At 48.1% G+C, this 237,691-nt stretch overlaps 4 protein-coding genes and 1 long non-coding RNA gene across 6 annotated transcripts; 3 read left to right on the top strand and 2 right to left on the bottom strand.

Moving 5' to 3' along the window:
• Positions 1–11,038: 11,038 nt before the first annotated feature.
• Positions 11,039–15,738, bottom strand: Ttll15 (tubulin tyrosine ligase-like 15). The gene is made up of 3 exons (XM_077676007.1): positions 14,700–15,738; positions 12,374–12,731; positions 11,039–11,359 (listed from the first exon to the last, which is right to left on the bottom strand). The coding sequence occupies exons 1-3, from the start codon at positions 15,647–15,649 to the stop codon at positions 11,120–11,122; spliced, it is 1,548 nt and encodes a 515-aa protein (XP_077532133.1). The 5' UTR covers positions 15,650–15,738; the 3' UTR covers positions 11,039–11,119.
• Positions 15,739–15,940: 202 nt separating this feature from the next.
• Rrp6 (exosome component Rrp6) lies at positions 15,941–61,531 on the top strand. Its single transcript, XM_077676006.1, has 21 exons — positions 15,941–16,129; positions 17,148–17,284; positions 19,987–20,098; positions 22,002–22,106; positions 25,734–25,915; positions 32,085–32,160; positions 33,902–34,015; positions 34,967–35,110; positions 38,785–38,975; positions 41,413–41,569; positions 43,212–43,360; positions 44,022–44,072; positions 46,202–46,316; positions 48,764–48,887; positions 52,547–52,638; positions 53,331–53,381; positions 54,270–54,353; positions 55,191–55,334; positions 57,317–57,506; positions 61,256–61,317; positions 61,399–61,531. The coding sequence occupies exons 1-21, from the start codon at positions 16,043–16,045 to the stop codon at positions 61,489–61,491; spliced, it is 2,460 nt and encodes an 819-aa protein (XP_077532132.1). The 5' UTR covers positions 15,941–16,042; the 3' UTR covers positions 61,492–61,531.
• A 14-nt stretch (positions 61,532–61,545) lies between these two features.
• On the bottom strand, positions 61,546–66,670 carry LOC144145021 (uncharacterized). Its single transcript, XM_077676524.1, has 3 exons — positions 66,326–66,670; positions 64,992–65,090; positions 61,546–61,599 (listed from the first exon to the last, which is right to left on the bottom strand). The coding sequence occupies exons 1-3, from the start codon at positions 66,668–66,670 to the stop codon at positions 61,546–61,548; spliced, it is 498 nt and encodes a 165-aa protein (XP_077532650.1).
• Positions 66,671–67,833: 1,163 nt separating this feature from the next.
• LOC144144520 (ubiquitin carboxyl-terminal hydrolase 48-like) lies at positions 67,834–166,361 on the top strand. Of its 2 annotated transcripts, XM_077676004.1 has the most exons (28): positions 67,912–68,424; positions 68,929–69,049; positions 69,107–69,166; positions 69,493–69,586; positions 70,724–70,841; positions 72,746–72,803; positions 74,975–75,099; positions 77,195–77,303; positions 80,106–80,319; positions 80,399–80,599; positions 89,784–89,876; positions 95,327–95,439; positions 103,975–104,050; positions 109,506–109,614; positions 109,771–109,819; positions 109,892–109,935; positions 110,990–111,103; positions 111,892–112,001; positions 113,010–113,096; positions 113,918–114,042; positions 121,804–121,973; positions 122,601–122,696; positions 123,686–123,795; positions 156,085–156,293; positions 156,368–156,511; positions 156,737–156,779; positions 157,079–157,111; positions 166,190–166,361. In XM_077676004.1, exons 1-28 carry the CDS (start codon positions 68,291–68,293, stop codon positions 166,210–166,212), a joined length of 2,982 nt encoding a protein of 993 aa, XP_077532130.1. In that variant the 5' UTR covers positions 67,912–68,290; the 3' UTR covers positions 166,213–166,361. The 2 variants fall into 2 exon arrangements, with proteins under 2 accessions (XP_077532131.1, XP_077532130.1); XM_077676005.1 differs by lacking the exons at positions 156,085–156,293; positions 156,368–156,511; positions 156,737–156,779; positions 157,079–157,111; positions 166,190–166,361 and adding an exon at positions 126,401–126,606 and having other exon boundaries at positions 67,834–68,424.
• A 9,331-nt stretch (positions 166,362–175,692) lies between these two features.
• Positions 175,693–190,136, top strand: LOC144145226 (uncharacterized). The gene is made up of 3 exons (XR_013317453.1): positions 175,693–175,866; positions 188,099–188,219; positions 189,963–190,136. It is a non-coding gene; the product is annotated as an uncharacterized LOC144145226 (long non-coding RNA).
• The last annotated feature ends 47,555 nt before the right edge of the window (positions 190,137–237,691 follow it).

Below are 237,691 nucleotides of genomic sequence, written 5' to 3'. Positions count from 1 at the left end.
TTGCAGGACGGCCCGTGGAATTTAGAAAAAAAAATCAAGCTCCTACGATACTACTTGTTGCTGTTTAGCTTCATAGACTAAATTATGTTATGGAGCGTTATAACCTCATTTCTCGGGGATAGTCGGCGGTATCCGCGTCCACACTACACGTGTTTCAGTTGTTTTCACTTTTTTTTTCCTTTTTTCATCATGTTCGACGGCCTTAATCTGACAGGCACGGGCGGGCTGACGCGTTATAAATAACGCTATCTAAACGCACGTTCTTACCGGCGAACACGGTGTTATTGGCTTTTATTTTTTATTTTTTTTTAGTGCCGCAGTTTGACAGAACAGCGATTATTACTCGGCTTGCACGTTCCGGGCGGATTTTTTTGCTGCTATAAATTGGCAGGAAACGGCTTGTTATGATGCAATGAAATGTTACATCAGCCGGGACTTCGTTGCGGCGTTTCCTCTGTTGCCATTGATGGGAGTGCGGTTGAGGACCCGCATACGGCTTTCACCGCCTGTGTCTGCTAGGTTATCAAGCTATACGCCTCTCTAGGATGATTGGAGTTTGAATATTAAACTACTTTCTAACAAGAGCCGGATACTCTTTTTTTTTCGCGAGTACTGGTGTACAGCAACAATTTATAAGAGAAAGCGAACGCGTCATTTTTCCGTACATAAAGTGTTTCGTAAGAGTGGTTTGTTGGGCGAGTTGGTCAATCATGGTGAAAGCAGGGGCAGGGGGAACGAAGGACACGCAAAGGAGAAATGACAAGCCAAGGACTCTTAGAAAATTGACTACCGTCGTGTCCTGTCTACTTCCTGCGTCTTTCGTTGCGCCTGCGCTTACTTTCGCAACAATGTTTCTGTACTCGCAACGAGTGCGCAGATAAAAAGAATCGAAGCCCCTTTCTTAAGATAAATATGATTACAAGTGGGAGCTTTCTCCCGTGCAACCTGAGCCAAAGTCGAAGTCCAAAATCCAATCTGCTTCGAGATTCCCGGAATGGCGCAATCGGCAAGACGTCGGCTTCATAACGCGACGGGCAGGTTCGATTCAGACCACGGGAAGCTTTTTTTTTTTTCTTCAGCCGCTTGATGTGCCTTTTGAAGAGAAGTGTAAAGTTGGCTTTACTGTAGTTAGTTTTGCGCGACGACCGGCGCCATCAGTGAGATACAGAAAGCTTCGCTTGAAAAAGATTTATTTCTTCCCGGAAGCACGCGAAGCAGTGGTGGGTTTGTAGACGAGCCATGTGCACGTTTGTTGGAACAGTACGGGTGAACTTTTTCCAGGGTGTGCTTATAACGGGTGGGCCACCAAAGAACGTGAGGGTTCGAGCTAGTTGGTACTCCATAGTGAAAATTTAAAGCGCAACAAATTTAGACACGGACCAAAGAACGGTTCGTAGCACAGATAGCTGATCTGACTAGACCAGACACCGCGCAAATGTCGCGCAGAACTGCAGCTAGTCAAGTTGCTTCAGGCGGCCTGAGTAGGGAATGTTTGGGTTAACTAAACCTTGTGGTTACCGCAATGCTCACGACGGGAGCGAAAGTCGCGACAGTAATCGGTTTCGGCAGTGCTGGGGGTACTACTTTAGACTACGGCATTAAGCCGGGACTTTGCGGGGAAGTCCCCATGTTTCATAAATGTCGCCTATGATCGGCTCTGCTACTGGCACAGCCGGTAAATGACGTCATTTTTCTTTCATTTTAATTTTGACAAAATTCCGCCAAATACGCGGATGATTCTTGAAGCTGGGAGGTTACCGCAGCTGGTCGAGTTCTTCAGCCGCTTTTATCGCTCGTATCACCGAGTGGGAATGCAGTGACTGAAAAATACAGAGACACCTGCCTAGTGAGGTAGACGAAACGAGGAAGAAGTTAGGAGACGGCATGACGTCATGCAGCCAGCCTTGGCAAGCCCACCTCCGTCGACGCCGCTCCCTCCCTGTTTTCTTTTCCCGAGCCGCCGGAGTTGGGCCAGCACGTGACCCACAGTATTTGTTTTTCTTGTAGCATCATGCGAGCGGTTCTTTGATGGGAGGTAACTTTTAGCCCTGTACCACACCACGTGGGCTTGCCAGAACACACCAGCAGCCCCCATTATTCGCACCCCCCCCCCCCCCCCTCGAGAAGTGGGAGGCCGCGCATGCAGTTCGGATCCTGAGGACCAGCGACAGTTGGTGGACCGGGCACGCAGAACCGCAGCCGCCGCAGGGGCCCTGGACTGAGGGCTCCTTCCGCTTTCAAGCGCGAACCTCTCTCGCTTGAATAAATGTTTCTCCACCACCACCACCACCACCACGCCTCGCTGTATTCGGAGGTCATTAAATCCTACCTGGCGCTGACACATGGCGGGGTCACGTGATATAGTGACGTATGGGCCGACTTTGAGTTTACTCTAATTTATGACTAGGCCTCGCGCTTCTCGATTGGCGCCATCTCCTAACTTTTTTCTTCCTCCATAGTAAGCAAATTCACAGGCTGCGCGCGAAGAGTCACTTTTCATTAAAATGTGGTATCATTCATATATGAAACCAGTTCCAACTATTTATGAGGTCCCTTGATAGCAGATGCGGGGAGAGGAGTTCGGAGGGGCGGGTACTCTTGCGTGAAGTCGAGTCCTCCATAGCTTTTCTTTATTTATTTATTTATTTATTTATTTATTTATTTATTTATTTATTTATTTATTTATTTATTTATTTATTTATTTATTTATTTATTTATTTATTTATTTATTTTGTCAGGCCTCACTCCATGGTAATTAAATGGAAGGAAACGCAAGAGGCAGACACAAATGCAGGCATTGACATTGTCCACAACTTGAGAAAAAGGCGTAATAACATGTTCAGTGTTGCGCAAAGTAAACATCACGGAACTTCCAAAAATTCCCAACATGAGCGCTCTCAATAATGCGCCGCCGCAACTTGTTCCATGCTTCGATTGCATTTGGGAAAAACGAATTGCGAAATATGCCTACATATTCGCCTTGCCAATAGATTCGGCTGTACTCAACCTCCCCCCGAGCACTTTCACGTTTAAAAACCACTCTAAGGTCGCTTAGAGTGCTGAATTTTTCTAAATGAGGATACTTCGTGCGCGGTAACTTCGATTTTAAAACAGGGTACGGCATCGCTGGTCGCGAGGTTGGCTTCACCGCGGAAGTTCTGCGCCATGTGAGGGAACCACGCTCACCGCATAGAAACGAAGCGCGGCATCGCAGCGCGGAATGAGATGAATATACCCCCCGGTGACCAGCTGAGGGCCGAGAAGCAGATGTCTTCGGGGGAAGGGGGGGGATTTGTCATGCCGCTGCCATAACCACAGCCGAATCGGGAATTGTTAGGATACTGGGCACAAATAACTGCCCAGGCATAGCCTAAACAGCCAGGGCATGCAACTTGGGAAAGCACCAATAATAAACACGAAATGTCGACAACAGCAATACGCGATACCTACAAACCCCCTGCTTCCCTCCCGTCCGCACTGTTCATACGCTGTTGCGCAACAATAATAAAGCCTCTAGTTTGAATCGCGCGCACGCCAACGTCCCGGTAGGTTCTTGCCGCATCATGATTGTGTCACCGACCGTTTCAATTCGCTCCAGCGCGTTCCTAATCCTCACTTAAACATTTTCGTTTCTCCTCCTCCTCTCTCTCTCTTCCTTTCGTTTTTAGAGAGCAGCAATGCTCCAGCCACGCGTCGCGCCAGACCGACCCTTAAAAGGCGTACGGCTATCGATCGGCGCTCGGGGTTCACGCGAGCACTGTGCCACAGCGGGCAACAAATAAGCGAGGCTCCCCGCTGCTTCTCTGCGCGCCAAATCCGACGGATAATACTCGCTTCGGACAGCGGGGGCGCCGACTTTCCGAGGTTGCGGGTCTCGGCTGATGCTACTTAATGAAAACCCTTTAAATCCGCCGGCCGGTTTTTACAGACGGGAACTTTAGACATTGCAGCACTGTAAAACATATAAGCTATGCCCAGCCCTCCCTGCAACAGTTGACGATATCGTTTACTTCAAACTTAGAATTCAGAAAAATTAGTTTTTGTGGGGATGTATTTTTGCGTTAAATGGCTGTGCCTCTTGTTGCTGCTGCACGTTTGCTGTGCTGTTATGTTTATCGACAGAGTGCGCGAAAAATGACACGTTCTAAACACATTTCCTAAAAGATTCGGAAACAAAAATAGACATTAGTCTAATATGTGACGAAATAGTAGGCACTAGGTAGGGGCCGTGCATTGCAGTACATGCGCCGGGTTTCTTGCACTTCATTACACCCCCCCCCTCTCTCTCTCTCTGTTCTGGGCGCATGCGCCAGACATCTTCTGTCTTCTGTCTTGATCTTCTGTCTTCTGTCTTCTGTCTGTCTGTCAGCCTTCTGTCTTGATGTTTACCGAACCGCCCAAGCCGATACCGCTGACTGACTAGCCAGAGTCACAGTTAATTGTTTCCACGCCAGTATGAACCCCCAACAAAAGCAAAGAATAGTAATTAATAACTAGCAGTAACTCTGGCTAGCATTACGCGATAGTGGTTTGGACGGTTGGGTAAAAATTAGGACGGATTGCACTTGTTCAAGATGCGCCGCGCATGCGCAGAGAGAAGTGGGGGGGTCTAATCGAAGTGGAAGACAACCTCTCCCACATACGACGAGACGAGCCCCGGGTGCGAGCAGACTGTTGTTATTTTCGAACATAGTGTAGTATTGGGAAATAATCGGAAAATAGTTAAAACACTACAATAAAACTGCTTCGAGATCGTGACAATGGCATCTAGGGATATAAACACAATACAGTTCGACCGCTCTTAGCCGAGTGACGCTCGGACTGCACAGAGGGTTGCGTAAAACCAGTCTATATACAATAATGCGAAACTCCCCAGTTTCCATGGCCCCGCAAACAGAGCGGGTGTTTTCTCTTTTTTATTGCCTCCTCTAGGCTTATCCTTTTCAGCTGACTACACTGCAAGCTGTCCTTCTTAATTATAACCCGAGGCCATAGCTGAAGTTAGTTGATGAGACAGATGACGCAACGTTTGACCACTATGGCTGCATTTGGGTGAAAGATTTGAAGCAGACGCGGCGGTCGCATTCATGTGTCTATACCAGCGCCACTTTTGTAAACAGAGGGGACAGGAAATGTCGCTGTCAACGCCCGAAAGCCGGTTTATTCTTCCCTCTTTCCCACGAACTCCGATGCCTTCAAAGAAGATGTCACCGTTGAAAGATGATGTACAGAATACTTGTACGTCTCGGCCGAACGCGGAATTTGAAGGTCGTCTGCTACACTGAGGCGCTTGTAAATTGGGGTCACTGAGGGGTATCCGGCTGCTATACATGGACAGTCCGGCTACTCTAAATGCGCAACTGTGCCTAGCCAAGCCTAGCTGAAGTTTTCTTCCCAGACCAGGCAAATTTAACGTAAGCACACAACTAAGTCAAGAACGCAAACTAAGCGTTGTGTTTTTCGCCCTCGAAGTACATGGTCCTGTGGTTTCAAGCGAAGCTGTATATCGCGAGACGAAAGGACAATCCGGCAGTCCCGTGCACGCAGAAAAGTCCACCGGTGCAACACCATGCGCATGCGCGAAGAAAAAAAGTTGGAGAGGATCTAGAAGTAAGGGAAGAGAGATCGGCTGGATTTATAGCTGACGCAGCTACACTCTTGCATCTATCGATACGGGTAAGTGGGAACGACGCATCGGAGGGAGTGAAAAAGTCACCCTCGCAGCAGAGCGCACGCGCAGCGAGCTACTGCGTGAAGCACAGTTCAATCTACAACGGTGGGCAGGGGCGGCAGCGGTGCGGACGGAGGCACCGGCCGTGCGTTACAGCTTCGCTGATTAACCATCTGCGCGGAAGTGTTGCGAGTCGTTCGAGAAATCGACTGACATGTTTGCCATTCGAATGCGGTGAATGATTTCCCTATAGTGTACACGCGGAAAATCGGAGCGCGGCTTTTGACGTGTCGTCTCTCCTTGAAGGTTTACTCAAACACATACGACCCGTGCACCCAGAATCTCCTGCTGCTCTTCTTGTCCTCCCCAAGGCTTGGAGGTCTGCTATACGGTTTCGCCCAGTACCAAAGAACATGACCCTAATCTCGACCCGGGGAGAAGGCGAGCACGGAATCAAACCCACGGGAACATCTCTGGGAACCGTCTGGACGTCGCGTATACCGACGCTAGCTCATAGCTAGGCGGGCAGCGCAAAGTTGCAACCGCCACCACCAAATCGTACCTTATAACCTGTCCTTCATTTATTACGACACCCACGCAGATTGCTGAAGAACTGGCGATCGCACTCGCATTTATTCACACCAGGAGCGCGGTCATCTTATTAACCAACTCCCAAGCTGCCTGTCGGAGCTTCTTGGAGGGGGAGGGTGGCCCCACAAACTTTCCTCCTCCTCTCGCAATATCAGCCACAAGGAAACGTCGCCCTCGTCTGGACACCGTACAATGACAGGCAATAATTTTGCCCATAATCAAGCCTGCGCAGTCTTTTCCCAGGTTCCAGAAGAACAAGCGGAGTCCACACCATTGGTCACATTTCAGGCTTGGTCACAGTACTATCTACTCGACAGACAATATTTCCCGCAACCTCACTCCGAGCTTTCCAAATCAGAAGAAACGATCCTTCGTCGCATCCAAACGAATAACTTAGTTTATCCAATTCGCTTACACCACATGTTTCCCACTCAATCCCGACCTCCCGCCCTTTCCTTTCCCATCCCTTTCCATGAGCTGTGGGAAGACCTGATTACCAGCGGCCACCAGGACGTCCAGAAACTTCTGGCATCTAGGGAATCGGTCGCCCAGTCAACACCTGGATTCCCGGACTAGAGAACCACTCCTACTTTATGGCTCATTAAAGTTTCATACTACTATTACTACTACTACTACTACTACTACTACTACTACTACTACTACCACTACACAAACAAACAGAGAAACCAAGTATATAGCCTCTCAATCATTCTTAACTTTGAAATTAAGGTTCTTCACAGCTTCACGCTCAGATCCCAGATGCCTCAGCGCCCCCCCCCCCCCCCCCTTGTCTTTTTTCGGATGTCCATGCATGATGATGTGAAGATAATCACCGTGATAGTGATATACAAAAAACAAAGCCACTGCGCTAAAACAGGGCGTGTTTAGCCAATGGTTTGGCTGCGATAAGGCAAGTTACACGGCCTTTTATAATAGGGTTTGGTCAATCTCGCCCGAGCTCTCGTTTGACCGTCCGCACTCAAATGGGTTAGGAGGAATTGCCTCCTTATAGACAGACAATCTTAGTAGTGCACGTGAAAAGGCCCTTTAATTGAAATAGTTTTGTGAGGTTACTCACAGTGTTTTAAAAAAAAATCAAATATTGCCCAATTAACGAAATAGTTTTGTGGGGTCGCCCGCAAAAATCAACCTTGTTTTCTGGTGATAAGGCGATGTACAAACGACAAGGATGAAATAATGTAAGGGTAATCAATGTAAATCGGCGGCAAAGGCTACGAGCGGCTTTACGAGCTGAAGTGGCGCCGCTACATTTCTTCAATGGCTCTCGGAACACCGTGGCAGCTTCGTCGAAAGAATTGCGACGAAATCGATCCCGCTGTTTTCTCATGAGACACATGAGATTCAGATGAGCTTGAGTAGCTCAATAGTCTCTTTTATGGCCTGAAGCAAGAACAACAATGTCCGTAACTGTCCGTTATGCGGCACACGGTCGTTACAGGCTGCTTGGGTAGCTCAATAGTCTCTTCCATGGCCTGAAGCAAGAACAACAATGTCCGTAACTGTCCGTTATGCGGCACACGGTCGTTACATGCTGGTGAATCCAGCAATTTAACAATAATTCCAACGCCAGGACCCGTCTTGCCGAGCTGTTCTCCACAAATGTATAAGTACGGACAATAATGCACCGTTTTAGCCACACGCTCATCTCTCCCTCGTCTTCTTTATTTCTGTCGTCCGCATATGTCTATACTTATTTTCCCTTTCCTTTTTTGCTTACGCAGTGTGGTTAGTCAAGCTGACCTCTTCCTGTGCCTTTTTTTACCTTCCAATAAAGTCTCTCTCTCTCTCTCTCTCTCTCTCTCTCTCTCTCGATCAGCGGTCCCGAACTTTCTGCTTCTTTAGGGCGACACTGAGTCAGGTGAACTGACTAAACGTTTTTTGACTGCTCCGTCAAAATGCAGGCGTGGACAAATGAGACGTGACCCCAAAATTATAAACCAGAACACACAAATAGCGCTATTTCTTTCCGTGCAAGTCAAATTGACGCGTGGTCTAATTGCAGTAACAAATTTGGGAAATTTGGCTTTCTAAGTATACCAATGGCGCTCCATTATTCGACCTCCGCGAGCATTATTTTTTTATTTTGCGTGGTCTGGTTCATATTTTTGTGTTCGCATTCCATTTGTCCATGACTGCCCGCGAATCAAACCGCGAAATTATGGAGACATTCCACATAGCAGAACGAGGTGATAAGTGTGTAAGCCAAACAAGCGTGTGTCTCCATCCTAAAGAGATTGCCTATCTGCGTGTGCCTTGACTGCAACATGTATATATCTACTTGTGGTATCACCGTGACCTTTGCAAACTTGTTTCGACCATGCGCACTGTCTTTTTATTACTTTATTGTTTGTGTTCTGTATTTATATTCACCCTTTCTGATATTAAAATTTAGTTGTTAGAGCAGCGGCTGTCCTTGTGTTGATCTTCCTTCGTCGTCGCCTGAGTTCGCGCTGGTTTTATCCAAGAATGTCTTTCCAACTAGCCCAGCTTGCAACCCCCCTGCTGTCCATGACTATCTGGGGCTTTTGCAACGCCATAAATAATGGCGCAGTGAGCAAGTAGTTTGGAATATACCCCTTTAAAGACGACTTCCAGATGTGTGGAAGCAACGTTGCTCGTCGAATAAAACAGCAGCGAGGTATGAGCTCCTCACGCAATCTTTTAAATAAACCAATGATGTTGACTTCATGGCACCTTTAATTAAACTGCACATCAAGTTTGGGCCGCAGCCCACTCCTTGGTCTTGATTTTGTTTTCGCTTCGCACTTTCATCTCACTTTCTCTGCTGAACCACATCTGAAGTAGCAAGCGATCGTCAGTGAGGTCTAACTCTTCAGTTTTCACTAAAGCTCTTTTTCTCTTTCTACAGAACGCCGCCCACTTGAGTATGCACCATAGTTTACGTAGCCCAATTTTTATTTCTGAAAGTCACGACCGTCTTTTTTCAGTGCATGTTTTTGGGTTGCCCCAAGTTTTTCACAAAATGCTTGCGTTAGCTAAGAGTTTTCTTGAAAACAAATTATGACGAGGCAGTGAGTGCTGGAGACAAAAACTCTGCTTACTTTTCTTGCGGAAACAAGGCTAAAAGAGATCCCGTAAACCCTCTTAACATATACATTTTATATATGTGTACATCTTCCCCCCCCCCCCCCGCCCCGGTTTGCTATTTTTTTCTTTTTCTCTCTCTCTACTTTCCCCTGTCCTCTCACTGTATTCACCCCCATCTGGTGGAGTAGCAAGCCCTACCGTTAGTGGGACTGACATCTTCAGTTTTCATGAAAGGTTTTCTCTTTCTATCAGATGCAACCAGCAGCCATCCGTGTTCAGTAAATCAGCTCATGAAGCGAGTTTGAATGGCTGGCAAGGAAGGTCGCTGCACTACAATCATGAATACGCTCGCGTAGGCAGCGTACGGGAGGAAGGCAGCAAGCAACGAATGACGCGCACAGGTGGAGGTAAACGCAGCATGTGCCCGCACAGGCGCCCGTGACGCGCCGTTCCAGAAACCTCGACAGGCGGTTTCTCAAGGCTGTCTGCCACACGCACTAAGCAGAAGGAAGCAGGAGGTGACGAATTTACTGGTTGTCGGCGAAGAGAAACGAAAACAGCGAATGCCGCTTTCGTTTGCACAGATGTTTAGAGGACACACACCTTGTGCCGCTTCCGCCTGCCAGCGAACACAACCTTCGCACGGAGGACGATACAGACGCGGCTCTGTAGCCGAGATGCGGTTGCGACTCACGATGCATCGAGGTAATAGCTTGATGCAACATGTTATCATCAACCAGCCCACTACAGGTGGGGCGAAAATTCCCGTTGGGGTCGCACAGAAGGATCGCTGGGGGTTCGAAGCCATTTACCTCGAGTAAGCGTGCGGAAGCCCAGCCATTGCTCGAACGGAGTCGGTGGTCGTATCTTTCGCACAGTGTCACAGGGAGATGACCACACCCCTTGTTGTCCAGAAACGATAAATAAAGCTTCCCCATGACAACATCAGGGAAACTCTTCGTACACTTCTTGTTCCGCACAAATATCTATCCACCAGGCAACTAGGCATTCTATAACGCACACGCCCAAACACCCTCCTTTCTCCGCCGTATCCGGCCCTCCCGCGCATGCCCCAATTGTTCCAGTCTCATGCCATTTTAGAACATTGTATTTTCTCCTGCCCCGTTGCAATTGAGTCCCCACATTTTCCACACCCTCGCCTTCCAAAGTAGCGGGCTTCGCTAGCCTCGGACCAGCTGATGGAGAGAGATAGAGAAAACGTTTATTGAGAGCATTGGTGGTGTTCTTGTAGGAGTGGTTCCCTCTTCACGGGAATCCATGAGCTGCATTAGCATCGATTGCTCTCCCGGTGAGCAGGAGCTGATCCGAGAGGTAGGAGCTACAGTCTAATAGTTCCCCGCCAGGGCTGGACAGCAGTGCCTCTCAGTGCTCTTGAGGTTTGGGGCTGTGGGGAAAGGGGTGGTAGGTGCTTGTTTCTCCTACACTCTATGACGACATGCCTTAGTGTACCTCCATGGCTTCCAGTGTTTGCATTATGCTGGATATTGGGTGGGGGATATGCAGCGTGGCCTAATGGGATGCGGGAAGGTGTTTGCTTGTATATAGAATACCTCAATAAGCCCCAAGATACAACACCCAGCTGATGGACCAGTTGGCTTTGGTGAACCCGGCCCGGGACATCCTCGATGCTTAATGATGCGCCTTAATAGTTTTTCCTCCTCCTCCTCCTCCTCCTCCTCCTCCTCCTCCTCCTCCTCCACGTCCGACTCCTCCATCACAGACAGTTAGTGGCCCTCGGCAAGATGAATGCAAGCCAGTGGAACGCAATCAGTGACACCAATCGGAGTCCTGGGCGCACTTTGCGCGAAACCAGAGCGACATGATACGATCTGCGTCGGTCAAGTTGGCTTCGGGATCAGCTCCGCCGTCGGGACGTGGCACGAGCCTGGCGAACTGCTTCCTGTTGAGGTGCTCCCAGAAGGCTTCCGCGAACGCCTTCCTGTGGGCGGCAGACAGGCAGCCCGGGGAACACAGGGACGTCGGCGGCCTGCAGTCCGGCTCCTGCGACTGTAAACCCGGGGACTCAGACACCCGCTTGGTCGGAAGGCGGGTAACGTTTCCGAGCAGGCACAAAGCATGCAGTGCATAGCAGGAGAACGGAAAAAAAAAAAAAACGCAAACCGACCGTGGTACTGCTAGGATGTGCCATGCGATAAGACTGCCCGTCGGAATAAGCCTCGCGCACATTTTAGTGCGCAATAAAAAGAGATGAAACAGTGGCGACTCACCAATCACTTTCTGGCACTGTTCATGTGACGTCACACGCACTAAATTTCTGTGATTGGCGGCGGCCAATGAAAGCTACCGGCCATAAACACGGCTGTGCAACAAACAGTACTGGCGCCTGGGTTCATTTGATCGCACCGCTAGAATGCCAACGTTAGTCAACACATTGATTACTCTGTTTCTGCTACCTCCCAATGACGTCTGCCAACATTGCGTAGCTTGGAATGGTTTTCTATGCTTGTGATTTTCTTTTCTTTTTCTTTTTGTGAAAGCAACATCCTGTGTGGCCGCAAAGGAATTGAGCGGGTTATCAAAGGCTGGTTCGTTCAAAATAAACAAGGACGCACATGCACCATCACTTGCTTGCTCTGTGCTTCGTGAGGACATAACAAGCTAAAAGGAGGTGAATGCACGCTTTTTTTCTTTCTTTTTTTGCTTTTTTACGGTACCCCTGCCTTACGCTGATATGAAATGAAATTTTTGCTAACCATGCGACATCACACGGGCGAACCCTCCAGGTTTTATGGATGGTTATCCCATCACAGTTATCTACATTTCTACCGTTACTTTGTCACAGCTTTCTTTGCCCCGACGTTACTCTACAGTGCCTTCTGTTTGTGACTTCACTCGTGATGAATGTGGCCATTGAGATCTCTAGTAGGGGACCAGCGCTTGCATAAATTCGACTTTACGAACAGAGGCAGCGGTGAGCACGCGCTATTTTTCCGCAAGAAATGACGCCCCACACTGTCGTGAACTGCTCAGGCGGCAAACGTGAGCGCAACGTGCCCATACCCGCTGGAGGCAGTCTTCTGGCAGCACCGACGTGGCCCTGTCCAGGAACCGCCAGCCGTCGTCCTCCCGCGGCGCCCTGGGCGTCCCCAGGCCCACCAGGCCGAGCATGCTCATGAGCAGTTGCTCATAGAAGGGGCCGTTGGCCGCGAAATGCGCCGAGCTCAGGTTCGGAGACATGTTGGCCTCGAGCAGGTGCACGCCCAGCGCCTCGTCCAGCACGAAGTCGAAGCGGACCAGCTCGAAGAAGCGACCCCGCGACCAACGGGACGCAGCGCTGCGCATGGACGCTGCCTTCCGCTCGTACACGGTCGCCACCGCGCGCTCCAGCTCCGCCCAGAGCGCGCCGCTGTCAGCTCCCCTGCAGCAGTCACCGCCACACATGCAAAAGCTGCGGGAGGCCTTTGCCAAGGACAGTTGGCGTAGTCAAAACTTTTACAGCGAAGCTGTCTACGACTAGGACGCGGGAGTTCATGGCGTCCGTGCGGAAACCGCGTTATGGGAAAGACAGATTTAGCCCTTTCTACATGGCCCTGCGAATTCGCTGCTGCGGCGCCGCTATTGCGGCAAGAAGATCCGCAGGGGAAGTTCGGCCGTTCCAAACATTTCGCAATTTGCCGCAGCAACGAATGAGTGGCGCTACAGCAGCTAATTCGCAGGGAAGTTTGCACCATGTATAATGGGCTTTACAAAGTCCAATCTTACACCGGTAAGGTCATGCGGCTTTCGTGTTTTATATAAGACGTCCTATACTGCCCCCTGAAAAAAATGACTCCCGAAATGTGCGTTTGTGTTTTAAGGCGATCGGTGTAAGCTTAAGGCGATCGGTGTAAGCTTGGACAGCTCGCAAATGCCACGTTTTCACCGATAGTTGCTAGGGCCCTAATATTTTGATATAAGAAGGCTTCTGTTTCTCCTGAAAAAGTGTATTTCCTGCAACGCATTCTTGTTTAGAAGTGAAGCCGACGCTAAGAAAATCGGTGTAAGCTTGGTCTTTGTAACTTAGCTTTCCCACGTTGCATGTCGCACAGTGAAGCCTACTTGCAAAGAAAAATTCGATGCGAACGGGGCCGATAACAGCGACCCGAGTGTAATAATCGATGGCGTGCGCGGCTTCCGACGAGCGTGCCTGCGTGACGGTGCGTAAGCGACGAGCGATAACCGACTATACATATCGCGATTCAGAGGTTGCCGCAAGGCACCTTGGGCGCCAAGGTTCCAATATGGAAGAGTACCAAGGCGCGTACGCCAGGTTCCAAGGAGACTTCCTCGATCATCACTTCGGCTAGAGCTGCAACGTGTGCGACTGACCGCGCTTCGATAACGATAACGACACTGCACACACACACTCGGCCTCATTCATTCCAACGCATACCAGACACCCCTGTCCATTAGCGCAAACCAGTACTAGAACCTCCGTCCCGCCTGGTGGGAAAACATTCAAAACAGCAATTCACAAAACCCCATATCAGCCACACATCTTCGTTACTTGCACGAATTAATCCTGTTCATACACTCCGAGTTCGATCATTTTGTACGACAACTGTAGGTATGCTATTCAACCTAATTTTAGAGTAATAACATTTTATACGCGGACCGGAAACCCCGCTACGAAATTAAAGAAGCGTCCGACACCCCCGCCAATACCGCAAGGGGCAATCCAGATTACTTATTAGGGGCGAAGCCCCTTAGGGGCTCGGGCTGTCGGCGTCTCCTGTCGTCGTCGTCGTTTCATGTAGTCACGGTGCCAAAACACCGGGACACTCGTTTTTCAACGCCTCGCACTAAAACGTAACGCTACTAAAAGAATACACCGGGACAGTCGTTTTCCAACGCCTCGCGCTGTAACGCTTCGTGCTTCAAAGACACGAGACTTTTACAGCAACGCTACCTCTACCCCCGACTTTTCTTCTCCGTGGGCAAAAACGCCAAGGCGCTAAGAATACCCTTATACACTGCATGCTTCGCCCCTCGCCAGGTTTCGCGTTAGTGGAGATGGCCCGTTTTTTTTTTTTTTTTAAATCCTGGTCCCCTTTACATAAATTCGCAGTCTTTGTACTTCAGTTTAATTTCAAAACACAGCTTGACAGAGAAAGTCGTGAGGCATAGCTTACAAATTCGCCACTTACTTGGGTGGCGTAATAAGGGAAGGCGGGCATATTGTATTTCCAACTACTAATATTATGTGTCCCGTTTTGTTATAACGAGGTGTCTCTGAACGTCTGGATTCGATATATCAAACGCCAGTGCAGTCCGTCCGCAGTAATTCGAAAATCATCCCACGTGACCGGGAAAAGATTCCAACAAGATCCGTGAAAAGGTGCCTTACAACTGTGCGCGCAAGTACGCGTCCAGACTGGCCTTCATGCTGAGCCCCGAGGCCACGTAGTAGCGGGCCAGCGATGGCACCTCCCAGACGGGCGTGTAATCATCGCCGATCACGTAGGAGTCCAGGTCCGAGGCGTTGAACTGGTGCGCGTTGTACGGCCGCGCACAGAAGCGGAGGAGCACGTCTCCCCTGTACACGTACACCCGGAGGGGTTCCAGAGACGTCATCACCACGTAGACCCCGATATCGAATTTCTTTCCGTCGATGAGCAGAGGATTGGAGATCAGCTCCTGCACGAACTTGATGTCTCCGTCCTCGGCCACTTCCGACGGTTCGACCACGCGGATGCCGCGGTGGTCTCGGTCCTTCTGCACCCACATGGCGGAAGGGTGCTCCGAGACATACCGCACAAACTCGTGCTTCTGCGCCGGGAGCTTGAAGGTCAGGGGCAGCTGCTGTATGGACCGATCCGTCGAGAGACTGGCCTTGTTGGTGATATAGCCCGAACCCGGAAAGTGGTTTACTGCTTGACTGGCCTTCAACTCGCGCATGTCAGGGGCCAGTTCTGTGAACGGGTATTCGTGAGACCACAGCACGGACCAAGAATCCGTGCGTTCACCGATCCGATATCCGTACTCGCGGAAGACTTCAATGACATGGTGCAGATGGCTCCGGTCGGGGCTTTTGCTATAGACCCATACGACGGGCCGAGGATCGAAGTCAGCCCTCGCGCTACTAAGCGACGTGAGAAGGGCATTATTGCTCGTGCATAACCGGTGTACCTCGTAAAGTCCGGCAATTGCAATTACTAATAACGAGGCAGTAATTGAATGATACGTGCTAAAATGACTTGCTGTGGAGCTCAACGGAGTAGGTGAGCTGGGAACTGTCGCTTCTTGTTTTTTTATATTGCGGGGTGGTTGTTGACTCCTCAGCTCATTCTTGTTCATTTTGCCGCCGCTGGGCGACTCGACTGAAGCCGCCGGAGCTCGAGCGCCGGGTTCGCGACGTTGCCGTGGTTGTTACGTCAACACAAGTTCGTAGGCTTGCATCGGATCTCGGATTGGCTCAACCTCTAGTTGTTGACTTCTAGAACGTAATGTTTTAACGTAAAAAAGCTAGCATTCTAGATAGTTTTAATTATATTTAATTACGTTTTAGGTAATATTAAACAAATTTTACTATTGAAAAAGGCCGCATCATTTTGTTTGCATTATTTTGCGCGGCGGCTTGCACGTTTCTTCATTTCTCAAGATGGCGGCATCCATGGGTTGGTAACTGGACCCCAACGCTTGGCGCGTCGTGCTTGCGTTTAGACGCGAGTTCAGGCGAATTATTTTGAAATGTCGTCTGAAGAGCAGGTCCACGATGCGCAGCCCAGTGCATCGCGTTTTTTGGGCTTGTACGATGACTCTAACAAGTACGCCGAGGTATGTCAAAACGGTTTCCTTACTGCAAAGCGCCCAATGCCAATGGCCAGTCACGTTGCTGAAAAGCTTATAAAGAAGCATATAAATCCATTTTCCTCGCAATGTTAGCTTTTCTGCGGAGTGAATTTTCTTTATGTTATGTCTGCGTGTTTCATAAACTATAGCACTTATTTTTGAAGCACTTTGTCGAAACTAAAGATCGTTTTGCGCCTGACCACACGACTGTGGTATCTCATGGGTTTCATTTCCGTGGAGCACCGCGTTTGAACCTGTTTGCCTTGCATGTCTTAAAAAACACGATTAAATATTGACTACTAAAACAGAGACCGGAATCACGCTGGGGCAATGCGTAATTTTCTGCATGCAAAATTTTTGCTGTATGGCGACATGACATTCATTTGTCTACCGTCTTGCTTATCTTGGCGTTTCATGACCGACTACACTGTCATAAATAAACGGAAATAAGTGTCTCCTAATAGCTTGTGGCTGTACTATGATATATGTTTTTGCGAACTGAGGTCAAACCTCTCCAAAACTCTTGGACGTCAACACGGTGGCAGTGTAGATAAGGAAATGCGATATAGTTGTAATAGACTCAGCGTATTTGCGTAGTGTTTAGAAAATGGGAAATTAATGGTTAAATTAATGTTAAGTCCAATATAAACTGCTTACTCACCTCCGATGCAGTGCACACTTCTGTGTGCATAGTGTGCGACAACCTTGTTTTTCACATTTGTTTTGGACAGAGTGTAATGTAGTCCGATGACATATGACTTGCCACGTGTGCCCGGGGCGCATTTGGTTGTACTTTCCACAAATAACAAGGTTAAAAAAAATTAAAGGTGGCGTCAGTGAACTCAGCCTTCCGCTGGTAAATGGTGACTGGAAATATGAGAATGCTTGCGAGAGGCTTGTAATGCTTAAAATAGTACTTTGCAGCATGTTTAAAGCTAAGCAGATTGCAGTGATTTGTGCCCTCCTGACAAGATCGTGATGTTCTCCTTGTTTTCCATGCCAGCACGTACTGCGTTCTGTTGTGCAAGCCACAAAAGCGGCCAACGACCTGCCCAGTGCTGGAGAAGACTTCGAGTACTTCAGCAGCTTTGCCAGCTTCCGACAGGTCATGCTGGCAGAAGGGAAGAATGTTCTCAAGATGTGAGTGTTTTCTCTTTTTAGCCCACTATGGGGGGTGGATTGATGAAACATCTTTGGCCCTCCCGCCGCGGTGGCTCAGTGGCTAAGGCGTTGTGTTGCTGAGCACGAGGACGCGGATTCAATTCCTGGCCGCGGCGGCCACTTTTCTGATGGAGGCGAAAAGCAAAAACGCCCGTGTGTACAAGATTTCGGCGCACGTTAAAGGAGCCATGAAGACAAAACACTAGTTTGTGTTATTCGAAAGATTTCGTGTTTTATAGTGCCCCCAGTGCTTGTCCAAATGCAAACGATGCTTTATTCACTGAGAAATTAATTAATTTCAGTTAAAATTTTTATTTTCCGCATTTTTAAACAACCGCAAAACCCCGCAGTCCTGCGCAGCTAAACCAAGCATAGTGCGTGCAGTACCAACAGCAGTACGCATTGGTACTTCTATGTTTACACGTGCTTTTGTAACTTCCACTGTTTGTCCCACCATTCTTAGGGCTTTAAAAAGAATGTGCCCTAAATTAAAGCGCAAATAGCTCGTTTGGCAAGCTTATGAGCTCTGCCTAATTTGCGTTTGCTTTTTCCGCCCTTCGCCAATCCCAGAGCTGTCACATGTGACATCATAGGTTCTGTTGTAGGAAATGAGCTAATGGGTCGCATGACCATTCCCTTTTTTCCTAATTGTGTAGCTTATTTGAGCGAAGTTTACGTTAAAAGTGGTGTCAGTATGATTCTAACGAGGCAATCTTTTGAATGAACCAAACTTGTGTTTTCTCTTCATGGCTCCTTTGAAGATCCCCAGGTGGTCAAAATTAATCCAGAGCCCTCCACTATGGCGCGCCTCATCGCCTATGTTGCGTCAGCGCGTCAAACCCTACAATCAAATCAATCACATCTTTGGCCCACCATTTATGGTGCTGGTGCTCACACCAGCACCATTCACCTTGCCCAGCACTGCTGTAACTGATTTGAAGTCAAAACTAGTGCACTAGAGGATACTTTGAGTGCTTGTGGAAATTCAAAAGAACATTACGTTTTCTGCACAGATGCAGATTTCACTGGAATTGGAAAGAACAATACTTCTGTACATGTACTATGCTCTTCAAATCTGAAGATTGCTACTGAGAAATCCTTTTTCATCTTGGTGCAGGAGGGCTACGTAAAATTGTGTCTGTTGTTCTGGCAAATTGTCAAACTTGTTCGTCAAGTTCCCAGAGCAAAAGTTCTGTGCAACCTAGAAAGAGCTTTGCCAGGCAGTGTTATTCTGTTGAAGTGAGGACTGCTATTGCAGGTCACAGAGAGCAAGAAAGAGCGTTAACGCCCAAAGGTGTTGGGCATTCTAAGCACACTGGCTGCTCTATGTAGCAATGTAGAGCATGGTAGCTGCACAAGATGCACAGTGTGACAGTATGCAGAGGAGGTTAGTGTATATGTAGCTGGGTTCCGGCTTATGTGTCCTTACCTCCTTGTCTTTTTGCTGCCTCTATTACCTTTATCTCGTAACAGTTTCAGACAATAGATAGGCCGAGTGTTTTAACCTATATTGATACTCAACATTGCTCTCGTTGAACTGAACAACAGCTTAACGACTCCAAGCTCTTCGTGCATCCATTGACCCTGAAATGGCAGCTGAACAAATTTGAAGGGACAAAGTAGTGAGAACAAGATAACTGAGAATAACTAAGCGGTGCTCCACTTGCAATCACCCAAGTGAAGCGACTTTTAGTTTTCTTCTAGAAGCAGCATTTGTTTGCCTGCCTTAATTTGTTTCACATCAGTGCTGTGGCTGCAGTGTAAAAGAAATAGCTGAGGTGAAGATTGGCCAAAAAGAAAGACCTTTGTTTTGAACGTCCTGCTGGCCATACTTTAGAGGAAGTATCTGGCCATATACGAACAATGAGTGTCTAATAAATCTTTTGCATTAATGGCTGGAGAAGTTGAGACATGTCAAGTAGCGTCTTTGCTTCAGTAGCATGCGGGAATTCAAAATCTTAAAGGCACTAGCAGTACAGTTTGTTTTCCATCATGTGTTGCACTGAACGAATTCAACGCTGTTATGTGAAAATGCACCCGTGTCATGCGCAGTGAACATTTTCTTCGTCATAATCGTAATTTTTGAAAAATGAGTTCTCTGTACATCAAAACTATGTACACTTAACTAAAAATTATTGGCTGACAAATACGATACTCCCTAATGCAAAATTAGCGTGCAGCGCAAACTGCAGTCTTCTCGGTGATGGCTCATAGCTGCTACATCTCAGGAAGTGATTGCGTCATCAGTGAATGCACGATGGCGTGCGCTATGCTCTCGTAGCGCGTTGCCCCCTGGGAGCATGTCTCCCGCATCCTCGGCGTACAGCCCTCCCCCTCACACTTCTGCCATACTTTCCTCCCCTGCTTTCTGCTTGTTACATCTTCAGTGGCCTCTTCGTTCTATCGGTTACAGTGAGGTCGACACCAAGGGCAACGTGAAACAACAGGAGCGGGCGCTGAAGAGCTGTGCTCTAAAATTGTAATGAAAACACTCGAGGGATGCTTTCTCTTTCATATTTTGCATTGTGTTATTTACTTTGCTGTTAGTTTTTCTTTTTGTGTATTTGAATTTACTTCTGAAATTGAATATTGGTGCCATTGACCCGTTGTTTGGGCTGCACGGCATCTACAGCCAGTAGTGTAGGGCCAAGTGTTCATGCCGTGGTCACACTTTCTTCTAGGATGACCTCCCTGGCCAGTCACCAGGTTGGAAAAGGAAGGTTTGAAGGGCTGGACTTGGAAGAGAAGTTTGACCTTCTTGCCGATGTCAATGACAGCGTGCTGGAACGAGTGGTACGTCTGCGTGCTGTTTGTTTTCACTTGGAGTGCTTTTATGAAGTCTGTTATTTTTGCTTGAGGGAAGAAAACAGGACAGGGCTTGAAACATGGAGCTAACTGGTGCAACAGCTTAATCTTGGGAATGGCATAATGACCGTCATGCAATGGCTACTGGTGAATAGCATGCAATCCAGCTTGCACTGATTTTGGCTGTTAATGAGAGCAGTGTGCTTTGTGCTCTTCCTAGTGCATTGTACCATGAAGCCCATGGGTGAGGTGAAAGTTTTGCCAACTTGCTGGGCCCCTGATGTTACACAATTTGCGATAATCTGTCCGTGGTGTGTGAAAGATAGATTCCATGCCTTGAGTCTGCAAACCCCATTAGTTTAGGTAGGCTTCTCCTGGAAAAGGGTGCTGTTTGTTTTTTCTGGAGTGCTTGCTGCAACCTTGACAACTCTCACTTTGATTCGGTCATGTCTGTTCTCTTCTTTCCTTGTTTTTACTCTTTTTTGTGTGTATGGAGATCTCTGGATTTCGGCTTTTGACTGTCACTGCTCCATTCTTTTTTTATTGTGTTTCGCAACACCTGCCACTGCGACGTTAGGTGAATTTCAGCCAGGTCTGACATGACGTTGCGCATTTGTAAGTATACTAAGTAATTCAGGCAAAAGAAGACTTGGTTGAAAAGGAAAAGGCCTTTAATTTGGAAATTAGCAGCCCGAATTTGCAAAGAGGCTCCGAACAACAATGGGGATGATGAAGCTCCGCGTGCCTTGACAATGACGTCCTGATTATGAATAAATGCAGGGTAATGCTGAAGAAAAGTTGGCGCTTACCGTTATTTGTCAGCAGTCGCATTACATTAAAAGTAACTTTTTTGTTGTTCTCCTGGGGCGCTGCCAGTGGCTGTCATGAAGACTTGCTTTTCTCCGTGTGTGTCCATCCCCACACCTAAGACAGTGACGTATAAAGTTGAACCGAGTACAAAAATGTAACCTTATGCCTTTTTGTGTGTAGCTTGAGCGAGTGAGTTTATTTATTCAATGCCCAACTCAGTTTTGTAATGTAATTGTTAAGAAAGATGCAGTAGAAGTTTGAAAGAAAAACAAGAAAATTCTGAAAACTTTAAGGGCGCGTTGCACTCGCAGGGCACAAAAGGGAAAATGCAGTTCCTCTACACACGAAACATGAAAGAATACAAAAAATGTGGAATAAAATGGCAGAGAAACAAGCCTTGAGTGTGGGGAACTGTGTGGATATATCAGACGTCTTTCAAGAGGGAAAGGAGCAATTTAGTTTACGTGAAAGAAGCAAAAAGACTGAAAAAAATCCCCCCACCTCCCCGAAGGGGATCGTGCGGAAATGCGAATGCATTGGGTGCGCCGAATTCTTCTTTGCGGTATCGTTGCCACGAGGGATTCGATTTCACCGACTTCCATCGCTATCAAGGCGCCAGTCGGCAAGCAGTCATGGAGAGAGGCGCGCGCTCCCTGCATTTATATGCGCAGCGAGCGGAGAGGGGAGAGGAGAAAGAGACCCGCGCCAGCCCGCGCGCGAGCTCTCTCTCTGCCCCGAGCTCCGCGATGCGAGCGCCCTCACACGCCGAGCGCGCTCCTCCTCTCCACTCACTCTCCGCTACTCCGCCCAAGCTCCGCGATGCGAGCGCCCTCACACGCCGAGCGTACTCCTCCTCTCCCCTTGCCCTCCGGTTGCTAGGCGCGCGCCACAGCTGTTGCTAGGCGCACGCCGCTCAACGACGCAAGACAACCCGCGGCTAAGAAATGCATTCGCATTTAAAAAATACAGTCCATACAATTGAGGGGTCGCACTCTTACACGAAGCAGTCTGTGGGTGCATGTTTTTGTTAGGAGCTGTTCCTTGTCTTTGTGGATTGTGACCCCAGGCCTGCAAATTTCAGGGCAACAGCCTTGACGAGGCGACTGGAATGAAGAAAAACCCGGACGATGTGGTTGTCATGAATGTGAACTTGAACAGGACAATTCACACCAGCTGGAACAAAAAGGCAAGCGTTCAGCTCGGGTCTTGTCTGTTTTCATCTGTAGGGTGTATTATGCGTAAGTTTTTTTTTTTTTTTGTATGAGCCTGTTGGATAATACGGTGTGTGTGTGTGTATGCTATGGAGCTCTCAGCATCAGTGTGACAAGGAAGTTCCACTTAGGCACAGCCTGTGAGTGCAGCTGAATAGCTGCCATAAGGTTTCTTCCATAGTGATGCCGCAAGATCGGGATGGCATAGATGGGAAAGGGAGGAACGAAGGTCGATTGCTAGCTTCTCTAGTCACTAAATGAAGCTGAACTTTAGAACAGTGACCCTTTTGGCCATTGTGTTGGCATGGCTGTCTCAGCTATGTCAATGAAGTGGTTGTGTGTTATCGAAGCAGTCGATGCATGGGTGACCATCCACTTTACAAAGCATAGCTAAATGTGGGAAGTTTCAAAGAACTTCTTGTACTGCGCGGGTGCATGATTTTTGGTGTGAGCAGTGGCTAACCACATGCTTACCTGTGGCAACGCTCTGATTCTGGGCACCCTTGGATATAAGCACTTTGCACTATGTGTTCCCGACCCGACTTTATTGCCCACTCATTCCTGTTGAAATGGAGGCAAAATAGTGAATATATTGCACAACTTAGGCCAACTGTGTCAGAATGTAAACGGAATGATGACAGATTTGTAGGTGAACATCTTGCGCTCCTGAGAACCCTATTGTTAACTGATGATAAGCAAATTTATTTTTGTGCCGAGAGTACCAGTGCCTTAAAGGGACCCTGCAACACTCTTTGAGCAGTGCAAGTAAACCTGCGCGACGTTTAGATTACACTGCCAGGAATACCTGAGCCAAATATTACACGTGCACGTGAAGCGGTGAGCGCGCAAATCGATGTGAAAGACGCGAAAAAACAAACCGCTCTCTCTTCAGTTGTCCTCATTATGCATGGCCTAAGGGACGTCACATAGGCCATGGCTGCCCGATCGGCTGTCACTGGTCAACTTCGCGGCTAGATTCTCCCATTTCCGTCGTCGTCATCGCTGTGTACGAACCTATTCTATGCCTGAACCTGTAGGCATAGTTTTGCCGTTTATTTTGTGTTTTGAGTGCGCGCGGAGTTTGAGTGATGAGCTCAATACTTCCCTTTCAACAGGACCACTCGACTACAAACGTTTATTGCTTCAAAAACGCCCTACCAGCCCGAGCGCGCACTTGCGAGGAGGCACCTATGCCTGCTTTTTTGTGGCACCAGACCGGAAATAGGCCCCTCCGCGTTGCGGAGAAAAGGAGAAAACTACCCGGCATGTGATATATCGAAGGCCACCGAAGAGAACGCCGCGAGCCGCCCCCCTCTCCGGGAGAGAGCGCGCAGCTTTCGTCGCCTTGTCCGCGTTCGAGTTGAGAGGGAACGATTATGCGCGATTTCTCATCGCGTGTAGTTTCGTTAATTGTGAACGGATTTTCATAATTCTTGCGGGGGAAGATTTCTGGGACAATAGACTTTATCCCAAAATACAGTACTAGTAGTCGATGGCAAGTGTTGCAGGGTCCCTTTAAAGGAGCCATGAAGAGAAATTACAACTTCATTTAATTTGAAAGAACTAGGATTCAGTATCTCACTCAGCTCCATTACAGCCACAAAAGATGTTTTTTTAACGAAAAAAAAGCAGGAAGTATTTAAAAACTTTCAAATTTTGCGCCACAGTGACGTGTTATGAGCAGGAATGACGTCATACGGGCCAACAATAAAACATAATTTTCAGTGCGTTAGGTGCACGTTGGCATTCAAGTGATGTGGTCAAATGGAACTAGAGGCCCCATTACAGATGTCCAGTCATGTGTTGTCGCGACAGGTCAGTTAGGCGGGCGCCAATTGCAAAGGCAAGGTTCCGTGACGTCACAGAAAAGTTGTGGGAAATTGGCTAGGGGGTTGCGACTGCTTCACACGTTTTCTTTAATACCTCCGTTATTTGTTCGAAGATTGTGATGATATTGGTATCATTGTTATCGGGACTAAGCAGTCTTTCTAATAAACCCAACTTGTATTTTGTCTTCATGGCTCCTTTAATGTAGAAATGTGAAAGAGTACATGATACAGCCTGCTAATTTATTCAGTTTGACTTGAGTCACAGCACTTCATCACAGAGGGTCATGAGCTGAGCTGATAATATTAATTTGGTGACAGGAAAAGTTGCTTGCATCCAAGCTCTAAAATACCTGACTACTTAATTTGCTAACACAGAACAGTGGGCGAGCTGGTACGTCTTAAAAAAGCAAAAATAGCGCAACAACAGTGCAACACAAGAAATAGTACAAACAAACATAGGGCCACGTCTATTCACACTCTCTTTCTTGTGTATTTTCCCTGTGTGTATACCTTTATAAGCAGCAAATAGTCCTTGACTATATGTCTACATATACAGTAAGTAGTCCTAGACTGGCAACTTTCCTTCCTATATATATATATATATATAGGAAACAAAAATACCTAAACATAAATACCCCAGAAAGTGGAGGGGAAAATCGCCCTGCCGGTAGCGTAGTGGTTATCGCACCAGACCGGTATTCTGGAGGTCGTGGGTTTGGATCCCACCTGGCGGGCATTTTTTCTCCATTTTCTTTCTTTCTTTATCTGCTTCATTGACTGATCACATCCTCCCCTTCGCTTTCTGATGTTTTCTTGACTGCCAACTCTTATTTCTGTGTTATTTTCAACGAGCCCCTCATTTCCTGTATATATATATATATATGAATCAGAATAGGAAATGAGGGGCTCGTAGAAATAACACAGAAATAAGGGTTGGCAGTCAAAGTTTCTATTTCTATACCCTTATTTCTATGTTTATGTATATAATATATATATATAGATATACACATACATACGTGCGCGTGCGTGTATATACTGTAAAGTCCTGAGCGAATGCCGACCCCTGAAACATTGCCCACCCCCCTTTATGGGTGACATGTTCAATTTACTAAGAGACCCCAAAGATCGCCCATCCTCTAAAATTGATGGCTTTAGGGCCTAAGAGTGAACAAAATAAATGCGAATCATCTATTCATGTGTTAATGCGGTCACTTATTTGTCTTTCCCATACTTGAGCCGAAAGTTCGTCCACCTGGTATTTCTTCTTGATATCTCCGCAGTTTTGGTTGGCAATGTGGCCACTTTTTTTCTCGTTTTTCGCACCTGACCCGAAAGACCGCCCAACTCGTATTTTTCGCTTGATATCTGTACTTCGGGTGAGTGTTCTTTCTTAGTTTTGTGGTATGCATATTGTTAGACAATGATGAATCTCATGCTGCTGAGCCAGAGGACACGGGTTTGATCCCACCTGCGGTGGTTGAGTTTCTGTAGAACACAAGGAGTAAAAATGCCCGTGTGTCAAGAATTCAGCGCACATTAAAGATACCCAAGTGGTCAAAATTAATCTGGAGCCCTCCACTATGACGCGCCTTAGCCAAGGTGTAGTTTCGGCGCAGCAAACCTGCAAAATTTTGAAAGAAGATGGTGGGCAAACAAAACTTTGGGCAAGGTATTGGCCTCAGTCTGGTGCTAGTGTTTCGGCAAGAAGACTTGCCTTTGTCAGCCCTATCTCTTACATGTGTAAACATAAAAGAGTATCTGTGGTGCTTGCAGGACTCATCTCGCGCAGCTAATGTCCATCTGCTGGCAGCGAAGAATGTGGTCCGCCCACAGCTGTCTTTCCGCGACAAGGTGGACAACAGCAACACGCCCTTTGTGCCTGTGCTCAAGGACAAGCCCCACTCCCTCAAGCCCCTCGCACTCCTTCCCGAACGGGCCGCTGATGGGAGCGAAAGGTGGGCACACCACAGCCTTTGCGCCTTGGCTGTAGTTGCAGCTTGGAAACATAGCATTGTGTGTGTCCTTAGGATAAGAGACAGTTGGCCTTGCTTCCAAAGGGAGGCTGCCCAGGGACAGGCATTTGTGCAGGCATCTGAGGTTTACTACTGAAAAAAAAAAAGTGTGAGAAATGCTGTGGAAAATTTGCCTTCACTGAAAAGCTGTTCCTTCTTGCCTGAGATTGGGTAAACTTCTAAAAAAATGTTTTTTTTTTTTTGAGGCTTTGTTTAAAGAAAATGCCACTCTGCAGGATTACTCATTGATCAGGCAATAATTTCTGCTGCAGGCGCATTGCTGTGGCAAAAAGAAGAAAAAGGACCAATGAGAGAGAAGAAAAAAAGAACAAATGGGCCGAGTTATAGCTGAGTTGCAGCTATTATAAAAAGGAACAACGCTTGTTGTTCCTCTTTCCTTTTTATAGCTGCAATAAATTCGTAATACTGATGCCTTTATGAACAAGGATACTTTTGAATATGGTGTAAATACACACCTGCTGGTAAAGGTTTCACATCAAGTGCTGCAACAAACTTATTTAGCCTCCAACCATATTCAGGGGTGGGACAGCTGCACCGGTTGCGCCAATGAGCGCAAAACCTGTTTACCTGCGCCATCCTGCATCGAACCGCCCCTGTTGCGCCGAACTCCTTTATCAGCGCTGTTCTGTGCCGCTGTGCCTGAATTGTGTCGCGAGATACGACCGCCATGATGTCCCATGCCCGAAAATTTCGCTGAAACGTCGTGTTAGGCTATGAGCGGCTATGGAAATTGGCTTTGGCTTATCCGTAGGGCCTCAGGCACAATGTGCGTTCTCCGCCTTCTATTTGGATTTCGTTGTCTCGGATTTGTGTGGTTTTATTTGCCAGTGTCGGCCGCTGTGCCACAATTGATGATGGAACGTGACCAAGTGCAAGTAAAATGTTTTAACAGTGAAGGCTGTTTGAGCTGGGGGTTGGGCCAGCAAACGTATGCAGAAAAAACCTCGCCCAGCTATGACATCGTGCGTGCCAGCACCACTCGACCTTTGAGAAAACACACTGTTCGGTGTTCATGGCGAGGTCTCTTACATTCTCCTGCCAGTTCATGCGCGTTCGCACCTCAAGTGGGAAGCACAGAAATGCTCGGGCTATGAACAGAAGAGTGCCACTCCCGAAGGAGGAGAAGCGCAGTGCAAAAGCCGCCGTGTCTCTACTTGAGAGCAGATGCGACGACTTCAGTCCAATCCCAAATGTTGTGGCGGAAAGTTGCAAACGTCAGCAGGTTGCAAAAGATCCGGAGTTATGAGCTCACGTACATTGTACATACTTTAATGACCGAGTGTTCATCGCTCTTTGAGGTCTAACGATGACACCGCGCAGGAAATTTGACCGAGTCTCGAAGCATAACCACACAGAAAACTTGGCTGAGTCTCCCAGCATAACCACGCATAAACTTAGCCTAACCAAGAATAATCTTGGTAAGAATAACCAAGAATATGCCAGCTTTGCTGTTTGCCCAGCCTTTGCGCCACTAGTGCGAAGCTGCTACAATTTTTTATGTCTCATTGCAAACAGATAGAATAATATTCACATGAAAGGTCCTAGTTGATAGGAGGTGTAGTTGACAATTTTTGATAATCCGAGCTTTGCGGCCTACAACTTTTCATAGATGCGTGTATTGAACAAACAAGGTCTTGGATGCTTTGTCCTTGCTTGTTAATTGGTTAGCTGTTGTTGTGAGGTAATTGCTCATTTTTGCCTGTGAACTTTAGGGTTAGCTTTGCTTATGTGGAGGATGGTCCAGCTTTAATTATGCCTTCTAACATGCTCTAGTTACATAGTCTACGAGTCTACGGTGTACTTCCGGCGACTCTCGCAACCCCGGTACGGGCGAATACAAAGCTGTGTTCAGCTTTGTGGGCACTGAAACCACTGTTCGATAGAAAAAATGCAAGCAAAAGGCTTGTTTTACGGAATGCCACCGTGAGATCGCTTGAACACTGCCGTTTACCGGAATGAAGCGAGGCCTGTTATCTGATTCCCTTCGATTCCTGGCGTGAGGTTTGAGCGGTGATAGAGCGGTGCTCTTGTTGGGACCAAAGGTTGATAACTCTGTATGTTGTAAACCCCAGATATAGTGCAAGAACTGCGTTCCTGGTTCGCAGTAGACTGTAGTGCATGTTAGAACTCCTGATATAGTTGATAGATAAAACTTAATTGGCAGGGGGCTGGCACAGGGGCGAGTAGGGAGGTTAGGGAGGCACCATAATGCTGTGAAACGGTGTTGCATCTGCTCCAAACATGCTCCAAAAATGCCTTCCTGGCTGCTCCAAGCCTGCTACAAAAGGCACTTTTGCCTGCTCCCAAGACTGCTCCCACACCCATGTGCCCTGTTCCACCCCTGATATGTCTTTAACGCGTGATTGTATTTTTATTAAAATCTATGAAAGTAGTGTTTTATTTTAGTACAGGCCATGGAGGAAAAAAAAGTAGGGGTGTGCGAATATTCGAAACTTCGAATATTCGATTCGAATTTTTTGGTATTCGATTCGATTCGAACGACACTTTTATTGTTCGAAATATTCGAACCACCTAAAACTAAAAAAAAAAAAAAAAAAATCAGAGCGTGTTTGTATCGGTGTTTATTTACAGTGGACTCTCGATGATACGATTCTGGGGGTGCGAATTTCGGGATGATACGAATTTCCGAAAGTCCCGGCGAAATTGCATCGTTTGCAATGGGAAAAATTTCGGCTGATACAAACGGACCTGCGCGGCCCGGCGGAAGATACGAATGAGCCAGCGAGGCACCCGACTGCCGAACGAGCAAGTGACGGCTCTCGCTCCCCTACTTGTCACTCTTTCTCCAGAAACGGCCGGGCTGTTGTTTTCTGCTCGCGAAAACGCTCTGCGCTCTGCGCACGCCCAACGCGCTGGCACCGCCGCGAAACCACCCCCACGCTGCGCGCGGCGCGGCCGGCGGCGTCAACATGGCGTCGGCTCCAGCCGCGAAGTGGCGCGGGCGCTCGAGCGACCGCTTCTAACCGCTCTTTAAAATGCGGCTCAAGGGAGACACGAAGTTGCTTGTGCGGTAAAGGAGCTGATAATGCATGCGAAAACGGTACTATAAAACATCATCCGTGCCGCTAGTAAAAGCGCCCATAAAATATTTGCTGGGGTGCTAAGCCTAACCATCTCCGGCGGAGCCAAGCCGGCTGTCTCGATCTCATCGCAAGTAGTCAGGCTCCTCCATTCTGCCGCGCGCGTCGTGCGTCATTTTCTGACCGAGGTAGGCGCTACCGCGGGCGCGAAATCGTCGATGTGGGCGTGAAAATACAACGCTCGCAGAGCCGAGGCGAGCGAATCGCGTGCAAAAACGCACCATGCGGTTCACGCTTGGCACGGGGGTTAAAAAAAGCAGAAAAAATCACGAATTTCTTCACGCGAAAGTCGGAAAAGAAATAAACAAAAACTTTTTTCAGCGCTAAATTTTTTTGTCTGTTGGTTCATACGAATTTCGGATGATACGAATATTTTTCGCAGTCCCGCGAGATTAGCATCATCAAGATTTTACTGTATCAGCGCGCGGCAATGTGCACGGGCTCGGGCATGCCAGCCACTAGTGTCTCAAGTGAGCGGCTGTTTTCGGTATCTGGTAAAGTGGTACGAGCAGGAGGTTGTCACTGCTCCCCGAACATGTCGAGCAGTTAACCTTTCTCCATGTTAACATTTACGTGAGTGCAGACCTTAACCTGTTGAGTGCAATGGTATTGTGTAACTCCTAATTTTACTTTGTGTGATTTGTTGTGCAATAAAGTTGCAGTTTTTGTCTCTAGATGGGGAAAACATTAATTTTGCAAAAAACAATAAGTATTCGTATTCGAAAAATATTCGAAAAATATTCGATTCGATTCGAACTATGTTTTTATTATTCGAATTCGCTTCGAAATTAAAAAATTGATATTCGCACACCCCTAAAAAAAAGCTTAGGAGAGGCCCCCAGCTATCCCCGCGCATTGGCAAAAGTGTGGAGGAAGTCACGTGTTTTCGGCGGCCATTGGAAGTCGCGTTAGCAACGGCGTCCTAGCAACAGCCCGCCCGCCGTCCGCCAGTCATGGAGGAAAGGCAGCGCCTGCCTTGTCGTCCGATTGCGAAGATTGCTGCTTCGCTTTGCTGCGCTGTGGTCTTGCGGAACTCTAAAAGGATGCTGCGAGTTGCGACAGCTGCGCCGATGTGAATATGTCATTTAATTTCTACTTGCAAGTGCACCTTGTACCGCTTCAAGCTTTTGCTCCGGTCGCGATCACGACGCGCCTATTGAAGTGCAGATATCGTGAACGCGCCGTCCCGTCGTACGTGCGGACACCCAACAAGTAGATTTTCGGGAAGTGATACACGGTGGGCAGTGCGTAGGCGACTTGCAACCGAACGATTCGCAACTGAATTTTTTGGTTATCGCCGCTGCATGTAGTTTGCTAGGCCGGCGATGCGCGGCAGTGCCTTTTCAAAATTGTTACAAGGTAGAGGATTCCCGGTTGATATAATTCCATCGTCCTATTACCTTGGTAGGTGTCGGTCTGTTGGCTGGAAGAGTGTTGGATCTGGAATCTGTATCTTTTTTGTGGTCTCGCTCTGGATTTCGCTTTTCAACGCTTCAGACTGCGAGGTTATAACCTCGCAGTCTGAAGCGTTAAAAAGCGTTCATACACTATAGTGTATGAACGTTTTCAGCTCATATCACCTTGAATTTATTGACACTGAGACAAGTTGAAACTTTGCGAAAAAACGTTTATTGACGCCACCCACCCTCTCTCTCTTTTTTTTTTTTTTTTTTGCTCAATAAAACGTTTTGCTTACTCCTCCTCCTGCGCCTCCTCCTTCGCAAAAAATTCTATCGAAGGCACGCGAACAACGTTAAAACACTCCACAATTTTTTGGCTTGAAATCTGCATGAAGTGCTGCTTACCTATATATATAGAACGGCCGTTTAATTGACTAATCTCTGGGATTGCCAAACTGCAACGCAATTTAAACTTGGGCACTTTCCAGTCCGGTAGCCGCACGGCGTTCGCCCACTGTTTCCGGCGTTCTCCATCGCTTGGGAACCTATAAACGGCGGCGATTGCAAACAAAGGATGAATGCGCACCAATGTACAGCAATACTAGTCAGCGGAATGATGCACTCACCGGTGGAAAGTGACGCCCAATTCCTTGGGTACCGATCGCGACTTGCAGCCTGGCACCGAGCATTGCGGCATTGTTAGAGCGAGCCGCTTCGCAAAACTGCTGCGGCCACACTGAAGGCCGTGTAACCGCGCGTTTAGGTTCACGGTCACGCTCTGCAAAATGGCCTTCTACCTGCCTATCAGCTGATTACCGCCGGCTCGGCGCTGGCAGATGCAGACGACAAGAGAGGCGATACAGGAGGGAGGAGGCGGAGAAGGTGCACCGAGAGAGAGGGAAAAAGAGTCCGCCATTCGACTTACAGAAATGGCGTTTCCGGCTGCGCTGGGTGTGACGTCAGGGCCTCTCCTAAGCTTTTTTTTCCTCCATGGTACAGGCCATGTATTCAGAAGCTGCTTTTAAATAACAATTGCTAAGTCAATGTAGATGCATTGGACTAGTATGAAGTTCTTCTGTTGTCACTAGTGTTAGGTGCAACAGAGTGCAGGTTTTTCACATAACGTTTTCTTTCGCAACATTATTTTTGTTTTCTGAAAAACAGCCTCTTTTTAAGCGTGAGAACAGCATCACTTGCTTAATTGAGCAAAACACAGTCATATCTCACACCTACTAACATAGCATACTTAAATATAAAAGTAAAAAGGAGAGCTCCTCACTAAGCTAATCTACAAGGGTTACGTATGTTTTACCAAAATCAGCAATTGTTTGTATTCACCAACCTTTTCATTATGGTATTTTGCTAACTTGTTTCAGGTGTCATAGGTCAGTTCTTCCGACAATTAAAAAAAAGCATCATTTGGAAAAATGTCCTTGTGACATTAATGTTTGCAGCTATATTGCAGTGGTGAATGCACAGATGAGAGGGCCGGTTGTGCTATGGAATGGAGTTGTAGTGTTGTAGCCCAGCATGATGGAAGTGTGCTTCTCTGGCTGGCAGCAGCCCTTGTCAAAAGTCCTGCTCTTGCAGCTACGGCCATCCCTACGAGTGGGAGATCGATCACTTCCAGCCTTCCAAAGAACAGCTGGAGGCACCCACTGAAAAGGTGAGGGCATCGCATGGTCTGTGCTTCCTAGTCTCTGCTAGTTTTCTCAATTTAACCACATCACTTTGAAAAGAAAGGTTCACATATCATCTCTAACCGTTGTTTTAGCAGCTGCAGTAGAACTCCGTTGATACTTTCCCTGTTTCTCCCTCACGTTTTTTTTTAAACGTATCAACGAGGTTCTACTGTATATGCCATGACAGACTTTTTCTTTGAACAAGGCCACTGAGAATCGCTTATCTGATTGAGCAGCTAAAGGCTATGATTTCAGGGGGCAATGTTTTATGCAGTAAAGGCCTCACGATTCTTAGCTGCTCTATATACTTTTTGTTTATAGTGCTTCCATTGGGGTAGGCCTGGCATTAAAGAGGCTGGTGTTTTGGTACCTCGGAGTATCTTTTCACTTTGACACGAGAAGCATGCTCTAAACTGGACCAAGCTTGATGTGGTGCAAGCGCATCCCCAGGAAAGTGCAGCTGAACATGACCATGACCATTGCCATCTCACCATTTCGCGGGTGTCACTATATGCAATTTCTTCTTGTCTACAGTGCCTAGGAATGGGCACCGGTGTGATGAAAATGGGACGTTAACACTGTGTCTCAATCTCAAAGCCACTGCATCATGATAAGCAATTCAGCTTGAAAGAAAAGAAAAAGAAAATACTTGCATTTACATGGTGTAGGGTGTGCATCAGAGTTTCGGTACTATGCCTGTTGAGGTTTTCTTTTGGCAACCTCATACTATGCAAGGCACTAGAAACCACACGACCCATACACTTCTCACAGCTATACAGGCAACAGATTCCACTACACCCTTCGTACTTTTTAGGAGATGGCCCCACTATTACCCACAAGCGTACTTTTAAGTTACTTAGCGATGTCAAGTTTCTGTACCTCATTACTTACCATGCATGTGGACACCCTGGCCCTTTACACCAGTCATCTACATTGTCTTTTCTGTCGTTTCACGTATATTTTTAGTTAAATGTTTCCTTTTGCTATCACTTCGTCCTCATAAAACAACTTTTCCTTGGCGCTCTTTGCCCTTAGTCGGCCTTGCGCCATAAAAATCCAATCATCATCATCATCATCATCATCAGAGATTTTGTTTTTCGGTGTTGTCTAGTTACAAACTCTTATTACCTTTTCTGTATGCTGAGGCAGTGCCAATGCAGCAACATGCAGAGGGGGGGATAAAAATGCCTGCCTCTTTCTCAAGCCACACAGACACTTGAAAACACTCCACCTGATTTCTTACTGAGGGACAGAAATGCGAGGGGGTCAAGAAGAGTTATTGTTGTGCATATGCACAGTCTATCTAGGCTTGATGCTGCCCACTGTAGCTTGAGTGCACTTACGTTTCTTTAACTCTCATTCTATGGCGAGGGTGCTGTGCGACTTTTTCAGAAGACGTACTCTCGGGATAAGGAGAGCTGTTGTCTTGTGAAAGCTGTCGGCAGTTGTCACTGGCTGCAACCTCTGGGATTGTGGCAGTACGCCGAAATACGAACTCACTGTGCAGACAGGAAAAATTTCTGGGCCCTTGCTTGTACAGTAGAATAGGACACTGCCAGTTTTTCTTTGGGTATATCAGTTTTGTATTGTGCCGGGCTTGATACGGGGCACAGAGGCAAGAAAAGAGAGTTGGGGTGGGGGGGGGGAGAGCTGGCAAACCCATGAAAAATCGCCATTGCCATGGTCACTTGCCTGTTGCAATATCTGTGACCCGCTTCTTTGCAGAGGTGGCCCCCACCCCTGGATGAGACACCTTTCACCCTTGTGGAGACGGTGGAGCAGTTGCAGGAGATGTGTGCTGCCCTGTCTCAGGAGGTCGAGATTGCTGTCGATTTGGAGGTATTACACAGCTGTTGTACCCCTGAATGTCGAGGTTTAGTTTGGTTTGCCTGTTGAACTTTCAAGAGCTACTGAGTTCTGTTTTTCTACATTGGTCAGAATGGTTGTTGCAGTATCAGCTCTTCTTCAACCTTAGTTTCCCTTACTTTTGGGGAAGCCTGTACTGTTGAAATTTCATCCTGCAACTCCTTTTTTCTTTTCTTTTCTGCATGTCGTTACTGTCTGACTGACTGAGCTCATGGGTGCCTCCAGAAGCTTTAAAAATAAAAGCAGAAACTCATGAGATTCATAAGATTTGACGGACCAAAATTACTGGTTTTAAGGTGTTTCCTTAAAAAAAAATAACCATCCTTAGCCTCCTCACCAAGTTTAGCAGTGAAACTGAATTAACTCAACCTTGTATTCAAGGTGCTGGGGAAAGGGGAATCTGCACCTCCCCCTGAAGGCACCCCTGCCATGTGAAGACACCCCTGCTACTGTAGGAAAGCCCACACATTCTACAGGAAGGAGGTCCTTGACTCGAAAAACAGCCGAGTGCTGAAGCAGGGGGTGTGCAGAGACAGAATGAAAGAAAGCTCGTCAGAGGCGTCCTGCAACTGAGCCTGGCAAGCTGAAATTGAACTGCAATGCACCCTGTTAAACGCAGAGCAACCAATTCCTTGGTAGTTAGTTTGATGCAAACTGTTTCAATTTTGTGGAGGGTGAGGAAAGAGCCTAATCAGAGCTGCCAGTGCCCTATGGGTTGTCTCCCGCCTCTGCTGTAAAGATGCCTTTAACCCTGTGCTCGGAGCTCCAATTTTATCATTTATCATTTATCAGTGCTAGCGGCACTACGATGGGTTCTATCAGCTGTGTTGCACACGCTCGGTTAGATTACTCTGCCGATTCAACGAATAATCGTAGGGGAAGTGTGCTGTGACTTACCCCCCTCCTGTCTCCATGTGTGTGCAGCACCACTCGTACCGGAGCTTCCAGGGCTTCACGTGCCTGATGCAGATCTCGACGAGGAGCCACGACTACATTGTGGACACCCTCGCCTTGCGCCACGAGCTGCACGTGCTCAACGACGTCTTTGCCAACCCCAAGATCCTGAAGGTCCGCCTTGTTTTCCCCCTTTTTCTCACCCTCTGTGCTGGCTTGCATGACTTTCTTCTAAGCCCACTACTTATGTCTCTATTACAGGCTGTGGGGACAAAATAATCTCTGTGCTAGCCCTCCTAACAGTGGGAATTGAACAAAAAAGCAGGAAACAGCAAAGACGAAGGCTTTGTCCTGTTTGTTTATTGCTTCAGTGCAAAGTACCTTTTAGAAGGCTTATACTGACTGAACTAGACCAACTAAACGAGAAAAAATTCTTTTAGGCAGGGGTGATGTGCTCCCAACTACCGAGCCCAATGCCAGGCTATACCCAGCACCACAGTTGTGTACAGTCGAGCCCACTTATAACAGCCGCAGTTATAACGAATTCTCAATTATGACAAACGAATGCAGCATGACCGCCACGGCATGCATTGAGGCAATGGCATTTTGTTTCAAATATAACAGACTGGTGCGAGAGTGCAACTCGGGAACAGCGAACAATTGACCATCGCCCGACCATGCCTGGTATTCGCAGTTGCCACTTGATCGGCTTTCCGCGAACGCGAAGCATGAAATGAGAAGCGTGAGGATCACCCTTTTTCAACAGAACTGATCGCAGCTGGCAAAAGAAAGCCAGGGGGAAAGAAACTGCAAACAAAAAGAACGTCATCGTGGGTTCCTGCCCTCCCTCCCCCCCACTTCTACCGCAGGCAAACAGAGGAAGCACACGACAAAAGAGGGGTGTAGGGAGATAGGGGAAAAAAATACGGGAGACGACGGTGAACTTGCAGAAAGTTGGCGTTGGCACTGTGCCAACACCTGTGAGGCACACGCGTTTCTCCCATTCAACTTGTCTGTGGGCGGACAAATCGGCGGAACGGGTATTGTAGGGCCACAAAATTAGCTATGCATGGATGAGTTTCGGCAGTTCTGTTCATGCTCACTCGCGCTTTCCTCTCTAGTTCAGCCGAGAAAAAAGGGAGGAAAAAAAAAAGGGATTAAAGGAGCCATGAAGAGAAAACACAAGTTTGGTTCATTCGAAAGATTGCCTCGTTAGAACCATAACGACACCACTTATAACGCAAACTTCGCTCAAATAAGCTACATAATTAGGAAAAAAGGAAATGACCATGCGACCCACCAGCTCATTTTCTGCAACAGAACCTATGATGTCACTTGAGAATGCTCTGCGATTGGCGGAGGCCGGCAAAAGCAAACGCATGTTAGGCAGGGCTTACAGTTTGCATAGCGAGCTAAATGCCCGTGAAACATACTGCACATTCTTTTTATGACAAAGAACGGTGGAGTAAACGGTTGAAGTTCCGAACGAACAGCAAGCGTGTATGCCAATGCGTACGAAACTACCGTTGGCCGAGCTCGACATCTCGCCGTTGCCACCGTCGCGCAGACGAATTTTCGGGTTCAAGGCTCTTCGGGGCCAACGAACCGTCCCAGCACGCACAGCCGCGACCTTGCTTGGTATCGTAATCCCTTCACAGGAGGTTGGCCGTCATATCGCCAACCAGCAAAGGTAAAAATAGAAACAAGGGGAGTAAGGAACACAGAGCAGCAACGAGATAGTGCCACTTGTCGCACAGGTTTCAGTATGGAGGTCGTGTTGGCTTGCTGCTATCGTTACGAGCTCGTTTACAGTTTACGACTACTGAAAACTTCAGTTTGTTCGAGTACTTTACAATGAAATTTCGTTGCTGTGTTTTGAAATGCCCATGTAGTACTGGCCAATCGTCGAGGGAGTGCGACATCCCCGCCGGTGAGATCTCCTTTCATGTGCTGCCCAACGACGAACCTCGGCGAAGCAAGTGGCTACGTTTTGTGAACTTTGCAAATGGAGGAGAAAGAGAGCTAAAGGAAGTACGAGTGTGCTCGCTCCATTTCCGAGGAAGTGATTACGGCAGGGACCCGGACATGCTGGCGCTCGTCGCCGACTTCGCCAAAGCGCTCTGACCTTGGGGAAAAAAAATTGCTGTACACACCGCGCATTGACGCTCGAATCTTTCTGGTCGGAGCAGAGAGCTCGAGCGAACGGCTTTCCATACACGACACCGGCCAGCTGGCATAAGCGATACTGCTACTGAAATTGAACTATCATTAACCGTAATAAAAATACGGCACATTCGAACCAGTCTGTATTCGTCCGTCGCGACGGGGCTGACGAGGCAGCGGTGCCGACGGCAGGGCGTTCGTCTGTTGTGGTTATCGCGGAATGGTCGCTTTCCCGTCCACCGCGTATCCCACAACTCTTGCCGCTCGTGCACTTAGAAGCATTGAGCGTTCAAGTGGTGTGAGGTTGTTAAATGCAAGCCCGAGCTCCACGGCGAGAGTTTTGTTCTCCGGATCAGGCGATTCCATGACTAGGGCTGCGGGTGCACTAGGTTTTACTAGTATTTTTAAAATGGCCGCCGTCTCGGTCGACTCCCGCGTGTGGGTGCTATATGGAGTCGACATACTAAGTATCTGTTTCATGGACCGGCTCATGTGACGCCATTGTTCACGTGACGAAATGTGCAATTTTAGCGGGAGATTTAAAATTTTGGCTTAAATTGCCTTATTTCTCAGTGAATAAAGCATCATTTGCTTCCGGGAAAGCGCTTGGGGTACATGAAACACCTAATCTTTCGAATAAAACAAACTTTTGTTTTCTCTTCATGGCTCCTTTAGCCTCGTCAGGCATTTTTTTTTTCTTTATCTTTGTCGCCCGAGTCCATACTTGTGCAAGAATTGTCTCGAATAAATGCAAACAAAACGCATGTCATGAAGCCGAAACATGTTGAGTGCCACTGAGGTGTCATTGGTTCTCTTAGGACATTGTGAATGATCGTATGCAGGGAGCAAGAAACTGCAACTTGGTTAAGAAGTTCAGTCTGGCCAAGTTGACAATCCCTACAATTTCTAAGGACAGAGAGAAGATCCTGAGCTCCAAGATCAATGCCGACCTGTCAATCAGGAAGTGCACTGGACCCAATGACAATTTATAGGACATTTATGCATATATAATGAGCTATTTTTCCGCTTGTGTAGCTTCTTTTGGGGCCGGGAGTTCCATTTTGGTGGGCAAGCGGTAAACTTCGCTTCATGGCTGCCGCCAGCGCCCTGTTATTTCCGCGCGCCATTCAGGCGATGTCCTTGGCCGCGTCAACACGCCCACTGAATGCATGCTACATTGTCACATGCAGAAAACACTTATTACACTTATAACGAACTTTGGATATGACGAAGAAATTTAGCAGGATTGTTGATTTCTTTATAAGTGGGCCTGACTGTAGTAGTACCAGCTATACTCACGTACAACTTGAGAACGATAACGGAAGTTGCCCCTGCACATCATCACCACAGCCAGCTTTTCCTCCACGCAAAGCAAAGAGTGTGTTACTGCGAGTATTTTGAATGGGACACGAGTCGTTTGTGGGATCATCAGACTTAGTTGGCTTATAAATCACTGCAGTGACCACAAACAAACCGGGTTAGAAAAGGCACACTATGTCTAGCACATACCGCAGTCTCTTCTCAAAATGTGCACCCGCATTGACGTTACGTGTCTGTCACCTTGGCAGAGTGGTACACCGTGTGAGCTGTTGCTGCTCTTAATTTGTACCCGAGTTAGACCACCTGTGCACACTGCTGCGAGGTGTGGGGCCGGTGGTCACCCGTCCCTCTCTGGTGGGCCTCAGGTGCTGCACGGTGCCGAGATGGACGTGCAGTGGCTGCAGCGCGACTTCGGCCTCTACCTGGTGGGCCTCTTCGACACGGGCCAGGCGGCACGCGTGCTGGGGCTGGCCCACTTCTCCCTGGCCTTCCTCCTGCGCCACTACTGCCAAATCGAGGCCGACAAGCAGTTCCAGCTCGCCGACTGGCGCATACGGTGGGTGCTGCACTGCTGAGCAGGAGCAAGTAGCTTGAAGCCAGAGTCACTCAACATACGCCTGTTGCAAAACTCCCCATGGGCCCCATGTATCAAAAGCCGGTCCCGGTTGGCCCCCCCCCCCCCTTCCCTGGGGGAAAACTGGGGCAAGGGGATTAGCCGGCCATCCACTTGCGGCTGCTGCCGTAAGTCATAAAGAAAGAACTGTGGAACCATAAGCGAACATTATCTAATTTAATGGTCCCTAATTTTAAATGCTAGGTGTATCAATAAAGTTGTGTTATTGAGTAAATGTTTAACAAAGTTGAGTTTCTGTTCAGTAGGTGCCTCTTCAATGCACTTGCCCCTCAGCTGCAGTGAAGCACAGATGCTCTCACAGCCCGGATTCTGTCGCGGAGTTTTGTAGCTGGTGTATGTCGAAGACCTGGCTTGGTGCAAGATGCACAATGAATGCTGTTTTCTTTCTCCCAGAACAATTCTTAGGATGTGGGGGGCTAAAAAGTGTTTATTTCTTGGGATATCCAAGGTAAGGCTTTATTACCTGGCAAATAAAGAGCACATACCAAACAACCTGACTCGCTCGCGGGGAGACAGTGGCTCCATTCGCTCGCTCAAGCCACGGGGACTCAGACTTTGATATCTGTCATACCGGTCGCGGGAAAGGGGGGGTTGTGGCTTCTTCTGCGACCGGTCAGGACCAAGTCTCTCAGCAGGGTCACGGCGGAACGCTCTCACAGGCCGCTTGATGGCTCGGGGGAGAGGAGGTGTCCCCCAACAGTTGTGAAAAGGGTGACGTGAGAGAAGGCAACGAGCTGGTTCTCTTTCCCCCGCACCCTCCGCACACGTTTGCGGCGAGCCGGTTCAGTGTGTCACATGGGGTCATGAAGGAGTCACGACTCATGTGACGCTCCAGCTGCCCAAAATAGCGGTTCCCAGCTCGCCAAAACATGTACGGACGAGGCGTAGGGACACCAGGATCCCCACATTCTCTTGCATGAGCGCAGTAAAATCAACGTCAATTTTTTTTTTATCGAATTTTCATAAGTAAACTTACCTGCACAATACAATCGGTGGTGTGTTAGTATCGTGCAAATACGGTAGGTTTTGTCTGCTTGTCCACATTATGTCTTGCTGCATACTTTTCTCTTGCTTATATTCTTGCTCTTTCTATTAGGGAATCCCTGTGTAGCCTATAGCTTGGGAACCTCCTTTAGAATAGTGTGTTATGTAACCTCTACTCGCACCTTTACAATAGACACTATCTTTTTTTGATATTCTGATTCAGCTGCCAATGGCAAGCTAGCTGGTCACCGCACAATAGTCCTGACGTTTTTTTTCAGTGGGAAAATTAAACAGATTGCCGAGCTGTGTCCTCTGATTTTGTCCAACTCCAGTTTCAGTAGTGCAGAGGAATTTTTTTTTGTTGAAGAATTGAAGCTTGCATTGCCCTTATGGAAACTACGCTTTGTGCTGTCAGCTACAAGTCCAAGACAGCCCTGATGCAGTGTAACTGAGATTGAGGTACTGCTTAGAGTTGGGTAGCTTCATAAAGCTGTGTGTTCTGCATTGGCAAAAATGTCTAACGTGAACGGAAGAACAACAATCAGAACTCCGTTCCAACAGTTTTCCTGCACCTATACCTGGCATTTGGAAGGCATCATCCTTTGAATAGTGGACCATCTTGGGCTAGTTTGTGACCGGGCACTGAAGAGTGAACAGTGCACATTTCTTGACAAGGACAAAGCGGAGAAGCGCAGCGCTTCTGTTGTGTGCTTCTCAACTTTGTCCTTGTCAAAAAATGTGCACTGCGCACTCTTCAGTGCCATGCTTCCCCAGTGGTTACACCCCTTGTTCCTTGTTACTATGTGTTACTTGTACTAATAAGTTGGCTCATATGGAGTGTTTGCTTAGGCTTGGACTGACCATAGAGTTTCATACTAATATATACTAGAGGGAAATCTGGCGCTGCATTCGCGTGCCGCCGTGGGTGGCGCCATTGCAGCTAGCGACGTTCCTCGCCTCCTTGGCTTGGTTAGCCACATGGCTTCTTTTTCGTCTTGAAGCCAAATCAACAAAAACTGGTAACATTGTTTTTTTATTCAGCTTGCGTGAACCTTCTAAATAATCCCTGGCACATACATCTTTCTGGAGGTTTAATTTTATATTAATAAAACAAATTCGATTGATCTTCTGCCGCAATATTGTTGCATTTTTGCAGCCAGAGGCGACTTTTCAGCCTGTTCGTGAGCCATGCCAAGGACAAGTGGAACGTGCCTTCCCGGTACATGACGGCACGCTCGCCGAAGTGCGGCTCCCCTAGATGGTGGCGCCAGATTTCCCTCTAGTGTATATTAGTATGAAACTCTATGGGACTGACGTCTTGGGCTAGGCTTAACCAAGCCGGTGTCGTCCCTTCTTCCCCTGTGGTGCACCCCAGGCCCCTGCCACCCGAGATGGTGCGCTATGCTCGGGGGGACACCCACTACCTGCTGCACGTGATGGACTGCATGAAGCGCGAGCTGGTGGACCGCAGCAACGAGACGGCGAACCTGCTGCGCTCGGTCTTCGACCGCAGCAAGCAAGTGTGCCTCCGGGTGAGTCTGCTGCTGCACTTGGGGTGGCCAGTGTACACTGGGAGCACCCTACCCTCTGCATTCTTCACTTTTGAATGGCTTGAGGCATCGTTTTAGGGGCCATGCAGGGGAAGGTGGGTTGTGAAATCTATGCAGGTGCTACCGCTGATGGCATCATTTTATAATACCCCTGGTACACTTGCGTCCGAATGTCATTTGCACCAAATGTCATTTGACTGAAATGCGAAGTTGTGCTGCTCCACTGGGTTTTGAAATGCCATTTGGCTCAAATGACATTTAAGCCAAATGAGCACCCAGAGAGACATTTGGGGCACTCGAATGCCATTTTTAGTACTCTCGTGCACAGCGTTCCAAGTCAGCATAAACAAATACATTACTGGCGTACTTAAAACAAACAAAATATTCCTAATTGTTGGACTTTGTTTACTTCTCGTTCACTTAAATCATGATATCAAAATGTAACGGTTCCATACTCTCAGCACTAGTGCGAGCTAGCGACAAACCAGTGTGACCAGACAGCACAGAACAGCACAAAAAACCGTGTCAAAGCTTACAATAATTATTATTCGATATCATTATAATGCCAAAGACTGCTGCTAAATTTCATTGTTGCATTACTGCATAAAAACAGAACTCGACAGCAGCAGCGCCTCGCAGCACGGCGAGGGATTGTTAAAGCTTTCAAATGCCGTCGAAATCATAGTGGAGCACGGCAGATTCTGAATGGCATTCGAAGCCGCCCGTTTGAGTCAAATGACATTTTGTTGAAATGACATTCGGACCATAGTGTAGCCGGGGTATTAGATTGCTTTGTGAATCTGCTCACGCTGTTTTGGAAGAGAGGGTTGAGCTGTCACGCTGATAGGTACAAAATGCTCCATTTAAATTCTGCGAGCAAAAGTCAAACCGCAGCATGTTTGTAGCATAAAAGTGCACTTCTCGAGTAACCTGCGAAGTGATTTCTCACCTGCCTCCAAACACGACTCCACCAAATCCTACACAGTGGAATACTTCAGTGCATTGTCTGTTGTGGACATGATGATCGATTGAGTGTCAAACTTTAATGACATTTCTGCTCCTTTTGGGGTGTCTGGTTACTCATAGCCAGAGTGAAAGTCTTAGCTTGGAAGCATGTGAGTACTGCTTCCTACCGACTTGTTGAACAACATATGTGCGTACGGAACCAAAGCTAGAGCCATTCAAAAACTTGCCAAATGGTGGTTGAGGACATTTTTAAATGATATAGTTCCTGCCAAGAAACTAGTTTTTCTTCAAAAAATAAGTGTGTGGATTGTCTGCAGACTCCAAAGCGTTCGAATTCATTTAAAATTATCAGTGATGAGCAGAGCCCGCACAATCCTATTCTCCCAATATTCATATGTGCCACATTTTCCACCAAAACAATCATGGGCCGTGGTTGTAGAGTTTCATCGCATTTAAAATCAGAGGGTGGCAGCAGAGCGTGCTGCCGTCCTGTGATGGGAGACACAGCTGCTTATTTCTGGTGCCTGATTCCATCACACGTCACTTCTCTTGCGAATAACCTGGTTATATTTTGGAATAGGGTGCAGGTCAGAACTCTCTTTCTCATTCATTCATTGCTGCTACTCATTCCGTAATGGCGGGCACCACCCTCTTGCAGCGCTACGAGAAGCCGAGCTACCACGAGCAGAGCTACCTGGAGCTGTACCGCAAGAGCCGCAAGTCGTTCAACGGGCGGCAGCTCTATGCGCTGTGCCACTTGTACACCTGGAGAGACAAGATCGCCCGCCTGGAAGACGAGAGCACCGGGTCAGTACACCCTTCCCCCCCCCTCTCTTTTTATCAGGGAGGGGGACTTTTGGGGAGAAGAGGTGGATGGGTGTGTCAGTTGGGGCCTAAAAACGTGGCTAGTGCCCACCTGTGTTCCCTTTCCTGCTTTTGTTTACTTGCTCTAGTAACTGTGCTGTGTTGGCCTTAGTTCAGGGGGATTTATCTTTTGTGTGTGTGTTATTAAGCCACTGACTCGGTTGCTCCAAAATATCAAACAAGTTTATGTGGTTTGTAGCCTATTCTATCAAATACCAATTTTAGTTGAATACAATTTTAATTGTTGTGTCTGCAAAGAAACACAAATGTGGCTAACGCCTTTGGCAGGGCAGCAAGAGCTATGTAAGTACAGGCCAACTTCACGATGATAATTACTGGAGTCTCTTTATCCAAAGTCTTCAGTCTGTTTTTTTTTTTTTTTTTTCCTGATTTTAATGGGTATTGTTTGGCACACAGAGCCTTTCAAGCTATTTTGAAGTAATTGAATGTGGGAATTTTTTCAAATATTGATTGAGCACAAGGACCAATAATTGAGTAACTAGCTACATCTATAAAGGTTTCACAGGTTGCGGTAGTTTCTTAGGCTACCTTTATTTTCTTTAGGATGTCTTATGTTCAATAATGCTGCCTTACTTTTACGCAGATATGTGTTGCCAAACCACATGATTCTGGAGATATCCGAGATTTTGCCGAGGTGAGTGGTTTGGTGTCTTATCCTAACGCAGCAATTTGCTTGCCGTGAAATTTTTTTTTTAATTTTTGTTTTTTGTATAACCTTCATGAACCTTTGCAGGCAATGTGTAATGTTAAATTAGTTTGCCCCTCTTTACAGGTGAGGTTCAGGATGTTGTAATGTTTCACATGGATGGGTCAAACTTGTTTCTCATGACTTTTTACTTGTACTCCGATGCAAGGATATGTTACCTTCTTACACGCCGCTTCATGCCAGTCTCAAAGCAGTGGTGGCTGTCAAGGTAGTTTTGGGATTTGCTTGACAGTGCTGTGAAAAGCATCAAAGTGGAATTTTAAGGTCATAGGTTATGTAACTGTTTGAGCACCTAAAGAATGCTGGGAAATGAATTCCATGGAGTCGAACACAGTAGCAAGTTACCTAAACATTCCACGCGACCAGTTTCCCAAGGATTAGATTTGTATTAGTTGTGATCCTGCATTCAGAATGCAGCGGTAGAGTGGGCTACCTTTGATGTAGTTTTACAGGTATTATAGGCAGATGGAATTTAGTAGGTGCAAATATGTTGTCACCCGAGTGCTTTTAACCCTTTGAGGGTCACGGCCGTACATGTACGGCATCGGCAAACACTTTCAAAATGGTCAATGATGTACATGTACGGCATCGCTTGTATCTTTAAAAAGCGTGCCTTATTTCGCCAACTTATCGTGCTTGGCATGTACTGCCACACTTCGGAGATACGTCAAATTATTTTCTTGCGCCGATGGCTCTTTTTATTTTTTTATGATTTACTTCAGCGGCGTGCCGGCTATCACTTGCGCATGAGCTATCGAGGGGGCGCGCTGGGTATCGCCCACCGGGCGCCCGGGCGCCTCTCGCTTCTTGCGCCTGCCACAGGCCAAGGTTGCCTGTGAAAATGATGAGGCTCTTTTCTCGTTTTTATTGTATTTTATGAGCGGTGCGCCGTCTATCGCTCCCGCATTCGGCGGCGCGCGCCCGCGAAACTGATGTCTATCTGATTTTGATTCACTCAAAAGGTGCCGGCTTGTTACTCTCTCGTTTTTATTTAGAATTTTATTGTGTTACTCATGAATAAACCACATATATGTAACAACACAAACAATTTTTTTGTCAGTTTATGGTCACCCTAAAAAATTTACGATAATTTTTTCTCGAAATAGATTCATCCGAAGAATATAAATCAGCAATAAAAAAAATCGACCCTGGGGGGTCACATTTGGCGAAAACATTCGACCCTCAAAGGGTTAAGCAAGGAAGTCATAATGTTCCTAAACTTTTGTCACCTAGCTGCTGGGGAAAGGGGGGCAGCTATAAGCTCAAAAGGTGCATTGTATTGCTTTAGTTGGTGACAACAGCACTTTGTTGGTGCCACTATCGCAAGGTGGCAGCGATTCAAAGGCAGCCACCATTTGTGGGAATTTAATGAGACTTTTTTATATCTTCATGTGAACCAGGCCTATGCTTACGAACTTGTAGACTGACCTCAGATTTGCGGTGGAGCTTCAGTTGGTTGCCTTGGTGCAATTGCCATATGAAGTTAGTATGCGTGAACATACTCTCATAAACACTTCCTCTTGATTTGATTGATTGTGGGGTTTAACGCATTGACGCAACGCAGGCGATGAGGCGCGCTGTAGTGGAGGGCTCCAGATTAATTTTGACCCCCTGGGGATCTTTAATGTGCGCCGAAATCTCGTGCACACGGGCGTTTTCGCTTTTTGCCTCCATCAGAAAAGCGACTGCCGCGGCCGGGACTCGAACCCACATCCTCGCGCTCAGCAGCGCAACGCCTTAGCCACTGAGCCACCGCAGCAGGTAAACGTATCGTCTGAGTCAACTTAACACAGTTTCTCACAGTGTACAACTTCAACTTCTTTGCCAAAGCTCAAGTGTTACCATTTACAATCACAGTAGGCTTGTGCAAGACTACGCGCAATTGGCTTTGCTCCGTATCTTCTTCATTACGGTATGCAAAGGTGGTAATTTAGAACTGTTTGTGGTTTTCCCCAGAGGCAAAGGGAGCCGCTTTAGGGTTTGTTGGGGCACGTCAGGTGCAAGATGTGGGGAGTGCCCAACTCCTCCTCTTGTGTGGGTTCTGCACTCGCTTGCAGGGAGCAGCAGGGCATCGTCGCCTGCTGCAACCCCTGCCCTCCCCTGGTGCGGCAGAACCTGAACGAACTTCACAGAATCATCCTGAAGGCTCGGGAAATGCCTCTCAACCAGAAGGTTCGCCTGCCCTCGTCACTAACTTCCCCATGAAGCGTTGTGCTACTTGAGGGGCCACCTTTGCACATTCACTTACGCCGTCCCAATCTTACCCTGATAACCTTTTTTTGAGGGTCTAGGGGTTATCTCTGCATTACTGCATTTCAGGAATAGCACATTCAAGCTGTCTGCATTAGCTGAAGGTTCTTGCAGCCTGCAGCGTATTTTGTCGGTAACAATCACTGATGCACCTTCATGTTGTGCCTACATTTAAAGCCCTGTTTGCAAGACTGGGAGGTGTTTTGTGACTATTGTGTTCAACCTAATTTGGAAAAACTGTACAGTGGGCTCTGTCAAGAACATTAACGTTTGCATTGTACGTCGAGATTTGGCAACAGCTTTCAATGTGTGGGAAGTTGTGCATTGATGTAGTAAATTTTAGTTGTAACTGAATGACCATGCCATTTGCAGCTTTTTTCTAATGACAAACAGTGCTTTGTATGTTAAGAAATAATAGAAGCGGACATTCCTCTCCTGTTCTCCTTCCATTTGTAAATGGCTGGATAGCTCGTCACAAAGTGGAAAATGTGAGCTTTTTCTTGCCTGCACCAGCCAAAAGAGAAGGTGCAGAAAATACTGCACTGAAGTCAGGGTGAATGAGGTTTATGGTCGGCTAGTGTAGCCAATTGTGGTGTTAATGTCTGACTTTTACCGCTGGTAGCCATACATATGCAGGCTAGAAGTAAGTAGGGGCACTAGCAGTTGCCCGTGCAAATGTTTTGACTGCACTTTTATGCGAAGGTGAACTATTTAACCAAAACTGAAGCAAACCTTATTAAGTCGAACCCTCCAATAACGAATCCGCCAAGAAAAGCAAAAACTTTTGCTTTTGCGGGAATTTTGTTGCGTGAGAATAAAATATAAACGATATGAAAATCGCCTGCAACCCGACGCGAAAGTCAGTTGTATTACAGCAAGGTCGAGAACTGGGCTAGTCTCTCGTCCCGTTTAATTTGCGCTGGTAAATCATAAATGTCAGTTGTATTACTTTGCGAGCCTTACCTTGCAGTAACCTCACAGCTCAGCTCTCACACTACAAGAAGGGCTTTATTGCTAGCTGTGCGCACCTAAGAATGATCGAATCACATCAAATGCACCCAAAACATTCCACGGGTTCGCCTTCTCTGCACGTTTTCTCCCCGGTCTTTGGCACCGCGTATGTTCAAGCATGCAAGCGAAGTTTCATCTTCTTCTGTTGATGAACTTTACCGGACAGTGGCACCTCGTTGTTCCAATGCTGTCCACAAAACTAAGTGAGCACCACTTTGTTGACGTCGAGAAAGGCCACAGCCATCACTGTTTTGTTTTGCGCTTGTACGTTATTGAAAAGTGGAGTCCTTACTTTTCAAAATCGCAGAGTGAGCTGCAGGCAGTTCAAAACTCGTTGGCGCGATCCTCCCTTCGTCCATTTGGGCGACTGGCTTGGGCAATGATGGCCGCCTTATCTTGTAACGATAAAAACTTGCGCTTTTGATTGAGAGCAAACGTACCGATTGCCGCACACGTGTTCAGTGGTAGCCGGCCAGTGCAGCCCAAGCCAAAGATGGGCTGTTAGTCACCATGTGTCGCCCCCTGGTGGTATTGCTGTGAGGCTGCCTGCACAGCTGCCTGTTGCAATGTCTTTTATGTAAACAAATTTGGTGATGGCCATGCAAGTGCTCTGGCAGAAGTTTATGCATTTTGAGTGCGAAAAAAATGCATTTGAGCACTTTTTGCACACTGTTAGCCTCAAATGGGTCGATAAAATGCTGACCGGGCTTGCAGCGAATTTTGTTAACGCGGGGTCACTTTCCAAAAACATTTCATTGCCCAGAGATATGAAGTACATGGGGTTCCATAAGCGTTTGCCAGGGATCCGAAAATATTTTGTTTCTGCAGGAATTTCGTACTCGCTGGATTTTGTTATCGCGGTGTTTGACTGTACTGTCAGTGGTATCGAGTTTACTGGCTTTATAACGTTTGATAGCTGAAGTTTTTGTTTTTTAAACATGTGGTTAGCAAAAGTTTTTCATGCATTTAGTTTGCACTTGTAAAGGGTATGGGCAATAATATCTCTGTTCATGCTCTTTCACATTTTCGACATCGATAAACAACTGCCGGTGCGAATGGTGCAATTGTACTCACAGCTAGCAATGTCATCCAACTTGTCTTTTTGCTTTCGTGTCACTTTCATAATCCCAAGGTACAAGTGTTTAGCTGCGAGGCACTAGTACGGAGTACGTCAGCCCCGCTGATATGTAAATAGTAGCGTACCCCCAGCAGTGCGCTACCATTGAAAGTCCAGCGCTGTTGGTGTATGCGCTGACACACCAAGGCACAGAAATAAAAGAATGAGTATAAACAGGCTGATGGCCAGCCAGGGTGCTTGTGGAGTGAAGCCACCCGTGTGCTGCACCCCTGCCTCGCAGAACCCGGTGCTGGAGGAGTCGTCCTGGCCCGTGGCAGCACAGCTGGACCTCGACAGTGTTCTGCACAGCGTCCACGACCGGCCCCGACACGACGACGCCAGCCTGTCCCTGCCCACGCTCCTGGGTGAGTGCACACCACCTCTGGGGCTGGGAAGCCTCGTGAAGCCTCCCTGCTCCCAGTGATCTGCTAACGTGGGCTGTGGTCGGGGAGTCCCTTTTAGTTGAGGGCGCTGCACTGCAGGCAAGCTGAAGGCTGCCACAAATTCTTCTCTTCTGGTCTTGCATTGTCCATGCAAAAAGATGACAGGAAAAATTGACTGGCGATTACGGTACTCCCTAATGTGGTATTTGGGTGCAGCAGCAGTGCACTGAGGCAGCACTCACTCGTGGGTTTTCTCGACGGCAGTGGTGATGAGCCTCTGCGTGAGTCTCAGGAAGGGACCGCAACCAGAGTCTGAGGAAGTGAACGCACATGATCGTCACGCGCACGCCCCCCTCATGTTTTCCTCGAGCGTTGCGCCGTCGAGTGCCTCGTGCGGGCAAAGCATACTGCCCCCTCCTCTCCCCCACCGCTCACTTTTGGAGAGCGCTGGCTCGTGCTGCCATGGCGAATTGCCCTCCGCTCCAAATTTCGTGACACTCTCCTCCTTTGCTTTCTTTCATCATTTGCTTTTTCTTTCACTTGTCGGTCTTGCCACCGTTCGCTCGTTAAAGGAGCCATGAAGAGAAAACACAAGTTTGGTTCATTCGAAAGGTTGCCTCGTTAGAACCATAACGACACCACTTATAACGCAAACTTCGCTCAAATAAGCTACATAATTAGGAAAAAAGGAAATGACCATGCGACCCACCAGCTCATTTTCCGCAACAGAACCTATGATGTCACTCGAGAATGCTCTGCGATTGGCGGAGGCCGGCAAAAGCAAACGCATGTTAGGCAGGGCTTACAGTTTGCATAGCGAGCTATATGCCCGTGAAACATACTGCACATTCTTTTTATGACAAAGAACGGTGGAGTAAACGGTTGAAGTTCCAAACGAACACACAAGCGTGTGCGCCAATGGGTACGAAACTACCGCCGGCCGAACTCGACATCTCGCCATCGCGCAGGCGAATTTTCGGGTTTGAGGCTCTTAGGGGCCAACGAACCATTCCAGCATGTACAGCCGCGACCTTGCTTAGTATCTTAATCCCTTGACAGGAGGTTGGCCGTCATATCGCTAACCAGCAAAGGTAAAAATAGAAACGAGGGGAGTAAGGAACAGCAAGAAGCGACGAGATAGTGCCAGTCGTCGCATAAGTTTCGAATGGTGTTGGCTTGCTGCTGTCGTTACGAGCTCGTTTCTAGTTTACAACCACTGAAAACTTCAGTTTGTTCGAGTACTTTACAATGAAATTTCGTTGCTGCGTTTTGAAATGCCCATGTAGTACGGGCAAATCGTCGAGGGAGTGCGACATCCCCGCCGGTGAAGAGATCTCCTTTCATGTGCTGCCAAACGATGAACCGCGGCGAAGCAAGTGGCTACGTTTTGTGAACTTTGCAAACGGAGGAGAAAGGGAGCTAAAGGAAGTACGAGTGTGCTCGCTTCATTTCCGACGAAGTGATTACGGCAGGGACCCTTACGTTAGCTCACTCCTGGGACATGCTGGCGCTCTTCGCCGACTTCGTCAAATCGCCGTCAAAGCGCTCTGACCTTGGGGGAAAAAATGCCGTACACACCGCGCATTGACGCTCGTATCTTTCTGGTTGGAGCAGAGAGCTCGCGCGAACGGCTTTCCATACACGACACTGGCCAACTGGCATAAGCGATACTGCTACTGAAATTGAACTATTATTAACCGTAATAAAAATACGGCACATACGTACCAGTCTGTATTCGTCCGTCGCGACGGGGCTGACGAGGCAGCGGTGCTGACGGCAGGGCGTTCGTCTGTTGTGGCTATCGCGGAATGGTCGCTTTCCCGTCCACTGCGTATCCCACAACTCCTGCCGCTCGTGCACTTAGAAGCATTGAGCGTTCAAGTGGTGTGAGGTTCTTAAATGCAAGCCCTAGCTCCTCGGCGAGGGTTTTGTTCTCCGGATCAGGCGATTCCATGACTAGGGCTGCGGGTGCACTAGGTTTTACTAGTGTTTTTAAAATGGCCGCCGTCTCGGTTTCGGCACGAGTTTCGGTTCCTGTCTGACTCCCGCGTGTGGGTGCTATATGGAGTCGACGTACTAAGTATCTGTTTCATGGACTGGCTCGTATGACGCCATTGTTCACGTCACTAAATGTGCAATTTTAGTGGGAGATTTAAAATTTTGGCTTAAATTGCCTTATTTCTCAGTGAATAAAGCATCATTTGCTTCCGGGAAAGCGCTTGGGGTACTATGAAACACCTAATCTTTCGAATAAAACAAACTTTTGTTTTCTCTTCATGGCTCCTTTAAGGACAACGGTGATGCGGTTCAGCCCAGAGATGGGCGACAAAGGGTTGCGCCCTAAAAAGAAACGAGTAGGGATGGACGAATATTCGGTATTGTCGAATATTCGATCGAATAGCTCTCTATTCGTTATTCGCTTCGATCCGAATGCAGGTATTCGATATTTTCGAATTATTCGATGCTCCCGAATAGGCAGCTAAAAGCCAAGCTTTTCGGTCAAGCTTTCCGAGAGTTACCCCAGGCTTGGCTCAAGACCCACCGACGCGGACATTTCTATTATCAGTGCCGGCACTGCCGAGTTGCTGCCTTGCCTAGAGGTTCGAGGAAGCTCTCGGCCGCCAGCACACTTAAGTTAAAAAAAAAAAAAGGCGGCACTGAAACGACACCGCTCCGAACATAGCGGCACCAAGCCAGCAGACTTGTACAGGCCGCCATTTTGAATAGGCATGCCGCCATCTTGAATAGGCATGCCGCCATCTTGAATAGGCTCGCACAGCGCGGCAGTACTGCAGTACGCCGCACTGAGCGAGCCTATTCAAAATGGCGGCCAGCCACTTGCGCTTTGCTTGGCTACGGCCGAGGATACTAGTGGCTACAATACTTCTTTTTTTAGCGGAGCTTCTAGGCGGCGCTTAACTCTGCGAGTTTCTAGGCGGCGCTTAAACTTGTGAATGAGCAGCCGGCGGAAACTGCTGCACCTAGAGCATGTGGCGCAACAGGCATTTCTTCATGAAAACTTGTTGATACAGCAAAGGAAAGCTGTGTGTAAGATTTTGCAATAAATGTTCAACTGGTAATAGTTTTACACAATGCTGTGCCTACGTGAGTTCTAATTATTAGAAAAAAATGTGTACATTAGTCAGGTCACAAGTTGCTCATTTGTCTTTGTGATTTGCAATGTGTACTATGCGAACTATTCGATTCGAAATTATTCGACCAAATCACTATTCGCTTCGAATTCGCTTCGAACCTCAAAATCTATATTCGCCCATCCCTAGAAACGAGGACCTGATGTTGTTCTCTTTCGGCTGGCTGGTGATTCGGTCTTTTCTTCAAACTTGTGCCGTGTCCTAGGCAGGGCTAGTTCCTCCTCCCCCCTCCCTCGTTTTTTAAATAGCACTGTGTGAGTGACAAGTTTAAGATTGACCATTGCAACTTATTTGCTTCAATTTAAACTGAGTTTTTTTTAAAACGAAATCATTGCTCACTTCTCATTCACTTTGGATGCAAAAATTCACTGTTCTCACAAGCTTACTTTTTAGCTGTCCTGTTTTCTGAGGTACTCCCTAAATTGTGCTCGTTGCATGAAACGGTGGAGTGTTGTAGTATGAAACTCGTCGGGACGCCTGCTCGTGCAGATGAAGAGGCAGAGCCTGTGCCCACTGAGAAGCGGAAAAAGTTGCGGGCGGTGAGGAAGCCAAAGCCAAGCATGGAACCAATGGCCACCAAGGTAAGCTAGTTGCTGGTCATTCGGAATCGTGTTGCCACCTTTGGATTTCTTGGTCATTCCTAATCCCTCCAGTGTGAAGGTTCAGATTATTGTACCACCCATCGGCGCAGTGGTAGGTGCTGAATTGTAGGGACTTAGTGGTAGTGTTGCTATGAAGAACCAGGTTAATTTAAATGTGGGAGGAGGTGGGGGCAATGGGAAAAGCGGAGGTAGGAGAAGAACGGGATGCTGTCAGTGAGCATAATGTTCGACAGGACTCCCACTTGATTTCTGACGTGGTAGCTCACTCTCACTGCCACTGTTTGGCTGTTTTGTGTATATATTAAATGCCCCTTTATTTAGGTATTCTTAGTCAGCCTTCCTTTTGTCTCATGCGAACATGGGGTGCACTGTTTGTAAGGCACGCATAGGAAGTCTGCTTTGTGCCTGTGCAGCGATGCAAATTCGAAGATGGGAATGCACCTAGCCAACCGTAGTGCCAAATAATGTGAATGAAAAGAGCGTTTATGAATGGGGTTGATATGTGGGTGTAGGTGCTGTCTTGGTAACCCATGTCCTTCCCGCCTGCTGTTTGACGCAGTTCTCTTGAACACAAAAAAAGCAGCTGTGCGAGCGTTGTCGGGTGTTTCTACGGCTTACCCACAGGTCCTTGGCGAAAATAGTGCCTCCCCCGTGTTTTCTCTTTGCCGCAGGTTCTGCACCTGCAGTTGAGGGCTGGCACCCTGGATTTGCCATACAAACGGGTAAGCAGCCGTGCCCTTTCCTGGCCTGGTGGCAGCACCTTGCTACCCTTAAAGTCACCTCATTTAAGCGCTTATGCTGCAGTGCTTCTTTTTTCTCAATCGACAGGTTACTTGCATGTTGAGAGTTATGAGAGCCAAAAACACACCAGAGCATGGCCTACTACATAGAGTGGACGCGCGATGAATGGTCACTGAACAAAAGCTATGGCGTTTGGCTGGCATTAAAAAAAATGCACGCACAGTTTGTCATCAATCTAGCTGGGCAATCGAAACTTGCTCGCTATTGTGCAATGTGGGGAATGGGTGACCACCAGTGACTGTGAGCAAATTGGCCCTGAACCCACAGAGAGCGGTGTTTGAAATGGATGTTCCAAATGGTTCCTTGCCACTGGTGCCACCAAAGTTTAATGAGCTGTAAAATTAGTTCCAAGCGGTGCATCAAGAAACCGCTTCTCTTATTACAGTTCTATGACCAACACTGTCTTGTCTATTTTTCCTCCAAAAATGACTGAGTATCTCTAATTATCTTGGGAACTGACTGACTGACTCAAAAAATAATGGCATATTTGAAATCAGTGGGGAAAAAGCAGCAAGACTGGCAAGTCTTGCAGAGTTTACTTGAAAGTTAAAACAGATTGCTTGAACTGCCATGTCCGCCCAACACATGCAACAATCCATGATTAAGTTCAGAGCAATTATTTGCTCTGAAAGCAGAAATGACTATTTGCGCATGCCCAGGAGTTGTTGTATACTTGGCTGATCAGGATTTACCAAGTGTCGTCGGCCTTGCGTAAACAAGTGCACAACGCCATTTGCAATATTGCTATCTCTCTCTCTCTCTCTCTCTGACTGCTGTGTTTTCTGACGTGTGCTGCTTGTACTTTGCAGTACAAGGCTGCTGTGGAGCGTGATGGCCCGGACGTTGATTCAAGCCAGAGAGACCCTGATGATGTGGCCCCAGGACTGGATGCAGTGAGTGCCTTTATATCAGAGCTCGCTCCACAAACTGCCTCTCACCTGCCGCGGTGGCTCAGTGGATAAGGGGTTGGGCTCCTGAGTATGAGGTGCCCGGCCGTGGCGGCCGCTTTTCTGATGGAGGCGAAAAGCAGAAACGCGCGTGTGTTCAAGATTTCGGCGCTCGTTAAAGATCCCCAGGTGGTCAAAATTAATCCGGAGCCCTCCACTACGGCGTGCCTCATCGCCTGCGTTGCGTCGGCGCGTTAAACCTTACAATCAATCAATCAGTCAAACTGCCTCTTGCACATAGATGTCAGACTTCAAAAAGCAGGCGACGACGCTATAACAGACGACAAAAAGACAATGAGCTTATCAGTTGCGCCCTCAAACATGTTTTTAATCACCCAGTGCGACGACTGTGAGGTGATTTTCGAACTCTCACTTCGCAGGGGCTTTTTTTTTTCAGCAGACGTGGGCTTTTGAAGTCAGGATTGAAGTGTCCTTGTTGAACAGGGATTGAGAATTGCATGAAGAGAGCTTATTTTAAAGCAGGCTGCTCCAGTTTTGCTTCTGTTGCCTCTGCCTTTTTCAGTGGTGGCTGTGACGTATATCCCATTATTTTAGTGGTTGTTCCCACTACTAAAGCTGCAGTTTGGCTAGTTGGGTACACATTTTGAATACTGCAAAAACAGTGCAGCGATGGGGATGTAAGAAGTGACAAACAGGTTTGTCAGTGCTCGTTTGTCACTTGTTACGTACTCGTCTCTGCGCCGTCTTTGAGGTAGTCCTTTCTGTGGCAAGTGCGGGTGGTAAGCAACAGCTGTGGTCGGCACCCGCTGCTTACCTCTGCAGGACGAGGAGGATGAGGTGGAAGTGGTGGAAGAGAAGGCTGCCAACGAGGCCGCCACCCTTGGTGACCAGGAAGAGCCAAAGCCTACAGTGCAGCCTTCATACGAGGATACGGCTTTGGCTGAGCCTCTTCGACCACCCTCTCAGGTACGGCACCTAGTTTTTGATAACTCGCTTGCTTCTGCAAGATGTTACACCCAAACCTCGTTATAACAAAGTTGAAGGGGAGCCGTAATTATTTCGTTGAGTTCATTATCTCGTTATATCAATTGCGAGAGTTTACGGCAATGTATGCTCAGTTAGGTGCAAAACTATAGGCATGCAAAGAAAGAAACCGCCTCGCGGCCCACTGTACCGCTACGCGACCACGCATGTGGCGGAAATTGAATAAACACAAATATTTTGTTTGCTCAATGCGCACACTGCCTATATTATTGTTCGCTCGATATAGCTGCAAAAAAGGCCGTGATGCCCCTCTGTTTCGGACATCGCAAGCGAAATATTTCCTTTTCCGCAGTGGCCACCGCGTTGATGGCGCTTTCGCCGTCGCGAAAACTGCGCAGCCGAGCGAGCCACACGTGGCCTGGCATGGCTTGGCCATGGGGTCGACATAGGAGCTTTAAAACAGCCGCTCCAAATGAGTGTCGAGAGGTGACTTAGAAGCACTGCACAAATAAAGCTCTTTCCCTCCCTGCCTCCCTCCCCCCCTCCTCAACTCTGTGGAATACTTCACGTACCGTGGTGAGGGTTTCTTTTTGGGAGGGGGGACAAATAAAGTTCATTATATCCGTTGACAGTTCAATTTTACTTCGTTACATTGAGGTTTGAAATGCGTGGTTGTCTACGGAGATTTCAAGAGGAATTTTGTTTACTTCATTATATTTTTATTTCATTATATCTCGTTATATTGTAAGGAGGTTTGAGTATATCGTATGGTGCCCAGAACAAACCCGGTGATACAACAGTAATTCACTAGGAAGAAGTCAGTGGGGACGGTTACCGTGCTGAACCAAACATTGCGGCACTGACACACTCGTGGTGTGGAGTTGTGAGAAAGTGTCTGCAGAAAGCTGCTGCTGGCCCGGCAATCTCGTGCTAGGATGCCCTCATTCCTTGTGGTTACGAGAGCCTAGCTCTGTGTCTGTTTGATCGACACGGCACACCTGTTTGCATGCAAAGCTGTGATACACTTTGCTTGAACGTTAGACCTTTGGACCACGGAATGCCTGACAGTATGTGTTGCCTTCAGCTTCTCATTATTTCTCTAGTAGTGGACGCAAAATCCATCAGCACTGAAGTGTGTTCAGTTGCTGAAATGTACGGTTTCTGTGTGGACTTAGTAGCTCGCTCACTTGTACAGGTGCCCCGAAAAGTAAATGGAGCACGGCTTCGTGAAATTAGTATCATTTCTATTTTGTGCGGCTGCCAGCATTAATAGAAGATGTGCGGCCCGATTTTATTCCGGGATGCCTTTCTTGAGAAGTCGCTTAGAGGTTGCTGGATAGGCACATGGCGGAGAAATCCCCTCGAAATCTACAACCCGTGCTCTGTTTACTTTTGGGGGCACCCGTACATATATATGTTTGCGTTTCTTCATTCTTGTTCCAGTTCCTGTTCCTGTTCCAGTTTCTTCATTCCTGTTCTTGTTCCAGTGTTATGAATAGCCAGTTTTTATGTCTGTCATTTTACATCCTTTTATGTGAACAGCAGTGCTAAAATCAGAATAGAATCGCGCCTCATCGCCTGCGCTGCGTCGGCGCGTTAAACCCTACAATCAATCAATCAGCTAAAATCAAAATACATATCTGGCAAATAAAAGAACCCACTGAACTGTGTCTGCATTCACCGATGAAAACCGAAAATATGTGTTCGAAATAAAAACCGGAGAAAAAACAGCAAGCTTTAGAAAAATAAACTTAGTAGCTGGTAATAGCTGTCTGATCCACACCACATTTGTAACCCACAGTTCGTCGCAAGTGATTCAGCTGCTGCGTAGGCTTAGGCAACTATGCATATGCTAAAAAAAAAAAAAACCTCTGAAATGGAGAGCACATTTTTCCCTGCCATGTTTTGCTAGTGGGACCCTTTGTGACTTTAAAGCTGCGTGTGCTGTCCTTTCTGATGTGCAGAAGTCACGACGCAACAAGCGGAAAAAGCCGGAGCCGGACGTTGGGCTGCTCCCTGATGGCAAGATGTACGACTCCCCGGGGACCAAGCCCGAGCCAGTCGAAGTGAAGGCGGACAGCGAAGAGGAAGAAAAAGGGGCCAGCAGCTTCCAGCCGTTCGACTATGAATCGCAGCAGCAGAGCCCTGCTGCAGGTATGAATCCTTGCCCCCCTTGACGTGCAGTTCTCCTTCCTTTCCGGGGAGGCTGACCACTCCACAGAGCATTTGCCACGACAAATTAAAACTCTAACTTGTGGCATAACGTGCTGAAACGCATGTTAGCCTTGTGCCATAGTGAAAGGTTACAGATTTAGTTAGAGAACCTTTTTTCTTTTTTTTTGACATTACTCAGATGAGTTTCCAAATAGCTCACATATCAGACCACTTTGGGTTCCTTAGCAAGCACCAAATTACTTTTCCTTGTTTAAAGTTGTTATTACTATTTTTTTATAATACAGCCAGTGTGTTTGGGAATTGATTATGTGACCTAGTTTATAGCAGGGTTCGCACAGACCCTTGAAATCCTTGAATATCCTTGAATTTGATAACATTAATTCAAGGGCCCTTGAAACTCCTTAAATATGAGTGAGCTCCTTGTAATCCTTGAAAATTTAGTGGACTTTGTTTCAATAAAGCAAATGAACGACATATTTCCGTAAGTCGCACTGATTTCAAAAACTCGTTTACTGAGGAATGACCACGAAAACAAGTAGCCTTGACAGAAAAGCAATAGCAGCAAGTTTCGGTTTCGAAACCGGCAGCGCCTGCGTCGTCTGGCAACAAATGCGAGTCCTCTGAGGTACCCTGTCGTTCGTGGGTTGTCATGTTTCAACCCCACAGAGATGTCCAAGGCAGACACGTGCCTTGGGAAGCTAAAAATTGTGCTTAACTGCCTAATCGACAACAAGCTTCTCTCTGAGCACAAACAAGACATTGTGTGCACACAGTATATTCAGTTTTGCCTAGAAAAACGGCATGAACTACAAAACTATGAAAAAGATCATGAACGTCTTGACAGTTTTTTTGTGCGGCTACTGAAGCACGATGCTTCTTTCTCGCAGTTATGGGCTGTGATGAAACTTCTCCGCCTGAGCTATGGGCAGGCCTCAGTGGAAAGAGGCTTCAGCATCAACAAGCAGGTTGCGGTCGAGAATTTGGCAGAGCTGTCGTATATTTCTCAACGAGTTATCTGCAAGGCTGTGAAAAACCATGGCGGCCTGCTGAACGTTCCAATTTCAAAAGAGTTGAAGGCGTCAGTGCACCAAGCCCGGCATAGGTATGCTGCATACCTAGACGAACAAAAGAAACAAGCACTGTCACGGCAGGCAACTTCTAAGAGAAAAGAGCTCGAGCAAGAGCTCGATAAGATGCTAGGGAGGAGGTCAAAGCTTCCAAAAACTCTCAAGTGCCTGCTGGAATCCGCGGACCGTTTTTCGGAAGAAGCTGAAGCGAAAAACGACCTCACCTACTTAGTCAAGGCAAACAGCTTCCGTATAACTGCTAAAGAAAAGGAGCTGGAGATAGCTTCTGTAGAAAAAGAAATCCATGCGAAAACTACGCTGATTTTATAAGTCTTCTAAGCAAATAAAATTCTGCTAACACTCCTTGAATTTCGCCAATTTTCATCCTTGAAATCCTTAAAAAGTCCTTGAATTTTTAGTCAAATATTCTGTACGAACCCTGTTATAGGGATAGAATGCCTAAGCCGTGATGGAATAAGGCAGCCTTTTCTGCTTTTGCAGGGACTTCTGGAGCCACTTTTTTCTGCACGTTTGCTTACGTGGTTTCAAGCATTACCACCGCCTCCTTTTTTTGTGCAAAATTAACAATCGTGTTAGGTCTCAAATTGGAAAACTGCATGTTTTATAAGTACACATTGTTTTCTGCACCTTGGTATGATGAGACATTTGCGCTTCAGTTGGTTCCTTGGCAACATTTTGCTTCCGTAATTATCGTGGCTAAACTCTAAGCATCCAAGCTGAAGCTTGTTTTTTATATTTTGCAGGTACTATCTTGGTCGGTATTTCTGAGCTGGAAGTCTTACCTCTACCCTGAATTTCAGGGTCAGGTTTGCTAAGAACAAAAGAATTGGGAGGGGGAATAAGTTGTTTCACTAGTAAAATCATCCAAATCAGCATACTTTGCGCGAATCTTAGATTAAGCATCTAGATAAAATAAACTGGCATTTTTACTCAGAAGCATAAGTGGCCTGTCTCTGAAATGGTGTGATGGTGCCTAAGCAACCTTGTATTTTTTCGTTTATAACCCGTGTGCATGAAAGTAGGCGCAAAGTAGAGGAAAAGGGGGATATGGAAATACAGCAGCCCGGTGGTAAGCCTAACTTCACACTGAAGTCTAATGTTGTCAACTGGTACCCGCAGCTTGATGCGCAGTGGGTGTGCCGTTAATTGGCACATCATAAGGCTGCAAGGTTACTTAGAGCACTAAGCCTAAACAGGAGACATTAGGCCTAACGTCATGCTTTGGGGTATAGTGTCGTCAACCGGTGTGCCTTGAAAAAAGTGCGCACTGCGCTCAGTGCACTTCAAGTTGAGGGTACCAGTTGACATCGCAAGACCAGATAGTGTGGCATTAGGTCTAAGCTTCTGCACTGCTGCACGCACCTGACAGTTGCTGCTGTTCGCTCTGAAAGACATGGAAAAACTTACCCCGCTCTCTACAATGTCCCACATTATGCACCACTGGCACTGCCAAAACTGCGTCATTTGTGCGGTGGTTGTCCTATTGGCTGTCGCTGGTAAACTTCACGGCTTATTTCACGCATTTCCTGTGATGATCCGCCGTTGCCACTCTGTGCACCAACCTCTTCTACGCCTGAACCTGTACGATAGTTTTGACGTTTCTTTTGAGTTTTGAGTGCGCGCGGAGTTTGAGTGACAAATCCAATACTTCCCTTTCAACCAGACCACTCGACAACAAACATTTATTGCTTCAAAAACGCCCTACCAGCCTGCGAGCAGACAGTCATGCCTTCTTTTTTGTTGCACCAGACCGGAAATAGACCCCTCCACGTTGCGGAGAAAAGGAGAAGACTCCCTGACCTGTGATATATCGAAGGCCACTGAAGAGAACACCACGAGCCTCCCCCCTCTGCGGGAGAGAACGCACAGCTTTCGTCGCGTTGTCCGCGGTTGAGTTAAGAGGGAATGATTATGCGTGATTTTTCATTGTGCGTAGTTTCGGTGATAGTGAATGGATTTTAATGATTCTTGTGGGAGGAGATTGCTGGGACAATTAACTTTACCCCAAAAAACATACCGAGTAGTTGATGGGAAGTGCTGCAGGGTCCCTATAAGCTGGCAAAGTGGCAGTGATACATACCAACAGTGGCACGTACCCGCTGTGGGGCATTGGGCAGTGCATTATAAGCAGAAGTGTATGTGGTTTTAGTGCACACTGCTACAGACATTGCCAGGAATCGGTGAATCGATCAGCAGAGCCAACCACAGAAATCCGTGCCTTATTCTGAATTCTATATGCATACTCCTAAGCCTGGCGAAATGTTACACAGATGTAAAATAGCACGTACCCACAAAGGGGTAGTGGACGGCACTTTATATGCTGCTTTCATGTGGTGAGGTTGCCACAGCCAAACCGCATTATAATTTATAAAACATTCGATGCGCTTGCACGTAAACTGTGTTCACAAAGATAAACGTCACTTCATTAGTTTGTTTAAACTGCCCGTAAACTTAGTGACTGCGAGTTCTGCAGATGGGAGCATAGCACTTTGAAAGCTCGTTATAAATGCAAGAAAAAAAAAGTCGAGGACAAGCGCTTTGTGTTGTTTTCCGTTCTTCTTTTACCGTCTTCGTTATTTTGCTTTGGGTTGATGCGTGCCGCCTAAAACGTCGGAAACAAAACATTTCTCCACTCCACAGGTAAAAAAGGTCGGAAGAGGCCAGCTGCAAGCTTTGACCCCGAACAGCCTGAATCAATGAAGGTATGTACACTCTAGCTGTCAGTTTTGTGCACAGAGCCAGGTTGATTGTCGCTGACACTGTCTCACTCGTGGTCTGCGCAGGCGGCGAAACGGAAGCGCAGAAGAGCGAACGCCAAGAGCCGCACGTTTGGCAGCCAAGGGGGGGCTCCCGCTGCCAAGTGGCCCAAGCGATGATGATGATCGGTGGATGCAGTAAAGGGCTCTCGACCACGCCTCCCGCTTGCTCGTCTACTGGGTGTCGGGGATCTCGGCCGTGCCCTTGGTGCTCCCTTCGGGCATCATCTGGAGAGTGCGCAGGGGAAAATGGTCTTTGGGAGGACAGTCTTTGTCAAAGTGTTCTAGGCCACACCCAAGGTATCTGGGCCACAAGGGAGTCCAAGCAAAAGCTTAACGTTTAACCGCTGCCAAAATATTCTATGACAGTGTGGAAAAAAAGTGTTTTCTCCAGCTATCTGCCATGAAACATTTCAGCCTCGCCCAAGGGGTAAGCTTGTACTTTGAAATTTTTGTGCTCTTTACACTTTTGGCATTGCCTAGAAAATTTTGACAAAGACTGTACCTGTGCTGCATCTCAATTGGAGCCTTCCCCTTTTCTTTTATCAAAGATGTATACTTAATAAGTTAATAGCAACCAAGAAATGTGTCAGTTCTCACACTCTTAACTGTGTCCACTCTGTTCCTACTCTTACTTTCCGATTTCACTGAGTGGACTTCAGCACTGACCTCGTTGAAGAGTGGCATCATCATCATCATCATCATCATCTCTGTCCTTACCAAGTGAGAAGTGATGTGGCATCATCCAGCGGAATGGGGAATGGGAACAAATTTTTTGTTGTTGTTTCATTTGGACATTTTGCAGTGGTGAAGGAAGATGGAAGTGCTGTCTCGATTCCCATGACGTTGAGCCACATTTGTAATCGGAAAGATGTAGTGCTAAAGAAAGAAAATGTGAAGGGAAAAGTGCACTTCCGCTGTTAAGTTCACAGATATTGTGCAGCTTGTGTTGCTTTAATTGGGAACAAAGCTTCCGCGGAGAAAAAAAAAAAGAATGCTTTAACCCTCGCTATTTTTTTCCATCGTCATTTCATTTTTGTTAAGGGGGGACACTGGTCTTGAGGACCGAAAATTTGCCAAAAAATCAATTTTCTGTGTTAATTTTATTTGCAGTCTACAGGTCCCAAAGAATGTACCTGCAAAATATCATAGCTGTATCATAAGTATTCACAAAGCTGTCGCCCTTTGAAGTCGCCTAAATGACAATTTTTGCCTATGTTTGCAAACTTCGTGCTTGGTTTTCTCAGAACCAATTTTTTTCCCACATGGTCAGCTGTCGGGTAGAATATCTTGGGATGTACTGGTTTGATTTACATCATTTTTGCTGCATTCGATAGCTTATGAACTGAAAAGTGCAATAAAACCACAAAAGTACAGAATTTCTTTTTGCTGGCACAAGATTTTATGCAGTTAGTTTTACAAAAACATAAATTGATGACCTGACATTTACGAATTTTACAGCATTTGCAGAAACCATGCTAAAATTACAGCTGTGGTATAGTTGCACTCCCTGGTCTTTCTAGAGCACAAAGAGATAAAAGCTATTCGAGTATTTCATAGGTACATAATGAAAAAATTGCCCGAAACGGAGTGACATAACATGTTGCACAACTCTAAACTTACACCTCATAGACGAAAAGTGTCTGCATATTTGTGCTCCTGATGTTGAAATACACTCAATGTGTAAATCTCAAGCACATAGGTTAAAAAATAACAAAAATGTCCTCAAGACCAGTGTCCCCCCCTTAAATTTACTGCTGTACTGGAATAGTTGTTCCCCACACCCATGAGCTTCATAAAGGGCCATGCAGACAAAATACAAGTTTCTTTTATTCGAAAGATTTCGTGTGTTATAGTGCTCCCACTGATAGTCCAGGAGGAAACGATGCCATATTCACTGAGAATTTAATTAATTTAGGTTGAAATTTTGATTCTCCCGCCAAATCGTGTGTTTTCGTGACGTCTGCCATGAAGTCACAAAGGCGGGTATTCAAATGAAGTTTCACTGCGTCATTGGGCTCTGCAGCCTTGCTCGCCATCAGTCCTTCCAGACGGTGCTTCAATACTTAGACCTGCCGTTGCATTGTTTTTGACCGTATTTGCACCTGGTTTGTTTTTTTTAAGGTAGAAAGTAATTGTTTCATGATACATGGGGTATGCTTGACAAACAGGGTCATGTGAGACAATTTCGCTTACACTAATCGGCCAGTGTTGTCATAGACAACTCCAAAGCAGTAAACTTCTGTGCAGCTTAAACAAGCATAGTGTGCCCAGTACCAGTGGCAGTGCGCATGGGTAATTCTATGTTTACGTGTATTTTCGTAACTTTGATTGTTTACCCCACCATTCTTACTGGTGTAAAATGAATATGCATTACATTTAAGCGCAAATAGCTCGTTCGGCACGCCATTCAGCCCTGCCTAATTTTACTTTTGCCAGCCTCAGCCAATCGCACAGCTAGGCATATATGACATCACAGGTTCTGCTGCGAGAAGTGAGCTAGTGGGTCGCATGGCCATTCTCTTTTTTCTTAAATAGCTTATTTGAGCGAAGTTTGCGTTAAAAGTGGTGTCAGTATGATTCTAACAAGGTGATCTTTCGAATAAACCAAACTTGTGTTCTCAGAAAATGAATAAAGATGGAAGCACCATGAAAAAATGCTGCGAAACCTGAGAGAGGTAAGTCACTGCACTTATGGACAAATAATTACCTGCTTCTGCAAAAGCACGTGAAAAATAGCAATGGCCAGGGTAGGGTTTGCTTTTTCTTGAGGAGGGAGGGAGGGAGTACTCTGGTTTCTCTTCAAATAAGCTTAGAATGAACATGTTGAAATTATGGGCTGATTTATTGCTTGATTGATTAACAGATTTATAGTTGTGCAGATTCATATGTCAGACTGAGGTAGCCATGACACCTTTTGAGCTCGGGAAGCTCTTGCATGGGGTTGTGCATTTTGAAGCAGTTTAGACTTCGTACACATTTGACTGGGTAAAAAATTAAGGGGTGAAAGATCACCCAATCTGACGAAGCTATGGGCTGGTTTAAAACGTTGCAATATCCTGATTAGCGAAATTGTCGATAAAGTTATTGGTAATGACAGAAAATGTCTGACAGTGATGACAATCAGCTATTCAAAGCATGCTGAAGCTTGTAAGATCTGTCTTGTATTTCTTTCCTTTTTTTGTAGTTAGGGTATGTAGAAAAACTCAAGGCAACCTTCAAGTCATTTTAATGTTGCAGATAACAGGGCAGGTTTTAGTATTCACTGTTCATTAAGAAAAAGTCTGTCTGCAAATTGTGTTTGCTTTACACCAATTGAACCTAGTCTCTTCGTGGTGCAACGACGAAGGATGACTGACATGGGAGTGTAGTGTACATGGCAAGTGTGTGGTATATTTGCCCCTCATTCATACGTCTTATTCTCCTAAGTTGGCATACACTAATTCTTTTGATTGTTGAAACCAACAACAAGCCTTCACTGCACTGCAATAGGCTTTCATCATGCCATTGCTCTAGTGAAGTTGACATTTACAAGCTTGTGCATGAAAATCGTGAAGCAAGACTTGCCAATTCCTCCTAAAGATGGATTAATTGATCCTCAATTTTTGTTATGAGCATACCTTGTTGACAAATTCAGCATAGTTGATGCGGCCATCCTTGTCAGCATCCAACTCTGCAATGATCTTCTCTGCATCTTCAGGTGTCATGTTCTGGCCAATCTGGAACAAGGAAATGCCGTGACAGTCGCATCACGAATTAACCAAAGTTGTGTTTTGTCTGCATGGCCTCATCTGGGACTGCTTGGTGCTTGATGCCCTTTGTCGCATCTGCCTTCGAGCACTCATCTTGATCGGTGCACGCTCAAAGCCACTTTCACGGGTCTCCCACAGCCTATGGTGATTCACCATGACAGCTGCTATCTTCATCGCTTCTAAACCCCTTTATTGGCTGGCCTGCACACCACCTGATCACTAAAGATATTTTTTAACCAAGCGCATAGTTTTATCTCCTTGTTAATTTGCGTAAGGATTCCCCGTCGAACCTGATTGGCCTGGCTTAGCTTTTTCAGATCATTTGTCACTAACCTGTCACCAAGGGTTATTTTCGCAATGTTCTGTCTGAAAACCTTGTTTAAATTAGTGCAAATATTTACCATCGTACCGGCCCCAACACCAAGTTATATCAAACTAACTTGACAATGACTACTATCTGAGAAAATAGTTTTGTACTGAATAATGTACAAGTCATGTGTATAGTTCTCTGCTGATGTTTACTGGCATATTCAATCAATCCTGAGTTCACCTTGCTATTCTAAGAAAAAAGTTATTGTGAATGCAAGGTTTCGATGCTACAGTGATTTAAATCAATGCACTGCTTCCTTTTTTTCACTAGTGTGCTGCATTTTGCTAGTCTCTTGTCCTTGGGCTTGTCCTTGTGTTAGGTCAATGGGAGGTTGTTTGAATCCATTCTGCAGTTATTCACTGTGCAATTAGTTCAGAATGACACCTAGCACCCTACTTAAATTTTTGCTGAGGTTACGCACTGTGCTGTTCGAAACAGCTACAGCATGCAATGCCATGCACACAAATATTGATGTTTAGATAGCGCATAGCAAAAGCGGGATATCGGATATAGGAGTGTTTGTGGCTCAGTGCCTTGATTTACCAATTACGCTGGTCACCTACTTGCTCATTACAAATGAGCGCGTGTAGGTTCATCCAGTGCTGGAAAAGGCACTCGATATTTTTTCGTATCCAGATTTGCCGACTTTGGAATCCCAACAATCTATGAAATGCTATTTGCTAGACCCATGCACTGACCTTTTTGCAACAAATTACTTCTGCAAGGCCCATGGTATGCCTTAAAAAATTGGTGGTGACCTGCTTGCATACAAAATGGCAATTCGATGATCACACACACAACTTTGACGAGAAGTCGAGTTGATTACACTTACAACTGTGAAGATGTGGACAAGCTCAGCCTTGGTGATGTACCCATTGCCGTCGGTGTCGAATTCGAGGAATGCCTTGAGCACGTCCTCGCGAGTAGAAACGGAGACCGAAATCCTACTCACGATGAAGCGCAGGAACTCTTCAAAGTCAATGTTTCCATTTCTGTCGCGGTCCACTATGCCCTCAATGTGATCCATCTGCTCTGCAGTCGCCGGTTCTCCCAGTGCGCGTAACACCATTTCAAGTTCACTGAACGATATCACTCCGTCACCATTGCGGTCAAACATGAGAAATGCGCCCTTGATGTCAGCGATTTCTTCAGGTGAAAGTTGCCCACCGAATGCCATCAGTGGATGTGCCTGCAGTGCTGTTCACTCTTTTGGCCGTAGGTCGGTCAGGCAGGTGCACATTTGCACATGGGCAAATGGTCAAAACAGAATGGAACGAGGTTTGCAATATTCGAATGTGCAAGAATAGTTTCCAATTGGGCCTTTCACTGCCTAATGAGGAGGAATTGGGCACCAGAAACTTGGCAGTCAAATAGCAAGGCTCGCGGCGGCATGCACAGTGTGAACCCAGCAGGAATATGTGTTTCTTCTCATTCACATGTACACAAGCGGGAATTGACCAGGACTCGAGGACGAAGCACTTGGTATGTAAGATTTGATTAATTTGCACCTCAGCTGTCCTCCACATGTACAGCAGGTTAGACGTGTTACAAAATATCCACTTATTACCCATGTATGATACATGTCTGTCTGTGCATTTGAAGTCGCCGCCTTGCTATTGAGAGCTTGACCGCCGATTTTTAATGCGAAATTTTACAAAAAGGCCATTAAAACACCAGACCCCCCCGCCCCCCTCAACGTCACTTTTTATTAGTTGTTAGGTGTGTCGTGTGTGTGTACACAGGAGACTGGGTGCGGAATCTGCCAAGGAGGCATGGAGAAACTTTTCAAAGAAGCTATGAATCTGCGCACCCTCTTAGCTCCTCGTCACTACACTTCACGCCTTCTTTTAGCCACTGAACCACACTGAACTTCGAAAATACCGCAAGAACTCAATAAATCTGAGCGACGCGCATACCAATACTTTATTGAGCAACAGTTTGCAAAAAAGCTTAGCACGCGGTCCTCAACTGCCCCTTGGCAGTCCTCTGACTCCATCATACTTTGTTTCGGTTTCGATTCTACGTCCATTACTGTAGTGTTCCCGTCTGTGGAGGCTTGCTTGTACTTGTCTACACGCAGTAACATCAAAATACTCGTTACTAATCCTACTTTAAAGAAAAGGGGGGCGGGGGAGGGGTTGACGCTGAGAAATTTCTGTGGCAGAAACACGGAGGTAAGGCAGAGGTGGGGCGGGTGGGGTACATCATGCATACATATCTCAAATCGTGGGGTCAAAACATGGCGTCAAATCGAAATTAAATATGCACCATTCCGACAATTATATTGGCTGCGGCATTTAAAGTGACACTATAACGTTAGCGTGCGTCATAGGAGACACTTGTTAGCAAAAGTGGAAAGCTGTGAAAGAAAAGGAGTGGGAGAAGACATAGAGATGGAGTTAAGTGCTTTGAGTGGCGCTCTCCCGATTGCGTAACTTCCTGTTCCGAGATGTCGGAGGTCTGACGGGTTGAGGCTGCTTCACTTCCTGACCCCTGAGATGTGGCTTCCCCGCAGATCAAAGTGTGCTTACGGCCGGTAGCTTGTGTTGGCGGCTGTGAATGTTTACTTTCAAAAATTGTGCCGCGACAGCCCTGGTGCGGAGCTGTGTGCCCTGTGCCCCGCCAAGTGCTCTGTATGCGACATTATGAGCGACTGAGTGCCCGCGCGGCATTGCTTGTCTGCTGTGGTGTGTCGGGGAGTCTGGAACGATGCCTTGTTTGTGTACAAATGGCAGGTTGTTTTCGGCGGCGTGACAATACATGAAGAGCTCGTGTAGTGCTAAAGGCAAAGGGTGCGATGCCTTCGAAGCTGCAGTTAGACAAAATAGCCTGGCAGTGGACTGAAACCGTGGAACCGGCGGACGTTAAGCAAGAGCACGTAGAAGCCGCCTATCGAGTGAAATGTTACTCTTGCAAGGCAAATACGTGCCGGTGAGTGTGCCTCTATTGCTTCTATTCGGACGCGCTCCAAATTTGTCGTTTTCCGAATAACGAATAGAGTGCGTGCAAATGCAAGGAACAGCACGCAACGCTTCTCTATCGATGTACACTTTCTGCGTAGTTTGCATTCGTAACCTTGCGCGCTCATCACATCTAACGAAGCCGCACTTTGCAGCCTATGTGTTCTATATGGCTTCTTTTTGGGGGGGCCGTACAGTGAGGCAGCAGCTTCGCTACATGCTTTTTTTTGGCGCGGTCAGCAATAGTTTGCCGCCGCGTCAACAAGCCACGGGGTGTTACCGGTTTTTTTATGGCGGTAGTGCAGTTTGCGAAGTTGATGACCTGTCAACCAACCGCCGGCGCTAAACGCGGATCGGTCGGTAGATACCACAGCGTTCGGGCCCCGGGTACTGCGTGCAAATCAATCACAGGATAACCTGCGCAGATCGTTTCACGTTGCCTATAATCCGGTGCATGCATTATTCTCTCTTGAAGGCGCAACTGTTCGGGAAACCCGCGCTGCCTGTCGGGCCTCGGAGAACGAATTTGGCTCCACGAGCTAAAAGATGACGCCTGGAGTGACTTGGTTGACCCCAGTGCCGAAAGGAGAGCTGAGGTACCGGGAGTTGTGGGCACACCAAGTTCGTCAGAATAACCTGTCATCTCTTTACAGGGTGGCTTTGTCGGCCTCAAGAACCTTGGTGCAACATGCTACCTGAACAGCTTTCTGCAGGTCTGTAAGCTGTGAACACCTCTTTCCAAATAAGAATCCCGAAATGTAAATCTGGGAACGTTGTTTCAGTGCGTATACGTAGTCATGTGCTGTGAAGTGGCAAATTGAAGTCATTTTCTCACCACATGGCGTGATCAATTGGCTTGCTAACACTCACAATAAGTTGGGAATGCAGCTGTAACTTCAGAAATTAGAATAGAGTGGCAGCATTCTTTCATATGTCCTTTTTTTTTTTTTTTTTGCTCCCTGCAGTGCCAGCTCATATTTGTTGCGACCCATTTTGACTAGTGAGCAGGAAAAAAACAAAAAGAAATCCCCATTTGCAGGTTCTGTACCACAATCCAGCGTTTCGGCATTCGCTCTACATGTGGGATCCAAAAGATGACCCGCAGGAACGTGCATCACCGCCCACTTCGAATGGTAGTGCCTTCCTCTGTCTCATTTTCTCTAAAGCCGTGTCTTCAGTTGTTGACCACAAGTTCATGGAGCTAGCTTTATGTCTTTGTGCAATGCTCCTCATATGCTTTGCTGTCTTGCAATTTGCACGAAATGGTGCTAATAGTTGCAACAAAAATGCTTGAGCGTATTGTTTTCACGTAGGCAATGGGCAAAGAAGATTTTTGATGCGTATACTACTGTGTTTACCCGATTCTAAGCACCCACTATCGTGATGCCCAAAGTGCCCCTCTAGGGGGTGCTTAGATTCTAAAAACCTAAATTGGTGGCCGTATCTCAGCAAGACGGGTGCAAAAAATAATGTTTCATTTGGCGAACATTGAAAAGAAAAATAGGTATAGTGAACCCACCGCTTTTGTATGATAATCCGTCACCCTCACTACCATTCGAGTCCATTGTGCTGCTTGGGCTGCCGCTTTCAGTGCTCCCCAGCAGGTGGTCTTCTGTTTCGTTGAGTGGCTTTTAAATGAAAACTTCATAAATGGCTTGGCCACAACGTCACCGAGGACCCGTTCCCACACGTCTAAAATGCACCTTGTAATGGTCGCTTAGACAAGGGGGTGCGTGATTCGCATGCAAACTTTTACCCAAATCGTTTTCCCAAAAGTAGGGGAGGGTGCTTATAATCGCAAAAATACAGTATGCTTATGTGCGTTTTACTTTTTTTTCAGTGATCAGAGGTCCATTAAAATTCTGCCTTGGCAATGGTATTGCTTGAAACCCGGGAAATTCGCTTCTTGGCTTTTCACAGTTCATTCAGCATGCACTGTGCATAACTTCAAGACAGAAGTGCAGTAACAGTAAATTCGCATCCGCTTTATCGTCTTTTCTCCCCCAGTTGTTTCAATATGAAAGGAGGTGGCTATGTTCTGTCTGACACTGTATTAGGATAATAGAATACCTGCTTAATTACCGTAGCCCCCCTGGAGATTAGGATTTCCCCACCTTTCAAATTTTCAAAGCTGCAAAACAAAAATAAACCTTGACTGTGCTTCTATACATCGAATCTGCTCTATGACTTCTCAACTGCAAAGCTCACAACTGGGTGCTGTCACATGACGAGGATTTCATTTCACCCCTCCTCCGTTCTTTCCTTGGCAGGAGAGAGCAAGCCACAGGACCCTGAGAGTGCGCCACCCTGCGCTGCGACACACAGACCGTCGTCGGTGATTGGCAACCTCCAGCTTCTGTTTGCTCAGCTGCAGTTTAGCAAGAGAAGGTGATTCCATCCCTTACCTTTCTCCATAATTTATTTGTACACCCTTATCACCCGCCTTTCTTTTGTGAAAGAAGCTGGAGGATCCCCCTGGGGGGCCTTTAGTTTTGGGGCATCAGTATTTTTGGTGTGTGGGTGATGAACTTGGGTAGTTGAGTTTGATACGATACAAAGATTGATTACTGGATGTTTCTTTGCTAACCATCCCAAGCTTTAGAATAGGTGCTTACAATCGACTTTTGCTGATGTGCCAGTCTGGGATAATTTTACATAAGGAGGGTCAAATACCGATTTTCCTTAAAGGAGTCGTGAAGAGAGATTGCATTTTTTCTTGCTTAATTTTGTCTGCTTGAACAACCCTTTAAGAACATAAATCCCAAATATTTTCACAATTCATTGAGTCGGGAATGTAGGAGATGCATTTGAAATTCTCGTTTTGAGGCGCATCACAAGCTACCATGTGCGCATCATCGGCCGGCAGTGCAGCTAGCAGTGATGTCACATTAAGAACATTCGAGAGTTAAACGCTCTTTGTGTATATTGTTCTGTACAGCTGCAAACTGGATATTTTATAATAATGCATTCTTTATTCGTTGCCATAAACAGTTTTCTGCCGACATGACCGGTGTCATGACCACTTCAGTGATCTGGCAACCATTGTAGCAGAACTCAGACCTACTGGCTGTGTGTATGCTTTGTAGCCAGTTTCCCTGCTGAAATTCACATTGTTTTGCGGAATTCTCTTCAGAATCTAACCTTTTATGTATCAAATAGCACAAAACCGCTCAAGCAAAAAAAAAAAGAAGAAGAAGAAGAAAAAGTGCTGCATGTGCGATTCGAACTTGCGGCCACCAGGCCAGCCCAGCTTTACGGCCAGCCTGCATTGAAGTCAGACACGTTACCCACTACACTATCAACATCAGAAGCATGTGTGGTTGAAAACTGTGGCATAAAAGCCGCTTCACATTTGTAACCCAGCACTGGTGGGCTTACATAAATTCTAATCAACCCAAAGCTTTAACCGCCAACTTACTGTTGAATGCTTCTGCAGTAAGCCAAAGGGGAGCACATCCAATCAATGAAACAACATAAACAACAATGTTTATTGGAAGAAACAGGAAAGCAATCAAACTGCGTGATGGTCAGGCGACTCGGCACTGTATTACTGCTTCTCGCTAGTTATTTTAGCGCTTGATGAGTAAATGATGGGTTCGTTTTAAGTTCTGACTACTCGAAGTTCCTTCGATAAACGTAGAAAATTCTCATTTTAAACTTTCGAACATTTATTTCGTCAGGTCAGAGGTTTCGCATTCGCGCAACTCACATTACAGCCTATGTGAGACAGACGTCGGAAAGCTTGTGCAAGAATACCGGCTAGCAAAACGACAGTTTAGACTCGTGCAAAACAGCATAAAGAGTTTATAAATACCCGGTTTCCTTTAAACGTAGCTGCTTCTGCCTGCGCTACCGCCCGCATTGACTGAAAGTTCGACCATGTTGATCAGTCGTATCAGAGATCAGACATCTCCCGTTCAGTTGCAGGGCGAGTTTCATCATGGCACCAATGTTGTAGCTTTATCTGGCCTTTTGCGAGCTTGCTTTACGCCGACATGTTGTGCAGACGAAAGGGAACTGTGATTGGCTTCTTACCAAGACGTCACTTCACAAGTTGAGGAGAAAAGCCTTGGTGAAACCGTAACTGCATTTTTGTCCCTATTTGCCGATATCAGGCAACGAAACGGGTGTGCATTCTTTGTTTATCAAGGTTTGACTGGTATAAGTACCCACAAAACACAATTCTTTTGAAAATTTCTTGTTTTGAAATATTTCTTGTTTTAAGCGTTGCTCGAATGACATCATTCCGTCAGAGAGGCTGCTTAAAGGTGTTTGTTGTGTTGTTGATGCAGGTACATCGACCCTGAGCCCTTCATCGCTTGCCTCGGCCTCAGCACAACTCAGCAGCAGGTGTGGGAGCCTAGTCTTTCTGGGGCAGCACTATTTTCCACTGTGCCTCATACTTTTCTGAATACTGCAGATCCATCTATCTCTGCAATTTTTGTGTGGACACCTAGAAGTCTGTTGCTGCTTTTGTGCCTGCTTAGTATGGCAATTCCATGTGAATTGCTTGTAAAGTGGTATGGAAAGTAGAATGGAAAGTGGGAAGTTGACCTATGTGCAGGTTAACCTATGGCCAGGCAAATTTTCTGAACTCCGAACGTTTTGAGTTTGACAGATTGCACATATCTGGGCTAGTTGGTGCATTTTAGTAACTATGGCGGGAAACATGGCAGACCCAAGACCGATACAGAACAACGCAAACACCGTCCCCAAAACAACATGTTCAGTGATAAAAATAGCCTTACCCGCCGCGGTGGCTCAGTGGCTAAGGCGTTGCGCTGCTGAGCACGAGGTCGCGGGTTCGATTCCCGGCCGCGGCGGCCGCTTTTCTGATGGAGGCGAAAAGCAAAAACGCCCGTGTGTACGAGATTTCGGCGCACGTTAAAGATCCCCAGGTGGTCAAAATTAATCCGGAGCCCTCCACTACGGCGCGCCTCATCGCCTGCGTTGCGTCGGCGCGTTAAACCCTTCAATCATCAATCGATAAAAATAGCCTTTATGGGTATCCAGAAACGCAGGACACGAGCAGCCACTGGCAACTACAATGAGGTGTTCGGTGAGGAGGGTGATGGCAGATAAACGCCTTCTCAAGAAACGATTTAATTTCACTGCCTGCATGTTAGCGGAAAGTATACACAAAATCGTAGCATTATATATTTTTTTTTCCAGAGCATGAAGTTAGGGGTCGATATTTATGTGGGGAAATACAGTAATATGTTTTCATGAGGAGTTGAGGAGGCAGAGAAGAGGGCACAAAACTCGTAGAATCATCCAACAGTAATTTGTGGATGCATTTGTCTGTTTCATCCTGTTTTTCCGAACAGTAACAAGTGTTCCACTGACTGTAGAACCACATTAGGTGGGACTTGAAAGGGAAATGGGGGTAGCATTTCAGTTGGCGTACCCGCAAATTTTCCCGCCATTTTTTCGCGAGGCTACCATGGTTGCCAGACCAGGACTGCCCTCTGTTGATTAGCTCGCATCATCCGTAAAGGCCGCGGATCTGTGAGCCCGCTCTGGTTACAAATCCCTGCGCGCTCGCGCCACGGGCTCGGGCTCAAGCCTGGGATTTTTTTTTCACTTCGTCCCCATGGTTGCCAGACCAGGACAGATTTCACTTCGTCCCCATGGTTGCCAGACCCCTTTACAGACTGCCTTTACGGGCCCCATACGTTTGTAGTACCTCCCGTGGGGACGAAGCGTAAAAAAAAACCCGGGCTTGAGCCCGAGCCCGTGGCGCGAGCGCGCAGGTGTTTGTAACCAGAGCGGGCTGACAGATCCGCGGCCTTTACGGATGATGCGAGCTAATAAACAGAGGGCAGTCCTGGTCTGGCAACCATGGTAGTCCCGCGAAAAAATGGCGGGAAAATTTGTGGGTACGCCAGCCGAAATGCTACCGAAATGTGGACATGTGTTTGACTTGTGAAAGGTTCAGCTTTACAGAATTCTCCAAAACATTCTGCAGCGTTGGTTTAGACTGTTGGCTGGGAACAAGTAATTACCCTTATGGAGAGTTGAGCTGTTGGAACAAAATTTTTTTCGTGTTCAGGTGCAAAAATTTAAGCCTCTTGAAACCAACTTTACTGACTTCCTTTCACAGATAGGTCCTTTTACCCACTTCTAAAATATTGCGCATAGTAAGAGAAATTGACTGTTTTTTCTTGAACTTGAATAACTTTGTCAAACTGTGATTATTTCACCTGTCGGAGCCCCCATCGGTAAGGGGCTTTGTACCCTGTAGCTTTTAGCCTAATAAGGTGTAGCTTTGCAAGGTTATTAAATGGCAAAGTTTGGTTGTTCGAATTAAGACCTTTTTCCTTGCAGGTTGTCTTAGGTGGAGCAGCCAAGGGATGCAAAACTGTCCAATTTATTCTCTAATTCGTCTTGAGAGCTAGTCGAGAGGGACAGGTGTCCTGCTCGATTGTTGATGGCTGCCGGGGGACTCTATTACTGGGGTTCACCTCGCTGTTGCCGCACTGAGGTGGCCTCCTGCCCCATTCCTTTGACCCCCCCCCCAGGATGCCCAGGAGTTCAGCAAACTGCTCATGTGCCTGCTTGAGAACCACCTGTCTTCGCAGCAGCAGCCTGGCGTCCGCAACATTGTCCAGGAGCAGTACGTGGGCGAGTACGACTATGTCACCAAGTGAGTGGCATTCCCCCGTGCCTTTGTATGTAGAGGGTGATGCGCCTGCTTCCTCCGCGTGGCATCCACTTTGCTCGTGAGCTTTGCCTAAAGGCACGTGAAAGTTGTTTGTGAACTTCCCAACAGCAAGGATTCCACGGCTCTGGAAGGGAGTTATTCCTTTATCGCCTATTAAAGGTGCAGATGTTAAAATTCCTGGAGACTGGGAGTCACTAAGCAAGATTAAAGCGCATCTACGCGCAAGGAAATAGAATTTAGGATTTCGTCTGATTTGCTTCTATCCAATACAGTTAAACCTCGATATAACGAAGTCGTACCTGGGGGCGCAAATTTCGTTCAATCGAGAATTTCGTAAAATTGCTGTTTCGATTTTACAGTTCATTTAACCAGTTATTGAGGTTTCAAAACCTTGCCCACCACCCAGAAACAACTGCTATGTAGTTACCTCTCCACTTAAAGCGAAATTTGTACCAAAACTGGCTGCGAAAATTGTGTGAATTAAGAGCTTCAACACTTAGGCAATGGAATTTGGATAGCCGATGGTAGTTCATGTGTCGTCGTAAAACCGGTGCTTTTTCCGCAATGCCTCATTAAATACGATAGCAGGCTGGGTTTCCACTTTTTCTTTTTTTCATTTCAGTCACTACTAAACGCCACTGTTAGTCAACTGAACCCACATCCATGCCCCATGAACTTCACCCCGGCGAGGTGCTGGTTCGAAGTTATGCCTTTTTTTCGTCCGTTCAGTGGTAGGCTTAGGCGTGGTGTTGAGGGGTGTGGCGGGCCAACAGCAGAAGGGTGCTATGAAACTTTCGAAAGACTTTTTTCATGTACAAAGGCTTTGCAGTATGGGCGTGTGATGCAACCACGACACTCAAGATAAAGCCATGATTGTCAGTTGAGCGGAGTACACGTGGACCGCTTCACTGTGTGGAGCAGTGCTTACATGCTGCCGCTAAAGCAGAAAGCTTACATTAAACATCTTCCAGCCAAATTCAATTAAGCAATTACTTTTATGCTTACTGGGCCCTAAAGAAACCAGTTTCTTCGCATCGCAGCTGTCTAATGAACACAGGTGAAACGAAGTTGACCACGTTCAAAGAGGCCAATTTATTTCCATTAGCACTTGATGTTCAAGCCATAGTGAAGAAGTCCGTAAACAGTGCTTGGTGTTTCTTGACCAGGGTGGGCTTTACGTGACGCTCATACACTGACAGTGCTAGAAAGGCTTGCTCTTCAACATTCGCGTGCGCCTGCATGCTTGCGCAGAACGTCGATGGCGTGCATCACTTCGGTGGCCGTCAGTTTCACCGACACTTCCTCAGAAAAGGAACACTTTTCTTTCCCTTGGAGTGCTCATGCAGCTTACAAGACTCACCTAATGATGCACGAACAAAATATTAATGTGGTTATCAGCGAGCACAACCTAGAGCAGCAGCACCGTGAGCAAGAATGCGTAGAAAAAAAGCTTGAAGTAGGCTTCGGCAGCCTAAGCATAGAGGGCGCTGGCGTAGGCAATAATGGAGATGTCAAAATGGTGGCCGCACTATTAAACCGTCCATGACCTCTAGCGGTTTGAGCAGCTTCTTTCATCGCTTTTAATTGATGTCAACCGCAGAATTCACCGCTTTTCTTTCATTTTAGCCTTTTAAGAGTTAATGCAAGTACTTAATGTTTTGAATGTAGGCTCTGAAAGGCAAAATAAAATGTGCCTCGACTGAAATTTTATTCTTCCTTTCTTGTTGTGACTTCGTTAAATCGGAAGTGCCGCACGAAATTACTTCGTAAAATCGAGAGAAAAATCGAGATGTATTTAGCAAAATGTTGATAGAAAACTTGCAAAAATTGGTTATATCGCGAATTCTGTTACATCGAGGTTTGTTATATCGAGGTTCAACTTTATTCAGGCTTCTGCTAGGTTGTATTTGCAGGGCACGTAAGCGGTCGCCATTGAGTGGCCAACATGTGGGCAGGCTGGGGGCACAAAATAAATATGTTGTGCTGCTACAAGCATCACTTCCATGTAGTTCCTAGTCTCCCAGGTACCTCTGTTTGCACCCTGGGATTCTACAGGTGGTCTTGTTGCATGTTGCAGGTGCCTCGAGTGCAGTACCGAGTCTCCGTGCCCTTCCAAGTTCTACGAGCTTGACCTCCACATCAAGGGCCTCAAGCACGTGGAGGAGGCACTGGAGCAGTTCCTCAGGGCAAGTCTCGCTCTTCTCCTTCCCCCTGGGTGCCACAGGCTCTGTGCTGACGATGTGAAACACCGTACTGACTGAGTGGAAAAGCTTATGATGTAGCAGTAGACAAACGTAGCGGCGTTAACTTCTTTGTCCTTGTCTTTGCAGGCGGTTTACACTTGGTGGAAACAAATAATTCACTTGGCTGATTTTCTGCCCTTGTTTATCTGACACGGTTATCTGAAAGGCTTGTTCAGAAAAAGATATTTAAAGGGACCCTGCAACACTTACCATCGACTACTAGTAATGTATTTTGGGATAAAGTCTATTGTCCCAGAAATCTCCTCCCGCAAGAATTATGAAAATCCGTTCACAATTAACGAAACTACGCGCGATGAGAAATCGCGCATAATCGTTCCCTCTCAACTCGACCGCGGGCAACGCGACGAAAGCTGCGCGCTCTCTCCCGGAGAGGGGGGCGGCTCGTGGCGTTCTCTTCGGCGGCCTTCGATGTATCACATGCCCAGGTGTGAGACAGCTGCGCATATTGCGCCTTTTTGATACAATACCATTTTCCTGCGCCAAGCTGCTCCAAAAGCATGAAAATTGCGAAAATTGCGCCAAACTGCTCCAAAAGAGCCTGAAAGGCACAGATTTTGATGCTCATGTCAGTTCCGGTGGGGACGAAAGCCTCCCGCATCCCAGTGACCGCTTTTATTGGCGGTCAATTGCAAACACAGAAATGACAAAAATAGAAAGACTGAAGAAATGAAGCAAACGATAGCTTCTAAAACACGATTGGCTTTCTGTCCGGGTTCGCTGAAACGGCCGTCCCGATTAGGCATCGCTGTGGCTACAAACATGGCCGCCGCCTGATCTGCCTGCTACTGCCTACTTCACGCGCTCACTGCGCATCGCCGATATTTTCCCTGGTTTATTTTACGCTATCAGCTGGGTTCCAGTCTATTCATTCTATCAATTGTGGCTCTGAACAGTGACGTTAACGCGGGGATATGGCTCGAGATTGGTGCGAGATTACGAGAAGTTGCGCGGCTCGTAAAAAACGTTTTTAAATGTGGGGCCTACGACTTCGGCGTGGTTTGTCCTTGAGTGCGAAACGCGGTGCGTGCGTCTATAATCGGGTTCGTGAATTGAACTTTTTGGCTCGTTGTGGTGTTATAAAATGCTGAGGTGTTGCTGTGCTTCGAAGCGCGATCGCGAGCCTCGGCCCGGGAGGGAACGGTCGGTACGAAAGTTGCGGGCTACCGCAACCTGTCCAGGCAGAGCCCAATAGCTGCAGGACTGCATGGTTGCCATAGCACTCGACTAATAACACGTGATGTATGCAAAGTGAAATTTAATGCCCAAAACTAGGTGGCTAAACAGTAACGCTACTCAAATGATCACCGGGTGGACGTGCGCCCCACGGACTGCAACGGGTAGGCATGCGACCGTTAGCTCGAAGTTGCGTTCGTACAACGCAGCCTGGGATTACAAAAATAATAATTTTAGCATTGAAACGGTAAAAAAACACGCCACAATTGCAGAGCCCTTAAATTTGATAATGTTAACGGCAGTTTTGTCGTCAGTGTTGCGTACAGCCACAACACAATCTCACCAGTTAAGAAAAGGGTAGTGCAGTTAGAACTTTGTGATACTCTTTAAAAATTCTTTCGCGTAAGGCTGTTTCAGTGTACGTGTATTTAAAACTGATTGGAATGTGTACTTGACCCTTCAAATTGCTGAAATTGTGATTTTTTAAGCTCACAAGACGATGTATTAAATGTCCCTACCTGCTCCAAATCAAGCTTCTTCTGCTCCAAAATCGAAATTTTGCTGCTCCGAAAACTGCTCCCAAATCTCTTTGGGCTGTCTCACCCCTGCATGCCGGGTAGTTTTCTCCTTTTCTCCGCAACGCGGAGGGGCCTATTTCCGGTCTGGTGCCACAAAAAAGCAGGCATGGGTGCCTGCTCGCAAGTGCGCGCTCGGGCTGGTAGGGCGTTTTTGAAGCAATAAACGTTTGTAGTCGAGTGGTCCCGTTGAAAGGGAAGTATTGAGCTCATCACTCAAACTCCGCGCGCACTCAAAACACAAAAGAAACGGCAAAACTGTGCCTACAGGTTCAGGCATAGAAGAGGTTCGTACACAGCGATGACGACGACGGAAATGGGAGAATCTACCCGCGAAATTGACCAGTGACAGCCGATCGGGCAGCCATGGCCTATGTGACGTCCCTCAGGCCATGCATAATGAGGACAACTGAAGAGAGAGCGGTTTGTTTTTCCGCGTCTTTCACATCGATTTGCGCGCTCACCGCTTCACGTGCACGTGTAATATTTGGCTCAGGTATTCCTGGCAGTGTAATCTAAACGTTGCGGAGGTTTACTTGCACTGTTCAAAGAGTGTTGCAGGGTCCCTTTAAAGCATGGAAGGCAAACAGTCAAAGCGCCATGAATGAGAAACAAAAAAAGAAACCCCACAAGGATGGCTCAATGCTTATTTTTGTTTTTATTTTCATCGGCATTCCATTACAAAGGTTGCAAAAGCAAAGTGGCAGTGCACACGAGACGCAGGCACAGTGGTAATTCGTCACCAAATTTGCATAGTGAAGAAGATAAACTCAAAGAAGAGGAGGTATTCTATTCCATTCCTTTCACCTCTCCCAAAGCCTTTCTTTCCCACAAGTGAGAACTTCTATTCCTCTCAATGAGAGCAGACCTCCAAATCACCATGATAGGAAGGGGAGAATATCAGGGGCATTCCGAGCTATGGTTGCCACTTTATGCAAAGCACAGCAGCCGTCTGCCAAAGGCTGTGCCCTTGCAGAAGGAGTGCCTGGAGGGCAGCAACCAGTACAGCTGCGAGGTGTGCGGGGGCAAGCGCAACGCGGTGCGCTGCATCCGCCTGCGCCGCCTGCCGCCCGTGCTGAGCCTGCAGCTGCTGCGCTTCAACTTCGACCGCCAGGCGGGCTGCCGCAAGATCAACACCGCCGTCCAGTTCTCCGAGAGCCTCGACCTCAGCCCGCACCTGCAGCAACCCGGTACGTTGGTTCGCCCTGCGAGGGGGCGCGCCTGTTGCTGTAGCGTTATCACTGGTGTAACCAAGCTTGTGTGTTGCAGCGGGCAGCACGGTGTACAGCCTGGTGGCGGTGCTCATCCACCAGGGCCCCAGCGCCAATTCTGGCCACTATGTGGCCCACATCAAGGACCGCACGTCGGGCTCGTGGTACCGCTTCAACGACGACGGCGTCTGCAAGATGCGCGGCCGCCAGCTGCAGCTCAACACGGATGACGAGAGCCCCACGCACAGCACCGGCTCCGGTGAGGAGAGGGCCTACTTTGTGGACGCCCGATTGTTTGCTGTGCTTTTTGCGAGTGAGCTCCAGCCCTACTTTCCTTTGCTTCGGCCTCTTTGACGAAAAAAAGCAGTGAGCTCTTTTACCAGTCTCGCCCTTCCTACGCCGACTGCTCCCTAACATTTAGAATCATCGAAGCGCTGCGCGTACATTTTCGCGAATCCTGTCTGGATTCTCAGCTCTAGGTTGCAAAATTCCACAGATGGCGGAATAAGTTCTCATATTTTCTTTTTCTTTTTTTCGTACAGTTAAACCTATGTAAAGAGACGAGCTGTAACAAAATAATGGATATAATGAGAAAATGGTAATACTCCTTGAAAGTCCCCATAGAAACCGATGTATGTAAAACCTTGCTTTTATAAGGTAAAATTTGCCTGTTCTGGGACATAATGAACCAATTTCGTAAGGAAATAAAATTTTGGCCAAATTTTATGACAGAGCGCAATGCGGATTTGAGATGGTGTGCAACGGAACAAATGTATTTAACAGTTCAAAACTCCTGCCACGGATCGTCCTGCAACGCGCGCAGTGCCAGACGGCGCACCACGTCTCTTCTCGCCCGCAATGCCCACCTTGCTCTCACTGCCCAAGCCACACATGGCGCGCACGGCCGTGGCCCACGCGAGCTGCATTGCTTGAAATGCGTGCACTTTTTTCGGTGCTTCTACCTTGCCTTTTATCAGTCTCTCAGGCACACCTCTCCTCCTTTCAATACACTTCTATACTCGGTGACAACTTAAAGGGGTCGTGAAGAGATTTTCAAAAAAACTGTGTTGTGTGTGCGCTTATAACCGTGGAACCTTGATAAACAAACAATGCATACCCGTTTCGTCGTCCGATATCGGGAAATAGGTAAATAAATGCAGTTACGGTTTCACCGAGGCTTTCCTCCTCAACTCGTGAAGTGACGTTTCAGTAAGTCAGTAAGCAGCCAATCACAGTTCTCCCTCGTCTGCACAATATGTCGGCATAGGGCGGGCTTGCAAAGGGTCAGATAAAGCTACAACATCGGCGCCATGATGAAACTCGCCCTGCAACTGAACGGGAGACGTCTGATCTCTGATACGACTGATCAACATGGTCGAACTTTCAGTCAACACCGGCGAGTGGCGCAGGCAGAAGTAACCACGTTTAATCTAAACTGGGCATTCGTAAACTGTTTACGCTGCTTTCCACGAGTCTAAACTGTCGTTTTGCTAGCCGATATTCTTGCACAAGTTTGCCGACGTCTGTCTCACGTAGCCTGTAATGTGAGTTGCGCGAACGTGAAACTTCTGATCTGACGAGATACATGACCGAACGCTTAAAATGAGAGTTTATTACCTAAACACGTTTATCGAAGGAACTTAGAGTAGTCGGAACTTAAAACCCACTCATTATTCACTCATCAAGCGCAAAAATAACTAGCGAGAACGATACAGCGCCGAGTCGCCGAGTCCCAACATCACGCAGTTCGACGATTGCTTTCCTGTTTCCTGCAATAAACAATGCTGTTAACGCTGTTTTGTTGAATGTATACGCTCCGCTTTGGCTTACTGCAGAAGCGCTCAACAGTAAGTTGGCGGTTAAAGCTCTGGGTAGATTAGAATTTATGAAAACACGACAGACTTCTGGGTTACAAATGCGAAGAGGCTTTTATGCAGCAGTTTTTCGGCGCGCGCGCTTCCCACGGCGATAGTGTAGTGGATAAAGTGTCCGACTAGGCTGGCCGTAACGTTGGGCTGGCCCGGAGGCCGCAAGTTCGAATCGCACACGGGGCACTTTTTTTTTTTTTTCCTTGAGCGGTCTTGGGCCATTTCATACAAAAAGATAAAATTCCGATGAGAATTCGGCAAAAGAATGTGAAATTCGGCAGGTAAACTGGCTACAAACTGTACAAACACCCAGTAGGTCTGAGTTCTGCTGCAATGGTTGCCAGACAACTGAAGCGGTCACGACACCGCTCACGTGGATAGAAAACTGTTTTTTTGGCAACGAATAAAGGAGGCATTATTTTTAAAATATTGGGTTTGCAGATTTGTAGAATATTATACACAAAGAACATTGAACTGCGTTGAACTCTGGAATGTACTTCACATGACGTCATTCTAGTTGCGCTGCCGACCGCCCGTGCGCGCATAGTCGCTTGCGATGCGCCTCAAAACGAGAATTTCAACGGCGCCTCCTAAATTCCAGAAGCAATGAATTGTGAAAATATTTGGGATTTATGTTCTTAAAAGGTCGTTCAAGCAGACAAAATTAATCAAAGACAAATGCATTTTCTCTTCACGACCCCTTTAAGAACGGCACCGGAAGTTGCCGCTGTGCCTTATCACCGTAGCCGGATGTTTCTCCGCGCGGCGCAAGTAGGGCGTTACTGGGAATATTTTGAACATGGCGTGAGCTGTTCCCGTGATTTTTTGGACTTAATATGCTTATAAATGACTCCAGTGATGACAACCAAACTGCGTGAGACAAGGCAGACGATATCACGCATTCATAGCAAACCCCTTTCAAAACGCGCACGCACTGACGTCACGGGTCCGGCTCTTTGGTGGAGTGATACACTACATGAGGTGGTGCCGTTCTTGAGTTGTAACCGAGTATAGCAGGGTTGAGACAGCTGCGCATATTGCGCAGTATTGATACAAATCCATTTTCCTGCACCAGGCTGCTCCAAAAGCTTGAAAATTTCGAAAATTGCGCCAAACTGCTCCAAAATGGTCTGAGAGCCAAGGATTTTAACACTCCCATCAGTTTCAGTGGGGAAAAATGCTTCCCAATGGCATACTTTTCCAGCATCTCCAAGGTGATGCTGTTTGTAAAGGTTTAATTGATTGATCATTCAACAAAAAACCCGCACAAAATTGTTCCCGAGATACTGTTTTCGAAAGACGCAATGTCGATTGGGTTGCAAATGTTATATGATGCGAGTTTTTAAAGTTTTCCCATCGAAAACCATTGCAAGGTCCTGTAGAAAAAAATACTGATCTGTACTGAGCAGCAAACTACTTGTGCAAGTTGATGAAAAAACGTAAATTTTCGGAGCACCGTATCTTCGGAACGACATTACTGGGCACCGCCATCTTGATGCGGTGAAGATTTCAAAACATGGCTGCCGGGCGAAGCAGTTGCTCATGGTTCAGGCAGAGTGCTCTTTGCCGACTTCTACTGTGGTTTTGCTTATGGGAGTGGCTGGGTTTTCATTTACTTGTTGGTTCTGTTGCGGGGAGTTGTGTGACTCGAAAGACGGGAGTTCATGAAAAACAACATGGTGCCCGCGAATTTGCCATGTTTCGGCCTTGAGTGTGAGGGGTGGTGCACGCTTGAAGAGAAATTTCGGACTCATTGCGGTGTTATAAAACGCCGAGTTATTGCTGCCTTTGACAGCGAGCTTGCGAGCGTCGGGAATGAAACGATCGACACTGCAGAAGCGGTGGCGCAGGCTACATCGCTGCAAAATGTTCGAGCAGTGTCCGATAGCGGGACTGGCTATTATTGCATGCTTGCAATAATGGTTCTTCTATCTGTAATTTAGTGCCAAAAGGGAGGTACGTGGCTAAACTTACCAACGTTACTCAAATTACGATCGTAGTGAACATGCACCTTGGGGATTAAGTGGGAGGGCTGGTGGCGTGAGACGGCTGTCACCTCGTTTTGTGCAACTTTTGCCGTGGCTTACACTTGTGCCTAAAGCCGAGTCTGGGATTACAAAACTAATAATGTCGGTATTCACATGATAATAAAAGTGCCTTACGACTGCTTAGTTTTACAATTCGATATTTTCAACGGAACTCCACGCTGTCTATGCATAGAGGCTAAGAATTGGAAAAATGGTTTGTATAAACGTAGTGCACTTCTTGCAGTGTGATACTCTGGTAGAAAAAACTTTATTGAAAAGCTGTTTCAGTGTTATCATGTACCGTATTTATTCGAATCTAGGCCGGCCCCGATTCTAAGCCGACCCCCGAAAGTCCGAAGGCGCGAAAAAAAAAAAAACTTACCTCGAATGTAGGCCGAACAAAAAGGCGAGGTCAGCGTTCACAAAAAGAAAACACGTTTATTGAACATGAAGATGCGGTGCTGGAACTCAATCAGTTTCTCTTCAAAATCACCGGGCAACTTCTGGACGATTGAGGTTCGACGACGGAGGCTAAAGCCGAAGTGCTTCATGAATTTCTGTAGCCAGCCCCGACTGGCTTTGAAGTGTGCCCGTCATAAGCCTCGTTCCCTTAAAAGCTCCCTTGCTTTTGCCTGGAGCACTTCCATCGCTACTGGAAGGGCAGCTGCTCGCTGCGTTTGAACGAAGTCAGCCAATGCCATCTCCATTTCATGGTGACGGCATTCTCGTGGTCCGGTGATTGCCAACCTCGTTGCGGCGCACGCAAATATCCTCTCCTGTTGCGTCCTCCAACGACGGACATTTTTTTCATCCACGCCGAAGTCCCGCCCGGCTTGAACGTTCGACGACAACTCCGCAGCTAAAACAACCTTTCTTTTAAAAGCGGCACTATAATGGCACCGCTTCTTTTTGCGCTGTCAAAACCAAACGCCACACCGCACGCAAGTAGAGTGAACTAGAATATTTGGGTAGTGGAAAAAGCGGCGGCTGCTCCCCACGGCGCGCTTGAAGCCAAACGTGTTAACCGCCGCGCGTGGCGCTGGTGTGCACCGCCCGAGGAGATCCCGAAGCGGCGCGCGCGTTGATCGGCGTGCCGCTATGCTGCTGTTCGGTGATTCACGCTGTGTTTTGACGTTTTTTAACCGCTGCACATGGTCTTTTTTGTGTGTAATTACAAGAGGAGCCTTGCAGACACTGCACTGATCCTTGAGTGTTCTTGATTTTGTCTTTTATTGGTAATACGGACAGGGACCTGCGACGGTCTCTAATTGCAGAAGGGCCATGGCTCATGCAGTTTGAAAGGATTGTGCGGTATTGTGGGGTGGGACTGCACCCCGAATAAATTTATGTGATTGCTAGAAATATTTTATATTTGCGATTTGTTTTACCCTGCTTTTATTTGTTGAGTTCCTAACTGTTGATAATTATCTTACGTCTGCAAGACGTGGGCAGCACATTTCATGAACTCGTGCATTTCTAAAGCGGTAATTATTTTATGTTAATGGTAACCAGCGTTCCAATGAACTGTGCACTTTTAAAATGATCGCGCGATAAAGTGTGCCATGTGGCGCTTTTCCTAGAACTACGGACGGTTGCGAATGTTGATGCTTTTGGCTGACTTGAGTGAAGTTTTTAAAACGTATCGTGTGTGTTGCGTGAATTAGTGCACTGCAAGGGCCCGGGCCAGGTAGCACGCATTTGCTCGGGCCCGGGCCAGGCTCGGGCTTCAACAAAAAATATTTTGGGACGTGCTTGCCCGAGCGCATGCATGCAGTGTCTTCGTGATGGTTGATGCTAAAATGTTTCCGCATTGATCATTTAGCTTAAATGAAAAACAAAAAAGATCAAAGTGCGAGGTCACTGCGGCGCCGTTAAAAATATCTCTCGCTGATACTATACTCACAAAATATTTTCTATGTTAGGATATATATATGTATATATATATATATATATATATATATATATATATATATATATATATATATATATATATATATATATATATATATATATATATATATATATATATGTGTGTGTGTTGTACAAAGCTCAGTCCAAGTTTAAGAAAATTAAATGCGATATATATGTGTATATATTCGCTCTAGATTGAAAAGGCCGATTTTTTTCGGGCTCATATGTCGGACGCGGGCTGATATTTAGAAACAGTCTGGCGGGCTCAGGCTTATTTAAATGTGTGTGTGTGTGTGTGTGTGTGTGTGTGTGTGTGTGTGCGTGTGTGTGCGTGCGTGCGTGCGTGTGTGTGTGCGCGCAGGCACACTTGCACACATACACACACACACACGCAGGCACGCACGTACGCGCACGCACGCACGTACGTGCGAACACACACACACACACACGCGCGCGCGCGCACATACACACACGCGCACGGACGCACACATCGCGCGCGCACAGGCACGCACGCACGCGCACGCACACGCACTTGTCTGTGGCGGAACTTCACATTCAGCAGCAGTCCGATATAAGTTCAGACCACGCTGCATGCATCATTGCAAAAAGCGACAAGAGGTATAATCTTCTATGACTGCGGGTACGTTGCCAAGAAAACTGTCCTCAAGACAGAGTGTGAGGAATGCTACATGTGCACTGTTACTCACAGGAAAAGACACCGTTTTGAGGCTAGGTGCAGCTGAATACACAAGGCTTCGGGATAATGGATGTTTGCTTTACCCCCATGGTCGCCTTTACAGATTCATCGAGCAGTTGGAGAATATTTTCACAAGCTGCTTCAGCACGTGCACGAGCTGCACCACGATAGTGTCATAGATGTGTTGGCGATCATCAAACAAAAACAGCGGTGTGCTGTTGGGTGTGATCAGCACTCCAAATGCAGCCTAGGTGACAGCCTTTTATGTAACCACCCGTTTGCACTTTTTTGTAAAGTCGATCAACCGCTCAAGAGCTAAAAAGAGGGCGGGTGCACGCTACTTGGAGTTAAACCGCTACATGATCTTGCTTTGTAAAACTGCAGGAGGAGCCTAGGCACCACATTTCTTTAAATACTCTTCGCTATTTTTGTTTTTAATGTAGATGTAAATAATTAAATGTAAATAATGTATTATGTTATGTTTGTAGGTGTTCACTGCGCTGAAAAGTGCGCAGTTTTAAAATGATCGCGCAATAAAATTATGCCGTGTGACTTGGTGCTTTTCTGAAAATTACGGTTGCGAATCCTGTATTTGCGCGCTTTTCGTTGACTTGACTAAAGTTTTAAGACATCTGTCAGGTGTGCTGCATGGGTCAAATTTGAAAAAAGAAAACGGGAAACATTTGCGCACGCACGACGCAGTTTGCTCGGTATGCAGATCTTGATCGAAAAATCAGCAAGAAAATAAAGAAAAAAAAGCAGAAGTGACGTATGCTGGCCAGCCTAAAGCACGCCACTCTTTACTCAGTTGACACAATACGATAGCAAAATCATCAAACAACGAAGGAAAAAATATCGGCATGATAGCGAGCTCGATCGCTAAAGCACGGCGCGGTCTGCTCGGTTGGCCAAATGAAGAAATGAGCAAACGGTAAATACACGACGTAGCTACCTTTCCCATAAAAACCCTGGTACATTAATAGCATTATCAACGGTTTTTACACGAAAAAATAACTGTAGCCCCTCGGAGACTGCCCCAACGCACGCCTACCCGCCGCAACCCGAGGCGAGAAAGCGCTCGGGCGGGGCACGCGAGCGCCACCGCTCGGGGTTGACACGAAGTGCCTCACTCGGCGGCGGCCGCTTTTTCCACTACCCAAGTATTCTAGTTCACTCTAACGCAAGCCACTGTCCGCACAATTCAAAATGGCGGCCTATGGCCCTTAAGTGGCTACTGGCTCGTCTAGTAATGGCTACAGTACTTTCTTTTCTGGGTGGCGCTAGCTGCGTGCCACTTCACTTGGAAATTGGCGCGTATTTCAAAATCCTCGAATCCAAGCCGACCCTGGAGTTTGATATATCAGTATTTCAAAAAAACTATCGGCTTAGATTCGAATAAATACGGTACGTTCAGAACCGATTGAAAAGTGCACTTTTCCCCCCGAGTTGCCAAAAAATTTGATTTTTAAGGCTCTAAGGTGGTATTATAAATGTCGATCATCTGCTCCAAATCGAGGTTCTTCTGCTCCAAAACCAAGATTTTGCTGCTCCAAAAACTGCTCCCAAATCTGACTCAGCTGTCTCACCCCTGTTCTAGTCTCAGTTTTATGCTTAAAGAGAAGTGCATGGTGTGTGCTATGGGCTGGGGATAAATGATGAATTGCGTGCAGTTGTTCTGTTTTAGTAGTTGTGGAACTGCCCACAGGTCCCATCTATAAAAACCTGCCCCCTGCTTTGCTCCCTGTGTGAAGAGGGGCGTGCGGAGCATGCTGCCATTTATCAACTCGAATTTGAACTAGCTTACAAAGCATTGCAACATTTGGCATATGAATAAGATTGCTTAATTTTTTTCTCAGTAATGAAAGCAACCCTTTACTTGTTAATCGAAGGGTTATGACGATGAAATTGTTCTGAGACTTTCACTGCACTGCTATATGCATCATCATCATCTTCATCATCACCAGCCTATCTACGCCCGCTGCAGGGCAAAGGCCTCTCCCATTAATCTCCAATTACCCCGGTTCTGTGCTAACTGCGACCAATTTATCCCCGCAAACTTCTTGATCTCATCCGCCCATCTAACTTTCTGCCGCCCCCTGCAACGCTTGCCTTTTCTAGGGTTCCACTCTGTTACCCTTAATGACCGACGGTTATCTAGCCTTCGCATTACATGCCCTGCCCACGTCCATTTCTTCTTCTTAATTTCTGCTAATATGTCCTTAACACGCGTTTGTTCCCTGACCCACTCCGCTCTCTTCTTGTCCTTTAATATTACACCTATCATCTTCCGCTCCATTGCCCGCTGAGTCGTTCTCAATTGAAATTGAACCCTCTTAGTGAGCCTCCAAGTTTCTGCCCCGTAGTGGAGTACCGGTAAGATGCAGCTGTCATACACTTTCTTCTTCAGGGACAATGGTAGGCTGCTATTCATTATCTGAGAATGTCTATGCACTCCACCCCATTCTTATCCTTCTAATTACCTCTGCCTCATAGTTGGGATCGGGGGTCACAACTTGGCCTAAGTAGATATATTCGCTTACCACTTCCACTGCCTCGCCACCTATCTCAAACCGCTGTGCTGTCTTGAGGGTATTGATCATTGCTTTGGTTTTCTGCAATTAATTTTCAGGCCCACAGTTCTACTCTGTTTGTTCAGTGCGGAAAGCATGCTTTGCAATTCGTCCCCCGAATATGCATATTCTAGTTCAAATTTGGAATTTTTGCAGACAAATGGCATTGTAATACACACGTCCCTTATCACAAGTGGACAGATTAGATGACGATTTTTGATGGTGAATTCAGCAACTCTGTTAATTGAACCTTTTGATTTTCCAGGGCTCTCTTGGTTGTACAAGTGGCCTGTACGAGTGCTTATGTAGTTGCCTTTACCTGAAATGTGTGTGTCTTCGCTGACCAAGTGGACGGTGTTCGCCCACGCAGATGACTCCAGTGAGCCCAAGCGGCTGGCCAAGGGCACCCACGACTCCACAGGGGCATACATGCTGGTGTACCAGAGGCAGGGCCACACAAAGTGTGAGTGTTGAACTACCATGAAAGAAAAAAAAGAAGTGGGTTGTACTGCAGCTTATCATTTCTGTAATGGTGGAGTCCCTTCAGTTGACTAGGTGAATTGTGGCCGATATCACAAGCACCGTGTTACACAGGCCTGTGCACTATGCACTAAATAGTTGGAAACTAGGCTTGTGCAGATAGTAATATTTTAGTTTGAAGCAAACTCGAAGCAAATAGTCCTTGGGGTTGAATACTTTTCAAGTGAATTTGAATAGTTGTCAGGTGTCTGAAGAACAAAGCTGAACAGTTTAACCCTTTGAGGGTCGAATTTTTTTTAAAAGAACTTTTCCTGGGGGTCAAATTAGTTTATTGCGGATTTGGAATGTACAAAATGTCTAAAGTCTAGATTAAATGGTAAAAATTATCAGGAGCAGTATTTTGGGGTCAGCATCACTTAGAACTGAAAAATGTTCAATAGTATTTCAGAGTGTGGTATTCCTTGAAACACGGGTCTACGCACAGTGCCTTATCACAGTCTGCACGCATAAAGTGCGTGTCCGAAAATGAGCTGTCTTCTTCTGAAGAACGACTGTCTTCCGATTCAGACTCGATAAAAGGAGCTAACTCAGAGTCAGAAGAGTCATCGCGGTCGGTGTCATCAGAACGGGCAGTTTGTTGGGCCATATCGCCGCTTTGCCGTGCATCTGAAGAACTCGAAGGCAACTCAGTAAACGAGGAGAGCGAGAATAACTGGTGCGCCCCGGTGATAAACAAGCTAATAGCAGCACCAATATAGATAGAAATCAACTTCCGCCGCATCCGCAACGGAGTCTCCGAGTAGGTTACTTCAGTTCCAAGCAAGGAAGGCCAGGATACCTAGTGAGCATGGGTAATAAACAAGATAAGAGCAGCGCCAATATAGATTGAAATCAACTTTTACCGCCCCTGATAGCGAGTGCCGATCAAGTTTCGCGCGCCTCTGATGCAATCACGTGACGAAACTGAAACCACGAAACGCGTTGACACGTACAGACGCCGTTACGCGCTGAAGCCAGAGAGTTCTGTTTTTCACCACAAGAAGGCAGCACAATCAAATTTCAAACACTTCTTGTAAGTCCCAGGAGGTGGCAGCACCTTACAGGGAGCATGCATCGTTAATATGGCGTGAAATTTCAAACGGATGGTCGAAATCGTACCCGTATGGCAAAGACCTTGCGGGACGGAAAACCGCCACAGTACACATACAGCAAAAACCCTCAAAGGGTTAAGTTGTTCCATCCAAAAATTCTTTATTTCTGAGTATCCGGTGATAACATTAATGAACCAGTAAAAAAATTTTCTGTATATAGACTAGTTGTAGAAGAAGGTGCTCTTTTCTACACAGATAACAACCTACAACACATACATGCATAAAACATCACAGAAAATCATTTGATAACATATTTCAAGTAAAAAAGTAATGGCATAAAGACTAAGAGCTCCACATGCTGTGAAGAAGGAACTCCCTGCTACTAATTTGACAAAAGCCACGGTGATTTTTCCCTGCTCCCTTTGGGGCCTAAAGGAGCCATGAAGAGAAAACAAAAGTTTGTTTTATTCGAAAGATTAGGTGTTTCATAGTACCCCAAGCGCTTTCCCGGAAGCAAATGATGCTTTATTCACTGAGAAATGAGGCAATTTAAGCCAAAATTTTAAATCTCCCGCTAAAATTGCACATTTGGTGACGTGAACAATGGCGTCATACGAGCCGGTCCATGAAACAGATACTTAGTATGTTGACTCCATATAGCACCCACACGCGGGCAACTCGTGCCAAAACCGAGACGGCGGCCATTTTAAAATTACTAGTAAAACCTAGTGCACCCGCAGCCCTAATCATGGAATCGCCTGATCCGGAGAACAAAACTCTCGCCGTGGAGCTAGGGCTTGCATTTAACAACCTCACACCACTTGAACGCTCAATGCTTCTAAGTGCACGAGCGGCAGGAGTTGTTGGATACGCGGTGGACGGGAAAGCGACCATTCCGCAATAGCCACAACAGACGAACGCCCTGCCGTCGGCACCGCTGCCTCGTCAGCCCCGTCGCGATGGACGAATACAGGCTGGTACGTATGTGCCGTATTTTTATTACGGTTAATAATAGTTCAATTTCAGTAGCAGTATCGCTTATGCCAGTTGGCCGGTGTCGTGTATGGAAAGCCGTTCGCGCGAGCTCTCTGCTCCGACTAGAAAGATACGAGCGTCAATGCGCGCTGTGTACGGCATTTTTTCCCCCAAGGTCAGAGCGCTTACGGCGATTTGACGAAGTCGGCGACGAGCGCCAGCATGTCCCAGGAGTGAGCTAACGTAAGCGTCCCTGCCGTAATCACTTCGTCGGAAATTAAGCGAGCACACTCGTACTTTTTTTAGCTCCCTTTCTTCTCCGTTTGCAAAGTTCACAAAACGTAGCCACTTGCTTCGCTGCGGTTCTTCGTTTGGCAGCACATGAAAGGAGATCTCTTCACCGGCGGGGATATCGCACTCCCTCGACGATTTGCCCGTACTACATGGGCATTTCAAAACGTAGCAACGAAAGTTCATTGTAAAGTACTCGAACAAACTGAAGTTTTCAGTGGTTGTAAACTGGAAGCGAGCTCCTAACAATAGCAGCAAGCCAACACCATTCCGAAACTGCGACGACTGTCACTATCTCGTCGCTGCTTGCTGTTCCTTGCTCCCCTCGTTTCTATTTTTACCTTTGCTGGTTGGCGATATGACGGCAAACCTCCTGTGAAGGGATTATGATACCAAGCAAGGTCGCGGCTGTGCGTGCTGGGACGGTTCGTTGGCCCCGAAGAGCCTCGAACCCGAATATTCGTCTGCGCGACGGTGGCGACCAGTAACTCTGGTGGCGACGGCGAGATGTCGAGTTCGGCTGGCGGTAGTTTCGTACGCATTGGCGCACACGCTTGCGTGTTTATTCGGAACTTAAACCGTTTACTCCACCGTTATTAGTGTCATAAAAGGAATGTGCAGTATGTTTAACAGGCATATAGCTCGCTATGCAAACTGTAAGCCCTGCCTAACATGCGTTTGCTTTTGCCGGCCTCCGCCAATCGCAGAGCATTCTCGAGTGACATCATAGGTTCTGTTGCGGAAAATGAGCTGGTGGGTCGCATGGTCATTTCCTTTTTTCCTAATTATGTAGCTTATTTGAGCGAAGTTTGCGTTATAAGGGGTGTCGTTATGGTTCTAACGAGGCAACCTTTCGAATGAACCAAACTTGTGTTTTCTCTTCATGGCTCCTTTAAAACAGGTCAGTGAAGCTTAAATACAAAACACCCATTTTCAAGTTGTTATTGGCTTGTACTTGTGGCTGAGTGGTTAAGACTTCTGCCTTAGAAGTTTGTGCTTGCCCAGCTCATGCACCGTAGTATTGAAAAAAAACATTTGGCAATGCTTGCATGGAGGTAGAAACACGTGCGCTTTTGCACGCACACGTGCATGCATGCCGTCGGATAAATCGGGGAAGAATTTACCTTGGCCAATTGTTTGCTGGATGAATCTGGCGGATTACCTGGTATGAAAAAAAAAAAAGGAAAGAAAAAAAATTCAGGAAAGCTTGCGCTGATGTGCAAGACTCGAATGACGAAGCGGTTGCAGGCGAGCATTGGCGGGCACATAGTCAAGTTTCAGTATCATTGTTTATTTGCATAGTTGCGATGCACGTAATCGTCATCGTGTGCATTGAGGTGGTTGTCATCTTTTTTGCGGTGAGTGGTGGATGCAAAGTCATCCTCAGCATTGTATACTTCCACCACCTCTTCGTCATGGACTCGAGGTAGCGGTGGCAGGATCTGCAAGTCGTCTTGGGAGGATTGGTACACTCGTAGCCGTGCCTCCAATTATCCATGATAGCTTCAAGAGAATGCAGTGGCCGTGTGGTGATCTCTCCCAAGCAGGTTGTCTTTTTATCGTTAGCATTAACGCTAATATTTGTTTCTTTCTTTCTCTTTTTTTTTTGCGTGTGCATTTTTTTTGTGTGTGTGTGTGTGTGTGAGCATGCGTCGCGAGGTGCATGCTCACGAGCACTCAACCATTTTCTCGCTCCTCTGGGTTTTTGCCCCTTTTTTTGCTGAAGCCACTGCGAATGCCAAGGGCGCTTGGCGGTTGCCACGAGGCATGTGCTCACGAGCACTCTTCCTTTTCTTGCTATTTTTTCCTGAAACGGTGAACTTACGGCTTGTACAACAGCTCCGCTGTTACAACTGCCTCTCACCAGCTCATGGCTCGCACCTTTGTGGGAGATTGGCCAAGAATTGCTACATTCTTCACGCTAGGAATTTCATCGTGCCAGCTAGCATGCTCACTCAGCTGTCTCATCTTCATGTTTTAGGCTCTCGACTACTTTCTCAGGAAGGGTCAATTGTCATGGGAAGAGGACCTCGAATAATGAGGGCAGACTTGCGACAAGGCCTTCCAATCTCAGTGTGGTTGTTGTTCAGTATCCTTGTGGACTTCGCAGCTGTCATATGATGTCATCGTGTAGATGAAATGTAAAGGGCTATGGCCAAAGGGCTATGGCACTAGGCCAAAAATACTTTTAGAAAAAAGCCGATTCGATGTAACTATTTTACATCGAATCGGCTTTTTTCTAAAAGTATTTTTGGCCTAGTGCCTATTTTATTTATTTTGAATTGGACCTGCGATAGCTTTGTTGGTGCGGGTTTTGTCCTCGAATTTTTTTTTAAGTTTTTTTTAGTGTGTACATTAGAGGACAGGAAATAAATGGGATAAATGGGCTATGGCCAAAGTTATAATGGGAGCAGTGATATTTCATTCCAAAATAAGTACGTCCTGCACTTCCATTGGTGCAAATAAACAGTTGTATGGAAGTCCATCTGGTCAAGAAAGCATGTGACAACAATTAAAAACTGACTCCGACCATGAAATTTAAAAAAAAAGGATGTTTTGGCTCCATACGGGAGCTGAGACATCTTTGTTTTTACAAACTTTCATGGTCGGGGTCAGTTTTTAATTGCGGTCATGCAAAATGATAAACGTGATGATATGGCATGCCCAGCCTCCAAAGGGACCTAAAATATACCAAACCATTTTTATTTACGAAAAGAATGTGCAGAATTGAGGTAGGAGAACGTTAGCAATAAAAAAAAAACACAGGTGTTTGAAAAATGATTGCCATTGCCTGTGCTCAAGCAAGGGTGTTCGTTCCAAAACCCACGATTGTACCCCTGCCTACTGAGACAGAATCGTGGGGCTCTTTCAGCAACTGCATAAGAGTGTTCCAAGAGTAGCAGTAGATGGCACTGGTTGTACACAGGATGTGCCGGGCTTGTGCCCACTAGGGAATGGAATTTCGCAGTGGGAGCAGTGTTTGCTTCTATGCTGCTGATTTTGTTTTTTTGTGTGTGCATGGTGAGATTCCCGGTGCATAAAGTGAAAGGAGTGATTTGTGTTGTGGACCTTGCAGCGTTCCCCTCGGATCAGGACCCATTCTGGACACTTCCTGAGCACCTCCGGGCCGCCCTGGATGCGGACAGTGCGGTTTTCGAGCAGTGGGTGTCAGAGATGGAGGCCCTACGGGTACGTGCCTGGCTGCTCTGTTGCACCGCAGCCTCCTGCCACTCAGTTCAGCTCTTGTCTCGCCTGTTTGATTGCTCGATTTGTTCTGCCGCGAGAAATGCCCCTGCACCTTTGTCGCATAATAGGATGGAAGGCTGTTTCAGAGTTGCCCTCAAATCCGCTGCAGTGGCCCAGTGGCCAAGGCGTTGTGCTGCAGAGCCCAAGGACGCGGGTTCCATTCCGGTGGTGGTGGCTGCTTTTCTGGTGGAAGTGTAAAGTCAAAACGCCCGTGTGTTGAGATTTCGGGGGACGTTAAAGATACCCAGGTGGTCAAAATTAATCCGGAGCCCTCCGCTACGGCGCGCCTCATTGCCCAGGGGTAGCTTCGACGTGTTAAGGGGAGACGTGGGTCTTAGAATCTTGAAATTTGGCCAAAAATTAGATTTTTCAAAATCGCCATTTTCGGGAAGTAGAGCTATTTTTCTCCCGGTCAGCCAAATATCCAGACCCAAGAGTACGTAGTTAGGCCATGACGTCAATTTATAGCACCGACGACTGCTAAAATCGGCCAAGATTCGACGCGCAAATTGCATTTTTTCGACGACTCGCCGCTCGGGTTCTGCAGGTGCTATGGCGTCCATCTTGGTCTCATTCAGGAGTGCGTCTTTTCGTTTTGAATTCCCGCCAGAACCGCTTCGTTTCGTTCGTTGGTTGCGAGTAAAACTGGATTAGAAAAGAGATGGAACGCACCGCGAAATTGGCTACTGACTGCACGTGACCATAGGGCACAATCTCATTGGGTGGGCGCCGTGGGTCGTCTGCTCGGCACACTCATCACAGTGCAATGGCGCATGTACTCGTCTACGCAACTACCGGCAAAAGCCCTGCACAGCGTAAAAACGAAGTAAAATATGTCAGTCGATAACTGAAAGGAAGAACGAGCAGTATTAAAAGCGCCCGGACGACGCTTTTCTGCGGGTCTGACGACGATTTATCACGAGAACGGCGCCGAGACGGAGGTAGGCTTAGCACACCTGCTGGCTGCCGAGACGACAGTGTCAGCGATATGATTACGCCTGAGGATGCGCTAAGGTGCGTCAATCCTTAGATCAGCAGCACATAAAAAGAAAAGAAATGATAAAGTGGAGGATGCCGCTCGCCGACGCCGCAAAAGAAGTGTGCTTATTCTGTTATCAACAATGCCGCGGCGGGTCGGCCCGCATCCCGGCGTGCGCTTCCTCGTCTGCAAGTTACAATACAGATGAGCGATTTGAGAATGATAAATGTTCGCACTCTGCACAACGTGCGGGGATGACGTGATATGCGAGTACATTAAATCGAAAACGTGGTTATCCCACCTAGCCAAGCGCATGCACATCCCAGAACAGTGTGGCGCGTATCATTACCAGCCCCAAAGTTGCAACTCATTTTGCACGATGCAGATCGCCCTGGAGCCAATTTGACTGCAACGAATGAAGCAGTAACATAACAAAATAAGCGTTTACAGGTGCAGTGCACGATCGGCACCTCAGCCTTGGTCTCCGAAGAGAGCCAGCGCGCTGCCAACAGCGTAAAAGTTGAAACAACGTTTTGGCTTTGCTTTCGTTCAGTTTTTCTGCCAAGTGCCATTTGTGTACAGAGGATTTCATAACTTTCCCATGAACTGATTTCAGCTAACTTGGTATGCTCGTGTTGAGCGAAAAGAAAGCTACATTTACTTATTTATTTATTTATTCACATACCCACATTTCGCCCAGAGGGCATTGCAGTAGGGGGGTAAAAACATTTTCACACACGAAATGTGCCAACAAAAATAAAGGAATAAAGAATTACAAGAAAGAAACAGGGAAATAAACAGAGAAAAACATACATTTACAAACATACAAAATATGCATAATATACAAAAAATATGCAGCACTGCAAGTAAGACTTGTATGCAGAAACATGTGTATAAACTCGCGCACAAACGAAAACAAGTATGCATTACGCAGACATGCGCACTAGGAAGAATAGTGTAGAAATTTAGCTTTGAAGATAATTGCGCAAATGTACAAGGAATTCGTTGTCACCTGCACCTTGGATGATTTCCCGGGGAAGCTCATTCCAGGATTTTAATGTGCGGGGAAAAGATATATTCATAAACGCAGTTGTACGAGCGGGGATTTCTTTAATCTTAAGCACGTGGTCGAGACGGTGCGAAACATGTGGGTGGCAGCAGATAAGCATTTTTGTTGAGTGGTGTTTTGTGAAAGTATACCTCTCTCAGAAAAGCCATACGAAAAAAAGCGCGACGTGATGCAAGCGTAGGCCAGCCAAGGGAATCTTTTATCCGAGTAATGCTACTTGGAAATCTGTAGCTCTTCCTAGCAAAACGAGCAGCGCGGTTCTGTATGGCCTCGAGACTACCTATGAGATTCTGCGTGAAGGGATCCCATACCGTGCAACCGTATTCCAGAATCAGACAGATATTTGTGCTATATAAGAGTTCCCTTACATCTTGCGGAGCCTGCTTAAAATTTCTCTTAGTGATGGGAAGAGTGCGGGCTGCCTTCATTGTTATAGATTCTATACATTGGTTCCATAGGTCGCAAGAAAATGTGACTCCTAAATATTTAGCGTGGGTTACCTGAGGGATACCTTCGTTATTAAGATTGTATTGTGTTTGGAATGGCTTGCGTTTCTGGGAAAATTGAATGTGGTTGCATTTAGATGCGTTTAGGGACATGAGCCACTGGCTGCACCAAAGGCAGATGCAGAATCGTCTCGGATCTCTCTGTACAAAACACAATCGTCTGCGTATAGCCTTATACTTGAAATTACGCGAGCACCGATATCATTGATATATCCTCTTCAGACCTCGCGTGCATTAAAATGCACATTTGCTTCAACCTCTGTTTTAAATTTCGCGCCACTGCTGCAGCAAAGACCGCGCGCGCGACCACATCCTCTATCATGTGCTGCCATCTGCCCACGAATTCAGGAAGCGCACCGCAGTGGGAGCGCCGTTCTGAGCTTAGAAACATGGCGTCTTTCTCGACATCAACATTCTACTCGAGGCGTCCAAGTTAGTTGCAACTTACGCTATACTTGTCGGGTAATACTTTTTAATTATTGTTTTAATCTACTCGCAAAGTGTTTAGGAGTAATTGCCGCACGAACTGTAACTTTAAATGCCTACATTTTTGTTCGCGCAAGCTGTTTTCTTGCAGTGTGCATTATAATGCACTCTCGGTCTCAATTTATGTTTTTGCATGCCTATCCGCTTTACACTCTCATGTGTTCCTTGCTCTTGGGTGTGAAATTTAGCGTTTATTTCTCCTAGGACTCACTGATAAAGAAGCTGATCGTGTGCACAACGTGCAACATTTTCCTGTGCGTAACAGCAATGCGAAACTGCTACAAGCAGTTCCACTCGAAATAAGAGGTCTGTTTGTAAGGAGCAGCAGCTGAATTCTTTTGCACATGAGTGTTGTACAAATAGTATGTTTTAAGACCCAGTGTGCATTATAATGCACATCCTGATGCGCAACATCCGCTTTATCTAGAAGTGCAATTTTTTTATTGTGCAATAAACTATCTGCAGACATTCCAAAAATGTGCTTTTCTCGCCCCTGTGTGGCCACACATTCCACCAGGTCTGAGGAGGGTATATCAAAAATAAAAGTGGTCCGAGGACCGACCCTTGGGGTACACCGGATGAAACGGGAACATTTGTTGATGAAACACCATTAATTAAAACCTTTTGAGACCAGCCGGTTAGATAATTCTGAAGCCAGCACAGAATATTGCCTGGTAAACCAAGATAAGAAAGCTTGTATAAGAGGAGTTTGTGAGAAACCTTTGTCAAAAGTTTTCTGAGAATCTGGCAGTACACAGTCTGTTTGTACACAAATAGATCGTGCAAGAATTAAATTAGTTGAGTGGTACATGATTGGTCGGACCTAAACCTGTGTTGGTAATCTACAAAGAAATGTTTTTTTTTTTTTTTTTTTTTGTGGTTGATTAGGGCTGTGTATATTATATGTTCAAGTGTCTTGCAAAAAACACTAATTAACAATATAGGTCAATAATTTGGAACCAAATCTTGGCTACTGGTCTTGTGAATGGCGACGACGTCTCCAATTTTCCAATCCTCCAGTAGTGTGGAACTTGAAACAGATATGTTATACAGCAGTGTTAAATATTTAGATATGACAGAAGCGCAGGATATGAGGACAAGATTTGGAATTCCATCAGCACCTGGTGCAGAGTTTGGTTTTATGTTTTGAAGAAGCTTTAGCACTCCGTAACCATCAATGATAATTTAGAATATCTCGTTAGAATATTTGGCCTTATCAACATCGTTAAGGATAGAGTTGTTATTAAAAGTGAGTGGAGGTATGCCCGCATCATCCTTGCAGTTGGACTTCGCCAGTTTCCAGAATTTTTTGGGATCATTTTAATTTTTGAGCCCAACGAAAGAAAGAATGCACTTTTTCAGATTTTATTTTGCGTTTTATTAAATCACCTAGTTCCTCAAGGCTAGCAAGTAAATCCGGTTTTGGGTGGGCTCTATGCTTTCTAAACATTAGTTTCCTCTTATTCACGAGTGTTTTTATTTCTCTTGTGAACCATTGCTTATCTGACCTTTACTTTCCCAAAAGTATCTTAAATGGTATATATAATTCTGTAAGGGCGAATATTTTTTTCTTGAACTTCAACCACAAATACGTGATGTCTGATGCAGCGCTGTGAGACTCAAACAAAGGAAAATAATTTTCTAACTCTAAGGCAATTGAATCATAATCACCCCTATCGTAGAGGTAAACCTTACGAGGCCGAGTGGCAGGTAAAGGAGGGCAATCACATAAGAACTTTGCGGTTATTCCCACATGATCACTAATGCCAGGGATTGTGAAGACAGATTGAATCAGGGATTCAGAATTAGAAAAAAGTAAATCAAGCGTGTTGGCATTAATGCTAAAGTACCTAGTAGGGACATCAACAAATTGGAAAAGGCCATGGCTGGCAATAAGGTCTCCAAATGCTGTAGCCAATGGTGCTTTGGAGGAAAATATGGGCATCTTATTTACCCAGCGGGCATCAGGCATATTAAAATCTCCCCCGATTACGAAATAATCTGTTGTCACGTTTTGCAGCTGATCGGATAATGAAAAGAGGGGGCGAATACTGCTGTCACTGGGTGGGCGATAAAACGCTGCCATCGTAATGTGCTCGCCATTCTGAAGCACGACCTTGCACCATACCGATTCGCATGTTATATTGCTAGAATCTATCTCGGGATGGTTTTTTAAACTGGAATAAATACACCTCCGCTGCGTGAATTTCTGTCTTTATGGTATGCTTCATATTCGTGGGGGAACACCTCAGAGTTGGTGATGGATTCGTCAAGCCATGACTCGCAACCGAAGACTATATCCGCGTTTAGGGAGGATAACAGGCTCGCTAGCTCATCAGTTTTATTTTTAACACTGAGGCAGTTAACAAGCAGAATATCAAGATTTGAGGCACACACACTCGCAGAAGACACAAAATGCTCAGTAGCAAGACGACGTTCCAGGTGTCGTGTGGGAACTACTTTTTTGACTGCACAACAGTTTTGGAGACAACATCATAAAGATAACAGTGCCCATCAATAAACAGCTTGTCATGCCTGAGCTTGTATTTCAAAGACTGCGCTTTGCCAAATTCGAGCAGCTTTTTTCGCGCAACACGTAGTGGGCGGGAAAAATCTTCGCACACAGAAAATTCAGTATCTTTGAGTTTGATGCCTGAAGTCAACACATATTCTTTATCTTTAAACCTAAAAAATCGTGCAATGATGGGCCGAATTTTGTCTTCATTGAAAGAGCCAAGTCTGTGGGCGCGGTCAGTGTTAACTGCGTCAAGTGCAACCCCAAGTTTATCGCTACAGAACGAAAAGGCTTCTTCGGACTCCTTCCACATCTCGGATTTACTATCAGGCAAACCAAAAAACAGAAGATTATTTGCTAAGTCGGAAATAACCTTTTCCTGACCGGACTAAGTCTGGTCATTACTTCTAAGATTGCAGACAATTCAGATGTTTCTTTCTGGGTGGACGATTCACGTACTTCGGTAGGGCCAGGAGTCGACTCTACGTCACCCGACAATAATGAAAGCAATTGTGACACAACAGCACGGTACACTGCAATAATGACTTGTTTAGCAACTGCGAGAAGAACGTTTTTGGCGTCAAAGCATTTCTTTTTTTCACATGCTCAATAAATAAAACTGTAACTTGTAGTAAAACTTCAACTGCAATTTTCTCAGCTTCCCTTTTTTTGCATATGTGCCTAACCTTACAGGGGTTGTCAGGTAGCTTTTTTTTTTTTTCAAAGGATTTCTATAAATGTTATACCGTTGAATTTGGGATGAAATGAACTGCAAGCTGATGCTATTTTAATTGGCTCAATATCCCTCATATAAATGTTATGAGTATTAATATGAGCTCATTAAGTTTTCTGGAAGCTGTACTTGGCATAATTAGACTAATTCTATCCAATAAACTATGTTTACAGGAATAAAAATAGCATCAGCATGCACGGCAGGTCTTAAGCTACAGATCCATACCATTTATTTCACCCGCCGCGGTGGCTCAGTGGCTAAGGCGTTGCGCTGCTGAGCACGAGGTCGCGGGTTCGATTCCCGGCCGCGGCGGCCGCTTTTCTGATGGAGGCGAAAAGCAAAAACGCCCGTGTGTACGAGATTTCGGCGCACGATAAAGATCCCCAGGTGGTCAAAATTAGTCCGGAGCCCTTCACTACGGCGCGCCTCATCGCCTGCACTGCGTCGGCGCGTTAAACCCTACAATCAATCAATCATGCCATTTATTTCCAAAAAAAAGAATAAAAAGCCCCTTAACGGCCCATAAGAAATTCCTTAATTAGGCTCCAGTGTTTTCTTTGTAACTCAAAAAATAATTATGCCACGAGAAAACTAATTGCATATTTGAAATGAGGAAAACAAAAAACATATGCTCAGTGATTTTCATTATCATAGACCAATTAATGAAAAAAGTTCATTTCAAGACCCTCGTCTCCCCTTAAATCCCACAATCTATCAATCAACCAATCAAAGTTAATCAAGTTCATACTCTGGCACAACCAGTGTGCCATAGCCATCATGCATTAAAGGCGCTGGAAGACAGAAGACTAGTTTGGTTCGTTTAAAAGGTTGCTATAAACTTCAGACAATAAGGCTAGATAAGGAGGAGACTAGATGGGAGAGGGCCAGCTCTCACTCTTCTCAGCTCCCACCTTCTCACTCTTCGCCTGTGGCATAACAATTGTCAACTGCCGACAAAAGCTCTTTATTACCGATAAACATGATTGTGCCTCCCATTTTGCTTGATCGTGCTGCTTCAATGCTGGCATGGAGTAATACCTCGCCAATGATGACACCGCTGTCATTGTGTATACAGAATTTATAAGTTTGTTAATGCTGTATTTGCGGTCTCTTTTGGTGCTGACACCTGCCTTTCGGGTCAGAGTGGAGTTGAGTGAGTTATTGAAGGCTAGTTCCTTCACTCATTGTTGGCAGAAGAAAGGTATGTGCACTGTGTTCCTGGTTTTGGATCTTGGTAGTGTCCACAAAAAGAAACTCTACTACTAACAAATCCTAGGGAGGCGAAGCACCCGTCAACTGTTTCAGTGTGTGGTCGAGTGAGGAGGATTCTACGGTGAGCCAACGTGGGCATGCAGCAGTGCAGCAGACAGTGGCTTAGTGTTATTTTCCCCAGTGTCTAGTGGCTATACTCCCCAGATGGCCTAACAGATGTGATAATTGGGAATTGCTACCCTGCACATGATTCGGGCATGAGCAGGCTAAGTGAAAGCTTTCTTGTTTGTGTGCGTGCGTGTGTGTAGGCACAGTTTTTATCCTCAGGATCTCCTAGTTTCAGCTGAGCAGTGTCTACTATGCAGTAATAGGTTGGCCAGGGGTTCTCCCTTACTTAAAGCCTGTACCTAAGAAAAGCGGTGTTTTCTTTTCCCAAGTAGCTTTACCACGCCTGAAAAGGCAAGTTGTCTCACCAACTGAGCATGTTTTAGTTCCACTAGCTTGTGCAAGGACTGAGAGGATAAAAAAGGTGTACTCATAGTTCTGTTCTTTTTATTTCTGCTTTCAAAGATGTCTTTGAAAGATTTCTCAATTCTTCCTAGGTGTTATACTGACATAGTTTCCCTTACCTATGCATTTTCAGGCATTCATATGGGACACTCTATGTACCAGTAGCACATAGTGTGTTTGGAACTGTTACAGGGTGCGTTTCAGTACATGAAAGTGGGCAAAGCCTGGGAGAGACGCCAATCACCATTGCATGCCCTTGACAAAAGTTCCTGATAATTAACACCAGCCAGGCAGCTTCTGTCTTCTCTCCTCCTCAATCCTTTCCTTTGTGGGGCAGCCTTCAGCGGAGCATGGCCCAACCTTTGGGGTTTTTGAGGAGACTGTGTGGTCGGTGTCTCTACTAACTGTGTGCGCCTAATTGCTCTGTGAAACCAATGTTGCTGTGCGGATGTTCTCCCTGTGGTGCAGGAAGGGACAATGATGACGCGCCGGGCACGGCAGCAGGACGTCCGCAAGCTCTACGAGCAGCTGCCTGTCGTCGAAGGTGAGCTTGTCCGAGTGTGGCAGCAAAGGGGACACGCGGGTCATTGCTCTGTCTTGGGATTGACGGTAGATGCCCCGGAGCATTTAGTCAGTGAAGGGATTTTGTTAGTTTTAGTCCTTAGATGTATTAGCCCTTTGTGGTCCGTTGCTGGGCCCTGCCTGACAACACAGCACGGCCGTAGCGGTCCGCTGTCAGGCAGCGCCGGACAAGGGTCATCACCACCAGCCTATCTACGCCCGCTGCAGGGCAAAAGGCCTCTCCCATTAATCTCCAATTATCCCGGTCCTGTGCTAACTGCGACCAATTTATCCCCGCAAACTTCTTGATATCATCTGCCCATCTAACTTTCTGCCGCCCCCTGCCACGCTTGCCTTTTCTAGGGATCCACTCTGTTGCCTTTAATTACCAACGGTTATCTTGCCTTCACATTACATGCCCTGCCCACGCCCATTTCTTCTTAATTTTTAACACACGTCTGTACCCTGACCCACTCCACTCTCTTCCTGTCCCTTAACATTACACCTATCATCTTCCATCCCATTGCTCGCTGAGTCGTCCTCAATTTAATTTAAGTTGAACCCTCTTAGTGTGAGCCTCCAAGTTTTTGCCCCATAGGCGAGTAACGATAAGATGCAGCTGTCATACACTTTCTTCTTCAGGGACAATGGTAGGCAACGTTACTAGAATAAACTCAGTTTCGGAGCTCCGCATCTCCGCCAGCGGAGGAGGGTGGGCCAAACGGCGGTCGCGAGAACTAGCGGCACTGCAGTCAAGTCTTGCGCTACTCTCGGGGCATCGTCTGCTACTGCGGCGGCGGCGGCGTGCCGCGGTGGGCCGCCGTGGAGTTGCTCGCGGCGGCTTTCTAGTAGTGCTATGGCCGAACTTAAACATTTATCATCCTTGCAGTCAACAAACTTCAAAATTAGTCATCCTTCCAGTTGACACCCCGCATCACATTTACCCACTGTTTACGTAGATATGCATACGGTCGTCTGTATGCATTGACTCGCGTGCGTTGCTCATTGGTTGGCTGATTCGACGGTGGGCATATATTTGAGCTGTGTAGATTGCGTGTAACTTCCATATACGGGAGTTTCTTAGCGAGTGAGCATTTTCAGCGTAGTTCCGATAACTACTGAGCTGTCTTATCTCGACCAAAAACGACCCAACACGTTTGTAAGATAGTGACTTGATATTTTATTTATTTATTTGAGGTCACCCTCAAGGCCCGGGTAGGGCGTTACAGAGGGGCGTGGGTATAATAGGTACAGATTTATAATGAGCAGACAAGAAAAACAAGCGTACAATGCAAAATTATGAAGTAACAACAAAACAATGTACTGAAGACAAGAGGCACAAACAGGATATGTGCAAAAAAGTGGACTTACTCAACATACAAGAACATTGTAGAAAAAAAATATTCATGTTTCCTGCTATTTACAAAAAAGCCATTATAGAAAAACAGTAACCATGCTTTACACGATTTTACACTAGTTACAATGCTTTACAAGTTTTCGCAACGGCTATCCTTAGAGCAGAGTGCAAAATGTTACAGCAACTTCACCTTTTTTCTGGCATTTTTTACTTTTTCAGACAGCTGTAGTTCTTGATTGCTTTTCTTGCAAAAAAATAAAGAACATTCGCATCACAATGTAAAACTTAACTACTGTAGCCATCATATCTTGATCATGAGCAGTGCAGCCCAAAGAAGGCAGTGGAAACCACTCCAACTTTGCAAGGAACAAACGCGGAATGGCACCGGGCGCGAGCTCCCACTTTCCGCGTGCTATCAAAATTTCTTGTCCGGCAACAATATGACGGTAGTGCTTTACAATGTCGTCATCTCCAAAATGAATGTCACAGACTTTGCATTTCGCAGTTAGCTTTTTTTTTTGCGATGTAAAGCTTGCTCCCACCTTTTGAATTCCGTAGGGTCCTTTGGTGGCCCAAAGAAGTGGCGTGAAGTGGAGTAGCCGTTGCGGTAGCCGCTCTTGCACCTCGGCGCAAAGCAAGTCGGCATGCCGAACCGTGGATGACTCTCTTGCTCCTCCTACGCTTTGTACATGATGTACGTGTCTTTGTGCAAGCTCCTTCGCATGGCCGAAAACAGTTCCAAAAATAACCGACGAGCAAAGCGTACACACTCGCTGCCAACGTTACTAGTAATGTTTGTCGCTGCAAAGCACGCACACGTGCACCGACGAGCTTAATGAAAACCTTCTGGAGTGAAGGAGGCGCCCGCTATTGACGCCGACGCTCGCCAGGCAAAACAACACGTGTTTTGCCTGGCTTCAGGCAAAACGCGTGAGGGTGGTCGTTCTGGCCCGCATGGCAGTAAGACAGTTTTACTGAACCTCATCAGTGGGAGGTCCCGTTAACCAGCTTCCGGTGTAGAGTTCCTGTGCTGAATTTTTATGTGCGCCGGGCTGGTCTACCTTCTACGGCATTTCGAATTAATTCCGGGTGAATAAAAATCATATACCCCTTTGTTGCTTCCACCGAGTACCTGACTTTTGGAATGTTTCAAGCGAATACGCATTACGCCCGCGAACGGCTGAAGGCGTATTCGATCATATTTAATCGCGTACGGCTACTATGGAGTTGCTTAAACAACTGCCTTACGCAGCTCCTTTGGAAGGTAGTAGGGTTGTTGGTTTTTGACACCCCTTTTCTTTTACGCAACCAAAAAATGCTTTCAGGTGGTTCTGAGACATCTTGTGCGTGAGCAAATTCTGCAGCTTCCTTGTTTCCACAAGCCTGTCAAAAGTTGCCATGACACTGTTCATACGTATGGGGAGTCCTAAAAATACGGTTTTCTTGAGGCCCTCAATTGCTGATTTTCCTTGTGCATCCTGTAGTCCTGTTATGTACAATTCAGCCTTTAAAAGTCCTCATTGAATCTTCATTCGCCTTTAGCAGAGGTGCCTTGTACGATCAGGTGGAGGGATTTCTTGAGTTCAAAACATCAAAAAGGCGGTCAAAGATCCTTATGAACTTAGTCGCAGAATCCGCACCTTTAAATTGTGGATTAAAGCTTTAACGTGATTTCGCAAAAGTCGAGTGCACCTGCGCGAGATGAACTGAGCGTCAGAACTGTAGGCGAACTTTCATCTTCGGTGATCCAATGTCTTGTATGCACCACAAACAGCGCTGAGGCCGGAGGAGGTGAGACGAGCCCGGCGCATATAAAATTTGAGAATAGGAACTCTACATCGGAAACTGGTTAACGGAACCTCGCACTGACGAGATTCACAAAAACTGTCGTGTTGTTGCACAGGCATAAAGGCACGGCATTTACAAACGTGTTGGGTCATTTTTCGTCGAGATAAGACAGCTCAGTACTTATCTAAACTACGCTGAAAATGCTCATTCGCTAATGAACTCCCGTATATGGAAGTTAAACGCAATCTACACAGATCAAATATAGGCCCACCGTGGATTCTTAGCCAGCTAGTGAGCAACGCATGCAAGTCAATGCGCTTACAGACGATCGTATGCATATCTACTCAAACAGTGCACAAATAGGATGTGGTAACGTACACTGGAAGGATGAAGATGTTTAAGCTTGTCGACCGGGAAGATGATATATGTTTAAGTTGAGCAATAGCAGTACTAGAAAGCCACCGCGGTACGTCGGGGCGGCGGCCCGCCGCGGACGGCTGCTGCGGCGGCTCGCCGCAGCAGCCGCTACTCTCGCCGCTACTCTCGCCGCAGTAGCAGACGACGCGCCGAGAGTAGCGCAAGACTCTACTACAGCGCCACTAGTTCTCGCGCCCGCCACGCGGCCCGCCTCTCCGGCGGAGCTTTCCAACTGAATTTATTCTAGTAACTTTGATGGTAGGCTCGCATTCATTATCTGAGAATGCCTGCCGAATGCACTCCACCCCATTCTTATCCTTCTAATTATCTCTGCCTAATGGTTGGGGTCACAACTTGGCCTAAATAGAGATATTTGATTACCACTTCCACTGCCTCGCCACCTATCTGAAACAGCTGTGCTGTCCCGAGGTTATTAATTAAGCATTACTTTAGTTTTCTGCATATTAATTTTCAGGCCCACAGTTCTACTCTGCTTGTCCAGTGCGGTAAGCAGGCTTTGCAATTCGTCCCCCAAGTTACTTAGCGAGGCAGCGTCATCAGCAAATCTGAGGTTACTCACGTATTCTCCATTAACCCTTATGCCCACCTGATCCCAATCCAACGTTCTGAATACCTCTTGTAAAAATGCTGTGAATGACATTGGAGAGATTGTCTCCCCTTGTCTGACGCCCTTCCTTATAGGTATTTTACTGCTCTCCTTGTGTAGGACGATTGCAGCAGTGGGCCCATTGTGGATATTCTCTAGTATTCTTACATAATGCTCATCTACACCCTGATTCTGCAATGCCTGAATGACTGCTGAGGTTTCGACCGAGTCAAATGCTTTCTCATAATGTATGAGGGCTATATATAGGCATTGAGTATACTCCGCTCATTTCTCTATCACCTGATTGATCGTGTGAATATGGTCCATTGTTAGTTGAATAGCCTTTACGGAACCCTGCTTGTTCTTTAGGTTGACTGAAATCTAAGGTGGAAGAAATTTTGTTAGCGATTACCTTGTTGAGTACCTTGTAGACGACTGACAGTAAGCTGATCGGCCTGTCATTTTTCAAGACCTTCATGTCATCTTTCTTATGGATTAGGATGATGTTTGTTTTCTTTCAAGAATCCGGTACACTCGTGATCATTCGGCATTGCATGTACAGGTTTGCCAGTTTTACTAGCAAACCTGTACACGGAATGCCTAATGACGTGAAGAGGTTCGCGGTTAAATTCCTCGTTCCTTTTCCCTGCGATGCGTGCGCATTCTTTGTACACATTAGGCGCCATCTGTTGAGGGATAGCGCACTCTATTTTTGTTTACATGATGCGCCGTCTCTTGAAGGATAAGGAAACTTAGTTTGTAGAAATTTACTTCTTTTTTGCACTAGGGTGCAGCACAATGTTGAGCACGGGCCTTCTGGATCCCAGAGCATTCTCAGTAGTGTGCTGTTCGCTGAGATGCATGGCCGCTTTTTCCCCGCATGCATTTTACGCTGGTGCATTTGTGAAAGCGATGATCACTTTAGGGAGGAAAAGAGTTTTCACCATGGGCAATTCTGCTGGTGCATTTAGCAAAATCGATGATGGCTTTATAGGGTGGAAGATAATTACGTGCCTCCATCAGACAGTGATGACAGTGATTTGACAGAAACGGGTGTTTAAATATCAGTAAAAATGTTGGGTGCAGAATGCAAAAAAAAAAGTAAATATCCTGCGAGCTTTCCTTGCTCAGTTTGTGTTTTCCTTTGCGACACTGGAAACTGGCAAAATGGTTTCGGGCTAAGACAGCTGGAATGTGGGAAAGGTTTCGAACCGCACAGGGTGAAAATATCTTGTTTCGGGTGGTGATGACGATTATCCTTTGCGACAGGGGAGCCCATCGACTGGATCGCCACAGACTGGCTGACCAAGTGGCTGGCCCACAACGAAGAGAAAGTGCCACCGGTGGACAACTCTCCCGCTCTCTGCCCGCACTCACTGTGAGTGCCGCTGCTCTGCTTGCAGCACGGAAGCGAATTTGCGTAAAGGTTGTCAGAACTGTTGCTGCGAGCTTCCGGTTTGTCACATTAAAAGAGCTGTGGCTTTGGTGGGCTTTGATAAAAGTGTGCCATTCACCGTCCTCTTACACTGTGCAGGCTAGACCCTCGGCATGTAGGGAAGGTGAAGTGCATCAACAGCCGAGCGGTAAGTGTGGCCCTTTCGTCCTGTGTTTGTTGGGGGAAAGCTTGCTCAGTGCGCTTGTTTTTCCTGTCACAGGCTGACCTCATCTACGAGAACTTTGGAGGGGGCCCACGGCTTCGGTGAGTGGGCTGTGATAAGTGCTCGCATGTTGTCTCGACTTTCAAATCACAGCTCAAGCAAAAATCAGGAAAGAATAATTTGTGCCCAGTGCCTTACCTATGTGAACGTCTTTTCACAGTTTCTGATTGCCTGTTAGCAGTGGTAGTCGAATGTATCTGTGCTCTTACACTTAAACAAACTGCGCAAGGTTGTATTTACAGTTAAAACACGAATTTGCAAACCCAAGTTTTAATAGATTTTACCAATTTAAGACTGAAATTTTGATTCTGAGACAACTGGTCATCGAGATTGACGTTTGGTCTTTATGAAAATTTTGAGTTAAGGAAATGTTTTGTGTTTCTGTCAACTTTACTGGGTGTCAACAATAGTGCCCATTTCCACAAACTAGTGATGCAAGTACAGTAAAGCACATCTTCTGTTTGCCATTGTATGCCACGATGCTACAGGGGAGCTAACAAAGACTTGCTTAGGGGCTGGTTGATACAGTCTTGCATTCAAATTTAAGGTGTTGCGCTGCTGAGCACGAAGTCACGGGTTCGATTCCCAGCTGCGGTGGCTGCTTTTCTGATGGAGGCGAAAAGCAAAAACGCCCGTGTGTACGGGATTTCAACGCACGTTAAAGAGACCCAGGTGGTCAAAATTAATCCGGAGCCCTCCACTACGGCATGCCTCATCGCCATTGCGTCGGTGCGTTAAATCCTACAATCAATCAATCAGCATTCAAATTTAGCGTTCGCTGCATACCTAGACGAGATTAAACAAGAAACGGAGGGTGGAACAGACAAACCATACATTGGTGCCTAATATAAGAACTTAGGTCCTGCATCTTGCTTCTGCAAGGATGTATTGCACACCAACACAGCGTTTGTCATTTCCACTGTCCCTGTTTCTCGTCTAAGTATGCAGCACATGCTAAACGTGATTTTCCGCAGTGGCTGGGTTTGAGTGCGCTGAGGGGGCTTTCTGTTCAGCTGGTGCGATTGTCTTTGTGTGGCAGTGCGTTGTTTCAGTGTGGCTCCTGAGTTGTCTTCTCTCTGCCCCCCCGTGCTGCAGGGAAGCGCTGTGCCGCAGCTGCGTGGTGCAGCAGTGCCGCTACCTGAGGGCCCGCACGCAGGTGCAGGAGCACCAGCGGCTGCTCTCCAAGATGCTCAAGTACAAGCCCAGCGGGTAGGCAGCATGCATGTTCCGCTTCCGAGAGCTGGCACATGGCCGGCTGGGGAGGGACACAGACAGGAGTATGCTTGCTCATTATTGGGAAGCAGTCAACAATAGGTCGCCCCTGTCGTTAGAAAGAGTTATTGTACAACCAGTGATGACTACCGGGCAACAACGGGAGGGCAGTTCCACAAAAGATGCCAAACAGCTGCTGGCATGTGGCATTGGAGGCATTCGGACTCAAAGGACACCTGTGGGTGCATCTTCTTGGAAAGGGCCAGAGTAGAGCCACTGGTTTAGGGGCTCCAGGCCAGAGTAGGTGGGGCTTCAGACCGGACTTGACGAGGCAGAGAAGTTCGGTAGAGGGTCAAGGAAAGTTCTGAAGGGGTCCCGAGGTCGAGAGGGTTTGCCCAGCTGGTCAAACAGGTACGTTTGTGGCTGAACCCATAGCAGGCTTTATGAGAGTCGCAAAGGGATACTACTGAGAGCTCAGGGGAAAGGGAAGAGACTGGAGCCCTGGCTTGCAGGGGTAGAAGTGTAGCATGGGCTGCTAGCCTGTGAGCCCTCTCATTTCCAGGTATTCCTCTATGGGCCAGAGTACAGTCATTGAGGACCAAGTTTCCAGCTATTAGTATTATAGGGAGTGTGGCCCGGTACGAACCTCACGAGCGAGTGGCAAGGATGGTGGTGAACGACGAAGATCGCGCAAGGCCTCCTTGTTGTCTTTGCTCTGCGGACCAGGTGCAATGTGCAGACGTGACAGCAGCCGGCCTTCACTTGTTCCCTCTCCCCTCTTGCAGCACGGAGGAGCAGGTGTGGGTGGGCAAGCAGTCGTTTCTGCTGTGGCGCAAACTTGCCCTTGCCCAGGTAGCGCCACCGGCCCAGGAGGCAATCAACGGCAACGACACAGGTGGGTGTGCAGGCCCTTCTGGGCGCACATCTCTCTCTCAGCACAGGAATCTGTTGAACAACAGGCGGCCCAAGGTTGAGGATTAGGTCCAGCTTCCATAGGCCCTTTTTAACTAAGTCTACTGATGCTTTCAAACAGAATAGGGCAATGGGAATTAGCATGTCCAGGAAGATGGCAGTGCAGCCCTTGTCCTTGTTTCCCTTGCCTTAGTCCTTTCAACATGGCGATCAAACAACTAGCCTTATTTGACCTTTGAGCATACTTTATTGTCAACGCCACAGTTGAACTTGCATTTGAATTCGGTTGAGACAGGCTTGCTGCTGTGTGATGTACAGATAAAAAGGGCCACTGTCATTTCTTTATTCCCTTTTCATGCTGTCACTGGAGTAACACTTGGACTCAGGTGGTGTGACAGTATTGATCGTTACTCTTTATAACTGCAGCGCAGAAGCACAAGCTAAATGAAGGGAAAAGTATCGATAATTCGCAAAAAAATGAAAACGTGTTTCACCCTAATACACAGACAAACCAGACATCCAAGGATGATGGTACCCTCCAGTCTTGAGTTTGTCACCTGGTGCTTTTGTAATAGTAGGTCACCAAATATGGAAACCATTGCTCTTTAGCCAAGAACAGGTGCACCCTGCATTTATTAATAGTTTTTTTTTTTTTTTTTTCGTTCAGCCTCCCTTTAGTGTAGCAAAAGCATGACACATTATGTGCATATGTGAAGATATGCCTGCTGCTAACATTTTGTGTAGGTCTTGCAGCGAGCAGTGCAGAAGCTGCTTTCATGCAGACCCTTTCTCTCGGTGTTGACTGCATGTGACTCTGCGATGAGTGATAATTGGTTGTGCTGTAAAGTGCTGCTTGCAATAATCAGCAAGAATCCCCTTCTCTGCCCCCCGGTTTTTTTTATATAAGAATGTTATGTTCACCCATCCACATTTAAAAGGGGCCCTATTGTGAAAGCGCAGTCCTTAACTGGTGATACACCCTATTCTTCAGGGCCCACGGATGAGGAACCAGAACCTGCACTGCCACCAGGCTTTCCGGTTAGCTTCAGCTTCAACGAAGACATCTGCTGCCCGCATGGTACGGTGAAGCACTGTTTGCTCTGAGCATCGTGGGTTGTGACAGCAGTATCGCCACTTTGGCAGCACTATGTCTGTGCCCAGCGGCCTTCATCGCTCTGCATGCTCGGTATTCAGGAAGCACGGCTGTATAACCCGTCGTGACAATACCGGCTAGTCTTACCGTTATAGCAGGAGTGGTGTCATTTCGCAAAAACTCAGCGTCGTCGTTGTCAGCACTTTGAAGCCTCAGCGAAAAGAGGGCACACCTGGTGGAAGGAAAGGAGGGGGGGGATTTACTTTGTAACCACAAATCTGATGCCTAACCACAATTACACTGGTAGCTTGGACAGTACTATTCATGACTTTTTTTTTTCTTTTACCGACTCCAAAAGCTGAATTGTCACAGACTGTCCTTTATGCATGCTTATGTGAAATATGGTACAGTCACTTATGCTTGGTTGTAGTAGGTTGTGTAATATTTTCAGGGGTGTGTGGCTGAGTTGTCTGCATTGAAACCTCAAAGTGGAGTGCAGGGCGGATGTTGGGCTTAAAACAGAAGCACCTGTTGGCGGGGGGAAAAGAGGCAGTCGAAGCAGTGCATATCACTAGTAAAGCCAGGGGTTTGTGTGGGGCTAATCATCTGTGCAGTGTGGATGCACTGGTGCCGGAGGTTTGATCGGACTCTGACTAAGTCGTATTGAACTGTTTTTACTTTGCACGTGATTTCTCGGAGTACGGTCCAGTCGTGAGGATCCATTGGGGTTTCAAAAGGGGAAGAGTGGTGCAAGTAATGGGTTAATCTTTCAGAACACGTTACGATGCGGTGTTGCGTTCCTCCAGGTGGCCTGCATCCCAACAAGAACTTCCGGCGACTCGTGGGCCTTGACGTGTGGAAGGTGCTCAGGGAGCACTTCTCGTCGGCCCCCGAGTTCCTCGAGAAGACCCAACCCTGCCAACTCTGCCTGGTCAGTGGCATGACTGTTGTGTAGAACCTGCATGCTGCTTTTCTTCCCTCGTTTGACCACGGTGCATAGAATCTGTTGTGAGCCAGCTGAGCTAGGTACCGTATTTTCGCGCGTATAACCTGCCCCTACATATAATCTGCACCCCCAATTTCAGCCCGCCAGAAAAGACAAAAAAATCCGGGGATATAGCCCGCACATTTGACACAGGAAATGCTGCACCAAAGCTACTGCTCAAGCAACGCATCACACACTATGTAGACAGAAAAAGCGTATATTTAGCAAGTAGAATGCACTGCCTGCAAGTCAAAAGTTACAATTCACTAATAAAATTCAGTTAGAATGCGCCTGCCCTTGTTTCTTTTTTTTTTCCTTGTCCTTGTATGTTTTGCACAATTGCTGTCATGGAAAACTTAGTCAGTTCTATTGCGTAGGAGCTTCATGGCACAACACGCATTGCCGTGAAGCTGCACTGAAGGAAAAACCCCGCGTATTATCTGCACACCCATTTTGCCACTGAAATTTTCTCATTTTTGGTGTGGGTTATACATGCAAAAATACGGTAGGTGAAATTTCAAAGAGCTTTGGGTCCTTCGGCATCGATTTTTCTTTTGGGAAGGGTGATGCATGCGATACACCATGGTCCTGCCTTTCAATGCTCTTGTAGCTTCGGGATTTGGAAGGTACGCAGAAGGGAAGACAAAGATTTTCACTTGTGGTGCAACGTTGGATTCACACATACAGTCTAAACCACTTATGACAATATTAAAGTGCCACCAAAAAGTCATTGTTTAACCAGTAATTGTTATAACCGCGTTGGGCAGAAAATGTTACTTTTGTAACAAGGTTCGCACAGGTCTTTGAAAACATTGAAAACCCTTGAATTTAGAAGTGTGAATGTCAAGGCCTGGAAAGTCCTGGAATTTTTAAAGCGTCCTTGAAAACCCTTGATTTTTCCGTAGAGAACCCATGGCCCTATCTTTTCACAAGAATTTAAAGTGTTTGTCGTGAATTTCAGGTGTTAAAAATGTAAAGAAACATTGTAACAATCAAGTTTCAGTGTATTGCGTGAAATTACGAGTTGTGGATTCTCATTATTACGAGGCAACATTGGGAGCAGCACTCCTCAATAGAATTCATGTCACGATACAATCCCGTGAAAGCCGGCTTCTTTTCTCTATCTTGCATGTTCCATCTAGTCTGTGGAAGGCCTTTCATTGCATGTTTGCTGTGCCTCATACGCTCCATCTGCGTTTGCTTTTACGTGCAAATGGTGGACGTGTACATAGTTGATCCTGCCTTGCCTTGCAGCAACACTTGCTGAGTTAATTTCAGCCGATACTCTTGCTGACAAAGCAGGAGATGCAGGCAACATTAACGAAGCTTTGAAATCAAACAGCCTCAGCAAAACACCAAGAAAAAAGAAAAACCCCTAATACAAACTATGAAATAAAAAATAAAGCTCGGGGAGCATTCATGAACCCATAGTGCCTATCTAAATGTGCATTAATGTTCTTAGGTATAAGGCAATGTCAAAATTTGGCATTGTGTTAAAAAAGTTATAAATAATCCCAGATAAAACATAAGATGGGGACCTTGAAAATGTGTTTTCTGGTCCTTGAAAGTCCTTGAAAACCCTTGAATTTTTGCTTTTGAAGCCTGTACTAACTCTGTGTAAGCATTTGGTGGTTTTCACCCAATACCTATTACGAAACGAAAATGGCCAACCACCCAGACGTAGCCATGTGTTTGCCAACCGAATCCATTGGGCCCCTAGGAAAGACCACCGTCCTTCACAAAGGAGGAAGTCTCTGCATCGAGTCCGTGATCTTTCTTTCTTTCCAATGATTAGCAGATTACATGTTACTAAAGTGGTATTGTTTTCGTCCTTTTTTTTAATATTGACAATTGCGAGTAGCCTTCACCCTGCTGTAGCTTGATTTTAATCTAGACAGTGTTGAAGAGGTGCCCCCTGCCATTTTTGTTTTCTGGTTCAGCTGACAGCAGGAGATAAGAGGGGCAGTCAGCAGGTCTCTTCCTTCAGGGATACATAAAGGCACCAGCTTTTTCTGGCTGTTGGAAAGATAAAAGATGCCGCAACTTATTTCATGCTTAACGTCATGCCTAGTCGCACACAGTGCACCCATGATCTCTCACAGATCTCCAGATATTATACTTTACAGAGGCTCATACTGTCAGGCTCAATAGTTGTAACCAATAGTAAGGAAAATGACCATTGTAACAAGCAGTTTATTTTACCATACAACATACAGAAAAGTTGATGGTGCCGCAACTGTTCATTTATATATATCCAATATATTGTTATAACCAGTATTGTTAAAAGTGGGTTGGACTGTACCTGCAAGCTTTCTGGGCTGAGCATGTATTTTGCATTGACCCTGCATATGTAGGCAAAGTAAGATGGGTATGTTTTTGCAGTACTTCTTGTGTGTTCAGTTCATATGTCAGCGGGCAAGTTTTTTTGTCATCAATACCTACTAACAGAGGGCTTGTCACATATAGCAGAATATCTGGAGTTCATTCAAGTCAAATCTTGATTTAATCATTCGCTGGTACATATGCTAGGAGCGCAAAGAAAAAGCCATTCAGAAGTAACTTGGCAGGGTCTGTGCCCCCCCCCCCCCTTGTTGGCAGCATACTGTAATACTGTTCAGAAATATTAATTGTGACATTTAGCATGAGGATGCAAAGTAGTCTGATTCCAAGCACCGTCAGATTGACCGTGGATCACCTAGCTGGAACCGCTAAACACGAGATTTAAATGTGGAAGGATTTCCTTGGCTAGTGTCCCATAACAGTAAGCATAGTTGGGCCTTCACGGGCCAGTTAAAGCCTGGAATGGGATATTATGTTGGATGTGCTTCACCCAGTTACACCCTGGTTGAAAGCAGGCTGGTGTTCAAGAATGGCCGTGTATGATGCAAGTGGCAAACCACTGCATTGTGCCCACCGACAAAGCCGTATGGTAAAGAAGGTCCACCGTCTAGTGACCACAAGAACAGGACGCCAACTGCTTTGTCGCCGGGGATACAATACCCCAGAAGAACAAGGCAATTGTTCCATGGACATACTCACAGCCATAAGGCAAAGCATCTTATGTGGCTCCCATTCCACGGAATATGCACCCTCAGTTGCACCAAGGAAGACGTGCGGCGATAGCACAGGCATTAGATATAATCCACGGATCAAACTACAAAACTGTGTACACGGACGCTGCGGACTACGCTCGCATGGATACATGACAGCTGTCATCACCACATGCACCGAGCACGTCGCCAGTGTCGCACTTACTGGATTCAACACTACCCAAGCAGAAGAAGCAGCCATTGCTCTTGCCATTGCCCACACCTCAGCCGGTACAATCATTACTGACTCTCAAGCAGCTTGCCAAAGCTACCTACGCGGAAGAATATCAAGACCAACTGCAAAAATCCTGCTTCAGCGACCCCCTCAACACAAGATCCGTCTGGTTTGGGCCCCTGCCCACTCGTCCCTTCGCGGAAATGTCATGGCCCACACAACAGCTGAGAATTAGCCTACCGGGCACCGCGCGACGACTGGCTTCAAGCTGCTCATCCCCTATACTCGGGGACAATTTTCTGTGGCAATGGAGCGAAAGCTACGGAGGGAGGGGGAGGAGGAAGCTAACTGATCTGTGTTACTACGCAAAGTAGTTCCCAATAAACTAGTTTCGGTTTCAATTTTGGCGTGACCGATACGCATTTGATACAGTTCATTTCTTCGCATAAGCTCCGTAGTTGAGTGCGCTGAACCACGATCACCAAGCATGCAGCGACATTAGTGTCTCCTTCCACATGCTTCATTTGTTTGTAAACACAGGCCAACGCTTTGACTGGACACGGCCCGAGCGGCTGTGAACTGGAGACCGACTGTGCACTCTGTATCGTTCAGATAAGAAGTGAATTTTGTAAACGCTGCAGTTTTGACGGAATGCACCGATCTGTAAACTCTTCTACTAGGCAGCACCGCCGGCATATGCGGCGTACTTACATAGCGCGGTCGTGGTATACCGAAAGAGCAGCATGCACACATGCTTACGCACATGCTCGCTTACGCTGGGAAACTGGCTAACCGAACGGATTGCGAAAACGGTGGAAAGTCCCGGTTGCATCAGTCTGACTTGGGCGTATACTTTGCAAACCACTTGCTTCGTTTGTTTAGACAGCGAAGCTTTACAAATCCTATGGGAGAATGAAGTGGCGAGCTGCTGAAAGCCGTCAACAAAAACACCATGTTTTTCTTTTCTTCTTCTTCTTTTTTCTCTCTCTCTCTCTCTCTCTCTCTCTCTCTCTCTCTCTCTCTCTCTCTCTCTCTCTCTCTCTCTCTCTCTCTCCCCCCCCCCCCCCCCCGGGAGGGAACCGTTGCGACGCCAGCGGCGACAGCCGCAACCAAAAATATCCGAAAATGTAAAAAAAAATGATCTCTGTTTCATATATTCTGCCTAGCAATTTAGTGGCATTATCAATGCAAGTCTAAAACTTAAGGGGGACGCGGCTTTCAACTTCAGAAAAATGACCAAAACATCGTTTTTTTTTTTTGAAATCCACATATTCGGCTTCTATGTTTCCTAATCTGTATGTCTGCGAAGTTTTTCCGCTGAAAAGCGTCGCAAAGTGGCATAAAAAAATAGTTTTGCCAGGCGCGGTGATAAACTATCAGCGCAAAAGGGCGAAAAAACGGCGATTTTCGGAGCGCTGTATCTCCGCAACGGTGCCATCGGGCGCGGCCATTTTGATATCGTTAGATCGGCCGAGCGTTCATCTTTCCGGTTCCCCTCGTCTCTTTTATCTTCGTTCATTCACAAACGCACGAACAGCAGAAAAGAAATGACGCACAAACGAAGCTAGAAATAGATGCTGAAGCGCTATTCGTCCTCCGGTCGGGCCGCGCCAAGACGGCCCTCCTGATTGGGTGTCGCGGCGCAATGCAAGATGGCGGCCGCGAGATCTGCGTAGTGTGCGGTTTGAGTTCATTTTCGGTGCTTCGCTCGGCCAAGTTTCTATTCAATCGGTGGTATTCAGCACGGACGTTATCGCGATAGGAATGCCTGAGATCACGAGCCAGATTACGGGAAGTTGTGTGGCTCTAAAGGCGGAGGTCATCGAACGCTTCATGGGGCGCGTGACTCTACCGTCGCCAGACCCCGGAGGGTGACGCGGTGTGCGCGCTTGCGATAGCGGTTCGTGAAGTGAACTTTTAGTCGGATTTGCGATGTTTACACGCTTAGTTATTGCTGTGATTTGATTGTGGGCTCGCTAGCCTTGGGAAAGAAACGGTCGACGCGTCACACGCTGCGGCGCGCACGGCATAGCCGACGCGCATTGCAGCATCACATGTCTGCGCAACCGGTTACAATTGAACGCTCGTAGTTGTAATTAATGCCTGCGACGTTAGATTTAATCTTAAAAGCGACCTGACAAGCCATTTCAGGGATAATCAAAGTACGATATGTCGCGGTAAGCGTGCGCTGCGATGCGCGCGAGCCATATATTGCCTTTCTTGCGCAACGTTTCCCGTGCGCTTCTAATAATCATGCAAACAGGTTTGATTTAGGAATATAGGAACAAAAATATGTTCTCTGCGTTGAAAATTTACCTTACTGTCGCAGTATTTAACAGTGATTTTTGTAGGGAAATGACTGACACCAATGCATATAATCATGGCTTAGGGCATACTGACTGTGCTGCGAGAAATGTTGGATGCCGTCAAAAGTAGTGAAAAAAAACCCCTTCCATCAAAGTTGGAGTTATGCACAGTATTATACCAAGCTTCAAAGTAGTTCATTTGCACCCTTATGGTATGCAAACTGGCAGGTATGCAAACTGGCAATGAACACCTGCACGTATGAGTACTGAATTGCTGCGCCAGGCAAAGTAATAAAAATTAAAACATAAAAGACGCCAGAAATTTTCAAATTTAAGTAAAAAAAACGCTTCACTTGTTGCCATGGGGACAACACTGCAAAGGGAAGTTGTCCCGTGCGATACTGCCAACCAGCTAACCTACTTTGCATTGAAAGCCCATTGAAAGCCATCTCTCCCTCCGTTTGGTCTGCTAACTGGGCTATGTACTGTTCACAGAGGAGCTGAAAATTATGTTTTGTGGAAAGAGAAAGGCTGTAAAAGGCACTCCAATTTCAAGGCAAGGCCTTCCAGAAGCCCCATGTTCAAAAGGACATGAAATGCTACAACCGTGACGACTTTTGATATGTGAAACCTATGTTGCAACTTCGGAAGCCGTTTTCTCAAAACAGTTTTTTTTGCCATCTGTGTCGCTTGTTCCAGGGATTTCTTCGTGACCGCTGGGTCTATTTTGATTCCGTTTCTTGCATTACATTCCTTGATGAACTGTTCAGGTCGTGACACTTTTGGTTTTCCAGATTTGTTTTTTGTGATTTTTTAAATCAAATAATCGTTCACAGTTGACATGCCTGTTACACATTAACCTCTAAAAAAATGAAAACTAAAAAACATTGTGTTGTAAAAAAAAATTCTAAAACTGTCACGACCTCGCCCATTCATTTGGGAATGCAAAGCACTTCGAACAAGTTTTCTATCATGTTTTATAAGCCACTCAAGCTCGGTACAAGCGGAACAGAAAGAAAATTTAATAAATTAAAAAGTTATCAAAATATTACCTTGAAATTTTTATGGTGTTCTAACAGAAGCATTTCCAGTTGATGTGCCAATTTTCATCAAAATCCACAAAGAAATAAAAAAGTTGATTTTGAAAGCCACGTCCCCCCTTAAGGACTAAATATTCTTGAATTGCCAAGGTTACCGCCGGCCAATTATTTTTGTTGAACTACTTCCAGGTGCGCAGTGAAAAGGCGTGGTCCGGCTCTGTAGCCTTGACTGCATTGCCACAGAAAGTTGTCCCCGAGTATAGTAACATGCCAAAGCATTACACAGCACTACAAGCTGAGTAGGCAACAGTATCCTCCTGCCCATCCGCCACTCACCAAGGAACAGGAGCATAACCTCAGGCTTTTGCAGACAAACGTGTTCCCACACCTATCTAAACTTCGTGCCATCAATTCCAGCCTCTACAGCACCACCTGCTCACACTGCGGTGAGGTCTGTACGATCTACCACATGGTGTGGGCCTGCCAGAAAAATCCAAATATTCGCCCAGTCCCCAGCCCTTCCCATGAGCAGTGGGAGAGATACTGGCCAGCTCCAGCAGCAAAACTCAGCTTTGGCTGGTGGAAGGTGCAGAGAAGACAGCAAGCTCCAACGGGATCCTGAAATGAGGAATCCGACCATGTGCTCCCCTCCCCCCACCCCCACCCCTTTTTTTGCAAAATAAACTTTACTCTCTCCGTCTCTCTCCTCGACGTAAATGCACTCTGTCACATTCGATGGGCTGAGATATGCAGTGTAAGCTTTGTTTTAAAGTGACAACACCACGCATGCTGCCTTGGCACATAAAAGTGGCTCCATGAGAGTAAGATGCCTGTGAATGCCGCTGGGTCCAGGTATTATCATAAACTTGGAAGTGGTGAGCTGAGTGGTAAAGGTGACTTTCTGCTGCATCAGAGTGCACATGTTGTGCAAGTGCTACCTAACGTCATGCTGTATAAAACTTTTGATATTGTGGCAGGGTTCCACGATTCCTGCTTTCATATCATGCGTGTTGGTAGATGTGGGTCAGGTGTGTGCACCTCAGAGGTGTGCACGTGGTGTGAGCTGAGCATTCCCTCCCTCCTGCCCTCCCTGCCAGGCCCACCTGGAGGAAGACAGTGCCGCCCAGCGCCAGCTGAAGCAGCAGGCGGCCAAGGAGCGGCACGACTTTGCCGAGCTGTTGCAGGAGCGCAACCGGCCCGACCCTCACGAGAGCCCCACCATCCTGCTGGCCCGGCCCTTCCTCACCCAGTGGAAGCACTTCCTCAGGTGGGGGGCCCTCTCCCACATTCTCTGTTTGCTTGTGCCATGAAAGCAAAGGTTTGGCGATTACTTCACTTGGCGACAGCTCATCGAGTCTCCAGAAGTGCAGCGTGTTAGTCGTGGTTGTGTGAGGCCGTAGGCACCTGTAGGGGAGGCAGCAGGGCTGTCTGTGGTCTTTGAAGTGGGAACCAAGTGTTAAGATGCTACACAAGGGGAGAATACCCGTCCGTGTCTGTATTCTTCCCTTGTGTAGCGTCTTAACACTGGTTCCCACTTCAAAGACTATGAACCAACTGGTTCAGCTTTCTACCTTTGTCTGTGGTCAGTCCAGATTGGCCTTTCTTGATCCTGCAATAACTCGTGACAGACAGCAACAAGCTGTGGTTGCACAGAGGAAAAGCAGCCTGCCCTGTTGGCGACGTGCCTGTTTGCAACATTAACGAAAAATAGGCTAGAGAAAGCAAGGAATGACTCGTGAATTTAGGGACTGTTCAGGCAAGCTTACTTTGGGCAGCCCTGTTATGAGTTACCGTTAGTTTGTACAGGCTGATTTGTGGTTTATGTTGGCAACACATGATGAGAATAAGGTAATTTAGTTTCTGCCATGTTTTTTTTTTTTTTTTTCTTCAACAGGTGTCCCCTAAACAAGGAGCGCCCCACCAGCATCACGAATACTGAGCTGCTCTGTTCCCACAACCTGTTGGTGAACTTGCCTGACGACGAAGACAGGTACGAGTCTTTCTGCAGGAACTTCCAGAACAGCGTGGATCACTGAGTAACAAAGGCTATTGCCAAGTCCTGTTCAGTTCGGCACAAGGGCCATTGAGCGCTTGGAAACGGGTGTGTTAAACTGCCTCAGGGATTTCAATCCAATACCCATTATGGGACATGCAGAAATGGCCCACTATTCATTACTCGAAAAGCATGTACAGGGTGGTGCGACGATGATTGGAACACTTTTAAATTTTTTCCCTGAGTGAACCGCCGCTTTGTTTGTGCTCAAACTTCACACGAGGGTCGCATTTTGTGGTCTATTTTGTTTGACACCGGGAACAATGACGGTGCTTACCTGTTTATTCTGAAAATAAATAAAAACGATTTTCACCTATGGGAAAATGGCGGCTGATTTGGATGTGCGAGCCAGCTCAAGTTGATCTTGGAACGATGGCGCCACCTGGAGTATGCAGAGCAAAACGCACGTGTGGGAATCATGGTAGGAAGGAGCCAAATGGTGCAACAGACGATCAGAAAATGTGAAAGCGGGTTTTCTGATTGTCTGCTAGCTCATTTGGCTCCTTCCTAGATTTTCTAATAATCTGCTGCACCATTTGGCTCCTTCCTACCGTGATTTCCACACGTGCATTTCGCTCTGCATACACCCCAGGTGGCGCCGTCGTTCTAACATCAACTTGCGCTGGCTCGCATGTCCAAATCAGCTGCCACTTTCCCATAGGCGAAAATCGTTTTTAGGTATTTTCAGAATAAACAAGTAAGTGCCATCGTTGTTCTCGGTGTCAAACAAAATACGTAGACCACAAAATGCGACCTTTGTGTGAAGTATGAGCGTGAACAGGGCGGCGGTTCACTCAGGAAAAATTTTTAAAGTGTTCCAATTATCGTCGCACCACCCTGTATGTTCAGTGCGCCCTCAGGCCTGTAGTCAGCTTGGCCCTTGATGGCAGTGGGGAGTTGTTCATGTGTGCCCTTTGCACTTTCAGGGTGGTTGTCGTGTGGCCAGCAGAGTGGGAAATGCTCACTTCCCTCTTCTCAGCCGACCTATGCATCCGAGTACTGCCCGGAGAAGGGGATCAGCTCACCACGGATCCAGGTGAGGGACTGTGGTTTTTCGTGCATCTAGACACTGGGCCACACTTAACGCTCACATGTAAACAGGCAGCTCTGAAATGCAGCACAGCGTGGAGGCGTGTTGGGCATTGTGGGTGTACTGTGAGAATTAGGGTACTATATCATATAGCTGTGTACGAAATAACGTGTTTTTCTCAGCTTAAAATGGTAGGAGTTGCGTATTTTGAAGGGCTGGTGACGGAATTCGAGAATAGATCGATGACCAGACAGAAGTAGCTCATTAGAAAAGTGCAGGGGTGAAAACAGTTGCATTGTTTGCACGCCAAGGGCCACAGCCTGGTTCATGAGGCTTTGAAAAACTTTTCATGAGCTGTTTTCGTGTCTGCACCAAAATGATTATGGCCTAATAGAGTATCTCCTCCATGCTTACTGGACCCACAGTTATTGTTTCCTCCTCCTTCACCTCTTCTTTGGTTACTGGTGGAACCTTGTGTACCAAGCTAGTCCTTTAAGCACTGTTTCCTGGCCTGATGCTGAATGGGGAATAGAGGGAAAGTTGGAGGACGTGACGGAATTACCATGGATCCAGTAAAGGGTGGAACGAGTACTGCACTAGGAAAGCTTTCAAAATTATTCCAAAGGTGTCTCAGCACTGTAAAGGTACCAGTAGCCTGGAGAAACACCAACAATCCTAATTTACAAAAACAGTTACTATTCTCTATTTCAAAGGTTCTAGTTAGGTAACCTGATAGGTGAGGTTAGGTTTCCAGCAACCGAGCGAACGGGGTGGATTTTGGAAAAGCTACTCATTAGTGAATCACAGTCATTGCATCAACCATGTAATTCAGAAATACACGGAATGTAACAAACCTCTGGTCATGGAATGCAGTCTAGTCCACTTCTAACAATGTCTTAGTTCCAAGGAAATTCTATTGTTATAACCGATAATCGTTAAATGCAAGTTGTGAAAAAAAAGACAGAACAGAGACCAAAACATTTTATTCCCATGCAAGCAAGGTCATACTACTACATATTTACAGTAAAGAAGCCATAGTCGGTCAGCATTGCTAGCCTCACGCAAAGCTGGTGCACATTTTAAGCATCTAGGGGTGCTCCACATATCTGAGCGAAAGGTCCTCGGCAAAAACAAACTCCCTGAGAAACTCCATCATGCGTTGGACCTTCTGTGGAGACACTAGCTCAATGGGCTGCTCAACTGCATTGTCAGAGCCCTCACTATCACTGTAGCACGTATCCGCACAACGATCACCTCTTCAGTGAGGCACTCGGACGTTTCCAAAACATCAGCCCTGATGTCCCTTCTGCAAAGAAACAGAGGCAGTTGAAGAGCTACCTGGTCAAACTCAAAGCTGTGCGCACACAACAGGCAAATGTGCGAGCGAACGGTACAAGCGGGCTTGGGGACGAGGCCGAAGTGTTCAGAAGGAAAACTGCCCTCTTTTCACTTCCTAGTAAGCGGTGCAACTCGTCAATTAGGCAACTAGTCAACTTGTTTCTGAGGGATTGAAGGTACGCGAGCTGCACAGGGCAGCTTACGCAGGCAGCCGACGGCACAAGGAGCCAGCGGCAGCTCACATTTTCAATGTAACTGGGGCTTTTTTTTTATTTGATGCTGCTTGCTGTAACTGATTCAATCGTTATAGCCAACAGCACGACATTGGATCATTGCAATAAGCGGTTTATTCTACCATAGAACGCATACAAAAGTGGCCGGCGCCATAGTTGTTCATTGTTATATCCGATATATTGTTGTACACAGTATCGTTATAAGGGGGCTCGACCATATGCTGAATACAATGAAGTGCTTGATTTTGTGGACACCACCGTAGTAATGGAAGCATTGATTTAGGGTCCAAGGAGTCTACTTGGATCGGGCTTTTGGAGAACACGTAGAGTACAAAAGGCTTAGAGGCACAATAGTCATTCAGCCACACTAAGGTGCTTTCTTTTGCTCCAAACAAATAGTTGAGTACCAGTTTGTCTGGCAGTCCTCTTAGTATGTAATTCTACCATTTTTTTTCCCCCAAGCGATCGTTAGGTTCTTTCACCTTTTGGTTCGTTCATACTACAGTCAAATCCCGCAATAATGAAACCGTTGGGGAAAGCATAAAAATTTACTGTTGCGAGAATTTTGTTGCCGTGAGAGTGAAACACAAACAACAGGAAAATCGCCCGCAAACCGAATATTAATTTCCAAAAGTCGGTTATATTGCCTTGCAAGCCTAACCTGGTAGCGAATTCACAGCTTTACCTTTACCTCACAGCTTTACCTTACCTTACCAAGCCTTACCTCTAGGTAAGGCTTGCAAAGTAATAATTGCAAAGTACCGTGGAATCTCAATGATACGATTTTGGATGACACGAATTTCGGGATGATGCAAATTTCTGAGAAGTCCTGGCGAAATTTAATTATTGGCAATAGGCAAAATTTCGGCTGTTAAGAACGGACCTGCGCAGCTGGGTGGATGATACGAATGGGCCGGCGAGGCAACTGACCTCCGAGCGAGCAAGCGACAGCGATGTACGGGATCTCTTCTTGAGCTCTTTCTCCAGGAGCGGCGGGGCTGTTGTTTTCTGCTCGTGAAAACGCGCTGCGCGCTCCACAGGCATGCTGACGTCGCTGCGGAACCACCCGCATGCTGCGCGCAGCACGGCCTGCAGCGGCAACATGGCGGCAGATTTGGCCACGAAGTGGTGCGGTGCGCTCGAGGCTCCTCCCACGTCGTCAGGCTCCTCCCACTTCTGCGCCCATCGCACATTATTTTCTGACCAAGGCAGAAGTCGCCATGGGCTTTAAAAGATCGCACGCGCAACACCAACCCGCACGTGCAAAAGTGCGCCATGCAATTCACGCCTTGACTGTTGCAACGTGTAGTGAGCTTGGGCACCGCGAGTCAGGAGACCAGTGCGAAGTTTTACGTGCCCAAAAAAGGACTGCTCGGTGACATGGAGCTTTAAAAAAAGCAGAAGAAAATCACGCATTTCTTCATGCGAAAGTGAGACAAGAAATAAATGAAAACTTTTTTAGTGCTCAATTTTTTTTTGGTCTGCGTTGGTTCATATGAATTTCGGATGATACGAATAATTTTCGCGGTCCGGCGAGATTCGTATCATCGAGATTCTACTGTAATTTATTACTGCACTCAAACCTCGTTTTAATGAAGTTGAAAGGGAGCCGTAATTACTTCGTTATATCCGTTATTTCGTTATATCAATTACAGCAGCTTGCTGAAATGTATGATCAGTTGGGTGCACAACTATAAGCATGCGAAGAAGGAAACTGCCTTGCAAACCAGTGTACCGCTACGCTACCTTGAATGCAACGGAAATTGAATAGAACACAAATATTTTGCTTGCTCAATGCGCACACCACTTTTTTATTGTTCGCTAGACATAGCTGGCAAAACGCCCGTAATGCTCCTTTGTTTTGGACATCACGAGCGCAAGACTTCCTTTTCAGTGGTAGCCACCGTACCGTGTTAATGCCGTTTATGCCGTCGCCATGGGCGCCAAAAAAATGATGTGGACGGTCAATCGCATTGAGTGCCTGCGACGACATTGGCACAGCGGACGTGTGTGTACAGGAGACTATGGCGTCTTCGTCGTCGCTTGCATTGGTTTGTCCAGTAATATCTGCGACAATAGCATCGTCGGTAAGCTCCTGCGTCGTTTACCGCGTCGGCATTGATGTTGAGGGAAACCACCTTGCGCCTTTTCTGACTGCCGTCTGACTTGCCGCTTCTGACTGACTGCCCCGCTGGCAGAGTGAGGAAGCAGGCTCGCTCGGCCGCGCATGGCGTGGCGGCGCATGGTCGTGAGGTTGACGCAGTAATTTCAAAACAGGTGCGCCGAATGAGAGTTGAACTCTACAGAGTACTCATGCACCGTGGTTGGGTTTTCTTTTTTATTGTGGGGATGGGGGGGTGGGGAGGACTAAAGTTCGTTATATCCATTGACAGGCCAATTTTACTTCGTTACAATAAGGTTTAAATGCATTGTTCTCTATGGGGATTTCAAGGGGAATTTTATTTGCTTCGTTAAATCCATTATTTTGTTATATCCAGCTACGTTATAACGAGGTTTACCGGGTGTGCAGGGTATTTGAGAACAGAACGATGGCGTCAGGCACAGCATGATGTCTTTAGCAAAAACAGACTTATTTTTACCAAATTTTGTGAAGTACTTCTCTTATGGTTTATTTCCATAACTACTCAATTAATCCGTCATCGGCAGCAATAAGCGATTCGATTCGGCTTCGCAAATGGCTGCATGCATGGGTCAGGTGCTTCTTAGAGATGTTGGCCATTGAGTGAGCAATGGCGGCCTTCAGCGACTCTTTTGTATTATGCGGCCCTTCTTTAGCCTCTCTCCCAACAACGCCCCAGACATAGTAGTCGAGCAGATTTAAATCTGGAGAACTAGGAGGCCACAAGTTGGGAGTAACGGGGTCACAGAAGTTGTCAGCCATGCCACTATTGGGTGATGTAGGCGGTGCGTACAGAAGCCAAATCTTGCTAAAAGACATCTTCCTTTAGAAACCCTCTCTATGGCTTTACAACAGTGGCAAGCACATCCACGTAACGGGCAGCATTAACGCGGAGTCCTGTAAAAAAATGTGTGGCGGCATGATGTCACCCTCATTGCGAACAACGGATAACACCACCGCCGGAGAAATTAAGGGGTTTTGACGATGTATAACCGCTGACCGTGTTTTTTCCTTTTCGCCACAGATGTCACATTACCACCACAACACATCAACTCGGTCCGCACCTTGTAAACGAAAGATTTCGCTAGGTTCAGAAAGGTGGCGATTTCCAAGTTGCTGTGGTGTGCAGCCAAGGTGACGAGGACTGCCTGGCGTTTCATTTCCTGCTTCAACTTGTGCACTTCCATCTTTGAACAAACTGCGCATTATGAATGATAAGGGGTCGACTAACAAGAAGCCGTACGCCTAGATATATATGTGATGAGGCTGCTGGTGTCTATGGCGAGAAGGAATAGCGTTCTCAGATATCTCGCACACCCGGTAAGTGTAGTCGTCGTGCGCACCTAAGAACGGCTGAATTGCGCCAAACGTACCCAAACACCTCGCAGTTTGCCTTCTCTACACGTTTTTTGTCTTTGGCCTCGACACCCATAACGCAAGTGAAGTCCAGCGTCTTTTGTTGATCAACTTTGCCAGACAGGGGCACCTCGTTGCAGTGCTGTGCACAAAACCTAGTGAGCAACGCTTTGCCAACATCCGAAATGGCCGCAGCCATCACTGTTCTGTTTTGCGCGCACACGTGCATTGGTTTTCAAAATTGTATTGGCGGTGAGCGCGACCACGGGCGGCGCTGCGAAGCGCGCCTCCGTGACGTCGGCTTAGGGATTCTGGCATTTGTCGTCTGCTTCACTCGGGCTCGGTCTCCCTGCTGTTCCTTTGCGTTCGGTTGACATCTGATGCTTCTCCGCACCTGGTTTTGCGTGTGCTTAACTTTTTATCGCAATAATAGGCCTAAAATCACATAGAATAGCTCAAGGCGTGAGTTAAAGTATTGTTTTGGGTATCGCTACGGAAGAAACATTGCCGGCATCACCCCATTCCTTGCAAAGCCGGCCCGGTGCGTAGCGCGAAAAGTCGGAATTCGGCGTCAGATTCTGTATTAAGCAATCTTTCCAAAAAAAATTCACAGCATATCCACGGGGTGAATGATGATGAGTGGGGGAAGCTCCTGAGGGGAAATCATCGGTAAAACCGTGACTCTTCAGTGAAAGTTCGCCCACTACATCTGTGTCCGAACGTAACGTCTAGAAAGTCTCGCTTAAACCGCGCGTCAGCACCTTGGGGCTGAGCTCGCCTGATGCGTTTTGCAGACGCCTCACGAGCTCTCACTGCATCGGGGTCTGCCTGCCGATACGCGCGCTTTCTCGCCGCTTCCCGTTCTCTGACGTTTTGGAGATCCTCTTCGCGCCGCATCCGTGCCGCTTCGCGTACGGCAGGGTCCTCGCGCCGCTGCCGTGACGCTTGGGCCTCTCGTTCTCGAACGCTGGGATCTTGGCGGCGGCGTCGCGCAGCTTCACAGAGCGCTTCTGCCTCGCGGACTCGCACATCTGCAGCCTTATCCATGGGGCGACTCCGAGCGTGCGCCAACAGCGAACGGATTTTATTACAACGCTCCCCGCCATCTAGTAAACAATCCAAGAACTAAACTAGAGGTAGCCACGCCATCTAGTAAACAATCCAAGCGCATCTTTTCATCATATACAAGTACCGCCATCTAGTAAACAATCCAAGAACTAAACTAGAGGTGGCTACATACATACGTCGAGGATGGACAGACCCACGCCATAAGGAGCTTCGCCCCTAAAAGGGAACAGCCAGCTTCTAGCAACCGACAACAGCGAAAATACATGACCAAAACAAATTCCAGGCCTTCGGGGCTGTCGGCTTTGGTGGTGCCGATTCCCGGTATTCGTAAAACAGTTGTCGCAACCTTGCCGAACGCTCGAAAGTATTATATCACATCACTTTATGTTGTTATGGCATGAAGGTATGCCGATGTGCACTATGAAGTGCAAGAAAATGTCGGTTGAGTTCCTAATGACCATCTGTGTTCATAGGCGCGTGATGCTTTTATACCAGGCTTGTAACCAGTATGGAGGTTTATTGAGCAAAACGAGTCATGTCTACGGTAAAAATGTGGTAACACTATGCTTGTTCAGACATGAAGGGATATTTCGGTACATTTCTCACAGCCATATCTTCCCAATATTCAGATATGCACTACAGGAAAACTGCACCCAAGAAGAGAAGGAGGGGGAGAAAACTTTAGCAGTGAAATCGAGCTGATAAGTGGGCCGGGTCCTCAGTCCCGGACAAGGGAGTACAATTAATTTTCTTCAATTCATAGAGTGTCATCCCGAGTAGACCAGGATTTGTTGTTTACGCCTGGAATTTTTACAAAACAATAAAGAGCTGCTTATAAATATTAATCGGTTTCAATTCTTGTAATATATGCAAGTATACTATTTATTGCGTTTGTTAGCGAGTATAGCAAGTCTTCAACACCGTAATCATATCATAACTGTTTGGGTTGAGAGTCAGTTCGTTATGATAACGATGGTTATGGTAGAAATTCGCAACACAAAAGCCACCTTCGAGTGCTCTGCAGGGGCAGTCGCGGCTTTGCACAAACCTTGCGATTGTATTTGTATGTGAATAAGCAACGCACGCTGAGGATATGCACCTTCTTGCACGCAGCCATAACGAAAGCCAATTTGTGAAGAAGGAAACGCCATATAGCCTGAAGAAAATATCCACGCGATCTTTGTGAGCCTCCCAAACATCACCAGACCTACTAATAAGACATTTGTGACGGTGCAGAAAAATTAATGCGTTGGGCACAGAGAAAAAAACATTCATCTGATACAGGTCAACAACAACGAAAGAAATAGAAGACAGCTGCTTTTTTTCCTGTTGTGCGATGCGCTTGTAGGGGCCCGCTGCTTGGTACGTAGCATTAAAGGAGCCATGAAGACAAAACACAAGTTTGGTTCATTCAAAAGATTGTCTTGTTAGAATCATACTGACACCACTTTTATTGTAAACTGCGCTCAAATAAGCTATATAATTAGGAACAAAGGGAATGGCCATGCGACCTACCAACTCATTTCCCACAACAGAACCTATGATGTCATACCAGCCTGCTCTGCGATTTGAGGAGGCCGGCAGAAGCAAACGCAAATTAGGCAGAGCTTATAAGCTTGCCAAACGAGGTATTTGCGCCTAAATGTAATGCATATCCATTTTACAGCTGCAAGAATTGTGCGGGAAACAACAAAAGTTACGAAAATACACGTAAACATAGAAGTACCGATGAGCACCGCTGTTGGCACTGCGTGCACTATGCTTGTTTTAGCTGCACAGCAGTCCGGCACTTTGGAGTTGTCTTACACGACGCTGGCCGATTGGCGTAAGCGACGTTGCCTTACGTGACCCTGTTTGCCAACCATACCCCATGTTTCACGAAGCGATTCCTTTCTACCATAACAAAACCAAGCCAGGTATAAATACGGTCAAAAACAAAGCAACGGCGGAGGGCTGCGTATGCTAGCGCCTTCTGGGGGGTTTGACGGCAGCAAGGCTGCAGAGCTGAATGGCGCAGTGGAAGTTCGTTTGAATGCGCGCCGTTATGACTTCATTACTTGGAAAATAGGTAAAGTTCTTCCGCTGTACAAATCCGGTGATAAGCACTGTTTTTCCAATTATAGGCCAATTTCATTAACCTCATATTCATGTAAAATGCTTGAACACATAATCTTGAAACATATCATGCACTTCCTCGAGTCTAATAACATTCGGTTTAATTTTCAACACGGGTTTCGATGCGGGTTAAGTACGGTGATGCAACTTATTGCCTTTTCACATGACATTTCCATGAACCTTGACGCAGGACATCAGATTGATGCCATCTTTATCAATTTTTCGACACTGCTATTCGTTCAAAACTCTTGCACAAATTAAATAAGATCCTCAATAACCAACAATTAGTTCACTGGATTTCGTGCTTTCTTACTAACCGATCTCAGTTTGTGTACTTTGATTCTGTTGCTTTTTCCCCGGCCAAAATCGCTTCTGGTGTAGGGTTCAGTCCTCGGGCCTTTATTTTCACTTTATGTCAATGATTTGCCTGATATTGTTCACTCTAATATTCGCTTGTACGCTGATGATTATGTTTTATATCGCGTAATTCAATCGCCCAATGACCACATCCTTCTTAACGATTCATTTGCATCTTTCTGCAACTGGTGCCGTTCCTGGCAAATGAATATTAACTACAAAAAAAACTGTGTTCATGTCCTTTACTAATAAATTAGTTCTTTCAGATTTCAACTACTCATTTAATGGATTGCCCCTGCAGAGAGTTTACCAAACCAATATAAATACCTTGGCATGCTTTTCACTCGTAACCTGTCCTGGTCCATTCATATTGACTACATTACTGCTAAAGCTCTAAAAAACTTGGTTACCTCCGGCGTTCACTATCTGCGGCCCCTAGTGATACGAAACTAGCTGTGTACAAGACCCTTATCCGCCCCTTATCGAATACGCGTCACCTGTGTGGAACCCCTACAACCAGTGCGAGGTCAAACAAATTGAATCGGTACAGAAAAAGGCCATTAGATTCATCTTCAGGCGATATGACTGCTTTTTCACCTACGTCAGCATTACCATCTTTGAACCTATCATTACCATCTTTGAACCTTTGAACCTACTTTCATCGTGGAGGAACATCGAATCGCTTAAGCTATTTCACTCTATAATTTACTCGTCGTGCAAGCTTTCAAAAGATCTGTACTTAACGTGTTCCAGACCTTCTTCAATACGCCACTACCATCCTTTGAATATGACAAAATTCTGCGCCCGTGCTAACACGTTTAAATTTATCTTCTTTCCACGAACTGTTGAACTTTGGAATAACTTATCCGGTGACATACGTTCTTCGCCCTTAAATGAATTCTTGTTATCCATAAATACCCTTTGACTGTTTTCCTTTTCCCTTTTTTGTTGTTTGCTGTGTTTTGTTCCTTGCCACCACGTCTTCATTATGCCACGTCATGCAATGTCTTGCCACCATGTATTGTGTAATTTATTGCTAAAGTACTTTCCTTCGCAAAGTATTACACCATGTGTGTTTTGTACCAGCCTCTTCCCCACTCCTGCCATAGATAGCCCTTACGGGTTGCAGTATGTATAAATAAATAAAATAAATAAATTTCAGACGTCACCAAAACACACGATTTGGCGGGAGAATCAATATTGTAACCTAAATCGGTTAATTTTTCAGTGAATACGGCATCATTTGCTGCCGCGCAAGTGCTGGGGACACTGTAAAACACGGAATCTTTCGAATAAAACAAACTTGTATTTTGTCTTCATAGCTCCTTTAAACTGTTGAGTCTTCATAAGAACATTTTAAAAATACCTTAGGGGAGCCTACGCTTTTTGAATACTCATCTAGGAACTTCGAGCACTGAACCTCACAAATAAGCAAGAAAGAACGAGCTACACACGATCTTCTGACCGATGCTTTGAAGAAAGTTGTTCTCTCTCTCTTCTTGTGTGTTGCAAACTTGTGCGGGATACAGCTTAAAATTATTCAGAGGTGTCAGAAGCTGGCCAAAATAACTGAATTACTAGAAATGCGCTTTTTAATACGCACTAGAGCATCAAAGCGGGCGATTTCTAGCACAGGCCCTACTGCCCCTCACAAGCGGTGTGTAGCAGACGACAGCGGCGCGAGTCCCTAAGCCGACTTCACAGCCAGGTGGCGCCACTCTAACATCTCACCTCCAATAGAGCGAGCTGTTTGCAGTTTCAAACTCGTCAGCGCTTTCCTCTCTTCCTCCACTTGGGCCTCTTACTTGGGCAGTGATGGCTGCCTTAACTTGTAGCGATAAATGCATCCACTTTCGAGCTGGTGGAAGCACCTTACTGAGACCAAACATGCCGATCACCACATGCTCAACGGCTCAAGCAGGCTGTTCTGCAGTAGCCGGTTATCCTAGCCCAAGCGAAAGCTGGGCCGTGAGTCATCAGTCCGGCCGAAATTGGGCTTTCCCCTAGTGGTGTCGCTTTGAGGTTATCTTCACGGCCACCGGTTGCATGGTTTTATTTGTTAGCAGATATGGCAATGGCCAGGCAAGCACCCTGTGGCTGAAGTTTATGCAATCGCAGTCCGCGAAAAATGCACTTGAACATATTTTGGACACTGTTAGCCTCAAATGGGTTAATAAAATACCGAACAGTCTTGCAGTGAGTTTCGTTAATGCGGGATCACTGTTCAAAAACATTTCATTGCCGAGAGATACGAAATCGCGGGCTTCTATGGTCATTTGCCAAGGATTCGAAAATGTTGTGTTTCTGTGGGAATTCCGTAGTTGTGCGATTTCGTTATCGTGGGGTTTGACTGTATTCAAAGATAGCCCTCCACTGCGCCAGTGTGTTATCTTTGCACCGACCAGAAGTGGTACGGGGCGTATGCAGATATGGAGTATTGTACGGGAAAGCAACTCCTGTTCCTGCTTTTAGCTCCCTGAGAGAAAAAAAATGGCTAAAATGAGAAAAAAAGTTAGTTGCAGGGCTTTTGGTTTTTACAATTCGTGGATAACCTAAGGGCCAGTCCAAGGACACCTCACCTGTAAGGGCTGCGACAGAAGTACTGGTTGGAAGTAAACAGCGTCTTACATCCCGGGTCAGTCTGGTACCAGGATTCGAGGTAACCTTTTTGAAAGTAGTGGAGAAACCCGACACGTAGTGCTGTCGCACTACTTTTATAATTCGGGCTTTACTTCATAGGGTGTTGGAATCTCTAGGAAAATGAAGAGATGGTTCCTGCAGCATACCTTGCAGATCGTCGTCATTGTATCACCATTGCACAGAGTGTTCCATCTTATCCCATTAAAATTCAGCCCTTGTTCGTGGTGCCATCTATCACCTCCTGTAACGTGGTACTGAAACGATGAGACCAGCGTCTTTTATAGAGTGGCAACACTCTGACAACCACAACCACTATCAGTCTCTGAGAAGAAGTTGCCGTAGGTACATTTGTCTCCTTGCCTGGAGCCGTGCTGAGGTAAGCCAGTGGTGAGAGGCCTGAGCCGGGATGCGAACAAGGGCGTCCGCAGAAACTTTTTGCAAGGGGGGGCATCCATCAGCGGGGGGGGGGGGGGGGGGGGGGGGTTACGGTTGGATAGCACCAAAAAGGCGTTATTTGTGGTTACAAAAATTACAAACAGCGAATTAGAACCAGACTTGGATAATATACATTGGATTTTATTGCCGAACAAAGCAATAAAGTGAATAAAGAAAACGCGAAAAGTTACTCTCACTTTGTAAAAGAGTGTGATCAGTGTCGCTGCGGGAGGGTTCTCGACTCACGCCAATTGCACACAGCACAATACGTTCACGTACACACAGCTGCACTCCGTCAATGTTCCTTGAATAGCAGCTGCAGACGCCTCGGGTTTTTCTGGGCAAATCGCGAGATGACATCTGTGATGAAGTCTGTTGAAATGGCTCACACAATAAAGGTACCACTGGCCTTCCTGACTTTCAATGCAGTACAGGCATACAATCGTTTTGAGGGGCTGATTTATAGGTTTTGTTTCGGGGCTTGGGTGGTGCCAACATTTCGCTATTTCGAAGGACTAGGTGATAGGATGGCACGGGAGGTTGTTACACTCTCCCTACTAAGTGTAGCGGTGACGATAGCTGCAAATTTGTCCGAAAACTGAAGTTCTTGTGGTAGGACTGCATAAATCCAAAGTTTAGAAGAAAAAAAAACAAGAAAAAAACGTCAAATTTTTCAGAATTGTTCGCTATCTTCAATAGCCAGCACAAGCAGTCTGTTTCACTGCCGTCATATGACCGGCAATGTTAGTCAGTGCCTGAGCACAAGGTCGCGGGTTCGATTCCCGGCCGCGGCGGCCGCTTTTCTGATGGAGGCGAAACGCAAAAACGCCCGTGTGTACAAGATTTCGGCGCACGATAAAGATCCCCAGGTGGTCAAAACTAATCCGGAGCCCTCCACTACGGCGCGCCTCATCGCCCGCGTTGCGTCGGCGCGTTAAACGCTACAATCAATCAATCAAATCAATCAGTTAGTCAGTGCCTAAAGTGCAATGTTGAGCGCAGTCTTGAAGGGCGTTCCATACGGATACGCAGGACCTGGTTGTGCTAATCATTTGAGTAGTGTGGATTGTTGGGCTAGTTGGTTCGCGTACATAATTGAAAAAACTTTGCGCTAAAGGACGAGACAACGGAGGGAACGTCGGTGTCGTTTTCTCCTCTCTTCCGTCCTTCAGGGCAAAGTTATTTTAATTATGGGCCAACCAAGCTGCGCAGCTTTTTTGTAGTGCATAAAAATATCCGAATCTCCAGGGAGGGGCAGTTGCCCCCCCTTGCCCCCCCTTCCGGACGCCCATGGATACAAACCAAGGAAAACGTCCCCTGTGGGGCGACTAATAGGGAAGTTAACTGATGCAAAATGAGCTTGAAGCATCTGGCAATGGCTGATCGCGAACAAGCTTCAGGCGCATGACACTGAGCAGAGGAAGACATTACCAAGGCGTTACATTCGCGCTCTGTGACAAACGTACTTCTTCGGGGCCACACAAAGAGCTGCTAGCAACTTTTTGAATACTGCACTGCACCCGATATGTTTTTGGGATTCACCAACGCTGAGAAAAATAATAGGGGCTTTCATCAACCAATGACTCCAGGTATGTGACGATGTCTCCAGAATTATTAAACACGTTGGGTGGCATTTTTTCTTTGAATCACATTTGCTAGTGAAGCTGTCAAGCTGGAATAGAACTCTGATCAAGAAAGAACAGGCTCTAAGGGAAATAAATGGCGAAGTCAAAGACTTTTTCGAAATTGACAAGCTTATTGAAGTAATTGAAAGTGCCTAAACATGGTAAAAGGCTGTCGCAGTGATGAAATATCAGTCAGAAAAAATTATGGACAATTTGTGAGTCTATAAAATACACAATTGCCAACATTTCAAATGACATGTGAACTATGGAGGCACATTTTTGTTTATTGGTCATGGCTAAAACTGTGAGACCACTGCTGCTGTGTCGGCGCTATTAATGATGTGCATACCTGATGAAAAATGCAATGCCCCCAACTGCCTCAATTAATAAACAAAACAGAAATGGGCCGTCAGGAAGATGTTTCAAACCGTGCCTCATTGCTTTAGCAGCAACAAAAATTTTGCACTACAGCCACCTGAAGCGTCAGCTACAAAAATCTAAGGAAATGACGGCACTAACCAAAATAGGTTGCCTTGCATGATCTCTCTTGTCATCGCAAACAGGGAGGCTTCAAACACTATTGATATTATTTATTGTGGGGATGTGTAAAAGGAACTGAATGATTGTCTGAAGAAAAGAAATGCAGGATGCACTGAAGCCACAAATGGGGGTTAGAAATGGGGAGGTACCAAACTCCAAGATGGAAGTCTAGAAAGACGTATCTTTGTCATTTTCTGTTGACAAGGAGAAAACAATCTTAAAGGAGCACTGATACCAATTTTCGGCGTTAATATTATTGCACAGTTCGCTTCCTTCACTTAACAGAATACCCTGGCTGAAATATGAGCGGCCTGCGTTTATTTATCGCGCCGACGGAGTCATTTATCGCGCCGACGGAGCAGCGCGCGGAGCGGCACTCAGCAAATGGACATCAGCGTGGCATCACTCCAGGAGAGGAAAATGAAGTGACGCGACAGCGCTCGTCAAAAACTCGTGACGTCACTTCGCGCGCGTGGCCCCACGAGCGGCGAGCGGGCGCAACACCCTCTCAAGCGGGCGCCGGTGACGTCCGCACAAAGCGTTGAGGTCAGGCAGGGAGTCTGTCATATGCGCCGTTCGGAATGAAAGCGCAGGAATTTGAAACAAACGATTTTCAGGCCGTTCAATGTAATTAACTATCGCGCGCTGAAGTATTTGAAGTGCTGTTTCAGGTTGGCCAGACCATTAAGCATCGATAAAAGCAATAAAAGTGTAACATAAAATTTTCGTGTCAGTGCTCCTTTAAAATGGCGGCAGTGGAGGGGCCCAGATGTATAACCACGAGTACACAAGGGAGTCACCCTTAACAACGATGTACAGGCACGATTCGACACTGCCTCAAGGCGTCTGAACAATCTCAGGTGAATCCTGCGCAGAATGAAATTACTGTTTTCTCTGGAGCTCACAGGACAAGCCATGTGGCCTGCGTCCCCTGGCCTGACTGTACACACTGACTGGCTTTATCTCGATGAGCTGTCCTCTGTTTCGTCAAGGTCCGATCCACACTCTGATTTTAGTGTAGGCAATATGAGCACTGATATCAGAAGAAGTGCTCTTGCGGGTGGGCAAGCTCGTGAACTTTGAATGATAACCCTCTGCTTGATATTATTTGTTTGTTATCCTCTATCTGTTGTGGCTGGAGAATTTCGGAAATCTTAAGGAAGACGAAAAGGTGTTTCCTGCAGCGTGCCTCACGGATTATCATCATTGGCTATAGTGCTCCATCTTGTCCTGTTAAAATGCGAATCTGTTTGTGTGCCCATCTCGATATCCTCTGCGACATAGGGAAAAGCTGACCCACAATAATTGAAGGTGAAGTGTTGAGAGTTGCTTATCTGCAGTTACGATGTACCAGTTTACAAAGGAATTGGTACAAAAGAGCTGGCCGAGGTCCCTGCGGAACAATTCGCCCCATGTGTCCAACTGGTGCACCCAGAGCCAGCATTGCTCCCTATGGCCAATATCTCCGGGCTGGTCCTCACGAGGGCGGGTATACTTGCTGCCATAGAGCGTCCCCCTCGCCAAGCAACCCTGGAGACCAGCTGATCCTCGGGTGGATGCAGCCTACAACACGGCGATCACACTGGCTGAATTTCAGGTGGCTCTCCGGCGCTGCCCCCGGAGGTGCAGCACCCCTGGCGCAGACGGCATCACATATGCCATGCTGCGAAACCTCGACGCCGACCAGCAGCTGCGCCTCCTGGACATCTTCAACCAAGCATGGAGGACTGGCACAATCCCTGAGGACTGGAGGATGGCTGTTGTGGCAGCAGTGCTGAAGTCAGCATTGGACGCTTTACCGCACCAAGTCATCCACGGTGCCTTTGATGGCCTGGAGGTAGAGGGGAGGCTCGGGGAATACGTCAACGGCTTCCTCAATTTAGACTGAACACTGCAAGTTTGCATCTCGGCACGACCTTGAGCGCCCCCCACAGAGTGGGGACCGGTGTTCCGCAAGGTAGTGGCTTGAACCGGCTATTTAATCTGGCCATGGAGGACCTCCCCAGCTGTCTGCCGGGGACCCTGGAGTATCCAGTAGAGATTGCCATCTATGCCGACGACGTGGCACTCTGGACACAAGGCCCCACCAAAGTCGGCAGGCGGGTATGCGCGTTCCTGCTGGCGGCCCTTAAGAACCACCTGGCCAGCAAGGGACTTCGCCTCTACGAGGCCATTGCGATCCACCCGCGCCTAGCCTAAGTCCGAAGCACTGTTCCCAACTCAACGGTTCAACGGCAGCTCCTATCCTGACGTCGCAAGGTCATCTACCTCGTCCTGACCATTGACGAAACCCTGTCATGGAGGGCTGCAGCCACGGTACAACTGGACCAGATGAACCGCACCATCCGGGAAATCAACCAGCTCCTGTTGCAGGGTAGAGGTTGCTCGCACCAGTGGGCACTTCGCATCTACAGGGCCTGCATGGTCTCACCGGTCCTGCACGCACTGCCACTGGTAAACCTCAGGAACGTATAGTGGAGGACCCTGGAGCTGGCTGATCGCAATGCCCTGCGGCGCTGCGTCGTTCTCCCAAAAGACTCCCCAGTAGCCAACACCTTGGCTGAAATGGGCAGCTGGGCCATCCAGCTCCTCGCCACGCAGACAGCGCTGCAGCATGTGGAACGCCTTCACCGAGCACCCCGGGGGTGCCTCCCTCCTGGCCAGGCTGCGGTCGAGAGGACACTCCCGCATGGGCAGCATGGCTGGCCTTCTTGAGGACTGCATCGAAGTCTCTAAGAGGGCGTGCCTGCTGCCGTACCCCTGGATGTCTCTACCACGCTGCGAGAAGTTCAGTCCCATGCGAGACTTCCAGAGGTCGGGATCCGCCAAGAAGCTGCCGCCCTTATAGACCTGGAACCGGCGGGGCAACTCCGGGTCTACACAGATGGCTCGGTCTTTCCTACAGTGGGACGAGGTGCTGCCGCCTGCACTTTCCCGGCCAGAGGAGCCCACCGGCAATGCCGTCTGCCGTTTCCCACCAGCTCCACAGCGGCCGATCTGGCAGGCCTAGACCTGGCCGCGGACATGCTCCTAGATAGAGGACCCACCACCGGCGGCTACCATCTTCTGTGACTCCTCCCGACCAGCGCTCCTCCGCCTAAGGGAGGCATCCGTGCCGCGGGGGCGAGGCAGCCGTCTCGAGCTGTCTCTTGTTGGCAAGGTGCGCCACCTACTGAAAAAAGGCTGCAGCCTCCACCTGCGGTGGCTTCCCGCCCACGTTGGCATACCGGGGAACGAGGCGGCAGGCGATTTAGCCAAAGCAGCCCACGACTTCCCCATGGCCCCAGTTTCTGCGTCCTTGGTGCGCTATGGTGTGGCCAGGGATGTCATCGGGCGAGACGTGGCCACACGCCACCCCTGCAAACGAGTGGCCACCGGTAAGGCCCCGTGGCTCCTTCCCACCAGTGGAATAGCCTAAACAGAGCGGTTCCTCCTCCTCCGGCTTCGCACCGGCTGCTACAGCACAGCAGTACGCCTCCACAGGCAGGGTCGCAAAGCCACACCCACCTGTTCCTCCGCTGTACTATTCCGCTCTTTCCCTAATATGTACGAAGCCCGCTTCACGGAGCAAGAATATATAGGAGGTGAAACGGCACATTGCGGCAAGCGCGGGTGAACGACCCGATAATATCACAATGAAAACCAAGGCGGACTTCACCCATGGCAGATGCCGCTAGCTCAACCTATGGCGAGCGCTTGTGACATTATCTGGCCGCGCTAGGAAACCTCGTTTCACCTCCTAGTATCTTATTCTTGCTCCGTGGCCCACTGTAAATAGTCTGTGCTTTTCTTCATTGGCGAATTAGAGTATATAGCCATTTATTTGATTGCCCCCTCCCCGGCGAGACGTGTTCTCTCTGACGAGAGGCAAAACTTCGCCACTTCCTCTCTCTCTTCGCGGCCGACTCCACACTGTTTCTACCCTCTCACACGCGCGCCTCGGCTACTGCCGTGCCGTGCCATGCTCTCTCTCTCTCTCTCTCTCTCTCTCTCTCTCTCTCTCTCTCTCTCTCTCTCTCTCTCTCTCTCTCTCTCTCTCTCTCTCTCTCTCTCTGATCTCTGATCTCCCCCCCCCCCCCCCCGGGAACGCATATGGGGGAGGCATACAGGGGCTAGAGGTAAATTCCTGCACTACATTTTGGTGTTGCAATCTACAGCGCAAGTGAGGCATAGAAAACTGCGCAAAAAAAAAAAAAAAACGACACCGAAGATCAACACCTATCTGGCGCTGCATACACTCGGCTAGAGCCACAACCTCATTTGCGTCGAGGGCTGATGCTTCAGGAACACGTGCGGCTGATATCTGTGCATGAGGCAAAGGAAATCGCGGTCCAGTACTCCTACTCTCTCGACCCCTTTTTCACTGAGTGTGCACCCACGACTTTAGTGGGAAAGAGATCGCATGCTTTTTGATGAGCGCGAAGAGGCCACCGGCAAACACTAGCTGCACACATTGCCAGGTGCCTGTTCTTTTAAACAGGAGTGGCGGTATCCAATTTCTCGGTAATTTTCGGGCTGTGCGTTGATTGGCAGTTGCCGGTGACCTTCGAGTAGTAACAGTGAAACAAATTTAGCGTCATTCCACGCTCCGAAGGTGGATGACCAGCGGAGTTGTTTGTGTGTTATTGGTGGGCCACTAACTCCAGCGCCGGGGAAACGTTCAGCGGGATTAAAGCCACGCCGACGTCTTGCGCTTTAGGGCGCCGCCCTTTGTCGCCCGTTCGTGGGCAGAGCCGCGTCGCCGTCGTCGTGACCGAGCGAACGACGGCTGGACCGACAAGTGAAAGCAAAAACGAACGATGAAAGAAAGCAGAGGAGGAGAGTGTCGCGAAATTGAGAGGGGAGGGCGGTTCGCCGTGGCGCTACGTTGCGTGGCGGCGCGAGCCAGCGCTTTCCGAAAGTGTGCGGTGGGGGAGGGGAGGGGGCAGTATTCTGTGCCCGCACGAGGCGTTCGACGGCGCGACACTTGTCGAAAACGTGAGGGGGGCGTGCGCGTGACTATGATGTGCGTTCGCTTAAAGGGGGCCTGAGATGGATTTTAAAGTGTTTTTGTTTGTGTCAGAAATCTACTCTATAGTTCTTGTAGAAACAAGTCCAAAAATAGTAAGCATATTCGCTCACGCTAACAAAAGTTATTACCCCGACGAGACAGAACTATTTGTTGGCTCGGCGGCTTGCGATGACGACATAGTCCGACCTCGTCCGAGGCGAAGCACTCATTTCATGGTTGGCCGCCGGAATGTCCGCGATTTTTGACGGCGGCGGTTTGGTTTAGAGCGTCGTCGTTACCATGGTTACTTCAGCGAGTGGGTCGCACATGAGACGACGACGTCCTTTTTTTTTTTTTTTAAGCTACGTTTTCAGTCTTTACGGACTTTGGGCAGGAGATACTGGTGATCGCGGGAGTCGACCTTGCATGCGCGAGAGTTTCCGTGAACGGTAACTTATTTTTACCGTCGCTACATAGCGATACAGAGGCTAGAATTTCTACCGACTGTAGTAGCGAGCCCCCTGCGCCGGCGAAATGTACGCTCGCGTTTTGATTAGATTAGCGGAAAGTTCCGAGTGAACGCCCTCCCCCGAAACATCGCCCACCCCCTTTTACGGGTGAAATATTCAATTTACTGAAAGACGCGCGCCCACCCCGTAAAATCCATGGCTTTAGCGCCGATGAGTGAACAAAACAAACCCGAACCATCTCTTCATGTGTAGATGCGGTCACTTATTCGTCCTTTCCGCGCTTGACCCGAAATTTCGCCCATCTCGTATTTTTCACTTGATATCACTGTACTTAAATTTGGGTGGGCGTTCGTCCGGAACTTTACGGCACAGCAAATGCGCTGTGCTCTGCGCTTCATGCAAGCAATCTTAGTTGATGTTGTTTACTACATTCTTGTTAAATGATGATCAGGAGCACGATAAATGACAATTTTTTTTAGAATGAGCGAGCAAAATTTCCGCCCCTACTCCAGCTTCCCACGCTTCCAATGGTTCAGATGCCTTTATGAACTAGCATAGCTCTTTTATGCTTTCAAAATCGTCTTGGGCAAGGTAATATAGGTAACTGCGGAATCATTACAATATATCTTACTCATTTTATATCGAAATATTTAGCGGTGGCGTGAATTCTGGTTAATGCAATACTTGGTCCTAATTGTTCCCACTAGATGGCGGCGTCAACGTCATGTTTTCGATTTTTTAAGCTCTACAGTAGAAGTATACGGCTCTTTAAAAAAAAAAATTATTGTATTGTGAGAGTTCAATCTAAGACGTCTAAGATTCAAGCCATTTCAAGCGTAAGCGAACAGTTCTGGGCCACAAACGTTTGTGTCATTTGCTTTGCGATAAATTCGCCAGACGTCGCTACTCGGCAGAGCCGGTAAGCCGGAATGCAGAAACCGCAGAGTGCAATCCTTACCTTTTCAGCGGCAAACGGCTACTCTTGCTTCATTTAACACGGTAAACGGTAAAGCGCGCTAAGGACACTAGGCAACAGATTCATTCAGAAGGCCGGTGCAGCAAACCACACTTTCCTGCGATCATGACTTGATGGGGAGCAATGAAATAAAACTCTTTGGCAGTTGTCGTTACGGGATGAGCATGCTCTTGCCCTTGTCGCGACCGCCGCAGAGAATCAGCTGCGACAGCGTTTGGGCTTGAACTGATTTATTCAGCCCGCGTGAGCGCACTTGAGCGTGCGCCTCGTGATCACGAGCAGTGCCCGGCGTCGTCCAAGCGCTGCGTGCGGAGCTCCTCCTTCGTCGTCGGCGCGGCGCTCTCTTGGCGCGCCGTTCGTTACCACCTCTGAAAGAACGTCGAGGCTACGCTCGAAACACAGATGGTGCAAAGAATCCTTTCGGGTACAGCGCACAAGAAAGCAAATGCAAAGAAAACTGATGATACTCTAACACCAGACACGGAGCGCTGAGCGATCACGCTGGCTGCAAGCGTCGTTGCTCCTGCGCTCACTGTATCCTTCCGCCGAGAACGGAGGAGCGTCAAGCCCGGTTTGGCCCGGTGTGTAAATGCTTTACACTCCGGTATAAAACAAATATGTGTGACTATGTAAAAGCACCCACACATAAAAGATGTTTTTGTAGCTTTCTGATGTTTTTACGCTCGTAAAAAATTGATTAAATCAAGAGCGCACAAACACGTCACGATTAGTTCAAGAAATAGCCGTTGCGCTCCGATACCATCGACCCCCCAAAAACCCCCATCTCAGGGGCCCTTTAAAGGGACAGACAACCGATTTTTGTCGAATATGTATTCTCTATCCCAAATGAAAGGGCATCACCTTGACGAGAAACGGTTTCGCTGATAACGCCCTAGAACTTTTTAAATCGAAATTTTTAGATCTGCGAGCCGTATGTGTCCCTCCCAAAAATGATGCTGGCAACCATGATATAGAATAGCTCGGCAACATACTTTTGTCTGTATGCGAAATGAAAAACGATATTTAAAAACTTGCCCCCAGCTAAAAAAGTTTGAATCGCAGGCTTTGGTGTTCCTTTTTTTTTTTTTAATGCAATGATCTATTTTGTACGAATGCGCCATCTGTTGGGATATACGATAGGTAGAATCTGGCTTCACGTTGAGGAGGTGGGAAGTTCGATTCTCCCCGGACGCGACGTTTTTTTGTTTTTTTTTAGCTGTCGTTGGCGTATTTGGAAACTGAAATCAAATATTTTGGCAGAACAAACGCCTCTGCCTCAGGCATAATCGTCAAAGCTCCTTCACTGGGTCTGTTTACTGAACGCTGCCTTTGATTCTGGGCATGGTGGCTCAGTTAGCCACACTGAGAGCAACGCAGCGGCTGCGGGCGGCGTGTCTTTAGAATTGAAAAAAAAAAAAATGTTTAGAAATACATATACAATTTAACCGATTTAACCCTGCACAAATACTTGTATTAAAACTTTAAAAGGTTTTCAATACGTAAATAAACGTTTCAGCAGTTACAGTAGCTGGTAGGTTTTCAGGTCACGTGACAAGGACACATATTGTAGTGCCAAGTTTCGACACTACGAACCGCCACCCTTCCGATTTCAGGAAGTTTGCTGCCAAATTAAAATGGTTTCCGCCGATTTGTTTAGAAATTGCTTGTGGTTACCGGGCTATATAAAACGCTGGCTTTCGTATGAGCTAGAGAACATAAATGCGACAAAAATCGGTTGTCTGTCCCTTTAAGACGCAGTTCGCGGTCCCCCCTGAGACGCACTGCTGTAGCGCCGGCTATAGCATTATATAGCATTAGGGAGTATCGTAATCGCCAGCTAATTTTTCCTCCTCCCTGCATTCGGGGTCCCGACGGGCATCGCGCGTACGCCTGGCGCCGCGGCCCGATCGTCGTCGGCGGTCTCCCTCCGCCTTGTTGGCGCCCATTGCCGCCAATATTTTAGATGCGATCTGAGAGCATCTCTTGCCGGCGCCTCTGTCACTCCTGCGTGCGTCCGTCGTCGTCGTTGTCCGCACAGCTGCGCCCCTCCTCCTCTCGCCGTGATAGTGCGCCCTCTCCCCCAACATCTGTGACGCGCGCAGTGCGGCGCGCTCTCTCACTCCGCCGGTGGGCGGCGCAAGCGCGCTGTGCGCATGTGCAGCGCCCTCTCTTTCCGCGGTCTCCTCTCCTTCGGGCGCGCTGCGCATACATGAGTGGCATGCCGCAACCCAATATCAGCAACATGCCAAACCCTCAGGGCAGCGCCACACTCTGCGATGATGGTAACGAAGAAGCCAAGGCGGATCGAAGAAGAGCTCGTGATTTCAAACCCAGATGTGATTGAAACGCAATTCACGTTCACTACACGTTTCACGCAATTCGAGTAGTCGACCCAACGGAAACGCACAATGGAACCCCCTTCAGCGTCGCATCACACCAGGGTTCCCGCGAGGGGAGGTGGGCGTAATTTTTTTAGAGTTGGCTTCGCTGTGCAGTGCAGCACACAGTGAGGGAAAGCCATCTTACAAAGACCAAGCTTGCATTGCTGGTAAGTCATCTTTCCAGAAGCAATGTATGGCATCTTATGTCAAAATTTATGAGGCGCGTGAGGCGAACTTGGGGCCGAAAAGAAGGGTGTGCTGAAGTAAGGACGAGCCGAGGGTAGTGGCTGGTCTAGAGCACGCAAAAAAAAACAAAAAAAAAAACGGGAAGCTCCGTTGTGAGAGGCTTACTACCGAGGGTCGTACGTAGCCACACAAAAAAAAATGAGCTGAAAAGAGTTTGAATCCGCATAAAACACAAGGCGCTGATTTGACCAAATTGTGACCGAACTCTTCATATTAGTATATGCAGGTTTTTGTTGTAATTTAAGGGGGGGGGGGGGGGGGGGGGCTCTAAACCTAGCGGAGGTCGTCTGCATACGTGCTCGTGAGAACATCTTTCGCTGTTCATCATCATCATCACTCGCCTGTCACAAATGCAACACTGTATATGCGGAAATTAGATTGTGGTGCACATGGGTGAAACATTTGTACAAAAGCTTGGGGCATTCATTTCTATTCCCAGTAATCTCGTGACGAGTTTTCATTGCCGGAAGCAAAAACGAAACCCGTGGCTGCGCCGCCGCACGATAAACTTGGCTTTACGCCACGATGCTCCCTGGTGTTTCCGGGCACGTTCAGCGCCAGAACGCATTTCGGCAGCCATCGATAAATGGGTGCAATGTTGGCTCGTTGCACATTGAATTTGAGCTGATGTTGAACAACTCGACTAGTTCTTTCCGGCCGAACGTGCTGTGCGATTAACCGGCAGTAGCTAGACTTGATGCTGGTCAGCGTAGCTGGGCTTTTGGAATTTAGTGAGCATACCATGATGTGTCCGTCTGTGTCCGTATGCCTGTCTTTATTTCTTTTTGTCTTTTTGCTGCTCCCTTAATCACGTCGCGAGTCCAGTTGAACTAAGCGGGAAATTTAAAATCTGCCCATTTTATCTCAAATACATCAGCGACGACCGCATCGCTCCTGGTAAAATGTTGAATGGTCATGAAGACAAAATACAACTTTATATACTGTGAAAGAACCAGCCTCTGGTTACTCACTCAGCTCCATTTTAGCCGCGAAAGACGTTTCTTAACCGACAAAAAAAATGAAGGAAGCTTACACTAACGCGTGAGATCACGATTGCAGCCGATTTGCTTCTTCTTCGCTGCCGCAACGGCCTTTACTCCATCATTGTTGCTATAAGTGTGAGGTTTTTTTTTTCGGTGATAATCATTGAACATACCTTGGAGGGCTCACGCTATGGCGTGTCTTTCTCGTTCCGAGCGAGAGAGAGAGAGAGAGAGAAAGAACTTTATTCTGGAGCTGTTGGGTCAACGGCGAGTGGTGACCAGCGCTTGGAGGGCGCCGGTGACCTGGGCTGCTCGTTCAGCGAGTCCTTGCTGGACCCGCGGATCCGAGCTGCCTAACGCCGCCTCCCAGGGCTCCACACAAGAGATGAGAGGGAATGAGTTTTGAGGGCATTGCCAAATTATATGAGCAACTGTTTCGTGGGCTCCACAGTCGGGACATTGGGGAGAGGGAAATACAGATGGATAAATTGCATGTAGTCTGGTGCGACAGGGGAGGGTATTGGTTTGGAGAAGGCGCCAGTACCGTTCCTCGGTAATAGAGAGTGACCAATGGGGTGGAGGGTAGCGCCGGCGAGAGAGGCGGTAGTGGCAGGTAATTTCCTGGAAAGTCAGAAGGCTGTCGCGGGTTGATTGGGCTCCGTGGGAAGGGGTGCGACCTGGCGCAGCTCGGTGGGTTAGCTCTCGAGCTGCAAGGTTAGCCGCTTCGTTTCCTTCCAGCCCCGCATGGGCAGGAGTCCAAACCAACTCCGCATGGGAAGTGGGAGGATTTTGAAGGAGAATTTTGAGAGCCTGCGGGGAAATAATCCCCGGGCGAAATTTCGAATGGCCGTTTTCGAATCGGAGATAACAATTGTTGGGGTAGGCCGATGAGTGAGCGCTAGTGCAATAGCCGCCTCTTCCGCCGTGGCAGGGGAGCGCGTTTGGATCAAAGATGGCGGTGACTGCGTAGGCGTTGTGATGGGTATAACTCGCGGCGTCCACATAGGCGGTGGACTGGCCCATGGGGTATTTGCGGGCTAGAACGCGTGCGCGATGTTCACGGCGTTTAATATTGTGCTCCGGGTGCATATTGCGGGGAATCGGCCGCACGAGCAGGAGATTGTGCAAGTCGGGTGGGATGTAGACTCTGGAGTCAGTAACAATCGGTGCATGAAGCCCGAGCGACCCTAGGATGTATCTGCCAGTAGAAGTGGTAGAAAGGCGGGAAAGTTGACTGACAGAATGGGCTGCTATGAGCTCTTCAGCTGTGTTGTAAATGCCGAGGCGTTCCAGTTTGGCAGTGGAAGTACTTTGAGGGAGTAAAAGCGCCGCTTTGTATATTTTTCGTATGAGGCAGTTGATTTTAGACAGCTCCGTTTTACTTGAGTTAAGGTACGGGAGGGCGTATGTCAGGCGACTGAGCACGAATGCTTGAACCAGCCGGAGGCGCTCAAATTCCGAGCGAGTGTTGCCACGATTACGGCGAACGTGTTTTTTTTTTTTTTGCTAATCTTGGTCAATCTTCCTTAGCGGGGGTATGCTTGGCTTGAAAAGGGTGCGCAGAGGACTTTCCATGGGAGGTCGTTGCGAGGCACGCACACACGAGCGCTAGGTATTTTCTTGGTTTTTCAACTGCCCGGCGGTCATCGCAAGGCCCGCGCTTACGTGCGCGCGCTGGGCAATTTCTTGGCACTTTTAACTGCGGACACGAAAAATTACGATGTGCTAAACAGCTTCGCTCTTAAAGGGACACTGAAGCGATTTGTAAACATTGCGGGATTACTAGCGAAAATTGTAGTCCGGAGTCCACAGGCCATGTTTCGACCACTCTGAGTGCGTTTGCGCGAATTTATTTAGTAGAAAAATCAATTCGAAAATGCTGTCCTCCTCTCTGCATCCTCGCCCATTTTCTGTGGTGTTTTCGTGTGACGTCAGGAGGAGATGACTTGGCTTCACTGCGCTACTGCACGGCTCGCCGACCTTCTGACAGAGTCAGTCGGCCGAGCGTTTATGGTACAGCGTTTAGTCCGCCGGCCGCCGACGGGTCGTCGCCATTCGTTCGCCCCATGGAAACTAAGCCACGACACGTTTGTGAATGGAAGAATGTGCGTTTCTTTAGTTTGTTAGCTGTATCAAGCTCCAAGTCCAGGTCACTCCACACAAGTGCACATGCGACGCTTCGCTGACTGGTACGCTAGTAGGAAAATCTAAGGCCACTTGAAGGCGGGAGAAGTCAGATATACTAAGTAAATAAAATCAACTGAAACTTTTACCGTACAGCGGAAAACTAGGGAGTAGGAAGCACTTTCTGGCGCTGGGTGAACAACCACAGCAGTCAGCAGCACGACTACGCATCTGCGAACGCTTTTCCGTCTAAGAAATGCAATTGCTAGACGTGAAATATTGTGAAAATTTGGGGGACGCTTTCTGCACGAGCGCTATACAACAAATGGCCACCTAAGCTGCTTAAAACGCTAAAACGAAATAAAAGTGTAAACTGGTTATACAGTGAAACCCCGATAATACGACTTTCAAGGGTCCGCGAGAAAGCGTCTTATTGCCGGGGTGTCGTACGACCGGGGTGCGGGTAAATGCCCGCCTAGCAGACGGTCTCACGCGACAGGTGGCATTATATACTTATATTTCCACTGTCGACAGCGTTGGCAAGAGGCCCAGTGGTCTCGAGCGCTAGGTATGATATTTTTCAAGTCGCAAGTTCGAATCCCCGAGGGTACTTTGTTTTTGTAAGCTGATTTTTTTTTTTTTTCGTTTTCAGCCGATGTTTTCTATACTGAGTTCACCATTTTTGGGCCGTAACGTACACTACTCCACGAGCGAGTTCGCAGAACGCGCGCAGAGTGACACTGACGCGCTAGCCAGTTCTCGTTGGCGTGCTGTTGCCATAAGCACCGACTGCTTGCGGGCAGTGGGCACTGGCCAGAATCAGCAGACCCTTGGCCTGGTGCGAACACGCTTTTTACGATACCGGCATGAGTGAGGCAAACTCCAAATATGGGGTAAAAGCGCATGGCATTTGAGTGTCTGCGGTGACGCGGCGTTCGTTCATCCACTGCGTAGGCCTCGGCTAGTGATTGGTACGATTCCAAGCCGTCCTGGGAGGCTTATCTTAGGCATTTTACAGCCGACAACATGGCAGGAGCTCGGTATGACGAGTACTGAGATATCGAGAATGCCCATCCAACGATAGCGTCGGATGTCAAGCATGTTATTTTACAGAACCGAAACTTGTTTGAATGCGATATAATCGTGGGCATCGTCCAATCACGGTGCACCTCCTCTCGTCGTCACAGCGTTTAGTTGGTGCGGCCGCCGCAGACCGTGCATGGTAGTTTTTCTTCTTTCGAGCTTTATAAAATAATTACCGACTTGTCAACCATATAAACGATGAAAAGTGTGTTATTTGAGCCAGTCTACGCAGTGCAAGCAAAAAGGGAGCTTGACAAATTCACTTCAGTGTCCCTTTAAAAACGCGAGAAATATCGGAAAACTTAAATTTCGCGCTAGAGTGACGTAATGTGGCCAGCAGTGACGTATATGGGCCACTCTTGAAAATATTGTTGTTAGTGTTTAACTGCACGTTAGCATTCAAGTAATACGATCAAACGGGACTAGAGGCCCCCCTACAATCGCTCGGTCATGTTTCGTGGCGTCGGCTCTGGACGTCAGCGGCCGCCAATCGCACGAACGAAATTCCGTGACGTCATAGTGGAATGGCCGGAAACCGGCTGCGGAGTTGCCACTTCCTGACGTGTCTTCTTTAATGTGTCTATTATTGTAGGGTGAGCTATTGGCGGTGAGCGCGACCACGGGTGGCGCTGCGAAGAACGCCTCCGTGACGTCAGCTTAGGGATTCTCACATTTGTCGTCTGCTTCAGTCGGGCTCGCTCTCCCTGCTGTTTCTTTGCGCTCGGTGCGCTTCTGATGCTTGTCCTAACCATATTTTGCATGTGCGTAAATTTTTATCATAATAATTGACTTAAAATCGCATACTCTAGCTCAAGGCGTGAGTTGAAGTATAGTTTTGGATACCCCTATGGAAGAAACATTGCCGGCGTCGCCCCATTCCTTGCGAAGCCGGTCCTGTGCGGAGCGCGAAGAGTCGGAGCTGAGCGTCAGCTTCTGTATTAAGCAATCTTTCGAATAAAGGTAACAACCAGCTGCTAGTAACCGTCAACATAGGAAATACAAGACCAAAACAAATTCCGGGCATTCGGGGCTGTCGGTTTTAGCAGAAGGCATTATGGTTCCCGGTAATCATTTGTAAGGTAAAATAGTTTTTGCAACCTTTCCGTACGATCAAAAGAATCGTACCACATCACTTTTCGTTGTCATGGCATGAAAGTATGCCGACATGCACTAAGGCGCGCAAAAAAATGTAGGTTGAGTTCCAAATAACCTACTATGTGCATAGCCGCGTGCTCGTTTTATACCAGGCTTCTAACCAGTATGGAGGTTTATTGAGCACAACGAGTCACGTCTACGGTAAAGATGCAGTAACACTATGTTTGTTCAGACCTGGGGTGATATTTCGTTTTCATTTCCAACAGCCATTTCGCTAGAATAGTCAGATATGGGTTAGAGGAAAACTGCACTCAAGAGTAGGAGGGGGAGGGGGAGGAGAAAACTTTATTTAATCGTAAAGTCGAGCTTATTAGTGGGCCGGGTCCTCACTCCAGGACATCACAGTAAGAGTAATTTTCTATTTAATTCATAGAACGCCATCCCAAGTAGACCAGGATTTGTTCTTTACGCCTGGAAGGGTTGGAAAACAATTAAGAGCTGCTGGGAAATGTTCATCGGCTTCGATTCTTGCAAAAAAAAAAGCACGTATACTATTTATAACGTGCGTTAGCGAGTGTATAAAGCCTTCAACACCGTAATCATGTCATAATTGTTCGTCTTGAGAGTCAGTTCGTTATGATAACGATGGATAGAAGAGAAATTCGAATCACAAAAGCTACCTTCGAGTACTCTGGAAAACGTTGTCTGGGGCGCGATCGCGGTGGCGTAGCACGAACCTTCTCCTTGTATTTGCATGTGAATAAACAACGCACGCTGCGGATATGCATCTTCTTGTACGCAGCCATAACGAAAGCCAATTTGTGAAGAAGGGAACGTATGCCATACAGCCCGAAGAAAATCCACACTATCTTTGTGAGCCTCCCAAACAGCCGCAAACCCAGTAATAAGATGTTTGTGACGATGCAGAAAAATTATTGCGTTGGGCACAGAAAAAACATTCATCTGATACAAGTCGACAACAACGAAAGAAATAGAAAACAGCCGCCTTATTTCCTGCTGTGCGATGCGCGTGTTGGGGCCCGCTGCTTGGTACGTAGCATTAGACTCTTGAGCCTTCATAAGAGCATCACAAAAATACTGAAGGAAGCCTACGTATTTTGAATACTTATCGAGGAGCTCTCAGCGCTGAACCTCGTGAATAACCTAGAAAGGAGGAGTTACACACGATCTTCTGACCGATGCTCTGAAGAAAGTTGTTCTCTCTCTCCTCGTGTGTTGCAAACTTGTGGGGGATACAGCTTGAAATTATTCAGATCTGTCGGAAGCTTGCACAAATAACTTAATTACTCAAAATAGGCTTTTTAATACACTGAAGCATCAAAGCGGACGATTTCTAGCGAAGACACTGCTGCCCCTCGCAAGCGGAGCGTAGCAGACGACAGCGGCGCGAGTCCCTAAGCCGACGTCAGAGCCAGAGGGCGCCACTCAAACATCTAATCGCCAATACTGGCCGAGGTTGAGCAGTTTCGCATGGCTCCCGGAGAGCCGTGCTGCGCATGCGCGAGGAGCAGGCGCACAGCTGGCGCGCCGGAGCTGCCGCCGCCGCCGCGATCGGATTGGATTGGAAATCGTTTTAGCAGCAGTAAGCCTGATAATCAGCTAATCCTAGACAACCAGGAAACCTACGAATAACCAGCTGAACCTTAGCTCACGCTACGTATATCCTGGCATAGCCGAGCTAAGCCACTGCTAATTTTTTGTTGGAAGTTATTGGTAAAATTGGTATCATTGCTATCGGGACATAGCAGTCTCTTTAATGAACCAAACTTGTATTTCGTCTTCATGGCCCCTAAAGGACCAGCTTCCCGAATAGAGCCTAAACGTATGTTGTCTCCATTGCCTTTTTTGAAGTATTGAGCAGGGGAAGTTTGGTGCATATTCTGTTCAGCGCTGACGCCGCCCCTGCAGGGCAGCATGCCAACCTCGCGTCTCTGTGCGCGCCTCACCAGCTGCCAGCCTTCGACGGTGTCCCTCGATGGCGCCTCCGCCGAAATGCTTGCTTGATGACACATGCGCTTGACCGCCGTCGGAGGCGGCGGCCCGGGCCGCATTTTTCGATTCGTCGATCGAGCGTGTTCGTGGCGCCCGCTTTCGCCGCTGGCAGCGGATCCGCAGGTCTCACGTGTCCCCCGACCATAAATCTTCGGCCAGTGCGCGCTGCTTTTGAGTTTTTCGCCGTATACGCGGGAGACTGCCGTTGCCATCAGCAGAGTTTCCAGCGACCCAAGTCGCGGCTTCGAGACCCGGGAAGAACTTTGGCCCTGGCCGGGCCCCGGCGAAAAGGAGGGAAAGGTGGGCCGGGATAGGAATGGCTCGGGTGTCTGGCAACACCTGCTTGCTAAGAAGGCCTCAGAATTTACTCCTCCTGCCTTGTCTCTGCCGAGTGGTTCGGGAGGGGCACACGCTCTGTTGGACCCTGCGCGCTGACATTTTTTTGGCGCCATTTGAACTTCGCGCCACTGACACCAGCAAAGTGCCCTAGGGCTTTCTCGTTAGCTGCTCGGTGCTGTTTGCCGTAGTCGCTCCTGGTGGCCCAGAAGAGAGCGCGCGCGCATACGTAACGCGAAGACGACACGCTCGGGAAGTTCGGCGGCAACAGCGCGCCACCTTGGGCCTAAGCTCGCGTTAATGGTGCGTAGACGAACGACGGCGTTGGTCGCGACGCTTGTTTCGCACTCTTCGCTGCGGTGCCTGTGAATGAGGGGAAGATGGGTCTGCACTACTGGTGAAGAAGAACAAGAAAAAAAAGAAAGGCAGTCCGACGGGCCGTTTTATCGCCCCCTTCTGCTCGAGTCGGCGTCGTCCGCTCTTTTCTTCGCATTTGGGGCGCGCCCGCCGTCACAGGTCGTTTCCGCGCTGTGTGTGTGATTCGAGCCGCGCATCCGTCATTGTCGCGCTGCGGATGCCACGCGTCGGTTTTTGCGCAGCTTCCGCTTTTAAAACGCGAGAAGCGGAGGTGTGAGGCGCTCTGCACTGTTTTAACACCTTGGCGACAGCCGCGACCCCGTGTGCGAGGAGGCGAGCCCGAGCGCTTGGGCTTAAGCGACGCAGAAAGGCCCTGCGATCCCTGTGGAGCGCTTCTGTGCGCAGTTGCGCTTCCTCCTCGCGCTCATAAGTGCTGAGGCTGCGATGTGGCGAGCTACAGTTGCATCGATGAATGATTGCGGTCGTCTTTTAGAGGCGAACCCCTGTGTGTTTTTTAAACAAAACCGACGTTCCGTTGGCGTTGCTGCTTCTAAGACAGAAATGCTAGCCAAATACGAGCGCTTTTTCTTACTAAAAACAATCGATAAACTTCTGAACTATAGGAGCTCGCGTAGCTGATAAAGCCGGGGCCGAAACGCGTAAGCAGGGTGATGACGAATGCGAATCACGTGGAAGATGATGCTGGGATAGGGGAAAACGCGTGCGTTGCGCCTGTTAAGTTCTTCGGTTAAGCGTGAGAACGTGGGCTTCGCTTTGGCCACCCTTTGATTCAGTTCGGCGGCGTCACTAACGTAATTAAAGACACTTCCCTGCGCTTAGTGCAGCACGCTCCAGGGGCCGCGGTTCTGTTACGACTACAGCCAAGACAAGACGACGCCGTTGATTTCCACCGGACACTTCAACGTCGACCTTCGAAAAGCCGCAGATTGGCGGTTACCGGCCTTCATGGAAGATGGCTACGGCATACTTCTAAGACACTTCTTACCTACGTCGAGAACTTGCATGCGATTAAGCATGGTCTCGCCGGGGGAATTGAGGCGCTTGGGTCGATTCCCACCTACGCGGGGAACCCGCCGAAAGTTTTAAGAAGATTGTTTTTCTTTGTGTGTGTGTGTGTGTGTGTGTGTGTGTGTGTGTGTGTGTGTGTGTGTGTGTGTGTGTGTGTGTGTGTGTGCGTGCGTGCGTGCGTGCGTGTTTGTTGGGTCTGCGTGTGTGTACTCCCTGTTGCTATCTTCTCGCCCGATATTTCGGTCGTAGAGGCGAAATAATTTGTCTAGTTTGACAAAAGTATGTATTAGTTTCCCACCTCGGGGGGCTCCGCCGTCGCGTGTGGCATGCATGCTCTGACTGTTCCCGCTCGTCGTCCCGTGCAGCGGTGTGCGATCCGTGCCGGACGGCGTCCGAGCTGGAGCGTCGTCGCTCGCAGCAGGGCACCGTGCTGGTGCGGCGCGTCTCGAGCCACGAGGCCCTGGCCAGCTCCAAGAGGCCCCGGCTCGACGACCGGGGACAGCGGCGCTCGCGCAGGGGAGACCGCGCCGTGCACGTGCGCGCCTCGCAGACGCTGCTCGAGCTCAAGCTCAAGGTATGCGCATTGTGCGTTGGCTTTTACCTAACCCCTCGTGGGCCTCTCACGTGAGTACGGACACCCTCGTGCAGGTGATGGAGCTGTTCTCGGTGGCGCCCTTCGACCAGCACATCAGCCTGGACACCGGCGACGGCCAGCCGCCCAGGCCGCTCACCGACAACTCGGCCAGCCTCGCGCAGCTCGGCGTCATGCCCGGCTCCCTGCTCCTGCTGGTGGTGAGACGAAAGGGGCTGTCCCTCCGACCTCATGCGCAGACAAATCCGGAAGGGAACAGGAGGGAAATGGATATGAGTTTAAAGAGGGGGCGAGAAACGACCTGCCGTCCTCAGCTTGCGGTACTTCGCGTCTTTGTTTCTTGACCACGTGTAGCCGCACCTCTTCCGCACGCTTCCCGTTTGCGCACTTAGGAGGCCAGCAGTTTACTCGTTCAATCCTTTCAGGTGGATGAGCCGACGGGCGACTTCGATGACTGCGAACAACCAGGTGAGCGGAATCGGCGACCTCTCTCTCCTTCCTTCCTCCTCTCTGCGTACTAGCGTGTTGTAGATTTCTGCTGCTCCAGACATTTACAAAATAAAATTAAGAGCGAGGGTGGTGGGGTGCTGTCTGCGCTGTTTTCGCCTTGCGCTTATGCCGGTAGAATCGAGTTAGCACCCTTGATGGCCAGTCAGGCCGAGTTGGCTCTGCTCTTTGCGCGCGTAAGGGGCAAACGGGCGGTCGATGCCTGCATGGTGACGTCGCGCGCTCACCTTCTTTCCCTCTTGTGTTGTTTTCTCCCGCAGGCGCCGATCAGCCGCTCGAAGTTGGCTTCAAAGGTAAGCATAGAGCAGGCTGCCGCGTCGTGGGTGTAAGGGGAGGGCTCAAATGACAACTGTCGGAGATTAAAAGAGGCCTAAGCATCGCCATTAAAGGGGCCTTGAAGACAGTGTGCAAGCTTGCGTCATTCGAAAGACTGCCTCGTTAAGGTGACACCGACACCACTTTTAACGCGAGCTTCCCTCAAATAAGCCATGTGCCGTATTTACTCGATTCTAAGCACCCTCTTTTTCCCACTATCGCGATGCCCAAAGTGAGGAGGGTGCTTAGATTCGAAAAACCTAAATCCCCCCCCCCCCCCCGCCTCGTTTTTTCGCGGCCGTATCTTGTCAAGATGATCGCGAGGAATGATGTTTTATTCGGCAAACATTCAGAAGAAGAATAGGTACTGATAGTGAACCCACCGCTCACGTCGAATACTCACTCCCTTTCACTATACCATTCGCGTCCGTTGTGCATCTTGAGCCGCCACTCTGAGTATCCCTCAGTAGGTCGTCTTCTGTTCCGCTAAAGTGGTTTGTAATAGAAAACTTCATAAATTACTTGGCCACGACGTAAACTCGGGCCCGCTTCCGCGTGTCTGAAATCCACCTTGCGGTGGTTGCTTAGAAAAGGGGTGCTTGGATTCGCGTGCAAACTTTTTCTTTTTCCAAACTTTTTCGCGAAAGTATGGGAGGGTGCTCATAATCGGGGGGTGCTTAGAATCGCGAAAATGCGAGCAAAATAGAGAATTGCCATGCGACTAACTAGCTCATTTCCCGTACTCTAATAGAACGTATGACGTATTTTGGGCAGCTGTGCGATTGGCTAGGGCCGGCAAAAGCAGACGTAAGTTAGGCCTGGGTTACAAGCTTGCAGACTGAGCTGTTTGCGCTTAAATGTAATGCATATTATTCTTATGCAGTAAGAATGGCGGGGTAAACAGTGGAAGCTTAGTACAAACCCACACAAACATTGAAGCACTAGTGCGTACTGCGCGCACTATGCTGGTTATAGCTGCACAGCCGTCCGGTGCGTTGGGGTTGTCTCACACGGCACTGGCCAACTGGCATAAGCGACATTGTCTTCTGTGAACCTGTTGAGCATGCCCAATGTTTCACATGCCGAATGATTCACGAACGATGGCTGTCCTCCGCAACAAGAATTAGCTAGGTGTAAATCCGGTCAAAAGCAAAGCGCTTGCTGACTGCTGACAGCGGTCCTGACCAGTATCGTGACGCCATCTAGGAGGAATGGCGGTAAACAAGGCGTTTGCCCGTTCGCTGCGGCCCTGGTTACGATACGTACGTTCGCTTCAGTACCTGCCGTGGATGCGTCATCACAGACGTCACGAAACACGCGGTTCAGCGGGCTAATCAAAATTTTGGCTGAAACGGATGTACGGCAGCGCATCCATCACGCATTTATCATGAGCGAGCATCGCTACGGCGTATTGCATGCCATACCCTACCTCAGACGTCATCGTCGTACCCCGTAGCAGCGTGCCCGAGCGGTCACAACCTTCCGCTTCTGCTTGCACGCCATCTGTTGGGCCTTACCTTACGGTCACGAGGGCTTCAGTGGGCGCTGCAAGTTGGCGTTACGGGATATTTTGTTCGCGGTCAACGCCGCCGATGACGCAGGCTTTGCGCTCCGCGTTCAAAATGGCGGAGCAAAGTTAGACGAATACTGCGGCGACGGCTGCCAGCTTGGCAGGCACTGGAAATGTGGCGTCGCTGGAATCGTGCGGCCTGAGCTCGGACGGCGTTATAAGCGCGTGTCAGAGGCGCATTTTGTGCGCCGCCGTGGCCGTAACGCGCCCAAATAACGCGCCGTGGCCGTAAGGCCACAGAACAGGGAGGATTTTAGAGAAGCAAAGGTCTAGCTTTGCCTGTAGTGCCAGAAAAAGCGTAGTGGCGGCGTCGTGAACTACCCAGTACGCCCGCTTGATGGCGCTGTAAACACGGCTTTGTAAACATGGCGGATGGTTTTTGCACAGGCCGCTTGAGCTCCTTAATAACATGGCTGCCCTCGCACGGCGGCCGCCGGCTCGCTGCTCCACGGCCGGACTCGACTCTCCTCCTCCCGCGCGCGAAAGGGGCGTCGAGTCCGGCCGTGGCTGCTCCTGCTGGCTCCTGGCTGGCACGCTGGTCGCGTGTTTACTTGCGCCGCGCTAGTGAAGTGATGTTACGCCAGGTGACCAGATGGCCTCGACTGGCACAGACCACAGTGAGCAGCAAGTGAGAACAAATCGTTTATTGACATCCGCAAGTTTACAGAGGCCAGGACATCATTTCATTTCGATCGCTGCAATTGTACGTCGCTTTCGTGACAACATTTTTTTTTTTGCCATAACAACTCGTTCACTTGCGCTAAGATTTCGAACGAAGAGCACAAATGAAGTATTGACGGCGACAACGGTTTCCTTTGCACCGTCTTTCTAGCGGAGTGCATAACACTCACCTTCTGTTGGAAGAATCGAATATTCTGGCCTCGACAGCTGCCTTCCGATGCGGAATTGCATGGCGTATTGCATGCCATACCCTACCGCAGACGTCATCGTCGTACCCCGTAGCAGCGTGCCCGAGCGGTCACAACCTTCCGCTTCTGCTTGCACGCCATCTGTTGGGCCTTACCTTACGGTCACGAGGGCTTCAGTGGGCGCTGCAAGTTGGCGTTACGGGATATTTTGTTCGCGGTCAACGCCGCCGATGACGCAGGCTTTGCGCTCCGCGTTCAAAATGGCGGAGCAAAGTTAGACGAATACTGCGGCGACGGCTGCCAGCTTGGCAGGCACTGGAAATGTGGCGTCGCTGGAATCGTGCGGCCTGAGCTCGGACGGCGTTATAAGCGCGTGTCAGAGGCGCATTTTGTGCGCCGCCGTGGCCGTAACGCGCCCAAATAACGCGCCGTGGCCGTAAGGCCACAGAACAGGGAGGATTTTAGAGAAGCAAAGGTCTAGCTTTGCCTGTAGTGCCAGAAAAAGCGTAGTGGCGGCGTCGTGAACTACCCAGTACGCCCGCTTGATGGCGCTGTAAACACGGCTTTGTAAACATGGCGGATGGTTTTTGCACAGGCCGCTTGAGCTCCTTAATAACATGGCTGCCCTCGCACGGCGGCCGCCGGCTCGCTGCTCCACGGCCGGACTCGACTCTCCTCCTCCCGCGCGCGAAAGGGGCGTCGAGTCCGGCCGTGGCTGCTCCTGCTGGCTCCTGGCTGGCACGCTGGTCGCGTGTTTACTTGCGCCGCGCTAGTGAAGTGATGTTACGCCAGGTGACCAGATGGCCTCGACTGGCACAGACCACAGTGAGCAGCAAGTGAGAACAAATCGTTTATTGACATCCGCAAGTTTACAGAGGCCAGGACATCATTTCATTTCGATCGCTGCAATTGTACGTCGCTTTCGTGACAACATTTTTTTTTTGCCATAACAACTCGTTCACTTGCGCTAAGATTTCGAACGAAGAGCACAAATGAAGTATTGACGGCGACAACGGCTTCCTTTGCACCGTCTTTCTAGCGGAGTGCATAACACTCACCTTCTGTTTGAAGAATCGAATATTCTGGCCTCGACAGCTGCCTTCCGATGCGGAATTTCCCACATTTGTCATTCCACAAGCACTCAATTCCCGTGTTTTGCCAGTCCTCTCAACAACTGATGGACGCAAAAGCACATAACAGCAATAACAGTCACGAAACCGGTGCTCCGCGCACATTGAAACGGTCGGCCGTTGCAGCGGTTTCAATTTGAATTGGCGGCTTTGTGGTTGCGAATTCAGAAACGAGGTGGTGCACCAGTCGGCTGTTCGTAAAAAGTTGCGTACATTTTTGCTCAACGGATGTTTGATGCAGAACTTGTTAATAGTATTTTTAAATAACACATTGTAAGCGAACTGTGTGGGCTCTTTGAGTCACGGAATGAATGTTTTGTATTCTATACCAAAAGTAACATTTTGCCTGCGCCGTCTGGTGGGCTTGATGGTCGAAAACAGCGCTTTAGGTTGGTCACGTGGGGCGTCGATTTTTACGCCGCCTATAGGGAAGACAGGGAACGTCCAAGCTTGAGAGGCCTGGTAAGGCGCCGTGCAGTGAACAGAGGGCGACACTGAGCCGCGACACCCAGCGCCGCCATCGGGGAATAAGAAAAACACTGGGTCGGCCACCGCTCGCCAGCGTGCTCGGGTTTCGGTTGCGCTCCTGCTTGGCGGCACTGGATCAAATGTAGTATACGCAATTTTTTTAGTTTTATATTAATTAAAACATACTACTGTAATTCTACCGCACCGGGGTAGGAATAGACTTAAGGACGGAACTGTTGACTACGCGTACGGAGGAGGAAAGCCAGCGATATTGACTTTGCCATGCATAGCCAGAACGCAGGTGGAGCCTTTCGTGCGCACGTTTTCACGTTTCCACATAGTTTTTTCAGTGAATTTGTGTTTCCACTAGAAAGCACGAATTAATTAGCTGCTCACAACATTAGAAAGAAGCCGCATACTTCCACAGGTTCCGAATGGTTCGCATACTTCCATACTTCCGAATGGTTCGCATACTTGAAATCGGACCGCCGTGGTTTCGCGAGTACGCGGTGCCCGTCTCACAGGATCTATTGTTTGGGTGTAGTGCGGTGTGTACGCTGCGCTACGTGCTAGTAGCATTGACTTCAAAGCAAGTAAAATTACCTTAAATACGCGGGCTCCAGTGTGGATCATGCGGGTGGGAAGCATCGAGAACTGCGCACCACCTGGGGGAGATTTTCGATTGATTGTGCGGTTCAACTCGCCGACGCCAGACAGGCGATGAGGCGCGTCGTAGTGGAGGGATCGGGATTAATTTTGACCACCTGGGGATCTTTCACGTGGCCATTATCTCGAACACGAGGGCGTTGTCGCTTTTCGCCTCTATCGGAAAAGCGGCCGCTGCGGCCGGGAAACAAACCTGACGACGATTTTCAATTTCACGGCTTGAATTATCGCCAAACATTCCCAGAATGCGCCTTGCTCCGCGCCCTTGACAGTTCGTTCCGGCTGGTGCAGTTCGTCCCACCCCGAGAACACGGAACGAGCACGCTTTCTTGCTCCGTGCACAAAGTCAGTTATCGCCTCAGGAGCGAAAGACTACAACCTCTGTGCCTTTGGCTCCTTTTCCGTGAATACATCCACAATGTACACGGGTTTCGCTGCAAGACTACGTCTTCCTTTTTACGGGGTAAGAGGGCCTCCAAATATTAGAATCATCATAAACTCCGTTTATTTTTTATTGTTCTCTGAAGTTGCTGTTGCGAGCCCCGTTAAAACGGCAGCTGAGTGTTACGTGCCGCATGAATTTTCAATTTAAACGCCGCGGAAGACACATGCACAAAGCAGAAAAACCAACCTTCGTGCAAATACTGCCAATGCGCGCGGTATTCGCTAAGAGGGGAAATTTATTGTAAGCTCACGAGTATTAACAGCTGGCAAACCGATATACTTTACTTTGACAGCAGCATGTAATTGCTTGGTAATCATCGCCGTTGTATTTTCTAAAAGTTTCACGGAATTGTGCCGCCTGTGAGGCTGTGACCAGCCTTCCCAACTCGGACGATTCAGGGCAGCGAAGGCGGTAGCTTTGCTTCTGCGCTTTGTTTCTTTTTAAAGCCTCTCGGTCGATAACACTCCATCCTGTCGCCGTTGCAGCGTATTCCGCAAATTTGAGCCACTTAAGCGCACATAACCACTTGATAGAAGCCTTTGCAAGGGCGCGTGCACAGTGCCTAAAGCATGCGGCCGGCCAGGACGGTGCGGCTCGGCCTACCCAGTGTTGCGCGGAGGCGCGGTAGATGGCGCTACGCCCGCTCGGCAAACTTGACTGCACGGAGCCGACCCTCACACAATGTTTGCAAGAAGATGCGACGGCTTTGTTTCCATACGCCTCCGGCCTACCAGTTTCGCATTTTTTGCTGCGAAGGCGAGATTATCCTGCTTACGATCAGTTATAACCACGTGGAAGTATGAGCGGAAACGTATGCGTTTTCCTCCTATGCGTCGGTAATAAATTACTTGCTGTCCTTTCCGATATATGTTGAATACAGACATTTCGCGGTCGGGTGTTAATGTTTGTTGACATCTGTGGGAAGTGCGTAAGGATTGGGGGTGAATTTTGCAGGCAAAATAAATACATTTTTGGCGGCGTTTCCCAACGGAGTAGCTGCGGTGTTGACTGAGTGCTCAAGCACTTCGCTTCGGGTAATAATGGGCGAAGTTTCACTCCACCGGGTGTCACCTCGGTATCCGTCCGCAGTGGTGCATCTTGTCCGCCGCTGTCTTACTACGCGTGGCTGGACGCCCACCGGAGGCACGTTAAAAAAAAGCGTCGCACAGGGGGCATCGGCACCTCGAGCGCGCGGGTCTGCATGTGCGTGTCGCGATGTGAAAGGTGCGTAGGTACACATACACGTACGGGAGAGCGCGCGCCGCCGGGTTGCGGCTCCGGGGTGCCGCTTTTTTCCCAGGGCGCGAGATGCGCCTGTCGGCCCTTGACCCCCTCGGTTCCCACGCCGCCGCCGTGGGGCCCAAAGGGGGTGCACACATCTGCCCCTCGGAGGCGCCTTCCGCCGCCGCCACGACCCGACGACGGAGGAGGACCCGCGGTCTGGGGGCGCGCGCGTTCCGAATGGGGCGCATGACCCCCCGCTCTGTGGTAGTACGGCCCTCCACAGGTGTTGTCGGGCCTCTCCCCGTATCGGCACTCGCTGCTGGCCGGCCCAAAGCATGCCGCCCTGGCCTGGACGCACCGTGTGACCGCGCACGCTGTGGATAACGGTGCCTGCCTTCGTTCTGGTCGCGGGCCGATGTGAACGAGCTGGCGTCGACTCGCTCGTGGGCTTGGGGGAGCAGGCGTCGCTAGTTCGTCGTGAGCGTAGGGCCTCTTCACTACACTGGTGGTGAAGCCAGTTGGAGTTATGGCAGTCTAACGGTGTCGTTATGATGAACCAAGGGCAGTTAAGCGGGCAGTTTTCGTTGAGTGGACGCCTAGGCCAGCATTCGGGTGTGTATTCGGTGCAGTTTAGGGGCGAAGCCCCTTAGGCTTCCAGGCTGTCTGCGTCTCATAGCCACGGCACTAAAACACCGGGACACGCGTTTTCCAACGCTTCGCGCTGAAACGCTTCGTGCTTCAAAGAAAGCGAAGCATATATCCCCCTTGGTTTCATCTCCGTGGACAAAAACGCCAAGGCGCCAAGAATACTTATACACTGCCTGCTTCGCCCCTCCCCAGGTTTCACGTAGGGCAGATAGCCCGGATTTTTTTTTTTTTTTTCTGGTAAACCTTAAATAAAAGGACTTGAAAACTATGCATTGTGGGCATGCACCAGCACTGCGCTTTAGTGGGTGTCGCGCCGTTTCGTTTTTTTTTTTTTTTTTTTGCCTTGTTTTTTGTTCCCTTGTCTGCCGCCTTGTGTTTCTAACGGTGCCAAATGAAATGCAAATCTTCAAAATCTTGTTGCACGTACATATTCAAGGCCACGAAATGCGCTTGATAAGAAAAAAAGATAAGCGCCGATTTCTCTCTCTCTCTCTCTCTCTCTCTCTCTCTCTCTCTCTCTCTCTCTCTCTCTCTCTCTCTCTCTCTCTCTCTCTCTCTCTCTCTCTCTCTGTTTCTGCGGAATAACATATATGCCCTGTCATGTTTTCGTATATAAATAGTTATTTACGTCATGCTAGCAACACTTCGCTTGTGGTAATAAATAGGCTGTCGTGGCACCGAGTCGACAAGTGGAGGGGAGTGGAAGAGGTAGTTTAGCTAACGTTATCTGCGTGCTGAGTAAAGAAAATCGGCCAGGGCCATAGTGAGAGCTCCGTCCTTGGTGTAACGAGACTATAGAAACGTTGCAGCGCGCACATTGCTGGACCCAGTATGACGTACGACCTTGGTCATTATTCAAGCATCGAACCCTTCTACTCTAACCTTTGGGTGGGAAGTTGAAGCAACTTCGTTGAACTTTTAAGTGCAGAGCACTTTAGGGAGCAGAGTGCAGAGCCTTGTCGTAGCTCGCTCGCTGGACCCAAGTAGAGCCGGCGTTCCGTTGTAGCCGCTGTTGTCGGGGCGTAACCCAGAGGCTTCGAAAGCCAAGCGGTTTATATAGTCAGAAGCGTTCGAAACCAGTGAATCGCTGGCGCTTGTCATACATGTCCCCGTTGTTTAGCGCACAGTACATTGGAGGCAAAATATACGTAATTAACCGGCAGCACCCGCGTTCATTTGGTTAGGAGCGCTCGTTGGATTTGATATTTACGGTAGTAATCGAAAAAAAGTGGCAGTGAAACGCCGGCACGTGCGGGAGGAAAAGCAAGCTCAAAAAGAACTGAACTCCCGCTGGCGCAGTTTCAGGCAGGGGGCGCGAGAGAACTGCAAAGGCGGGAAATTTGATTTGATGGTAGCAGTGAGCGGATAACTGCGCTACTGCCCATTGTGGCGAATCACTGCTCTGCACTTCCAGCAGCTTTCACACTGAGTGGAACGCCTTTATTTTATTTTATTCTGAGGCGTCGTTTCCGAACTGGGCGCAAAGCTGTGAATCCTAAAAAAGTTAAAGCAGTTCCACTTGATAACTTGAAAGCGGTCGGAAGTGCAGAGCAGGGATTCGTCAGTGTTTCCCTTGTGTTATTCTTGTGAGCATCTTATGTTTATGTTGCTTTTGGTAATTTTCGTACGTTTAGTTGGCTTGGCTTGGATTCAATTTGATTGGATTGGCTACACTGGCCGAGACTGACCAGTTTCGCGTAGCTCCTGGAGAGCCGTGCTGCGCAAGCGCGAGGATTGGATTGGATGATAAGCAGCAGTAAGCATGATAATCAGCTAATCCTAGACAAAGCTAAGAATAACTAGCTGAACCTTAGCTCACGCTGCGTATATCCTGGCATAGCCGCTTGGCTTTCGAAGCCTCTGGGTTACGCCGCGGCGACGGGACCGCGACAGTCTACACCGTAACGCCGTGGCGATCTGCTTGGTTCCAGCGATCGAGCTAGGACGACAAGGCGAGCGCCTAAAGTGCTCTGCACTTAAAATGTTGTAGGACATGCGAGCAAGCACGTATGAATCCTCTTTCCTCTCTCCGGCAGGCACCAAGCTCCAGGGGTCGTGACATCCCGCTGGAGGAGGGAGCACTTCCCGCTGGCCGCACCCGGCCTCCGCTGCCGAATCTTCGCGGTCCGTGGAGGAGGGAAGCGTGTCAACCATCATGCGCCGTTACAGCACTCTGTTTCAATAAAAATTCCGTTTACTGGCCACTGACTGCGGGCAGCGTCGCGGGGTCGACCTGTTTGGTTTCTAGCTTTCACGCAGTGCTCGTGGCCGTTATGTTAAACTCTGTTTCAATAAAAATTCCGTTTACTGGCCACTGACTGCGGGCAGCGTCGCGGGGTCGACCTGTTTGGTTTCTAGCTTTCACGCAGTGCTCGTGGCCGTTATGTTAAAGCATAGCCGGTGTACTCGATATGCTGGACGGGACCGGGTCCGCCTACCAGTGTGAGGGATGGGTGATAGTTAAGCTTATAACAATTGGGTAAAGTTACGCAAGGTCTTAGTGATCAACGTAATGGCCTCCAACCCTGGGAGTTAAGGCTGGTTGATCCGGCGTAAGAAGCTTTGGCCGCAGCTTCCCAGGACGGCGTCCTTGGCTAAGGGTGCTTTGACAACAGTAGATTTTGTTGCCACAAATAATAATGTTTATTTCCTTACTTGAATTCGCTTGCTTGTACTTAATGCCCCGCTCTTAGCTTTTTTTTTTTTTTTTAAGTGATCAACTTTGGTTCTTTCATTGACGCCGCGGTAAAGCCGAAGTTGTTTAGCACACAACGCCGCAATAGCAACCAATGCGCGTGGTTGCTACTGCACGCTTCGCTTTTGTGTAAAGGTTAGCATGTAATGCTTGGGTGGTCGCATGTCTCAATTTTTTTTTTTTAAAGCTGGGGCGGGGGGGGGGGGGGGTCGGAATCGACACGGTGAAGGTAATCGCGCATGTGCTGGGAAACTTCCGCTTACCTTCGCTGTGCTTTGCGTGGAGAAAGAAATGTGGAAAGGCATCGCTCAATTACTATACTCGGGAACAAGTTAAAAACGGCAATAGGTCATGTACGGTATCAGTCCGCCTAAGCGAAGGACCCAAATGTCAACGGGCGCGCGCGTTTTTAAAGGAGGCTGCTATGAATGCGTGATGTCGTCTGCCTTTTCTCAGGTTGTTGGTCATCGCTTCAGTAGCTTATAAGCATATTAAATTTTTAAAAAATCACGAAAACGGCTCGTGCTACATTCAAAACTTTCCCAGTAACGCACTATTTGCGCCGCGCGGAGCAACATCCGGCTGCAGTGACGAGGCACAGAGGCAACTTTCGTTACCCGAGTATACTGCCCTCTGGTCGACGAGCCAGTTGCGAATTTGAATTGCTATGAGGCGCAGCGTATGGAAGAACTGCGGACTACCAACCAGATGGAGTTCGTGTCGTGCAAACGGGGGTTATGTAGGATTAAGCTTCCCATTACCCATAAATAGGCTGCACTCGAGTTTTACAGCGAAGCTGTCTTGCGCTAGGTTCTGACCAAAACACGGCGTGCCGCGATCTGATCGCGTGGACAACGAATAGCACGCACTCGCCCCAGAACTAGTGTGAAATGCTCTTTAGCTCTGGATGTAATGCAAGTGTATTGGGAACAATTACAACGAAATTGGCCGCTGAGACGACTCTCATTACGTCGAGTTTCACTGACTTGTCATTGTTCACAGGGGAGTTGTAAACATTACGCAATTCCCGTCTACTGTCAATGCGTGGCCACCTACGGAGGGAGTACAGTTGCAGAAAACAACTGCAACTCTTGTTTTATCGAGAGTGTCCCGAAATAAATGATATAATTACATTGGCATTAACCCTTTCAGCCCTGATTTCGTTATTTCAAGCAAAACAGTTTTCTGTGTGTTTTCCTAAATTTTAGGGCCGCATAGGCACAAGCAAAAAATAGAGCTGGAAGTACAAATATTAACCAATTTATTAATGAGGCAATTAATCATGACATCTGGAAATTAAAAATTTTATGTAAAGCAGAGACATCACTTCTGCATATTTTTCTAACCCTTATGACTGCATGAACCTAAAAACAAAAAAAAATGAGCTTCATAGTGCACGTATTTATAGATATAAAAGCTTGAGAATGAAACAGACCGCCATTTTTTCAGCCCCAATGTCGTAATTTCGTGTTCACCGGAGCTGCTGCTTTGTACCGTCCAGCTCCACTAAAATGGAACAGCAGTGATAACCATTGCAATAGGCATCATTGAAGAACAATTCTCCAGAAAACTACCAGTTTTGGTTTCGTTGTCTATGCACTAGAGGAACTTTTAGGTGATGGCGTTAATTTTTTTTTTTTTTGCGAGAGTTTGCCTTACGGCATAACAGTTATATATACAACATTACATTGGTTTCACGCAGAAACGTCAACAGAGACCGGTACTGAGGCCCCCATATCCACCGCTGTAGATCAGGGGGTCTCCCAGGATGGAGCCCTGTGCCCCGGAGGTGTTGCAGGCGAGAGGTTTGAAGGGCAGGGCAGGTCCATAGAAGGTGGCTCGTGTCGGCTTCAGACGCAGGGACCGTACAAAAGGGACAGGTGTCCGCAAACGGTGCGTGATAGCGGGCAGGCCAAGCGTGGGTCACTGCTGGGGATAATGCCACCCCAACTCGAAGCCTCCGCAGCAGGACCTCCTCCCAGCGAGCGAGCCCACTGGGGAGGTCGGTTCCACGCGGTGGAAGTAAAGCACGCGTGGCGCGGCGGAGGTTCTCCTTTTCCACCAGCAGTTCTTCTCGGGTGGACACCGGAAGAAGTGGCAGCGGCCTTTGTAGGTCTATACGGCGACAGGCGCGATCCGCCGCTATGTGGGCAGGAAGCATGTCCCGGCGAACCCACAATACACGCACAGGGCATGGGTATGTGTCCAGGATCGCGTGAATACGTGCCGACATGCTGGTGCTACGCGCAACGCGACGTAGATCACGTATCGCCGTCGTTGAGTCCGTGTAAATTTCCAGTTTCACACCGGTAGTTACAGTCGATGAGAGCGCTTGGAGACCATCCCGAATTGCAGTAAGTTCTGCCAACAGGCTTGGGAGAGGTCGGAGGGTCTCGTAGGCGCAGCACTGGTTTAAGGTTGGGTGAGAGGGACAAGCCAAGGCTGTGGTTACGAGGCAGTCATGTGCCCCGGCGTCCACGAAAGCCTGTATGACTCGTGTCCGCGTCGCAGGCGCCCAGTGACGGACATGAAGGAGGGCTGCATCCGGAGGTTGATGAAGGCCAGAGGTTCGGACATGTAGCCTTGCCAGAGGCTTGTTGTCCGTCACCTGATGGTAGAGCCAGGGCGGTCTAGCCGCAGAAAAGGCTGGCATCGTATCAGGAACGTGGCCCATATACGCAGCGAGAGCCGCTGCCTCCGGTACATATCCACGCTTTAGCAGGCGAGCGGAACGACGCTGATGGATGATCTCATCTAGGGTGTTTAGCTGGGCTTCGGCTTGTAGCGGCGGGATTGGTGTTATGCGAGGGAGGCCAGTAATGGTGCGCATGGCGGCCCTGTTGATGGCCTCAAGCCGAGCCCAGTCCGCTTGCGTCATGTGCTGGAACTGGGCCTGATACACAAGCCGTGGCTGTAGTACGGCGCGCACTAGGAGACGGGCAACAGTCCAGCAGGCCCCGCCAGACTTCTGAGCGATGCGGCGAACGAGGTGGAGCATCTGTCCGGCTTTCTGCCGAGCAGATCGGAGCCACTGAGCTGCTGACCCTGATGCCGATATTTCTAGTCCTAGGACCCGAAGACGGTCAACCACGGGTATGTCGTTCCCATTCAGTTGCAGTGAAACGGGAGACACTGCAAGGAGGCGGCGGCCCCAAGCGTTGGCCACGGGAAGTAAAGCAGTTTTCTCTTGCGAGAGAGAGAGGCCCGCATACTCGCACCACCTCTGGCAGTCTGTTAGTGCTTGCTGGAGACACTCAGCTTGTCGTGACAGGTCTGGATGCACTGACCACACCGTAATGTCATCCGCGTACATGAGGAAATATAGATCTCGGATTGAAGCAAGGTGCCAAGCTAGCGGCAACATGACGATGTTGAAAAGAAGCGGAGACAAAACAGACCCTTGTGGTACGCCTCGGACTGGTGTAAAGAGACCGAAACTTGCTCCGTTGATGCGGATGGAAAAAGAACGGTGTTGAAGGAAGTATCGGACGAAATCGCAGACTTTGTCTGGAAGGTGAAGGCCATGTAGAACTTGTAGGATGGCAGCGTGACTAACATTGTCATACGCCTTGCATATGTCCATGGCGAGCACAGATCTCACACGGCGGGATCGGCCTCCAACTAAAACCATAGATGAGAGGTATTCCAACCCATCCTCAGTACCGAGATAGGGCCTGAATCCAATTTGCGCCGGGTGATACCATTGAAAGGTATCAAGCCACCACTGAAGCCGTGTTGCAAGCATTCGCTCTAACAACTTGCACAGCGTCGATGTCAGGGCGATGGGGCGCAAGTTCCGAAGTACATGTGGTGGTTTCCCGGGCTTTGGAATGGGAACAATATCCGCCCGAAGCCAAGAGTCAGGTAGTTGACCGGAGAGCCACACCTGATTAACCGAGTCCAAAAGCGGCACGAGGGCTGGGTCGTCGATGTTCTTGTACACCTCGTAAGTTATGCCGTCGGGACCCGGAGCAGTCCGCTGTTTAGCGTGATCGATCGCTGCCAGGAATTCAGCAACTGTGAATGGTGCCTGCGGATTCCCAAAACGGCTTCATGAGTAGGCCGTAATCCAACACCGTTAGGCAGGGGGAACGGAGACGGCATGGCAACTGGCACAACGTCAAATGCAGGAAACAAGGCCCGAGCAACGTCGGGGGCGAATTGTGCCGGGTCCTTGTTTGACGCAATACAAGCGCTGGCAGCTGCATCTGGAGGCCGACTGCCCGATTCCATTGCGCGAAACGTGCGCCAGACAGACGCCGTTGAGGAAGATGGGCCTAGAGAGGCGCACCACTCAAGCCAGCGCTGCCTCGACAGTCTTTTTTCGTGCCGCCTGGCAGCAGCGGTAAGGCGCTGATACTGAAGCCTGGCTGGTAGGGACGAAGGATCCCGTGCGGAAATTAATTCAGCTTGCTTGCGCTGAGCCCAAAGCTGCAGGAGCCGAAGATCAGGCTTTGGGCGGGACTCCTCCACCCACGTATGTTGAGAGGAGTCCATGAGGACACGCCGAAAAAGAGCGGTGGGATCCGGGATGGGCTCCGAGAAGGATGCATTCAGTGTGGAACGGAAGGTGTCCCAGTTCACCACTGTGCAACGGCGACGAAGGCGACCCGTCGACTCTGGAATAAGGCCCAGGCGAATGGGGTGATGGTCGCTGCCCCAGCAGTCAGCTTCACGTTGCCAGGATACCGTTTGTGCACCCAGCCACCACGACAAGTCAGGTGAATAGGGGGGCATCCGTACGTGGGTGCACCGGCGTGTTGGGCTAGTAATGTCATTCAAAAGTGTAAAGCTGGCATCGGTGAAGTGCTCCAAAACCACTCGACCACGCTCACTTGAAGACGGATATCCCCAGTCGCAGTGCGGAGCATTGAAGTCCCCCGCCACAAGAATGGGACACCCAGGGTTAGCTCGCCGTAGTTGGGTAAGCCAACCTAGCCGCAAGCGGGGAGCACGACCACTATAAGGGCGCACGTAGCACGACACCAGTATTACCGCACAACGCGGGAGCTGCACTTTTACCGCCACCACTTCCTGCCAGTCTGTACACCACGAGTTTAGAGGGATGGGGTTTTGAGGAAACCGAGATAGGACATAAACGGCCGCCTTGCCCGGAGGAGTAGAACTTGAGCTGCACCGCCGATCAGGAATGGACGGCTCAGCATACGCCGTAAATTGAGGCAAGCGGGGGAGGGAGTTCGTCTCCTGAAGCAAGAAAGCCCAGGCATGAAGTTTCCCCAGACGTAGCCTTTCACGGATTTCTCCAATTTTTGTAGAGAGACCCCGACAGTTCCACTGAACGACATATTGATGTGATTCAGGCATGGTAGCGGACTGGTTAGCGAAGTTGGGCGGCGAGCACGGAAACCAGTGTCTGTAGCTGGTGCACCACAAACTGGAGGAGCTCCTTGTGGGTCAGAGTAGAGGGGGCAGGCTGTGAGGGAAGGTCAGTCGTAGACGGGGCGTGCTGATGAGCCTTGGAGAATGCACGAGGTGGACGTGGTGGATCTCCAGCGGATTGATGCAAGTTCGGCCGCCGGCGTGTTAATTGAGACCTTCGCGTGTTGAGTTTCTTCATTTCAACTTGCAGCAAAGCCAGCTGTTGGTCTACGGCCACAAGCTCATCCTCCGCAGGAGACAAGGGCGTCTCAGAAACAGCTTTCAGGCGACGGCGCAAACCACGAACAGCGTCTCGATATGTTGGCTGCGAGGGAGGCTCCGTAGCTTCCTCCTCCTCCACTGCATCCTCATCCTCTTCCGCCAAACAGTCGAAACGGTTGAACGTTGAGGTTGGGTCTGGCTGGGAACGAGCACGCCATGCACGGCGCTTCGCACGCGTGGCCTTGCTCTTGGTGGGGCAGCCTTTATCTGTGATCTCATGGTCGTCAGAGCGACAAAGACCACACTTAAACTTTGGCTGTTGAGGTGGAGTAGTTTCGACCTGATTGGGATCCGGTGTTGGGCACGGGCATGAAGAGCTCATGTGGCCACGGCGAAAGCAACGGTAGCAGTGCACTACCCCTGCCTGGAAGGGACGGGGCCTGAGGACACAACCGTTGAAAAAAAGCCGGTTTGGGGGCTCCAACGGGCCCCTTAGCGTCACGAGGCATGTGCGGCCGGATCCCATATACCGCACGAGAAGCACTTCGTGCGTGTCACATCTGATGTTGTCGCGAAGGTAGTCCGGATCCTCCCCGGGATCGACACCCGTGACAACATAACGGCGGATGTCAGTTCCAGATACCAGGTACGCTTGCACTTTGAGAATGGTGTCAGCAGAAAGAGCTATGTGCGTTAGAGAGCACAACTTAGCCACTGCATTTAGAGATGTCACCCACACTGACACAGTGTTCGTAGCTCGGTGATAAGCGTATCCAGTAAATCCAGTTGTCCCGAAGCAGTCATCAAGCAATTTTTGCAAAGTCTTGGTCGGTAGACTCAGGATGTTGAAATGCTGCCGAGGCTTGATGGCAACTTTGTACCTGGCTTGTGGCAAAGAGCTCCGCAGGGTAGGTGTCGCGGGAGCGGGAGTTGGAGTCGAAGCAGACTTCTGGGTGTTGCCAGCGGCACAAGCCCGCTTTGCAGCAGGCGCAGTCCCTCCCTCCGTAGCACCAGTATGTGGCTCGGCTGCAGATCGCTTCATGGACGGGTCGGCGGTTACCTCCATCAGTGAAGGAAAGTCGTCAGAGGTTCCAGCAGCAACATCAGCGGCCGCAGAAGCTCCTGGCAGCTGTGTTGTTTCGGTCGGTGGTATTTGGTCCAGCCCGTCTGCCATGGCAGGGCCGGGTTTTGGTCGCAAGGAGCTCAGATGCTGCTGGGCTAAGCCTAGCGGCCGAGGGTAGGGATCCGAGCTTGCGGACGACCCCGCGGGGTCATCCTTGAACTTGCCGCTGTGTCGTATCGGTGCCAGGAGTACTGCAACGACGCTAGAAATAGGCAGGAGTGATGCAACAAAGTAATGGAGCCCGTTGAGACGAAAACAACCAGTAGCCGGAGAACGCCAACAAACAGCTCCTCATGGCGTTAATTGACACGACCAGGGCCGAAAGGGTTGACACGACCAGGGCCGAAAGGGTTAATAGCGAGTTTTAGCTGACCGCTTTTCAAGGTCCGCTCCGCTCTGATAGCAAGCGGGAGCGCCATTGCGCATGCGTGACACCTAGGCAGCGAACGGGCTCCGACTGCGCTCAGCTGGCCCCCGGTACAGGAGCGGACCGTCGAAAACGGCCAGCTAAATATCTCTAATGTCAGGGAAGTTGTGTGTGTGGCTTTATTCTATCAATATAGTAAGTCACCATGCATTACTCGTTATTGTTATTCACCAATACAGCTTAGCTGGCCTTTCATCTTGTCAGGAAGGGTTATAAATATTTTGTCCTCTAAACTAAAAAGTCAGCATGACTTCGCATCAACTCCGGCAAATATGGCTACGCAACGCTGGAAGCAGTGCAATCTGCGTATCTATATATACCCCTCGGAGCCCAAAAAACAGGCACGTGTCCCCGCTGCACATGCGCTTATGTGAGAAGAAAGGCCCCTCAGCCCCGTATCTACGCGCTTCCTTAAGATGTATCACTTCCTTTACAGACATACGGAGAGAGGGTTGGCCGACACCATCCGAGCTACTTATTTGTATGCGTGTGGAGCTTCGGCTAGTTCCCTTGTGCGATCAATGTGTTTTAAACGCACTTCAGTGTCGTAAAACCACGGTTCACACCCACATTCAGAACAATACGAGGCCAAGTGAGTGAAAGGCTTTCCTTTCCAAGAAGAGTGATGTTGTTTGAGGCGTACATTAATGCTCCGGCCAGTCTGGCAAACCCGACCACAGGAAAGAATAATTTGGTCAGGACAGAACACAGCATTAGTTTTGCACGGTACACAACGTATTCCGTGCTTGATTGTACAACCACGCGTGGCAACGCGCCCCTTGGCATCAAGCTTGTTACCAACCATCGAGCATAAACTGCTCAGTTTATTCTTGGCAGAAAAAACAACCCTAAGGCAGTATCTGCCAGCGATCTTTTTTGAACGATGCGACAGCGCATGCACATACGGTATCACAGCCACTTTTTTGCTTTTGCTCGATTATACTTGCCCAGGGCGCTCCCTTTTAATTGTTTTGCGAGACGCTGACGGACGGACTGCAACTCAGGTGCAGGATAGCCGGCATTTCTCAGCTCAACAAGCTGCTCACTGAAGCGCCATTGCGCCGAATTGTGACACGTCTTGTTGATGGCCGATTTGAGGCTCGTAAGGGCTATTCCGTTTCTTGCCGTCTGGGAGAGGAAAGGTCTGAAACAAAGAAGGGGCTTGCTTGATCGGGGCGCATATGTTGGAAAAAAAAAACGCAAGTTTAGGTGTGGCGAAATACCGCATCGCCGCTTCTGGTTGACGTAGTGATGCCGAATCGAGCCATAGCCTCATTTATAACGGTTATAAAGGAGGCTATGATCGAGCGTACCTAAAGGAGCGTCTGGGGAAGGATGCGCTGTCACTCTAACTTAACTCTTCTGCGCAACACGTTCGGATAATACTCAGGGTCTAACCTCAGGCGGACACTGTGGGCAAAAAACTACGCAACGAGTACCACATAGATAAAAATAGCGAAGGTTTGAATTCACGGATTTAGTGCAAATGTTCATGTTCATATTAGGCGATAACACTTACAGTCGCGGCAGGTAATTAACAGTGGATCCGCAAGGGTTTTCGTTCTAGTAACGCCCCATGCACATTATGCCCAGGGGCAGCACAGGGGGCGTTACTAGAGCGAAAGTATTCGTGGATCCACCTTACACTGGCGGCCGAGCGTGCGTTGTAAGAAGAGGGCCCGTGATCAGGCCTATTGTGCTGCTCGAATACCTTGCCGTTTTAAACAAGTTGACTTTTTTTTTTTGCGTGTCTGGAACTCGAAGTATGGCGTGGATTCGTTATTCTGAATGTGAAGAGTGCTCGGAGGACCTGTTGAGTGTTGCCTCGTCACTGACCCAATTTCCCAAAGAAATCCTGGCGATTATGGTAAGTTTGCCACAACACCTCTTGAGTGCCCTCACCTACGCGCTACCGTTGTTCCTGGCTTATAATGAGGAGACCCAGGGTTATTTTTTTCTGAGGAGGCGGGTTGCCAGTCACGAGCGGGGTTTGCAGGTAACGTACTACCTTTTTTTCTGGGCCAGTTTGCCTTCAAGAACAATGATGCACGACTTGGGTAGGTGACGCTGTGAGGTTCGTGGTCGGTTCTTCCTCTAAAATTGCTGAATCACCGAAGAAACTTCAGCGATGGAGCGTTGTATTGCGAGGCCGCAAGTGGTTGTCGCGAGGCCCACGTTGTTTGAAACTCCTGAGGAATAAAGCACTCGGGATGTATAACAGTTTCTGTACAGTGAAGAGTCGACACGTCCAAGTGATCCCTTTTTTAAACAGCAGAGCTGTTTAGGCCGACACAAATCCGTCCGGAGGAGACGGAAAATCCCGAGCGGACGTGGGGCGCGTGCCTCGCGGCGACTTCCTGGCGTCGTCCAGTCTTGGTTGGTTGGTTGGCACCAAAAAAAAAAATGGCTCGTACCCACTCAGGGGGGTTGGCCAGGAAATGGGCGCTAACTGAGAGAAGAGGACAAACTGGAATTTGTATTAAAAGAAGAAAAGTGAATAAATACAGGAAAAAGGTGGGTATAAATGGGAATAAAAAGATAATAAGTAAACTGCCAGAAAATGAGGTGCGGTAGCAGCTAGAGCTCACCAACTACAAAATCAACACAAATGAATAAGGAAAGGATAGGCCGAAGGACAATCGTGGAAAGTACGTAAGAAAATTAAAGAAAGAAGATTCGGCAGTGAAGGAGAGGCAGTGAACGGGAAGGCAGAGTAGGGAACGGTAGGCAGGACCATGGAGCCACCGATGGTAATTCAACCTAGTTTCCTGGATATAGATCGGACCCGCTTGGTGTCTACTAAGCCTTGAGGCTATTAAATAAACGAACAAACAACAACAACAAGGCAGAGGATACAGGCGCAGACATGTTTTTAAGAGCAGCCCGCCATCTTGAATTAGCGGCTAACAAGGTAGACGGCGCGATTCAAAGATGAATGAATGTACAGCGCGGCAAAGATCCCCGCGGCAAAAACCCAGTACTATCGCCCCGAATGATAATATTAGAGGAACCGTGATTGGGTGGGCCACTTGATTATAAGGGTTTTCAAGATATCTTTTTCGTATGGAGGCGAACCGTCGGCAGAAGAGGAGAAAATGTTCTATAGTCTCTAATTCATTGCAAAATACACAAAGGGGTGAAGGGGCCAGATCAAAGTGGTGCAAATAATTTAAATTTGGTACGCCACAGCGAAAGTTAGTTAGGCTAACTTCGCGTTCGCGTGATTGGCTAATCCGGCACTTCCAGGAGAACCGGAGGTGCTCGAACTCTGAACCTACGCACGCAGTTTCAGCCATGCTTTTTAGGAGGCCTAATCTGCGAAAACGTGCCGAGGTGAGGAACTGTATGTGCGGCAAGATTTCCACCACTGGGCCGTCCAGTGCAAGTCCCGCCAACGTATCTGCCGATTCGTTAATCCAGATGCCAGCGTGTCCAGGCACCCACACCAAACGCAGCTCTCGTAATGATGTAGGCAATAAATAATTAAGGGCTCTATGTAGAGGAGAGCTATTTGGGGACGAAAGAGCTGTGCAAACTGAGAGAGAGTCAGTGATTACTATTACATGTTGTTTAGTAGAATCTAACTTTCGAAGGGCTAAGATAATTGCCAAGTATTCTGCATGAAAAGAGCTAGTGAAATCAGGTAGTCGGAGGGAAAAGGACCAATCTAAACAGGGAGAAACAATACCTACGCCTGCCTTCTCATTACGGACGGAGGCATCAGTGCCGATAATGACGTGACCAGGAAAACCTGTAAGGTGATCCTGCAAAATTCCGGATAGGCCTCCTGCGCTGGAGTTTTGGCGACATGCAGCGCCCCTAGCGGCCGACGCCTCTGGGTAGTACAAAAGCAGACGACCCTCGCCGCCCTCCATGTCTTTTCAATTACAAGCCAGAGTGAAAGTTGGTTGTGGCGCTTTTTGGCGTGTTTAAATGACTGCATACTGTATGAAATAGCCCTTAAAGTAGCTGCAGAGGCCAAACAAAATAATATCCGCTAAAAGAAGCCGATTTGTCGGCTTTCTTTTGAGCGAGCTGTCGCGGTGGTCGCGGCGTGGGACAGTATCGCCAGGTCGGGTGGTTTAACTGTTTGACGACAGTTAGTTTTTTTTTTTTCTTCTTGCGTGCGGTCGACAAAGGAAAGTTCACGAGTAGCATAAACCCGGAACGCTGCTCATCTTACATCCTGAGGTAACTGCAAAAGGTTGCTTCATCGGGAGCATGCAAGCGAACGCAGGAATTGCGCAGCCGACTGAGCTGACACTGCTGGCCTGGCACCGCCTTTGAAACGAGTGGAAATTTTGTTTCGTATTTTCGCAAACTAAATGATTCTTGCGTAACGTTTTACGCCGCACGATTTACGAATTTTCGCAAACTAAATGATTCTTGCGTAACGTTTTACGCCGCACGATTTACGAACGGCAGGGTATACATGTATACTAGCGAGTAGGTGGGGCAATAGCGCCAATTAAATAAACAAATTAAGCGCTATTAAAAGACGCAAAACACGCACCAAATCACACGCCCGCTGCCTGCAGAGATGTGTACTTCTATAACATCACATAACACAGCCGCATACACGGCGCGGGGCCCCGAATATTTATATACGCGTCACTGACTGTGTTGGTTTTCTAGTGCAGGGGTCGTCGAATCTGAACGCCGACACGACAGTTTTGACTTCAAATGGAGTTAGACAGCGAGACAAGAACAGAGAATTGGCGTCCTCCAGTTGAATTGCCCCCCCCCCCCTCCTCCTCCCCCCCCCCCCCCATCTTCGCACTTCACCAGATTATTGTCAAATATTATTAGAAATTCGCTGAATTTTTCTCTTTGCATTCAAAGCCCCCCCTCCTCCTCCTCCTCCTCCTCCTCCTCCTCCTCCCACCCCCCACCCCCATTTGCCGTCCAGCCCTCCGCCGTGTCGGCTGCATGGAACTCGGCCGTTGCTGACCCTCATTCTAGGCTATTAAGTGCGAACTGGGAATGTATGCTGCAAAGAGCATAATTAATAAAGTGAGAGCAAACAAGGACAGCGAGTGGCCTCTTAGTTCGCCCGACCACTATGTTTTACGGCCACTAATTTCGGAATCGCAAAACAGATTACGCTTCTGACGGTCGCGGCATTTTGTCACTGAGACACGCAACAAAACGGCAAGCTAACGCTGCACCATGTATTCGTAACGGCGACGCAAACGAGCACTGCTTAATGAAAGTGCACGCATAGTGTGCAGGTACGCAAAAGAGCGGCGCACCGCAGCAGGCGAGCCGGCGGTCCGCCGGACTCGCTGGCTTTTTAAAGCGCGATCATCGCCGATTGCATCACTCTTCGTTTTTGATCGGCTGTTTTTGAGAAGTCTTTGTCACCTAGAGTATTAGTTTAAACTAGAAATTTTACTTAAAATTTCACTTCGTACGACCATCGATCGGTGAACCTGCGAGTAGCAGACGCCGTCACGGTCCCGGCACTTTCGTCGGCGCTGTAACCGTGTTTAGCGCTGCGAAGCTTTCCCCCCCCAATGCCAAGTTGATCGCTGAAATAGATCGGACGCGTCGGGGATGAGCTGGTGACCACGTCGCAAATTAATCCAGAGCGTCGAGCTCATTTTGCTTCTGTCAACACGGGATCCTATGGGACCCGCGCAGCTTTGTACTACCCGGGTACACGAGGGTAGTACAAAGCTGCGCGGGTCCCATGAACGATGAACCCAGAAGAGCAGCGAGAGCCAGGGCGCTGCTCAAACTGCACGGAAGCGAGGACGGGACGGTCTTCGTGGACACCGCCAGGACCCCGGGGGAGAAGGCGTTCGTCGCAGTGGTGGTTTCGGCGACAAGAAAGACGGTGATCAACGCGTGCAGTGTCCGCGCCGTTGGTGCGGGCCAGGGCGAAGAGGTCGCGATAGCTCTGGCCCTGAAAACCGGGGGAGTCAGGACGATACTGAGTGACAGTAAGAACGCGATACGAAATTTCGGGCGCGGAGCCGTGTGCGGGGCGGCTGCGAGTTTATTAAGGGACTCAGTGCCAGCATCATCTGTGACACTGAAATGGTTCCCAGCCCATGCGGGATGGGACGTGTACGAACATACAGTGAACTGCAACGAGGTGGCAAACGCCGCGGCCCGTGATCTCGCAAAGTGCCGGGAAGTGGCGAACTATGCCGCCGGTGTTGCAAGGGAGACGACTACGAGCCTGGAAGACGAAAACCAGCAACTCACCAGCTACAAGGAAATCCTCGAATGGTATCGCGAACGCCGCCGGGTATTCCCCCCACCACACCGAGATCTCACTCGGCGGGAGGGGGTACTACTCAGGCAGCTACAAACTGAAAACGTTCTCACCCCCGCGTTGGCAAAACACATGTGTCCGGAACTCTATGAAAACGACACGTGTAGCCTGTGCAACCTGGACAGGGCCACGCTGGCCCATGTGCTGTGGGGGTGTGGCAAAAGGGGGGCGACGGACAGCGTGCTGCCGCCGCCTGTGAGACACTGTGTGGGGTCGGGGCATCCCGAAGAACAATTACGGGCCGTCCGGCAGCTCGAGGCTGCGCTGGCCCTCCAAAAGCGAAAGGGGGACACTCCGAGTAGCAATAGGAGGCCGGCAACCTAGCCCCGAGGTCTAGGCCCGGGTGCCACCGAGGTAAAGGTGGTTGCTAGATAGGGTGAACCCCGCGCCCTGCGCGGCCGATGGGAATCCCGCATGCTGGAACGAAATAAAGGTTATTCTCTCTCTCTCTTGTACTACCCGGAAGTACTGCCCGGAAGCCGCTTGCGCAGCGCCCCGTGGGCAGCGCAGGAGGCCTATAAGAGTTTCGACGGGAGTTGCATTCCTGGGGAAAATTTAATCGAAAGCTACATCTAAGGATAAGACATGACGATTAGGTACGGTAACAGATAATAGGGCCACGCGTAACGGGTCTGCCAATATCACTTGTGTGCGTTTGAACCTGGGCCATGGGCTGCTCAAAAACAACGACGGCCATGTTACAAAGGCAGTCTGCGGTCTGGATATGGGCGACGCCAGGCTTGCGCATGAGCTTGCACCACATGAGGAGCTGCCGCCTTCGTCGTCATCGTCGTGTAGCGACCGGCGCGCCACGGGTTCGCCGCGCCGAAGACGATGACGACAAATCAGTCAAGCCATCCCTTTAGAAGCGCCATTTTTACAGATGCATCTCAAAATGGCGAGAAAGCTATAATTGGTATTTTTTCGCAATCTCTAGGTTGGATATAGTTCATTTTAAGCGCACAAAAAACACGGATACAGATGACAATCATCCTGCTCAGTGGCGACGCAGCGTAAAAAGGCGCCTCAAAATAAATGACCGACGTCGCTTCTTCATCAAGCATTTCCCACAAATGTAGTCCAACTAGCCCGAACGCAAGCCCTTCTCTAGGTTGGAGTTATTCGCTACGAATACCGGACTACACTCATTTTTACGGCAGAATTTTTAGCTATGTAAAGTGCCGCAACGTGTATCAGAAATCATCATACTATCCGATTCGATGTCAGTTATATCGGCATTAACTTCCTCTTCCGACTCTGCATTGTACCGCACATTACTGTTTTTTTGTGCCAAGGCACGTGAAGGAGGTACGTTTGGCATGGGTCCCTGGCCATACGGACATCAGGGGCAGCGAGTTAGCAGACCATTTAGCTAGTCTCTCTGTCACAGCTCCCGTTCAGTTTGGTATACCTAATCTGGCTCTTTTTGCATCTTCACGATTAAGAAGCTGTTGGCATCTATACGGTACTTGTTGAAATTCACTCCGATCATTTGAAGAGTATCAACATTTAATGTTCGGGTGGAATGTTCGTTTTCGTGGTTCACGGCAATGCGAAGTGACCTTCACCAACCTGCGCTGCAGGATTCCCAGGATAAATTGATATCTGTTTAGAACAGGGTTTTCCCGCACGGAACTACCGTATTTGTGCGGTGCCAGGTTCCGGAAACAATCGAACATCTTTTTCTCGGCAGCTAGACAACTGCTTTTGAAGGACCCAATTAAGCGTTTGGGGTTGACCCTAGCGGTTCTACTTATATTATTATTGGGGCAACAAATTTGTGTTATGCACAAGTGTATTCAATCTCTATTGTAGGGTTTAACGCGCCGACGCAACGCAGGCGATGAGGCGCCGTAGTGGAGGGCTCCGGATTAATTTCGACCACCTGGGGATATTTAACGTGCGCCGAAATGTACACACGGGCGCTTTTGCTTTTCGCCTCCACCAGAAAAGCGGCCGCCGCGGCGTGTATTCAAGCTTAACTTTGTGCTTCATGTCGCTTGAATTGCTGAAGGATACGTAATTAATGGGTAATTGGGGTTTCAATCATAGCGAACTTTCATTTCACGGCCTCTTTCTTTAAGGAAATAAATTAGTATTTTGAAGTCCTCGTGAATTACAATAAGTGGTTTAGCCTTTACCAATCCCCCTTGTGGGTATGTGCCAAAAACATTGAGGGCATCATCATCATCATCATCATCATCATGAGATGGACACCGGACCAGCAGACGAAGAAGTGGAGGTCTATTGAGGCGAGGATGCGCTTGCCCTACGCGGCTGTGCCGTCGAAAGACGATGTCGAAAGGGACGATGACGATTTCTACTGAAAAAGAGAGAGAACGAAAGTGCGCGCGCGAGAGAGAGAGAGGCACTTTATTGCGGCAGGAAGACTCTACTTCAAGTGGGGGAGTGAAAGTAGAACGTGGGGTGTTTGTGGCTTAGGGACATTTTGAAGGCGGGCAGTTCAAACAGAAACAGGTGGGCTCCTTGGGAAGGCGTGAGAGTCCGGGTGGGGTGAGGAGAGCAGGCTTACGGCTCTAAACTGCTCGCGCTAGACCGCTTTTTAGAGAAAAAACTTTGGTTGATTCCTCTGTAATAGGAATCGGTAAAACACGAAAGTGAAACGTGCAGCGAATTCTGCAGCTGAGCATGATTTGCGGGTCAGCGGCTGTCTCGTGGGTGTGCTTGGTGAGCGACGTCCCGCTTGCGGGTCGCTTCGGCAAAGGTGTACTGGCGTCATTTCCATGACGAATGGGACGTCAGTGAAATCTTGGTGTATCCCGGCATGAAACAATTTTGTGTTTAAAATATAAAACACGGAAACAAACAACCCTAAGTATAACGTACTCTTTAGTACTAAAGGTTGCTTCCCCGCGAGCGCGAATATTGCGCAGAACACGCCAGAAAAGTCGTGACCTTGAACTGTATGCGTTTGCAGTTTAGTAATAATTAACATTGTCTCCGTTGATTATAATCGATAACTCGGTGAGTTGTCGTAGTAGACTCTTTGAGCAGGGATCGAAATTCTCGATAAGTAACATAGAACATCATGTTCTTTGTTTAAAAAGAAAAACACGACTCGGAACAATACACGCATACGGTTCGACACTCAGCACTCTTGACTGCTAGTTTCCTTCAGCTTTCTGACTTCACCTCAGCGTTGGCGCAGGACGCCTTGCTGGGCTTCGACGCAGCGTTGGTCTCGGTTCAGCGTTCAGCCCATGCGGCGTCTCGGCTTCAACAATTAAATGAAACTCCGGGACAACCAATACGCTTAGTGGAATAAATTCAACGCATTGGAATTTAGCTCCTTTAAAAAAAAATGGCCGCGTATCTGCTCCTTTCGTTGCAAATGTAGGCAAAAGGCGATAGTCTTTGTCTACATTTGCCAAGTAAATCCCTCCCTTCGCTTTCCCGCTCACATCTCATGCTGTTCCTCTTCCGTCCCGCTCATTCCAAGGTAAACACGCTAAAGGTTTGTTCAAGTAAATTTAAATTTACCGCGTTCCACTGGTCCAGGCTGGGTGCCTCGATGCCAGCGCTGCCGTACGGCAGTGACGCGCGTCAATCGAGGCGCCCTACTTCAACGTTTATAGAACCACGTTTCCCTACTCCATGCGCGTTCCAAGCATAACCAATCTAGTGGAACCTTTCGTAACTGTTGCCGCTTTATTTCTTAAAATACCACCAGAAGCTATAGTGGCACGGGCGACAGCAGGCGAGAGAGAGAGAGAGAGAAAACGTTTATTGAAAAGCAGGGACGGGGTAGGGGAGAAAAAGAGTTAGGAGCTGTGGGCGGCCATCCTATTCCGGTAGGACGCGTGCCGCGGCTGCCATCCTCGCCCGAGAGATCAGGGCCTCCTGGTCTTCGACGGAGTGATTTTTTTTACTGCAGTGTATGTAGTATTTCATTTCGCAAAAATAAAGAATCTATGAATGTTTTTTATAAAGGAACGCTGCAAATATCGCTCATGTATTGTTTTTCTGTTTTTCTTATATTTGCGCCATGTCTTGTTCTTCTTCAACAATGTTGACAAGTATGAACATTAAAACCGGGCGTGGACGTTTAGATTTGGCGGTAAGTATATAAGACTATTGTGCGGATTTTGTTTCACTTTGGCTGGCTGGCTGAATCGAGTCACAGACAGACAGACAGACAGACATACCAAAATTTCTGGGTTTAAGTAGCCCGAGAAAGACTGTCGTCTTTAAAAGATTCGCGTCATTTCAATTCATTTGTTTCATTCTTAAAAGACAGAATACATCACACAAGGGGGTACACAAGGTAGGGTACAATGTTCAGTATAAAAAAGGAGAAACGAGTACTTATTTGAAGCAGGAACCAGAAATCCCACGAAAGTAAAACAAACCCGGAGCTATCCAGAACAAAGTAAACGAAGGATGTCTGAAGTATGGCAAACAATTTCAATGTAAAAGTAAGGACAAAACTAAATTTATTAACCATAAGCATGGAGTAACTGCGTTATCAGGCGAATGTATTGGAAAAATATTCATCCAGCTTTGCGCGGAACGTCTCATGCTTTTGGCATGATACGGAGTCGTCCGGTAGGTTATTCCACATACTTATTGCATCCGAAAAAACTGGGGCGGCAAATGCTGGTGATTCTTATTTAAAAAAAAAACGCTCACGTGTAGGTCAGCACCCACTCATTTCTCAAATACCAATTTTTGTTTCTTCGATTCAAAGACAAACTTATTCAGAGTTGTCAAGTTCAGTGAGACAGCAGCCTACCCGTCTCTGAAGACCAATCGTGTGTCCTATGCAGAGTTCACAAGGAAAGGAGAGAGAACCGTGGTGATAATTGCGCATGCGTACACAGTCCGAGGAGAATGAAACTTAGCAATAGTTTAAAACTTCCAACAACAATAATGCTAGCATAAAATTGAGAAAATGGAAGTAGAAATCGGGTCGTAAAGGTTGAAGTGAACGAAGATGCACACGATAATTGCAGAAAGAGAATTTCCTAACCGTTCGCTCGTTTTCAAATACCTGTTGTTCTTTTTTTTTTTTTTTCTACGTTTCGCTTTCAAGTAGTCTTGTTGTGCGCTATTCTCATCTGTCTATGCACCGGATCGGCGATCCAAAGGCCGGCGGAAATAAGACGCCCTCGAGGATTTTCGGGGCGCAGAGGTGGACGGGCCGATGAGTGCATCCGCAGCGACCGAGCACTTGAGCCGCGAGAACCAATTAACGAAATGGGCCCGAGAGCCGCCAAGAACAAGCTTTGATTTCATTTGGAATGCAAAGTGAGCAGCTCCTCGTCTCTTTTTCACTCCTGCCGTGTGCCGTGTATGCGTGCCCTTGTCTGTTCGACCCGTTGACATTTGGGCGGTAAAACTGCTTCCCTGAACTGCAATTTAATTAGTGCCGATGCAACATGCCTTTTTACAAAGGCGCGATCCTAAAAGGAAAAAAAAAATATCGTGTAGAGATATAAGCAATCTGCGCAGCTATGCCAGACGCACGCGCTAGCGGAATTAAAGGCATAAAACGAAACAGTGCGGTCATATCATCCCCGTGCACACGGAAGCGTAGAGCAGTTTCAAACACTCAGCGACGGCGGTTCACTGGCAACCTACCTGGATAGCGTTGCGAACCGCTTCCTGGACACACTGTGTGGTACATATGTGACTGAAACTGCAGTCTTATTAAAGTGCGGGCAACACAACTTCGAAAGCTTGACCATAATATTTCCGTGTGTCAAGAAGTACCATTACTGGACATTAATTACTGAGCCAAAGCTTTGTAAGATGCCTTTCCGTCCCTTGTGTTGGTCCAGGAGTCGGTATCACCCCTCACGCCATTGACCAAATGGCAGTATAAAACGCCACTAGCCAGAAATATTGAGCAATATAAGGTCACGAAAAATACTGGTATACAACTTATGCGTACTTTCTGTGATAAAACATAGTACAAAAACTTGGGGGTCTAACTAAGCATCTTTAGAGAAAAAGGTCAGCCGAATGAGCCATGTAAAGAAGAATGATGGGAGTAATTCGCAAACTAGCTTCGTGGGTTAGAGCACAGTCCCGAAGACATCCTGGCTCAAAAAAGTGGGGTTTGGGCAGGGGTGCTTCCGTTGCATAGCAGAGAATGTGAAGACGCGGAGAGCGAGACGAAAGTTGCCCCTTGAAGAAATCTACGCAAATACACGATTTTTTTATTGCTGGTACGTCTACTGCTCGTACGTGTACTGGTACGTGTACACCAGGCATGCGTATTGTAAAGGCGTAGAAGAAAATAAACCTTGCGGCACTACATAATGGTTTTGAGGATGCGCTGAGCTATTTTTGGGCTGAAGAAACTAGGGAAAAGAAGTACGCAGTGTGCACGTGCGACTGGTGAGTTACAGACGCAGTGGCCTAATATGTTTGCGAGACAAATCCCACCGCGTCCGTAGTGATTTCTGGCGTTACGTCCTATAGACGGAGCTGAAAGTACAATCTTCCGACACACATTGAATAAGGAGGTTCACTGTATATATGCTATGTATCGCAGGGAAATGTCACGCAGAAAGCAAAAAAGAGTGAGAATACATTGTTCTGATAAACCACAGCGCCAAAAAAAGCGGAAACAAAAACTCCAGTAAGGTATATGACATACTTCCAGACAAACATGAAATCGCTCAAGTACCAGACAGCATAAAATGAAGGTATATACTCTGCCTAAATAAACATTTCGGATAAATTTCTCAACTTCTAAACACACAAATGATTGATGTGATTCATGTGAATGATAAAAAAGAAGGCATAAACCAACGCACCCGACACAAGAAAGTCGATCTACAGATATTCGTTTTTCCCTTATAGACGGATTACAAAAATAACAGCAGTCAGTCTACAGCCATTCGTTTTTCCCTTATAGACGGATTACAAAAATAACAACAGTCAGTCTACAGCCATTCGTTTTTTTCGTTATAGACGGATTACAGATATAGCTGAAATCAGCGGTGCCCGCCGTGAGCAAACCGCTCAATTACACTTTTTACGTTGACGAAAAGGTCCTGGCGCGTATACAGTAAAGCAAGTCCTAACAATCTGCCTTCGCAGAGGGTGGACCTGATCCACGTCTTCAGCCTGCCAAGAGCTGAAAAGCACCTTTCTGCGGTTGCAACGCTGATCGGCAGCGTCACCAGGACCTGTAAGAGTGAGTGAACGGTCGGAAAAATCTCCTTGTCGCAAGCGCCGAAGGCCTCAACGGCTGTCGACGGAACGCGCGCACCACATTCCTTTTCTAGGCATCACTTCGCAAACCACAAGTCGTACTCAACACGGAACGCCTGATCAGGATAAGTCGGTGGCATGCGAGTAAATGCGCCGTAAGTTCATTGCAAGGCTGCTGCAAATCAGGCTAGCTTCGGAAGTGTGACTAGCATGCACTAAATTAGAAGGCGACAAAGAAAAGAGCTGGAATATATCCAGCGTCTAAGATGGAAATCTCTGGATGGTGTCCACGACCACACTCTCCAACTGAGGCACGTAGACAGTTTGTCTGACGTAAGTGGCAACGTCACTCGTGGACATATTTTGGGAGCAAATCTGTCTTTATGTCCGCGCTTCAGGAAAAGATCTGTCCCCATCTCCCCAGCAGTGGCCTTGTGAAAAATGGCATAAAATCCGCTATCGCTCAAACGTCGCTTTTCCCGCAGTACTCTCAATGTGTCCTGTACAGCGTCTTGAGCCGTCTTAACGTCTGTCGATGACTTTTAAAAAACTTTGCTGAGCGGATATGTGTCTGTCAAAAGATGATTTTGGAACACCAAAGCAAAAACGAAGTGGCTATCATATATCGCAGCGAGAAGTTTCGCTGCTGTGGAGGCACTCTGGCGTTCTACGTTTCGGGAATCTTCGGGAGAGAGCTGCGGGACTGCCGAACACTTTCATGACGTTCGACCCATCGGGTTTCGCAGGATCCTGTGAGTTGCCCTCCAAAAATCTATTTCAGAACTTCATTTCCGTTAAACGAAACTCTGAAGAATGCAGTTACTTCTTTTTTTATCACACCAACAGCAATCCGGATACCTTGCACTTCAGTTGCAAGGTATCCGGATCTAGAAGTTGATAAGTTAAGCTCGTGATTGTAGCATGGGCATCTTAGAGCATGCGGCGCATTTCCTTGAAGCTCTGCTATCGCTCCCTCTGTTTCAGACACCATGGTGCTGCAATCATCTGTCCAAACTCCGACACAGTTCTTTAAATTCAGTACATGTCTTTGTAGGATGGCGAGGACAGTGCGTCCTATATCTTTACCTGTAATGATTGGCTCGTGGACACTTTGATTCATTGTCTCAGAGTGCTGGGCAGATGGCTTTCTCAAAAAGATAAATTCAAGGAAGTCCTCGCGGAGTATTCGCCGTTATGCACGTAGCGCAACACCAGCACTATAGTTAGGATTCGTGGGCGATATCCGTAGTCCGCAGTCCGTAGTCCGTACCTGATATCCGCAGCATCAAACATGGTGCTGCATAAAACCGCAGCTTTAGCTCTTTCTGTGATGATAGAGCTGATTTCAGCACCGCAACAGGATATAAGTTCCAGATGGGTTTGCTGAAGGGCCAGTTGGTAAATTGTACTACGACGAAAAACAGCTCAAAAGACTGGACAAAATAAGGAACCACAAAACACAAGCGCTCAGCTGTGCGTCATCACTTGTGTTTTGTAGTTGCTTACTTTGCCCAGTCTTTTGCGCTGTTTTTCTTCGTGGTGATACAGATACATTCTGAATTGTCTCGGTGATGTACGTTTCCCGGCGTGACGAACGAATAAGGTGTTCAGCGATCTCCTTGTCTCCGCTTTCAAGCCGCAAACGAAAAGTTCCTTGAAAGTTCCCTGAAAGAAAAGTTCATTTAACCATCTTTCAAGAGTGCCGCATTATCTCTATGTCCCCGCAAAGAAATATTTTGTCGTCCAAGAAAAATGATAGTATTGATGATTGGCACCAGCTTTGGGCGATTTTTTTTAACCTGAGACAGTCGATGGGCGTTGAGCTGATTTTCTACACTTCTCTTGGCGCGCTAATGTACTGGAGAAACTCTTTCTGAGAACGCACAGTAGCCAAGTGATAGCGTTTCTTTTTTTTTTTTTTTTTTGCGAGTATTCAGGCTACCGTCCTTCCCCAGCAATTTCTTGAACTCCGTTAGTGGCTTCGAAACCAGCTGCTGAATAGGCACCGTTTTGTGCTTGACGCCAACGTGCGAAGTCGACATGCGCCTATTATGAGCCCGAAGCCATGCAGAGAACATTACGTTGTTGGCGGATGAAACGGGTGGGTGGATATGGGTATGAAAGGGGAAAGTAGGGGGAAAGAACAAGTGTCTTAGGGAACTGGGGGGGGGGGGGGGGGGCCTTCAGGGCTCCCCTCTGGATCCGCCATTGGGTTTGGGAAGGTCAAATAATGTGGACGAAAGACAGAGGGTGTAACATCCGTTTAACGGACTGACTACACCGAGGGATAGGAAACGAAATAGGGAAGCACAAACAGCTCGATGGAGGGGTGAGCACAGAAAATTCGGGGGCTAGTAATCGACGCGGGAAAATTGCCATAGGCTAGATGTCTCTGTGGACACAAATAGGCTGTTGTTGATGTTGATGATGATAATAAGCAAGAAATTTTTCCTCCAATGATGCACACCTGCCCTCATTCCCTGTTACTTTCTCAGTTCCCAGGAACCTTTCTGGCCGGTTGGAGAAAGTTTGCCCTCCTTGACCCCGGCAGCTTCAGTCCCCTGGACTGGTGGACTGGGGGCCCGCACTGGCAGGGACGTCGCGTGTCCCAGTCCGTTTCAGGTGGTTGAGGTGGACACTGCTGCAACGTGTTGCGCAAAGACGAAGACAGTTGACTCGGTAGGTCGAAACGTAGTCACAATAACGAAAATACAAGTAAAGCAATTGAGTTGAAATGGAAATTAAGTAAATTTGGTTCCGCATTGTAAATCGAACGCAGGCCCTCCGGAATGAGAAGCGAACATGCAACTCGAACGCCAGACCGCTCTAAGACTTTAACTGACTAAAGGTAGACACGGTGAATGCTCTGTGACTTTCGACATTGAAGAGTATGTTGGTGACGCGTACTGAAGGCTACATATCAGTAATCCTAGCATGCTAATTAATGAAGTAGCAATTAAGCGAGCAGCCAAGTATACGTCCCCACTAAACGTCATCATTGTTTGGACCTATCCACTACCACACGCAGGCCTAGTGTCTTCGTTTGGTCAATAAATGGTTTACAGCATTGCTTGGCGACGCTAACGCGGGTATGTTCCCACCTGACATTAGTAGCGCCATCATGCGTGACACAGTGAAACATCCAACAGATGGCGCGCAAGCAGTGCGAACGCGGCTATGCGCCGGCATGACGTTAGGCCTAACGTTACGCTTTGAACTCCAACGTCGTCAACTGGTACCCGTATCTTTGACGTTATTTGGCCCTTGGTAAGACTCAGCGTCGCGACTACTCAACGTTAAGCCTAGATACAGGCCTAGCAAAGGCTGTTGGATAGAAAAAGACAAAAGGAGATACGATGATGATAATGGGAGGACACGTTCGGCAATAGGACACAAATGCCTTAACATTCACTGCGCCATAAAGAGTGTCTAGGTGCCCGGCAGATCCTCGATCGAATTCATGCCAACCCCCCGCTTATACTAGATCCTCCAGCTCACATCCCCCGGCTTCTCCGCGAAATATGCATCCAGCTTCCCACCGCGGACGCCGTCTAGCCCGAGCCCAAGCACACCTCTTCCGCTACCCTCCCTCTGAGCATACTCTCTACGTAGACGCAGCGGCCTACCCCACCCGTCCTGCCTTCGCACTCGCTGTAGTAGGCGCTTCTCCAACAGTCCCTCAGGTTTCAGCTACGGTCGCCACCACCTCCTCGGTAACTTCAGAAGAGGCAGCCGTTGCCCTTGCCCTAACTCAATTACCTACCCCCAGATCATTTTATCTGACTCCCAAACTGCCCTACGAAATCACACAAACGGCGTCATTTCCGTAGCTGCCCTCAAAATTCTTCTTCAGAATCCCCCTGCCCACCCCGTGATGCTGTTGTGGACTCCGGCCCACACCGGCGTAGGTTGTAATGAGACGGCACACCAACACGCCCGAGCTTTGATATCCCGGGCTCCCGTTTATTTTACGCCTACACAGGGCATCCCCGAAATCTCCCACGCGTACCTACTTACGTACAGGGACATAACTCAACATTACCGCCTCCTCCGCAGGAACCTACCTTTCCCGCACCCTTCACTTACTCCGCCGGCAGCGCACATGTGGCGGCTCTTACAAACCCACACTTTCCCACACCGCACTCTCCTTGTGCACACTCAACCACACCAATTCACCTCCCCTCACTGCCCCTCATGTGGCGCGCTGGACACTCTCTTCCACTCGCTCTGTGAGTGCCCGCGCGACCCCTTCCCCCCTTTCCCCTCTCCTTCTCACTGGGAGCAGGCTCCGGGGAGCTCTGACCTCGCAACGCAAGAAGCCGTCACGGACACAGCCCTGGACGTCAAAGGCCTCCGCCACCCCCTACCCTGAACCCAGTGTAAAATAAAGTGTCACTGCTACTACTACTACTCGGAACTTTGTGTTCTGCACAGGTCAAACAAATAAAACAAGTAACACAGCGGAACCAAACATACGGAAGAGGTTGGCAAAACGTGCACTGCAACAGTGACATAAAAATCCAGAATATATATATATATATATATATATATATATATATATATATATATATATATATATATATATACACACAAACAAGCCTTTAAGCTACAAATAGGGGAAAACAGCGCAACACAGACGAAACACATGAAGAAAGTGACAACCATGAGCGGTGACTTACAACTGACAAAAAGGGCTCTGTGTACTAGAAATAAAGCTTGCAATGGTTAAGGCTTGGGCGAGTTGATGCTCGTCGTTGTCACTCTCTTCATGTGTTTCGTCTGTGTTTCGCTGTTCACCTATTTGTAATTATGCGCCAACTCGCCCAGGCCTTAACCATTGCAACCTTTAAGCTACTTGACAGTGATTTGCTTGTCGTCAACGCTGAGATTTCTATATTCATTTCAAAGAATTTGCATTGTATACGATGACTTTTCCCTAAACGATTTGTTCTTGCCGTGACCACCCTTCATATTTCTTCAGTCAACGGAAGAATAGATCGCGGATTTGAGCCTGAACTTTCTGAACGTCCCCCGGCGATGTTCTTTTTACAACGCAGTCTGAAATTTGGCGGGAATTCGCTTCAGTTAGCAGAGGCAATTATCACTGAAGTGGACGGAAAAGGGCGCTCGTTGAGCACTCCAAGTCACGGCGATAAGCGTGTCGGCGTGGCGAGGCAGGCTTATACCCGGCCCGAGGAAAGCGCCATTAGTTGCGTCTGCCGGCGCTGCACCGTTACACATGTCGACTTAAAAGATCGCAATGAACGCCTCATCATGCTCGTCGCATGTGTCGCCGCACATAAAAGCAGCAAACGTGGAGCGTTTATAACGCGGAACGCGATCATTTTGCGCGACAAGAATCGTAATTACCGAACTCCCCTCATTTTTTTTCCTTCCTCCACTGTCTTGCCGGGCGCCTTCGGTGACGCGAACGCAACCCTTCGTTGCCGTGGCTCCGTGCGCCACGGATCTCTTCTTATTCGTCGCATTCGACACAGCACGAGTTTCCGTGATGGAGACTTACTTAGCGGACACGCTATTATTATCGGAGCCTCTTGCCTTTGGAGGCAAGAACGCCGTCGTTCGGCACGGCCGCCCCCATCTCGAACGCGCCGTACCTGAGCCGGCGGCGCTAATGACTTGGACAGGGAAGAATAATTGGGATGGCGAAAAAGAAGACGTGCCGTCTTTCTCTCGTTGCTCCCGAGCCGAAATCATGGTTGTGCAGCCGTTGCTCGACGCGTCGTCACGCATTCTGGTCCAGAATAAAATAGCAACGCTTCTTTTGCCTGCCATGCGTCTTCAAACTTGCGATGAACTAGTGCCTTAAAACTTATAAAGGGGAAGAGTGGTAGAACTCTCCCCCCCCCCTCTTCTTTTTTTTTTTTTTGCGAAAGTGCTAATTATACTATAAGGCAGGGTAAGGCGTGGACAATGACGCCTCCAGAGAAGGAAATGAAATAGTTTTACCGTTATCTTTACATTTTGATTTCCATTGCGTGTTACGGGCAGTGCTGGGTTAATATATAAATTTAAACCCAGTGGGCGAATAAGGTTGTCGTTGGTGCCGGAGATGTACGAATGTTCTGGAAGCAAAATAGAAAAAAAAACAGCACATATAAATAGCTGACTTTTTGCGCGCCCGTTATGGGTACAACGTAAACATATACGTAGTTAAAAAAATTATGCACCCCTCCGTCTAATGACGACGGTGGTTGAACGCGAAGCTTTCTAGTGGGGGATTATTTGTTTAGCCAGTCCCCTACTGCGAGTGTGTGCTCCTCTGGAGGCACGAACCACTTTTCTAGAATGTCCACAGCAATCTCTGGTGTGCCCTGCGTATGCCTAACGTTTGGGTTTGGGGTGTACGGCGCGAATCGGTGCCTGCTGCTTGGCGTTCGCTTGGAACATGTCGAAATGGAGCAATCAACGACGGCTTCATAGCGCGAGGTACTCAGGTTCGACTCCGGCCAAGGGAAGCGTTTTTTTTAAATGCAGAGCATTTCAGTAACTCACGATGTTACCCGCGTTGACGTCCGTAGTCGTAGTCCGCACCCCTCCCCCTACACTATATAAAAAAATACTATCCGGCGCCTGGTTTCGATCCCTCGACCCTGCGGGCGGAACGCAATGTACATGGTGCTCTACCCACTGCGCCACAAAGCCGACACAGAATGGGAGGCTACGAACGCGCCTTATATCCTTGACTCATTCAAACTACGTCAAGAAGGTGCTGATACAACGCATTCACTACCACCAACTCCCCAAACACTAAACGTTAACGCAATACACCCACCCCCTATGCGACGCATTTACTCGAGTCCCCCTCGCGGGGAGATGGGCCCAATTTTTGAAGACGATAGTCTTTCTTGGGCTACTTAAACCCAGAAATTTTGGTCTGACTGTCTGTATGTCTGTCTGTCTGTCCGTCGGTCTGTCTGTGACTCGATTTAGCCACCCGACCAAAGTAAATAAGGGCCGGCGCAATAGTTTTATATAGTCACAGATAAATCTGCCCGTGTAAGTCCGGTGTAGTGTTCACACTTGTCAACATTGTTGAAGAAGAACAAGATATTACGCAAATATAAGACAACTAGTTCATACAGAAGTGATGTTTGCAGTGTTCCTTTATAAAAAATCATACATGCTTGATTTTTGCGAATATAAATACTTCATCAACTGCAGAAAAAAATTCACTCTGCTGTCGCCTGCTGTCGCCCGCGCCCCTATAGCTTGAGGCGCCATTTTAAGAAATCAACCGGAAACAGTTACGAAAGGTTCCACTAGATAGGTTCCACGTTCTGCTTGGAACGCACGTGGAAGAGGGCAACGTGCTTCTAGAAACGCTGAAGTAGGGCGCCTCGATTCACGCGCGTCTCCGCCGCACGGCAGCGTTGGCATCGAGATACCCGGCTTGGAGTAGTGGAACGCGTTAAATTTAAAATGATTTAAGCAAACTTTTAGCGTCTTTACCTTGGGAGGAGCGCGGCGCAAGAGGAACAGGTGAACGGGAAAGCAATGGGAGGCATCAACTTGGCAAAGGTCGATAAAGACTATCGTCTTTTGACGACATTTGCAACGAAAGGAGCAGGTACGCGGCCAATTTTTGTATTTCACTTCACGATCATTCATCATCATCGTCAAATGAAGTCGGCTTTCCTGCAGGGCGTATTGGCGTAAAATGGCATCAGTGAGAACATTAAAGCTTCGCTTTAAAACGACATCATTGGCGCGGAGGCGGGCCCTCGAATTGCACGGGCTGATGCTGCAATTTGCGTTTTCAGACCAAAAATGGGGCGTGGGATCGATGGGTTCATCTGAATAACCGCCAAGGCTGGAGCTTTATGCTCTGCGTGCTTAGCGCAAGCTTCGACTGCAATCCATTGCTATGGGGCATGAGGCCTCTCACCACTGATTTAAAGTACCATGATTGAGTCAAAGCTGCACGCACGAGGACGCGGGTTTGATTCCCGGCTGCAGCGATCGATTTTCTGACGGAGGCGAAAAGCAAAAACGCCCGTGTGTTCGATTATTTCGGCACACGTTAAAGACCCGCATGTGATCAAATTAATCCCGAGCCATCCACTACGGCACGCCTCATCGCCTGCGTTGCGTCGGCGCGTTAAACCCTGCAATCAATCAATCAGTCAAAGCTGCACGTCATTGGCTGCGCGGAAATGGTTTATGCGCGCACTCACTTCGCTGTATGCGCATGCCATTTCGACACGTCCAGACAAGCCTTAGGTGCGACTCGGCTCTATGCTCTCAGTAGAAATTCGGAAGCATGACGTTGCTTCCATTTCGCAGTGGTCTGCTTTGCGTTAGAACCTAATCTATCATCATTATCATCCCCACTGCCGCAATAATATTCGTAACTTTTTATGTTCACTGCAGGACGACTGTGAGTGAGTGAGTGAGTGAGTGAGTGAGTGAGTGAGTGAGTGAGTGAGTGAGTGAGTGAGTGAGTGAGTGAGTGAGTGAGTGAGTGAGTGAGTGAGTGGTTGGGTGAGTGACTGGGTGTGTAAGTGGTTGGGTGAGTGAATGAGTGAGTGGGTGGTTGGGAGTGAGTGGGTGGGTGAGTGAGGGAGTAATCGAGAGAGTGCGACACTAGAATGTTTTGGTACTCCGTCTGTTTCGTCCTTTCCGTGCGTACCATCAGTACCGGGACCCGTCTGCGCCTGCGCGCGCGGGCACGGTGAGGAGGGCACGCCCCACCGTAACGAATGCGCGGGCATGGCGAGGGCCGGCCCGCGGAAATAATCCATCCCACAAGAACGAATGCGCAAGTGTCCAGTCAGGTCTCGGTCAACTCGGTAAGCACAGAAGACACGGAGCATGCGGAATGCTTGAAGTCACGTTGCATGTGCGCGAACAGTTGCTGACGGGACGAGGAGAGAAGAGCCCTCAATTTCATGCACTCTATCGAGGAGAGGCGCATCGATTTTTAATTACTCGCGTTCTCCGTCCGGAAGAGATCGGCCCGTCCGGCCCGAAGAAGCACCGCAGCGTGGCTGACCACGGACGCCAGGCGCGGACCCACCGCCCCTCTTTCAATTTCCGCCTATCCTCAGCCAGTGCCACTGAGGCAAACACGAGCCGGTCGTCGTCTCGACGGACGCGAGTCGCTGGCCCGCACCGCGGGGCCCCGCAAAGGAGGTGGGAATTTTTAATACCTGCGCAGGGCGAGCCGCGGCTGCACGCCGCCGGGTCATTAAGCCATTTGGGCCGCGCACAAGACGGATGACTTCCTCGGGAATTACACCGAAGGGGAGGTCGTGTCCCCGGTGGTTTTTCGCCTCCCCAGATTCCCATCTTCTCTTCCTGTTTTCCCCCGTCGGAGTCGAGCAAAGTGCGCCGCGCGTAGCCGCCGCGGGTTCTTCTTCTATTACCTCCTCTTCTCCTTTTTCATCCGGGCATCAGCGTTTCTACAGTCAAAGGGGAGGCCGTGACCAAAATTGACTAAATGCCGAAGGCACTTACTTGCCACATCGGCCGGGCTCGGAGGTAAAATGTAAAACCAGGCCGATGTTCGGCGTATTCGCTGACGATCGCGGAAAGTTCGACTCGCGTCGTTTTGAACGTCGCGGCCGCCTTGTGGCAGAAACTGGGCTCCCTTGGGGCGGGTGGTTCATTCGACGTCGTGCAAATACGTTACATAGCCGGCGCACTCTTTGCTTGATCGCAGCAGCTGAGCAACGCTCAGGAGCGGAACAACATTCACGTTTGGAAATTAACATCGGTGAACATGCAAGCCACTTGAACTTGCATGTTCAAGTACTTGAACATGCAAGTACTTATACTTGCATGTTCAAGTACTTATGGTACTTGATTGATTGTAGGGTTTGACGCGCCGACGCAACGCAGGCGATGAGGCGCTCCGTAGTGGAGGGCTCCGAAATTATTTTGACCGCCTGGGGATCTTTAACGTGCGCCGAAATCTCGTACACACGGGCGTTTTTGCTTTTCGCCTCCATCAGAAAAGCGGCCGCCGAGGCCGGGAATCGAACCCTTTTCCTCGTCCTCAGCAGCACAACGCCTTAGCCACGTATAATAGTACTATGCACGCTATCCTGCTTCAAGTTTTTCTATCGTGCAGCAAACTTTTAAAGGCTGAAGCGTTTCTCCGTATGAGGAAATCTGTCTGTCCGGCTTTAACGCTTGAAAAGTTGCACCTTCGCCGCACGAGAAAATTCTGTTAAAAATCGATGCCCCCTTTTTGAGGGACGGATGGTTAAGACGCGAAGCTTTCTCCCATGCAACGCGAGTCAGCCGAAGTTCAAAATGCACACTGCTTCGACCGTGTGGGAATGGCGCAGTCGGATAGACGTCGGCTTCATAGCGCGAGGGACCCAGGCTCGATTCCGACCACGGGAATCGGCGTTTTATGTGAGCGCTTCACCTTTCACCACCATTCCAAGAACCGGCCCAGTTATTGAGTCTACTGAGAACGACCAGCATTAATTTGTTTATTTTCTCTTACCCTCCCTCCCCATTCCTTTCCCCCATCTCGACCAGTGGTCATCCTTTTCTATTAAAGGTTGTCTCTCTCTCCCACCACCACCACCATCATCATCATCATCATCATGCGCCCTTTGTGGAAACCCATTGTGCAAAGTTGGCTTTCCTGCAGTGCGTCTCGGTGTTACGATCTGTGGCGCAAGCGAGACATGGAAAGCTTCGTTTGAATGAATGGCCCTTGGGCCTCCATGTTTTCCTATAAATAATCTGACCTCGCCGCTGAAATTGCAATTTTAGCAATTCATTAGTGCGGAGTAGCGAAGCCGACTTTAAAGCGGCTCGGTGCGCAGCACTCCGTAGAAACTCATGTCGTACGTCGTACGAAGCTGTTCAATAGAGGGCGCTAGGGCCACTATACTTTGATATCATACTGCTCACGTTGCCGGTAAAGAATGTTTACTCAGCAGGGAATTAGTGTATGGTGACGAAGCCGACTTTAAACTTCGCAACTCATTGATGTACTCGTATGGTGCATGCTTTAGTCCTAGATCAGCCGAATTTTCTCTCTATTATCCCTGTGTTACACTAGCGCTTACTAGCTTAAAGCAAAGTTCAAAGAACAGTTTAATCCTATACGATATATCTGTCGTGGTTAGACCGCGCACAGTGTTGGTGTTTTTTATTTATTTATTTTTATTTTATTTTTACCAACCGTCAGTGTGTCGGGTGACTTTGCAGTCTCTCGCTTTATTTTTCCCCGACATATCGCCAAGCATCCGAGACCGCAGTGAACAGCGGTTGTTCGTGCGAGGCGAGCGAAGCCAGAGCGCAGTCGGGGTGCTGGCAGCAGTGACGTCCGCCCGTGGCGGCTGACGACGATCGGCGCACAATCGGCCGCGGACGATCAATCTTGGAGAAGAGCGCGCGTGGGCTGCCTTCAATCCTGCGCTAATGGTTCCCAGAGCCACCGCGTCGCGTTGGGCGCCGCATACATGGCCGGTCTTGGCCATTTTTGAAGGCGTTTCGCTCCTTACTCGGCGACGCACGCTGCTGCACTCGCAGATGTGTTACTTCTGAAAATGCAAGCTGTGTGGTCTGAGCCGTGCACACTAAAACAAAATTGGCGCCGTTTTGAACACTTCATCTCCGGGCGTCAAGGTGTCCTGAAGGTCAAGCATTAAGTTCGCGACTTTACTCATAACCCTTTTTTTTTTTTTTTTTTGAAAACGATGAGTGCAACCAATACTGTTACCCTAACGTGACCGACGTTGTAGGGCAACCGCCATTGGCCACAGAGCAAGGCTGAAGAAAATGTTCTCTACACCTTTTTCCTCCGCCTCCTCAGTTCAGAGTTGAAATCGCAGAGAGAAAGAGCTAAAAAGCTATGAATGAATGAATATATGAATGAATGAATGAATGAATGAATGAATGAATGAATGAATGAATGAATGAATGAATGAATGAATGAATGAATAAGTTTGCGAAAATGATGCCTGAACCTTGTGAAATGAATGATACCTTGTGCGGTGTTACGCTGTGACAAGACGAGGACAAAATAGCTCATGACCGACAATAATATCCCCGCCCTAGAAACAAGAAAACTAAGCCGTCTATTGCTTCTTCACAAATATATTGACTAAAAAAGTTTCATTGCCTATACCTACGTTCCTTAAGCCACTAACCACGAGAAGAATGCGTCACACACGAGAGCATGCTTTAGAGCCTTTTATCGCAAGGACTAGTTCCTTTAAAAATAGCTTTTTTCCGCGTACCATAGGAGACTGCAATTTAATTCCTGACCCAATTCTAGCAGCTGACAATTTTTCTAGAGCATTGTAGCAGCACTTCTCTTGTTGAAGCGATGGTATTGACGTAATACAGTGATGATATCTTGTTTCATATCAGTGTGTTGGTATGATTGATGTTGCATTCCGTTCGGCTTCGTGATTTATCCTGTCCATGTGCTGTTTTCCCTTATGTTGTTTTCCAGATAGTGTTGCGTTTTGTTGTTGTTGTTGTTGTTGTTGTTGTTGTTGTTGTTACTGCTGCTGCTGCTGCTGCTGCTGCTGCTGATACCGACCAATGATCTTTGTATTTTTCAATTGCCCCTCCTGCTAGGGTCATTCTGGCCTGCAGTATTTTGAAATAAATAAGTGAAACTTATTTTCGCATATAATTCTCTGCGTACTTATGGTTCTGCCTCCGCTTCGTGGACAAATCAGATCAGTTCAACATCGCATTCCACCGTCCTGCTGAGTCACAGCCCGGAATTTTGAGTCAGCGCATGCGCACCTCCTCTGTAGTCGAGATTAAAGCGAAAACGTAAACTCCCCATGCACTTGCCCGCACTGGATCGAGCTGCACTGCCGAAACGAATGGCCGTGTGCGTCGAGTCACCGCGCGTGCTATAATTCCTGGTATTGGAGGAAAAACTGCTCACTCGGTCTGCACTCCGGAATACACCGTCGGGAAATAGAGCAATAAAAGTGTTGCAATTCGCGCTGTCCAAACCTGAGGATTGATAGTGAAAAGTGCACATGTGTGTAAAGATGCCGTCAAAAGTAATTGGAACACGGTCTCGTAAATTTACAGAATTTTTCTCTTCCGGAAGCTGCCTGGTTGTATTGCAGTGCGTTTGAAGGAGTCCTCCTTAATAGAAAAAGCCTCCCGTAAACCGTTAATGGCTGTTGTAAACAGAGTAAGACAAATATTTTGTGGTATTCATAAAGCCTTGTTCCAATTACTCATGACGGCACCCAGTGCGCACTCGTATGTAGAAAAACGCAGTATAACCACCTAGCCAGAATTTCGGTGTCGCTTTGAAGATAGAGCTGGCTCTGTATTCTCGCATTTTGTCCGTTTTGTGTACGTTTCAAAACTGTCCGTTTTGAGCAAGCCCTGATTGGCTAAAAGCGAACACCCAGAACACCCGCCATGCAAGCGCGGCGGAGCCATGAGCGGCGGCTTCTCGGAGCAGACGATTAGGAGCAGACGATTTTTCGTCGCCTTGCTGTTGGTTCGCTGGCGGAACAATAAACACATAAACGATAGTTCAAAATAGGTTTAGTCGTTTTAAATGTGTTTACAAGAACTGTTGCGCAAAAGTAAATCCAAAGCCTACCCACAACTGGAAGCACGTCACAATAAAACAGACGCAAAAACCGGATGTTTTCGAAACGAACAAGCACGAGAGAGAGAGAACAACTTTATTGTGTGCCCGGTGGGAAAAGGAAGAGGTTGGAGATCCTTCTCGGTCCTCTTCTCCCTTTTAGGCGGCAGCCAGGAGTCCTTGGACCCCGGCGGCGTCTTCAGCCATCCGGACGAGTTCGACTTGCACTTCGGGATCGGAGCTGAGCAGCGCGGTCTCCCACTGCTCCACGGTTCTAATGTCTAAGAAAGGGCGTCCTTTCTGCTACGAGAATACCGCCCCTGCACTGCATCCGCTAGTTCGGCACTGTGCGACCAGCGCCTCCGCGCTCACTTTCATAGCTTGGCTGACGGGAGTTTACGCCGGCTGTCCGCGGCGGCGGCAGTGCATGCGCCGGATATGTAGACACCGCCGCGTGCGCGCGCTAGCTTTATGGCGCGCCACTCGCCCCAGCCCGAGCCGCTTGTCCCGCCCCAGGGTTCCGCCCCGGGCCCGGACGAGGCGGCGTCAACCCTTCGAGCCCGCCTCCGACCGTCGCGCGCGCATCCAGCCGCGGCTGCTGCCGGGATGCACAGCTGCAGCCGCTCTCCGCACCTTCCTCTTCCCTGATCGCGACGGAGGAGAACGCGCGCAACCTTTTGCACTCCGCCGAACTTTGAAACTGACGAATGCGGACATTCCGACTGCTATTCGGTCTCGCGGCCCAGAGTCGGCACTCGACAGAATTCGGCGTTTCTTTCTTCCTCTTCTTTCGAAAGATTCATTCGGGGTGTTTTATACGGTTGAACAAGCAGCGTGAACGAACGGGGATGAAACTAAGCAAGAGACGCTCACTTGTTCTGGCGCGTTGCCCTTCTTTCGTTCCCTCCCTAGACGTTCGAGGCGCGTGATATTTTGTGGGAGTTGTTAAGGTGAAGCGTGGACTCCGCTGTACTCCTGCGACAAGTAGGCTAGGAGTCTTTTGAACTCGTTTTAACAAAATGCGATTTGCCTGAGTGTGTCGCTGAGTAGTTTTTGAGCGGAAAAATTGGTTCACACGCCCTTCTCGCGCTGCTTGGATGGCGTTCGCCGTACAGCTCCGCCAGAAGAAAAAAAAATGGCAGTGGCTTAGCTCGACTGAGCTGGTTATTCTTAGGTTTCCTGGTTGTCTAGGATTAGCTGATTACCATGCTTACTGCTGCTGAAACGATTTCCAATCCAATCCAATACCATTTATTCCAATACGATACAATCCAATTTAATCCAATACAAATCCAATCCAATTCAGTCTATTCCAATCCAATCTAGTCGCGGCGGCGGCGGCTCCGGCGCGCCTGCTGCGCCGTGAGACGTCACTGCTCCTGGCGCATGCGCAGCACGGCTCTCCAGGAGCCACGCGAAACTGCTCAACCTCGGCCAGTGTAGCTCACCATACAAAAGGACACGTGCGCGGACTTCGCTGGTATCCTTTAAAGCGGCCGTCATGACTGAGGGTATGACGTCGAGAGGAGAGCCTTAGTACAGCGAAGATAACTACGCGCACCGGCGTATTGTTATCAATTTACATTACGGATAGCAGTAATCACTACAGCGATTGGGAGGGAAATAAAAAGAAGGCGCACACAAGCACCAGCAACAAAAAAGAAGCAAAGCTATCTATATTTATAAACGTGGGAACTTGGTATGTTAACGCTCTTTCAAAAAATCAGCGCCATTCCCACTCTGGGAATGTATTACCAGCGGGGATGTTTCTGGCTTATTGGCTGTCCACAAACTCCCGCTAAAGCTGCGCCGCAGCGCCTGAAAAACGTTCAGCATTACTGTAGCCACGCCGACGTCTTGCGTTTTCGGTCTCTCGGTACTCGGGGTGCCGACAGCCGTCGCGGTTACGCTTGGCGGATACGGCCCGGTCGTCTTCGGTGGTCTCCATCCACCCCGTTCGCGACCATTGTCGCTTTTTTTTCTAACTTTTAAAGCGAAGCTTTCAGCCTCTTACTGATGATGTCCGCACTCGAACACTAGCCCACAGGAAAGCAAACGTTTCCTGACCACATGTGTGTGCGAGATTTCGGCGCACGTTGAAGATCCCCAGGTGGTCAAAATTAATCCGGAGCCCTCCACATCGGCGCGCCTCATCGTCTGCATTGTGCGCGCCGGCGCGTTAAACTCTACAATCAATCAATTTTTCTGACCACGATGATGATCCGTAGGTGAAGTGCAGAAAAACTGAAAAGCTTCATTGCGAAGCTTGGCGACAGCTCCGTTACACCCCTTCCGCTGGAGGTTGATGTACAGCAGAGGGCAGAGGTGATGCAGGCGTGCGACGGCGACGTATATAGGCCTAATGTCAAGTTCTAAGGTGATCGCCGACAGCCATTAACCACAGCTCGACGTACGATGAGAATGACGTTGCTCTACATGCTGTATGTTAACCACAGAACGTTAGGCCTAACATCGCATTTTCAGGTTTGGGACTTGGGTTTAACACCTGTTAGGGATTCTCCCCTCTCAGCCGTCGCGTCGCTGCATTCGAATTACAGCGCGCCACCTCTCCTGCCATCTGTGAACGCACGGCGGAAAGACTGTGTGATGGAGGGGGGCGTGGCACGTATTGTGCACGCTAGATAGATGCAGCGGTGCTTGTTAGCGCGGGGAGTCGGCGGCCGGGAGGGCCGCCAGCCAGGGGAGACAAGCCACCGCCAGCCACCTTCAAGGAGCCCGCACAGCAGCAAGCGGTCAGCCGTCCGTCCCGTCGTGCCGTAAGCCTCCGGACATTGAAGTGCTTTGGTGATGTGCTTTGGTCATTGTATCTTCTGTGCCCTTAATATTTCGTTTCCACTGCTTCAGTAAATCCCCTTATTCATCTCGCAATGTTCTGTGCTGTAATGTTGACGAGGCTGTTGCCTGAACCCCCTCGGTAGGCAGAAGTACCTGCACACCTTAAACGGCAACCACTCGAAAAAGTACTCCCTTTAAGCCAAGCAGCCGGTACCGAATCACGCCGTAGCCCCAAGCTGAAACGTCAGGCCTACGGAGTACGTGCGCGAGAGTTGCTTCGGTTATTCTACAAAAGTGGGCATATCCTCCAGAGTATATCACGTACTCGCAGTGTGGGATTGGCCATCTAAGGGATCCACGAGAAAGCTTCGCGTTCAACCATCGTCGTCGTTAGACGGAGGGGGGCATAAACTTTATTAGTAGCCTTTACTGTGCATTGCACAATGTGAGAAAGCAGGCTTTCAATAACGAATCTTAAATTTATCTTTTAAAGTCGGCTTCACTTTTAAACACAAATGGATTGCCAGAAAGACACTTATCTAGTGGCAATATATCCATCATATATCAGAATATGAAGAGCTGAAGGCTAACAGCCGGCTTAAAGGAGGCTGTGTGTCGAAGTGAGGAGGAGGGGAACGGCTATTCTCGGTCTACGCACGCGGAAAACGGAGGAATTAGCCTATAAAAGCTCCGCTGTAAAACATCGACGGAAACATAAACTGGGTAAAGAAAGACAAACGACGCGAGTACTAATCCAATTCTTTCCGTAATATCGCGCTGTATGATCAAGATCAAAGCAAATGCTCGTTGCGGGACTTAAGTGTGCCGTTCTTGGTGTCATCGAGAAAATGGCATTACCAAAGGTATAGGCCTGTGGCACTCACCATAGTGTCTGACTGGGTGGTATATAGTCATTCGGTCACACTGCGGTTCGCTATCGCATCCATGCATCGATCTTACCACGGGCGATATACAGCTTCGAACTGCTCCCTGGTAAGACGCTATCATCGCATGACTGCACTCAATACGTGTCACTGTGTTCTAAGTAATCGAAAAGTCGGGGTTGCGTATGTTCTATATACATGCCGCTTTGGATACACGGCGTGGTTCCGGTCTGTCTCTGTGGACGCAATCACTACTTTGACGGCTCTCTGATTCAACGACGATGACGGATGTTGCGGGGACGGCCATTTGGCCTAGCCAGAAGAATAGGGAATCATAGAGAGGATGTTATTTTCGTCGAATGAATCTGGCACAGGCTTCGCAATGACTGCACGGAAGTCCTGAGGCAAGCTGACACACTGACCGACTCACCCGAAGCACCACTCGTTGTACATTGTGGCGATGAGGCAGGGTTCAGCTTATAAAGCCCCGCTAGTTGGTCTGTCGGATTCGCCCGAATGCGCAACAGCACTTTTCATTGCTCTGGTCATGCATGGTTGGTATGAAATGGTCTACAGTGATATGCTTCAAAATGCACAGCTTGCCTTGCTCCACTTTTATCGAGGGAGTGGGCGAAAAGAATTTTTGGGCCACCTTGTCAGCGACTTAGTTTCCTAACGCCCCTATACGTGTGAAGGGAGCTGGTGGAGACGTACACTGAGGTCGTATTCATTGAGCGGTGTATTATGGGCAGCCCAGATCATGGCGATGAAGCGGTCAGCCTTGTATGAAGAACTACGAAGAACCCCTACGCCTCTTTGAAGAACATAGTAACCCGGATGGACTCATGATTGTTGGCGAGACATCTCGCGCTTGGTCATCCAGTTTCTATAGGACACAAGCCTTGGGGACCTTTGGTGATCTGCCGGGTGTAGTTTGGAGAAAAGAGCTGCTGGGGTGGAACAATTACTGGCACCCCTTGCAGGGCCGGGTCCAACTGCTCTTCTGAAACACAATCACCCTCTCTCTCTCTCTCCCTCCGTCACCTACAGAGTGGATCCTGTCTTCGTAATACACAGCACGGTGAGCAGTAGCTGCAATGAAGATGCGTGGATGTCATCACTTGACACAACAAAGCCGGCTTGCAAGCTACTTATCACTTGACCGAATCCAAATATCGGATTGTGGATCTAGGCGGGTGAGTTCGCGCCGCGGTTTGATGGCTTCAGTGCGTATTTTACGCGCTGAACCAGGGCAAGGTCCGTGCTGCTTAAGTCTGGAGAAACTTCCGTGGCTGTAGGGCTGGCTCTACTGCGCTGTGTTCTAGCGCATCTGTATCAGTCACATCGTTGCCTGCATATTGTCCTATCACCGCAACCCACTAGAAATTTATTGTACCATTCTGTATGTTATTTGTACAACGGAATAGAAGCATCGGCAGAGTTGCGCCAACTGCCAGTTTACTTCGCGCGTGTCCTTTGACTGTTATAATTAGCTTTCTTAGCCGGTGTTACGAATCGGCTGCGGTCTGTTCTGATGACGCGGCGCCATGCTTCAACAGCGCGCAAACCGACTCAGCGGCGAACTTCTGCTCGTTACGGCGAAACCAGCGCAAAAGGGGCATTCCTGCCGGCCAATGCTGGCGCCTCGCCGTCGCCTGCGCCGTCCAGAAGATCACGACTCGGCCGCTTGCAGCTTACAAGTCACTGTTACAGCCGCTGCAGAGCAGATGCACACGTGTGTTCATTTAAGCTACTCAAACGGCTACCCGTTATCACCTCGGATCCTTTGCGGGTTGCTTACGAGTCACCGATGCGCTTGACTCAGCGGGAGTTGATTTGCTTATGTGTGTTTGACTCTGCTTAGAGAACTGGAGAATTGCACATTTATGCTTTGATAGAGTGCTTAGAGAACTGCACATTTATGATTTGATAGAGTGCTTAAGAGAACTGCATTTATGCGTTGAAGTGTTATGGTATAAAACCACTCACTCTTTGGCGAACCGAGCTAGTGCGTTGTTAGGTTCGGCTGGAGGTCGTTACCCTGCCCGTTCGAGTTGTCATGTTTTTACACTCCAGTGTGCTGTACGCCGCTTTTTGAAGACGATAGTTTTAAAGACGATAGTATTTATTGGGCTGCTTAGGCTGTCTGTCTGTCTCTCTGTCTGTGTCTGTCTGTCTGTCTGTCTGTCTGTCTGTCTGTCTGTCTGTCTGTCTGTCCGTCCGTCCTCCGATTCACCCACCTGGCCGAAAGTTAAAACAATTCTTGAACGAATCGTTTATATAGAGGAAAAACATTGCCCAACATCTAAATACGGTGGCAATGTTCATACTTGTCAACACTGTTGAGCAAAAAGAAAACATTAAGCATATTAGAGGCAAAATATCAATACATAAGTAATTTCTAGTGTGTCTTTAATTAAAAATACTTGGCTGCTTGATTTTCGCGACAGAAAATTAAAAATACACCTTGAAAAAAAATCTCTTAACCCAAAAATACAAAAAGCCCTCGCGCGCGACACTAGCTCTTGTCACGGTGTTCCAAGGAAGTAATGAAAGGTTCCAGTAGATGGCGCGCGAGTGGTAGAACGCAGCAAAGTTTAATTGACTTGAGTGGGCCTCCACCATGTTTATCGTGGGAGGAGCGAGACGGGAGGGGAAGAGCGTGGGAGGTGAGGGGAAAAGAGGTGAGACAGATTTACGTGGCGGAGGTGGCAGTCGACTATCGTCTTTCGAATTCTGCGGCGAAGTGACCAGATAGGCGGCCATTCCCAAAAAAATGAGTCCTACATACAACAAAGGAAGAAAACTAACTAGAACTAGATACATTAGGAAGACCTACGGCAAAGACCCGGGCGCAGTCTACACCGACGGCGACAAGGCAACTAACAGCCATGGCAACGCCTCGGCGGTGGTAGTCAACTGCGACGGGAAAACTCTAGACTTCCTAATGAGCAACAAACAGAACATACAAGAAGCCGAAACCACCGCCATCCTAATGGCCATAAGTTGGGGCGAGCACAGAAAGAAAAATCTCACCATAATTACTGACTCCACGAGAGCAATTAGAAACCTAATTTGCGGAATAATTCCTAAAACAGCAAAGAATATAATGCCTCTGACAGGAAAAGGCAAACACAAAATAATATGGACCCCGGCCCATCAGGGACTGGGAGGAAACGAAAAAGCGGACTCCTTCGCGAGGCAAATCATGGACAGCGGGGAGTCTGAGCATTCATACGCCCTTCCTCCACACAGCGCGGCTACCGACCGACTCCGGTTATGCCGACTAACCAGAATAGCAATGCCGACACCTCACCTTCTACTAGACGCATGCAGAGGAGGCCAGAAATCTTGGGAAAATCCAGGCCACTACCTTCCCACACAAGTCCAGATTAGCACTTCGAAAAATGCCATAAATGCCACCAGAAGGCAGACATCTTCCACACTGTATGGAACTGCCCGACCATATGGCAACAGAACAACTAAAACACATCAATAGAGTTTTGGGAAGCGGCACTGTCCAGCTCGGACCTCTCCAGTCAGCGAGAACTGCTGAAAGAACCAAGCTATAGGGGCTTTCGCCACTGGAGTCCTGGAAATAGGATTCCACCCTTAACTCCACCCCCTCCCCTTCTACCTTTGTTGTGAATAAAGTTTACTACTACTACTACTACTACTACTACTACTACTACTACTACTACATACGCGGCCATTTTTTAAGCGAAGCTTTAGTGTCGTCATTGATGCGTTGTACACCAATACGCAGTGCAGGAAAGCCAACTTCCTCTGACGATGATTATGAATTATCGCGGGTGAAGTGAAAGAAAAAACTTCGGTTGATTCCTCTCAGTCGTGATCAGTAGAACACGAAAGCGAAATGTGCAGCGAAATCTGCAGCTGAGCATGATTTGCGGGTCGGCGGCTGTCTTGGGGTGTGCTTGGCGAGCGATCTCCTGCTGGTGGGTCGCTTCGGCAGAGGTGTACTGGCGTCATTTCCGTGGCGGATATGACGTCAGTGAAATCTTGGTGTATCTCGGCATAAAACACTTTCGTGTTAAAATATAAAACCCGAAAACGAACAACCCGAAGTATAACGTACTCTTTAGTACTAAAGTATGCTTCCCCGCCAAAGGACCCTTTGTACACGGGCGCACCCTTTACAGGCCACTTCCTTCGTTGCACTGGCGTCATTTTCGTGACGGATATGACGTGAATGAAATCTTCGTGTATCCCGGAACAAAACACTTTCGCGTTAAAACGCTTCCCGTGGCCGGAATCGAAGCCGGGTCCCTCGCGTTATGGAGCCGGTGTCTATCCGATTGCTCCATTACGACACGGCCGAAGCGAACGCCAAGCAGCTGGTTCCGATTCGCGCCGTACACCCCAAACCAAAACGTTAGGCCTACGGAGTCCACACCCGGGAGTTGCTGGGGGTATACTAGAAAAGAATCCACCACGAGAAAGCTTCGCGTTCAACCGCCGTCGTCGCTAGACGGAGGTGTGCATGATTTTTTCTTCTCGCTACTGATCAGACTGTTCAAATTTCGCTTCTGCTCTTCTTCGTCGGAACGGCGGCAACTTCCCCAGAAGCCACTCTCCAGTCACGCTAGCTCGGAGAGACGGGCCGTGCGCGTATGTATCCGTCTTAAAACGAGTAACATTGGGCCCAATGTGAAGGCCTCTCTTTTCGCGAGTGCATTCCATGAACAGCTCCAAATTCACAGCAGCTCCTCTCTGTCCGACAGTCAACAGAGCGAGCAGCGAACAAGGGACAATGTCGCGGTCATTTCACCTGGGCCTTGTCGGAGCAACCAATAAAACTTCATTAAAGCAAATTATCAACGCGTGAGGGTACGGCGTTTCACGGCTGCAACTAAAATCCTGTGCTTGATTTTTTTTTCTTCTCATGCCTAATATCCTATAAGACGCGGTCCGGCGGACTGAAAAAAAAGGAACAAAGACATGTAGGCGGCAAGAGTGAAAAAGGAGAGCACAGAAAAAGAGAACAAAAAGCAGAAACCTATAAAGAGCTCAACGGTATATCGATCGTTAGTGTTCCCAAAAAATCTCCACTTCCATCCCTCGCGGCTGGCTCTCACGCTAGCAGTGCGATCTTCGTGTTTGCACTACTTTTTGGTCTGTCTCGTGTGCACGCACGATGTGTTTATTTTTGTAGCCACTTGTCTCATTTTCAGAATTCAATGTTTTTCTTCTTCTTCTTCGTTTTCAGTTGAGGCTGTTAGAGGCAGAAATTGTGGAAGGCGTCTTAGCGTCGGTCTCAAAAGAGCGCGCCTCCGTGAGGGCGTACGCAATGACAATTGTACAATACGTAAAGCGGAGTTAGACCCCCTTTTCGAAAGCAAAGGAATCGCACCTTTTAATATGCTCTGTTGTGACTGCGAAGCATTGCACGCATTTGCCAAATCATTTATAACTGCTCTATTGCAGCTTCTGGTTGAAGTCAATGAGAGCTTGCTTGTGGGCAAGTTGGTACATTGTTAATTAGAAAACACTGCGCTAAGTTAACAAGTGTGAAGGACAGTGAGACACGAGATGCACGCACAGGAAAGCCCAATTATCAACCCGCTTTATTTTCCGACCCTTTCGGAAAACGTGGGAAACGTTAAGAAAGACAGATAAAGCACTCAAAACCATTAGGCAAGACCCTGGTCTGTGTTCGATTCTTAATAATTCTAAGCGTCACCGAATTCTCTCGTGGTCGCGTTTATAAAGCTCGAACAGAACGACCAGAGAAAAAAATTCGCGCCAATCCTCCCTGTGAAGGTGGTTGGAAAGCGAAGCTGTAAATGACACTCACAATGATTACCCATTCGACGTCCCTTGAATTCACACACGTGGCTCTACGAAGAGTGAAACCAGAGACAAGTGAAATGCGCTTAACCACACCATTCATTGCTTCAAAGAGATATTCTGTGCTAAGGTTAAATCAATGCATGATTCATGAACGGTGGTTGGTTGAGTTCTATTGGTGAAGCACATGAGTGGAAACTTTTTTTTATAAAATTAAAGGAAGCTCAAACCTGGTTTTAGGCAATCTCACTTGTTGGTTGGTTGAGTTGTATTGGTGAAGCACATGAGTGGAAACTTTTTTTTTATATATAAAATTAAAGGAAGCTCAAACCTGGTTTTAGGCGATCTCACTTGTCCTTCGTCTCTGCCGCCGATCTCGTCGCCTCCGTCGGCGGCGGCAGATACGGATGAGAAGTGAGATTTCATGCGCTGCCTTTAGAATTTACTAACTCCTAGCGCATGAACAATGCGCGCTCACGGCCGCTACACGTGCCGTGGGTGGCGCGCACAGCGGTGCGAGAGGTCGCGTGATGCTATCACGTGGCAGTCAGCGAGAACACAGGCGGTAAGCACGCAGACGCGATCAGTGAGTGCACCGTCTGTCTCCTTCGTCTCCGCGTGGGCTCTTAGCTCAATCGGTAGGACAACGGCCTCTCGCTTCGTTTCTCTATTGTTCCAGGTTCGATTTCTGGAGGTGCGAGTTACTTCTTTTATTTGCTTGCGAAAATTTTCTGTTGACACCATCGGTCGCGACAGAACCCTTGGGGGTAAAGCTAGAAAGCTTCGCTTTAAAGCGACCAGAGAAGCTCTTGTATGGCATCGGGGAGCCGTGGCGCATGCGTCAGCCAGACATCGGTGCGCCTCAGGAACAAAAAAATTCAACTTGTGCTGAAAGGCTCGCTTCGTGTGAGTTTGAGTGAGAGAGAGAGAGAGGGAGGGGGGGGGGGGGCGAGCGCGTGTGACGAGCTCTGAGCGCGGGCCACGAGAGAACGAGGTGTCCATTAGAATTATCAAGAATTGAACGCAGACCAGACTTCGGTGTGGTGGTTTTGAGTGTTCTATTTTCCCATCTTTGTTTACGTTCCCGATCTTTTCCGTAAGGGTCGGAAAATAAAGCCAGTTGATAGTTGCGCTGTGCATCTCGTGTATAGCTGTCCTTCGTCTATGCTAACTTAGCGCAGTGTTTTCTCATTAACTGTGTGCAGTACCTGGTTTATCTTTAAGGCGAAAGCCGTAAGTGTTTTATTGTGAAATAAAACGGGCGTTGTTTGTGTCCGGCACAGAAAATGGCTGCTGTGAAGGGTCAAAACACATTTAAGTTCGCATGAAAATAGAAGCGGGCCTCCAGAGTGGGACCCCAGTGCGTTGCCGCCAGGCTATGCATCAGCACGTCTCCAGCAGCGGAACAAGAGTTAGCTCAGTGCGGGCGGCGCTGACGTCATATGACCAAGGGAACGGGACGGCACGTGCATGACACAAGTGCACCCAGTACCCGGAGACCTCTGTTTGTGGGGAAGGTGTTGCGCGAAGCGTCGCCAGTCTACTCGTAGAAATTATTCGCGCTGCAAGAACAAGAAACTAAAGCGAAAAAAGAAACGGAAACGCGATGTAACTGTACGCAAAGAAGGGGTTAATAAGTATTGCCAGGCTGTCGCCTTCAACACACCTAAGCAGACTTAAGGGCCGCGGGAATTTTGTGTCAGTATTGCAGCTTCATATGCATGTAAAAATAACCAGGGGTTCCGTTTGGCCGCCTACCAGAGTGAGCGCGGCCTGAACGACGTTACGGGCCACCGGTTTTTCACTTGTGTCGACGCAGAACATCGCTCATACCCCCACAACTACAGTTGCTAAACATCAGGCACTAAATTACGCTGGTTTAGCTTCGCGGTATTTTTCCCCATTTTTGCCTAATTAGTGAATTTCTGTCGTGAAAAGCAAAATAATTGAAGGCCATTCCACTGTGCGCAAGTGGATGACCAAAGGATCTGTTTGTGGGTTGCCGTGGTAACGGGACTGGGGTTCGCGGGAAACCCAATAAACGATCACACACCGCACAAGCGACGCCGAATTGTTTGGTCACTAACTCCCGCTGAAACCGCGCCGTTGCGCCGGGAAAGCGCTCAGTCCGATTGTATACACCCCGACGCCTCGCGTTTTCGGCCTCGCAGTATTCGGGGTCCCGACGGGCACAGCGCTTATTGCGGCCCGATCGTCGTTGGTGGCCTCCTTCCGCCGCGTTCGCTAGTTTCTTTTCTTCATGAGTAGGCTTCACTGTGCGATACATGATGTGGCAAAGCCAGCTTGCAAAATCCAAGCTTACACCGATCTTCTTAAAGTTGGCTTCACTTTTAAATATAAATGCATAGCTGAAAACCATTTTGAAGGGGCAATATACACCATTTTATACCAAAATATGAAGCGCCGGAGACGAACAGGTGGCCGAAGGGCGAGGGCGGGCATACAGAGCGAGGAAAGAACACTTGCGTTGAGCCACGACGCGTGTAGAGAACGGCTCGGGAGCTGAGAGAACGACCGGCTTTTCTCGACCTACGGACGCAAAAAAAAAGGGGGAGGAAGGGGGGCAGTTAGCTTATAACAACTCCGCTGTAAAAAGAAGTCCACCCGAAGTGCATCCATACAGCTACATAAAAAAGCTATCCACGTTTCTCATGAACATCGCTGTACAAGAAAAAATCGTCCTGGTCCCTGGTTCAAAACGTCTATTACCACCTATTTATTTGGTGCGCCAACTGAGATAAGCAGAAAGCTGTAGCCGTTTGTGCGCAAGTGCGGATTAGTCGACAATGTGATGTGCCACGGGTCAGGTGTATGCAGCTTTTTGAAAAACTTCGCAGAGAGGGAAAATATGTGCCGGTCCAGGGTTCGACTCCTGGACCGGCCAATAATACCAATTATACCAATACTGGTAGGACGTATACCAGTATTGGTAATATTTACACTATAGTCAGACCACTTTAGGAGACAAAACACTCCCCTGTATACACCGGCATAATCACATATCTATTTTTCTTCCCCATTTCTTCATCAGATGGCCCGTATTTCGGTCCCGTTAAAAGAACAGCCACCGTGTTGGGGAACCCAACGCACCACCACTGTGCTTTCAGTGCCCAAGTGTAGGCAGCACACTCTCTGGAGCCACGTTCATTCGGGTGGACGCACCCCGATGAACTGAGACCTTTTTACTTTTAAGAAATTTTTCCTTGCCTTTGAGGCATCTCTCGTGCTCGCCCACAAAGCCACCTCTGTACATAATTCACTTGGGGCTCCTTTAATAACCTGACCAATATGCTCACGGGTAGGAGGGAAGATCCTCGTTTCACCCCGAGGCTTTTTCGATTGTTTGAGGGCGTCACTTAGACACGATCGCCGGCCACTTCGAAGTGCAGCAAAGCCTTGCTTCAGGAGCTGGAAACGTGACATTCCCTACTGCGAATGAACAAATTCACAATATCTCGCTTCACTCTCTTTTTTTCGGCACCTCGTCTTCTCTCCCCCAACATATTCTTTGTTTTGTTTTTTTACTACAGGAGAACGTCTCTGGGAACACTCAAGTTCAGCTATTTCGGTTCTGCTTTACCATGTAAAACGGTAGCGTTCCGTGGCCATAGTAGCTCCTGCGGATTGCATTGGTGGAAGCGGCCTTCTTGGCAGGTTTTCGTATACCTTCGCTTACCCGGTACACCTCCTCTGCACCGCTCTTTCGTCCGTGATGATCATTGTCGGCAGTCACGCTTTCCTTCCAAATAAACCTATAACTGTCCCTTCCCGCACATGTCGCTTTTAACAGTGGATCTGTTTAAGCTTGAGGCTGGTCCAGTGGCGTCAGCAATAAATAAATAAATAAATAAATAAATAAATAAATAAATAAATAAATAAATAAATAAATAAATAAATAAATAAATAAATAAATAAATAAATAAATAAATAAATAAATAAATAAATAAATAAATAAATAAATAAATAAATAAATAAATAAATAAATAAATAAATAAATAAATAAATAAATAAATAAATAAATAAATAAATAAATAAATAAATAAATAAATAAATAAATAAATAAATAAATAAATAAATAAATAAATAAATAAATAAATAAATAAATAAATAAATAAATAAATAAATAAATAAATAAATAAATAAATAAATAAACGAAAAAAGACGCACGTGGTGCCTCCACGTTGTGATGTAATAATTTAGTGATGTAATAAATTACTTCAGGCCAGTAATTTCATGGAAATTACTCATTACTTTCTCAATTACTTTTGACTACGTTATAGCCTGTCTGTTTCTCTCGCGGCATAAAAAGTTGACCAATAAAAGTTGACCAAGTAGAGTTCCGATGCGCAGAGGGTCTCTGGGCATTGGAACTGAATGAATGCCAATGAACCAAAGCTTCGATGAGAGCTCTGCGTGCATTCTCGTGCCTCTTAGTTCCCTTTTCATGCGTTCCGGGATTGCCGTGGCGACAGTTTAAATAAAAACGTGCAGATTGTGTTCGAGGCTTCGTTACACTGGTCGCTGGTGTAAGCCCGCTGCTAGGAAGGCGCGTTTCTGGGTCCGGCGGGGATAACCGCGGAATCAGACGAACCCTTTGTCTTTCCTCGCGTCAAAGCATTGTCAGTGTTCCTTGGAATGTTTTGATCTCGCGTGGTCCTGAGAAGCTGGACCATCGCATAAGTGACAAACGCAAGTTTCTGGCAGCGCACCGAAGTATCTGGGATGTTTTCGACGTTATTTGAAACACGGATGCGTGGATGCACGAACGCGCCCGTGACGCAGAAACGCTCCCGCTGTTGTGCCGTCGGCGGGTGACTCACGGGTGCCTGGAGAGGGGGAGGGAGGGGGGGGGGGGGCGCTTTTGTTCGGTCATCCCTTCTACAGGTGTGTAAAGTTGAAATACCAGAACCAGTGCCGTCGTGACGGGTATGCTATAATAAAATTAAGCGTCGTGATCCAACAGTTTCTTTAGAAGTGTTAAATTTGGTACTGCCAAAAAAAAAAAAAAAAAGACAACTGTAAACGGCATTGTTTCAACGCGGTATTTCAACGCGGTCAAGGTATTTCGAAACTGGCAGCTCTTTCGGAGCCACTTCAACGAACTCATTCCCATCGAGGAATGCACCGCAAACAACACGGCAGAGTTCACAGACTCCGACGATGACTTATTCAAGATCAGGAGAGACCGGGCCCATTCAGTCGTCAAGCGATGAACTCAAGCGTTAGAGGAGCAGTGCCATCGCTCATCTTACTGTTCTCGAAGGGCAAACAGAAAATGAAAAAGTTCTTCATTATGTTCAACAGAACCCTGCCCTCATTCGCGCCAGCGGAGCGTCTTTTTAGCATGGCGAAAGACACTCTGTCGTTCAAACGGGAACATCTTTCCGATGCCCACTTTGAATCGTAGCTCCCTGTGAGATGTAATAAAGATATCTAACATATCAACATATAGCGCTGTAAATAAAGCGTACATAAGTTGGTGTATAAAGAAATATTTTTGAGATTGCAGTGTGTATGCATATGAGTGTGAAAAAGTGTATATGAGTTGGATCCCTGGAGAAGGCAAGCGTTGTAGGGGACGGCGGAAAGTTAGATGGGCAGATGAGATCAAGAAGTTTGCTGAGATAAATTGGTCGCAGTTAGCACAGGACCGGGGTAATTGGAGAATAATGGGAGAGGCCTTTCCCCTACAGTGGGCGTAGATAGGCTGGCGATGATGATGATTATGAGTTTCTGTTAAAGGAATTTCTGGGAGGAATTTCTGTTAAAGTAATTTCAAAGTAATTTTAATACTTTTGAGAAGTACTAGTAATGTAATGTCATTACTTTCAGCCACCTGTAATTTCTAACGCAATTTAATTACATTGTAGGAAACTTTAGGGAAGTAATGAGTAATGGAATTTAATTACTTTTTAGAAGTGATTTTGCCCTCTCTGCCGTCTAGGAGGGAGAACACGATATCAGGGCGCGACAGCAAAGAGCGGAGGGCACGCGCTAGCCTGTGGTTCCGCTACCGTCGGTTAATCACGTTTTAATGCGTTGTCTGCGTCGATACCGGCCGTCGACCCCGGTGTTCCTCGTCATACACCCAACCTCATTCGGTGCACGCGCCACGGTCTCAGTGGCCGTGTCGATGCGTACACCACTTCATTTTGAGTTAGCATTACCATTGACGAAACTAGTTATCTTACTGTTCAAATCGTCGAACGATTGTGTCGGTGTAAAATGCCGGCAATACAAAGAATGACTTTATCGCGCTGGCGTCAGACTAGAAGCTGAGATTTCGCATCTTAGCCACACGGGCAAAGCCTTTCGAAGTGCATCACTAAAATGAGCTATTGTTTGTCTCTGTGATATTGGGTAACACATCGTTCAACTTCATTCAGCATCGTTCATAAACGTTCTTTAATTTTCCTCACTAGAACCGGAATTAAGCTGCGTATAGATAAACATATAAGATTTATCTGGCGTCAAAAAAAAGCTACTCCAGGCCCATGCCCAGTTATGGCACATGCCGAAGCGGGGGCTCGGCCACAGGATCGGCCAAGGCAGATCGGTTGCGAAACAGGCTCGTAAGGTTATCTAGGGTCAAGGAGACAGATGCGCTTTACGTCAGCTGGTAGAATAAAGAGGAAAACTATAGAATACATGTGGCATGCACCCAGATGAATGAAGGCTCCGCTCACCGCGCAAGCAATGCTGTTTTTCATATCATTGTGTACGAATGAATGAAAAATTTCGAGCAGAAAATCTATTTTAGTTCTGGAGAGAGAGAGACAGAGAGAGATAAAGGGAGTAGGGGAAGAAAGTTATATCGTCAGGAAGACTAATGCTGGAAAGGTGTGTAGAAGGTACGGGTGCGTGTGGCCTAATCTACCTTGGACTCTATTGGTGTTCTAGAAGTGAGACTGGTGGGCCGCTTGAGAAGGCGGAATATGTGAATTTGTTATGGGGTGAAAGTATCCCATTGAAGGCTCTGTCATGCTCGCTCTATGTCACTTTCTATAGAAGTGAGTGCAGTGAAATACAGCGCGGAGGGGGGTTCGGCGTTCGAACCCCCTCCGCAATTTGTGCGGCAAAACTCGTCCCTTCCGATAACCCGTAACCCCCCCCCCCCCCCCCCCCCCGGAAAAAATTCTGGCTACGGCCCTGCTGTGGAGAGGTCTGTGGTATGAGGGTCGATGTAGGAGAAGGAGGCATTGGAGAAGTGATGGAGGTATTACAGAGGGTGAGTTTAGGACAGTGCCTCATTAGGGGCTGAGGATCGGCGAGTAGGGGGATTGAGCGCAGTGGGGACATCGAGGTGGCAGAGCAGTGGGGAAGGTCCCTGGGGTGTGGCTAGCGTTGGTAAAGAATCGGCTTATGACAACTTCGGCAAATCTTGGGAGCGCGGGCAGGGCGCATAGGAAGCTAGTTGAAGTGAGGGCCTAGAGGCGGGCTCTTCTGTTGTCTTTTTATAGAACCATGGGAGCTGCTTAGGTGAAGTTGGTATGTGCGCTAGGGTCGCATTCTGACAGGTCCCTTGTTCGAATCCCTGTGAAGTGTGCATTTCTGTGCAGCGCGGTGCGACGGTGGTGTGTTAAGGCCAGAAGTAGGCCGTAATTAACCTCTGGGGCGTTTTTCTGGCTCCGGTCTTTTCGGTACAGGACGTTTCGGTGCAGGGCGTTTCGGATCGGACTTTTCTTTGCACTGTCCTTTCGGGATACGTGCGGTTTGGTACAAAGATGTATTTAGGCAAGTGTTTTAGGCTGCGCGCGTTGTTGGTGTGCAGGTTAGCGAGAACATATCTCTCATTCGTAATTCTGCGTTACTTTAGGTCAAGGGATTGTTATGCGGCCTTGTAAAAAAACGGCTGTTTATCTGTTGAGTAATTAGCTAAAATATTTGTTGCCTTAGAAAACCTCATTGTTCGTTATTGTTTTTTTTTCCTAGCGACTTATCACTAGTATTTTATATAACAAATCAGTGACAGTATCATCGTGCTTTCTCACTCGTTTTCTGTTTGTAACGACTTATTATCACACGTTTTTTCCTTCAAAAATCAGTGACAGTAGATATTTTAGTTTTTCCCTTTGCGGAACCTGCGACAACCGCTACGAAATTGAGCAACTGAGGGCCGCTGCACAGAAAATGAAGCCTGTTTCTTTTGAATGAAGCCTGTCTCTTTTTTTTTCATTTTGCCACAAGCTTCGTCCCTTTTTCATTTACCTTCTTGCTGCAAAAAAAAATTCTCTTTAGTTTCGTTGCCTTTGTTGTTGTACTATTTTGGACCCAGATATCGTATTTTTTGTTTTACCTTATCTTCTACGGTTCCTTTTCCATGGATGTCGCGGAGCGGCGGGAGAGGGACAGTTGAATGGCTTCAACCTGACAGTTTGACCCACGTTGACCTCTCGTAGTTCCTATGTTGGCGTCTTGTTTCTTTGCAGGTGGTGGTTGAAATTGGCTTTTCGGTTCTAACACAAATTCTGGTCTCTTTTTCTTATTTTTGTTTCCCTTCCAAAAAATATTCGTCACACTTTTTTTGTGCGGGGGGGGGGGGGGGGGTGACTTTTTATTCCAGCCTTGAGTTTCGCTTCCTTATATAGATCATAGTAACAACAAAAAAATAACGAAACGAAAGTCACCCAGCTTGACAATCATCGTTGGTAAGAAGACATGAAAACAAAAAAACCAAACTATTAAAAACCGAAAAGGCAGAACCAAATCGCAAAGGTATACCCAATGCAGCGCCGTCACTCAACTACCTAAAAATAAGAATTTGTATAAAGAAAAAAACAGCAGGAATATGAAATCTAACATAAAGGCCTCACGTGATTAGCTGCCCAAAGCAAAAAATAAATAAAAACAATAAAATACACTGTCTGGTCTGGCGTGTTCCTCGAAGGCCACAAAGGAAACATTAGAGTAGGTGAATTGAAGGAGGAGTGTAAAAATGTTTACGCAGTTTACGCATAAGTAGAGAATTATATGAGTTCCTGTATTCTTTCATTAGAACATGATAAACGAAAAACGTAAATTGTGACGAGTTGGCCAAGTGCCCAGTCGCGCTAGGTTACAAGTTTCCCTATTGCGAGATGGCCTATGACGAGTTCACCTAGGACGAGTTGGCTGTGACGAGTTCACTTGTGACGAGTTCTCCTAGACCCCTTTGGGCAAATAATTATACAAAAATATTCGGGGTTTAATATCCAAGTCGACTCTTTGGTCAGCGCGAAATATCAATTTTCTCTTACGGATTCACTAGGTTCCTGAACAGTCATATTTTTGAGCGGGAATGTTGGGAATGAATCAATAATAACAGAGTGATTGTTCGTTGATCTTCCAGCGGGTCCAGGAGAATATATGACTGAATATATATACGCTCAAAACTATGACTGTTCAGGAACCTAGTGAATTCGTGAGAGAAAAGTGATATTTCGCGCTGACCAAGGAGTCGACTTGGATATTAAACCCTGAATATTTTTGAATAAATAATTGTCCAAAGTTACTGTCCATGCATCCGAAAGAGATAGTTTCAATGGCCCTGTACCGAGATAGAACAATCTTCTAAACTTGAAATTATGAACATAGCAAGCTTTTACCCCTACCATTAGCTGTGCGAGAATTCATTACACTGCGCTCAATAACTGCATAGTAATCACTTCTGGAAGAACTGCGGTAAGCCGGAAAGCTGCACCTGCTCTTGCTTTATTCAAGCATTTGTTATCCTTGATTTGTTTGACAAATCGGTGTCAATAAAGTTATTTTTTTACAGCGAAGCCGTATGTCGCTCGCTCGTCTGCATTTCTTCTTCTCGTTTTTAGTCAGCAGGATCGTTCCACTGAATACGCTTTGCAACAAAGCCAACTTATCAAGGAAACTGCTGTAGCTCTAAATCTAGCTGGATCCGCCACCAGGGGGCTGACGCAGTCGCCCGCGCCTCGCTTCAGCTCCCGATTTATGCTGCCAAAACGCGGATTGACAACAGTATCCAGCCTAAGCACTGTCACCAGCGTCTGTAGAACGACGAAAGGAACCACTCGACACCTGGGTGAGCCGCATTAGACCCCTGCTGCCCAAATTATCACCGACCGAGATTCGCGACCTCGCCGACTCCGCTAGGCCTACATTGTAGGCCTAGCTACATCGTTTCGAACCAGCGCCGGCGCCTCGGGCCCGAGATGAACGACGCGCTTCCTCCACACGCATCGCCAAGCACCGACATGGATACTGACCCTGACAGCGGGCGAACCCTCCCGCCAGACAACCCATGGATTACTGTTCTGAAGAAACGCGCAAAGAAGACCACTGCTACCGCCACGACGTCAAGCCAAGCCACCGGCCAACCCCAAGTACCCAAAGCGCCGACCCCCAAGCCCCCACCCCGGGAGCCTCCGCCACGTCTACCGCCTACCAACTACACGGTCATCTTCCGCCCACGAGCCGGCCTCAACGTTGCTACCCTGACCACCGCTGCACTGACCGAAGCTCTGTCAACCAAATGTGAGCTGCCGCTTCCGACTTTCTACCGAGCCGTCACTCTCTTGGTACAACCTACTCCCAATGTACTCGTCGCAAGCACCGCGGATCCCGAGCTGGCCGTAAGGCTGAGTGAGATACAGCAACTGGAAATTTCAACTTTGACCTACGAATTTTCTACGTAAATGAAGCCACCACCGGGAACTTGTCGCGGGGTCATCCATGGCCTTGACTCTTCGATAAACAAGGACAACCTAGGCGCCTACCTTCAAGGCAACTACCCCACCCTCCTCCACGCGTGCATCATGGGCAACACCCGCTCCGCGCTTCTCACATTCCAAGGGACTCGCGTGCCGTTCTACGTGAAGGGGGGCAGTATGCTTCTCCGCTGCCGGCCTTTTACGTGAAGGGGGGCAGTATGCTTCTCCGCTGCCGGCCTTTTCGCCGCTCCGTGCAAGTGTGCCGCGTCTGCGGTGAATTGGGGCACCGCATGGACGTTTGCCCTAACCCTGACAGCCCAAAATGCCTCCACTGCGGACAACCGACTCCGTCAGCAGACCATGTGTGTATCGCTAAATGCCGATTGTGCTCCCAACCCCATACCACGGCGGGTAAAGACTGTCCACGCCGCTTCATCCCCAACTCGCCGACCAGCAAGACGTCCACGCAAGCCGCCGACAAGGTAAGCTGGTCTGCTCTTGCCTCTCGCGCTCCCACTGCTCGACTCCCTCCCCAACGCGACACACAAAACTATCCCCCGCTATCCCCACTCACGCCACTTCCCGCCACCATTCCCCCCGCACTCCTCGACCTGATCAAAAACCTGCAACAACAAAATGCCGACCTCCTACGCCGGGTAGAAGCCCTTGAAGCAGAGCGAGCCCCCCAGTCCGAACCACCCCCGCCCGTCCCCGTGGTTACCCCTCCCCTCACACGAGGCGACGTAGAGGAAATCATCGACGCACAATTTACGGCCCGCAGCATCCCACAAGTTCAGCAGCTGGTACAGCAGTCTACAGAATACCTAAGCAAAATGATCACCGACTCCACCAAAAGTATCTTCGATCTGCTTTCAGAACGCATTTCCTTGCTTGAACGCGCCCTAGTTCCGGACAACCCACCTCAAGCCAAAAAGTCTAAACCTGATGACCAATAGACCCGCAACGCAAGTGCCCCTTACCATCTACCAATGGAATTGCCGATCGTTTAAAAGCAAAAAAGCAGCCCTCGAACTATACGTTTCCCCAAACCCGCCGGATGCCATTGTATTGCAAGAAACTGACATCCCATGCCCCAGCCTTCGCGGTTATGATACTTACACCAATCCTCCTCACAAGCGCACGGCCATCGTTATTGCCCGGTCACTGACAGCCCAGGTAATACCGATTACGTCACCCATCGATCACGTCCTCGTTGAAATCCTTCCTCATAAGCCACAAGCACCAAGCCTCTACATACTGAACGTCTACAGCCCGCCCACACAACCCCTATCCGCAATCGAAGCCCTCCTCAGTTCGGTGGTGCGGCACACTCGCAACAACCCATGCTTACTCCTGGGCGATTTTAACGCACCTCACGTTACATGGGGCTATCCCCACGCGTCCAAAAAAGGCACGGCTCTGCTACAAGCAACACAGCACCACCACTTCACCTTGCAGAACGATTTGACTCGGCCAACACGTCTAGGCACTAGCGTGACCCGAGACACCATACCGGATTTGACATTCAGTCGCAACACCACCGACCTTGTATGGGATCTGCTGCCAGATACTTTAGGCAGTGACCACTACATCATTGCTCTCACTGTCCCACTCACGAGTATCCGTCGCAAGATGGGCACGGCGCAGCTCACTGACTGGCAAGCCTTCCGCGAAGCTCCACTTCCAAGCATACTGCCGACCGATAACCTAGAACAATGGACGCAGCAACTCATTGATCTACAAAACTCACACACCAAGAAAATCACGCTCACGCAGGATCTACCGGCAGTAGACAACCATCTCGACCATCTATGGACGGCACGACGTAGCCTACTCAACCGATGGCGACGAAATAAACACAATCGCAAGCTTAAACATCGTATCGCCCAGATTACAGAAGAGGCTCTTAAATACGCCAAACAACTTCAAGCCCAAAACTGGCGCGGCTTCTGTGACCAAATGAATGGCACTTTTACAACCAAGAAAGCTTGGCACATCCTACGCCACCTCCTGGGTAACGCCCCTAGCAAAACTGCCACTTCGCAAAACATAGCCCGACTTATACACAACCACTCTCAACCGACTGATCAACTACTTTCCCAAATCCGCCACAAGTTATTCGGACCTGCATCATCTCAGACAACTCTTTCGCACCCGGACTACGTGGGCACTCCCAATCCTCAGCTCGATGGCGCTTTTACCATGGACGAGCTCACGCAAGCACTAACCCGGCTAACCCGCACAACAGCACCCGGACACGATTTAATAACGTACAAGCTACTTCGTAACCTTAACCACGACCACTTAGAATCCCTGCTTGCCTGTTACAACCACCACTGGACTAACGGCACAGTACCGCCCCAGTGGCGCCACGCAGATATCACTTTACTTCCCAAGCCTCACAAACCCATCACTTTTGACAACTTACGACCGATCTCCCTCACATCCTGTGTGGGCAAACTTTTTGAACATCTGGTGACTCGCCGTCTAACGGACTTCCTTGAAGACACCAACCGGTTACCTCACACCATGTTCGGGTTCCGTACTCACCTCTCGGCGCAAGACGTCCACCTCCAACTCAAAGAGCGGGTTCTCGACTGCCTCAGCAAAGTACATCCCAGTTCCGTCCTCGCTCTCGATATACAAGGCGCCTTCGATAACGTCACTCACACAGCCATTCTCCGCCAACTACAAAACACGGGCTGCGGATCTGCCACATATAACTATGTGAGAGCCTTTTTGACAGATCGAACTGCCACTCTCCACATTGGCCCTCACCAGACAGAGACCTTTCACACACCGGCAAAGGGCACTCCCCAAGGCTCGGTTGTCTCACCCCTACTTTTCAATATAGCGCTCATGGGACTCCCGACAGTACTTGAGCAAATCCCCCACGTGTCGCACGCCTTATATGCAGACGACCTCACCATATGGTCCAACACAGGCTCTCCCGGACAACAGCAAGACAGTCTTCAACAGGCACTCGACACTACGCTCCAATACCTCCAAACCTGTGGTCTCTGCTGCGCCCCATCAAAATCCGCCTTACTCGTCCTCCGAGCACGAACCCGGGGCCGCCCACCAAACCCTACCCCCGACCCCTCACTCACTCTCAACGGGCAAGCAATCCCCACCGTCAAGACCCTCCGCATCCTAGGAGTCCACTACCACCACGACGGCTCCGGGGCCGCGTACCTCCCCAAACTTATACAGACAGTCTCCCAACTTACACACCTAATTCAACGAATATGCTCTCGCCGACATGGACTCAAGGAAAGAGATAACTGCCGCATCATTCAAGCAATGCTGATCAGCCGCATCACCTACGGGGCACCCTATCTTACCTTAAAACCACAAGAACATGCCAAGATTGATGTCCTAATACGCAAATCTTATAAGACAGCCCTCAGCCTGCCTACCTTCACTTCTACCGACCGCTTATTGAAACTGGGTCTACATAACACCCTCTCGGAAATTATTGAGGCCCATCTCCAAAACCAACTACAGCGCCTACAACTCACACCCGCCGGTCGTCATCTGCTCAAAACGCTCGGCCGGAAGGTGGTACAAACTCCGGACTCGCCGCAACGCATACCTCCATCAATGCGACGCAACATCCATGTCCTCCCCATTCCGCGCCATATGCACCCTACATACAACGCCGGCCGTCGTCAGCATCGTACACGCCTCCTCATCAGAAAATACGGCAGCGACCCGACCACCCTCTATACGGACGCCTCTCCCTATCCTCAACGACCAGCTCACGTCGCCACTGTTGCCCGCTTCGACAATGCCTTCCTCACCTCGGCAACTGTCTGCACAGCGTCTACTACCACGGCCGAAGAAGCAGCTATTGCCCTCGCAATGACCCAAGCCATGAGTCCCAGCATAACGATACTGTCTGATTCACAAGCTGCCTGCCGTCGTTTTGCACTCGGACGAGTCTCGGCTCTTACCCTGGCCATCCTTTCTCAATGCCCCACCCTCCCTCATGCCCGCATAGTGTGGACACCCAGCCACACTTCCCTCCCTGGGAACGAGGTGGCACACGCCACCGCCCGAGCTCTCCTTCACCGGGCATTCCCAGAAGAGGGCAACAATGCAGCCAGTATTACAAACTCCTTTGCGCCCCTCTCCCAAACATACACCGACATCCTCTACCACTACAGAGCAACCCGACGCACCTATCCCCCTCCCCACCCTTCCCTTTCTACCGCTGACGCCTGCATTTGGCGCCGACTTCAAACCAACACTTATTACAATCACCTCCATCTCCACCACATATCCCCTACTAACTACCCACTCAACTGCCCCCAATGCGATGAGCCTAACACCACAGCTCATCTCGTCTGGACGTGCCCCACCAACCCTCCACCTCCCAGATCCCCTACCCTTGAGCAGTGGGAGTGCGCGTTGCAGAGCTGCCAGCTCGAAGACCAGGAGGCCCTGATCTCTCGGGCGAAGATGGCAGCCGCGGCACGCGGCCTACCGGAATAGGATGGCCGCCCACAGCTCCTAACTCTTTTTCTCCCCTACCCCGTCCCTGCTTTTCAATAAACGTTTTCTCTCTCTCTCTCTCTCTCTCTCTCTCTCTCTCTCTCTCTCTCTCTCTCTCTCTCTCTCTCTCTCTCTCTCTCTCTCTCTCTCTCTCTCTCTCTCTCTCTCTCTCTCTCTCTCTCTCTCTCTCTCTCTCTCTCTCTCTCTCTAAATCTAGCTTAGACATTTCGGTAAACATTATGGAGCGATCAAAGGGATCTTTCATTCCGGCGAATTCATTTACTTGTCGTAATTCTGTTACCGGAATATTCGTCTAACGGAAAACTTTCATTAAGAGCTTGTTTTGGAACGTCAAAGTGATGTTACCGCCTGCTAAGCGTCGCCTTTTAAAGAAGGGTATAGGCGAGCGCAGGGACTTAGCCAGAGGGGGTGTTTGGGGGGTTCGAACCTAATCCGAAATTTTTTTCAGGCAGCACGGGAGAGAAACTCAGTGCTTATTTCGGCAAATCTTCTCCTTTCCAATAACCCTCCCCCCACCGGAAAAAGTTTTGGCTACGGGCGAGCGTGCTTGAGTTTTGAGCGGAAGAAGCTAGGTTAATATACCGTCACACCTCATTAATTATATTAAAATTATACTTGGATTTCAACTTATATCACATGACGTGCTCTTCTACCCTGATGCTTCTTTTTAAGGAGTTACGTGATTTGACCGCAGACCCTTCTTCCTGGCCCTTTAAAGCCAGCGCTTTGTTCACAATATCGCGGAGCAGTGAAATCCAAGCGACAAAGAGACAATCCGAACGGCAAAAACCAAAATATTTTCTGTGCCCAAATTTACAAGGTGAAATTGCTCTGGTATTAGGCCTGCTTTCAAAACACAAGTGCGGGACGCCCCCCTCCCTCCCCCACTTTCCTGAAAAGCGCTTCAGCTGCGTTTAAAGGGTTGAAAAATATGTGCAGGTCACACCATGACGTGGACACACAGACCTCTCCCACACCCTACCCAACTACAGCTCTAAATTAAGTACCACTGTCCGTACCAGCTAAGTACCCAACCTCAACGGGCTACCAAAGCTCTGATAGAGTACCTGCAACACACAGGTCTAGATCAGTCGCTGTGAATAACTTGCCGTATATGTACGCATCAACTTCGTAAACATCATCGCCATCATCTTCATCACGTCATCAACTGGCGTAGCAAGTTAGGCATTCTAGCCCAGCTAACGTCGCCAGACTTCATTAAAGATTGCTCTCTCTCTCTCTCTCTCTCTCTCAACGCCTCTGTATAATAAGACCTTCAAAGCAGTCCAGGTCACGCTGACTTCTCCACCCCCAGCCCCCTTGTTCCCCAAAAGAAAAAAAACTGTGCTTGGTTCCTTTGTCATAGGAATCAGGAAAACACGAAAGTGGCATGCGTGCAGCGAAATCTGCGGCTCAGCATGATTTGCGAGTCGGCGGCTGTCTTGTGGGTGTGCTTGGCGAGCGACGTCTTGTGGCGGGTCACTTCAGAAAAGGTGTACTGGCGTCATTTCCGTGACGGATATGACGTCAGTGAAACCTTAGTGTACCGGGCATAAAACACTTTTATGTTAAAATACAAAACCCGAAAATGAACAACCCTAAGCATAACGTACTGATGATGATGATGATTCCTATTGGTTTCCCCTTTGAAGCGGGGTGATGACATGTCATCTTACCAAAAAGGACTAATATAACCATGTTTTACACTCTTGGTGCTAGCGCTGCTTAGGGCAGGCACTAAAGCTTATTAGGCCCGAAATACTTTCTTTTCCCTGTTACAGGTGGTGACTGTACTAGGCAATATTCCCCTCTCTGCTTTTCGTCCACCAGCATTCTAATCTTCTTTTCGTCCCCTCGACAGCCTTGAAGTTAACTTCCTCTCTGATACCCTTAAATCCTAGGGCTTCTGGAAGCCCAATATTCCCTTCATGTAGTTTTGGATGGATACCCTCACATTCTAACACTATGTGCCGCATAGTTTCTGTTTCTTTTCCGCAGACCACACATACCCCATCATTTTCAATACTCAATATTAAATACTAAATACTCAATACTCTCAATACTAAAGGTTGCTTCCCCGCAAGAAGACCCTGCGTGCAGGGGTGCACCCTTTACAGGCGCTGGTTTCGTTGTACCGGCGTCACTTTCGTGACTGATATGACGTCGGCGAAATCTTTGTGCATCCGGGAACAAAACACTTTCGTGTAAAAAAAAAGCAGTGCTTCAGGGCGTTATTCACACGTGCAGGTCGCACAGAGCTCCCCACACCCTCCTAAAAAGCTGTAACGAGCATAACATTGTTGAAACCAGCCTCAGACCCGCTTTCAATCAGCGCGCTTCAACGCTTTTGTTCACACGATCGGGTTGCGACGAACCACATGCGACGAAAAGGCACCTTGCCCGAGAGTTCCTATCTCGAGATGGCATTGTACGAGTAGGCCGGTGTTTTATCTCCATTTACGTTATTATAAATATTACATTTGGAACTTCCCGGATATCCACATTATTGTGGAAATGCAGGGCGTTACACGTTTCGCCATTTTCCGGATTTCTTTTATATTTTTTTTATTTTTAGTTTTTCGAAATTTCGTGCGACCAGTTATCTCCTTTACGCCATTATAGCGATTACATGTGGAACTTCCGCGACATCTGCATTTTTGTGGAAATGCAGGGCGTTACATGGTCCTGTCTATGGGGTGCTGGGCAAGGAATGCTGCGCATAAAAAGAAAATAAACTAGTGTCGTGACGATGTGGGATGCCACAGCTAGGCATAACGTCCTTCGTATTTAAATACGGTAACAAGCGCAGAGGACCATCGTCTACGAACGTTGAGCATCTAGCGGCCGTGTAAGCCGCCACTATAAAGGCGAGATAGATTCTCATAAAACGCGATAAGTGACTGTAGTGGTTGTCGTCGTCGGCATCAACACGAATGGTATCGAAATGGCCGCTGCTGCAGATAGAAAATAAATTGTGCTCGTGTAGGATTTGAACCCGGCTCACCAGAGGAGCAGCCGATTGCTCTAACCACCACTCCAACCCTGCACCATGCAATTACGGAGTATAGAAGTCTTTGATAGTTGCTAGCCTTTCGTCTTCGAACCACATAAGCAGACTTAGATGCCCGGGGAATTTTCCTCGTCTGCTGGACGTGCCCAGAGATGCGTTTATTTCCCCTTCGTCCGTTTCCCCATACGTGAGAAAGGGCACTACCCTCTCCAACACCCCATAGTCTGGTCATTTGACCTACTTGCGCACGCCTATGCCTGTGGAATTTGTCGCAGCCACAAGTCAATGTTCCAGTGCTTGAGCGAAAAGTCATCTGGGCCAACTAACCACGCGATTAACAGGCACCACGGGGTAGAATTACGGCACGCTGTAAAGTCACTTACAAGCGATCTTTAAACAGCCCGTTATGTAAGCAGGCTTCTTAAGCATTCTTCCCCACTCTGGGTAAGTTTATCAGTTCACGCTTTCAACTCGGTGTCCCCTTTAGCAGTTCTGAGGTAGCTTTGGCTGAAGTGAAGTTTACTGAAATCGGGGAGGAACGGCAGATGCTGCAGAAAAGCAGGAGATTTCGATAGGAAATTGTTCCTAGCGTGCCGGGGCAGGAGAAGGAAAAAAGGGGCAGGCTTCTTTCCTCTTACACTAGCTGGCTTACTTTTAGCCTCCTGTGAGGTGTGTGACAGGAGGTTACGTGGATGAGGAGGAGCAGATTCTGGATAGGAAGGAAGGGGGGGGGGGGGGGTGTCATTGTGTAGAAAATGGAATCGAATGGATGACTTTCTTAGGAGGAGTCCAATAATAGGCCTTGTTGTGGGATTAAGGAAAAAAAAGGTAGGGGAGGGTCGTTCAGATGAATCTTTTCACTGCACTTTGAACGTTCACCTAGCACGCCTTGTCTGGTTACTCCCATAGGGGTACCATACACACAGTTGAAGGGCGAGGACACTCTGATACGACGATTATCCTGGTATACAAAATGAGCCGTTCGGAAGCCACAAAGGGTGTGCTTGAGGGGTCAACTAGATAGGGGGTGACGATCCGCCAACATACTACTTTGTAGAGACCTGTTTTTATACCGAACTCTGTATTTACTGTAGCATTAGGGGGTTGTTTCTGGCATGTTGGACTGTTCTTCAGAAGTCGTCGGGCGTACGAGCGTTGTGAGGAACTTGTCGCGGTCAGTCGAGTAAGGTGAACGTGCCAGAATGAGGGGGAAAAAGTTTGGTGTGTTATTGCAGTGCCGCAGATGGGGACACCGCGGACCAGCAGGATGCCTGAGCATTGTTCATTTGGAAAAGGAAAGAAATCGCATTGGTGACACCGACACTTGACATACCGAAAACTAGCGAATGGCGCCACAAACGCCACCTGGTGTGTATGCAGGGCCCTTTGAAGAGAAAGTCGACCCCGTTACGACGTAGTCCGCGTATCACACCTGAACGAGGTTGTAGGGAAAAACGCGGCGCCCCGATTTGAGGGCGGAAGCCTCGGTGCGAGGTGGGTTTATCAATTTCGCGGCCCGTGCCCCCTCAATCGCCCGTTGGAAAGGTTAGGCCACGCGGGTTAAATGACAAAATCAATGGGACCTCGTAATCACCCCGAGGCGGCGCGCCCCGGATTTCGGCTCGCGAGTCCATCAACGGGGCGCCAAAATTGGTTCAGTGTAACTGTTTGCTCCCAGCTGGCGCCTAGAGGCAGGGCGGTCGGCTTCATTTGAAAGCGACGTCTCCGAGGAATAACCCCCGTTTAACCGAAATCAATGTGGCCGCTTTCAGGGACACCGGCAACTGATTGCTTAATCGAAAGGCTTTTCCAGTCGGCGGTCGTACCTTCCTTGCCCGTCTCCCCCTCCGAGTAACCGACCACATCAGCGACCACTGCTGGACTATACGTACTTTGGGGCAACAGTTTCCTTCTAAATACCACAAAATGCGAGTCGTGCAGGAACGTCATCGATGTCCGTTGCGGAGTTTTCTTTGTGGAGATAGCGCTTTAAATCTTATGAAACAAGCACGACACGTTCTTTGTGTGCAAACGAGGTTGTGATTAATGTACACCTACTTTACTACGTCTCCAATGCTTAGTGGTTCACGCGAAGATTGATAGGGACTGAACGGGACGTAGTAAAGAAGTCCAAGTTGTGGAACAACACTGACAAAGCAGGGGGGAGGTCTATCAATTTCGGGGTAGGCGAGAAGAAGGCCTGATACAGTATGTCAAGCAGGAGGTACGTATCAGCGGGGCCCTGTACTAAGGGCCCCATGACCATGCAGAAAAAAAAGGGCCACACAAGCCCGCTGCGAGAATCCAAAGCACATAATCAAGTTTATTCAGTTTGACTCAATTCCTGACTACGTCGAAACTAACAGTTTTTGATTACCAAAGTAAATATTTGACCCAGATGCCAAGGAAAATTCACGATGATAATTGGAGCGACTGCGCGGGAAGTTAGGATCGCATTTCTCAACAATGCCAAGGAGCCAATAGCGACACACTTTGCCATCGGCTGTTCAACCAATTGCAGAAACGCAGGGGAGACGGATGGGAATAAATGTGTGTGTGCATGTGCGTGCGTGCCTGTGAGTGTGTGTGTGTGCGTGTGTGTGCGTGCGTGCGCGCATGTGTTTATTTGCGGGAAACAAACACCTAAATACATTTCTGTGCGCATGCGCAACCTCAGCATGGTAGCAAAAAACTTGATTTGGTGGATTGATTAATTGATTGATTGATTGATTCTGAAGGGTTTTTTTATTATTATTATTCACCAACAAGTTGCCCGAAATACATAACACAAACTGTTAGGCCAATAGCCGAAGCTAGTTTAGGCCCATTACATAACGACACAATACAGCAGCAAACATTAAACAGGTGAGTTAAAAGATACTGATTACAAAACAATGCGCGAAAACCAAATAATTACAAAAAATTGAACAGAACAAAAAAGGAACCGGAGTTCATGCGATGTTGGATAGGTAGTACCTTTTTAGTGTAAATACAAAGTTATTAGCTGTTTTTACTTCTATAGGTAAAGTGTTCCAAACTTTTGCTCCGTAATGCCGTAGTACCGGTTGACCATATATGTATTTCGGGTTACAGGCAAGTTCAAATTCACGTTACTAGCATTCTTAGTGTTCCTTGTAGGGTTAACGCGCCGAGGTTACACAGGCGATGAGGCGCGCCGTAGTGGAGGTCTCCGGATTAATTTTGACCACATGGGGGTATTTAACGAGTGCCGAAATCTCTAACACACGGCGTTTTCACTTTTTGCCCCCATCAGAAAAGCGGCCGCCGCGGCCGGGAATCGAACCCGCGTCCTTGTGCTCAGCAGCACAACGCCATAGCCACTTAGCCACCGCGGCGGGCGCAAAAAGCGCAGAAAGCGCAGTGCAGAGATTGTCTTGGGGAATTCTTCATATTCTTCATCTTCTTCATCTCCTCCTTCTGCGCTGTCTTTCTTCTTTTCTTTTGTCTTGTTGTTTTTCTTGTTTACTTCAAGTTATGTTTTAGAAATACCACAGCGTCTTCTTGATGTTGCTTTTACCAAGACCCTCCTTGTTCGCATTGAGTGATAACACTTTTTTGATTATCTGAACTCTTTTTTAACTTGAATTTTTTGTATAAATTGACCTGCAATGATTTTGCTGTGTGTCGTGTGCAGCGGACGTACGGGACGCTTCAGGCGATCACATGTGTCGCCTTTCGCCCATGAACTGCTGCATTGTGCTGCGCGGTTGTTGAATGTGGGAAAAAAAGTCGAAATGATGTACTAATGTTTCGTCGTCTACCTAACAGCTTCTAACAGGTACGTTGTATCCCAGGCTCTCACTGGAATAAAGAATATTCATAGAGGGCTGATTGCGAGGGAATAATCGCGTTAAAACACGAGACATTGTCTCAGGGCCCTTGTTAAAGACTAATTTGGGTCTACTGTATTTTGCAATGCATGCTGTCACGTCTGTTGACGCCAGAAAAGACGCTACCAGTTGCTTGTATTCCGGGGTAGGTATGCCGAAGTGAGACATGGATCGAGGAAATGTCGTGTATGGGAAATTTGATTGCCGAGGACATGTGCGCACTTATTAGGGGCGCCAGCCCGCGACCGATATTATACAGGGTAATCAAAGTTAAGGCGAAAGGTTTTCTTTTTAATTAGGCGCTTAGATATACGTAAAGGCTACCTCTACAGTGGTATTATGCGCCGAGGGGGTCACAGAATGAGGAGGTAATTATTGATGTCGGTGGCTTAGTTAACCAAAATTGAATAATTAACTTTTTTCTGGCTGCAGCAAGCAGGCAAGTTTGTATCGAAAAGTCATACGCAATCGTGTTGCTACGCAATTTCATTCGTCAGAATTCTTCTAGCGCATCGGCACTACGAGATATCGAACTGCGAAGTTTAATTGCCGTTCGCATCATTACTCGTGCTAGACGGTGACGACCGGCGCAAAGTTCCTCCCTTTTGTGACGTGCCTGATGCGTATGGTGTTTAGTTCGACAAAGGGGTGGAGGCATAGGCAAAAGTGATAACTGGCACCTTTCAGTCTCGGCTGACGTTATTGAAATCTGGAGTAGGCGGAACCGCTATCGAAGCACAGAACAAAAGGGAGGAGCTTCGCGCCGGTTGTCACTATCTAGCATGCGTAATCATGCGAACGGCGATTAAACTTCGCAGTTCGATATCTCGCAGTACGGATGCGCTATAAGGATGCGCTATTCTGACAAATGAAACTGCGTAAAAACACGATTGCGTCTAATTTTTCAATACAAACATGCCTGCTTACTGCAACCACTAAAAAGTTAACTATTCAATTTTAGTTAACTCGGCCACCGACATCAATATTTACCACTTAATTCTGTGTCCACCTCGGCACATAACCCCACTTTAGAGGTAGTCTTCACGTATATCTTCACGTAAAAAAAAAACTGTCTACTTAACTTTGGTCACCCTGTAGTTTGATTCAGGCGGCCACTTCGCACTGTCCCGTCGAAAGGAGGCAATGTACGGGCGTGCTGGCAGCGACACGTGCCTAAATAGGTTCGAACGGAGGTGCTGTCTGCCCTCTGGCCGGATCGTTCGCGCTTGGCCAGAAGCCCGGTCAGTCGGACGGGACGCGCTTTCACGACGGCTCATTTCACATGTAGGCTGTCGTCGAAGCGGCTCTGAGCTGCCAGCCATGGCGACAGACGCGGCCTCTGCGTCGCTTTTTCTTTTTTCCTCGCACGCCGACGAGGGACGCTGGTTGCAGACGGCAGCGTATAGGTCGGTCTGTCTGTGATCTTGAGGTTGCGGGTTCGACACCTGTATGAACAGCTTCCGAACTGGAATGCACTGTTCAAGATTATTCGCAGTTGACGCTGAATATAACGTCAGGGCTTAGCCGTTAAAGTACAAGTAATGTGGAAAATATCTAAATTGAATGCTTAAAAAACAGTTTCAACTAAAGAAAGAATTGTAGAAGGTGCTTATCTAATGCAGCAGATTTATGTGAAAAACCGAAGCGTCTTCCCCTCTGTTCGCCACAGTCGGTCGGGTGTTACTTTTCGCAGTTAATAAATCGAACTGAAAGTTCTTATGCCTGGGACAATTCTCTGTTTACATAACTAAACAATCATCATAAAATATAAGGAGCTCACACAAATAAAACAGCACTTTTTCGAGATTATAAAATAGGGAAATATTAGTTTCAGCAGGTATGTGAATGAACTTCGTCAGTTGTGTCTATTGCCTGTGCTGTGCTGTAACAGATTCTGTATTTTTAGACTTTCTTCTTTTTATGTAGTGCCCAGTTTAACAAGCCAAAACTGTGTACAAACACTTATTCACCTAAGTAACTACATAAGTGCGTGTCTGTTCAACCTTCGTGCTCAATTGCTGGACAGGTGGTTGCAGCCCACCGCTGCTTGTTTGACAGACAGAACTAAGAAGTGCGAGCTCGCATAGAGTTCGAAATATTTCTTTCGATTCTTTAGTGAGCACCGCATAGGCAGATGCAGTTTAAGTCAAGGTTTCCCGTCACATGAGCTGTAAGAAGCGACGCCAATGTGCCACCGACGTAGCCTAACACCCGGATTACACTTGGGTGGGTGGGAAGGGGGGTATGAGTGCCAGTAGTGCGTCGCCATTTGGCAGGCGAGCGCAATGGCCAAGCTTCCCAGGTTCCCCCACCGCGCGAGGCATGCAAGGCGACTAGCGGGCCGAGCCGCGCGCCGGAGTCGCCGCGTGGTTGCCGCCTCTTCCTCCCGAGTAAAGCCGCCCAGGCGCGAAATGGGCCCTCACCCCGCTCCTTTCCCGATCATTGTAAGCGCGGGACCCCCCTTCGTTCAAAGGCGCGCGCGCGCTGCTTCAACCCTTTTCTCTCTGGGCCGCTCTCACGGCGCCCCAAGGTGACCCCGGGTCCTGACCCCGCGACGATCGCGGTTGCATAATAGCGCGTGCACCGCGGCCAGGTTGGCATATGGCATTCCCATGCAGCCGCGCCGGTTGCCGTGGAACTCGACCCGGCGCCCCTTTCCCGCGCTTCGAGGTCAAGAACCGCGCGAGGTGCACTTGGCGGCGCCGGGGGAAAGTCGGGGACGGGGCCTCCAAGGGTTAGGCTGCCACGGGCTGTGCCACCGGGCGATCCCCCGACGCGCCCACAGATTGGGGGGAGCAGCACGCGATACGCTTTCGACACGACGAAGGCCTCTCCACGAGGCTGCGGCGCGTCTTCACTGGAAGCTTTCACGGCGCTTTCTCCGATGGGGTTGGCGGGTGGTCTGTTTATTTGAGGAAATAGGTTACAAATAATTTGTACGCATTTGATACCAAACACATCGGGAAATTTCTTGGGACAAGTGTGTAGTTTGTGAGGTTGGAAAAGAAAATCCGTATTATTCCTCAAAACGCAAGCATGCACACACATATAGAGTTCATTGTACTAAAGCCTTATTTTAAGCTACAACAATGAAAAACTGCGCAAAAGACGGTTAAAATAAGGGAAGCGCGCGCGCACGACGTTGACTAACAACTAAATTTTATCTGGTTAAGAGAGCCTTTACACACACGTATGAACGGGACAATGCACACTGCGAATCTGCGAAAAGCAGAGGGCAATAAATGAGGACAGGAGGTAGGACGACACAAGTGAACGCGGCACCGCGGGACTAGTCATGGGCAATCGTTTTTTGCCAGAGACAAAAGAAGCAAGAAGCCAACGCAATCAAAAGACCTTATAAAGTCGCACCCATGACTAGTTCAGACGAGATTTTGGCCCAACGTTACTAGTAACGTTGATTTTGGCCCACTGTGGGGCCGCGGACGTGGAGCTGACACACGCGTCACCTCTCCTGGGGATCGAGGATGCTCCAAAATGTTAACGGGCGTGCGCATCCTTGTTCGCGGGGTGTGACAAAGTTGCTGCCGGTAGAAGTGTTGCTAGTCAGCTGTTAGTTTGTTCAGTTAGTCTGCGCCGTGCCTGTCTACTCCTCTTCTTTTGCCCACGTCTCTTGCGCAGTTTTTGTTTCGCTGTCGTAATGTTTCGGTTGGGGCCAGGAATCCATCTGAGTCCCATACTGCTGAATCGCGCTGATTTAGAGCTTGATGATTGTAGGGTTTAACGCGCCGACGCAAGGCAGGCGATGAGGCACGCCGTAGTGGAGGGCTCCAGATTAATTTTGAGCACCTGGGGATCTTTAACGTGCTCTGATTTAGAAATTAAACTTAAATCAGGAAAGAGCAACACACAGACAGGACAACGCGCGAACTAGAAACTGATTTAATTCTTGGAATTCTTTTCCTTCTTTTTTATCGGGCTCAGACGTGCTGCGGCGATGTCACGCAAACTCTTTCTTTTTATATATGCGTGTGTAGCAAGGTTGCTGCAGTCGCCTGCAACTACTTGTTTCTGTTTAATTGCCAACTGCTGTCATGTACCCTAGGGGCTGGTGGGCCCGTCGAGCTCCTCTGGCAGCTTTAGCTTTTTTCCTCAGCACTTTCATGTAATTAATGTATAAACGGGTAAATAAATTTTATCTTTATCTTTAAGACACACACTAATATACAGTAACCCACTCTGGTGCAAAAATCTAAATAATATGAATGTGATTACACGGAGGTGCAAACCGATCCCAACTTCATTTCAACTCCTCTGCGCGTGCGTGAGCATATCGACCTCGCTGTCTGGGAAGATCACTGACGGAATTCTTACGCAATCATCTGCTTTCATAATGGCGAAGGCTTCCAAAAACTCCCTTTCGATCTTTTTTTCTTTGAGCGGCCGATGACACTTGTCTTGGGGAAATCTGGAACGCAGGAGCACCGGCAGCAATGATCAGCACGCCTCCCTGAGTGTGTAATCTGCTATCATTTGTTCTTATGCTTATTTGTTCTAAGTCTCGTACTGACGCAACGGCAGGTGATACACAGGATCTCTTTTTTCTACAAATTTATTTTCGTGGTTCCTAGCACAGGCGTCCCGATGTGTTCGCGCATCATTGACCTTTCTGCAAAGGCCTATCAATTTCTACGGCGCCGTGAAAACAACGGGAAGCTCATGTCTACCAGCAGTCTTTTTTTGTTGTTGTTGTTAACCCGTGTGCCCCTTTACTAATATACGGTAGAACGACCGACCGCGTTGTCTTCTTTGGCTGCTCACCTTCCGCTGCCCTGTCCTTTTTAACACTCTAACGCTTTCCCGGCCACTGTCGCTAACAAAACGTCAAGAAACCTGCTTGCCCTTAACCTATCAACTTAAACCCTAAGGCTGTGCTCCACCTTCTTTGCGCATCATTTCTGATACTCTGAATCACGGCAGAATACACTAAGTTTCTTTTAACTTTTTTCAGTGTTCCTTTGACCTGGGCGTTGTTCCTTTCCTGTTTATTATTCAAGTTCTAAATCAGCGTGATTCAGCAGTATGTACAACCAACTAGTAGTCCCAGTTTTAGCCTTTCTGAGGCCCATCCTCACTTTGCTCTTCAA

This window comes from Haemaphysalis longicornis, unplaced genomic scaffold, assembly GCF_048455015.1.
Source record: "Haemaphysalis longicornis isolate Haplotype H1 unplaced genomic scaffold, Haemaphysalis longicornis Haplotype H1 scaffold_7, whole genome shotgun sequence".
In the NCBI taxonomy this organism is placed as follows: Eukaryota; Metazoa; Arthropoda; class Arachnida; order Ixodida; family Ixodidae; genus Haemaphysalis; species Haemaphysalis longicornis.
The sequence above is the reverse complement of the archived record's forward strand: the minus strand, read 5'-3'. Positions and strand labels throughout refer to the sequence as shown.

Coding starts and splice junctions, on each gene's coding strand:
- Ttll15 (XM_077676007.1), bottom strand. CDS start 15,649: ATGAACAAGAATGAGCTGAGGAGTCAACAACCACCCCGCAATATAAAA. Junction 12,732..14,699: donor GCGTACTTGCGCGCACAGTT/GTAAGGCACCTT, acceptor TGACTGCTGCAG/GGGAGCTGACAGCGGCGCGC. Junction 11,360..12,373: donor CAGAAGACTGCCTCCAGCGG/GTATGGGCACGT, acceptor CCGGGTTTACAG/TCGCAGGAGCCGGACTGCAG.
- LOC144145021 (XM_077676524.1), bottom strand. CDS start 66,670: ATGGCATTCGGTGGGCAACTTTCACCTGAAGAAATCGCTGACATCAAG. Junction 65,091..66,325: donor TTGTCCACATCTTCACAGTT/GTAAGTGTAATC, acceptor TCCTTGTTCCAG/ATTGGCCAGAACATGACACC. Junction 61,600..64,991: donor ATGCTGAATTTGTCAACAAG/GTATGCTCATAA, acceptor CGCACTCTCCAG/ATGATGCCCGAAGGGAGCAC.
- LOC144144520 (XM_077676004.1), top strand. CDS start 68,291: ATGCCTTCGAAGCTGCAGTTAGACAAAATAGCCTGGCAGTGGACTGAA. Junction 80,600..89,783: donor CACGCACAGCACCGGCTCCG/GTGAGGAGAGGG, acceptor TCGCCCACGCAG/ATGACTCCAGTGAGCCCAAG. Junction 109,936..110,989: donor GGAGGGGGCCCACGGCTTCG/GTGAGTGGGCTG, acceptor CCCGTGCTGCAG/GGAAGCGCTGTGCCGCAGCT.
- Rrp6 (XM_077676006.1), top strand. CDS start 16,043: ATGTCGTCTGAAGAGCAGGTCCACGATGCGCAGCCCAGTGCATCGCGT. Junction 48,888..52,546: donor GTCCCTGCCCACGCTCCTGG/GTGAGTGCACAC, acceptor CTGCTCGTGCAG/ATGAAGAGGCAGAGCCTGTG. Junction 54,354..55,190: donor TGGCCCCAGGACTGGATGCA/GTGAGTGCCTTT, acceptor TTACCTCTGCAG/GACGAGGAGGATGAGGTGGA.